Here is a 288,358-nt window from a genome sequence, read left to right as displayed (position 1 = left end):
CTAATGTTCTCAATTTAGATCTCAAATTTGACTTAAGAGTTGTTTATTATTTTTAAAATTCCAAATGGTGAGTTTTTATTTGTTAAAATCACTTAAACTGGCTATTACTCAAATTGGCAAGTATATTATTCCTTTTTGCTGTGCACTTTCAACTATTAACTAATTAATGTCCAACATCTTTGTACATGAATCTCTTGCTTTAATATATGATTTCTCAATGAGAGCAACAATTGTCCCTTGGGGGGGGGGTGAAATAAATCTTAATCTTTTTATGTATAAAACACAGATATAAATGTAGCACATAAATATATAGTGTATCTTTGTTATAAAATTGTAGGAGACAAAAGGAAAAAATTGCTTAAAAAGGCTTTTCAATAAAGGGCCGGTAAGAAAGAGAAAGGGTAAGAAAAACTGCCTGGGAATAGAGACACAGAAATGGAAATAGTAACTCAAAGGGCTTGAATATTTTAAAGGGCTTGATGCATATCCCAGGCTTGCCTTCTACAAAGATTGTACTGATGTATACTATCTTCAGCAATATAATTGTTTTATCCTATCCTACCACTTCACCTGTCTCAGCTTCAAATCCTACCCTGTGATAGAAGAATTTTGTTCCACAGCCAGGGTTCTTGGCTGCAAGTAATGAGAATTTATTCTGACTTATTTAGGTACAAGAAAAGTTTTGTGATGGGATTTGAATAGCTCAAAGAATCACTGAGAAGGGTGGGTCCAACCAGGCTCAGAAAATGTGCTGGAAACAAGGGAGGAGCCACCTGACCTGTTGCCTCTGGCATCCAGATGTTGCTAGAACAAATTCTCCCTGGCTCCTTCTTTCTGCCACTTGTTCCTGATTAAAATCTGATGGCCGGACCGGGTCACATGCCCACTTCCTGGTTGCCAGGTGGAAGGAGAAAGCAAGTGTCTGGCTTTGTGGCCTCTGGTCACGGATGAGAGAAAGGGAGCCTGCAAGCCCATAGAGGGAGAATTTCCCCACACCCAAGAAGGGGGGTCAGACACTGGGCAGCTAATACACAAAGGTCAGAAGTCTCAAGACGTTCTTCACAGCACTTTAGAGGGTCTTTGGGAGGATCAGGTGAGCTGAAGCATGGAAAGTGCTGGTGTTTGGGAAGAGCTCAGTAGCTGTGAGCTGCTTCTCTCGTGGAACTATCTTAAGCCATAATTCTGCTCCCCACCAGAGCTCACTTGTCAGGACACACCCACACGCACGTTGCACACTTCTTTACAGAATAACGCAGCAGGTGAACTTTCCATATAAGATGCTGGAAATGCCACAAAGACCTCATCTCTTTATGTGCCCAGTGCTTGGTACAGCCAGAAACTCAGCGGAGGAAGAGACATGGCTGGTGGGCCCGCCTGGGAAGGCTTTGTGGAGGAGGAGGGAGAAGTGAGTGATGAAATGGGGGCGGTTGCATAATTCGGCCCCTGCCTTGGAGTTGCATATATCACAGTTCTTCAGCAGGCCAAGAGCCCCCGGGGTGACTTTCCATTTGATCTGCAGCCTCCAGAGCTCGGGGGCCACATTGCCTATGTGGTGAACTTACCCCTCAGCTGGCCGTCCAGGGACGTGTGCGTCGGTGGGCCACATGAGGCCTTCTGGAAAGCCCCAAGTGGTTGCCAGATTGTCTGAGAATTCTGACTTGCACTGTAATATTGCGAGTTGATACCTATGACAGTAGCTGTCCATCCCTTTGGATGTTAAATGCATACCAGCCCCTCCCGCGGGTTTCTTCCTGCTCCTTCATGATGCCCGAGGCTGGGGCCCCCACACTTGCCCACACAATGGCAGGACCGCCATTTCCTTGCCCAGATGGTGGGAATCTGCTTCTTTCAGTTTGAGAACAGCAACGAGTTGCTATTTTTAGCTTTGCATGGGAAAGTCTGAGCCGGCAGGGAGAAAATGGAACAGCCAAAAATCTTTTCCAGGGCAGCTGCCTTCTCAGCCAACATGGAGCAAAAGAGGGGAGAAGGGAGGTAGAGATGTCTTAGTCACTCCATTAAACACCACTGACTTCAAGGTCCTCCCTAGAGCGCCCTGGCAATTAGGGACAGTGGAAAACTGAATCATTCTTCTTAGGCAGACATTCTTTGCCGGTGATAGGGACCGGAAAGGAAGAGATGAGAGATTCATTGTCTTCTGAAAACAGCAAATACCATCAGTAAGGCTCTGTGGGAGCTGCCTGTGGGCACTGAGCAGGACAGGAGGTGGCCCAGTGGGCAGATCAAGGGTGACAGGTGATGAGAGAAAGCTCAATAAGACAGAGAATGTGGGGAGAGTAGACTGGCAGATGGTCGAGCAACTGGTCCCCATTAAATAGAACGAGAGGTTCAGTGCAGGGAGGCGGGCAGAGCAGAGGCAGGGCAGGCCCCGGGAGGTATGGGTGGTACGTGGTAGGGGTCAGGGACCACAGTCAGGAACTGGCTCCAGCTGCTCAGATGGAATCGGGGTCAAGACTCTAAGTCTGTGAGGAAAAGGAGGGCACAGAACAGGGCCTGTCTTTGGAGGAAATGAGATGCCAGCAGGTGATTCAGTGATGGAGACGCAACATGACATAATAGAGAGAGGGGGCTTTCAGACTGACCTGGGCTCAAATTCCCGTTACAATGATTAGCTGAGTGAACTTGAGCAAATCAGCCTCTCGACTCTGTGGGCCACCCAGCCATGGGTTACAGTGCAAGGGCAAGTATATTCGATTGTGTTCACCAGAATTACTCCTGAGGAGAGCGTTATGCTTTATAGAAGTGCCATGATGTCCTGTTTGGGGAATGAGACTGATGCCCCAGGACACAGGCTCCAGCTAGGGAGAGCCAGGGGAGGGCGGGAGACTGCTGCACGATGTGCATTGCGCCCCCTCCTCTTCTTGACACTCAAGTCTCCAGCAAAGTTACCAAGCTCACGAATGATTTGGTGTGAAGAGATCTTTTGGGATAACCAGAGGAAGGGCTGACACTTGTGTCGGGGCTGATGTGGAGCAAAGAGGCCGCACTACCCAGGAATGGGAAAAGGTGCTCAGCCGACTTCTCAGTTACAGGCACCAAGGGGTTAATGATACTAGTGTGGGGCACTTGTGCTGAGGAATACCCCACCCGCTGCCTGGCATGAAGCTGGCGCCCAATAAATCACAGAGCTGCCCATTAGCCGGAAGAACTGACTCACGGGGGTTAGACGGGACACCATTGTCTGGGCTTCAGCTTCAAGGAAGGGCTTCGGAGGCTGAAAGGAAGCAGAACCCCAGATACTGACCTGGGCCAGGTGGGTGCTGAGCCTCCCTAACCCCACACCCAGGCTGCTGGATGGCCGAGGGGGGCGCTGGGCGCAGGGCAGGCCTTGGATTTGCCATCCAGAAAGCCTGATGATCTTTTTTTTTTTTTTTTAATTTTTTTAATGTTTATTTATTTTTGAGAGAGACAGAAACAGAGTGTGAGCGGGGGAGGGGCAGAGAGAAAGGGAGACAGAATCCGGACCAGGCTCCAGGGTCTGAGCAAACTGTCAGCACAGAGCCTGATGCGGGGCTCGAACTCACAAACCACGAGATCATGACCTGAGCCGAAGTCAGACACTTAACCAACTAGCCACCCAGGCGCCCCAAGCCTGATGATCTTTAGATGCTGTATCTAATCTTTCTTGAACTTGATTGACACCAGGCTGAGAAAAAAATTACGACTAGTCAAAAATGATTTTAATGTTCACCTGTTGAACCCAAAGCTATGGGTTTAAATAAATACACAGAAATCTCTGTTTCTCATTTAAGGGACAACAATGCAAAAGGTGTTCTTCCTTCTTGTTTATTAAAAATGCTTTTTTTTACTTTTTCATTAACCTGTTCCATTACTTTTCTTTAAAAAAAAAATGTTTTTAGTTTATTTATTTTGAGGGAGGGAGGGGCAAGAGAGAGAGAGAGATTGGGAGAATCCCGAGCAGGCTCTGCACTGTCAGCACACGAACCCACGAACCATGAGATCGCGACCTGAGCCGAAACCAAGAGTCGGACACTTAACCGACTGAGCCACCCAGGCATCCATGTTCTGTTCCATTACTTTTAATGCGGCAGCATCTCGATGTAAAATATTGAAACTTAAAGCTAAGGTAAAGTTCAGGAAGACGAATATGTGAGCAATTTCATGCATTCCCTGCATTATAAGCTTCCAAAAGCTGACCTACAGAGTTTAAGATTTCCCCTCTTCAACTACAAACTTTGAAATTTTTCCCTTTGATAAAAACCTGAGATAGAAAATTAGACTTACTGACCATTTCCAACTTTATAGTTCCTTGAGTATGCATAGACACACCTCGGACACAATTCTCTGTTTCCAGGCAAATTTTGAAAGACTGCCATGTTCTCTGGAGAGTTGGAATGTATCACCCACTATCCCTTCCCTGACACATTCAGTTTGGGTAGGAGGTGATCGTCCCAGGTCAAACGTGAATCCATCAGATGATACCTGACCAAAGCTCGAAAACCTTAGGCTTTGAATTCACAGGATTGGAGGTGGGCTCCGTTTTGGAGGTGAAAAATAAAATATCTCCTTTTCGTTGAAAATACCCCATTCAGGTGAGAGATCGTTCTAAACGTGTGCCCTTGCCTCCAGTGACCACAGTTTTGATGGCAATACTGTGTGTGTGAACAGTAGGGCTAAAGAACACAGGGCATTGCCTCTTCCAGCAGAATGATTGTTTTGGCCTTGAGGTTTGGGACCACTGTTGGTGTGGGCTGGGTTCCCTAGATGGAGCCTGGAGACGAGGACTCTCGTGCAGGTGAGTTTTGAATGAATGCCCCCAGGAAGTCCAGGGGAGTGGCATGGGGTAGCCAAGGGAAGGAGGCTGAGCAAAGAGGGGATATGAAGCCAAGTCCTCCAGTGGGTCTCTGAGGACAGGGCAGGACACACTCCCTGGGTGTGCTGCTCGCGGGGGTCAGAGGATGGAGTGTTTGCTCTCCTACAACTGGCTAAGGGCTGCCCTACAGCGTTCGGAATTCCCAGGCACTCCCTGCACGCAGGTGAGGTGCGCTCCAGCATGTGAGGGCAGCTCCTGACCCAGGTGGCAGTGCCGGCTGTGGGGAGTGAAAGCACCTGGAAGCAGTCATCGAGGGAGATGACTGGTGACATCCGCCCAGTCCCAACCTTGAGACAGCCTTAGCCTCTTTGTTATGCGTGTGTCTCTTCTTGTCTCCAGAAGCTTCTCGTTTATTTCAAATGTGAACGCTCCTCAAGTTATATGCTGGTGAAGGAAGTGCTGAGACAGATAGTAGCCGCCTCCATCAGACTCTGCTGTCTTGTTGTTACAAGAGAATTCAAGATGGCTCTGGCTGCCTAGGGACCTCCCTCTTTTTCTTTGAAGAAATTCATTCAAATTGGGGTGAGCTAACTCTGGCTGTGAGTCCAGTGAGTGGCTTGAGGACATTTATGCTGGCATTCAACGACTCTGCTCCAGGAGGGTTCTCCCTGACATGCTCTCTCCTCACGCGCTGTCTCCCCATCTTACCTCAGTGCTCTCCTCTCTAGGGCAGTGTGTGAGGACCTTTACTGCTTACCTCTTTGCTTTCACTTCATGCCACTATGTCCCCATATCCTCTTTTCCAGCTGTATTTAGTGCACCAGGCAAACCTCTGTAAAGCACCTACTGTGTGCCTTACATCATTTCTGGCCTGGAGAGACAAAGATAAACAGTACAGATGGTATTCCTGCCTCCACAGGGCTTGTGGTCCACGGTGGAGTACAAACAAATAAACAGGTGTCAACAATGCTGTGTGATAAATGTTAGGGATGGGAAGGAGTAAACGGGGTGCCACACGGACTTGGGAGGTCAGGATGCTTCCTGGAGGAAGGGACGTTTAATTGGGGACCCACAGGGTAAGTTGCCAGGATACGAGTAAGCCAACAGAGGGTTGGGGAGGGGAGAAGAATGTTCCCAACAGCGTGAGTAAAGGCTGAAGCAAGCAAGAAAAAAATTCTGTGTGATTGAGAGATAGAAACTGAACCAAAAATGGGAAGAAAGCAAGAAAGAAAGAGGAAGGAAGGAAGGAAGGAAGGAAGGAAGGAAGGAAGGAAGGAAAGAGTTGGAGGGGTGGGCAGAGGCCTGACCACACTGAGATTTGTAAGCCAGCAAAGCAAAGGTAGGGAACAACTAGCAGTTCCTTGAATTGCCATTCACTCGCTCTGCGCCTTCTTACCTGACATCCCATCTGCCTGAAAAGTCTCCTCTCTAGGTAATGTCCTCAACCCAGGGTTAGGCATCCCTCCCGTCCCAGTGCCCTCGTAGTCCAGGGATATATCCGCCGCACTGCTCCAGGACCACTTGTGTTCTAATGAACCTCCCCCACCGGACTGAGGGCGGGTTGAGGGCAGGGACTATCTTTGTGCGCCAGGCGTGAGGCCTGGCGAGAGCAGGTGCTCACCAGCTTCGGGTTGGATGGCGGTCTGGGGCCAGCGGAAGGTGGCTGACCAGAAGGGAAACAGGAAGAGAATGGAGAGGCAGGGAGGGACAGGATATTGAGAGATGGAGAGAAAACAGAAAAGGGGAAAGAAGTGGAAAATTTTACTCAGCTTTTCAAGCTTCTTCGGGAAAGGGAAAAAAAGTGCAGTTCTTACTAAAATGAAAAAGAACCACAGCACTCACCTTCAAAACTAAAGAATACAGGAGAGAAATAGTGTACGAAAGAATAACTGGACGGATCAAGGTAAAGAGGCCCTTTGACAGGGGCTGAGTAATGGCAGGGACTTGGGTCTCTGCCCATCAGTTAAGAGCAGGACTCCTCTGAGTCCTTCAAGCAATCAGAATGGTCAGTACCCACTGCAAAACTGTGGTTTGCTTTTATGGCTTTAATTAAATTGAATTAACTATAATAACCAGGGCTTCTGTCTGCCCCACTCTCTATTTCAAAACACTATTTTAGCTGTTGGGCACAGAGCTTCTGAGCTGAAAATCAGAGTGGTGGTGGTGGTGTGTGTGTGTGTGTGTGTGTTTACATTTTTTCCTTTACTAGAAGGGCAGGCTGATCTTTGAAGAACTGAATTACAGTAATGGGAATGGAAATGAGTTACTTATAGCAGCCCTGAGTCCCTAATGCTGTCACTTCCTTGCATCTCGGAGCCCCTGCGGCTAGGGCCGTCATCCAGGTCAAGTGCAGAGGGAGGAGCTTTAGCACTGGGTTAGGAGACTTGGCTGGACAGCCTGCTGTCTGTCCTTCACCAGCTGCGAGATCTTGGGCTCCCCTTCCAAAATGTTTGCTTATTTCAATTCTAGAGGCATACCTTCGGGAAAGTGAAAGAGTTCAACTTTTACTTTTAATGCTTTAAATAACTTCTAAATATAAGCCTGTTTGGAGAAAAGGCGGGGGTGGGGGTGGGAGCGGGGGGGAACCATGCAAATGTCTGTCTTTGCAAAAGAGCAACAGGAAGCGTCCGTTGGCAATGTTTTTCTGAGCACATTAGAGAGCTGAAGGTCAAGGTGCGGAAGGCATAGTGAGGGACTGAGTGTCCTTGCCGTGTTCTGCCTGCACAGGAAGAGCTGTGCCTCTTCCAGGTCCCCTGGCCAGCCTGGTACCAGGAGCTTCTTTTTGACTCTTGTGGAAGATTCTTTATGGGCCTCCCCTAGTTGCTCTGTGCACTTTCCACATGGGAGCCAGCTCAGGCCCCATAGAAAGTACTGAGGGTGCTCTATTTTTTAATATTCAAGGGGAAAACTCCTTGCAAGTGACAGAAAAAGGTCATCCTTTCTCAATACAGAGAACTTACATTATGATTATTGGAAACCACAACAAAAATCAGAAGAAAAATCAACATCCATTCCATCTTGAAAATTCAAGTACAGAGCAATGATATATGTGCCTTGTGTTTCTGATGGGGCTGACTTTTTATTTTATTATCATTTTTTTATTTTTTAATGTTTATTTATTTTTAAGAGAGAGAAAGAGCATGAGCAGGGGAGGGGCAGAGAGAGAGAGAGAGAGAGAGAGAGAGTCTGAAGCAGGCTCCACGCTGTCAGTACAAAGCCTAACATGGGGCTCAAACTCACCAACCGTGAGACCATGACCTGAGCTGAAGTTGGATGCTCAACTGACTGAACCGCCCTGTCGCCCCTCTCAAGGGGCTGACTCTTAAAAGGTCTGTAGTTCGCAAGGACATTCTGGATGGGGACAGCAGCCATCGGCAGTGGGGATTGGTGTGGCCAGGGCTCTCCCATCACCAGTGGGCAGACAAACGGAGGGATTGTGTGCTGTGGTTGGGCCGTGGGCTGCCACTCAGCCAGCTCGCACTTCAGCCACAGCTTTGCCACTTTGTATTCGTGGGCTCTGGGCAAGGAGTTCATCCATGCTGCCTCAGTTCCTCGGCTGTATATGGGGAGAGTAATGGTATCCATCTCACAGGGTTGCCGAGAGCATTACACGAGCGAAGACAGGCAATACGGCTGATCAGTAAGTGTTATTTACTATTGGTGTGTTCTGATCCTAGTTTTGCAACCAGGGACATTATTAACCCCTCCATATAGCCTTCATTTCCTCCTTGTAAAATGAAGTGAAAATACTCACCTTGGGGCCCCTGTGAAGTTTAAACGGAATGATGTACTCACTGGTGTTTATTAAGTTGGGTTCTACACATGGCAGCTTTCCCAGTGAGGGTTTTTCTGAAGTCTTCTACACTTTCTTAGTTTCTCCATGACCTCTTTTCTGACACGACCCTAGCAACCCTCCCCTGCTCTGTGGACAAGACGAGGTGTGACCCTTGCTCACAATGGCATGGAGCAACAGTGAGTAAGGCAGGCAGCCCTTGCCCGGCGAGGAGACTCAAATAAAACAGTCACAGAAGGAAACGTTTAGAATGCTGCATGCACTGCTGAGAATCATTCTAAACATTCGTTAGCTTGTTTAAATCCCAGAGCACTCTCGCGAGCTAGAACTATTCTCATTCCCCTTTGCAGGTGATGAACTGTGTCCAGAGAAGGTAAGCACAAGTGGGATTCAGACCTGGCTCATTTGGTTCTGGCATCTGGGTCCTGAGCATTGGGTGCTGGCCTTGAGTAAGAGCGTTCTCCGGAGACAGGAGGCTGCTGAGAGCATGTGGGAGGAAGTGAGGGGGGAGGCTGTGCACGTGTTGCGGACTCCAGGCCCACCTTCATTTTAAAACAACTTCAAGGAAACAACCCATTTATTCATTGTCACCAAAGCAGCTGCGGTCGGGTCTCTGGTCTTGCATGTCCTTATAATCCTCCTTCCCCACTTCCTCTTTCCCCTCCCCCTGGCGGCCTCATTGATAGGAACACAGACAGATGAGGCCAGAAAACTCAGTGACCGCACACAGTGTCCTTCTGTGTGGGTCACTCGCTCACAAGGTCAGCACAACAAACTCACCCCACTGCAAAGATTGTAAGACTGTCCCTGGGAAGCAGGGGGTGGGGGACGGTGTTTCGTCTTCCGTTTGCCTCAGTCTCTAGCCCATGGGAGGCCGCGTGGGCGGCAAGGGGGGGGGGAGTGAGGGGGTGGGGGTGGGGTGCTCATTGGAGAGGGAACATTTGGGGGAAGACAGGAGGGAGGTGGGGTGGAGGAAACTTGCTGGAGGGGGTAAAGAATACTTCATTCAGCATTTTGGAAAGTTACTCAGGAGGCTGTTAATTGGAATGAGATTTGCACCTCTAATACTTCATGCACACCAAGCATCTTGTTACCTTGTTTTGGTGACAACTGGAGTTTCAATCAATCACCCTCCTCCTCATTTTTAAAACCTTAAACGTCAGAAATATAATCCTTATTGTTAATGTGACCGTTTGGGAGGAGGTGGGGAAAGATTACCTACCCTGTGAATCACTGTATATAGTACATTCCGTGGTGTAACGAGAAGATCTGTGTTCCTTTTCCCAACCAGAGATAGTCTAAGAATCCTATTGTAATTTATTTGTGTAACACCTAGTTTACAAATTATTTTACATATAGTTTCAGGAGACAAAAAATCCTTTTGTTTCATATGCATAGCCCTCTCAAAATAAAATCTCAGTATCCTTCTTTCTGGGCACAGCTTTCCAAGGCCAGGTTGCCGAACGGGGCTCTCTTTTCTCCCTTTATTTAAAGATGTATATGAATCTCAGGAAAAGAAAGCCACCGATTTTAGGTGGCTAAGAGCAAACATTTAGAAAGAAAAAAAGAAGACTTGTTTGGGAGATCTGCCTAATTTGGGAATAGAAAGAGTTTTATTTCTTTGAGCCTGGAGGATTTATGGATTTATGTTTCCTCCTTAAGACAAATGACCCAAGCACATTTTTTTTTTCAGCACTAACTCCAATCAATTACCTTTGTTACTAAAGAAATAAATAATCTCTGAAGAGTAATAGAGTTAAAATGCACTGGGTTCTAGCGTTTGGGGTTATTTGAGACGTTTTGTTTGTTTGCTTTTGCCTCTCTAGAGCTGAGCTTTCGCTAATTCCTAGTTATGGAGCTTTTTGTTTTTTTTTTTGTTTGTTTGTTTTTTTTTTCCTTTTGCCAGCAGTCCTGATCCACACGAGACAAGTCAGAATGTTAGGGCTGGAAGGGCCCTTGGAAAAGCCCTAGCCGCATGCCCTGGTTTTACAGCGGGGACAGAGGCCCAGAGAACGGGAGCGACTTGTCCAGCAACATCCTGCCGGGGTGGAACGCCGTCCCCCTGGGGCTTGCACACCTCCAGTTCTCTGCTCTGTCCCTCCTCTTTTACAGCTCAACACTTTGAGACAAAACCCTTTTCCTGCACCCCCTCGCCCCCCACCCCTAATCAAACAGGAGGTCCAAGCGTTTGAAAGAGCTCCCCGCCGCCGTAACGGACCGGGCTCCGGTCACCTTGCGGCGCGTGGGCTCCGCGAGCGCGCGCCGCGACGCCGGCCCCGGCGGCCCCGTCTCAGCGCCCGGCTCCGGCGGGGCGGCCCCGGCCGCGCCGCGCCAGGCTCGCGGGGGTCAAGTCCAGGTTGCGGCGCAGGAAGGCGGCGGGGGAGGGGCGGCCCGGCCGCGCCCCCACCTCCTCTCCCCTGCGCGGTGCGCGGAATGTTGGGACCGTTCCATCGGCGTGGTATGTCTGTGTAAACATCGTTAGCCTCGGGAGCCGACGCACTGTGCGTTTTTAATTTCGCCTTGCCAATTGCGGCCTGCCCGCGTTGGAGAAGAGGATGGAGACCTTGCCTCTCCGCCTTTGTGCTGCATTCCCAGGCGCCCTGCTTCCTAGACACGACAGGGGGGAGGCGCGCCGCTTCCTTTTCTGCACCCAAGGGTGATTGATGTCCGTGCTGGGTTCTTAACGCACCTCATTTGTAACATCTTTGACTCAGGAGGAAATCTTCCCTACTCACCTGGAATTGGCAAAACGTGGTTTCGTAAGAATGTTTGATCTCCTTGGCGCGAGAAGAGAGCAGAATCCTCTTGCCACCAAGCCACGGCGGGTGGTGATGGCTGGTCTCCTCTGTAGGCCCGGGGGTCCGCATGCTTCTTACTGCTCTGCGGCCTTACATGTGTCCCTCTCACCTGGGCCCCTGCCACCATGCAGCGCACCCAGCCTCTCCCCACCTCCCTGCCTCATTTCTCGGAGCACTAGCCTCATTCAGAAGCTCCCTTCAAATCCACCAACGTTCAAAAATGTATTTCATCATCCATAAAGACAGCATCTCTGCTTTCTTCGCTTTGATAGGGGGTGGGGATGTCATTCTGAGAACTCACTTGGGATAAGAAAGCTCAAAGCGGAGGAGACACCTTTAAGGGTATGTATTTTGAGGCAGATCAGACAAATGACAAAGATAAAGTCCCTTGGAGCCTACGGCAGTTTTGACTTTAAACATGAGGTGAGTTAACAAGGAAAGAAGCAATAAATTCAGCCCAGGGCATGACCCAGCACTAAATTGTCTCTTACAGTGTCCAGATTTCTGGCCAAGTTGTCAATTTGATGCCCCCTTTCTCCGCCAGCCTCCTCAATTCCCCTTTCAGGTCGTGTTGTTTTTGTTGGTTTGCTTTTGTTTTACTGCCAAGTTATCTCTGCCGTAACTCCCCTCCCCCCCTCCATTTTCTGACTCTGTTTTCCAAGTTCCTTAAGCATGACCAGAAAAACACACCCACAGTTTCTCCTGCTAAATCCCTCAAGTTGCTTCCCTGGTAGAAATTCTGAAACAAGCTCACATCAGAACATTTTGTTCATCCCTCCCCACACACAAGCTGGTGAAAGATGGAAGGCTCTGGTATTTGCTGGAAATGAAAACATGGGGATGCTGCTGGAACAGACATCATGATGTTCTCTTTGTCCTTTGCACAAGGTGATCGTGTATCCTTCACATTCTATGTAAGAACAGCCCATAAAGAACATGTCACCCCAACTGGAGACGAGCAGTACTGGCGAGGGTTAACCAAGAAGCACTTAATGTGCCTGAGTAAATAGTCCGGGAAAGGATTAGACTGGGCTAGACTAACAGGCTGATCATAGTGATAAAGTTATCCCAAAGATTCTTTCCGCTTTATGTTTAACAGTTATTTTTCTTCAAAGGCGGTGGGTAAATGGTGTTGGTTTTATAGCCTGGAACCCTCTATACAGATAGCTACATAACAAGCCAGCATGAAACATTGTATTATCTTTCCCGCTCCATTAGATTTAGAAGGAAACTGTGATATCATTACGTACACATCACACAGTATTTTCCTCTTGATGTTTTACAAAAGGAGGGAGATCAAACACGTTCAGCACACTGAATAAGTGTCTTATGGAATAAGTTGTCCACAGGCAGAGGTTTGGGACATGAAGCAGACAATTTCAACTGCCCACTGGGCAGTGTCAGGGATTGGGCAAGGTAAGAAGTGAAAAGAAAATGGGAGGGGCGCCTGGGGGCTCAGTCAGTTAGGCGTCTGACTTTGGCACAGGTCATGATATCACAGTTTGTGAGTTCAAGCCCTTCATCGGGTTCTCTGAGGTCAGCACAAAGCCCGCTTCAGATCCTCTGTCCCCCTCTCTCTCTGCCCCTCCCCCTCTCACAAACACTCTCTCTCAAAAATAAACTTAAAAAAAAGAAAATGAGGATTTTCCTCAGCATACAGAGGTTGCTCAAAGCACATCTCTGTGTAGTGCTATGAATTGCCCTCTGTTTCTTGCTCAGCCGTAAAAATAATGACCCTGGTAATAATAGTAATGTAACGGCTAACATTTACCGAACACTTACAATGCGCCAAGCCCTGTGCTAAGTGCTTACATACATGATCTCACTTAATCCTCACAAGACCTCAGTGAGCTGGGCCCCTATTTTCCCAATGTCACAGATGAGGAAATGAAGTCAGAAAGAGGTTGTCACTTGCCTAGGGCCACACAGCAAGGAAACAAATGAATTTAGAGCACTGCTTTCAACTCCTACACTCATCTGCCTCCCATGTGCTTTCATACTGAAAAGTCTGTGGCACAGTGAGTAAAGAAATGAAACAAGATCTATTAAATATCTGGTTATGAGAAGTTCTACCATTAAGAGGGGCATTTAGTATGAGCTTGGCACTTAATCCCTACAGCTGCCCTTGAGATAGGTGTGCAGTATCATCCCCAATTTGAGGATGGGACAATAGAGGCTCTCAAAAGCTGAGTAACATTCTCAAGACTGGAGCTGATGTTTCCCAAGTTCCCAGTAAAGGAGGCAAGGATGGTGAGAATAGATCTTTGAGTTCCAGTCACTGTTCTAAGCACTTCATATGCATTTGTTCATTTAATCCTCCATGAAATAACCATGCTTACGATGCTTATTTTACAGATGAGGAAACTGAGTCACAGAATTTAAATAACCTGCTAAAGGTCATTTTGAGAATTAGGGACTGAGCCCTGACTTCAACCCAGAAAGTCTGGCTTCAGTTTCTGTGTTCTCAACCGTTTATTGCACACTGGCTTTTAAAAATAGCTGAACATTGGGGCGCCTGGGTGGCTCAGTCAGTTAAGCGGCCAACTTCGGCTCAGGTCACAATCTCGCAGTCCGTGAGTTCGAGCCCCGCGTTGGGCTCTGTGCTGACAGCTCAGAGCCTGGAGCCTGTTTCAGATTCTGTGTCTCCCTCTCTCTGACCCTCCCCCGTTCATGCTCTGTCTCTCTCTGTGTCTCAAAAATAAATAAACATTAAAAAAAAAAAAGCTGAACATTGGTCCAATTGTGTCCCAGCCACACACAGCCACTTCTTTGATGTGTATAATTGTGACCTTCGATCAAGGACGTCAAGGTCAAGATTTGTAGTCTCAATCAGTCTGACACATGCTGGTTTACATGCTCTCTCTCTGTTGTCTTTCAACTTTCTTAGATTTTTTTTTTTTGGCCGGGTATAGTATACTTTATTGATGGTACATAATAAGGTCAGGCTCCCCAAGCCCCTACCCTTTTCCAGCGGTCTGCAATGGAAACTGTGGAGGTTGAGAGATTCTCCACGTGTTGGGCAATGAGTTACAGCAAGGATCCCCCAGCAGCTGAGGGCCTCTCTCTTCCTCTTGCTCTTGCTGGAAGAGAGAAAAAAGAGAGACCATAAAGTCCACCACCTGGTTGCTGTAGCCAAATTCATTGTGATACCGGGAAATAAGCTTGACAGCGTGGTCACTGAGAGCGATGCCAGCCCCAGCATTGAAGGTGGAAGAGTGGGTGTCACGGTAGAGTCTCAGGAGATAATAACCTGGTCCTCAGTGTAGCCCAGGATGCCCTTGAGGGGACCCTCGGATGCCCTGCTTTACCATCTTGGTGATGTCATCATATCTGGCAGCTTTCTCCAGGCAGCCTTGGAATTTTTAATTCTTCTCACTCTTAATTATATGGAGTAGGACCAAACTTAGGCATCAAACTCTGCCCTTTCAAAATTCCCGGGGAAAGTAGCATGCAGCTCTAGATTATGACAACAATGAAATAATTTCCGTGAAGATAGGCCTGTGTGAGTCCATTTCAAATTCAATGCCTGACCATCCTGTGAGGAACTTCAAGGCACTGAGGAGAACTCTTCCATGCTCGGAGCTTATGTGTCTTCCTGTCTACTTGTCAGAGCCTTGGAGGAACTTGGGGTGAAGAAGTGCTCTGTTCCAGTCTTCAAGTAACAGAGTTCACTGGCCAGCTTCACCCCTTCAAGCTGATCGTGCAGTTGCAGAGAGACCTGACTGGTTCCTTCGAAAATGGAAACAGGAAGCAGCTACACATGAAAATTTCGACTCCTGAATGCAAGTTAATACATCAAGCAGCTGTACCGAATGTGACCATGAACCGGTGTTCCTCTAAATGCACTTAATAGCACAGCCAAATTTGAACTTCCTGTATCCCCCTTCAAGCATCCTTGCAGATCTGGCCTCCCAGTGACGTCGGTGAGCCGAACATTTTTAGGATTGGGGGACGTTGTGTTAAAGTAGATGCGAAGACCGCGGTGAGAAAAATGGCATACAACAGCAACCAGATGATCCAGGGGAAGGGATGTGCCATTCTGATACTGAAAATGTCCTCTGATAAATGTATGAAGTTTCCTGGACATTAAATAAGAACAGGAAATACTTCACAGAAGACTTATTAATATAGTAACTATTGAGTATTCCAGGCCAACGGAGGGGTGGATTAATCAGGATAAGCATAGGAATTTGTACCTGTTTAAAGCAGGGGTCCCGGGTTTACATTTAACCCCTCATCGGGTAAAGAGGTGGACCACAGGCAGGCCCATTTAGGCACAGCAAGAAACCGTTTGAAGGATCTTCAAAGTCCTTGGGATAAAAGTCCATATGAAACAATATTCAGGCAACTTCCTTGATGCTAGGAAGTCAGTTAGTTTTGTATTTCTGCCAGTTCTAGAAATAAATACAATACCTTGCATCTTATTTAAGCCTGTGATCTCACTTCGCCCTTCACAACAGCTCTGTGAGGTAAGTGGCCCACAATCTCCTTGACGTCTGTTTTACAGATGAAAAAACAGAGGGCAATTAGGGGCTCCGTCCAAGCTTCGGGGTTGTTTATGCAGAAGACCCAGGCCTCCTGACGGCCACGCGCACACGTCTCCACCACAGTCCCACAGCACAGGCTGTTCAGATCTCTCATATATTTAATATGAGATGTATCTAAGAACGATGGGGGTTCTGGTAAGGTCTGAATATTGGGGTGAAATACAGATAGTGGGATAGTCTCTTCACACCTGGGAGAGATAGTCCGCCGGTCCCCAGAGCTCTCACAGAGAGGATGAAGGCGAGCCAGGAGAATGTGGGTCTGTGGGAGTTGCCAGCTAGAGGAGAGTTCAGGTTCGTTCACTCCTGTCACATGTTCATTTCGCTTGTCCCCATAGCTGTCTCCGAGTGAGGATAAGAACCGTGATTCATGAGTTGCTAAAGACTGTGGAGGAAACTACTCTTATATAAACACCACTGATGTGGAATAGCTGTAGAAAACCAATTATTCAAAGCTGACTTTTATTGTACTTTCAAACTGAATCTGTTGTCATTCCATATCTCTGTTCTTTTCCTTTATTTGAATTTCTTTTCTTTTCTTTTTTCTTTTCTTCTTCTTTTCTTCTTTTCTTCCCTTCCCTTCCCTTTCCTTTTTTTGTTTTGCCAACACACACATCTCAGTAGCTTAACACCATTAGAACCTAGTGACTTGCTCACATCAAACCTGAAATGAGTTTTTCTGATCAGCAGGCAGCTCTTCTCTAAGCAAGGGTGGTGAGGCAGGCTCTTCCATGCTGGGGCTGCCTCATCATCGATGTGAGGCCTTCTAGGTTATCGGCTCATCTCCATCAAGCATGCAGAAATGAAAGGAGCCCATAGCTTTGCCCGTGGAAGGGCTGTTGGGGACCTCTCTGGAAATGTCACTACTGCTGCTACTTCTGGTGAGAACAGGTTAGTATAGGTTCACCCCAACCCATCCACCGTGCACACTGGGAAGATGTGCAGCCGTGCGCCAGGAGAGAAGCAGGTGGGTTTGAAGAAGGCCAGCGTTCATGCACCATTGATTCGCTCAATGAGTTCTCTTCTTACCAGAGCGGAGCTGGGCCCTGAGTGATGGGAGCCCCATCAGAATGTGCCGAACTGCAACGTGTAAAGATAAACCGCTTACTTTGAATAAATCCCTAAATTGTAGATGCTCTCTACTGCAACAGGCACTTGGCATGGAAAAAAAAAAATTCAAATAATCTCAGGAGAGGAAAATATAGAAAAGATAGGCAAGTAAAAAAAAAAAAAAAAGAAAAAACACACAATATTACCATTTTGATATATTTTCTTGGAGTGAATGGTTTTAAGAAGACTTTTCTACTGAAATAATTTTACTTAAATTTTATTTAAAATATATCCCCAAAGAAACTGTATTTCTATCTATTTATACCTAAATATAGGTTTTACATGGTTGTAATAGTGAAGAGATATGATTTTGAGTTTTTCTTTTTTCATCCTGTAATAATAACATTTTACATTAGTATGGGACATGACAGCATACAGAGGATATTTTTTGCACACATTTGCATGAACTTGTTTATGATTTTCTACACTATTTTTCACTTTTGTATAGTCTTCATATTTACAGTCTTTAATATCACATATATTCTGTTGATTTTCAACTTAACCGTAACAGGCTTAATTATTTTCTTTTTCTTAAACTTGCAGTTCCTTTTCCCTCTCTCTGTAGTGGATGGGGTTGGTGCTCTCTCTAATTCCCTTCAGATTCTTTTTTGCATTTCTGTGTTGACAGAAATGTGAATCATTTAAATTTTTTTGAAAGGCTACCTAGTAGATTCTACTGCAATTTAAAATTCATCCACTCTTTGACCCAGAAGTCACTTGTAGGGATGGGTGTTTTTATTTGTGTGAGATAGATTCCCAGGAATGGGATATCTGGAAAAATATTGAGGGATTATTCATAGTAGCAAAACAGAAAGAAAAACAAAATTGCAGAGCAAAACAACAAAAACCTGGTGACAAAGTGTCCCAGTAATAAAATATTGTGCAGCCATTAGCGAGCATGAAATGGAACTATCCCAGTTGAATTGAAAGGCTTTCCGTGAAGTATTGGTCAGACAAAACGCAAGCAACTGTGTATACTGTCTTTAGTAGGATCTCACTTACGGAAAACAAACAGGACAAAAATAAACAAAAAAGTCTGCATGTGTTATATAGATGAGCCAAATGGAAATATAGATGTATTTATGCCCCATCACAAATTTTATTTTTCAAGTAACTGGAATAGTGATATTCAAATGAAATGTTATCTGTTTCTTTGGAGCAGGAATTACTACCCACCTCCAATACCTGAACAAGAACAAGCATCTTTTTTTTAAACTTATTTTTAATTTTTTAATTTTAATTTTATTTTTTTAAATGTAATTTATTGTCAAGTTGGCTAACATACAGTGTATACAGTGTGCTCTTGGTTTTGGGGGTAGATTCCTGTGATTCATCGCTTACATACAGTACCCCGTGCTCATCCCAACAAGTACCCTCCTCAGTGCCCATCACTCACTTTCCCCTCTGCCCCACCCTCCCGCCATGAACCCTCAGTTTGTTCCCTGTATTTAAGAGTCTCTTATGGTTTGTTTCCCTCCCTCTCCGTAACTATTTTTTCCCCTCCCTTTCCCCCATGGTCTTCTGTTAAGTTCCACATATGAGTGAGAACAAGCATCTTAATATGAGGTCGAAAGACATCTACGTAGAATCTAAGGATTAAAGGAAGTATTTGTTTCAAATGCATAGAACTAACCCTATTATTTTATTTTATTTTTCTATTTTTATTTAAAAATTTTTTTTTTAACATTTATTTATTATTGAGAGACGGAGAGAGACAGAGCAGGGAAGGGGCAGGGAGAGGGAGACACAGAATCCGAAGCAGGCTCCAGGCTCCGAGCTGTCAGCTCAGAGCCTGATGTGGGGCTCGAACTCATGAACTGTGAGATCATGACCTGACCCAAAGTCGGACGCTCAACCGACTGAATCACCCAGGCTCCCCAAATAACCCTATTTTTAATGAGGCTACAGTTTTGCTTTACATTTTCAGTACTGCTTTAAAAATGTGGTACTTGTTCCTGGGGGAAAGTCAGAGTGAGAGTGTTGGTAGGGATGACAATAACTAACTTTTAAAATTCTTGTTATGTTTCAGACATTGGGCTAATTGCTTTAAATATACTATCTTATTTGTTACAATTCTAGAGGTATTATTTCTCCATTTTCCAGAAAAACCTGGAGAGGTTGATATTTATCGTGGGTTATATAGCTTGTGAGCGGTCAAGACAGATTTGAAATTAGAGTGGATAAATCTAAAGCCTGTGTATTTAATCATCTTCCTAAATGACCTGTCTTTTTACTGTCTTTCTGTACCACAAACCTCTTTCCATGCATGGAATTCATGCATTCTTGAAATACATGGGTAGTGTTAGTTTTTTTGGATTGAATCATATTTTATTACTGATTTATAATTTAAAATTAGGGATGTGTCCCTAAGGCCTAAATATTGGTCAAACTACAGCATAAAACTGCATGTATACACACCCATGTATGTGTATGTATGTATAATAGTGCAGTATATTTATGTATACACACCTATATATGAGTATGTATATATAATAATGGAGTGTGTATATATGCATATATATATGTATGTGCATGTATATGTATGTATACGTATGTATGTGTATGTATATATAATAGTGTAGTATATATGTATACACACATGTATATGTATGTATATATAATAGTGTAGTGTGTATATGTGTATATATACACACATATGTATGTGTATGTATATATAATAGTATAGTATATATGTAATACACCTATGTATGTGTATGTATATATAATAGTGTATCTTTATGCATATACACATATATATGTGTGTGTATATATAATACTGTAGTATATTTATGTATACACACATATGTATGTGTGTATATATAATAGTGTAGAGTTATATATATAACATATGTATGTGTATGTATACATAATAGTGCAGTATATTTATGCATACGTACATATGTATGTGTATGTATATATAATAGAATTCACGTGCATCTGTGTTTGCAGAGAGTGGAGTAGTGGGAAAGGTATAGAGCAGCTTTGTATTTCGTTCTGTAGCTAGACAGTAATTTTACCTTTTTCTTGCTTGGGTTCCAGATGGCAAAAAGGAATATGAGTTCTCTGCTACTCACCTTTGGGTTTTTGCACTGCTTTGAGGATTTTGAGATACTGTGATTCAGCTAGAGCCCCAAGAGAGGCTGGAAGTGCTGGGGGGCAGCTAGGAGCCTCTGCTAGTGGCCAGAGGGACCTGAACGATCCACGGGCAAGAGTAGTTTGAGGTAATTAAATGAAAATAATTAAATAATGTTTTTGTCTTGGGTATTAGTTCAACATAATGTTTTACTTCATAAACGACATCTCTGCTTTCAGGAAAACCCATTGTAAGTAGAATTGGAAATATATTAAAACAATAGAATGGGATTATCTGTGTTGCAAAGTGGAATTTCTGTCTCAGATTTACAAGCACCAACAACTTCATAAACAGAGAATTCATGACATAATTGCTACATCTCTCTTTTACTTTGGCTGGTAAAAATATATGAGAATTATTAGGCATATATTAAAATATTGGTGTGTTATGATTTCTTAACCTAATGTTTTTTTCAATATATTAAGGGCCACTTATTCAAAATTAAAAATAATAAAATCCACCAATGACTTCTTATGCTCCAAATGTTTAAAAAATGCTGACTTCTCCCTCGATGAAACATAAATATCGTCCTTCTCCATGCTCCCAAGACAAAGGTAGATTTTCTTTCTCAGAAAGAGAACACTGGAGAAACAGACAGCCTGGTCCACAGAGTATCTGCATATTAGGGCAGGGCATTTCATTTGTTACTGTTATTTTAATCTTCATTTAAAGAGATCTCTGGTATTTAAAATTTTTTTAAAGTTTATTTATTTATTTTGACAGAGAGAGAGAGAACACAAGCAAGCGAGGGACAGAGAGAAGGTGAGACAGAATCCCAAGCAGGCTCCGCACAGCCAGATGCGAGGCTCGAACTCACCATCGGTGAGAGCAAGAATCAGAGGATTAACTGACTGCGCCCCCAAGTGCCTACCCCCTCCCCTGCAAAGACCTCTTTGGTTTTAAGAGATACAGGTAAAGCCTGGGAAGCAGAAATTCTTTCTATGGATCTTTGGAGATATGTTAATGAATCTTTCCTTAATTGCCTGAAGGGTGGGGGGAACAAATTTTTTTTTCTGTAGTACACACAGAGATAGGAAAAAATTTCATTTCCCCTACCAGCTCTAACAAATGGGTGGTTGTTTCCTGGGTTGAGAAGAACTTGGGGTCCAACTTCAGTTTGGAGATTAGTCAAAGTGTTCTGGGACCAGTATTTTGTACTGGACCTCTGAGTTTACCATATTTGGTAGATTGACCCTAGGCAAGCATTTCTCTGATTGCATAAAATGCAATTACATAAAGACGTTAGGTTAAAAAGCGTTCAGAAAATATCTTAAAATATATCATTAAACTGGGAGGAAAGGGAAAGTCTTGGGCTTCAAAAAGGGGACTCGAACCTAAAGGGGAGCAGGGGGACGTGGGCATAGGTCTCAGGAGCTGGGCCCTAGGGGTTTGAATACTTAGATGGTGACAAGATGTGGTCTTTTTTTTTTTTTTTTTTTTTTTTTTTTTTTAGCATTTATTTATTTTTGATAGAGAGGGACAGAGCACAAGTAGGGGAGGGGCAGAGAGAGAAGGAGACACAGAATCTGAAGCAGGCTTCAGGCTCCGAGCTGTCAGCACAGGACCCGACGCAGGGCTCGAACTCACAAACCGCGAGATCATGACCTGAACCGAAGTAGGAAGCTCAACCGACTGAGCCATTCAGGTGCCCCGACGTGGTCTTAAGGGCTGAGGCTGTGGCCCTCAATCTGGGACACTCAAAGGGCCACTGGCCTTTGAAAGAAGGATTGTAAAAGCAGTATTTTGGGGTCAGACTAAAAACTAGGGTTTTATAGAAGCAAAGATTTAATAGTTTCTCCAGAGGGACCTTTGCATAAGGAAGGGTACATGAAGCTCCAACTGAAAAACAGCTTTTGCTGGAGACAAGCTAAAAAAATTACAGACTCCCTAAGGAACAAGGCCACCATGATGTCGAGTCCCAGGTATGACAAATGGGAACACTGGCACCCAAGGATGTGAGAAAGTAGAACAAGCCCAAAGAGACACAAAATAGAAATGTTTTAAAGGAATAGAAATAAATTATGGAAATAGTGAGATAAGAAAATGACCCGGGGCGCCTGGGTGGCTCAGTTGGTTAAGCGTCATGATCTCACGGCTCGTGGGTTCAAGTCCCACGTCGGGCTCCGTGCTGACAGCTCAGAGCCTGGAGTCTGCTTCAGATTCTGTGTCTCCCTCTGTCTCTGCTCCTCCCCCACTCGTGCGCTGTCTCTATCTCTCAAAAATAAATAAACACTTTTAAAAATTCAAGAAAATGACCCTATAAGAAAAGAATAAGCAGATTTGAAAAAGAAAAAAAAGAAATTATAAAAATGAAAAATATTGAAGTTTGGAATTCGGTAGACGGGTCAAAGAAGAAATTCACTGCAGTCGAAAGGAGAATCATTTAACCGGAAGGTAGAAGGAACACCCAGAATATATTAGAGAGAGATAAGGAAATGGAAATTTGAAGAGAGATTCAGTGATATGGATAACAGACTCAAAACACCTATTATAGATTTAATTATAAGTTCTGGAATGAAAGTCAGAAAACCAAAGAGATGTAATATTTGAAGACAGAGAAGCTGATTATTTTCTTGAAATGGAGAAAAATATGAGCACAGAGTCTCCCTTCAGCAATTTCCTCCTCTCTACTACGTTATTACCATCAGCAAGCACACACATTGAAATAACATGTCATAGTAAAGTAAAACAAATTTCCCATGTCCCCCACCCTCCGCCAGATGCAACTCCAGCTCCCTGTTCTTCTCACAACAACACTCATTTGAAGAGTTGCCTGTATTCATCATCTACACCCTCTCTCCTAGTCTTTCTTGGAGCCCCTCTAATCCGGATGTCATCCCCATTCCTCCACAGAGAGGTCACCCCTGATCTCCACGTTGTTAACTCCAATGGTGCATTCTCAGTCCTCATTATGTGCAGTCAGAAGGGTTTGACAGAACTGACTGCTCCCTCACCCTTGAAACGCTCTCTTCGCTTGGCTCCCAGGGCACCACTCTCTCTTGGTTCTCCTCATACTGCTCTGGCTGTTCCTCCCCAGTATCCTCTACGGGCTCCTTTCCATGTCTCGACCTTAAATGACCAAGTCATTGAAGCCTTAAATAGTCTCCTTCTCTATTCTCTGAGGCAAGCTCATCACCATCATGTTGCTCTAAGTAGAAAGTGCTGGCAACTCCCAACTTTACATTTCCAGTTTGTATCTCTTCTCTGAACTTCAGATTTCTATATCCAACTTCCTATACTATATTTCCACTTGGAGGTCTGATAGACGTCTCAAACTTAGTATATACAAAAGGAAACTCCTGATTTCCCCTACCCCTCCCTGCCAACTGCTCCTCTTGAAAATTTCCCATCTTAGAAAGTGACCATTCTGTTCTTTGAATTACTTGGTTCACGAAATTTGGTGTGATCCTTGTATATTTTCTGTATCTCATGCCCCACATCCAATTCAACAAATACCATCTGTTCTACCCTCAAAATATATCCAGAATTCAACCAGTTCTCAACATGTCCACCATTACCGCAGTGGTTCAAATCTCCATCACCTTTCCCGTGCACCACTTCCGTGGTCTGCTAATTGGTCATCTTGCTTCCTTACATAAAAAAAAAAAAATGTCTGTTATAGGGCCACTTGGGTGGCTCCGTTGGTTAAGCGTCCAACTTCGGCACGCGTCGTGATCTCATGGTTCGTGGGTTCAAGCCCCGCGTCGGGTTCTGTGCTGACAGCTCAGAGCCTGGAGCCTGTTTCACATTCTGTGTCTCCTTCCCTCTCTCTGCCCCTCCCCCTCTCGCGCTCTGTCTCTCTCCGTCTCAAAAATAAACGTTAAAAAAAACCTGTTCTTTGCATAGCAGAGTGAGCCTTTTAGATTACATCCCACTCCAATTGTGTAAGACTCTAATGGTTTTCCAGAGTCTTTCCAAAGTCCTTAGAATGGGCTGTAGTGTCCAAATGCATTACCCACTCCTCCACTTGTCTGATCTGATCCACTGCCACATTGGCTTCTGTGCTGTTTTTGGACCACACTAGGCGTGTTCTGACCTCAGGGCTCCTGCATATGCTGGACCCTCCATCATAATGCTCTTTTCCTCAGATATTTACATAATTGGTGTCCTCATTTTTTTCAGTATCTCCTCATATGTCCCCTTATCAAAAAGGACTTCCTGATTACCGTATTTAGTGCTCTCCCAGAACTCACTATCCTTCATACCTTAATTTATTTTTCTCCATAGCACTTATCACTATCATACATAGTTTATTTGTGGGATTATGGTCTAATGCTCATTTCATCCCACCAGAATGTAAGCTGCTTGAACATGGAGACTTTGTCTGATTTGCTCTTTGTTGATCCTTCATGCCTGGATCTGGCATGTAGTAGGTGTCCAGTAAATACATACTGAGTGAATGAATAAATCCTGAGCAGAAAATATAAATACAGATCCACACCAGACACATCATAATGAAAACTGAGGTAACCAACACAGATATTTTAAAAATCCAGAGGACAAAGACAGATTACCTACAAAGGAATGATAATCAGTTGAGAACACAATTCTCAAAAATAATACCAAAAGATGGCAGAATATTGTAAATTATGGAAGACAAAACAGTCACCTTAGAATAAGTACGCAGCTAAGTTATTCAGAAAAAGAGGTAGAATGAAGACATTGCAGATAATAATTTAGAGTCCCTTAAAGAGCTACTTAAAAATATACATGCACTGCCCACTTACTTCCAATGATTCCTTCCTGAAAATCAGACATTCTAAATGAAAATACTATCAAGCCTATCTCTCATTATATCAATGGGAAAATCTAATATTTTATATGCCAACCTGAAACCACCACTTTCCTGAAATAAAACCAAACCACAGGAAAACATTAACATGTAACAGCCATCAAATCCCTAAATAAATAAATGCTTACAGCATTATTTCATGATTAGAAAATAGTGGAGATGGCTATTAACAGTCTTGAGTAACACTGTGACGCTTTTCTTTAGAACCAACAACATATAGGGGACACTTCGTTGATTCTCGGAGGGCTTTTCAGCGTCTTCACATGATTCTAACAATTGTATTTGGAATAATAACACTTTAGACTCTTTTTTAACAGTGCTTTGTTGAAAGTGATGATGAAATTTTGAGATGAACATAAATTTTTTTTCTATAAAAGCCCAAGCCAAAAAAAATATTGTATTCATAAATAAATAAGGCTTATAAATTTGGGAATTAAAAACAGGAAAATGTTCATCTAAAAATCACTTTTCAGAGTATTCCCGTGTTTCAGTAAGAAAGAAATTGAAATCAGTGGAAACAGAGAATTTGGTAAACATATAAGTAAAATTAATAAGCATTGATGTAAAAACAAACAACCCCCCAAAATCAGTAACGATAATACTGACTAATTAGAAAGAGTTAAAATAAAGTGGAATTAAAACCATTGCATCATAATGTGGCTGGCAGGAAGGGTGAGTGTCCCTTGCTTTGTTGGGGACGAGGATAGAGTAGAGCCAATGGTGACTTTTGGCTTTATCATGTGCCCGTGTTAAAAAATTTCCAATGGTAACTTTCCAAAAGAATAGAAATACGATTTATAAATTCAAGTCAGTAGAAGGATACAAAAGAGGATAAAGCAAGTTTGATCCCCTATAAGATATGAATGTGGAGAAACAGATACAAGAAGTATGGTATTAGAACACACAGGAAGAGATGGTAGAAATAAGTCAAAACATCAGTAAACAAATTCTTGAGTTAAAAGACAGAAAATCTCAGATTATTCTGGAGACAACGTCCAACCATATTCAGCTTATAAGAGACATGCCTTCAACGTAATGACACAGAAAGATACAAAAAGATGGGAAGGAATCTTGTAAACTACAAAGTTATTTCTAAATGAGAAAGATTGTTAGTCATTACGGTCACATCAGTCACCAGGTTATTCTGTCATGATCTTTGATATTCTCTCCTACTGGAGTGTGAAGTTTTTGAGGGCAGGGATCAAGTATTTTCAACATCCTGTCCTAGTATCTGACACATAGTAGGCTCTGAATAAATATTTGTTAAATGAACATATGAATAAATGAATGAGTGAATGAATGAATGAATGAATGAACAAAATAATAAGTCACCCTTTGACATTGACTATTTTGCCAGCGGTGGTGGGGTAGGAGGTGTCCTTCTCTTGATGTTGGTAAGGAGTTCCATGGATGTTATTTAGATGTTGTCAATTTTACTTTAGTTTTTCATTGCAGTTATTATGAATATCTTTGTTGTCTTGTAATATATTAGGTCTTTATTTCCCATTTGCTTGTCCTCTTCATTCATTTGGCTCAATGTCACTGATTCTCTTCTTGAAAATGAAATGATGCCAAATACATCAGATTTTGTAAAGCCTGCTTTGTCAGTGTATATCGTATCTTCTTTCAGTTTTTTCTTGTTTGTGTTGCCCAAGGTTGTGGTTATGATTATTTCTGAAAACGAAAATGTCTCAAGGCAGACACACCCTCGTTTGTAAATAATGGTTGTGTCACTTAAAGAGTATGTACAACTTGGTAACCATTGGAATTAAAACAGCTCCTATCAGCGCTCTCTGTAAGGCCGTGTCGGAGCAGGGAGGGGTTTGGCTGAGCTCTGTCACGTCCATGCTTGAGCCCCTGGGAGGCTGCCCTATGCCAGCTTTAGGCAGGCGTGTGTAGAATGTAGTGACACTTCTTGTTCCATCCTCTGGGAAACTAGAGACAGGAAACACTCCAGATATGCTATTAATAAAGGACACAACCACTTGATGGTAATTAATACTATCCTCATGACTAAATAGAGGTGTTAGCCAAGTTGTTTGGGCATGTTTGCTTCTTCTGGAGAAAATGTTATCTAGATTTGGCTTTTATCATTTTGCTATATTAAATCCAGCTTTACATTTTTGTCTGTGAAATGCTCTAAGAACATTGCCTCATACCCTCAGCTTAATTCCAAATGATCAACGTCGAAGTCGAGACTACGGGACACCGAACATCTGGATATTCGCAAACATTGTTTTTTGACTGAAGTTTTCCTCTCTTGGTGTTGACCTGCCAGGCTTCCTTGATGCTCTTGATTAACAACCATCGACAAAAAACTCCCTAAGTAATCCGTATCGGTGTGATTCAAACTCAAGAGTCTCTTTACCAAGAATGAATTATTTGTATAGAAAAAAAGTGACCGAACATGCTCCATTTTCATGTTCTACATTGAAATCCTCATTCTGTTTATTTGTGGACTCTGGGTGTGGATCTGGAGGCACACAGCTGAAATGGGCCCCAGCACCTGGGCTGCAGACCCCTCCCCACACAGGCACCACACCCAGGCTCATGACTGGCTCTGGAAAGGCCTGTGCTGGCAACAGCCAAAGGCTCTCACTGGCAGCATGAACGCAAATGGCGACCCCGAGTTCAGCTGAGTTAGACCCTCATCAACAGAGAAAGGGGAGCTGCTAGATGACCAACGGTCCCAGTGTATCTGGGGCCAGGAGGCTTCTCCAGACGCAGAACTTCCAGTGCTATAACTAGAACCATACTGGGCAGGCTGGTCTGGTTGGTCACCCTAGCGGGCTGGTGGGCTTTTTGGGATAGCAGCAAACACCACATGGAGCCAGTTTGTGGTAACCCAAAGAAAGTGTCTTTCCTGCACCACCTCTCCTGTGCTGGGTTTGTTGAATCCCCTTTATAGAAGATGCATATTACTTCTCTGGTTTTTTAAGTCCTACTGGTTCTTCCAGGTCTGGCTAAAACATCACCTCCTTTGTGAAACCTCCGTCAATTCAATTCTCCAATTCATATAGACTAGTTCTCTACTGCTGGAACAGGCCCATGGTTCCTGCTGTACTTATGAAATCCAAAAAGCTCCGACAATGAAAAGCTCTTATGTAAGTTTCTTGGCTGTAGAATCTTACCTTACTGACCTGGGGTTTTGATAGTCTTTATTTGTCTCACTGATATGAATATTCATACATTTTTGCTGCATAAATATATTAATGTGTTTGATAACAGAGGGACACTCCAGGCTCTGATGTGGGTGTTAATTAATAAATGATACATACAGTACATTATCACTCCAGAATCTGAAAAAATCCTACGTTCAAGTGGTCCCAACGTTTCAGATAAAGGACAGTGGACCTGTACCTTTACAAGGGCACTGTTTCGCTTGGCCTGTTTATAATTAATTATTGCATATCTCTGCGCCTCAACTTCCTCATCTATAAAATGAGACAATAACATCTGTTCTGACATATAAAATGAAAAGTGTTGCAAACAAGTAAAAGGCATTATTACTGTTACTTCTCTCATCACCCTTTTCCTAACGTGCTTTCTATTCTATTTATTTTTGAGTCTTTGCCAAGAACCATCTTTTTCATAGCTGGTGCTCAATAAACATTGTGAGACTTGGGTGTAGACACGTGTGCAAAATGGCAAGTCAGGAGTGATTTTCTCAGTGTCACATCTGGTAAGTCAAATTTCACATCAAACTGATCTACAACTTGGAGCGGGGGTGGGTTGGGAAAAAAATTGATCTATACTGAATTTCCAGAAAGTAGCCAGAATGTAGTCATTAAAATGTTGCCTCTGCCCTGTGGACTACATGCAGAACCTAGGTCATAATATATGGAAGCAGCTTCTCACGGGGGCATCCTTAAACTTGAATAAAGGAGAATTTAATAGCCCCTTTAGAACACAGCACAGTAATGTATAACATATCTGAGGCCAGTGAAAAGATGACACCACAGAAGGTGAGCCTGTTCGGCATTCAGCGTTTAGAAATGAGGTGACTCGTTCGGAGCAAAGCAGCGTTCTGTGTAATTCAAATGCAATCTACTGCGGTCTAAATCATGGGACACTTTCTGACTGGTTCAACACAAACGCCAAGATGAAAGAAACTTGGAACAAAATCTCTGTTTTCCAATATTGAGATACCTGATATCAGGAAGGCATCGTTCTTACTCCTGAGCAATCTAAAAAAATAATTGTCACCCCTTTAAAGCCTGGTTTTTCATATATGATCAGCAAACACCAGTAGTGTCTTTTTTCAACTATAAAGGCGTAGTGTAGTAATTAGAGCTCAAACGGGCCTGGAAGCTCCTAATTCGTGCAGAAATTCCTTCCTTAGGGTCCTTCCCAAAGGGTCAGCCACCTTCTACTTGGCTTTGTTTGGGATGAAGGATCATTGACTCCAGGGGCAATCTTGTTTTCCAGCAATTCTAGTTGTTAGAAAATGAGTTCTGACACTGATCCAAAATCCTCCTTGTAATTCCCACTCTGTAGTTTCAGTTTTGCCTTCTAGAATGTCTGAAGACCAAATGTGTTTTTCCTCTCATAATGACAGGATCAGCTTGGAGTGTTTAGCTACAGTGAACAGAATACCTAACTCCCGTGGTTAAACAAATACAAGCTTGTCTTCCTCACAAAGCAAAATGTCTGGAGATTGACAGTCCAGCTGGTAGAGCTGTTAAGGATACAGGTGCTGTCCATCTTCTTAGCCCTTCGTAGTGCGTTTTCTACTATATCCTCAGGTAGGAAGAAAGAAAGAACTAGGCAGTGACAGGCATGCCGGTTGACTCTTTTCTTCTCAGAAGGTAAGCAGAAACTTTCCTGAAAGCCTGATTCATTGGACTTCTCCTTAGCCAGAATGGGTTCATGGTCACCCCTAGGCTGGCTGTGGCAGATGATATTACCATGGCTGGTTTAGACCCACCGTGCTTCTACTTCCAGGAGCTGGGTGGCGCCTCTTCTCTGTGAGATCAAGACGGTAACCTAAACAGATCTGTTTGGTTAGCGGGGTAGAAGGAGGTAAGGTAGGGAGAATGGATGGTGCAAGGGCCGTGAGAACAGAACCTGCCAGAATCACACTTCAAATATTCAAAGATTGCTTTTACATCTCCCTGTAGTTTTCTCTCTTCGAGGTTAAAACGCATTGGTTTCCCCCGCCTCCCCCCCCCCCCCCCCCAGCAACTCCTCCATTTTCCTACCTATTTTTGTTGGCCTCCCGTGTATGGCGCTAGTGTGGCCTGGAGCTCAGCCCAGTCTTTCTGATGTGCCTGGCACCAGTGCACAGTGCGGTAGGACTATCACTCGTGGTCCGACTCTGCACTTTCCATCCACATTGTTGGCTTTTGTGGCAGTCATTTCGTGGGCTGGCTCTTACAGTTTGCTGTCAATTCTTCAGTTTCATAGGAACTGCCAGCAAGTCAGATCATATCCAGTATCCGTGTAATTGATTAAAAAAAAATACCTAAATGAGGCATACAAAGTGCTGATTTGGGGAACCAATGTATTAAAATACAGCAAGGATTTATTTTGGTTAACCTTAAACAGCTGTTCACTAATAAAATATGTTCAGAAGACTAAGACATGAATTTTATAGAGCTTTTTAAAATTTTCTAAAAAATCCATAGGTAGCATTGATATATTTATTACTGCATATGGATTTAAAAGAAAAGCTGTCACCTCTTTAGGTTTCTTTTTGCTTTTCCGAAAACATTTTCTTCTGGGACATTATTGTGTGCAACGACCAGGCCACACCAAATCAATTTGATTTATGCTGTAACAGACTGGAAAATAGAAAGTAAGGCACAATGACTTTAGTATGTTCAATAATAAGTATGTAATAGAGAACTAATACTTTTGGAAATATTTTATTTCATGAAATTTTAGGAAATATGGAATTCTCATTCTAGGTGCTTTTTGGTCCAAAGCATTTTTATCCAATATAGGATTAGTATGTCTTGAAAAGCAGAAGTGTTAATAGTTATACTGTAACCATCACATTTGGTTTTGTGATACTCAGCATGTATCCAGCCGTCTCTAGGTTTGTCATAAAATAGTGATTATCAATGTCAATGATTTCAATTCACTTTAATTATATATAGATGAATAGATATAGATAAATCTACTAAATAGATGACATGTAGAATTTGTGTGTAGATTGGGGATGTTATGAAAGTCTTTATCCAGAATAGAGTACCAAACATCCAAACCATTATAAATCACAGTTACATACTGTAATGTGGCTTTATAACTATTGCAATTACTCACTACCATAATAAGTGTGGGTCTTAAGGCCTGTCAAGAATCTGTTCTGAACACTAGAATTTCATCACAATCTGTAAGAGATTATTCTTACTGACTCTATAAGAGGCCACAGAGACAGTGACAAGAATATTTATTTTGCAAAGCTTATGCAAGCTTTCTAAGCAACCTGGAAAGAACAAAGTTGGCTTCCAAACCCACATACAAAATTGAAAGAATCATGCGTTTGCAGACTTTTAAAAGTACACTGTTGTTGGAGTAATATGAACATGATGGTATTCTGTGAGTTATGCCAATGTGTTGAAATGAATATATAAAATAACATGCTAAAAAATGCAGAATTCAACACAATGTGTACATACTACTTACAATCGTGTAAAATAGATGTATAACATTAAAAAAGTTAGGGAACATATAGAGATATAATTAACAGCTTAATGTTTAACAGGTTCTTTCTATATTTTTCAAAACTAAGTTACTCGCTCACTCTGGCTATGGCTGAGTGAGGAGAGTGGCAAATTTTGTCCCTGAAAAACAATTATGAACATGGACAAAGTGAGAAAACAAACAAACAAGAACCTATTCAGCACTCTAGAAACCAATTAACGGTTATAATAATCTGAGAAGCATTTATTCTTGAAACATTGCTACACATTGGTTAAGGAATGTGGTGATCTGTGGCTGTCTGGCCTACAGAGGCTCCCGTTTCTCTCTCACTGCAGTACCCACAAATCCAGTCCACACAGGGGTTCTGCCAAGGCCAGGTTTTGCCAGGTGAGTACTGGCAGCTTCCCTACCACAGTCAAAAGGGGCTCACTTGATTTGGTGGTGTTGATCTAGAGATTTGGTGGTGTTAGATCTGAGCTCTAACGACCTCAGAGGCAGGTGAATGATCATGCCAGTGGCTTCAGTCTGAGCTAGCAGTAGTGGCTGGGACAAACATATTCCTGCCCTAGGCTGCCTAAATACGTGGCAAGACAGGAAAGAGCTCAAGTCAGCCAGAGTCCTGACCAACCCTGAGCCAATGCACATACACAGAGGAGACGCAAAAAGGCACAGTGGAAAGGAATAACTGGGAAGACTCAACAATGACTTGATCTTTGAATTTTCTGCTCTACCCACATTCAGATCCATTGATGTAGGACAGAAGGCTTACTGGCTTGAGGTGGTTGAGTATGATCTCTCTCTGGTCATTGGATGACCATTATGCTGTGCAAACATAGGAAGTCAGGCTTAAAAATAATAAAGAAAATCAATGATTTTCTATTTATTTTTGGGACAGAGAGAGAGACAGACAGAGCATGAACGGGGGAGGTGCAGAGAGAGGGAGACACAGAATTGGAAACAGGCTCCAGGCTCCGAGCCATCAGCCCAGAGCCCGACGCGGGGCTCGAACTCACGGACCGCGAGATCGTGACCTGGCTGAAGTCGGACGCTTAACCGACTGCGCCACCCAGGCGCCCCAATCAATGATTTTCTAAGAAAATCTCTTTTCTTTGAAAAGAGAAAAATAAAAAAAGACAAAGACAAACTCTTAGTTAGACTGACCAGAAAAACAGAAAGAAAACACAAATTTCTAAAATCAGGAATGAAAGAGGGGACATCGCTACTAACCCTACAGAAATTTTAAAAATTATAAGAAAATATTATGAACAAGTTTATGGCAACAAATTAAAAATCTTAGATGAGTGAGTTTTGGAAGTTTGTGTCTTTCAAGGAATTGGTTCCCTTAACCAAACATTTAAGGAAGAAACAATACCATTTATATGCACTGTCTTCCAGAAAATACAAGAGAAGGATCATGTTATAAGACCAGCATTACCCTGATATCAAAACTAGACAAAATAAAGAAGCAACTCACACAAAATTTTTGTGTATCTGGTAGGCTCTACTAAAGATTTTTAGCATATGGGGAAGGGGGAAGAGTTTACATTGTAGCAACACAAATAAAACAGAATATTAGATAGTCCTCTAATACACTGGTTCTCAATTAAAAAGTGAATTTTCCCCCTAGGGAATATTTGACAATGAGTAGAGATCTTTTTGGTTGTCACCACATTTTTGGTTGTCACAAGCGCTTTTAACAACTAAGTGAGTAAAGACCAGGGATGTTGATAAACATAATGTTCAGGATGGCCCTCCCCCTCAGAGTGAAATATCCAGCCCCAGATTTCAATAGTGTCTTTGTTGAGAAATACTGCTTTAAGATATCTGAGAGTACTTGGACTATATTCAATGGTGCTTGACAATTTCCTTTGATTCCTTTTTACTGTTCCGTCTTCCTTGTTCTCTACTATCGCAAATTCATATTTATTTCTAATGTATAACCTTTCAGCTATTCCCTTTTTTTTTTTCTCTTCCACAGTGGATTATGTTTTCAGGCTCATACCTCCATCTCAAGAGATTTAATAAGGTATCTTTCCAAGCAAATACAATATATTCTCTTAGAAGAATTTTATTGCCGTTGTTAAGATAACAATCATTTTCAACTTGTTGTACACCCACACCCACAGAGTTTTATACTTGGGGTACTACAGTGGATGTGTTTTTGTCATACACTTTTTCACTTAATAGAGTATCATGAATATTTTCCCATCGCTTACCTAAAGGATGCTGTTTGCCAAATGTTCCTGGTTCTCCCTTCTTTAAGGATATAATAGGATCCCACCTCCTGGCACTTTGCAATGGATGGGGCGATGTGCCTAGCTTTGTTAAATGAGTTGAGAATGGAATTGACACAATTTCCAGGCCAGAGCATTAAATTTGCTTATTTGATAACTTTCAGAGATCTTTATTTCCTTATGGTAAGTTGACTAGCAATGTTTGAGGTCACAGTTTTTCCATCAGCCTGGATATCTGAGGGATGATGATGAAAAGAGTCCTTCACTGATGTGAAGTACATGTGGCATGAGAAAGAAATAGACTTCTGTTATGCAAATTTTTTAATGTTTATTTATTTTTGAGACAGAGAGATAAAGCATGAGTAGGGGAGGGACAGAGAGAGAGGTAACACAGAATCCAAAGCAAGCTCCAGGCTCTGAGCTGTCAGCACGGAACCCAACTCAGGGCTTGAATCCATGGACTGTGAGATCATGACCTGAGCCAAAGTTGGACACTTAACTGACTGAGCCACCCAGGTGCCCGGACTTCTGTTATTTTAAATCATTGGGACTTTTGTGATGTTTATTTCTGTAGTATGACCTAGCCTATCCTGATTGATACATCTGATACCCATTCATCATTCTGGTTAGAGGCTTACTTCTCACCATCAGATCTGTATCCAAGACCAAGAGGGTTCGTCTTCTTTGGTCTACCCAAATAATTGCCATCCTATTCTTCTTTCCAGTGGTTAGTTTAGGGGTAGGCTTATGACTTTCCAGTGGTTAGTTTAGGGGTAGGCATAATGGGAGGTCTGCTGGGGATTCCTAAGAGAAGTTTCCCTGATTCTAGATATGGGACTATGAAGAGATAGTCCTTTGGGTTTCTGAACATTGCTGTATTTGGATGTGGTGTCTGGGACCTTGTAGCCATCTTTAAATAGTGAAGGAGAATCCCCTAAAGCAAATCTGACCCACTAAGGATGGCAGAACAGAGTGATGGAAAGAACGTGGTTCTTGATAACATTATTGAGGTCAGGGATCAACCAACCTGAAACTTGTCCTACCTCTGGGCTTCCTGATAGGTGCTATAATAAAAGTACTTATTTTAAAGTCAGTTTCATCCAGTTTTATGTTACTTGAAGCTGAAAACATCGTAAGTGATATATCATGAAGTTGACTTCTGTAATGTTAATTTAATTGTCTGTAAAGCATGTCTAGACTGTAGTATATTTAATTAACTTCCTGTGACTTAACATTTAGGTAGTTTTATATTTTTAGCCACTATAATAAAAAGAGGGTCCCTTTCTGCAAATAGTGCCAAATAAAAGTTACCAGCATTTTTCTGCTTCCTAGGAGTGGGAGGCTTGCCTCCCTTTGAACCAGACCTTCATTCATTTACTCACTCACTTATATTTGTATTTACATTTACATTTACCACTGCTGGAGTCTTGAGATAGAACAGTAATTTAGAACTAACAAGATCCAGGTCCTCTTTGCAGTTCATAAGAGCTTGTGTTCTTTTGATTCAGTAAAACCAACCAATGGTGCTTTAGTGATGTAAATGTGAAACTAATTCCCACCCTTTGACTCTTGGAGAAAAGATGGCAGCCTAGACTGAGAGATGAAGTATTTTGATTAGAGATATAAAGTAAACATATATTTTAGCGTAAAAAGTTTTGGCTCCAGACCTTGTAACTTCTTAAGGAAATCCACAGTTGCCCATGTAGGAATTTAAATTACTTATTCCTTCAAATTATTCCTTTGTTTTTAAAACCACTTAACTGAAGCACAATTGACTTACAGACACACAACTTGATGTGTTTGGAGATAAGTGTACATCTATGAAACCATCATTACAATCAGTGCCATAAACTAATGCATGACCTCTAAAAGTTTCTTCCCACCCCTAGAAAACAAAACACAATGAATTATCACCATACACCTGTTAGGATGGATTATGCATATATATATGTATATATAAAAGGGTTTCCTCATACACATAACAAGTATTGGCAAGGATATAGAGGAAAGGGAATCCTTTTACCCTGTTGGTGGGAATACAAAAGGGTGCAGCCACTATGGAAAACAATATGGAGGTTCCTCAAAAATTAAAAAAAAAAATTACTATTTGATCAAGCAATACACTTCTGGGTATATTTCCAAAGGAATTGAAATCTGGATCTTGAAGAGATATCTGCACTCTCATGCTCATTGCAACATTATTTGTAATAGCCAAGACATGGAAACAACCTAAATGCCCGTCAACAGATGAATGGATAAAGAAAATGTGAGACCAATATATATAATAGAAAATTATTCGGCCTTGCATAAGAAGGAGATCCTGCCATTTGCAAGACATGGATGGACCTGGAGGACCTTATGTTAAATGAAATATGTCAGAGGGAAAAAAACCAAATATTGTGCACTCTCATTTATCTGTGGAATATAAAATAGTCAAACTTGTGGAAGCAGAAACTAAAATGATGGCAGGGGGAAGGGGAAAACAGGGACATACTGGTCAAAGGGTACAAAGTTTTGGTCATGCAGGATGAATAAGTTCTTTTTTATTTTTATTATTTTATTTTTTTATTCTCACGTCAGACAACATGCAATGTAGTCTTAGAGTAGAATCCAGTGATTCACTTACGTACAATACCCAGTGCTCATCCCAACAACTGCCCTCCTTGATGCCCATCACCCACTTTCCCCACCCCCATCAACCCTCAGTTTGTTCTCTGTATTTAAGAGTCTCTTATGTTTTGCCTCCCTTTCTATTTGTATCTTATTTTTCCTTCCCTTCCCCTGTGATCATCTGTTAAGTTTCTCAAATTCCACATGTGAGTGAAATCATATGATACCTGTCTTTCTCTGACTTATTTCACTTAGCATGATATGCTCCAGTTTCATCCACATTGCTCCAAATGGCAAGATTTCATTCTTTTTTTTTTTTTTTTTTATCACAGAGTAGTATTCCTTGTATATATGGACCACATCTTCTTAATCCATAGGATGAATAAGTTCTGGAGAACTACGACCGTTTGATGTAAGGCCTGTGATTAATAGTGCTGTATTGTACACCTAAAAATTTGATAACGGAGTAGATTTTATGTTAAGTACTCTTGCCACAGAAGGAAAAAAACAAAATAAAGCATAACAAAAAAAAAGATAGGTTGTGATTTTTTTAAAATGTTGTATGTTCTTAATGCATATCATCTAGGAAAAGTTGAGGGCTAGACCAGTAGGCACAGTACATGTGGCCTGAGTATATAGGTATAGAGGGAGAATACTATGAAAATAAGAATTGATTCCTCAAAAGATGGAGATTTAAAAAAAAAAAAAAAAGCTGTCTCCACAAACTTTTCCCCCCTCATTCTATAAAGATTTATCATTTCCAAATACAGTGAAAGGAACTTGAGTAATTTACCCATTTTGTTTTCTATTACGTGCCTTAGAGATGCCTCACTAAAAACTGGGATCTGACACAACGGAATAGCATTCGCAGCACCGAGGTTGATTGTTACAGACATATTAAACTCTTCGAGTATTAAATGGTTACATCCTATTTATTTATCTCATTCGATGTTCTGAGATAAAAGGGTTAACCATTGGGGTGCCCAGGTGGCTCAGTCGGTTAAGTGTCTGAATCCTGATTTTGGCTCAGGTCATGATCTCACCGTTTGTGAGTTGGAGCCCCGCAATGAGCTCTGAGCTGACAGCATGGAGCCTGCTTGGGATTCTCTCTTCCTCTCTCTCTCTCTCTCTGCCCTTCCCCTGCTTGCTCTCTCTCTCTCTCTCTCTCAGTGATAAATAAACTTAAAAAAAAGGGTTAACCATTAATTGCATTATTTTCTGCAGGTAAGTCCTTTTTCTCACACTGAAATCTGGCGGTAATTAAATTCTGATGTTTTTCCAAGCTACTGTGTGAAGAGGAGGCTGAAGGCCAGAACTATATGGCACACTGTGGCATAAGGACTCTGTCTTCCGTTCACCAATTCTGGCACATTTCTCAACGGTACCCAACAATCCAGTTTTATTTCTGTCCAGGGGCCTGGGTGCCAAGGATCAGATATAAGCACAGGTTCATTTAAGTAGCAAGATTACAGTCAACAGACTCTGAACATTGAAAATGGCAGACTAGCGAGGCCAGTGAAGCCCCAGCCTCACCCCTTCTGGGCCCAAGACTGAGGAAGCATCTCCACAAACTTAACGATGGATTAGTCTCAACTGTGAGGTCACAGAAATTACAGAACACGTGGTACCTGGATATCCAGGAATGGTTCACAGTTCTGCTTCCTGCTTGCTGTGCAACGTTGGACAAGACAATATACCACTCTGCATCCCAAGCGTAGAGATAAAAATGAAAGCGTTTACTTCATTGGGTTATTTTGAAACAAACAAACAAACAAACAAACAAAAAACACAAAAACCCATCATAATGTATGTGAAAAAGCATTATTAACTGGCAGGGATACTGCTTTTGTTGTTTGTTTCGGGAGGCCAGTTAAATGAAAAATACTTTGAAGGTTGAATTCCCAGACACTTGCTGCAAAAAATATGTTTCTAATTTTTATTATACAATAATACACAATCATCATTGAAAAATAAAAACGCCAAACATATGCATGCCCTCATCCTTCCAACGTCAGTGTGTCTGTCTGGTGTCTCACTGACACTGTCCTCCCCCCTGGCTTCCAGGCAAAGGAAAGCAGTGACACAGTGACACTGCACATCCCTTCTTGATGTGGAGTATAATCTATCAGCATTGCCCTTCAGCTTTCTTTCCTTGTAATCCTTCTTAGGAAGCCCTTAGCTCAGGTTGTATCTGTATTTTATTCTAGAAGTCTGAGCATTTCTTTTACAAATATTTAAATTATTAGTCCATCTGGAATTAATCTGACATAGGGTGGGAGAGATGTGTCATATTTTTGCAAATGCTAAGCCATTTACAAAATAGATATTTTTGCAAATGGCACTCAACACCATTTATTGAATGACCCAGCCTTTCGTCACTGATAGGAGTTGCAAACTTTTCCATATACTAAGTTACTAAATATATATGAGAAGGTTTCTGGATGAAACATTCCACTGAATTGTTCTTGGCCTTGTCACTACCACATATTTTAATTAACTTTATAGAAGCTTTCCTGTCTAATGAGTGAAGCCTTCGACCTTGCTTTTCCAACATCCATTGGCTTTCCGGCATGCTTATTCTTTCAGAAGGTCTTTAGAATTTTTTTATTTTCACATTCTAGACATCCATGAAAATACAGGAAAATCTCCAAACTCTCAACAATATGATAATTAAGGTGACAGACAATATAATACCAGAAGCAGGATTAAGATTTCTAAATCACAAGGAAGATGGAGCTGTATTTAGAAAACCTCCCAGCCACTTGGAAGATCCCGTAGCTTTGGTGCTCTGAATATGCACACCTCTATTACTGCAGTTAGTTTGCATTTTATTTTTTAAATGTTGGCTTCCCCATCGGAGTCTGAGCTCATTTAGGGCAGGGGCTATGTCTTAAATATCTTTTGTACCATTGCACAGTGATAGGGACATAGTAGATGCTCGAAAAACATTTAGTGAATTAATTCACAGTACACAAAATTTCCACTCGGCAGTTCCACGGCTGTATTTTCCCTCTGTCTTTGCTGGAGTGCAGGGTCCCGGAGTACCTGAGACTCGCCCTGCTCCAAGATGCTTTCCTCCCCAACCTGGCACACAGTAGGTGCTCAGAAAATGTTGCCTTCTTCCATTTCCATGGCCTCTGTTTAGCTCTCCTCTCCCAGGGGCAGGGGAGGAAAAACAAGGCCTCATGTGTAGTCCACTAACATTTTCAAAAGAAAATCCGGATGTCTGCTGGAAGGACATGACAAGTTAAAAGGAAAACATGGCTCCCAACTGCGGCAGCTTCCACGCCCGGGGGGAGACTGACACCCTGAAATGCCCTCCTGGAGGCCAGTGTACCCAGCCTTACTTTTGTTAAAGAGTGAAGAAACGGGACCCTTCGGTTTGACTTTGAAGTTTGAAGTCTCTGGAGGACATGGGGAAGAAGGAGGTACTAGCTGATGCCCATGGGTGAGGACGCCGGGAACAGCACATTATTCTTTTGAAGTCGCTCTCCCTGGGGTTCGCTTTAAAATGTCCCGGGCAGCTTTCCTTTTACAGCTTCTGGGTACCCTGCGTATGTTAAATAAAGAACCAAGGTTTTCTCTTGCACCACAGGATTAACTGGTCACGGACGCCTCTCGGATCGCGGACAGCTGCGGGGATGCACTGGTGGAAAATAACGTACCAGCCCATGTTGATGCCCACTTCCCCTTTGTGGCTGGTTGAAACTTTGGGAATGCCTCATTTAAAGGAGGAAAGAAAACAAAATTGTGTGACTGAGCTCTCTCTTTACTGTCCTTTCTCATGTTTTCATAGCAGTTTTGGGGGGGGCTTAGAGTTGATCTGAAGAGAATTTCCTAAAACCCACCAGAAGTCAACCTGAGGCTGGAGACAGTTTGGGGGGCTTCTCATGCTTCCGCCAAGGATATCTTACTTGGTCTAGAGGCAGCCAAAAGCTCTCCTGGGGATCTCTAGGACAGAACTCACATGTCCTGGGCACGGGAATTCCCACCCTTCCTTCAGGTTTTCCTCCCCAAAGTGCTTCCAAACATTCCCCGTTCCACCTTAGATGAAGAGGCCACACCCAGACCCAATGGGACCGTCACCTGCCCAGAGTGACCAGGAGCCTGGGCCCAGTCCAGCTTCCTGCTTTGCTAGTTTGCCTGATGTTTGCAAAGGAAGCCTTGATTGCTCAGCTTGTGGGAGAGAATATTCTCTCAGGCTCTTCTGGCCTTTTTCTTCTGTTGAACAAGGACAGGCTAGGTACAATGCTTTCTTCTCTAGCATAGAAAGCAAGGCTTGAGGGACTTCTTTTGGATCAGAGGCAGGTACAGAGAGCTCATGGGCCTGGGGGCAGCAAGAGGGGTGACTGTGCTGTCCTCTATTTAGGTGTTGAGCTCGGACCTTGGGTCTTAGGAGGGTGTGCCTTACGGTTTGAAGAAGGGCCCTACCTCAGTGTGGGCAGGTCAGCTTTTTTTTTTTTTTTTTTAATTTAATGTTTATTTATTTATTTAACGTTTATTTATTTTTGAGACAGAGAGAGACACAGCATGAACGGGGGAGGGGCAGAGAGAGGGGGAGACACAGAATCGGAAGCAAGCTCCAGGCTCTGAGCCATCAGCCCAGAGCCCGACGCGGGGATCGAACTCGCGGACCGCGAGATGGTGACCTGAGCTGAAGTCGGACGCTCAACCGACTGAGCCACCCAGGCGCCCCTGTTTATTTATTTTTGAGTGAGAGAGAGAGAGAGAGAGAGAGAGAGAGAGAGACACGGAATCCGGAGCAGGCTCCACGCTCTGAGCTGTCAGCATAGATCCCATCACGAAGCTCAAACCCACGAAGTGTAAGATCATGACCTGAGTTGAAGTCAGATGCTTAAAGTCAGGTGCTCCTAAGGGGCAGGTCAGCTTTGCCTAAACCGGCAGCCTGTGCTGGTTATGCCAAATGAATTCTGACAACCAATGCGGTGATGTGTTGTGGCTATAGGTCTCTCTCTCCCATACAAAAGCAGACAACAGTTGAACATTATATGAACACCTGCGGCTGCCTCTTGTGGCCCTGGAGCTGAGTTGGCAACAAATGTCTGAGAACTTTGCGCGATTCCCTGTTTGGGTCCCACTCTGCTCCCGTTCTCCCCAGTGGAAAATGACGGACACTCACGCAGTGCCCACGTGCTCTTGGTCTCAGATATTACCTTGTTTCAATCTTACAAACCCTGCTGTCTTACAGAACTTACAACATTGTAACCTGGGTAGCACCAGCACTCATTTTCCCTTTCCTTTTTGTTATATTTTCCACTGAAGAAACTGAGGTTCAGAGAGGCCAGTGACTTGTCCCATGGTCACAGAGAACTTGAATCATGTCACAGGCTTAGAAGGAGGTCTGTAAATGCTTGCTGGTGGTGAAATTTAATTTAAAGAAAAGTAAAAGGCAAGTGATTTTGTGGTTTCTTTTCATTCATTATTTATTTGTTACTACCTCTCAGGAGCAAAGCATTAAGTTTTAGCCTCGCGCTAATTCACCATTCCTTGTAAGAGCTGTGTCTGTTTTCGTTTTTGGTTTCTCTCCTTCATCTCCCATCCCCATTTCTTTCTCCCCTAGAGGTACCACACTACTCTGTTTGGTACGTATCCTTGGGTATGTGTCCTTGAAAATATATGTGTAGCATTATTTTATATAGAAATGTGTGCTAGATTGTATATGTGGCATTGCACTCTCTGTTTTATTCTATTTCCTATTTTTTACCTAAAGATTTTGAGTTCTCTATATGTCGCTTTATGTCCATTTAACTCATTGCTTCTGAGTGCTATGTTCTATTCCACAGGATACATCTACATTCCCCCGATGCTGGGTACCTGGACACTTCCACCTCTAGCTCTCTGCTGCACACATATTGGTGTAGAGCGTCCTTGAACGTGTGAGAGCTTCTCGGGGGCAAGTATCAAGTCTCTGTACTTTCTGTAGCGGGTCAAAGCCTGAAAGGAGAGCTGGACAGCTGGAGATGGTGGAATATTTATTTTAAATGCAACCAATAGGAACCAGAGGGCATCCCCCATTAAAGGGACTGCTCTGCTCTACAAAGAGAACCATTAAAATGAATGTAAATCACAGTAGCCTCAGGGACTGTTTAATAACAATCTGACTTTTTATTGGGTGAGCAGGAGATGTGCCAGCTTTCTCCTTACAGAGTCTTCTGGATCTTTTACAGAGAGAGAGAGAGAGAGAGAGATCCTATCTGAACTGCTATGGAGATTATCGAGGGCAGAGGGCTGCTCAGGGAGTAATGGCCATAAATCCAATTAGTAACTCACTTTCTCTTTTGCCACAGGCTCCATTTCCCCCAAATACATGGAAGATAATTCTACACTCTGGAACCGGTCTATCCCGAGGGCTCCACGATACCATGCCACCAAGACACAAAAGTTTCTTGCATAGGAAAAGGACTGGGATGATCCACACTAAACCAGTGACAGCAGAAACCACGATTGTTCTGGAGTGGCGTGGGAGCCTTGCCACACTCATGTATCACTTCCAGCAAAAAACATGTTCCTGTCTCATTTGTGAAATAAGGAAATGGAAGAAAAACTTCAGGGATTTTCTAGAGAAATTTAAGCAAAACTAGAGATCACAGGAACCCCACTTATTTCTGGATGGGGAAACTAAGGCAGCAGGAGCACCAAGACGGTTAAGGGATCCTGCTCCCAATGAGGAGGGCAGACACAGGGGCGGGGGCTTCTATGTCTCCTGACTCTTCCACTCCAGTCCCGGGTCAGCCGGTGAGATCAGTCAGCAGAACCACCAGGGGGGCCAGGAGCCCGAGTGCTGAGCCAAAGAAGGGTCTGGGATCCCAGGCCACTACTTGTTTGAGAACTTGCATACTTAAAAGACCAGATTCTTTAATAACAAATCTTTATGATCCAAAACAAAGAATCGAGATGCCTGGGGTAAAAATAAAATAGGTACCAGCTTAATTTTGTTGTTTAAAAAAAATACTGCATGACTGCTTCACTTTTTCCTCTGAGATTAAAAACAAAACAGAAAAACCAAAGCAACAACAACAAACAACACGTTGAGAACAGCTCATCTAGAGGATGGACACAGTCATACCAGGCTCTTTCTTTCTCTTGTTGCACATACACTTGTTACAAACATGCTTCTTTGGAATTTGTAGTTTTGTCAAAATTATGATTGAAATCAATATATCACGGGCACATTAGCATGAGTTGATAGAAAAAACACAAAGAATTTGAAAAAATTAATTTTTTATTTATTTTTGAGAGAGACAGAGAGAGAGAACACAGTGAGGGAGGGGCAGAGAGAGAGGGAGACATAGAATCTGAAGCAGGATCCAGGCTCCGAGCTGTCAGCACAGAGCCCAACGAGGGGCTCGAACCCACGAACTATGAGATCATGGCCCAAGCTGAAGTCAGATGCTTAAAGAACTGAGCCACCCAGGTGTCCCAACAAAGGATTTGGATTTGAATCCCTGACTTGTCATTTACTAGTAACCTTTAATAAGTGATCTAACCCTCTTAAGCTTTAGTTTATTACCTTAAAAATAATATGAATAGTATGTAATTCATAAGATTCTTGTGAGGATTAAATAAGATACTGTAAGGAGAGCTTTCAGTACAATGGCTGGCACATAGTAAGCTCTCAATAATGATACCTATAGTATTTAACAGGATCATATTTATTACTGTTACTTTCCCTTGTATGATTCCAGGGATCAATGAGGTATTTGTTAGGTAAACTAATATCTTGAATTCTTCAAAAGCAGAGCCTGAGACAATGATTTGTGTGCAGGATGTTTATTCAGAAGGTGATCTCAGAAGTAAAGTGAGTAAGTGAGCCGAGAAAGAGAAGAAAGCCTGTAAACGTACCTCTGTAGGCAACTGGACTCAATTCTCTAGACCTCCTGTGGGACTGTGTGAAATATACTTTAAATAGCATAGGATGGGCACCAATAGTGTCTCCTGCAACTATATAAATTAAGTCTCCAATTAGGTTTTGAGTATGTATCACTTTTGTGTTTATAACTTCTGTTGTTGGGGCACCTGGGTGGCTCTGCTGGTTAAGGGTTCGGCAGCTCAGGTCATGATTTCACGGTCTGTGAGTTCAAGCCCCGCACGGGGCTCTGTTCTAATAGCTCGGAGCCTGGAGCTTGCTTCAGATTGTCTCCCTCTCCCTCTGCCCCTCCCTCGCTCGCACTCTGTCTCTCTCTCTCTAAAGAATAAACATTAAAAATAATTTTAAGGAGCGCCTGGGTGGCTCAGTCAGTTGAGCGTCTGACTTCGGCTCAGGTCATGATCTCACAGTTTGTGAGTTCAAGCCCCGCATCAGGCTCTGTGCTGACCGCTCAGAGCCTGGAGCCTGCTTCAGATTCTGTGTCTCCCTCTCTCTCTGCCCTTCCCCCACTCATGCTCTGTCTCTCTCTGTCTCAGAAATAAAACATTAAAAAAAGTAATAATTTTAAAAAATAAATAATTTTTTTTTTTTTTTTTTGTGGTTGTAAATCAGACAATTGTCTCCATTAGCTGACTTTCTCCTTGTTTGGACGAAGCCGCTCTACTACTGTAATCTGTTTGCTAACTCCTTCTCCACCAGGTGATATAAGGCCTGGTTTATGTTGCAAAATGTTTCAGCGTGGTAAATACATCTGTCACACTAAGCTTAAATTCACATGTTTACCATTCCATTTAAAGTTGAGGTAGCTTATCTCTTAGACCCTAGTTCTCAAAACTTAGGTGAAGGAGGAGCTTCTAGAAATCACGGAGCTCTTTATAGAGAGCACCACACTAATGGCAGAATACCACATAATTCTGATATATTTAATTCCAAAATGTAAGTCGAAAAAAATGATTGCAAGAAATATGTCCATATTACAAAATTTTAACATGGACATGCAGACACACATATTAGTTCAGTGTAAATGGTTCTTTGAGTTTACACTAATATTTGTTTGATAACTAATCATTAACTTGTTATCCTCTGGAATTTGCTAGCAGATAAGCAATAGTAGGCACCGTAGGTATCAGAAAAACATGTAAAGAGAAACATTAAACATGGACAAAATTTTACCCACTTTTTACATTAACCTGAGACAGAATCCGTGACCGTCCAATTTATAAAACACTGGCATTTGAGAACCCACTTAAAAGGCCAATTAAATCATTGAACTGCCAGTTTGGGGCAATGTTCACTAATCAAAATGAGGGAGGTACCATGATTCCAGGCTACTTGGAAGTTTCCAAAGGAGGAAGAGCACATAGAAGCTATGTCATAGCCACTGTGGAAGCAAAAGGTGAACTTCTGACCAATACATAATATGTTGCTCGTTTTAGGCAAGTTTTTTTTTATTTTAATATTTTGCTCTAAATTAAGCAACAGACGACTGAATATAATGGAAATAGCTGCCTCCTTTGCTTACACTATTCCTTACTTCTAGACACCCATTTCCCAAAACTGGAATGCCCTCTACCACCTTTATTTAAGGCTTACCTCAAATCTCTTGTCCTGACAAAACCGAATCTCAGCCACCTGCAATCAGGCCCTCTTTGGAATTCTTATGATAGTTTCTGTACTGCTCACTCCATACTCAGTGCCACCCTATACTGGTGGTGATCTCTCTCTCTCTCTCTCTCTCTCACACACACACACACACACACACATCCCATACACTCCTCCTAGCTTCCCTAACTAGACATAGCTTACATTCTATCACTGTTTGTGCCCAGCAAGTGCCCTGTACACAGTGGGCACATCCCAATATATTAGAATCATACAATCAGGCGTTACCCCAACATTATTTACACTACACTCTAACAAACATCAGTGTTTCTCAGGATCAAATCCCATAGAGATCCCATAAAGAAAAAGAAATTTGCACACCTTTAGTGTTGGCTTAAAACTTTTTTGTTTTTTTTTTTTAATTTTTTTAACGTTTTTATTTATTTTTGAGACAGAGAGAGACAGAGCATGAATGCGGGAGGGGCAGAGAGAGAGGGAGACACAGAATCTGAAACAGGCTCCAGGCTCTGAGCCATCAGCCCAGAGCCCGACGCGGGGCTCGAACTCACGGACCGTGAGATCGTGACCTGAGCTGAAGTCGGACGCTTAACTGACTGAGCCACCCAGGCGCCTCAAAACTTCTAAGTATTAAATGTACTTAAGTATAAAATAAAGTATGAACTCCATGTGCTTTTATCTCTAATACAACCCTGAAACTAAAACAGTTTACAACTAAATGCAAATAAACCCAGTACATTCAAATGAACATTAATACGACAGATGATGCTGTTTAGCTGAAACTAAATTGCTGTTCAGGATGTAAATTCGATGTTGACTGCTGTAACGCAGGCTCTTTACAACTCAGCATGCCTGTTCTGAGGTTTGCTCTGTCACCACTCCATTTTCCCACCCCGAACCACTTTGAAACCACCATTTGTACAATAAAACATCATGTCATTGCACTTTCCTTGGCACGAATGCATCCGTTTTGTATTAATTCCAACCTCTCTTCCTTTCTTATTTACTTGTGACAATGCACGTGCTTCTTGGCATCAACGTGGCCTTAAATGCAGATACTGCAAAATCATGTGATACTTCGTTGTACAGTGATCGTCCAAATGACAATGATGATAATAATATTAATAGCTGATATTTACAGACGACTTACTACGTGTCAAGCACCTTTCTCTATCTAGACTATCCCACTGAATGCCTTTATTTACTGCTTGAGAAAGATGCTGTTGTGATCATGATTTTATAGATGAGCAAACTGGGGCTCAGAGAACTTCAATAGCATTTTCAAATCCATGCCACGTATATAGAATTTAAGCCCATAAAGTCTGACTCCAGATCCTGAACACAATACTTATATTAATTTGTTTCATTTATCATTAAAATGAACACAAAATTAGAACAAATGTTGTACAGAATAACGCACTCCAATGTTCGATATTTCTTTACACTTACAATTCATCATAGGCTCAGTAATCATGCCGGTCAATTTGTTTTGAACCACTAGGTGCATGTGTCCTTGGAGCTGACCAAAACATGAAAGAACTCAGCTTCACGTCCACAATCAATAAAGTGCTTTACTGATAAAAATACATAACTTAATTGTAGTTCTCAATAAATGTAATATATTCAAAAGAGTAGAACAGTATGTGTTTCATGCTCGTGTATTATACTTGTCAGACAATGTCTTCATTCAGAAGTCCATTGATATCCCCAATGATCAGCTTGGTGCGAGCTGTCAAGGAGAGCAGAGAGCAGAAGACCCAAAAGGCAGAAGAATCTATGAATCCATAGTTTAACACGCAGAAGCCAAGTTCTTCTGAAATTGGAGTTTGAACTTTTCTTTCAGCTTATTGATTCAAGCTCTCCAGAAGTCAGTGTGTCCTCACCCAACGTGGGAAATATGCAGACTGCTTTATTCCTTCTAATTGCCAAAATAAACAAAATAAACTCTTAAAATATGACTTATTACCAGAGTCCTTCCTTATTCAATTGACTGGTTCAGTCAGAAAAACATTTGGACAAGCAAAGGATGTACCCTTGGTTGCACTCTCCCCCTAGCCCCACCCCAGATTCAGCAACACAGTACTGTACATGTTTGATCAAATCTCTTGCCATTCTTTAAAAAAAAATAATAAGAGTGTGATTAATTTATTGGCTTTCCAAGTAAATAGGCAACTTAGGAATGAGGAAAGAGCTTGTGCATTTTACACCTGCAAGGAACAATGATCAGTTTCCTCCCAATACTGCAAAAGATGTTGATTTTCCTCTGATTTGTCATCTGTTGCATGCGCAGTACCTTGCACTCACCAAGGGGAGACCCAATGAAGTACAAGCTAAGTTCTCTAAGCTTACGAACATTACCAGCTTATTGTTATATTTGGAGTCATGCACATAGCTACATTCAGAATTGGACTACCATTCCTTCCATCTTAAAAACAACTTGGTTAGGTAAACTTTGAGTTATTGTGCTCACGTAGACAAGGCTATTAGGGCACAAGAGGTAAAATCTAAGGTCATACAACTAACTAATTAGTGACTGAGCCAAATTCCGAAGTTAGGTTTCTTTGCCTTCAGTTTCTCCCACTAGATCAAATCGCTTCTTCAGAGCAATGCAGAAACAGCATTCGAGAAGGCATTTAGATTTATTTCTAAAGTTGATCTGGCTCCATCATGAATATTAAAAAAAAAAAAAAAACCACCTGATTTGTAATTGGAGCCTGGAGAATCACCCATGGCCTGAGTTGATGATTTGGTTACCAGCTGCTGGAACACTTCAATGGGAAGACGTGAAATTCCTGCAGGAAATGACTCCAGGCAGCTCTGAATTAGTAAGGAAATTAAATGACTAACTTCAATATTTCCTGGCTTTTGTCTATCTTAATTAACAATTTATTTTGGTAAAGGAAAAATTGAACAACTTTCTAATAGTCAACACGTAAAACTTAATATTTGTTTATAGTAAAAACACGATTCCCATGTCTGTTTTTATTTAAAGAAAGGAAAAACATTTTTGAACAATTTGCAGTAACCATACTTATTAAATCATTCTTAAAAAAAAAGAATCCAACAATTACAGCATATGTGTGTGGGAAATATCAATTTCCTTTTCATAGTTCCCAAAGGTGCACTTGAGAAAAATGTGTTGATTATTAACAGGGCTAATATTTTTGTGGTAATGTTATTACTGAACATCTACAAAAACTGGAGTTTGGGATTGACAGAGGTATTTTAGCCAGCATTTATTATTGATTTCCATGTCACATTAAATATAGCATGGACCTAGATGTATGTCATTATGACTTTTGATACATATTTTGATATGACTCTTATTTTGCCTTCATTCATGTGCTATGTGCCAGTCATTCTTCTAGGTGCTGAAAATACACGATAAATTAAAGCTCTTGCTCCCATGGACTTCACGTTCTAGTTGAAGGGAGGTGGATGATGCGAAAAGGCAGGGAAATACATCAGGTAAATGGTAATGAGATGAGAATGCGGGGGGGGGTGGTGCTTCCTTAGATGGGGTGGAATCAGGGAAGCAGAAATGTCCTGCGTCAGACTCTTTGAAGAAACTTGATGACGTAATGCTTAATTCATCATGGACAAGTATCATGTCACCTGTCCTGTCCTGGACTCCACAAATGTTTAGGATAAACTTCTGAGTTCAAGGATAATGGAAAGAAATTTCAAGAAAGCTGCTTTTTTTTTTTTTATAACTGTGTGAATTTTCTTTCTTTCTAGCTTTCTTTACTATATAACATCTCTTAGGAATGAGGAGAATGAGGCGAAATTAAGATTGCCATCACAGAGCTAGTCAGCTGTATTGCCAAACAAACTTGTATGTGAACTTCTATTACTAGTTAAATTTGGAGGCGCCAACTTTATTTTCACTAAAATTGAATAAAGGCAAATTCTATTCGATGTCTTCAGCATGCCTATGAACAGCAACAACAGGTGGTACCTTTCGTTGAAAGATATAATATGCCACGTACAGAACTTCTCATACATTTTTTTTCTTATTCTCACAAGAGCTCTGCATATAGTATGATTGTTCCCATCTTATAGGTAAGGAAATTGGGACTCAGGTATGTTACATATGTTTCCGGAGGTTCCAGAACTAATAAGGGCACACATAATTGGAGTGCTATGTCACTTCTGCTGGACCCCACATCGCTGGGAGGAATGAAGGAGGTTGTCGGATTTAACATCATTTTACATACAGGCAAATGGAGACAGCCCTTGTGACCTGCCCAAAGTCACAGAGTCAGTGAGCTGGTGGCAGAGTTGGGACTAGCTCCAGCTGACACAGGCTGCCTCCCCATGAAAGCTGTGAAAGCCAGACCCTGTAATTCACTGCCTTTCCAACAAATGTCCAGGGCAGTGGATACTCATGTGGGACAAGGGTGAATCTTGACCCCTCTCCCATAACATACTTAAAAAAAAATCAATTCCAGGTGGATCAGTGATCTAAACATGAGAGATAAACAACAAAGTTTTTAAAAGAAAAAATAGGGGAATACCTTCATGACCTCAGGGTAGGCAAAGAAGTGCTGACAAACATGATGGTTAAAAATAAGTACATTGAATTACATTAAAATTGAGGATTTCTGTTCATCAAAGGGTACTATTAAAAAATTAAAAATGTGAAAAGGGGGGTGCCTGGGTGTCTCAGTCTGTTAAGTGTCTGACTTTGGCTCAGGTCATGATCTCATGGTTCATGAGTTCTAGCCCCACGTCGGGCTCTGTGCTGACAGTTCAGAGCCTGGAGCCAGCTTTGGATTCTGGGTCTCCCTCTGTCTCTGTCCCTCCCCCGCTCACACTCACTCTCCCTCTGTCTCTCAAAAATAATTAAACATTAAAAAAAACAAAAACAAAAACAAAACTAAAAATGTGAAAGGGAAAATCACAAAATAAGACCAAGATATAGATGGGGCGCTTGCATAGTTCAGTCGGTTAACCATCTGACTCTTGACTTTGGCTCAAGTCATGTTCTCATGGTTATGAGATAGAGCCCTGTGTCAGGCTCTGCTCTGACAGCATGGAGTATGCTTGGGATTCTCTCTCTCCCTCTGCCCCCAACCCCCTCTGGCACACAAGCTCTGTCTCTAAAAATAAATAAATAAACATGAAAAAAAAAAAAGACAAGATATCTGCAATACACATATCTAGCAAAGGGCTCATATCAGTGTGTGCATGTGTGTGCACTCATTTCTACAAATAATGGCAAAAGGTGGTTAATCCAATAGGAAAATGGACAAAAATCTTGAACAGGTATTTCACAAAAGAGGATATACCACCAGCTTGTTAACAGACGAAAGGGTGTTTGATATACTTAGTTATTAGGAAAATTCAAATTCAACCTACGATTTGATACTGTTACACACTCCCAAGAATGATTAAAAAGAAAAAAAAATCAAATATTCAGTTGGACCATATGAAATTGCAATTTTTTGCAGGTCAGAAATAAGCACGTATCAACACTTTCATATAGTTTAATCTATACCAAGTATTGAGGAGGGTGTGGGGACCCCAGAGCTTCAGACACTATTGAAGTGTGAGCTGGCACCATGCTTTGCAAATCATAACTGACAGTATGGCAGTTAGCTATTGCTCTGTAGCCAACTACACTAAAGCTTAGCGACTTAAAAAACAAACAAACAAACATGTATTAATTTACGCAAGTTCTATCAGCCAGGTGGGCAGCTCTGCTGGTCTGGGTTAGGTTAAGTTAATCTCACCTGGGCTTGTGCATGCATCTGTGGTCAGCTGGCAGGATGGCTGGGGGCTGGCTAGTAGGATGGCCTTGTCCAGGATTACTCTGCCCCTCTCCTCATGGCTCCCACATCTTGGACTTGTCATCACAGGGAAGCAAGGAGAGAGCAAAAACACAGAAGTGCTTTTATGAGCTTTACTTATATCAACTTTTCTACTGTCCCATTGGCCAAAACAAGTCACTGACCAAGCTCAGGCTCGGCATGGGAGGGCAATATGGTGGCAGGAATGCAGAGATGCATGAAAAATTGGGCTAGGATTTATTCAAACTGGATAAATATGTGTATACCCTATGACCCAGCAATTTCCCTCGTAAGTATGTACTCAACAGAAAGGACTACATGTGCTCACCAAGAGACATGTACAAGAATATTCACAGAAGCACTATTTATAACAGCTTCAAGCTTAAAACAACTCAAATATCCATCCATGTAGAGTGGATAAGCAAGCATGCTGTGCTATATTCATGCAGTGGAACAGTACACAGCAATGAGAATGAATGGGCTACAATAACATGTAGATAGATACATAAGTAGGTAGGTAGATGATAGATGATATATTTTATATATATATATATATATAAATATATATATATAAAGATATATATATATATGTAATACATATGGATGTATATATACATATATACATCCATATGTCAAATATATATATAATATATATATGTATATATTCCTGGGATTTTAAATATCTTAACTATTTTCTTGTCCACCTGTCCCTTTTGTGATTATTCAGTCACACAAAGCATTCTTAGCAACTCCATCTACCTTTGTTGTTTGTGTTAACTGCTAGTTTCCCTCTAACGTCATCACATCTCTTTTGTTATTAGTTGTCTACATAAAAAATTCAGAGCATACTGGGTAATCTCACAAGACCTATACAATGACTGTCAATTCCCTCTATTTCTATGACATGGAACACCTTCATAAGCATCTTGTTAGAGTTTTGGCGGCTTGCCTTCTCAAGATCTGTTATGGATTCTTACAGTGCACTGTTTGCTGTCACTTCAGGGGTTTGTAGGTGTCCTGAGAGGGTGTTTATCACTCCCTAATGTCAACTCATCTACCAAATATTAGTATTTCAGATAATAGCTGCCATCCTTTTTCTGGCTCGCTCCTTTCATGGACCATACTTCATTTGTCATGTGGATGTTTAGAGGAGGGTTTTGTTGATGTCAGAGAGACCAGTAAGTGAGGTGTCATCTGAAAAAGCCATCAGCTTACAGTGATACCTTCTTCAGACTCATCAGCACAGTTATTTCATTAATAGCAGTAACAAGGCACATGACATTTTTCCAAAGCTTGATGAAAAGGAAAATAATTCTTTACATTTAGTTTTCCACTCAGGTTTCTCTCCATGTGACAAGGATATTTATTTTTCTTTTCTTTTTTCTTTCTTTCTTTCTTTCTTTCTTTCTTTCTTTCTTTCTTTCTTTCTTTCTTTCATTTTATTGTGGGAAGAACACTTACCATGAGGTCTATCCTCTTAGATTTATAAGTGTGGAATACAGTCTTGTTATCTCCAGGCACAATGTTGTACAGCAGATCTCTAGAACTTAGTCATCTTGAATAACTGAGATTTTACAGCCATTGATTAGCAATTACCCATTTCCCTTGTCAGTCACTGGAGACCTATTTCTTTGTTTCTATAAGTTTGGCTATTTTAGGTACCTCATGTAAGTAGACCCATATACTATTTTGTCCTTTTGTGACTTGCTTATTTAGCACAGTGTTCTCAAAGTTCATCCACGTTGTCATACATTATTTTTAAAGGCTAAATAGTATAATACAGATGTATGTATTACTTTTTCTTTATCCATCTGTCAGATATTTCCATTGTTTCCACATCTTGACTACGTGAATAGTGTTGCACTGAATATGGGAGGGCTAATAACTTGTTGATATCTTGATTTTTCAATTCTTTGGATAAATGCTCAGAAGTGGGATTGTTGGATCATATGGTACTTCTATTTTAATTTTTTGAGGACTTCAATATTGGTTTCCATAGCAGGTGCACCATTTTACAATCCCACCAACACTGTTAGTGTGACCACTTACCTGAGCCCTGGACTCCATTTTCCCCAGGTCCTCAAGCATCCCCTCTGTATCTTGCATGTTCGGTCTCCCTTGAGGGCAAAAACCTCTGCTCTGCTCACAAACATGCAACTAAGGGATATTACCGTGGATATAAACCGTGCTATTTTCTTAGGCTCCTTGAAAACATGAGTGTCTTCCTCAGTGATGAGTCCTTCATCATGAAATAACTTCCCATCTGCCTCCTCATTCCCAAATCAGTGTTTGTGCATAAGTACCAAATAAGGGGGGGAGGCCAGAAGCTGCCAGTCTCTCACCTTTTCTTTATCCCTCAGCCCATGGCCCCTGTTTCCCTATCTTTCCTTCTGGCCTCTCCTGAACTCTGGCTCTCAGGTGGGGTTGCTCTCCTTGAGGGTGCCATCCCTACGTGGGCCTCAAAAGGTATCGTGCCCTCTCCAACACCCCAGTCTGGATGAGGTCAGAAAACACCTTTAGTGATTCCCTGAAGAGCAACTAAGACCATCCAGAAACATTTCAACAAGACAGGACTGAAGATTTGGGGTGAATAAGGGAATAACCCGAAGCCAAATTATCTGCCCAGGAAAGTAGGCTAGGCTTCCTCATAGACCTTCAGCCCGAGGATGCCTCCCTGCTAGTTCCCTGTGGCAAGGAGCATCTTTCTTCTATCTAGGAGCTTCTTCAAGTCCTTCTCAAACTCCTCTTGAAGTCCAGACTTAAGAAAGTGAGACCCAGAGATAGCTAACGATCCTCTCTCCTGCTTGCTTTCAAGTTTCATTGTCCTTGCTGAATTACCACCTTTCCTGATGCCCAAATGTCCACCCTGCTCATGGTACGTGGGTCAGGCCTTGGCCCGTGGCCTGAATAGGCCAAGCCCTTCCAGATACAACATAATAAATGAAACCTCTATAGGAGACACAGGCATAGCCAGGCAAGTATAATTTTGTTATAGAATCACCATTTAAGACTATCATTGACTAAATTACTAAATTCACTGGCCTCCTCTTGGTTTTTCTTCTCTTCTCTTCTCTTCTCACTGAGGCACTGGACCCCACTGCTCCCATTTGATACTCTTTCCTGTCTTGGCTTCTGTGACACTCTTTTATTCTGTTTTTTCCCTAAACTCTTTCTCTCTGTTTTCACTGTGTATACTTCCTCCTCTTACACATTGGCATTGCCCAAGATTGGGTTCTTGGCTCTCTTTTCTTTCTCTTTCTCCTTCCAATCACTCAACTGAGTAGGTGTTTGTTCCAGAACACCTAAATGGTGTTGGAACATTGGAATGACTCTTCTCTGTACAGACACAGCTCCTTTCTCCCCAACACATCTTCCTCTTTATCCCTAGGACATCTGAAACACCACCCTGAAAAAAAATTCTATTTTTTCCTTATCCACCTTCCCCTGCTCTAATGTCACTTCTTCCTTTGAATGCATGATGCATTTAAACATTTTATTATGTGAAAAGCACCTTTCCAAGGTGTTACACCCTCACAACACCTATTGACTGGACATTATTATCTCTACTTTTGAATGGAGAACAGGCTTTGCTGAGGCCCTAGTGTCAGCAAACTGCCTAGTGTCACTGCCTAATGTCACATGATTAGTAAGTGGTGGACCTGGGACTCTGAATATAAAATAGCCATACAGCCTTATTTGTGCCCTCTTGGGGCACCTCTCTTACTCTGCCTTCTTTTTTTTTTTTTTCTTCAATGTTTTATTTTTGAGAGAGAGAGGAAGAGATGAGTAGAGGACAGAGAGAGAGGGTACAGAAGGTCCTAAGTGGGCTCTGTGCTGACAGCAGTGAGCCCGATGTGGGGCTCGAACTCACCAACCATGAGATCATGACCTGAGCTGAAGTCAGATGCTCAACAGACTGAGCCACCCAGGCATCCTTCTTACTCTGGCTTCTATACTTATTTTTGTAATTATTTAATTCCTTTGCATGCAAACTCTTCAGGAGTTTCTTATTTTTCTTTTCAGCTCCTGTCATCAAGCTTATAATTTGGAATTTTGGAAGACAGTCTCAATTTCAAATATTTTATCTCACCATACAAATAAGTAGTTTTGACCCAGTTTGGGGCTTGAAACTGTGGACAGTGTATACAAATGCCTGGAGCATTGCAGGAAATCAATAAATATCTATAAAATTGAATTGAATAATTTGGGCAAACAAGATGGGATTATTTCAGATTTGAGTAAAGAGATAAAAAGAGAGAGAGTAAATGATCCCAATCCAAATATAATGCTTTATTAAAACAACAAGCATAAATTTGAAGTGGTCACTGATTACTAGCACCTGTGTATGCTTTGCAAGACTGATGCAATACAGAGTAAGAAAGAACAGCTTTCTGCATCATTTCACTTCCAACATAAGAACAGAAGGTGGGGGAGAAGTCTGACCATGGTCTAATTCCTCCGTGACTGGTCTGCGACTATCTGTTCTAACCATAAAATTCTTGTTCTTGTCCAATTTCTCCTCTGTTTAATTATTCTTTAATTTCAGGGTGATTACATGCACCAATTTGTTTGAAAAAATGCTAGTATTTTCTATGTCAACACTCAAGTATAGTCTTCTCAATCCACTCCTTATGGGAAGTAGGCCTTTTTCTAGACATTTCTAGAAATTTAAAATTAGAGGTATGAACTTATTTCCTCGCTCAATTAGCACCAATTCCCTGAGATTGTACAGAGAGGCCTCCTGTTCTCATCTATACCATTTCCCAAATCAATTTGGATGGCCAAGGGTTAATCTCCTCGGTACAATGTGAATTCTTACTAATTGGAGACAGACCAGGGTGTACTATCTTTATCATGACCTTTTCTCCTAGACCTTGGGCCTATTTCACTTCAGGGTTCAGAGTTCAGCTTCTGCTCTTAAATCTCAACACGGAGTTATTTTCTTCAAACGCCAAACTACAAGTGACTGTTGCCCTGGAAAGATATCTGCCATGTATTTGTAAATAATTGTAGGGTTTTCTTCTTACCCTCTACTCTACCCGCCTCTTACCTTCCTATCATTCTATGTCCCTCCCCCGCCTTTGAAGTAAGATCAGTTTTTGTCTTAATAGATGAACCCGAGAACAGTTCTCAGAAGGTCTGACAACACAGCAATGGATAAAATAAATCGCACTACATGTTGTCATTCAGCAAAGCCGTTTACAGACAGAGCTATTTTGAAGCCATTAAAAAATGCTATTCATCTCGAACTTGCCATCTGCCTTCTGTTTCTGGACTCGTCTATTGCGTTAGCTAAGAGATTAGTCTCAGCGGCCAACTTCCCTCTAGCTCTCCCGTGACACTCGGGGAGACTCTTATGGGAAGAAGGCAATTTATTTTCGCCGAACGACCACATGGCTAACTATACACGGCAATTATACAAAGCAAATGTATCAACTTCTGCCACTGGAGGCAGGGGTTCCCTTTCTGGTCATTAATAATGAATGCTGTTCAGTAAGTAGGGAAACATTTACCAAATAAAATGGCCTGTTATAGATGATCCCCCAGGCAGCTGAGAAACCGCATGGCCATTGAGGAAAGAGGGAAACCGACAAGACTGAGCTGCCTCAGGACCGCGCTTGGTTGTCCTGGAAGCATCTCCAAACCGGCAGAAGATGTGACCCATTGGCTCTTTGTGCAGAAAATGTCTAGTCCGAAAAGAAGTGGCCTGGTCTTTCTATATTGCTATTCCATTGCTTCCTTTCCTGGCAGTTGCGTAATTGGGAATGCCGTGAAATCAAAACGAGGAGCAAGTAAATTAGAGCCGGGAAGTGTCAAGTTGATCTACTGTGGCTTTGTGGGGCAGGAGTGCCTGGCAAATTCAGATTTCTCCCCGAGCCCCCTCTCACCACTTCACCCACCATTTAAAATGCTTATTCCTTGTGGTCCTGGATCTCTCTGGAGCCTCCTGTTTGCTCTAATGCTTAGGCTATGACTTGGTCCACAGTCACTCATTCAGTGTACTCCTTTGCAGGCATTTTAATGAACAAAATCCCTGAAAAGGTGCTGACATTTTAATGCCTCCTACTGATACTTTATATTGAGGCAACAAGCTTTGTACTGCCTCCAAAGCCCTTGCAAATCCAAATGCTCTGGGGTCTTAGCTACCTTGCTCACACAGGGGGTGTAATTAAAAGAGACATGGAACATATGCACTTACACCCTGTTTTCATATTGAAGACAGCTGACCATTGCCTAATTAATTTTCAACACCCTTACGAGGTAGGTGTATATTGCCCTTCCTTTACAGATGGAGGACTTCAGGCAGCGGAATGATAAAATCCAAAGCCTCAGGACAGAAACTGTGCCTTTGATGAATTCTGCAAAGGGCCTAATGGTGATTGGTTAAAAACAACACCAACAACATTAATAATAGTGTGATGAAACCTGTGGCTTCTCAGCTGGCCCAAAATGTGAACTAGCTCTAGTGTTTTTCTAAACTCCATGAAAATTTTGGTCTACTTGATCATAGTTTTGTCAACTGAAGGCATATATGCATCTCTTCTGATAAGCCACAAAGGATGGATGGGATGATGAAAACCAACCTGGCAATTCTACACTGGCCTTGAATTTCAAGGCACTTTAAAAACTTTTGAAATGTTACTAAGTTTTTAAAAAATTAGTCATGAAACACATATTTACAGAGGGGCAATTATGTGCAAAGCACTGAGCGAGGTGTTTAGTGTCTTTCTTATTGGATGTACTGTCCGATGGGAGATAAGACATAGGTGATCGCTCTGCAAAGTAATTGCACATAAGGGCAAACCCAGCCTGTTATGGGAGTGGACTCCTATGAGGAACACCTAATCGAGGCTTGGGGAGTAGGAAAGGTTTCCCAGAGAAAACCATATCAAACCATATCTGATAGCTTACAGACTGGTAGAAGTCAACCAGGGAAAGGAATGGGACTTTGGTAGTGGCATATTGGGCCCGCAGGCAGTCATTTTAAAACTGCAGAGGAGACAATGAAAATGCAACATTAGTAAAGTCTGTTCAGTTGGGTTAGGCCAAGTGTATCCTGTTAAAAAACAACCCTCTTGCCTTTAGAAGTGAGGTCTCCTTCTAAAGGAGATGGTCCAAGCAACTGATTTCAGAAATACAACTGATGAGGGGTGCCTGGGTGACTCAGTCAGTTAAGCATCCAAACTTCAGCTCATGATCTCACAGTTCGTGAGTTTGAGCCCCGTGTCGGGCTCTGTGCTGATAGCTCAGAGCCTGGAGCCTGCTTTTGATTCTGTGTCTCCCTCTCTCTCTGCCCCTCCCCCACTTGCACTCTGTCTCTCTGTCTCTCAAAAATAAATAAAACATTAAAAAAGAAAAAAGAAACACAACTGATGAGAACATGGGGCTTCTCTATATGCTCTCAGGAAAGAAGAAGTATAAAAGGCAATTAGTGTTAAAATTGTGTGAAGAAATAAGTTCATACCTGCAATTTTAAACTTCTAGAAATGTCTGGAAAAAGATATACCTCCCACCGGAAGCAGTTTTAGAGGAACATAACAGAGAGATGCAGATTTCCCTTGGAAGCTAATGGGAAACTTAAGTGATCATAAAGAGAGGAGGGAAAAAGAAAGAAAAGAAGGAAAGAAAATACAGGATTGGCAACCCAGTTCATATGTAATGTGAGTAATCAATGTGGTAAGAGAATTTGAGAAAAACCTTCTGAAAGAAGCAAATAAAAGTTGACCCTTAAAATGGATTTCATACTGGTTCATTATTCATTATTTCAACTATTTTCTCAGCTTATGAGAGCATAATTCATAGAAAAAAAGCTTAGTAGTAGTCATTCAACAGAAGCAAGCATTTCTTTCTCTTTGTTACTGACAAGCAATGTCAGACATAAGGAATTAAAAGGGCATTTTAAATTTCATTCAGGAGACTTCTGGGGAAAGTTGGAAAAATAGATACAAGATTATAATACCTCTCGGAGCGCCTGGGTGGCTCAGTCGTTTGAGCTTCCAACTTCGGGTCAGGTCATGATCTCACGGTCTGTGAGTTCGAGCCCCGCTTTGGGCTCTGTGCTGACAGCTCAGAGCCCAGAGCCTGCTTCAGATTCTGGGTCTCCCTCTCTCTCTGACCCTCCCCCTTTCATGCTCTGTCTCTCTCTGTCTCAAAACTAAATAAACATTGAAAAAAATAATACCTCTCTCATCCCAAACTTAATGAAATGGAATGGACAATAAATAAATAAACCCAATAAATGGTATAGGAGCATTGTTTTAACTTTGGAAAGTGTCTAGAAACAGAAGACTCTGGAAATTGATGCCTACCTCAATATAAAATCCCTCCAGAAAGAATTCTGTGGAGATGATGCACAGACAAAAGTCTCCTTAATTGTGCCCTCTCCCATTCTACTACCATTTTGGAAATGGGATATGCCACCCAGGGGTGAAAATGAATCATGCCTTTCCAGGGAGTTCTTCCTTGGCACCCTAGGTAAATAGTACTCAGGTGTGAAGGAAGAAACCAGTATGGCTCCCCATTTCTTTTTCTCTGACTGGAAGGAAAGCCCCAAGGATGGAATGAAGGTACATCATATCCAAAACCTTTACTTTCGTTATTTCACTCGAACTGGGAGTGAAAAGGCATTCACAGCTGGGGAGAAGCATGTAAATCAGGAGATCTTTTTTTTATGTTTATTTATTTATTTTGAGAGAAAGAGAGAGGCAGAGAGAGAGGGAGAAACAGAATCCCAAGCAGGCTCCCCGCTGTCAGCACAGAGCCTGACGCGGGGCTCAAACTCATGAACCATGAGGTGATGACCTGAGCCGAAATCAAGAGTCAGACGCTTCACCTAATAAAGCACCCAGGTGCCCTGCCAGGGGAATTTTTTAAAACTAGAGCAGATTGTCTCCAACAGAAACAATGATTTGGTGGCTAAGCTTGAATTGGGGTAATACTTCAAAATATGAGGGCATCTCTCAGGAGAACAAGATGCACTAGAACTTTTTTTTTTTTTTTTAATTTTTTTTTCAACATTTTTTATTTATTTTTGGGACAGAGAGAGACAGAGCATGAACGGGGGAGGGGCAGAGAGAGAGGGAGACACAGAATCGGAAACAGGCTCCAGGCTCCGAGCCATCGGCCCAGAGCCTGACGCGGGGCTCGAACTCACGGACCGCGAGATCGTGACCTGGCTGAAGCCGGACGCTTAACCGACTGCGCCACCCAGGCGCCCCGATGCACTAGAACTTTTAACAGAATTCCAGGGAACAGGACTGAACCAGAGATTAAATTCACCAACTGTAATTAAATATAATCCTGGATACAATTCCTCTTGCCCCAGCAAGAGGAAAGAGAAAGTAGAACACAAGCTATTAGAACACAGAGAGGGGCGCCTGGGTGGCTCAGCTGGTTGAGCATCTGACTCTTGATTTCAGCTCGGGTCATGATCCCAGGGTCGTGGGATCGAGCCTTGAGTTGGGCTCTCTCTCATTCCCTCTGTCCCTCTGCCTGTCTCCCCTACTCACACACGCACATGCTCTCTAAAAACAAAACAAAACAAAAGAACACTGACAAAGGTAAGAGATGGAGAAGACGTCAGAGAAAAATATGTAATAATTGGGCAATTAAAATATCTGGATAGAGCTGTCCCCATCAAATAAGAATAAAATAAAAAGAAATGACACTACAATTATGCAGTGATACTCTAGCAAAAAAGGGAAGAAGCTTTGAAAGACATATGAAGAAATCATTCTTCAGGAAGACAACAGAACAGGAATACTTTCTGTTACCAATCCTCTATATCCTCAAAGGACCGAGAAAAAGGAGAGGAAATCTATAAAACAGAAGTTCCAAACTAGATGTGGAAATTTCTTGGTTTAGAGTGAAACAGTTTTTATTTTATTTATTTATTATTTATTTTTTTTGGAGTGAAACAGTTTTTAATAGTTACGTAGTATCCCATCATCCCATTGATACATACTGATATAGTTCCCATATTTTTTGTTATTTAATGACTGCACTAAAATTTAAAGGTCTCTGTATGACAAAAGAGCTAAAAAGATTAAAAAAGTAGAAACTAAAAATAGAATTACCCTACAATCCAGCAGTTGCACTATTTAGAAATTTGCCCAAAGGATACAAACACACAATTTTGAAGGGGGTACATGCAGTCCAATGTTTACAGCAGCATTATCAACAAGAGACAAAGTATGGGGAGAGCTCAAATGTGCACCAACTGATGAATGGATAAAGAAGTTGTAGTTATATGTACAATGGAATATTACTCAGCCATCAAAAAGAATGAAATCTTGCCATTTGCAATGACACAGAGCTAGAATGTATTATGCTAAGTGAAATAAGTCATTCAGAGAAAGACAAATAACATCATTTAGCTCATATGTGGAATTTAAGAAACAAAACACATGAACATAGGGAAAGGGGGGAAGAGAAGAGAGGAAAACAAACAAGAGATTTTTTTTTAAGTTTATTTATTTGTTTTTGAGAGAGAAAGAGCAAGTGAGCACAAGCTGGGAAGAGGCAGAGAGAGAGAGAGGGAGAGAGAGAATCCCAAGCAGGCTCCACACCATCAGCAGCAGAGCCCAATGTGAGGCTCCAGCCCACGAACCACGAGATCATGACCTGAGCCAAAACCAAGTCTGAAGCTCAACCAACTGAGCCACTCAGGTGCCCCAAGAGACTCTTTTTTTTCTTTTTTACTTTTTAAAAAAATGTTTATTTATTTATTTATTTATTTATTTATTTATTTATTTGAGAGAGAGAGCACAGCAGGGGAGGGACAGAGAGAGAGAGAGATAGAGAGAGAGAGAATCTGAAGCTGGCTCCAGGCTCTGAGCTGTCAGCATAGAGCCTGATATGGGGTTTGAATTCATGAACGGTGAGGCCATGACCTGAGCCAAAGTCAGATGCTTAACCAACTGAGCCACACAGGCACCCCTAAGAGACTCTTAGAGATAGAGAACAAACTGGAAAATAGTGTGGCAGTTTCTCAAAAAATTGAAACCTTACCCTATGAGCCATCAATTGCACTCTGCATTTACACCAGAGAAGTGAAAAGTTGTGTCCACACAAAAACCAGTACATGTTTATGGCAGCTTTATTTACAATAGCCCCAAACTGGAAACAACTTAAAGGTCCTATGGCAAATAAATTGAATTTAAAAAAAATTTTTTTTAACATTTTTATTTATTTTTGAGAGACAGAGCAGGAGCGGGGAAGGGGCAGAGACAGAGAGGGAGACTTAGAATCCAAAGCAGCTCTAGGCTCTGAGCTGTCAGCACAGAGCCCCACGTGGGCTCGGACCCACGAACTCTGAGATCATGACCTGAGCCAAAGTCAAACGCTTAACCGACTGAGCCACCTAGGCGCCCCCTTATGGCAAGTAAATTATTAAACACGGTTCAGTAATCTATACTATGGGATACTACACAGCAATAAAAAGGAACAAATGATTGATAAAAGCAACAACTTGGTTGGATCTCAAGGGTATTCTGCTGAGTAAAAAAAGCCCATCTCCAAAGGTCATCTACTGCATGATTATATTTATATAATATTTTCAAAATGACACATAATTATGGAATGGAGAACAGAAGTAGCAGTCAAGGGTTAGGCATGGTAGGGGTGGCAGGTGTGACCGTAAGGGGCCGAGGAGGGAGATCTTTGTGCTGATAGAATAGTTCTGTATCTTGATCGTGGCATGGTGGATGAATCTCTGTGTGCTATAAATGACATGGACTATGCACACTTTATATCAATGTCAATTTCTGATGTTGATATGGTACTCTACTCACGTAAGCTACAACCATTGGGACAAACTGACTGAAAGGTACACAAACCTCTCTGTACTATCTTTGCAACTTGCTGTAAATATGTAATTATTTTGAAATACAAGGAACAAAAACCCCAACAGAGTATGATTTGTTTAACCCATCAGATCGGAAAACACTTTAAAATTTGATAAAGGTAACTGTTGGTGAAGTGCCAGAGAAGAGGTACAGTCATTCCAAAGGGTAGTTGATAGTGTCTATTACAGATAAATATAGGACCCTTCTAGCAGATCTCAGGCGTTTCAAAGAAACACCCATGTACAAAGGAGAGGGACACACCAGGATTCCCCGCAGCTTTGCTTATAAGGGTGAAAAATTAGGACAGCCTAAATGTCCATCAAAATTGGACTATTAAGGGGCGCCTGGGTGGCGCAGTCGGTTAAGCGTCCGACTTCAGCCAGGTCACGATCTCGCGGTCCGTGAGTTCGAGCCCCGCATCAGGCTCTGGGCTGATGGCTCGGAGCCTGGAGCCTGTTTCCGATTCTGTGTCTCCCTCTCTCTCTGCCCCTCCCCCGTTCATGCTCTGTCTCTCTCTGTCCCAAAAATAAATTAAAAACATTAAAAAAAAAAAAATGGACTATTAAGAAAATTATGGCATATTCATATAATTAAACATAGTAGTTCAAAGGAATTAATTGTATTCATATGTAGCAGTATGAGAAGATTTCAAAAATACAATGCTGCTTTAAAAAAGCCAATTACAGAATGGCACATATGGGATAACACCATTTTTAGAGCAAATGTATAAAACGATGCACTACATTTTCTTTAGGTAAATATATATGAATTAAAGATACTAAAGTCAAAGGTATAAAATACCTCACACAAAAATCCTAACTGTGCTCATATTTGTTAAGGAGAAGAGGGGAACATGAGAATATATTCATCAGGCATCACTTGGGTAATTGAAACTAAGATGACTCTAGAGTTATTTTTTATGTTTATTTTAGTTTTGGGTTGTAGAAGCAGTTCACCCCAAAACAGAGACTATTGATATGTTGTGTTTTTCCTTTTGACTGTTTTCCTGTGCATATTTTAACTAGTTTTGAAAGTGTGTGTGTGTGTGTGTGTGTGTGTGGTGTGTATGATTTTGAATGCAGCATTTGTAGAAACTTAACAAAAGCCTTATTCCATGGTATAAATACTGCAAAGAAATTATAACAATACTTATTATTAATTTACAAAGTTACTGTCCTATGTGATGCACACATTATTTCTAAATGTCACCACAATCCTATAAATTGCTATTCTTTTCATTTTCTTGTGGACAAACTGAAGATGATACTGAAGTCAGAAGAGCTTAAGCAATTTGCGCAAGTTTGTAAATTTGGCCAGAGCAAAGAGCCTGGACTTCTCTCCAAATGAGGTGCCTTCAAGCTCATGCTAGGGCTTTAAGTGAGTTTAGCAGTCTTGGTCCCCTGTAGATAGTTTGACAACATTAAAGCTGAAACACTTCCTCAAAGCCAACTGTGCAAATTCCCATGATTCCCTGCCAATTAGATGGACCAAGGAGGGAAACAGACAGATTGCCTCTCCTCAGATGGGAAAAAGGGAATGTCACAACAAGACTGTCCCTTGAGGGGCCAAACCTTGATAAAAATCATTCTTCTTAAGCACCCACTTCACCACCACTTTCCTCAGGAGACAGCTGAAGGAAGTAGTAGGTGCTTCCTGAAAACAGCCAATAAAATATCCAAAAGAGAATACGGAATAGTCTCCATTGACAAACACCCCCAAGAGGGGATGTCTTTTTATTTAAAAAAATTTTTTTTTACATTTATTTATTTTTTGAGGAGGGGGAGGGGCAGAGAGAGGGAGACAGAGGGTCCAAAGTAGGTTTGCGCTGTGAGTGCAGAGCTTGATGTGGGGCTTGAACTCACAAACTGTGAGATCATGACCTGAGCAAAAATCAGGAGTCAGATGCTTAACCAACTGAGCCACCCAGGCGCCCCTTGAGATGTTTGATAACTAATAGGTTTACATCGTCTTCCAGGTCCTTGGCCTAACAAGGACAGCGGCGACAAAAGAAATGACAACAAGAGCTAGTACTTACGTGTGCACACGTGTCAAGCAGTGTTCTAAGCAATATTAATAGGGGCACATGACACAATAGCATCACGCATAGTACAGTACTGTCAGAAGCAAGAACTTGTTATCCATTATTGGCATACTTTTAAAAAATCAGTCAAATTACTACCACATAGGCTCTGCTCAAAATGCCCTACACAGCTGTCAGTCACCCACACACCTATGGGGAGAAATGATGACACTGCGGCTCTGACATGTGACTGCAATGACATGACCCACCTGTGCCGAGAGGGTGCTGTGCAAAGTGTCCATCTGTGCAGGCTCAGGGGCAGCCATGATGTTAGTATCCATTGCCCCATTTAGCATTTGCAGCCTGGATGGCGATTCTGAATGATCTTTCCCTAAGACACAGAAAAAATTGCTGCTTTCCAGGCAGGAGTTAGTCCTGTGGGTGCATGTGAAACGTCCACTACTCAGGGTGGGAAACCAGCCAATCTCACATTGTGCTTATCTATTGTGCTTATGGTCTAATTTCATACAGGTGCTGACTGTTAGCAGTACAATCCTTTCCCCAAAGAAAGAATTATGCAAAAAGCGAGAGAAGGAGCAAGCAAACGTGCTCATTCAGTACCACCTGTCTTCTTGGAGGAAATAGGAATGTATCTTTTCTCCCCTCTTGAGGGGGATCTTCTGAGAAACGAAAACTCTTCTTTTTTTCCAAATAGTAGTTGACCCGTAATTAGCCCCATTTATCCTTTGGAGATGTTAAATATCGTGTTTTCTCCACTTAACAAATGAGAGAATTAGTAGCTTGTCTTTTCTTACACCATCAAAAGTCAGCTCTAGGAAGTCTTTGACCTTGAGACCAAACCATTCAGCTAAAGTGGAAGGTTGAGCAATGATCTAGCTCACTTGAGTAAGTATGTAGACAGTCCGTGTAGGTCACTGGGACCAGAATTCCAACAGGACCAGAATTCCTTCGGAATCTCAATTCATAGATCTCTCTCCAAATGTTCTAGCAGAGTGATTCACACCCCAGAAAAGGATTCCTCCCAGCCCCCAGAAAGCATATCAGAAATTCAGGGAAGGAGGAAAGTTTGAAAATGCAAGTCAATTTCATGTATGAAAAAGGAAAGAAGATGCCTATTGATTTTATACAGGAAGATGAGTAATCAAAATCAGTCTCTTTGAGGATAGCAAGACATTTTGTTTTTTCCAGAAGTGGGCGTTGGCTTAGAAATATTGCTCTAAAGTTTAAACGTTCAAGTCTAGATTGACACTTGATGTGTAGGAAGCTCAGAGATTAGGCATGCAGGCTTTGGAGCCAGACTGTCTGGGTTCAAATCCTGGTTCTACTGTCTGAGATAAGTTGCCTTAAACTTTCAAAACCTCCATTTCCTCACCTGAAAGTGAAGATGTAGTAATAAGGTGTCTTGGGAATTAAATGGTATGATGTATGTTAAGCATATAGAAAAGTGTTGCACAAAAAAAAAAAAAAAAAAAAGAAAAGAAAAGTGTTGCACACATAGGGAATATTCAATGATTATAGCCATTATTACTAAACCATTATTTGATTAATAAAGCATTATTATTAAACCTTGATTATTAAATCATTCTTTGATTTCCTGTTTTGCCCTTGTCCTATTAAGTCTTTCCAGGACCTTCAAGTTCTTGTTGAATGTTCAGGGCTATTCAAAATATATTTTCTTTAGTTCTTTTTAAAAAATTTTTTTTTAATGTTTATTTATTTTTGAGACAGAGAGAGACAGAGCATGAACGGGGGAGGGTCAGAGAGAGGGAGACACAGAATCTGAAACAGGCTCCAGGCTCTGAGCTGTCAGCACAGAGCCCGACATGGGGCTCGAACTCACAGACCGCGAGATCATGACCTGAGCCGAACTCGGCCGCTTAACCGACTGAGCCACCCAGGCGCCCCTATTTTCTCTAGTTCTAAGAAATACATAGGGATAGAGAAGTTCATCAGACATCGTTCTGGTGATACAATAATATACTTTGTGTTCTCTGTACTTCTCCCTATTTGTAATGAATACATTTTTGAACCCCCTAATTTTTCCTTTTACCCACCATGGTTCAGACACTATTATTTGTCTACCCAACATTCACTCTCCAATCCTTACATCCTTGTTAATGGAGCCACTGGGCATCTTCCCACTGCCATTTACCCCAGGGGAAATTGAACCTTATCCCCAGCTATAGAGGATGGATCCTGGGTAGTTAAAGCTAACCATGATAGCTCCATTTCCCATGCTGAATCTCAGATGATGTGAGAGGAAAAACTTGAGTCTCTTCATTAACCATTAGCCCCAGACAACTATTGCTCATGGGAAGATATGTGTGAGCAATACCACAGCAAACACCACACAGATCGAAGCCACTTCTTTTAAATTTCTAATCTTTTTCTTCCTCTACCTCCACCCCCAAATTACTCTCTTTTTTTCTGTAGCTCGTTTCCATTTGGATAAACACATAACTGTTTTCCATGAGGCAAAAATAAAATAAAATTAGAAAGACGTGTAACATGCTAAGAAGTCATTGGGTTTTTCTACGTTCTTTACTTCTAAGAAAAATACACAGAAAGGGATGCCATTTCTTCCCCTTGTCATTGTCTTGCTCTTGCTTGTATGTGACACCTGGAACTACTGTTGCCATCTTAAAACCATGAAGACAGGCCAGGTGAGGGCAAAGTTGACAGCCTGAAGGTGGCATAATGGAAGGATGTTAAGAACCTGGGACCTTGATGACATGCTCAACCACTGAACCAACCAACCAACCAACGTGAAGCCCTTAACTGCCGTTGGTCTTATCCTTAGGTAATGCATTTCCCTGTATTTAACCCAGACTGAGTTAGTGTTTTCTATCATTCGTATGTTAAAGTGTACTAACACATGGCATATGAAATCCACATTAAAATGTCTTAAAATAAACTAGAAGTCAAAAGTGTCTCTCTTAGGGTCTTAACATTGCTCTTGATTTCTTGCAATACCCGCTTCTGTGCACATCAACTGTAATCCTACCAGTAGGGAGCCTCGGTGGCTCAGTCAGTTGAACATCTGGCTCTTGGTTTCAGTTCAGGTCGTAACCCCAGGGTCATGGAATCGAGCTCCACATGGGGCTCCGCACGGAATGTGGAGCCTGCTTGGGATTCTCTCTCTTACTCCCTCTTCCACTCTCCCTCATGCATATGCGTGCTCTCTCTGTCTCTAAAATAAAGAAAAAAATTTTAAGTAATCCTCATGGCAATCTTCCAAAACATGTTAGAATCCAGACACTTCTCCTCAGCTCCACTGCTGTCATTCTAGTCCAGGACACCGTCATCCCTCTCCTGTACTACAGCAATAGCCTCATAGCCAAGCCACCTGCTTCCATGCTTGTCCCCATTCCTATAATCTATTATTTTCAAGATTGAGATAAAATTCCCATAACATAAAACTTACTATTTTAACAATTTTAAGGTATATAATTCAGTGGGTTTTAGTATAGTACCAGTGTAGTGCAACCAATCACAACTATCTAATAGAAGAACATTAATATCACCCCCCCCCCAAAAAAAATCCCATGCCTCATTAACAGTCACTCCCCATTTCCTTCTCTGCCCAGCCCCTGCCTGGCACTAATATGCTCTATTCTTAGCACAGCAGCTGGAGGGATGTTTTTCAAAGATAAATCAGATCATGCCATTTCCCTGCTTAAAACTCTCCCAATAACTCTGAGCAAGTTTCGGATCCTTAGCTTGACCTAGAAGATCATTCATGGTCTGTCTACCTCTCCAATATCATCTTGCTCCATTTGCTTGCTAGGTTCTGGCCATGCAAGCCCTCTATGTGTTTCTTGAACACACCAGCTGATTTCTACTTCAGGGCCTTTTTTTCACTTGCTCCCATTCCTCAGATGAACTTTCCCACTTTGTGGATGGGTGCCTTCTCATTGTTCGGGTCACACTTGGACTGTTCCCTCCTCAGAGAAGCCTCCCTGACCCTACTGCTCTTCGACATTCCTCCTTTTAATTTTCCTCATTTTTTGGTAATATGAAGTCCATAGTTGATATAAATTTCTTTAGTTTTTGGGGTGGCTGGCTGTCTTGGTTGATAGTGCATGTGACTCTTGATCTTGGGGTTATGATTTCGAGCCCAATGTTGGGTGTAGAGATTACTTTAAAAAAAAAAGAGGCAAATCTCCTTAGATTTTGCCTCATGTCCTTTATCTTCTAGGACCCCGTCCAGGATTTCACATTACATTTAGCTATCATGTGTCCTTAGGCTTCTCTTGGCTGTAACAGTTTCTCAGACTCCATTTTTGATGACCTTGACAGTTTTGAGGAGAACTGGTCAAGTATCTGTAGGATGCCCCTCTAGTGGAATTTGTCTGGTGTTTTTCTCATGATTAGACTGGGGCTGTGGGTTTCTGGGAGATATGGCCCAGAGGGAAGGTGGCATTTCATTACATCATGTCAAGGGTTCACATTCATTTTTATTAGCTGTCGCTCCCACTGTTAGAATGTTAAGTTCCACAAAAGTAGAGACTATTTTGTTCATAGTTTTATTCCTAGAACCTTGAATAGCATGTAGTACATAGTAAACCTCTTTAATTATTAGTTGATGGGATTAATGAATAAATTAGAGAAAAATGACCAATATACGGCCTACTGCTTTTGCATGTGAAATGAAATATGGGTCAAGAAGATTCGTTGAGCATAGGTCAAAGGCACTAAAACCCTTTCAAATAATATGGCATATCCGTGAGATAAATTTAAACCTTCATGCGAATAAATAATTAACCCAAGGCCAATAGTACACTCAAAATCATTAATGAATATTGATTTTCCTTCTCTGTAAGGCTGCTTCTCTCTGCTGCACCACGATGCCATTTACAGAGCCAGCCATGATTCATTGTGTTTTATTTCATTTCTACCCAGGGTCGTCTTTTTCTTGAATGATGCTAGCCTCTGTGAATAAAAAAATGTATATCTATTTGGCTGAGTTGGCCTATACATGAGAAGGATGATTTCATGTAGGTGAGTTTTGAGAGGCAGAACAATGAGCTCATGCATGATGGGAAGCTTGGCTTGCCTGGGAGAGAATTCAGGAAGAGGATTACTGAGCCCCTGTAGCTGAATCAAGGGCTCAGCCAACTGACTTCATGGATGTACAGGAGCAGGAGGAGGAGTCTGTTGGCAGCCAGCTAAATGTCTTTCCAGGAACACAGTGGAAACTGATTAAATATATATACCATCATATGAATTGATAGGGGGAACCTGGGGGATGTCTCCGGCCATTAGAACACCAAACACCAATGGGGGCTCCCTGGTGATCATGAAGGAAGTTTGTTTTCTGGCATGAGCTCTCAGAGAATAAAATCCCTGAAAGGAAGAACTATTTGTATTCCATTCAGATTTCATTTAACCTTTTCTTTTGGAAGCCCCAGTAAGAAAGGCACATTTGTCAAGGCTTCAGGATGAATGGGGAAAGCTTTTGTGCATTAAACTTGCAGATATCTAGAAGGACTTACTGGAAAGGCAGCCCTGGGCTGGGAGTAGGAAGGCATCCACTCTAGCTGGCCAGGCAGTGGGGGTTCTCAGCTATTATCACCTCCATTGAGTCAATTTCCTGACCGAGCATAACCCCCCAACCAATTGATTTGAACATGAATTCCCTAGGTAATTAACAGCATTGGGTATGGTTGGTCAGAATATTTGTTTTTCCCAGCATCCCTCAGAGTATGTGACTTAAAGATCAAATACTAGAGAGTTATCGAAGAAGTTTAACACATTTCGCTTAACTCACACTATTATGACATACTTTGTGTTTGCGTGACTCTATGATGCCATTGGTGGTGGCTCTAGGGATTTAATACACAGCCTTTGGGGGAAAACAATCACAACAAGACACATTCCAGTTTCAGAAATGTTAGTATGAGGGAAATCTATGATATAGAGCTGAAATTTGGGACGTCAAACAGCAACAGAGTGCTTGCAGTGCTTCCCGGGACCTCAGTCTGCAGGGCTCATACATCTCACAGGCAACCACAGTGCTTCCTGGGTGCCGACATTAATGCTTACTGTTCCAGGTTTTCCAGGATTCCTCAAATTTAGCTGGTCTTGGAGGCTGCCTGGAAAACCATCTTGGTGCCACCTCCCCTCTGGCTACTCTGCTTGCTCAAGCTGGATAGTAGTGGTGGTCTGCTAGGCCTCTCTGTTCCTAAACCCTTCTCTAGAAGGTACAAGAATTCAATCCTGCTGTCACTGCTGGCCACTTTCTGTTTCCTTGTGTCGACCAACATCAGTCTCTACCTTCAGTGAATTCTCTAAGGTTCCCTCTGTCTATTCAGTCTTCAATCCCCACCATTCTCTATATTGTATCCTTTACTGCATTCCCAATACATTTCCATTTTTACCCAACATAGGCATTCTTTCTCTTCTATTAAAAAAAATAAGAATTCTGGGCTTTTCCATATTTGCTATAACATACTAAAGCTCCACTAACACTACCACACCAACAACTAGCATTTACTGGGCACTTACTGTGTACTAGACACTGCGTTATGTGTGTATGGCCTCATAATTCACTGTAATTCTGAGGCAGATTCTATTATTATCTTCTCTTACACACAAGGAAAATTGAAGCATGGTGTGTAGGTCACTTGCCCACATTGATACAGCTAGAAAAGGAAGGGCCAAGATTCCACCAGGTCTGCCTGGTTGCATGGAACAACCTTATAACCAGCACTCTGCAAGACTTCTCCCTCTGCTAGAGGTCTGCAGCTGTTGTACAAATAGCCTCTGTGAGTGGGCTCCTTGGCTGGATGGAGAGGTGAAGGAGCGAGAGGATTTGAAGATAAAGCCCATGTTCCCAGCTTGAATAACTGAGTAGATAGTGATACCTTTCATCCATGTTACAAATTCAGAAAGAGGTTCGCGAGGACTTTGGCATATACCTTCTCCACTGTGAATCCCATCATCTTCTTGAAGAATTTCAAGTCCAACTCATAGACTGACCTCACACTTCGGCCAATCACATTCTTGACCTCTTTGTCCGGTGACCTTTGGGTGGACTCCATGTCAGCCATGTGCCTTCTTGGCTGTGCTTGTTCCTTGTCTTCCTCAGAACTTTCCACATAAGAAATCTCACGTTTGAACAGGGAATGTACCCCTCCTGTGTCCTGCCAGCACCCTCACTGTAGCTACTCACGCCACACATTCTTCTGCCTCAGTAAGACCACCAGGACTTCAGCCTATCTTTCTTCTCTGCATGTGTAAACTCTGTCCTGTCTTACTCTTTTTCCAAACCAGCCAAACCCCATGGATGGTGATTCCTACTTACTTCTGCAGCCTCTGCTTTTGCCATGGCCTTGTCTCTCTTTGTCTCCTTATTCTGGGTAAAACAAGAAGAAAAACAGAATTGTTTTCTGTTGTAGAGGGATTATGTAGAGGGATTATGACACTTTCAGTTCTAAAGCTTCTCACAGTCTCTTTGGTCCCCATTACTCTTCACATATTGCTCCTTCTGTCTGAAATAGAAACAGAAATAAAAGGGTAAATGATCTAGTCTATCCTTTTAACAACAATATAACACGGATATTATTATCTCCATCTTATATGAGTATGTAACTAAAATAAGTTTTAGAAACTTGAATTTCTTTTCTCTCTTAAGGTTACATAGGTAATAAGGAGAATCAAGTCTCCAACATAGGCTTTCTAACTTCAATTCCTATTTGCCTTTCATTCGGCCTCAACATAGCCGGATTCATTAATCCCTACTGGTCCTTTAAGCCTCCCTTATGGTACCTGACATGAGAAGCCCTTACTGACTGCCTTTTCCAGATACAGGGTTGACTCAGTGCCCTCTTCTGGGCTTCCTTAGCACCTGTGCATTCCTCAGACTTAGCCCTTTCTGCACCCTTTGGAATGACTACATATAGTGGTCAAGATCATATGTATTTGTATCTTTAAGACCATCTTGGGCTTAGTACATGGTAGACATTCAAACACTAACAGTTTCCTTTCCCTAAATCCATGTAAAGGCCCCACTGGGCACTGCAACTCTGTTTCATCTTCTTGGGGCCATCTGAACTGCAAGAACCACACAGATGTTACTGTTCCTTTCAAGACCTTCAAAAGCTCCCAAGCCTATGTTTTCAGGAAGCCTTCACCATTCACCTTAGAAAATTCTAATCAATATTGCAAATTAAATGTATGCTTTTCTGGCCAAGCTACACTGCAAATGGAGGTTTTCACATCACACCTGAAAAACCTGTTAGCTGGGGAGGAAAATGACTGTCTCAGTTGTTCAGTGTTTGGCCCTGGCTTTTTAAAAAGCCCACAAGTGAATTTTACTGGTACGAGCAAAGGCTTGATGATAGCATAGTCTCCGGGGTAGAAGTGGTGATAGGGGCAATGGAGCAAAAGAACTCTTTCCATGTATTGCTTTCTTTAAAAGTACTGGCCTGGCCAAAGCCCTGCTTAGATGACTCATTGATCTCCGCCTTTGGCTCATGCCAGAGCCTCGCCTGCTGGGTTTTCTGAGTTTCTGGTGAAGCCTTCAGTGCGCCATGCAGGAAGTGAGGTCATGATTGTTTTGGCAGTTTGGGTGGCGTTTGTCCCCTGGTAGCAGCTGAAGTTTATCAGTAGGTTTAGCCTTTGCACTTTGAGAAACCAACTATTATCTCACCCACAATTTAGAATAATAAAAAAGTCCACGGCAGCAAAACGTGCAGTAAGTAAAGATAAAGAACAAACGAGGGAGAATCTGGTGTCCCTGTCGACATCAGCCCCCAGAGCACACATCCTATCCATGGTCTGATAGAGTCAGCAAGAAAGCTCCTCCTGCATTCTCTTTCTTTCTGGAATAAGCTTCAGATGAAGAAAATTTTTAGAGGGCAGCTGAGAGCAGAGAAAATGATGTGACAACTTTAGTTAATAATTTAGATGCAGTTGCTTCCTGAAGTGACCTGTCATAGAGACACTAGGTTTAGGGATACTACTATTCTTCATCCTGGAGGCTTGTCTCCTCCCTGGGCATCGTCAGTGGAGCAGTTAAAAGATGGAGTAGGGCCCCTACAGTAGTTGCTAGAACTGGCTGGAAGAACCTGGGGACTGTGGGTCGGGGATCCTGCATGGACTGTTCCTGCACCAGGAGGGACACTAACTGGATTTCCGAGTTGGTTCTAAGAGTGAGATTCTATAAGCCTGTGAGTTATACCAGGATTCTCTTTGTAACATTTTGCCCTATAGGAACCGCCAAGACTACAAAGTAACTAAAAAAATTTATTAACGTCATTTCAAATCTTACTTTAACAATCCAAAGCAATGGAAAAGTAACATTATATTGTCATCGAAATTGTCTAAGATTGGTTAAATAGCTGAGACACTACACTCTTGTTAACTGGAGAACAAACATAGATAAAAGCTGTTGAATAATTTATGATAATTCATGAAGCAAGTGGGGACTCTTTATGCAAATACAGTGATTCTGGCTTGACTTCTTCAAGTGCCTTTGTTTAGTTTTAAAATCTGGAATATATTGTGGGCCTTTGAACATGTGGTTATAAACCCAACACACACACATATATATGGATTTATATTTTGGGGGGGTGTCTAAAAGTTATTGTAGAAATGATTGAAGGTTCATCATGTTGGAAGATAAAAGAGAAGCTTGATACAAAGTGTGGACCTTACAAATCACCCTATGAACTTATTCATTCTGTGAACACGCTCACCTTCAATTCTCTTTTCCTTCTCTTTCTCCATTGTCCTGGCTTGGAAAACCCCCAACCCGAGATGGACCCATCAAGCCACTGTTCAGGGCTTCGCCCTCATTCTCTCACCTAATGGGCTGGAGAAATCACTCACACAACCTTCATGCTTTTCCACCCTCATCCTTTCCAGCTGCCAGCACCGTTGACCCAGTGACTGCTCCCTTCTTCTTGACTTCTTACCACTGTTTAAAAATATACTTTAAAGTTTTTTTGCCTCATTGTTTCAATGAAAACTAAGGCTTTTTTCCCCTTTTCACAGGGCTAAGATAACACTTTTCACAGAAGCAGAACACAGTGATTTTACTGATGAACAAACCACTCAGAGAAAGGATGCTCCTTCAAATTTTGGAGAGAGCCCTTCTGATACTGTCTCAAACAGAAGACCTATATTGCCACTATAAATGCTAGTGTCTTCAAACTGTGGTTCTTGAGTACCTAAAGAAATTCAGGGGGTGAGGTCAGCAGGCCCTGTAACACTCTGGGTCAGCCTCAGCGTTGACTATCAGCTGACTCCTCTTCATCACTCCTCAGAGGTTGAGACTTGAGGAGACAAGTGGGTTCATTTCACCAGTGAATCACAGGGCCTCAGAGAGAGATTTCTAAATACCTGTGTGGTTTCCACTAAGGTCTAAGTAGGTGTGGGTGGGACAGGGGAATGCCCAGTGTCTAGGGTGTCGACTGACAGGGAGCAGACATGATTCATGGGCCTAGTCTCTCTGGGAGGGAAACCCAATAGCTACCACACTTCCACAAATGCTTATCCCATGCACCTTCCGCCTGCAAATGCCTGCATTCATTTGCAGAGTTACTTTTTTACTGTATCTTTTACAGCAATTGTTAACTTCCAGCTCTAGAAAAGAGTATGAGGGAGTTCAAGGCACTGCCAGGACCCCTGCAGGAAAAAAAACCAGCCTTCAAAACTGAGTTACTCACAATGTGAATTCATTGAGTAAATAAAGGCTGAATGATAATGGGAAGAGTTACTCATATACGGTAACAGACACTCACTGCCATCTGGCCTCTTCATACCCACATTGCTCCTTCCTCTAAATGAGGTTAATGGGAATTAATACATATGTATTAGGGAAAGGAAGAGTTCCTTGCGGACGTGAGCTAAATATCAGCACAATGCTCTTCACTAGGTAGACATCAAGGGTGCTTGGGGAAGCACTGAGTCATGGTTGAAAGATAAATTACGTATAGATTAGTCAATATCTTGCCAATTACTCTATTTCTAAATAGGACATTTCTGAGAAAAATCCTGGCATCCAGCAGTTCAAACAGTGGCATTTTGTTATGCTATTTTACAGGGCAATTTCCTTCCATGTGGACTTGCACACAAATAGACAGCAGACACTTTTTTTCACATACAAGTAAAATACTTCAAAATTGTATCTGCAGTAATAGCAGTCATTGAGTAGGGAAATCAGTCATCACACGAGACATTGCTTGGTGAAGAATGTCCCTAAAATGTGTGATATTCTTGGCCAAGTGGTGCATTTCTGTCCTACCCAGTAAGAGCAGAGCATTGGAGCAGATCTTCTTGCATGTAATCTCTCTGATTCATATCAATGCCTTCTCAAGCCCATGCTGTTAATTATTTATACAATGCTCATATTGTGAAATATGTATCATGCATTATGAGCATTGGACAGGGCTTCTCTATGGCTTATATCATAGTGCTCTATCAACCCACTATATAAACAACCTCTCTCAGACATAGTCTTGCATGATTACCCTGATGAATTGATCTTGTTCAGACCCCGTGTACATATTAGAGCAATGTTTTATCAGTATATAGAGATATACACACACTCAATATTCACTGGTGTTAAGATAAATATTGTGACTTTGTGGTGAGGAAGGCCTCATTGCATCAGATGGTCCTTATCAGCCATGCAGATAGGAGTGAGTCAGCTTGTAGCTTGGTTGTCTTATTGTTTGGGGTGCTTCCCTTTCTCATCTAACCCAGAAAAGGGTTCTGTTCTTCATCAGATCAAACTCCTGTGGGATGGTCTAAGCCTGTGTCTACTGGAGAAATCTGAAAGCATTCAATCAGTCTAATTTGACTAGAGTCTCTACTCTGTTGACTTGCATTTATTGACCACTTAGCGGTGTATCTTGAGCACTGTGGGAGATATTAAAGAACAATAATCTTTTAAAGAGTGTAAGCATGAATTGTTCAAGATTGAAATTGTTTTTTAATAGCTTGATTGTGATATAATTCATATATCGTCCAATTTATCCATTTAAAATGTACAATTCAATGGTTTTTTAGTGTACTGAGAGCTTTGTAACCATCACCACAGCCAACTTCAAAATACCTTAGTACCCATAAAGATAGACTGTGTACTGATGAGCAGTCACTCCTCAACCCACTCCTCCCAAATCTCCTAGCCCCAGGCAAAAACGAATCTACTTTCTGACTGTGGTTTATCTGTTCTGGACATTTTCTACAAATAGAATCATACAATATGTGTTCTTTGTGAGCGGCTTTTTTCACTGGGCATAATGTTTGCAAGGTTCATCCATGTTGTAGCATGTATCAGTGCTTCATTCCTTTTCATTTTATTCCTTTTTAAATTTTTTATTCCTTTTTTTACAGTGGAAATAATATTCCATAATGTGGATATACCACCCTCTACTTATCTATTCATAAATCAGTAGATATTTGTATACTTTCCATGTTTTGATGCTATGAACATTTGCATACAAGTTTTTATCCTTACGTACAGTTTCATTTGTCTTGGATATATTGCTAAAAGTAGAATTCCCGGGTCATATGATAATTCTATGTTTACTATTTTGAGGAATTTCCAGAATGCTTTCCAAAGTTACCGCACCATTTTTCATCACCATTTGCAGTACATAAGGGTTTCAATTTCTCTGTCCTTTTCAACACTTGTTATTATCTGTCTTTTTGATTAGAGCCATCCCTATGGGAATGAAGTGTTATCTCATTGTGGTTTTGATTTGTGTCTCCCTAATATCTGCACTATTAATGTTGATCATCTATTCATGTGCTTATTGGTCATTGTATAGCTTCCTTGAAGAAATGTCTATTCATATCCAGTATGCCCATTTAAAAATTGGGTCATTTTTCTTATAATTGAGTTGTAAGGGTCCTTTTTGTATTCTAGATACAAGTCCCTTATCAGACATATGATTTTCAAATACGTTTTCCTGTTTTATGGGTTGTCTTTTCACTTTCTCAATGGATTTCACTGAGGCACAAAATTCTAAATTTTTGTAAAATCGAATTTACCTAGTTTTCCTTTTGTCACTTATGTTTTTGGGGTCATGTATAAGAAAGCTCTACCTAACCTCAGGTCATGAAGGTTTACACCTATGTGAAAGTCCTTGTTGATCTTCTTCCTAGTTGTTCTATCTATTATTGAAAATTAGGTATAGATATCTTCAACTATTACTTTTGAATTGTCTATTTCTCTTTTCAATTCTGTCAGCTTTTGCTTCATGCATTTTGGGGCTCTGTTGTTATGTGCATATATACTTATAGTTGTTATACTTTCCTGATGAATTGACATTTCTGTTATAAAACATCCTTCATCCCTAATAACAATTTTTGTTTTAAAGTCTATTTTGCCTGGTATTAGAATAGTCACTCAAACCTTTCTTATACTTTCTGTTTGCGTGCTATATCTTTTTCATTCTTTTAGTTTGCATTCTGAATATATAAAGAACTCTTACAAAACAATAAGAAAATGGCAAACAACCTACATGATTCCCTATGACACAGCAATTGCTCTCCTAAATATATGCCCAACAGAAATAAGTGCATATATTCAAAAATCAATGAGCCCTAGACTGTTTGCAGAAGCAGTATTTACAAGTTTCAAACTGAAAATAACCCAAATGCCCATCAACAGCAGAATGGATAAGCAAGCTTTGGTATATACATACAATGAAATGCTATATTTCAATGAGAATGAATGGTATATAACCACACACAGTAATATGGCTAGATTGCACAAACATAATAGTGAGTGAAAGAAGACTAATAAAAAAGAGTGCATTTGTATGAATCCATTTAAATAAGGTGTAAACACAAATAAAGTTAGTCTATGCTGTTGAAAGTTAGGATAGTGGTTACCCTGAGACGGAAAGGAGAGTTACTCTCACACTCTAAGGCTAAGGTACTAGAAGGAAAAGTGAGGGGGAGATTTTGGGGTACTTATGTTGGTGTTTCTCAATCTGGGTGCTGGTTACTCAAGTATGGTTACTTTTGAAAATTAATTGATATATGTACTTTTCTATATATATACTTCAATAGCTTTTTTTTTCTAAAAAAGAGGACTATAACTTGAATGAAATATGGAATACTTTGCATTTTCTATTAAAAAAACTAGCATATACTGAAACCTGACAAAGATGGCACAATTTTTTTTTTTTTTACTAAGCTCACTTATGGATAGATACAAAACATTTAATTAAAGTACTGGCAAATCGAATCTAGCATCATATTGAAGGAATAACTCTCTAGGAAACTGAATGATTTCACATTAGGAAATCTAAAAATAGCATTGGTCACAACAATGAAACTTTAAGTTCATCTCGACAAATGTCAAAAGGCATTTAACAATATTCAATATTCATTTGTGGTAAAAAGTTAAATAAATTGCATATAGAATATCCCTCAAGGGTGCCCGGGTGGTTCAGTTGGCTGAAGTTCCAACTCTTGATTTTGGCTCCGGTCATGATCCCAGGATCATGAGATTGAGCCCTGTGTCAGGCTCCACACTGAGCATAGAGCCTTCTTGGGATTCTCCCTCCCTCCCTCTCTCTCTCTTTCTCTGTCTCTGTCTCTACCTCTACCCCTTTCCCCTAACTGAGTGTGTTCTCTCTCTAAAACAAAGCAAAACAAAACAAAACAGAAAAAAAAGAATACTCCCTCAACATGATTAAAAAGTTATCTCAAGCCAAGGAGCTTACATCATACTTAAAAGCAAAACAATGGAGCAGTGCTTTCCAAATTTATTTTGTCAAGGAACATGATTTAAACCATAATATATTGAAGCACTACCAGTAGGAGCCCATGACATATATACAACACTATGTTAAAACGGGACTTTTCCTGTTGACTCAGAGTTTCAGTTGAGGTCTCAAAATTTGAGAACAAATACAATTGTTGTTTAATATCTCCATATCCCGCATCCCTAGGAAGATGCTAGACTGTCTATGCAGGCAAAGGCTAAGAAATTGTGAAATCATCTGCCAGCATTAGCCTGTCATTACCTCTAGGCTATAAAAGAGAAGACAAATGAGTCGTTGTAATTGAAGGTGCCTGTGTTGACTATTTTTTTGGAAGCGTTAGTAGGCCAAGTATTTCTCCTGTGGAGGAGGAGAGGAGGGTCCTCAAGTCAAGAAGAAGGGCTTCAAGAGACCCATTTGAAAACTTTGACATGGGTCCCCTGGCTAGAGAGACTGAAGCTGGTGTCTGATTGATGCCTGAACAGTTTAAAGGGAAGAGGCTGTGACTAGTCAGGAGGCCCAAGATAGTGAAGCCAAGGGAAGCTGTTGTATTGGAAATAGTCTAACTTCCTGAGCTGAGCAAGGCAAAGAATGTGTGAATTCCCATGGGCCAAATGGAATGGAGCTGGATTGTATCATCTTGAAAGGGACTCTGGCCAGTGTGATTCCAAAGGAAATCATCGTACTGGTCATTAGCAGTTGGAGGTAGAGAGCTGTTGATGAGAGATCCTAACAACAGTCATGGTGAGATGCAGAAGAGGGAGCCTGAAGAACTCACAGAAGGACATCAAGAATCAGTGTGTCATCAAAGGAGTCTACCATATGGAGAGGGCCTCTACTCCAGGTTCCAACTGCACCAGCCAAGCAAGACCCTTCTGTCCCTTAGTTGTCCTTCCTTGTTCTATCTTCCTCCAAACTCCCAGCCCATGCCCAACCCGAGAAGCGTTGAAATAGCAGTTTGCAAGTAGATGAGGTGGTAATGCCAGATATGGGAAAAGAAGTCAGCCAAAGCTCCCGCTCCCGCTCCCTGCTCCCACAGCAAGATTCCAAGCTACAGAAAAAGGGGAGACATTTTTCCTCAGATGACAAACTGGAGATAGGCAATTATGATACTGGACTGAACTTTCATTATCTGAAAAAGACCAGATAAGCTATGGACAAGGCTGTGATTTAAGCAAGGAGGGGGAAGAACAATTGAAAGAACAGCTCTGAAAGGCCTGTGGTGAGAAAGAATAAGCTTGCCTTTTCTTAATTCCCTATGTATGCTAGCTCATTTCGAAAATTCAGTACATATACATGCACATATTGGTACATTTACAAATACATATTTTTATAAGAAATTATTAAAAAGTTGACTTATATACATTTTGAAACATTAGAACAGCACCGAACTCAGCAATAAGAGGAAATAATTTTTAGTTGTTAATAAGCACCAAATATATCAAAAATAAAGACATCTTTTATTTTACATTTTGTGCTATCCAATAAGACCCAAGTGATTCAAATAGGAAAACATTGTTTTTGTGTCTGTTCAGCTCACGTCCAATTACTACAAAGACTACTGCTGTGAATTGCATCCTCACATAAAATACCATCTTGCTGAGACACCTGGGTGGCTCAGTTGGTTAAGTGTCCGACTCTTGGTTTCAGCTCAGGTCATGGTCTCACACTTTCATGAGTTCGAGCCTGCTGGGATTCTCTGTCTCCCTCTCCTTCTCTGCCCCTCTCCCACTCACACTGTGTCTGTCTCTCTCAAAATAAATCAATACACTTAAAAAAAATACTGCATTGACTCTACCTCTGTATTTTTTCATTGCAGCATTACACAAAAATCCCATTTTTCACAGGTACCACAAGTAGTACAGAGAAGAAAATCATTAACATCAACATTGTCTTCCAAAGTCTCTGGAGGCTTAGTGGGGTGTAATGGAGAATGTTCTGTCCCACAATATGCACTGAGCATGAAGTACTTCTCTATTTACAGCGGATAGAAATCCTGAGGACAAATAACTTTTATTGTCCCTTACTGCCTGATATTTATTTGTTCACGTTGGGTATTGTTTCTTCTTGGAGAATTTTCATCTGTGTTTCTAGAAACTACAGGATGACATAGATAAGCTTGTCTTTGAAGTATTCTGACTTTGGGCCTGTTCGATTAAGATGGTTTGAAACTCCTAATACTGATTTTCTTTTATATAGCAGGCTTCCTTCTTTGACTTGTGCTGAACTTCATTGTATAAAGAGAGTAATACTTATTCATTGTTAAGTATCAAATACTGGTTAAATCTCTTATAATTAGGATTTAATTGAATGCTTAGACCTATGGTAGACACCATTATTTTCCATGGATGAGGAAGCAGAGGACAGAGAAAGTAATTGTCTAGCCAAACTCCACTACTGCCCTATACGGTCTTCAATAAAAAACCAAAAAAAAAAAAAAAAAAAAAAACCAACAAAAAAAAACCACAAAGGAAAAATTTTAAAAAGTGTATTTAATAAACAATAATATTTAAATAATAAGACACATAAATGTTTATAACATGATCAATCATAATTAGGCAAAAATAGGATAGTAAATGAGGCTTGTATAACAAATATAAAGATTAAAGATCATTCATTTCTTTATTTAGCCATTTGATGCCCTCCCCTGCAACTTTCTAGTGTTCTCAAATATCCACAGAGATTTTTGTACTATAAGTTAATTTATACTTTAATTTAATTTTGGTAGTAACAATTAATGTGGGATTTACACATTTAAAAGGTTTTAAGGTGTATAATACAGTATTATCTATAGGCACAAGGTTGTACAGCAAGTCTCTAGAATTTATTCATTTTGCATAATGGAAACTTTATACCCATTGAACAGCAACTTCTCATTTCCCTCTCCCCTCAGCCTCTGGCAGCGGCTACTCCATTCTTTGCTTCTATGAGTTTGACTACTTGAGACACCTTATATAACACATGGAATCCTGTAGTATTTGTCCTTCTGTGACTGGCTTATTTCCCTTAGCATAATGTCCTCAAAGTTCATTCATGTTGTCACATATTTGTAAGTCTGATAACATTCCAGGGTGTGTATATACCACATTTTAAAAATCCATTCAGGGGCACCTGGGTGGCTCAGTCGGTTGAGCGTCCGACTTCAGCTCAGGTCACGATCTCACGGTCTGTGAGTTGGAGCCCCGCGTCAGGCTCTGGGCTGATGGCTCAGAGCCTGGAGCCTGCTTCCGATTCTGTGTCTCCCCCTCTCTCTGCCCCTCCCCCATTCATGCTCTGTCTCAAAAATAAATAAATGTTAAAAAAATAATAAATAAATAAAAATAAAAATAAAAATAATAAAAATCCATTCATCTCTCCATGGACACTTAGGCTGTTTCTATATCTTGGTTATTGTGAATAGTGCTGCAGTGAATACAGGAGTGCTATTATCTCTTAAAGATCCTGATTTCAATTCTCCTGGATAAATGCCCAGAAGTGAGATTGCTGGAGCATATGATTGTTCTATTTATAATTTTTTGAGAAACCACCACACTATTTTCCATAGCAGCTAGACCATTTTGCATTCCCATCAACAGTGTACGAGGGTTCCAATTTCTCCATATCCCTGCCAACACTTGCTGCATTTTGTTATTTTAATAATAACCATCCTGACAGGTGTGAGGTGATATCTTACTGTGGTTTTGATTTGCATTTTCCTGACAATGAGTGATGTTGGACATCTTTTCATATACCTATTGACCATTTGTGTGTCTTTGGAGAAATGTCTATTCAAGTCCTTAGCTCGTTTTTCAGTTGGGTTAGTTTCTTCACTCTTGAGTTGTAGGAGTTCCTTATTTTGGAAATTAACTCCTTATCAGATGTATGGTTTGAAAATATTTTCTTTCATTCTATAGGTTGCCTTTTTACCCTATTAGTTTTTCCCTTTGTTGTATAGAAACTTTTTTAGTTTGATATAGCCCCATTTGTTTATTTTTGCTTTTGGTGTCATATCCAAGAAGTTTTCAAGATAAATGTTATGAAGATTTTTCTTTTTCCCATGTGTTTTCTTCCAGGACCTTTATAGTTTCAGGTTTTATGTTTAAGTCTTTGGTCCACTCTAAGTTAATTTTTGTTTATAGTGTAAGATAAGTGTCCAACTTCAACTTCATTCTTTGGCCTGTGGGTATCAGTTTTCCTAGCACCATTTGTTGAAGAGACTCCCCTTTCCCCCATTGTGTGTTCTTGGCACTCTTGTGAATGGATTTATGGATTTATTTCTGGGCTTTCTATTCTGTTCCATTGGTCTATATGTCTATCTTTATACCATGCCATACTGTTTTGATTACTGTACCTTTGTAATATACTTTGAAGTCAGGAAGTGTGATGCCTCTAGCCTTGTTCTTCTTTGTCAGAATTGATTTGGCTATTTGCAGTTCCATATGACTTTTTTCCATTCCTGTAAAATTGTCATAGGGATTTTGACAGGGATTGCATTAAGTTTGTAGATTGCTTTAGGTAGAATGGACATTTTAATAATATTAAGTCTTCCAATGCATGAGCATGGGATGTCTTTCCATTTGTTGATGTCTTTAATTTCTTTGAGCGATATTTTGTAGTTTTCAGTGTACAAGACTTTCATTTCCTTAGTTAAGTTTATTCCTAACCATTTTATTCCTTTTGATATTACTTTAAACGGGACTGTTTTCCTAATTCTTTTTCAGAATGTTTGTTATTAGCATATAGAAAAATAACCGATTTTATATTGTTTATATAAAATTGTTTATATTGTTTATATTGTTGATTTATATTGTTTATATTGTTGATTCAGGCAACTTTACTGAATTCATTTTTTTGTCCTAGCTGGCATGTATGTGTGTGTGTGTGTGTGTGTGTGTGTGTGTGCATATGTGTGTATGCGTGTCGTCTTTAGAGCTTTCTATATATGATATCATGTCATCTGTAAACAGGGACAATTTTACTTTCCACAGAGTTTACTGAAGGCAGATCACTGCATAATAAAGTTGGTATCATAAATCACTGAGGAAAGAATAGTTTATTCAATAAATTGTGTTGGGATATTTGGCTATCCATTTGTCAGGAAATGTTCTTCAAACCATACATCAAAATAAGTACCAGATGATTTAGCATTTAACTCAAAATAGTGAGCCATAAAAATTCTAGAAGAAAATATAAATGAATGGAAAGTACACAAAAGGCAGAAGCCACACATTTAAAAAATGACAATATAAAAATTAATGCATTTCAAAACCACTGTAAACCAAAAATGAAAGGTTAACAAAAAAACTCAAGGATAACCATAACTTTCATGGTAGGATAAGATCAGTATCTTTCATAAAAAATAAATTTTATGATTATTACAGTAGACAAGTTTCCAATAGTAAATTGGGCAAAGGACATGAACTCATATCATAGGAGGAAGATTACCAGCGGTGATGAAAATGTTCCATTCTACTAGCAGTTAGAAAAATACAAATAAGAACAACACCAACAGATAGATTCTTCCCAACTGTGAGGACAAGGACATGGAGAAAATGGCAGGTCAGCTGGGACCTGGGAGATTCAAAAGTCAGGAGGTTGGAGATAGAAGTAGGGACTGCCTCCAGGCAGACGTAACTACAGAGCAAAGGCAAATCAAGCCAGGCTCCTCTGGGACTATAGCAAACCTAGATATTTGGGTGGTAGAAGAGACGAGAAAGATACACAGGAAGTTTTCAATGGTGTGTTTTATTATTTTCTTGAAATGACTTACTGATTTTCAGGGGTTGGCCAAAAACAAACAAAAACTAATACATCAGCATATAGTGAAAAATAAAAATAAAAACAAGCCAATCAAAATATGCAGTTTCCAGGGGTTTTGTTTTTCTAAAGATTTTAGCTAAAACATGAAAAATCTCATTCTCTTTAAGAAATAGTTTTGAACCCAAAAGGCAGTGGGTGGACCAGACCAACCCCCAAGTTGTATGGGTTCTGCTCCTGGAGTACCTGGTGCCATGATCCTCAGTCATGGCTCTCCAAGAGCAGGGAATCTTCAGGCCCTTCTATCCAGGGGGTCATTTTCTTTTATAGTAGTGTTTGGGTGCCATAATAGAGCTCAAAAGCACAAATGCCATTCATGAAAGAATGAATGCTCTTCAGAGTTCTTTAAAAGTTCATTTTCAACATATTAGCTTTGTCAAAGGACCATTTTATATTTGCAGTACTCCAAGAAGAAGCCAGCAACTTCTAAAAGTTTTCTGAAGATGAGAAATACGGGGAAGAGAGAGAGATGATGTGAATGAATAAAATAACTAAGAACAACTGCATAAATGTTGGTCCTGGGGAATTTCTCTTCCAGATTGGCATTGCAGGAGTCTGCTACATTTTTCAGACCCCACTGTCTGAGATGCAGTCCATTTTTGAGGCTGATTTCTGTGTGTGGCCACTGACAATCCTGCGTAGCTGTGGCTTAATTGATTTCCTTTCCAGTAATAGATCTTTTCTGCTTTTCCCTATCTTTTCAAGGTGTTTTACAATAACTTAGGTTAATTAATCTTCTAGGTATTCATGTCGCCAAAAGAGGAATCTCATCCAACTCTCCTACAAGGATTCTTTCAAAATTCCTCAAAATTTGGATGTACCTCATTCCTTAACAGCAGTTTTCCATGTTCACAGTTCTGTCTCATCTTGGAAATTAAATTCAGCCTTGCAAAGAGGTATTCTCTCCTTTCAGTAAGGGGCATGTAACATGGGCACCAACCTGTTTATATTGATAGTTCAAACCCAAATTGGCCCCCAAATTTACAAATGATTCTTAGCTCGTAGTTTATTAAGAATGTTTTGGTGAACAATAAGCTACCCACTCTGACCTCTATACCAAAGGTTTATAGAGAAATTTTAACAGGATTCTGTCACTCCAGACCCAGCATGGCCATATTGAATGATGGCTGAAAGACCAATTTTTACTTTTTAATTTCAAAAGCATAGGTTTTTTTAAAAAAAATGTATTTATTTGGGGGGGCACAAGTGGGGAAGGGGCAGAGAGTGAGGAGGACAGAGTATCTGAAGTAGTCTCTGTGCTGACAAGCTGACAGCAGTAAGCTGGATGTGGGGTTCGAACTCACAAACTGCAAGATCATGACCTGAGCTGAAGTCAGATGCTCAACCGACTGAGCCACTCAGGTGCCCCTCAAAAACACAGTTTTGTGGAAGTATTCTCCCTATGTCCATAGACCCCTCATAACTATCTCAAAGATTAGAAATAAATCTTGTTCTCTGTGACTTTTCTGTAGCCAACTGTGACAAAAATATATTAAGCATGCAATAAACATTTGTTATAGATTGAACCTGTGGGAGCAATAATCACTTTTCTTGAGTACCTGTGTATTTCAGGCCAAGTGAAATCCTGGATTTATCCATTCTCTTCCAAAAGAAACAATCATTGTGGTAAGATATTTAGATTAATAACATCATTTCATGTTTTAGTTTGCATAGTACTCTTCCACGCCATCAATGTGCTGTGCAACAAGGCCTCCTTATAATGTTTTCCAGAAGGCCAAACTTTCTCAAACCTGAGGAATTAAAGTCTGGCAGATTGTAAGCTACTCCTCAAAAGTTAGTCAGAACTTTGTGAAATTTCTTTGTTGAATAGCACTGAATTCATTCTCAATCAGCTTGAAAATGCATCACCGCCCTCTGAACAGCCAGTAACAGATCACTCATTAGGTCTGAAATAATCTAATGAGATAGGACATGGAAGGTAAGTATTAAAAAAAAAAAAAGAAAGAAAGAAAAAACCGGCCAACTGAAAAATGCTTATTTTGTGAAATTTTAGGTTTCAGTGACTTAAAATGTTACCTATATACAAAGATTGGCATCTGAAGGTTTTTTTCTCCACTGTAAAAAGCTATGAAGACAGCAAACATACTGTTTTGATCAATAAAGCAACAAGGCTCAGGAAGGCCAGAGGTTTAGGGTGACCAGCTGGGCTGAAGTGTTTTCTGAGAAGCAGAACTTTGGTGCTAAAACTAAAAAGGTCCCTGGAAAACCAGGCCGATTGGTCACCCTAGCATGAGTACTAACTGAGAATCCTTACCCTTAGATTCTAGTCCCAGCCCTACCTGTAGGTTGGCCCTGCCCTGGGCGAGATATGCAATCCTTTTTCCTTACCTATAGAATGAATAATCAAATGGTAACTGATGCTTCTATCAGCTTTGAAATGAATAGTGTTCAATATTCCACGAAATATATATATATATTTGTCTTTAAAATATATATTTGGTCTTTGTCCACATTCCTGGCACAAAGCTCCTAAAACCCTTGGGATTTCCTAAATGAGAAGTGAGAGTCTTTTTTTATGTTAATGAGGTGACTTTTGAAAAGACCCTAGGTAACCTAAGGATGGGGACTGGTTACCAGAAGAACTAACCTTGTAATTAGAGATTGGAACTTTTAGTTCCACCCTCTCTGACTTCTGAGGAGGAAAGTTAGAGAGTGAGTTCAATCACCAATGGCCAATAACAGCTAATCATGCCTATGTAATGAAGCCTCCATAAAAACCAGGAAAAGGACAGGGTTCGGAACGCTTCCGGGTTGATGAATGAGTGCAATGCTCCAAGAGCACGGCAGCCCCAAGCTTTCCCCACACCTGGCCCTGTGCATCTCCTCCATCCGACTGGTCCTCACTTATATTCTTTTATAATAAACTGGTAAACATAAGTAACGTTTCTCTGAGTTCTGTGAGCCGCTCTAGCAAATTAATTGAGCCCCAGGAGGTGGGACCTTCCGATCTCTGGCCCGCGGGTTAGAAGCACAGGTGGGTGAGAATCTGGACTTGGGATTGGCATCTGAAGTAGGAGGGGGGCAGTCTCGTGGGGCTGAACCCTTAACCTGAGGGACCTGACACTACCTCCGGGTAGACAGTGTCAGATTTGAGTTCAATAGCAGGTCACCCGGCTAGTGTTGGAGGATTGCTTGGTGGTGTGAAACACACACACACACACACACACACACACACACACACACATACATTGGACTTGGTGTCAGAATTGGAGTGATATTCTCAGGACTCCCATCTTCTATGAGAATATGAAGGGGAAAAAAAGGTTAAGTAAAGCTTGCTTGCAGGGTGGGGGGTGGTCACTCAATTAGAGCAGTGAGCTGATGGACCATATCTGTCCCACCCTTGGCCGGTCTTTCCTAAGAATCCCGGGGACTCCTTAAGAGAGGGCTGGGAGAGAGCAGAAGCCAAATCGGCTACGGGTCCCCTCGGTATTGACTGACCACACTTGTGTCCTCACAAAGCAGTGAGGAGCTCCTCACTGGGTCTCAAATAAGAAAAGGCCCAGGCCCTGCCTGTTTAAGGGTGTGCATCCCAGTGTGTGCCCTGCAAAAAGTTGAAATGCAAAAGAAAATTTAATGTGATCAGCTTTTTCACACAGATCTTGGACACTTTCAACCCAGACTGTGACTTCACCACAGCCATGGCCCAAAACCTCTCAGAATGAGGAGGGCAGGAGTGATCACAATTTAACAGACTGGGGAGCCAGTGCTCAGAACACCCCCCACCCCCGTGGAGGGGAAGACTACCCCCCAGGAAAATGTAGAGCAGGAGAGGGAAGCCCAAAGGAGGAAAGGAACAAAGGTTGGTTCTGCTGGCAGGGAGAAGATAAAGTTGGGAGTGGAGAAGGAGAAAGGTAGTGTCAGCCAAAGGCAATAAACAGGCCTTCCACAAGTGCCTCAGAGCAGCACTGGGGAGGCGAAGGAAATTAGCCCATTAATAAAGGAGAAGGGAAGGAAATGACTGCTTCAAGAATGTCTGGGGCACTCAACTATTTAAAAATATTTTTAGTAAGAAATCTAAAGAGGCCCTGCATAAAGAGCAGGCGATCAGCGTCAACCTGACAGTCCTAAGAGGTAATAATGCTAAGTGAGGACAGCTGAGAAAGCCAAGTAGCCAGGAGCCTGCTTGTCAGACAGGTGGGGTAAAGAAAGCTGTCATCTTAAGGAAGAAATCCGTCAAGCTGGTTATTTTCTTCTGGGGAGAACATCGTAGTAGCAAGAGGATGGGCCTTCCATGGGCTTAGATACTCCAGGTCTGAATCCTCTCTCTAATTCTGAGACCTCGGGCCATGTTCCTAGACTTTCCACTTCAAAGTTTCCTCATCCGTAACATGGAGCTGTGAACAGTTCCCTCCCATGCAGGTGCATATCGGGATCCCAGGAGACCATGCGAGGGCACCAGAAACAGCAGCTATTTGCCTTAACAAGCCTACAACCTCTTCTTCGTGAAACCCCAAATCCAAAAACTTGAAAACCAAAAGGGTTTTGATAACTCATTTGGCAACAACCTCATCTAGAATTACTTTGACAGTCCAAACTAACCCAAATTGATTATTTATGTTTTCTACTTACATTATTTATTATTTTAATATTTATATCTATATTATTTTAAATATTTATGTTTACATTATTTGTCATATTGTTTATATTGTGATAATATCAGACTATTTATATTTTACATGTATCCCACTTAAAGTGAATATTTATATATTTAGCTACGGAAACATTAATGTGTTTGATTAGGGGGTGCTGCCTCAGACCCCTGTGGGAGATGTTACGTAATGTGCAGCAAATGCACATATCTTCCCTGAAGTCTAAACAATTCTGAGTCACAGGGGTTCAAAGAGTTTTGGAGAAGAGCATATGGACTCACACCTTGGCGAGTCTCGGATCCACCCCCTCATTAAGAATGGCACAGCTCCAGCGTGGAATCCTGACCTTATAGCCCAAGTGGAGGATCAGACCCAGAGTAAGTTCCTCCCAAATTCCGTGAGGACTTGACTCCGCCAGCCCTGCTCAAGAAAATGGCAGGGGGGAGCCTAATTTATTAGCTGTTAATGTTGTTACGCAACAAACTCGATCTCCAAGTTGCAAAAACCCAGTTGGAAGAGGTAAAAATGTAAAGTGATCATAACGACCAGAGTGTTAAGCTCAGAAGATATATGAGTTTCATGGGAAGAAGTTTCCAGAAGTCAGAATGACACTGAAGCTCATGAATTTGTTTTTTTAAAGTACTACTTCTATTCAGCATTAATTTCCTTTTCTGTTGTGGTTTAATTTCAGTCTTAACAAATTCAGCCAGGATTTTGAGCATGAGGATAGGATAAGTAAGCTGAAAATTTGGATATGCAGATAATGGAAAGGAATCTGCTCCAACTGAGCAGTCAGGACTTGGCGGGGCGGGGGGGTGGTGAAGATGGCAAAAGGGAGGTAAGAATGTGTTAAGCAAGGAATCGGGCAAGGTGAAATTGGTGTAGAAAAAAGAGGTGTGTGTGAAGAGAGGCAGAACCACCCCTACCAACTTGCCTGGGGCTTCTTGTGAACTGGTGCGTGGGTGTGTATGGACACGTCTCTGTGCTATGCACACACCTTACTGGTCCACATTCCATCCCTCACCAAGTCTCTCTCCTCTTCCCCACGAACATACTGTAATCTCCACATCTCCACCCACCATGCCTGAGCTGAAAATGCACTTTTGACAGCCCTGTATCTCAGGCCTGGGACGAGGCATGTGTAGCTATCATCCAAGTTCCGTTAGCACCTAACACGGAGCTGCATCCTCTTTCCCAGTTGCTAAGGTCCCCCTGCAGGAGGTGGGATGGCGCAGTGGTTAGGAGTGTGGCCCTATGCTGGAGTGTGAATCCTAACCTTGTATGAGTTTGGTGGTCACTTAATATCCCTGCATTCATTTATCCCTTCTGTAAAATGGGACAACAGCCACAGTGCTTTACTCACGGGGCTTTTTGAGGCTTAAATGAGGCAGTTCTTGTACAGCTGACCACAGGGCCTGGCTCAGCTATTTCTCCATCCAGGGGCTTCGTGCCCTGTGCTTACGGCAGCTCCAGGGCTCCCAACTATGCCAAGTAGCCTATCTTGCAGAGACATCTCCAACCCCTGCTTAGACAATTGAACCTAAAATAAAAACAGTATTTTTTGGTGAGGTCTCTCTGGCTAACAGCTGTTAATTTGGGGGTTCATTATTTTCTTAATCATATTAAGCCCTCAGTCTCCAAATCTCTCAGCTAAACTGCCCCGCCACTTCCTGCTTTCCCACAAGCAAACTTACTCCTGGCTCCTTTGTCTGTTCTTGGCCCTCTTGTCAGTTGTGGTGGTGTGCAGGGTAATCCTAGTTGTGCAGATTTGCTTCCATGGGACAAACAGGGTGGGACCCGGGCCGAACCTACAGGCAACACGGCAGCCTCACGTCTAAGTTGCTTGCCCTGTTGGTGTTGCAAAACTTCCAAGTTTTATTGGCAGAAAGGATTCCAAGAATCTTTTTTCAACTTCAGATAAGAAATTCTGGAAGAGAGACCATTCAAATGATATCCCTTAGAATTTGAAAAATGTTCACTGGCCTGTCTCCTACTATTATTTATGTACTTCTTATTTATGTTGAGAGTTGATCCTTTGATTGTTGGAACGCTGTCCTTTATTTCACGTATCTAGTGCAGTCTTATCGTCAAAAACCAGGAACAGTGGTAATATAAGAGGACTCCGAATACAGCACGGGGCAGGGCTCCTGGACAGCCCGGGTCTCTGCCACTGCCCCCCTCTGAAGCTGGTCAAGATACAACAAAGGCATCACTTAACATGGCCTTTATCCCCTCTGGGGATTGTGAAGCTCTGAATCCTCTGCTGAAAGGAGAACTGAAATTACTTCAGTAAAATGAACATAAAGGATTAAAAAACAATGGGTAAGAAGTAGGAGAGGTGAGAGACCAGATCTGTGGAATACATACTTTAGCCAAAATATGAAATTTCTTCACTTCAACACTTACTAGGATGCCATCCAGAGATAATTACACCATTTATTAAGCACTCCCTGTGATGGGCAGAGCAGCAAGCCCTTGGGACATTAATCTATTGTGAATCCTAAATCCTGCAAGGTGAATGTTATGGCTGTTTGAATGGCTTCATACAGAAGAGAAAACTGAGGCTCAGAGGGATTTAGGAGGCCAGTAGACCATGGAGCCAGGATTCAAGGTAAAGACCGTTCGTCTCCAAAACTGGCAATTTGCCACATGTCATCACACCTTTTTAGGACTGGTTTCAGTCATAATACAACATCAGCAGTGAATGTGGAAATGTGACCAGATTTTCTTCCTTGTTTTTAAATTTTACCATCTCCTATGTCCTGATGATTCCCTTTTGCAATTTCTATTCATTTATTCACTTATGTATTCATTCACTCACTTATTTGACATGTTCTCTCTCTCTCTCTCTCTCTCTCTCTCTCTCTCTCTGTCACACACACACACACACACACACACACACACACACACACAGAGGAATTACTATTATAATCACTGTCCTTGAAGAACTTGCAGTGGAATCAGAGTTTGCTGTAGTGAAATTTGCTACAAAGTATAGATTTATGCATTTTACCAGAAGATAAAGCCAAAAGAAATAGAGGTAGGAAAACAGTTTGCAGACAAAAGTTAAAGAAGACATCTTAGCGGCATACAAGGCGGCTTAAATTAAATGTTATTTATGCTTTATGATTGCTGTTTGACAATCTCCCCATTGTTTATCAGCGGCACTACAAATTACTATGAAGAAAAGCTTCTCTGTGCACGGGGTAAGACAAATTCACTTTCTGTTTCTGTTGACAAGGGAATCAGAATCTGTTTGGTGCCATCTAAGGTCTTCCAAAACAACATGAACACTGTTCGTGTGCATTTTCTGGGAGAAGGCAGAAGGGGTTAGCATGTTTCTGGACTGAGGGCCATGATAACTGTCTACCGATATTTAAAGGGTGTAAATGAAGACCTGATTGCTTTAAGACATGTTGGTACTAACTTAGTTTACTAAAGATGCAGAAGAGCTGGGTGAGGCATGACTGAACTCCAGACCCCCCCAAAACTTTGTACTTGGGGCCTACCAGATATAACCCAGCAGGGAGTGAGCCTTGGGCTCTGAGAGAGCCCTTACAGATTGTATCAGCGAGGAGGTGACAAAGATAACGGTCTATCTGGTGGCCTCCAGAAAGACTTTATGAGGGAAGATGATTGCAATTTAATGGCATTCCAGGAGAGGGAAACTATTCATGGACCCTCCACTGAGGAGAGAAAAAAACAGAAGTACCTCCAGCTTTAAGAAGAGTGTAAAGGGCAGACTCAAGCTCAGGGAAGTGGATGGTTGATTGTACAGTTTGTAATCACCAGCCCTCGCTTCGTTTCGTTCTCCTCTGACTCTCCACCTTTCCTCTGCATCTCTTTGGAACTTTTCATGGAAGCGTGGGATGGGAACAGAGTAAAGGCTCTCAAAGTAGTTAAATTGTATTCTTTTTTGGCAACTCTAGGGAAAGGCTCTTTAGATTAATTTAGAGCTATTAATTATTAAGAAGTTATTAAGGTTAAAGTTTCTTGGAACACTTATGGATATCATTTATCCAGATAACAGGTCCAAGTTTATGTGGGTAATTGGATTTTGGAGCTACATACTCTAATTTGGGGGTGAGAGGAGGGTATTGTTGCACAACAGGATGGAACCATGTAGAAAGAGATCATGTTAAATGTTATCATCCACAATGAAGGCTAACTCTACAGAATTTAGATTTTTTTAATGACCTATAAATGCCTTCAAAAAGACAAAGAATTGATGAAGTCTTTTGATAGGTGTAAGTCACAAAATTAAGAGATTGTTTGTAACAGACGCAACCAACGACAGGGCACTCAGAGCAGACAGAAAAACAAAAACAAAAACAAATAAAACAAAACAAAACAAAAGCAAAAACAAAAACCTTCTCTAGAGCAGAGGGCATGAAGATGAAAAGAACTTCCCTTCTGCCTTATGTAAGAAGTGGCTGATGATTTCTTTACAAATACCGAATAATATAAGTCCTAAATAAGAGGCAAAATGTCTCAGTTCCATCCAAATGCTATAAATGTAGTTAAATGGGAACATACGGTTATTTAACATTTCTATAGGACTGTCTGTTTGCCAAAAGATTTATAATCACTGTTCCTGAATATTCACGACATCTCTCTAAAGCACAATTTCCCATACAGGGACTATGAGGCCGTGGGGATGGTGGAAGAATTCCAAGAGAGTCATGGGGATTGAACTGTAGTATTTCAAACAGCTGTCTGGTGGTGATGCAAAATTGGGGGCTAGAGGAGGGAGGTACAGAGATCCCAGCACCCTGCGTTCCCTGGGCAAGTCTCCCCCTGGACCCCCGGCCCTTTCTCAGGACCAGGCCTGACCCCCTGCAGCATCCTAGGCTCCGCCCACTCTCCTGTCCTCTGGAGCACCAGGGGCACCTGAACCCCTTGGGAGCATAGTATAGAAGGGGCTTTCGGAATCTATTTGAATCCCAGCTTCCGTCCTTGCTTGCTGGATGGCTCTGGCTGGCACATTTCTTACCCATTCTGAGCTTTGAGTACTACATCTGCAAAATGTTAGCTATTCATAATGCTGTGCAGAGTTGTGATAAAGAATGAGTAGGAGGAATCACGCAGGCTTATTTCACTTAGCATAATGCCTTCAAGGTCCCCCATGCTGTTGCACATTGCAGAACTTCCTTCTTTCTTGAAGGTTGTATAGTATTCCACTGTATGTAAACACCACATCTTCTTTATCCATTCATCTGTCGATGGACATGTAGGTTATTTCCATGCCTTGACTCTCGCAGATAGTACTGCAATGAACACAGGAGTGCAAATATCTACTCAAGATCCTGAATTCAATTCTTCTAGAAAAATACCCAGAAGTGGGATTGCTGGGTCATGTGGCAGTTCTATTCTTAATTTTTGGAGGAGCCTCCATACTGTTTTCCATAGTGGATGTACCAGTTTGCATTCCCACCAACAGTGTACAAGGGTTTCCAGTTTCTCCAAACGTGTTGCCTTATGTTTTCTTTGAAAACAGCTATGCTGACAGGTGTGAGGTTATATCACACTGTGGTTTCAATTTACATTTCCCTGGTGATTAGCACTTATAGTTACCAATAATGTGCGGTACACTTAAAAATTTGTTAAGAGGGTAGATTTCATGGTAAGTGTTGTTATAACAATAAAATAAAATTAAAAATAAAGTAAAAAATATTTACACAGATAAAAATAAAATATAAATTAATTTCAATGTATAAACTACCTATAACATACTGAACACATTGTAGGAGCCCAGGGATTAGTAGTAACTCTGTTCCCATAATCTCTCCAGGTGCTTCTTTGATGTTTCAGGGAAGCAAAGACTTTTTCATTTGGAGAGCTGAACTCTGAATATCTCTGACTAAAACAAATAGGAAATGCATACATACATATCTATAAAAATAAATAGATAATATTGCAAATACTTAAATATATAGTATATAGATATAATAAAGCTTGATAAAACTTAAGTGTTCTCCCAGTCATGATCTTTGGTTTATTTCTTCTGACTATCTTGCTGGGATAGTGCACTGGAAATCCCATTTGACCTGTGCCCCTACTTTTATTCACCAAAGCCCCAGCTATAGCAGAGTCTGGTGACTTTATTTTCTAGGATGGGCTATCTTCCTGGAGGATATAACTGAAATATGATGAGACTTTTTTCAAGAACAATAGGTAACTTCTCATCTCAAATAGAAAATTTAATCTTTAGGTATTTGGTGGCCATTCTATCAGGACATTGCCCTTAACAGAAGTTATACTATTCTGGAAATTTCTTCACCTTTGACATGTTCCATGTCCTAGTCTTTTAAGTGGATTGAAGAAGGAGGCTGAAGCTACAAGGACAGTGATGATGAGGGTGGCACCTGAAGATCAAATGTAGTCCTTTTTTTGGAGGATCATTATCCCAAGGGTAAGTGTTATGTGATCACAGTTCCAGAAAACAAAGCAATTTGATGACTCAGATATTCTAATAATGAAAAAGTTCATTATTTAGTCTATTGGCCAGTCAGGGGAAGTAGGGAGATTTCCTCGTGTGCAGCCTGGTGACTGCCAATCACTGCAGGAGGAGAGGCTACAAGTTGACAACGAAAAGTTGTCTCTCACCATCCCAGCCTCATGTTCAAGGTGAATTCCTTTTAGCTGAGAATATGGCCCTGGGCTCTCTCCTCACATACATTTCTTGCAAATAGCTGATTCAGGAAGCCTCACCTCACTTAAAGATGAATAACCAGAAAGGAACCAGCACAGTACCTATACATGAGAAAGGCTGAAACAAGTGAGAAAAACAAATGAAGAAGCCTTGAAAAAGATTCAGTAGAAAAATATTCTCACAAAACAGATGAAATTTGGGACCCAAAAGACTGTCATGAATTTAAAAAGAAAAAAGAAAAAAACCCAACAACTTAGTGAAGCAATCATCTTCAAAAAAACAGGAACTCAAAACAAAACAAAACAAAACAAAAACCCAGAGCCCAGATAGACAATAGTTCAGTAAATATTGAGCAAGAGAAAAGGAGGTGAGACAAGAACTGGCAGAAAAAGGTGACTGAGAAATAAAAACTACAATGGTGGCCACAGAAGGGAGGTAGATTCTGTTGGATGCATGCCAGGTATTCACAGGATGGGAGGGAGGAAAGGAACGAAATGGAAATGAACAAAGGTTTGTTAAGGATTAGCAGGAAAGCAAACAGTAGATAAAATAGACCTGAAAAAGAAAACAGAAAGTGTGCAACAGGAATAATGTTTTAATATATAAAATGTTAACCCTTTCATATATAAAAGACTGGACTATTCAGATTGAAAGGGGTTACTCCATTGCAGGAAAAATTAATGCAAAACCATCAACATCAAGTCAAATCCTAGAAACATTTTTGGACTGTAAGGATACATAGGAATCCTTTGAACTTATTCATTGCAAGACCAAGTCACCTATAAAGAGACTTGAAATAACTCAGGCTGGCCTTAGGTTTCACCATAGCAACACTCAGAAGAGCTAAAAGACATTTAAACAACGTCCACAACATATGACCAAAGAATTCTATACCCAACCAAACCACTTTCAAGACAGAAAGCAGAAGACAAATATTTTGGGTATACAAAACTGATAAAATGTTAAGTTTCATGTAAGAGACTTTAGTTCCCTTTTGTTATGCCTTTTAGTGCAAATCAACAAAAAATGTAATTAATAAAGTAAATTTAGTTGATACACACAGCTTTCTATACTATGAGAATATACTTTTCCAAGTACTCTTGGAATAGTCAAAAAATTGACTGTATAGACAGGGGCACAAAGAAAACTTCAATGAATTACAAAATTTAGAATGAGCATAGAAAAGCTTCTCTGATCACAAAGCAATTAATTTAGAAATTAATAATAAAATTAGGGGATTAAAAAATGCTTCCACTTGGAAATGCTAACATACTCTTTCATGTACAATACTACTATCAGGGATGGGTTTAAATAATGAAATAAAAATAATTAAGTTAGCATATATCAGAACCTATAAAATAGAGCAAAACTCTGAGGAAAATTTCTACATTCAATATTCACATTTATATAAGAGAAAGAAAGCATGTAGTTATAAATTTAAACAAAAACTGAAAATTTAACAAAAACATATAAGCTCTGTAGAAGGTGACATCTTTAAAATGCTGTTAAGAAGCAAAAGACTTGGGGCACCCGGGTGACTCAGTCGTTAAACATCTGACTTTTGATTTTGGCTCAGGTGATGATCTCATGGTTCCTGAGATAAAACCCCATGTCAGGCTCTTTACTGAGTATGGAGCCTGCTTAGGATTCTCTCTCTCTCCTTCTGTCTCTCTCTCCCGTTCCCTGCTCATGCTTGCTCTCTCTCTCTCTCTCTCTGTCTCAAAATAAATAAATAAACATTAAGAAAAAAGAAACAAGATTTGAAGAAATTGAAAGGTATACCATATTCTTAAACAAGAAGACTTTAAGCAAAAGCCTCAACTCTCTAAAAAAATATATATAAATGTGTAGCAAATAAATATATAGGATTTTAAAAACTAGAAAAACTGTTTTTAAAGCTTATAAGAAAAATCAACAGGCATAATTCCATTTCTGGTAATAGTGGGCTCGGTTATTTAGATTAACCCTTCCACTGAAAAAAATGAAAAAATGAATAAAATATTAAATAAAATTGTTCTTAAAAGTATTGAAAAGTTGGGGCACCTAGGTGGCTTAGTTGGTTAAGCATCTGACTCTTGGTTTCAGCTCAGGTCAAGATCTTGAGGTTTGTGAATTAGAGTCTTATGTCAGGCTCTGCACTGACAGTGAGAACCCTGCTTGGGATTCTGTCTCCCTCTCTCTCTGTCCCTCCTGCGCTCTCTCTCTCTCAAAATAAATAAACTTTTTTTAAAAAAAGCGTTGGAAAGATGACAAATAACAAGAACCTACTGAATGATCAGCATCTGACATCAGTGACTTTGTTGATCAGGTTAAATTGAGTTGGCTCTGATTTTTAATGGAGCCTCAGGATGAAAAAGACAGAACTCAAAGGCCAGGATGCACCCAAGGTCAGAGGAAGGGTCTCATAACAGACTCTTGCCCCACATTAGCTGGGACTCCCAAAGGTGAACCAGAGATAAACCTGTTCCCCTTGCCCCTACCTCAGGGACCTTAGGGAGAGTTGCCTGTCCACTAAGCAAAGTAGGGAAAAGAAAACAACCACCACCACAACAAAAAACACATGTCTCTGTTAGATGTCACTATTAAACCACTGGCCAGCATTCGCACTTATTTACCACCCAAAGGCATATCACTGGAGTGGGCCAAGAATCTTCAAGCTATGAATTTGGTTTAAAGTGATACCAAACCATAGTGCTTCCAAGCACAGGGTGGAAGCAAACGCTAATCATCTCTGGGAGCAGATGCTTTCATCCTAGGCCTCGGGGATTTTGTACAAATGATTTTTAATAGGCAGTAAGCATTGCAGTTGAAGACTAGCAAACACACTAGAAAGCAAGGCACCATTAGTTAATGCCAGCACAAATAAAGAGACAGAAGAGGTGATTCACACAACTTTGGCTCTTTAAACACAGAGCATAAACAGCTATGCCAATTTTATTTAAATAAATGGAAGAGAAGCTTTAAATATCTGCAAGGAATAGGAAATAATAAAACGTGACATGGTGGGTTGGAAAACCAAATAGAACTTCTAGAAATGAAAGATAGAGCAACAGAAAAATACAGTAAAAAAAAAAAATCAATGAATGTGTATGGCATTAGATTAGACACAGTAGAAGAATTAGAAAACTGAAGATAGCAAGAATAAACTATTCAGAATTGTAGTGCAAAGAGGCAAAAAAAGAAAATATGAGAGAATAAGAGACACCAAAGATAGAGAAGTCCTCTCTTCTCAAAGAAAGTCTCTCTCAAGAGAGTAAATGGTGTGTCAACTGGAGAGAAGAGAATGGGGTTATGGATTAGTGAAGGAGTAATATTGAATCTTAAATTTGAATGAAAAGAAATTCACATCGGGGGGCCTGGGGGGCTCAGTCGGTTAGGTATCCAACTTCAGCTCAGGTCATGATCTCCCTGTTAGTGGGTTTGAACCCCACATCTGGCTCTGTGCTGACAGTTTGGAGCCTAGAGCCTGCTTCAGATTCTATGTCTTCCTCTCTCTCAGCCTTTCCCCTGCTCACACTCTCTCACTCTCTCTCTCGAAAATAGGTTAACATTGAAAGAAAGAAAGAAAGAAAGAAAGAAAGAAAGAAAGAAAGAAAGAAAGAAAGAAAGGAAGAAATTCATATCAATACACATCACAAAGAAACTATGGAATGTTCTAGACAAAGAGAAGATCTTAAAAGCAGCCAGAGTTGAAGTGGAGTGGGATGTGACAATTATTGAGTAAGACTAGCTCTACCAGATGTCATAGTACATTGTAATGTGCTATCAATGAATACCTCATGGCATTGGTACATGAGCAAATAGATAGATCTATGTAACAATAAAAGACCCAGAAATAAATCTATGATATATGGGGATTCAGTATATGATAAAAGTTAGCAACTCAATAGGGAAAAGATGTCTTATTTAATAACATACTGAGACATATAAGCCTCTGGGAAAAAAAATACATGCTTGGATTCTGACTTCCCACATTATTACAGTTAAATTGTAGATGGATCCAAAATTTAGAAGGGAAAAAAAAAACAAAAAAAGTTACTGGAAGAAAAAATAGAATATACTTAAAAAAAAAACTCTTGAGTAGTAGAAGCTTTCTGTGTATCACAAAAAGAAAACAGAAAATATAATTTTGGTAATTTTGGCAATTTTTATTGTACAACAGTTTTTAGAAGGGTGTCTTGTGTAATAATAATCATAAATGAATAAAAAATAATGAGCTGGTAAACGCATGTGCAGCTCATATCACTGATTAAAGACAGTGTGAATAATTTACACAAATCACTGTACAAATAATAAAATATAAAATGGATGAAAGCTCTAAAATATTTCACCAAAAAACAAACTAAAACTAGCTTCTAATGCTATGAAAAGACCCTCAACTTCATTCATAAACAGAGAAACGCAAATTTAAACTAAAAAGTAATGCAACTCTTGGGGCACCTGGGTGGCTCAGTCGGTTAAGTGCCTGACTCTTGTTTTTGGCTCAGGTCATGCATGATCTCATGGTTTGTGGGATCGACCCCCAAGTTTGCTGTCAGCACAGAACCTGCTTGGGATTCTTTCTCTCCCTCTCTCTCTCTGGCCCTCCCCTACTCCCACATGCATCTCTCTCTCTCCCCCAAAATAAATAAATAAACATTAAAAAAAAAAAGTAACGCTATTCTTCCATTATCAGATTGGCAGAGATGAAAACATTCGGCAGTACGCTGTGTTGGCAAGAATGTATGGAGAGCATTTGGTTCTATGCATCGGGATTTTACTTCATGTGGCCTTTGACCCAGGCCCTTTACCTCTGAGCATTTCTCTTACAGCTATGTTCATAAATATATGAGATGGAGTGTTCAGGAATATTTATTACAACACTGTAAAAAACAAAAGCTTGGTAACAACTTAAATCCTTGTCTTATCTATGGGGAACTTATTAGCCTCCTGCCAGCTGTTTGCTTTTCTGTCTCTCTCCACTTCATGTCCACATTACCTGGTCCACTTATCTATCTCTCAGACCCCATACACATGGGAGACCCTGTGGAGGACTCCTTCTCGTTCAGAAACACAGCTCTTCCTTCCTCCTGTGGGTTGTCTCTCCTGGCACCACCACCCACTTCCAGGGGGTTCGCTTGTCATTTGTAATGCCCTTACATCTTTCCATTCAAGCCAGCCTGTGAATTTTACCTCAATTTAAAAAATGGGTTTTAACATAATGCTCTCCAGGCCCATCCATGTTGTCTCCAGTGGCAGGATTTCCTTCTTTCTCATGGCTGAATAATACTCCATTGTGTGTATATATACCACACCTTCTTTTTTATGCTAAGTGAGATCAAGTCAGACGGAGAAAGACAAAAACAGTAAAACCTTGGTTTGTGAGCATAATTCATTCTGGAAACATGCTTCTGATCCAAAGCACTTGTATATCAAAGCGAATTTCAAGAACCATTGGCTCAGTTGTGATCACGTGACATTCAGCATCAAGTACTACTCCATATTGTAAGACTTTGCTCATTTATCAAGTTAAAATTTATTAGAAATGTTTGCCTGTCTTGAGGAACGCTCGCAGAACAAGTTACTTGCAATCCAAGGTTTTATTGTACTGTATGATCTCACGTATATGTAGAATCTCATGAAAAAGCCCAACTCGTGGAACCAGAGGGTACAGAGGTGGTTGCCAGGGGAAGGAGTGGGGGAAATGGGAGATGTTGGTCAAAGAGTATAAAGTTCCAGTTGTAAGATGAATAAGTTCTGGGGATCTTCTGGTGATTATAGTTAATAATACTGTATTATATATTTAAAAGTTGCTGAGAGAGTGGATCATAAATGTTCTCACCACAAACAAGAAATGAGAATTATGTGAGGTGATGGAAGTGTGAGCTAACACTCTGATGGTAATCATACTACAATACAATGCATTAAATCTGCACATTGTACACTTAAACTTACACAGTGTTATAAGTCAATATATCTCAATAAATACAAAAACTAAAAACCTGGTTTTCATTCAATCCCCAAAGCCCGCTGCAAAGGTCCTCCGCGGGAAACCTTCCTTACTCCCTTCAAGCAGAGTCAGCCCACCTCCCTCCCTCTCCTCCTGTGTATTCTCAAGGGGGCAAAATGCATTGGGGGTAGGCAAAACATCCTACTCTTTTGATGTCCAGAGCATTGATCTATATACAGTATATAAACACATATACAATATAGCTGGGGTATTAAAATTTCATGGGGGCAGGGAGATTAAGAAAAAAATATTTTAAATTTTTTTTTTTTTTCAACGTTTTTTTTATTTTTATTTTTGGGACAGAGAGAGACAGAGCATGAACGGGGGAGGGGCAGAGAGAGAGGGAGACACAGAATCGGAAACAGGCTCCAGGCTCCGAGCCATCAGCCCAGAGCCTGACGCGGGGCTCGAACTCACGGACTGCGAGATCGTGACCTGGCTGAAGTCGGACGCTTAACCGACTGCGCCACCCAGGCGCCCCAAGAAAAAAATATTTTAAAAGGCTGCTTAAGGGGGCACCTAGGTGGCTCAGTCCACTGAGCATCCCACTCTTGATTTCGGCTCAGGTTGTGAGGTCATGTTTTGTGAGATCAGGCCCCGTGTTGGGCTTACACTGACAGCACAGAGCCTGCTTGGGATTCTCTCTCTCTCTCTCTCTCTCTCTTCCCCCCCCCGCCCTTTCCCTGCTCACGTGCACGTGCTCTCTCTCTTTCTCTAAATAAACAAATGAATGAATAAACAAACAAACAAGGCTCCTTAAGGAGCAATAATTTGAAGAAGGTTGAGAAACCCTGCTCTTGATGTTTCCTCCAGGCTGAGAAAGAGACGTGCCAAACCCAACTTGTCCAAAGCCAGATGAGCTCTCCTCCCTCACCTTGCTCCCCAGTCCCTACCCTCCTCCCAGGTTCCTGTCACAGTTACAAGGGGCAAAGTCATTGTCAGTTACCCAACACCCCTGCTGGGATCCTCAGTCACATTTGGTGAACACCTGTCCCTCACCCTCCATATCGAATCACACCGAGCCTGCCTCCTGTACCATCTGTCTGCTCTCACTGTTCCAGCCACCCGGCCTTGTTGTCCCTTGCCTGGACCCTGCAATAGCCCCCTAAATGGTTTTCATCCACTTCCCACTCCAATCTGTCTTCCACTCTGTCACTAAAGAGAATGTTCTAAAGCACAAACTGATTAGGGCCGTCTGGGTGGCTCAGTCAGTGAAGAGTCTGACTTCTGCTCAGGTCATGATCTTGTAGTCTGTGAGTTTGAGTCCTGTGTCAGGCCCCATGCTGACAGCTCAGAGACTGGAGCCTGCTTTGGATTCTGTGTCTCTCTCTCTCTCTGCCCCTCCCCTGCTCACGCTCTGTCTCTGTCTCTCAAAATAATAAACACACGTTAAAAAAATTAAAGCACAAACTGATTAGTTTTCATTTATTCATAGTTATGTTCCTGTTAGCTTAACATATAAGTCCATAGCAGAAAATATAAGATGTCTACCACTTCCCGCATTCCCCTACAGACGTGTTCTGTTCTAGCACATTTGACTGTGTGCTGTCCCCAGAACTCATTCAATATTTTCATGCTTCCCCATCTCTTTTGTACCAAATCCTCTGCTCAGAATTCCTTCTCCTCTCTTTTCACCCTAACTCCTATTCCCACCTCAGGGCTCAGCTCAAATGCTACCGCTTCTGTTGAGTCTCCCCTCAGAAGATTCCAGCAGAATTGTTTGTTGCTTTCTTTGCAAACCTACACCGTGATGTCCATATTCATATAACAATGAATGCACCACATTGGTTTTCAGCTGGCCCCCTTATTACACTGTGGATTTTTGAGAGCAAGGAAACTTACCAAATCAACACATTTATTGAGAAAAATACTCCTATTTGCAAGGCGCTGTGCTGGGTGTCAGAGGCGCAGTCAGTGAATGAATGAGACTTGCCGGCAGGAAAATCTGGTAGGGAGGACAGATACTCAGCAAAGTAATTTAACAAGTAATCATTTAAATATAGTTCCAATAAGTGTGACACCGGAAAAACATGAGGGCAAGGATCCGGGAGATCCACCTGTACCTGAGGAGCCTGAGACAGCTTTAAAGGTGAAAAGACCACTAAACCAAGAAACAAGAGGGCCAGTGAGTGTGGGGGAGGAGAGATGTACAGGCAGAGAGGATATCACAGGAGGATGTCCTGTGCTAAGAAAGCCTGAGATCATGGAAGACTTGAAATAAAACCAACAACCCAGCTTGCAAACACACCAGCCATCTGAGGCATTGTGAGCAAGAGAAGCCGGGTGGGAGGTGACACTGTGAATACCCAACAAGTGACTGTTGGGGGGATTTATGCAGGAAGGAGTTACTCTCAGAACATGAAGGGGGATCTTCACACTGCTCCCTTATGCACTTCTCGGGGCCACAAGAATGGACTGCTGACCTGGATCTGCGCGACAGTGCTTTTGTCCTTGTCATATGGCTGGAAATACAGACCCAGAAGTATTTTTCTCTATGACGCCAAAAAAAAAAAAAAAAAAAAACCCACAAATTCTGATAGATGATTTATATTCAACACCTTCTAGAAATACTCCAATTTCATTATGCATTACTTTGGGAGCTCAGCCTCTTGTACAAATGACTAACAATCTTGCAAAGTGTGATTTTTCAGGACCTGACCTCAATACCTGGTGCTCGGGTGAAATGGCTCTGGGTTGAGGAAGAACATTTCCCTGTGCCTGAGACTCGGGAGTCAAGCATCAGTCACACGAATATGAACATGGAGCAAAGACAGTATGCTCAATTCCATGACTGGGCGACAAGTGGGCAGTTTCATCCTGCGTCTTGTGTGCTGGTAGTTGTCATTTGTCTGGGGCCCTGGAGGTCCCACGTGCTCCCCCCAGCAGTTTAAGGGGTATTGCAGGTACAGATGGGGTTGAATGAATTGCTTTGTTAAAATAAACCAGTCTTGCGGTCAAGGAGTCACGTGGATGTGGGGCCATCGACAGAAATGACTCACCAAGGGAGATATGTAGATGGCTGTGGAAAGAGAGGAGACAACTAAAAATAACAGTTCCTTTGAAGGGTGGAGCTAGGGCCTGGTGTTGTCTCACATTTGCCTGCTGTTTCTGAAAATTCCCCCAGTCAAGTGGAGAATGGAATGGCAACTGCAGATACCTGGCCTTTGCAGAAAGAGACAAGCCTACAGATGGCTCTGGCTAGGTCCAGCCTTCAGGAGAGACGGGGATTTCAGGGTCACAAAGGCCTCCCTGAAGTTGATGCCTGACATTCCATACTAGAACCCCACACCTGCACTGGAGACTTTGGTCCCTGATAAATCAGAAAAGCAACACATAGGCTATTATTAACACTACACTCAAAGGTTGTTGGGGTGACAGGGATGTTCAGACTTGGTTTTCTTTTACTTTCTTTCTTTTCTCTTCCTCCCAATTTTCCATACACTCCGTGGGGACCGAGACCCTGTGTGTCCTGCTTTCAGTTCCATTCTCAGTGTTTAGCACAGAGTAGGAGCTAAATAAATATTTGCTTAAGGAAAAATGGAAGGAATGCATCTAGCTCAGCCCTGTTAGCTTGCAGACAAGGAAACTGGGCAGGGAGCGGAAACTTGCCAGGGTCATGCAACCGGTAGGCAGCAGTGGGAGTGAAGCCAAGTGGCACTCCTCACTCAGTGCATCCCTCACTCCAAGCCATGAAGAGGGCTCAACGTGGCTACACTGGTTGAGGGCAAGGGAGACTTGCCACTTGAGTGGCAAAGTCCACAGACTGAGGAATCCTGTGTAAGAGGGTCCTAAGGGTGCTCAAAGATGGTGTGAACCTATATAGGGAGGTGGTAGCATCGAGGGCTGCCCAGCACAGCCCCAAGACTGCAAAGGTGCACCTTTCTTGGGCATGCTATGTTTGCCTAAATTTGTTTTTAATCAGACCTTGGAGAAAGCAGACGTTCTGGAGTGGCAGAGGCTGGTGGCTTGTTGTTTTCATCAGACCATGAACTTGACTATATGTGGACAGCCCTACAGTTGTTACCACTGATGGCGTGCATGCTTTTATGTATTTTGGGGTTTTTTTCTTTTAATAATCAGACAATAGTTTACATCTGTACGTTGGCAAGGAGCCACAAGGAAGAGCATCCAGACAAAGAGGAGAAAAGCCACACTGGCAAGTGGGGGAGCTAGGAAAGAGAATCCAGATACTTTGCCTTCTGTCCCTGTGCATGGAAGGATTTAAAGTTCACTTCGGGGGAAGGGGAGACAAGGGGAAGAGAGGGCCTTTCAGGAATCACTAGTGGATGCAAAAATGGTTATGTTAAAAGTCCATATGCATTTAGTCCCACATTGTCTTATTGTCTTAAAAACTCTCTAAGGCGAAGGGCTTCTGAGAGGTCAGCAGCAGTTGTAGGAGTGGCAGGGAGAGGCCCGGGGCTCAGGAATTGAGTGGAGGAGATGCAAGAAGGGCAGCCACTTATGGGGGCCTCCGGGCCCCACACCCCCACCTGTGCATATCCCCCTACTCTCCCCATCTGCATCCCCACAGCCTTAGAGGAGGGAGCAGAGCCCTATCTGGCTTGCCATCCAAGTCCCAGAAAAGATGGATTCTATTTCATCCCCAGCCAACGGGGTGGCAGGATTTGGCTTTGAGTCCTGAGAGAATGTGCCAAGCTCCCAAGTCTGGGGCCACTCTGGACTTTGGTGAGGCCAGGTTTGCACATGAGAACAACACCAGATATTCGACTACAGCCTTACGTTGAGTCGATCCACCCAGTCTGTATATTTGGACACAGAATTAACAATTATTTGAAAATATCTGCTTCTTTGGGGTACTTGGGTGAATCAGTCGTTAAGCATGTGACTTTGGCTCAGGTCATGATCTCACGGTTTGTGAGTTCAAGTTCCACATCAGGTGAGCTCGAGCCTTGCTTTGGGTGAGCACCTACCCCACTTCGGCTGAGCCCTGCTTCTCTGTCTCTCTCCCGTCCTCCGCTCCTCTTGGGATTCTCTCTCTCTGCCCCTCGCTCACTTGTGCCCTCTCTCTCTCTCAAAAAAAAAAAAAAAAAGGAAAGAAAATCTCTGCTTCTTTGATCAAGCTATTGAATGGGGAAAACCACAAGGATTGATTTACCTGCAGGTTTACAGCCAAAGCAGATTTTGGAAACGGGTGTTCAAACAGCTTATAGAATTTCAGCTTAGAGGTCCTGAAGCTCCATCAGCTGAAGTCGGCGGAGACTGGTTAAGGATATCCATGAAGCAGAAGTAGTTTAGATTATTATTGGTTTTTAATTTTGATTTTAAACTTAAAAAAATGTTTTTGTTTACTTATTTTGAGAGAGAAAGAGTTTGGGAGGGGCAGAGAGAGAGGGCGAGAGAGAAAGAATCCCAAATAGACTCTGCCCTTGCCAACACAGAGGAGGACTCCATGTTACAAACCATGAGATCATGACCTGAGCCAAAATCAAGAGTCAGACTTAACCCACTGAGCCACCCAGGCGCCCCTGATTTTGATTTAAAAAAATTAACAATCAGGGGCGCCTGGGTGGCTCAGTCAGTTGAGCATCCGACTTCGACTCAGGTCATGATCTGACGGTTCATGAGTTGGAGCCCCGCATCGGGCTCTGTGCTGACAGCTCAAAGCCTGGAGCCTGCTTCGGATTCTGTGTCTCCCTCTCTCTCTGCTCCTCCCCCACTCATGCTCTGTCTCTCTCTCTCAAAAATAAATACCCATTAAAAAAATTTTTTTAATTAACAATCAAAAATAAATTAACTAATTAACAATCTTCTAATCGTTGACAACATTACTTGACGAGTCTGAGATGCATATTTATTTCGAGTCCAAGTTGTAAAGCAGAGACATCCAAGTCAACAGAACTCCCACACAAACTTTAAGGACACAGGATTTTTTTGTCTGTTTTTAAAACATTTTCAGCATAAGAACATATTCTAAACATATAACAAGTAAGGGTGTACTTGTTAGTACCAGTAATGGCGATGACGACATTGAGACAGAATAAAGAAGGAAGGAAGCAGAAAAAAAAATGAAGGCAATACTGACAGCTACTCAGATGGCAACCTACATAAATTAGTCAGTTTCCTTATCAGAGATTTACATGTTAAAACTGCTTGATATAACCCAGCAGGAAATTGAACAAGTGATTCTACGTCCAGACTTGGAAACAAAAATAACCGCTCAGGGCCTACACACATTAGTTTGTTCAAACTTGCGCTGATAAAAGTCTTTTTGGCTGGAGCTGTAGTGTGCAGTTATGAGACTGGAGGGTTTGGTTGGTGGATGATTGACACTAAAACAATTGTAAGTGCTTAATACAGGAAAGCATGTTTCATGGAAGTCTCAGCTGATCCGTGGTAGCCACTGAGATGAGGCAGAATGTAAGATACTGCACGTGATTTAGCATCCTCCCTGGTAAAGAAGAAGGAAAACCTCCTCTGTCAGCGCTGCAAAGCAAGGTTAGCCTATGAATTAGGCTTACAGTCATCTGACGTTCACATATTCTCGTTCATACTCAACACACAGATACTTCGCTTTCTCCTCTTACATTTGTACCCATTCCAACACTTCTTAGTGCTTCCCCAAGAATGAGAACGGTTTTGGAATTTCTGACTTGTAATGTTAGGGACAAGCAGACATCTGCCGGTTGAACCCTTTGGGCCAGGAGCCCCCTGCTCCCCCTGGCAGGCCCTAGACGCTTTTCCAAACAGTCTCTCTCTGCTCTCTGCGAGTTCCCTTGCATACCACATGCATGTTCTATTTATATGTTTCTTTGTCCTGAACAAGATTTGGCCCCATTGTGTGGGAGCAATACCAGCAAAGAAAAACAAAATCCATCCACTGAGAGAAAATGGATATTGTGGGAGCTTGGAGAAATTTACATACTTTGCTCATTCCATTTTCTGGTGATGTCAGAGCCAAAGAATATGCCTTTAAAAAAATCACACACACACACACTCACACACACACACACACACACACACACACACACACATTAAAAAATGCTGGAGCTCACCAGCTCTGTCCATCAAGTGGACTGTCATGAAAAGGAGAAATGTAAATACTCCCTTGCCTGTCTCCCCCTCTTCCATTTCCCTCATCAGCCCCCTAAAGAATCTAACAAATTAGTCCAGACTCCATTTGGATGGAATTAAGGGCCTGTCTGCAAAAGGATGAGGGGTATTAATGGAGATGGGCTGGGGTTGGGAATAGCAGTGGGAGGTGGGAATGCGGTGCCTGAGTCTGGGGTGACCGCTCTGGCGTTTCATGGAGGCAGAGAGAAGGGCCGACTGACACTTTACAGATTGGGTGTAATGTTCAGGGAATTTGGCATTTCTGCCACAGGGCTCTGGCTGCTCTGCTCACCACTTTCTTTCTCCCTGCTGGTAAAAGTGCAGGAGAAAAGGGTTAAATAAATGTTTGTGATATGATAAGGTGCTTGTTTATTCAAGGAATGACAGATTATTGGCTCCAAAGGCAGCCCTGAAAAATAGTACAAAGGAACTGGCTCTCCCCTCTCGGATGATGTGATTTCCTCCTAGATTCTGGTCTTTCCTAGGAACAGTTTGCTTTGGGAATGAAGAAGGATGATTTTCCTGCCGTTGGAGACAGAAGGCTGGAGTCCCGGAAGCTGGCCGGGTACTGGGATGGCTTGTCTTGGGGAGCGCTTGTCTCACCAAGCTTGGCACCAGCATCCCCGGGCCCTGCTCACCATCCCAAGGAGACTGTGCAGCAGGCGGCCTCCCACCATTTCTCAGGCTATGGGAAAAGCATCTGCCAGCTCTGGAGGAAAACTTCTTCCCCAGGAGATCCCGTGTGCAAGGTCTTCCTCCAGACACAGACCGTCACGTCCATCCCAAGACCATCCTGACACTCCATGAGCATACACATGATCAAATGCACATTTGTGTAGTTATATGCAAACACGGGCTAGACCCCAGGAGTTTTCTCTTGTTGGGCTCTGGTGATTTCATAGCTGGTCCTGGAGGAGAATTCAGCTCCAGAGCCCCTAATTTCTGCACACTTATCCTGGGGGAGGAAACACCACTGACTGCCAACCCTGAACGTCACAGAAAGGCCTGGCCTGGGGAACCTGGAGGCAGACACCACCGAGTGTGCTCCAGCGGCCAGGCCCACACTCTACTGAGTTGCTCAGTCCATGTCCTGCTCCCAGATGTCGCTCCAAGCTGGCTCCTGCCTGCAGAGAAAGAGTTCCTAGCTGCTGCCCGTGTTTTCTACGGAACTCTCCCTGCCCGCCACCCCCCCCACCCCCCACCCCCACCTCCCCCTTCCCCCTGGCAGGCTACAGAGAGGTTGTTTGCATATCTGCCGAGTGGAAGGGTTCGAACAAGATGTTTGGCATAGTTCTCATTTGAAAAGAACTCAGTGCCAAAGTCAAACACCAAGGAAAAAAAACGTTGTGATTGAACTGCTGTTTTTCCAGGATCCTGGGAACTACTGTGTGATTTTCACAATAGCCTGCCGCCGTCTTATCAGCCAAGGTGCTTGTCTGAGAAACACGAGGCACCAGCCTAGGGAACCCAGTGCCCTTCAGACATGATGACTAAGGCTGACTGCAGGGACATTATCAAATATCCACGTTTGGGCTATTTTTATGATTGCATTCAGTACTAATGGGGCTTGTTGAGGGTACACAGCCATGTGCTCATTCTTGAACTTATACAAGATAAGATCCCTGTCCCAGGGAGCTTACTGCCTGACTTTTGCAAAAACCAGATGGCAGAAAATGGTTTCCCTCTGCCCATCAGCAATGATTGAAGGAGTGGAGATGAGAAGGGGTACAGTCAATTCATAACTCTCCCAGGGTGGGACCTCTGCTTTGGCATTTATCCCATGTGACATTTTAATTGTGGACTATCTTTTCCTCCATCATCCGCTACTCCATAAACTGCATCTCCTGGGGGCTCTGAGAACTCAAGCTAATTTGAATATCAGCCTAATTAAAGCATTATTAGATACATAAAGATGCCTTCTACCATACACAGACACGTATATTATGCATTGACACGCTCACAATAGATCATGGATTCCCAAACTAGGCATTAATTGGTTTTGGTCTGCCAGTGGGGACAGCAGAATGTGTAGATGTGACCTAATGTTGTTGATCATGTCTGAATTATAGGCTGTGATACTGGAGTAGGAAGGGCCAGCAGGACACCCCATCACATCCCCACACTCCAGGACAGCTTCTGTCCGAGTCTGTCCCCAGCTGTGAAGTCAGCAGAGCAGCAGGAACAGGCCACCTTGACACGCACACCAGCATCATTGTCTCCAGAAGAACCTCCTTGCACGTGAGCAGGTCAGTTGACTTGTGTTTCAGGATAATCCCCTACCTATTAAGGCATTTGCAATCGTGTGGGTTTTCTTGAGGAACAAAAATCTACTTTTTATGTTAATGAGGGAACAATCTTAGCAAGGGAGCACGCCCCAGGTGAATCCCAGGAATGAGGCAAGTGTTTGTTACTCCACACATGCTTATCCTCGGAAGCCAATCCTGACACTGGCATTTGAGTCGAAGGAGTTGATTTGGGAGGTGACCTGGGGGAGAGTCAGCAGAGGAGCAGGGAGGGAAGACCAGACATGGTGTGGGCAGTTACTGCTGTGGGTAGCTGGGGCTCAGCCCCGCTGGGGACATCTGAGGGATGGTATAGGATGCATCCAGAGCTCTAGCTTTCTAGGGGCAAGGCAGCTGGAATATCAGTCCATCAATTCCTCTCCGCCATTGGCTGAGGGTTATTCCAAGGACTTGCAGCTCCCAGGAGCTTCCAGCCTAGCTCTGTGTACACACTCAGCACACTCCTTTAGCCAGAAACGGCTCTCAGGCAGAGTTGCAGTTGCTTGCAGGCTTGCTAGTGTGCAAGAAAATGGTGGGAGCCAAGGACACATAAACAGAGATCAGAGTCTCTCATAGATCCCCTCCCTTGCTCCCTCCTTCCTTCCCTCTCTCCTTCCTTCCTTCCTTCCTTCCTTCCTTCCTTCCTTCCTTCCTTCCTTCCTTCCTTCCTTCCTTCCTTCCTTCTTCCTTCCTTATTTTCTCCTTTATTCCTTCCATTCTTTTTTTTATTTATTTATTTTGAGAGAGAGAGTGAACAAGGGAGGGGCAGAGAGAGGGGGAGAGAGAGAACCCCAAGCAGGCTCCGTGCTATCAGCGCAGAGCCCAATGTGGGAATCAAACTCACAAACTGTGAGATCATGACCTGAACTGAAACCAAGAGTCGGGTGCTTAATGGACTGAGCCACCCAGGAGCTCCCCTTCCATTCTTTTAATCAGGAACTCCTTTGAGGTACATTGTAAGTATGTATAAATTTGCTTGAGGAGGAAATACATATTGAGAAGTCTAAGATAAACAAACAAACAAACAAATAAATAAGAAGAGAGAAGAAAAACAAAGGGTCCAGTTCAGCCTTCATTTCCTCTGGGAAATCCCCAAGCCTCTCCTCCCATGCCCTGTCCCTCAGCCTGAGTTAGGTGCCCATTCTATGGTTCCAGTACCACACTGAGAGCACCCCACCTTCTCCTATTACCCTGACTTGTAATTGTGATTCATTTATGACCCTTCCAAACCAAGGCATTCTTTTGTTTGTTTGTTTGTTTGTTTGACTTTCTGCATTCCCTGTACTAACTTGCTTGGAGATGAATAAAGCCACTCTTATCTCTACCCAAAGTTTTAGAGTTTAGCATTCAAGAAAAGAACTTCCAACCAAGTTACCTTGGAGCTTTTGTGATTGAGTTTGAGAGTGCCTGTCCTGAAAAACAAAAAAAGAACAAAAAAAACCCTAAAAACAATAAAAGGACTCCCCATGGAAGTGAAGTGGAAAGCTCAGGTACTCAGGCTGAAAACTGTTCCTGAAGGTTCGTGTCTAGCAAAAGGTAGTAGCTCATTAAACATTCATGCCCAACCTTGCAAAGAGAAAAGCAGGGGAAGCTTTATCATATATCCTTCTTCAGAGAGGAAGAAAAAGTACATAACAGGGCACAATCCAGTCACCACCTCCAACCAAGGTGGAGAAACCTCTCCCTGTCTCCATGATTTGAGCCAAGAGATGCATTTCTCCAGAAATAGATCTCTTCTCTGTTGCAGATGATTTGAAGACACTGTGGTGACCTTCACCCCTAATTCTCCCCCAGGAGACTCTACCCTGCTGGAACCCAGAGCACATCCCTTCCTCACATGGTGCCCATCTCTGGGTTTCCTGCTGGCTGACCAAAGATCTGAGTCATTCCAGACAGGACTTCCCTGGGCCTGTGTTCTCTGTACTCATCAGATCCCCATTAGAGCTCCTAGAATTGTCCTTGTCATCTACAAAGGAGAGCAGTCATTCTACTCCAAGGATATTCAACATCCACACCATTGACATTTTAGACGAGAACATTTTTGTGGTGGGAGTTGTCCTATGCAATGTAGGAAGTTTAGCAACATCCCTGACCTCTATTCACTAGATGACAGTATCACCCCTTCCAATCACAACAATCGATATTGATATTGCCACATGTCCCATGGGGATAAGATCATCCCTGGTTGAGACCCATTGGTCTAACACAAGCCTGTGAGGAACTGGGAAACCATGACCTCTGGCCTGCAGCCTATTTTTGTAATGTTTATGATTAAAAATGGTTCTGACATTTGTAAAGATTTATTAATAAAGAAAAATAAAACAAAGAAAATAGATGATAGAGAATATGTGTGGCCCTGATATGGCAGAAAATGCACTGGGGTGGAAGGACACAAAAGAAGCCCACCAACTTTGGGCACAGGGTAAAGCAATCCTCTGGACACTAAGTGTCTTCAGTCAAATGAAGGACCTGGACCAGCTTCAGGAGTTTGGGGGTTGACATACAGTATCTAAGGACATGGGAGGACAGCTGTAGGACCAGGAAGAGACACCCTCATATGACCACCACATTCTCATCACAAAAGATTTTGGTCTTTAGTCAGACATTGTCTTTTCACAAGACATGGCACAGGCTGTCTTGGAAAGAACCCGGGGGAATGGTTGATCGTCTCATACCCTCCTGGGTGAGAAAGCTTCTAGAGAACGTCACTGCCATTCTACAATGTTCATGCCAGGATAAGCAGAGATAAGTGACAAATGGTTCACTTGGGGGAAGGTAGACAGGTCAGCAGAATTTAAATTCAAACAACAGGGGTTGCAAACATGTTATGCCTAAAAACCAACCTGAGGGGTCCAAGAAGGCTTTCCAGGGAAGGTGGCGTTGTCTAGGAAGTGGAATCAGGAAGGCATCAGCTAAGTGAGGGGTGCTTTTAGAGGAAAAGGAAGAAAGGCAGGGGATGTTGCTCTTCAAAAAGAGCACAGCAAGAATAAAGGCTTGGAGCCTAAAGAACAAGGTGTATTTGAAGACCTACGGGGAGTCTGGTGTTGCCAAAGGGGAAAGTGAGAAGTGAGGAGCTGGAGAAGTAGACATGGGTCATAAAGGGCCTCATAACACATGCTGAGGAACCTGTCTTTTATTCTGTAGGCAATGGGAGGTCATGGAATGGATTTTTTTTTCCACAAGTAACATGATAAGTTTTGGATAAATCATTCTCCCTCATTATGTTAGAACAGTCCCACAACTGTCTTCTGAGGAAAACTCTTTTCTCACTCTTTTAAATGACAAAGGTAACACATGTGCATTGCAGAAACTCTGGGAAGTACACCAAAGCATAATCAATAATAAAAAAAAAATTACAAATAAACTCCTCATGCAGAGGGAACCATTAAGAACTTTTTGGAACACATTTTTCTAATCTTTTTTCTACTTATATTTTTAAGTAGCTGAGATTATATGTACATGGTACTTTGTTGTCTTTGTTTTTCTATTTGTTTCATATCTATCTCCCAGTCTCTGAAAATGAAGCCAATGAGAGACTTCATGACTGGTCTCCCTCCTTCTACCTTTCTTACCCCACAATCTCCCCCCACCCAGCCCATTCTATTCTCAACACAGAAATCAAAGTACTTCTGTCAAAATGTACAGAAAACTACAAATAACAAGAAGAAAAAAGTTACATATACGTGCACTATCCAGAGTCTCACTGTGCACATATTAATGTATTTTTTCCGTGTCTTTTTTCTGTAAATATTTTTAAACAGCTTACGCCACATGGAGCACAGTAATTGCCTTTCATTTTCTTGTAGCATAAGCCCAACTGTTAATAGGAAGTCAATTATACCAACTAATATTTATTAAGAAAAACATTTGCCATTCATACTGTCCTCCAGCGAATCTAGATCTCCCCTTCTTCCTTCAGCCCCAGATCAAGAGAGGCTACCACAGAGCAGCAACTTGGTTGGATTGCTTAAATCCACTGCAAATTTTTTGTTTTAAATTGTTTTCTGGTGTTATGCCCTCAGCTTATAAAAGAGATAGCATTTTTAATATGAAATTTGCTGTCGTGTTTGCAGTAAGGACATGATTGGGGTCTTGTCCACTATTTCAGGTGATGTCTCCTGTAAGAGGCCTCAAGAGAAACATTCTTTTCATAGCTATTGCTAAAAAATGTTTTGCTCCTCAACAGAGAGCATGAGTTTTAAGAAAACTCATTGACAGTGCAATCCAGGTAACTCAATGTATTCTTTTCTTTTTATTGGCCACTAGAGACTAAAGCTTATGTCTAGTATAATAACTAGTATATATTATATGGTATTCTGTAGGGTATAGACCAATATTGCCTTTTTTTATATATAAAGTCTTTATTACAGGCAATACTCGTCCACACACAACATAGTACCAACAGTATAAGTTTAATCTTTCAAAATCATCAGTTAGACAACAAAAGACCAAAAAATAAAATTTGAGTCAACTGATTATCTTAAAAATGTTCTCAATGCACATTATCCTCAGTTTCCTTATTAATCATAAAACATACAAGTACAGAAAAGTACCTCATTTAACATATATTAGTGCTTCATACCAGCCACCATGTAGAAATTTATAGCATAAATTTGTGTCCTAAACTTTTATCTATCCTTGTCTCATTCTATCCTTATTTCCTCTTTCCCTTGACTCTCTGTATAATTATAATTATGTATAATATTCATGCATTTACAGGCACATATATCCATATAAAATACATATGTATACATATATTTCTACAATGCACTATCTCTTATGGTATAGTAAATTTATAACATTTTTGGAATGAGAAAAGGTCTCAATAAGCAACTGTTGTACAGATAAGTAGGCAGGGCCAGTCTGGAGACAGGGAGACCAGGTAGAGAAGTATGGCAAAGTGACGGGCAATGCCAGTTTGACCTAAGGCCACAAATGTTCAGATGCATGGAAGGAAATAGAATGAGAGATATTTGTAAGGCAGAAACATCTCAACCTGATGACTGGTTAGTTGGGATGGAAGGAGAAGTGATCTTGAGGTTTCTGGCTTAGACTGCAGAGTTACCAGTTGGGGCAGGGAGTGTTCTGTGAGGAAGCGTGAAGCACTCATTGTTGAACACATTGATCTGAAGGAAACTGTCCAGGACAGTTGGATGGAGATGTGAAGCCTTCTTTACCACTCCACAAATTTACGTTGATGTTCATTTGCTCCCACTACTTTTCTCTGCCTGGAAAACAGTCACTTTTGCTTACTACTACTGACCTAATTTGAGCCATCTTTGTGGGTCCAGTTGATATCCTAAACTTCCAGGAAGCATCTTTGTTCACTTCTTTCCTCTGACCTCCAATAGCTCTTATTATTAGGATTCCACTCAGAGCAAAGGTGTGAAGTTGCCCCATGTTGCTCTTGTCCTAGGTCACAGGTGAAAATCACCTACTTATTCATTGAATGAATATTTAGTGGGAACCATCCACACATCCTGGCTAGGTGATGAGCACACAGGTGACTCAAGCATGGGGCATGATCCTGGGTGTCCACTGGAGGAGGAGACAACACACACTATATAAACAAGTCCCTGTATGCCTCCTGAGGGCACACAAGCTCCATTCTCGTTTTTATACTTTCTCATGGTGGCAAGCTTGCTCAGGTTACACACAGAGCCAAGCTTCAACAAATAGCATATCAACTGGTAGATTATTGATTCAAGTTGGCAGAAGAGAAAATCCATAGCAAACCTTGGTGGATCAAATCTGATCTTTTTTGAGCCACCAAGATTCCCTTATGCAATTTGAGTCATGACAGTTAATAATGCAGCCCCCATCCCTAAAGTGTGGCTTTTATCTCCTTGGCCACGTTAGGCCGGCTCCTGTTGCTCAAGCCTGGGAGAGGCAAAATCTCATCTGACACTCTGACGTGGCCAACAGGTTTTTGCTCTTGCAGAGTGGACCTCGTTTTTACTAGTAGCCAACAGGAATTAGAGCCATGGCAGTAAGGACTGTCTCCACTCAGATACATAAAGCAGGTGAGGTGACTTAGTAGCGTTTCACAAGGTACTGAGCTGGGAATTGGGAAGAGTTGTCTTCAGGCACTGAATCTACCCTTAACTAACTGCTTTCACTCGGGCCGGTGGCAACCTGCCCTAATTCATAAAAGAAGGTAGCAGGGAAGGTGATATTTCAGAACGCTTTCAGCTCTTTTTCTTCCGTTTTGTTTTGTGAGATTAAAAGAAAAAAATGTCTGTGGTTAAGAGTTTTCCAGAATGACGGTTACTCAGAGTGAGGTCTCTGAGTGCTCCAAGCACATCAATGGGAAGATCTAGATATAGAAACTACCAGGTTTAGAAGTTAGGCAATATTCGGGTGTTGTCTTGGAGAAACTCTTCCACTGCATGAGAATGATTTATCCAGAAAGGACAATGTGCCTGGGTTGAGGTGGTGTCCTAAAGTCTCAACACCTCCAGCTTATTGCCTGGAGCATGAAGGCGTGGCTGAGAGTCTTCAACAGGGCAAGATGGAGAAAGCTCTAGGCCCGAAATGAAAGACGTCACTCCTGGTCCCACCACTTGCTGCTGATGGAGCTTGGGACAGAGTCTGAGATCTCTTTGACCTCAGTCTCTTTGCTTAAAAAAATAAGGGTTTCTCTTCAATTTCCTGTCTACCTCTAGCATCCTATAACCTCTTGTAAACTGCATGCACGTGTGGGTATGTGTGTGGTTTGCAGCAAATGCTTTGTTTAAAATTGCAAGTTCTTTTAGTGTTCATAATGACAGTGTCTGACGATTTCTAACATTCTGGAAACAAACAGCTTCTTGGCTTTCTTCAGCACACCACAGAGTTGTGACAAGCACGCAGGCTTTGAAGCTGAGAGACCTGGGCTCACAATCCACCACTGCCACCTCTTAACGGTGTGGCTCTGAGCAAGTTACGTTATAATATCGCTGGGGTACACTTTTGCCGTGAGGAGGGCCTGTACAGAGCTCCTGGTACATAGTCCATCTTTACTCACTGGGTAATTCTCCCATTGTAATGTCTGCAGGATTTATAAAAACATTTGAGTCTACTAATCAAATGGCTAATGGATGAACAGTGCTGTCATAGTTTGATGTATTCCACAAGATAATGAGGGAACAGTGTCTTAATGTAGGAGATAAAAACAAATGCACAAACTCGACAGGCTCCGTTTCTTCATTTATGAAATCAGGGGCTGTACCAGATTATTATTAAGACCTCTTTATGAGTTTACAATTTTGGCTTATAAACTGGATCTGGATGTAATTTCAAAGCAATTCAAAGAGATAAGTTTCAAAATGGGGTTTTAAGACTAGCATCATCATTGCAATACATTAAAGTATGACTACTTTAGAGGACAGTGTTCATTTGGATGTGTAATTCGAGTCAGATTATTTTAATACTATTTATTGGATGCTTACTTTGTTACATTCCAGTGGCTTGGTTACTTTTGTAGCCACACCTCAGACATGTGGGAAAAACAGGAAAAGATGGAGGAAGAGATGGAGACAGAATGAGGTAGCAGGTCAGGACAAGAGCAAGGACCAGGCAAGGCTGGTGGTGTTTTCGGGCCGAACAATGCCTCTTGCATACGGTAAGTCGTACTTTATGCCGTTGTTCCTGAAAGTAGCTTAGACGCAGTTGTAACTTGACTCATATTCTATTGAAAACACTTCCATGACAAAACTTGTTGTCAAAAAGATGTTATTCCCTAATTCTAAATCTATATTGGATCTGCTTAAAGGAAAGTTCAATTCTAGTTCTTTTCCTGGAGAGGAAAAGTGATGTCAAGCTACCCTGATGAGAGCCCGGTGTGGGAACAGCTTGTCTGGCCTCCTGGGCTCTCTGGGGGAAAGTAGATGGAGAGGAGGAACAGATACATATTCCAGAACTGGACTTTGAATGGGACTTTGGCCAAACTTGGCCCAATTTCTCAACTGAGAGAAAGCACTGACCAAAGCTGAATGCTGACTCAAAGCCAACTTGCTCCGGACACATTGTCCTCTGCCAGGCAAGCTCAGTGCCCTCTCCCCAAAGCACTTATCCAGCCAGGGGGAGGCAATGCCAGGAGCAGAAGCTCCGCTGTTCCCCCCTTCCTTACTGCCTGGTGCCAGCTTTTGTGCAGCTCTCATGACTAGGGGAGGGGTGGGGGGTGGGGGAGAGCGAAGGAAAAGAAGGGCAAGTGGAGAGAGAGGAGATAAGGCCACCCATGAAGATGCATGGTGAGAGAAAGCCAGGAAAAGCCAGGAGGGAGTCACCGCAGGAAAAGAAAGCAATCTGAACAAACTTGGGGACTAAGGGAAAAGTGAGGAATGGTTTCAGGGAAGCCTCATGAACATGATGGAAAACAAGGAGGAAGGGAAGGGTCCCAGGATGGAAAGAGAGTTGGGAAGAGATAGCAAGGAATTGGATCAAGTCAGAGCTCCTTCAGGTGCTGACCCAAACCTCAAGTTCAAACCTTCTTGATTTAGAAAAATGTCCTGTGATTAACTCTTCAATACGAAGCCCAGTGTGTAGGAATTTCCTTTAACTGTTGCTTCTTTACATACTTCTGGAATGACAACGAATTTAAGCACGATAGCTCATTTTCCAGGAAGATTCATGGCAGGATTTCTAATTCTGCAGAGACTGAATTTGCAGAAGTTGTAACAGGAATGGCATGCTGAAATGTTGGTGGGGGTGGAAGAGGGGGAGGGGTTAATATTCAAAGTGAGGTTGGCATTCATTTTGAAGTCACTGCCTTAGTTTCAATAGAAATATAAGGAATCAAAGAACCACATTACTGGGCGATCAAGGTTCTAATGTCCAACATGCCCTGTCCTGGGGAGAACACAAACACATGGGACTCATGGCTAATTCAAATGTCCACTCAGTACCCCATTTGTCCAAGCAGTTATGTCAGAGAATAAGATTGTACAAAGTGAATCTTAATTCTTTCACAGTAGCTGTCTTCTAGAGGTAGACTCTTCAGGCTGAAGAAACAAAGAGCAGAATCAAATGACTGATGTAACCTACACCTTATGTAAACAACCTCTGGGAGATAAACAAAAGTAAGAGGCGGGGCGCCTGGGTGGCGCAGTCGGTTAAGCGTCCGACTTCAGCCAGGTCACGATCTCGCGCTCCGTGAGTTCGAGCCCCGCGTCAGGCTCTGGGCTGATGGCTCGGAGCCTGGAGCCTGTTTCTGATTCTGTGTCTCCCTCTCTCTCTGCCCCTCCCCCGTTCATGCTCTGTCTCTCTCTGTCCCAAAAATAAATTTAAAAAAACGTTGAAAAAAAAAATTTAAAAAAAAAAAAAAGTAAGAGGCAACACCTGTAATTGCTAAGTCACAGGATCGGCCAATCCAATTCCACCGTGGACATAAACAGCCTCTATCAGCCCTACAGATAACACCCCCAGAGCAGCTGATTCTTCTTCCCAGAGGGGTGTGCACACTTGGACCTATGAACCTAATCATTTAGTAATTATTCATTTAATATCTGTCTTCCTCTCCAGAGTTAAGCCTGTTGAAGGGTTTCACAGCTCAACAAACTGGAGATGCCCAACAAATCTTGGTTATCTGACTACAGATACCACACCAGTGAACCACACAGAAAATGTGTTTCTTACTCTGTTGTGGTTAATTTATTTTTTAAAAAATTTTTAATGTTTATTTTTATTTTAGGAGAGACAGAGCATGAGTTGGGGAGGGGCAGAGAGAGAGAGAGACATACACAGAATCCGAAGCAGGCTCCAGGCTCTGAGCTGTCAGCACAGAGCCTGACATGGGGCTCAAACCCATGAACTGTGAGATCATGGCCTGAGCCAAAGTTGGACACGCAAGCAACTGAGCCACCCAGGTGCCCCTTGGCTAATTTAAAAGAAGTGACATAGAAAGTGGAAAAGCCCTTGATATCAAGGCAGTAGCTCTGCTCGTGCCCCAGCTCTATTATTAACTTGCTATACAGCTTTGGTCAAGTCACTTCCCCATCTTTATCCCTGACTTCTTTGCTGTGAAACATGCCCAGATTAGATTCAATTACCTCTGAGGCAATCCAGCTCTAATAGTCTGTGATTCAGCTTCCCTATAAAGTGGACAGGGGAGGTTTATTTCTGACCACAACAGAACATGAGGAACTCATAAAAATGCCAAACACCACCTAAAGGAAAAGTGGGAACAAGATTTTGTATGAAATATGCTAGGGTTGCATGATGCAAATGTTTCTTTTGTGAGAGAAGGAAGGCCATAGGATATGATTACTTAATCTACCACCAAGCTTCCTGGGCAGCTCTGGCCAAGCTAAAGATACCTATCACTCTTGTTCAAGGTCCATTTCCTACTGAGATGTCACATTGTTGAATTATTGTTGAGTTGAAGTCCAAAAGGGGAAATATTTTGCAATCTAGGGTTGGACCCTGGAGCTATACAATCATGATTACTGATACAGAGTTTCCCAGAAATACTCTGTGCACCAGGGCCACACTGAGGAGCCCTCAGGTTTCAGTGTGCCATTTTGTGAGCTTACTCTGCTAGCGGTGCTGTGTTCCATGAACATTTTCCAAACGAGGTAGTGAAAAGATTTCGTTTTGCCTCTTGTTGGACCATTTCTTTTCTTTAATTATACATGAAATAAAGTTATAAACAAGACTCTTCTTAACAGCTCATTTTAAAAAGCACTTTAGGAATAAGGTCATATTTGTCTTCACATATTTGTCCCCCTGTGATGAGCCAGGGGATAATAAGCCTGGAGCTTCCTGAATCTTAACACAGATGCTGTTTTGATGGTTGTTGACTCTTAAAACTCCCACCACCCCAACAGTGTTCTTCTTTGCAGTGGTGTTGGTACACTTGCAATTATGGACCTAATCATTTATAATAACGGCGATAAAAGGAATTATAACATGATATGTTCAAAGATGCCTGGATAGGCATTCAGAAACCCCACTTTCCCACCAATTAGTGTATGACCCTGAGGAAGTCCCTGTCTCCCTGAGCCTCAGTTTGTTTCCCTGTGAATGATTCAGCCTGGTGCCCAGAAGCTCCAGGTTCTATGGAGAGCCTCTGAAGTTAAGGTGAGAGGCAGGGGAAGAGGAGAAGAACCAAGAAGCATATGGACTCTGGTTTTCTGTAGCAGAAGGTCATTCTTGTCTTTTATGTGTTCAGAGGCTGCAAAAAATTTCACTGAAGAAAGGATTCTGCTGCTTATAAAGAGTTTGAAAAGCACAGGATTTGATGATCTCTAAAAAAATACCTTCTGAGTTCATGTTCACATAAATTTATGAACTCAGGTATATGAACACACACATTTGCACACCCTCTCTCCACAATGCAAAAAACCCAAACTGGTTAATGTCCGATGGATCATGATGAAAAAGAATCCTGGTGTCATTTTTTTTTTTTCATGTTACTGACCCCCAGGCCAACCCCAGGTGGAGCCGGGAATTGGGGAAGCACTGCATTTGACTGAGTCTTCAGTTGAAAACTTAGTTAGAATTAGAACTTTAACTTTTAGAAGGGAAGCTTAGAGCTCATCTGTCTACCCCTTCACTTTGTACAGGAGAAATCCAAGGCCTAAAATGTGAATGACTTGTCCAAGTTCATGTAACCAGGTTGATGGCAAAATCATCATCAGAAGCCAGGTCTCTAAATCCCAGCCCTTGACCCTTCCCAGTGCACTATGCTCTTGGAAAATGAAAGAACCACAAATGGGATGTATAGATATCTTCTGTTGGTGATCCAAAATAAAAATAGTCTTCATTTGCCTCTGTGGTATAGGTTGATCTTTAGATCTATCAAGACCCCCCCCCCAAAAAAAACCCAAAACAACAACAACAAAAAAAAAAAACAGTGCATGCACACACACACACACACACACACACACACACACACAGGCACTTTGCCAAGAGGGATAGGGGTAATGAAAAATCCTTGGCAACTGGATACTTCAAAGCTTCAGAGGGTTTATCTAAAGAAGACTTTGAATAGAGTACAATGTTTTATGGGTTCTCCTAATCCCCAGTAAATGTGCCTTGCTGAATAAGCAGAAACATTTTTAATGACTACTGGGGAGTTATAGACCCAGATCTGTGACTGTGTGTTAGAGCTCTGTTTCCTAGGACCTTTAGTCTCCTACATCACAAACCTAGAACATCCTTTAATCTCATTTTAGCCTCACAGTATCCCTGGGAGGAGTGTCATATGTGAGTCCAGAACCTGTTCTCCAGCTGGGAAGTGAGTGTTGGGTGAGCATCAGAGACAGGCACACTTTGTTGAGTTCAGGCCAGGAGGGGGATCCCACATCCAGGGAAGCTCAGGGGGATCAGGTCATGATGTGGGAGACTAAAAGTGTAGAAGAAACAGAGGCCCAAGGCCCTGTGGTTCAAGATTCTGGGAAGGAGACTAAGGGCAGAGAGAGAGTCCTGGATGCTGAGGGGCTCTGAGGGTGGCAAAGCCAGTAAGCTCTTCCTCTCTTGCTCTGTTGCTATTCCTGCCTGTCCTACTTCTGGGGCCTCAGGCCATTCCATTTGAGGCAGCAACTTCAGTGGGGTTGGAATTATAAGAATTTATCCACTATGTTAGAGCATACACTCTATGGGTGTAATGAGCAAATGGGGGCATTTGCAGGGCAGGTAAGACTTGAGTCTAGGCTACAAAGTCAAGCACTGTGGCTTTCTGAGGTCCCTTTCAAGGCTCACACTGGGTCTTTTAAACTTACTCTCCCTTTTGAAGCAGTTCTACTTTTGAAAAATTCATGTCATGTTCTCAGTTTCATCTCCCTCTTGACAATTAAAACTCCTTTTTAGGAGATGGGGGGTTTAATTGTCACTTGACCACTGTATAGATTGATGTGACACACCAAAGCAAGCCCAGCATGGTTCAACAAAACCTACCAAAGAGCAGAGGATAATAAAAGGTACCAAACACAGAGCGTGAAGTGAAATAAAGCAGAATTGCTGTTGTCTCTACCTTCTGCAGCAAAGGAAACAAAACAGGAATTGAGAAGAGTCAAGGTTAGGATGGGCCTGGCCTCTTCCAAGGCTATATCTGTAAAAAAAATGCTAGATGATGGAGTGAAAATTCAGGAAGAAGATAGACACATTTTAAAAATATATAGTAAGTTCCAAAAATGATTCATGCAGGACATCTGACATTTTTAGTGGAAATTTGAAAGAAAAATCAGAAAAATGACAACATCCTTCTACCTGAAGTGAAAATAACTCATGTACTTTCTTCTGACCTCAGGTCTGGTAAGTCTTTACCTTGCAAAATGGGGTAGAAGAAAAATAGCTGTGAGTCCTATCCCATGCTGAAAGCTGAAAGATTTTCAAGACAAGAGAAGGTTATTGGAAGGCCCATAGCTCAGAAATAAAAGGCAAACAAAAACTTTGGTAGTGAAAAAAGAGGCAGAGACTGCCTGGGGAAAGACAGACAAGAGGGTAGTGAGAGAAAGTGAAGGGGGGTCCACATAGAACACTTTTTATCAGCCAAGGAGCATTCACATGAGGGTACCCATAAAGGCAGTAAGGCTCCACACTTGCATATAAAGCAAGAAGAATGATGAGATATACAGAGCCTGCATCCAGCTTTCCATGCCTCACCATAACCCTCCCCAAAGCCTAACATTGAGAACATCCTCGAAGTTCTGGGTATGTGCAATCTTGGGCCAACCACTCACATTACAATAACTAAGATTTTCAGTGTGGATCTTAGGGAGGCCTAGGGAAGCGTATCTTTTGTTAGGAGAGGAATCCAGAGAGATTTGGCAGATGTGCTATAATAAGGTTCACTCGCTGAGCATATGCTTTAAGGTCACTTACTGTAGAATCATAGGGCTCTGTGGGTTTGGAAGGTGGAAACATTAGGTATCTATTGTTGTATAACAAATTAAAAATTGTGACCCAACTCTATTCTGTCTACAAGCAACTCACTTCAAATATAATGATATAGTCTGGTTGAAAGTAAAGGAATGGAATAAGGTAGGTCATAGAAACACTAACCAAAGAAAAACAGAAGTGGCTATATTATTACTGGATACAGTAGACTTCAGCACAAAGAAAACTACAAGAGATAGAGAGGGGTATTATGTAATGATAAAAGGGTCAATCTACCAAGAAGACATAATAATCCTGAATGTGTATGCACCAAAAAACAGAGCTGCAAAATATGTGAGCAAAAACCAATAAAACAGAAAGGAGAAATAGACAAAGCTACAATGATAGCTGGAGACTTCAACACCTGTTTCTCTCTCAACAACGGAGAGAACAACTAGTCAGAAATTAGCAAAGATATATAAGAACTCAATAAGACATTAACCAACAGGATCTGACTGACATTTATAGAATACCACCCAACAGCAGAATATACTTTTCAAGTCCTTAGGTAATAGATATGTCTTTGACTGTTTTCATAGCACAAGCATATCTCACATACAGTTTATGTATCTTTATGTTTGACATAGGATATATTCTTCTATTTGTATATGAGTGAATAAATAGAGATAGGAAGTTGCATATACATAAATTAATTTATTCAATTTGCATCCTTTCTTGTGTATCAGGGACTGTGTTAGATGCTTGGTTACATGAAGAACTCAGACAATCCCTGACCAGAATTACTTGGGGAGTCAGAGTTCTAGGTGGGATAAAAGTAGAGTGAATATTTGGAGTAATGTAGGGAAACAAAGGGATAGATTCCACCTGGTGTGGGTGCCAGAGAGAATAGAAAAGGCCTCAGGGAGGAAGTTTCACTTGTGTCAATTCTTGAAAGATGATTAAGTGTGATCTAGCAATCCTGAGACAACCAAAGTGATCACACCCCTCACACATACTCTTGTGCATACAGAGGGAGTGTGTGTATATATATATACATATGTATATATATACATATATTTTAATATCCCAAGTAGCCATGCCAGCCTTGTAGCTGGGGAGCCCAAGAAAGAAAATCCACTGCACCTTCAGATCATTCCTATCTATCTCGGGAGGTCTAAGGGAGGTGGGAAGAACCTTCTCCAAGTGCCTTCCTCATATCATTCCTCTGTTCTCTCTTCCAGCTGGTGAGCCCCAACAGCCATGGATCTTCCAAAGCTAGTGAAGCCAGGATAGACTTTCTGATAAACAGACATTTAAGTTCTTTACTAACCTTTTCCTGTAGGTTCTAGCTCTTATCCTCTGACTTGTTCCTCACAAGCTTCTGTTAATCTTATCAGTCAGGTTAGCTGGACACAGTTGTATATCATGTGTCCTTGTTTTGCTTGTAGAAAATAAGAGTCTGTTACATAACTCCTCCATCTTCACAGAAACACAAATGAGCCCCTTTTGTTTTTTGTGATGCTTTCAGAATCTTTGGAAACATATTCCATAAATAAACAGATTCCAGGGCATTGGGGTACTTGATGGGAGGAAATCATCTATACAAAGAGTGAATTTTGTACAAATAGCAACTATGAAGGGGAAGATGATATCCATGAGTATGGATACTCATTCATACTCCCAGCATAATATAGAGATCTGTTTATCCACTGAGTCAAACAAATAAACATACATATATTTCAAGGCTCCTTTTCCCTGCCTGTGGCTGAGGAGGAAGAAGGCTTTCATTTCTACAGACTCCCAGTCACTCCTGAGGAGCACACTCACATCATGTTTACATATCACAGCCTTCCTGCTACTTCACCAAACGCCTCCTAGCCTTTGCTCAGTGAGCCAGCCGGGATCCCAGAAAATCCTTCATTCTTTCCCAACTGCGCCTCCTAGGACAGATGTTCTCTATCAAGAACACCAAGTCCTGTCCTGAGGTCATATCCAGCAAAAACTCATGAGTGGCCCTTGCCTTTGGGAGATGATGTCATGCATTATGGAGATGTGTACTACAGTCTTCCCCCCAAGGCAGAAGATAGCATGGACAGCATGGGGGCTAGGGTGGGGGATTGGGTGAGCCATCCCCCTCTCCTGTGATGTGTGGCTGCAGTGCATAAGCTAGCCTGGGAGAACATCTCTTGTCCCAGTCATCTCCAGGAGAGGATTGTACAGCTCCTTGGACAGTTCCCAACGCCTTCTGCCTGCAATACATTCTTCTTAAGGTAATGCTGCAGCATAAGCAAGTGTTCTCTCCCATACTCGGCAGGCTTTCAGCATGGCCCCACCATCTGTACAGAGAGCAAGGTTTCACATGGCTGTGGCATCCTCCGGTGAGAACCCAGCAGTCTGGGGGAAAGCAGCATGAGCAGCAGATGCCCCAAATCTGAGCACTCTACATGACAGGGCAGGCTTTGAGGGCCTTGCTTACTGTACGTACACTAACACACTTATATGCCCTAACAACACTTTGATGGACGCTAACATGCTCTGATTTCTGAGCCCACAGCCAACAGTAGTCAATCCTCAGGGGATCCTAGAGCCGGCAGGGACAGGCCCAGTGACATTGCCTAGCACACAGAGTGTACTCAATACATATTTGTTGAACAAAAGAATGAGCAAAGACATCAGAAAAGGCCCAGCTAACAGGAAGAGAGGGCTCTCCAAAACCACTGAATCTGCTAAAATTGATGCTCTTGTGCCTGAGGTCTATTAGGAGAAGGAAAAGAACTCCAAATTGCAAACTGCCTGGTTAGTGCTAGAAACTTAATTTATTATCTCAACTACTTACACAGTTATCCTGTGTAGTATAAGAACACATTTTACAGACAAGGACATGGAAGCACGGAGAAGTGGAGTGGTTTGCCCCAGGTCCTTCATTTAGGAAGAAGCAAGGCCTTGGTCCCAGCTCGGATCTGCCTCAAAGGCCTGTGCCCTTGACCATATTTTACTACCTCATTTTAGACATCACTTCAAACCGAGCTCTTCCTCTTCTCCTTCCTGGACCAATTCAACCCTCCACCTATCCCTCTGTGTTGTTTTAACAGATATCCAACTGGTGTCTCTGTTTCCAGTCTCTGCTCACCATCATTCCATGCATCATTTTTCAGGCTGTACCTGAGTAATCTTTATCAAAGCCAATGCAGATCATGTCATTCACTGTTAGAAACCTCAGATACCCCTCGCTGGCCTGGCACCCATGGTCCTTCCTGGCTGGCTCCAGGGTGCCCTTCCAGTGTCACCTCTGCCACTTCCCACGGCACTGCCCATTGCCTGACCATTCTTATGCTTTGTTTATGGGACTTGGGAAGCTTCCCCTTCTTCTCTCAACCCAAAAAACAGCACCCTGTCACCCATCACCACCTGCTACCAACATCACCTTTCTCCCTCTACCATCAAAATCCTCACCTTATCCATGACTCCTTCTTGGACTTGCATGGAACAGCCCCTGCCCTGAATTCCCACAACACAGCATATTTACTGAACATATTAAACTTAGTATTTAAGCATATTTTTTCCTTATAAGCATATATTTTCTATCAGTTAGGTATTTTGCTTGAATAGTCCCAATTCCTGGCATAGAGCCAAATACATAATTAATAATGACCCAACAACAACAAAAAAGAATTAAATTACAATCTGAGAACTTCAAAAAAAATAATAATAACCAACAAATGATAGAAAACAGTCCATACTCATAGCATTGGAGTAATCAGGTTAAATGCTGGTAAATTCATAGGAGTAATCAGGTTAAATGCTGGTAAGAATGCAGAGCATGCAATTTATTTTAGAATGACTTACCATTCACGAACACTTGCATTTGTAAAAAGTGTTGGGCTTAAAAAAGGTAAAGTTCAATTTTATGGAAATATACTTCTATGGCACACCTCATTCCCCCTCAATTCCAGATGAATAAAGTCATTATTTTAAGTAGTAATGTGCACTTTAAATAAACTCCAGGCACTGGTCTATTAGTTCACAGGTGATCTCTAAATGACCAGAAAGATAGAATTTATATATACAAATTCTATAAATTATATACACCATGTACCTTTTTGATGATCATCTCAGCAGGCAATCTGGATTTATTGGGATAGCCCTCCAATGGAGGCAGGCAGGCTAAGGAACATGTGTGATGTGGGCTGAGTGGTTCTTCAATGTATCACCTGCACAGCATGCTTTATGGCTCAGTTTCCTCAGCTATAGAAAGGACACAACATTGCTTCTCAAACAGGATGATTTTAAAGCAACACAATTAAATCCTTTGGATTAGCGTCTCATTAAATTTGAATATGGATGGGATCTAGGGTGAAGTTTACTTTTGTACTATTCATAAAAGAAAAGGTTTAGAAAATCAAGAGCCATATAAACCACACTGCTGGGTGGAGGGATGTGAAAATATCTAAGCAAATAAACTGTCTTTAAGCCACTTCAAACATTCGGAAAGCATTTATTTGCATATAGATGAATGATACGGCTGCCTCTGCCCGGAACCATTTTTCACTTTCCCCTTTTGCCTAACCAACTTTTACTTACCCTTCAAGTCATGCTTTAACTGTCACTCCCCATGGAAGCCTCCACTGACCCCTAGACTAAGTGACTCACTCCTATTATACTCTTAGATTACCCTACGTCCTCCATTATTTTAATTGCTTGTTTATTAACTGTTTTCCAGGCCAGGCAGCCAATTCCACAGGAACAGTAGTGGCAATGTCCTTAGCACTTCACACAATCCCTAGCACACTCCCCAAAAATGAGTCAATGATAGGCTAATTACAAATCAGAGGTTTCACTAAGACACTTAGCTGAAGGAGTCACTAAAACAGTCACACCTTTAACCATCCTCTCTTCCTCTCTTTCTCTTTCATCAACAATTTATCAAATGCCTACCTTGCCTCAGATTCCACGTTAGGTGAGGATGTAGACCCAATTTTCTGTGCAAAGCAACTCACTGCATCCCGTTCGTGTGTATGCAGAAGCCCCATAATGCTTTGCAGCACTTATCAATGGAGGTATTGTTCTCCTCAACTAGGTTGTAAGCTCCTAGAACTCAGAGTTGGGGTCTTATCCATCTTACATCACCAGAGTACAATGAGTGGCTCAGAGTAAGTACTTCATAAGTATATATGGAGTAGTGAGAACATTTTTCATTCCCTCAAAAAGAAACCCATATCATTTGCAGTCATTTCTCACTTCTTACTATCCCTTCCCCTGGAAACTACTAATACACATTACGTCTTTCACATAAATAGAATCACAATGTATTGTCTCTGTCACATGCTTCTTTCACATAATATGATATTTTTAAGCCATGTTATAGCATGCATCAATATTTCATTCCCTGTTATTGCCAAATAATATTCCATTGTATGGATATACTGCATTTTGTTTATCTATTTGTCAATTGATGAACATTTCAGATGTTACAACTTTTTGGCTATTATAATCAATTCTTTCCTGAATATTCATGTGCAAGTTTCTCTGTAAAGATGTTTTTAACTCTCTGGATATATATCTAGGAGTAGAATTGCTGGGTTATATGGTAACTAATATTCTCAAAGTGGCTACACTATTTAATATTGCCACTAGCAAAGACCAAGGGCTCCAATTTTTCCACATCCTCATGAACATTTGTTATCATTTTTGTCATTTATTTTAGGCATCCTAGTGGGTGTGAAGTGGTATCCGATTGCAGTTTGGGCTTGCACTTCCCTAATGCTAATGATGTTGAACATCTTCATGTGCTCATAGCCATTTGTATATATTCTTTGGAGAAACGTCTATTCAAATCCTTTGCCCATCTTTAATTTTTTTTTAATGTTTATTCATTTTGAGAGACAGAGAGACAGAGCATGAGTGGGGGAGGGGCAGAGAGAGAGGGGAACACAGAATCGGAAGCAGGCTCCAGGCTCTGAGCTGTCAGCACAGAGCCTGACGCGGTGCTCGAACTCACAGAATGCAAGATCATGACCTCAGCTAAAGTTGGACACCCAACCGACTGAGCCACCCAGGTGCCCCTCCTTTGCCCATCTTTAAATTTGGGTTGTCTTTCTGGAGGCGTTGTTGCTTATTTCTTCTGGATAAATTTTCTTATCAGACACATGATGTGCAGTATTTCCTCTCAGTCTATGGACAGTTTTTCGCCTTCTTTATGCTGGCGAAAATGTGAAGCACATTTTTTTTTTTTATTTTGATGAAGTCCAATTTATCTGTTTTTTTTTTTTTTCTTTTTTCATGTGTATGTTTGGTATCACAACCCATGGTCATAAAAATTTGCTCCTATGTATTCTTCTAAGAGTTTCACAGTTTCAGCTCCCACATGTAATTATGTTCCATTTTGAATTAATTTTTGTACCTGATGTGAGGCAGAAATTTAACTTCATTCTTTTGCAAGTAGATATCTATTTATTTCAGTACCATTTGTTGAAAAGACTATTCTTTCTCTATGGAATGTTTTTACCATGTTTTTAAGAGAAATTAGAGATTCTTTAATAACACGTAAAAACAGAACCAAGGAAATAAAATTATTTACTACTAATGTAGTGTTGCTATATTTAGAAAATAAAAATTCAGGACATCTAGTTAAATTTGAATTTCAGGTAAATAATGAATAACTTTTTAGTATCAGTATGTCCCAAATATTGCATGGAACACACTTATATTAAAAATTATTTGTTGGGCCACCTGGGTGGCTCAGTCAGTTGAGTGTCAAACTCTTGATTTTGGCTCAGGTTGTTATCCTACAGTCGTGGGATAGAACCCCATATCAGCACAGAGCTTACTGAAGATTGTCTCTCTCTCTCTCTCTCTCCATCTGCCCCTCCCCTGTTCACTCTCTCTTTCCCTCTGTGTGTTTCTAACAAACAACAACAAAATTATTTGTTTTTTATTTTAAATTCAAATTTAATTGGATGTCTTATAGTTTTTCTGCCAACTCTATGTAATGTGTCTCCCTTTTATGAATTAGGCTGCTAAGACCTGAAGGAACCAGTTACACATTGTTCAGAGATTGCTGGAAATGTCACTGTCACTGGAATGTCCTCCCAGCATCATGTCCATATATCCAATACTATGTGACCTTGAATGTGTCTCTCTCAATAACCTAGTTTCTCCTATTGCAAAATTGAATTCTTACTAGAGATAAGAAGAGCCAGTAATTGTATGTAAGGTCTCTTTACACAGCATCATATGCTTGCTAATTTAAAAAAATGAATAATAAAAAAACCCCTATCCTGTGATTTTTGAGGTTTCTTTACACTTCCCTGACAGTTTTAGAGTCAGCCTTCCCCTTTCTTCTCCATTCCATTTGTCTTTTTTTTTTTAAGTTTAATATTTATTTTGAGAGAGAAAGAGAGCATGAGCACATGAGTGTGGGAGGGGCAGAGAGAAAGGGAGAGAGAGAATCCAAAGTAGGCTTCACAATGTCAGTGCAGAGCCTGATATGGGGCTTAATCTCCTCAACCATGAGATCACCATCTGAGCCAAGATCAAGAGTGGAACGCTTAACCGACTGAGTCACCCAGGTGCTCCACCATTTTGTCTTTTTTAAGGATAGGAATTGAAAAGGACTGGAGGACTGAGATGTGTAGTCTTGATACATTCTATAACTAACATATATTCTCTTTAGGAGGAAAATCTCTACTTGACCTTTGAAAGTGGCAAGCAATTTTTAAACAAGTCCAACATTCTCCCTTCTCCCAAGAGAGGACAGAATGTCCATTAGCTTCCAAGTAAACCTGCAGCCATGCCCCTCAGGTTGGGTGTGGCTAGTTATCTAAACAGCCTGTGAACGAGGTAGCAGAGGCCACACTGAAGCAAGCTGTGAGAATGGCTCTTGGTATACCAGATTCTATGTCAGAATTACGCTGCAGACCTTGACCTTCACAGGTTGAAACCAGAAAGCGTCCTCTGCCTACTTTGTAAAATCCATGATTTAATAGATAGTGCCACTGTATATCCATAAATGGTCTACTATTTTCTCCATTAAGCACACATGTTCGAAGATTTATAAATTGCTGCATGACTCTGTAACAGATCTGTTTGATCCTTTTGGAGGACAAAACTTAAGTGCTACAGAAATGAGACATTTATGATTTTCTGATAGCATCTTTAAATAACAACAGATCTAAATATCCTTTTAGTTGTTTTTTTTTTTTTTTTTTTACCATTTCTCAAGATTTCAGAGCAGATCCTTTTATACAGAAAAGATTGGAACATGTATTATCTTTTAGCACTTGCTAAAACGCCCTCTTCACAGCTGTTCCTGCTGGAAAAATTCTAAGAAAAGGTAATGATTCTTTACAGGTTTTTACCTGATCGATTCATGTGGCATCTAAGTATAATTGTGAGATATTTATGGGGTCTCAGTTCCCCTTGGAAAAGTCCTGATAATGATTATAATAAAACCTTAGTAAATTTTAATGAAAGGGGCCACAGAAAAAAATAATCCCAAGAATTTAAAATTCACAAGGTTGGATTGTTGGAAATTTTATACATGGACAGCTATCTAGTTACCTAAAAATAAACATGTTATTTCTTTTGATTATCTCAGAAGTGTTATAAGAATGGTCCTTAAGGGGCACCTGGGTGGCGCAGTCGGTTAAGCGTCCGACTTCAGCCAAGTCACGATCTCGCGGTCCGTGAGTTCGAGCCCCGCGTCAGGCTCTGGGCTGATGGCTCGGAGCCTGGAGCCTGTTTCCGATTCTGTGTCTCCCTCTCTCTCTGCCCCTTCCCCGTTCATGCTCTGTCTCTCTCTGTCCCAAAAAAAATAAATAAAAAACGTTGAAAAAAAAATTAAAAAAAAAAAAAAAAGAATGGTCCTTAAGAGTATGAGATTTTTTCAAAAGAAAAAGTTCTTATTTTCTTCTAATTACAAACTATAATTTAAAATACAAACTATAATTTAAAATAATTTCAATACAGTTGGTATTTCAACCAAGGTATTCTGCTTTAAATACAACCACACACAACATTTAGATGAAACATTATTAGTAACCAATATCGGTTTAATGAGAGTATATGGCTTAAATTAACATTAGCAAGGTTAACAACTTTGGCATTGATGGCTTTGGTGTGGCTGATATTAACGTCAATAATAAATAAAGAGAATGTTGATTTTGAAAGAAGCCTAAGACCTTGGAAAGCAATAAAAACTTCGGCATGCAAGGAGGGCTCCTTTCTGAAGGACACATTTACAAGAGGCATGGCAGTTGGTTGATAATCTGAACCATTGCCAGGACGATCACATACTCAGGGGTGTGTGGGTAAGGATCCATTTCTTCTAGCAGCCAGGGCTCAGACACCCCAGACTGTGGTTATCTCTGTCCTTGATGTTACAGCCTCTGGGGTCAGGAGTCCAGCTTGGAAACAGCTCCTCAATTACCCATTTATAGGATGCTTTCAGTATAGCACCCTTGACATATCCAGATTTCATGTTATCTTCCCTTTGATCTATAACAGTGTTTGAGCTTTGTCAAAACACAGGAGTCAGTGGGGAATCTTTTCAGGTTACCGTAAAAGCCAAGCTAATTAAGTCATTCAACCTTTCATAAAAATCACGCATAATGGTAATTTGGTCTTCATTTAGTTGAATAGAATCAAGAGGAATTCCAGCATAACTAGGAAACTACATCCAACATCTAAGTCAAGTACTTACCATCTCTGTCTCTCTCTTTAGTTCTACTTTTAAAATATGCCTTAGAGGTTGGGAAGCTTTCAGATCAAAGTATACAAAAGGACCATTCAGTATCTCTCACTGTAGATTCTGTTCCACATGAGCTTCAACTTGTACAGGAGAATTCAGTGGAGCAGTGGGCTCCTCTTGCAGACTTTGCCTAGAGAATTCAAATCCATCCTGGTTTTGCCTCATCTCTTAGCCACTCTGGGATCCACTTTCTTTACCTGTAAAATTAAGAAATTAGATGAAATATTAGAACTCTAGATAATTTCCCACCTCCAAATTCTATGATCTCCAAATGATTTTTGGTAAAATCACTTCCCACTTTTACTGAAGCTCTCCTCCTGTCATTTATGGCCAAGCGGAGGATGGATGTGTTTGAATGTTGGAGAGTGGAAGGTGAGGGAGGGGCCAGGAAGGTGAGAAAAAGGCTCAAGGTCAATCAAAGCCTAGGCTGTGGTTTCCTGTCTGTCCTGGAAAAGGGGATTTCCCAAGCTTCAGAGCCAGAGCCTTCCTTATCACTTGTTACTCTATTATGGATAACAATCAGCATAATTAACAATGGGTGTGCACCACACAATCAAAAAGACCCAATGCTATTTGGCAACAAAAAGTCTCATAAAGGAACTGTTGGCTCCCTTTTGTCTGAGCTTAGGTACAGATGAAAAATAGAAAAGTCAATTAAAATTATCCTACAAACTCTCCATTACTTAAAAACAAGCAAAAAAGGGGGTGAAATTGATTCCAGACCATGTAATGCATTTGCAGATATTAACTAACAGTTCTTAGTGTTTGCGGGATGTTTACCGAACTCTGAAATAAACTGGTTGTTTACAGAACTTCCTCATTCCTAAAAGTTCTCTACCTAAGCAATTTGTCCCCTACGTGCAAAGGATGTGTTTTTTGAGCACACAAAAGAAAAGGCCATCCAGTGTCTCCCATGAGTTACTGTGTGGGAGGGAAACTCAGTCTTAGCCAAATCACTGTCCTACAGTGAAGCGCCTTACATGACCTGTGGGAGAATGAGTCAAGAAGCATCAAATCCATGAGAACAGCTTGTATTTATTTATAGCAGAAATCAGAGGATTGAGAACACATGGCTGGATCAGGAGCCAGCGTACCATGTATTAATGCTGAGTGCCTACTAAGTGCCAGGATTACTCTAGGCCTTAGGGACTCAATGAAGAAACAAAACCAACAGGGTCCCAGCCCTTAATGGAGCTTAGAGTTTAGCAAATGGGCAGATGTTAAAGGAATAGAGCCAAGCCGTGATTTCCCATCGGTGCAGATATCAGGATTTCCCAAGCTTCAGAGATAGTTGGTCTTAAACATACAACAAGTGCAGTGAGGGAGAAGTACAAGGTGCAAAAGACAAGTTGGTCAGTTTTTGGTGGCATGAGACCTCACACAACATCCATCCTCAGGACCTCAGAGGGACTCACAGAACCCTCAGGGTTAATGATGGGAATGAATGGTGCCATTTTCTGGGTGTCAGTGTTTACTAGTGACCAGGTACTTCCATACATTATTTCATTTAAAACAGGGGTCAGACACTGGACTCTCTCTCTCTGCTTTTGAAAGGTTGATTATCCAGGGGCGCCTGGGTGGCGCAGTCGGTTAAGCGTCCGACTTCAGCCAGGTCACGATCTCGCGGTCCGTGAGTTCGAGCCCCGCGTCAGGCTCTGGGCTGATGGCTCGGAGCCTGGAGCCTGTTTCCGATTCTGTGTCTCCCTCTCTCTCTGCCCCTTCCCCGTTCATGCTCTGTCTCTCTCTGTCCCAAAAATAAATAAAAAAAATAAATAAATAAAAAAATAAAAAAAAAAAAACGTTGAAAGGTTGATTATCCATAATTAGAGTGTGGGGAGGGGCTTATACTCAGGATTTAGATACAGAACATGCTCTCATTTGCAAGAAAAAAAATGAGATTCAGGATCTCATTTGCTAATGCCTTATTAAATTTTTATAACATGCTATTTTTCACATGCAAAATGTGGTCACTGATGGAGCCATATTACATATACCATATTATATACCGTATAATTGTGGTGTTTCACTAGTAATGAGAATAAGCATGGGTTCTTACAGGGTCTCAGATAGGTAGATGGCTGGAGGCCAAGGGGCAGCATGGTATCATGGAGCACAGAATCATAGCCTGGGTGTCCCAACTCCCCACCCCAGTATCTCTACCTCTAATCAGGGGCCAGAGGCTTTGGGGAGGTGGGGGAAGAATATGCAAATGATGTACCTTAATAACAAGCTCAGGAATGTGGCCTTATTCTCCCTGTCCTTCCCCAATACAGCTTCTTAGATCAGACATCCTATCTTGGAGGCTTGAGTGTGGGGACTGTGTAATTTTACTAATGTCAAGACAGTTTTTTAAGCCACTATGTAAAAAGTTAAATTCATGTATTCAAATCCCCACTACATATGGATTTCCCTGGATAACTAACAAAGCAGTTCAGTACATTAGGAGAAGATTTAGTTTTAGGAGGTCTGAAAATAAAACGTGCCACTAGCGTATTTACCCAGTAACACTAATGACTAATAATAGATTAAAAGGAGAAATTCATTTGTGGGATATTTATTAGTATACATGCAAAGCCATTTGCCAGCTCAATTTCCCCATTTCCCATTTTTCTTCCACAAAATTTAATAACAGGAAAAAATATAAAATTAGATGACTGGGTGTTGTATGGAAAACAATTTGACAATAAATTTCATATTTAAAAAAATAAGAAAAAATATAAAAATATTTCTGGCACAGGGGTGCCTGGGTGGCTCAGTCAGTTAAGCTTCCAACTCTTGACTTTAGCTCAAGTCGTGATCTCACAGTCGTGAGATGGAGACCCACGTCAGGCAGGATTCTCTCTCACCTTCTGCCCCTCCCCTGCTTGCTTCTCTCTCTCTCTCCCCCTCTCCAAAATTTGCTTGGAACAAAAGAGAATTGGGAAACCATGTGAACACTCCAACTGGCTGAATGGACAAGGTAGAAAGTGAGAGGCAGATAGAATATAGGGTAAAAGACAGTGTATGATACATGTCATTGATAAATAGTTGTCCTTTAAACTAAAAATTTTCAATAATGCCTAAAATAAGTCACTGTCCATGAACTTAATATGGTCAAAATATTTTCTGTGTCTCTCAAATTATCAACCAGTATTTTTTACTTCTTTTGAGTAGGTTTTTTTTTTTTAATAGTTTAAGAACTTTCATTGAATCCTCTCCCACATAGCATTTAACTCTTTGACATGTGGTCACTTAAAGGCATTTTGGATTTTACTAAGTATTGGCAGTGCAGCAGTGGGTAGTAGAAAGAATTAAGGTTGGGGAACATTGATCATCTTTGTTCCCTTAACCTATGGGCAGGTCCCATTGAGACCTCCCCCTCTTCTGGAGGAGCCTGATCTGTTACAGTCCCATTCTTCTGCTCATCCAGCCACCCCTTTGGTCATTCAGGTTTCCCTCTCCTTTTTTTTAAGGCAATGAAGGAGAAACACCAATGGTTCATGTGTGCTGAATTAGAGGTAGGGTTTTGATAGAGGTGGGGGGAAAGGGAGTGTGCATTTCATGAAGGAGACAATGTGAACAATTGTGCTCATGGGTCAGGAGGATGGAGCAGCTTACAGTAGTCCAAGTGCAATGACATGAAGAAAAGGAAAGGAAAGTAGGTTAGGGCAAATTGGTGAGATCTCCACCACAATTAAATGATATGGACCTCAGGCATGTCTATAGGCTAATTCATCTGTCAAACTGTAAATGTGGAATCTACTTCATGTTTTTTTCCCAACTCACATTTCCAATGCCACACTACAGACTTGAATATTGACAAGAAGAGGTTTGTGGAGTTTGAGATACAAATTCAAGAGTTATTTACATAGAGGCGACACTTAAAGCAGTGGTTGGTGAACTTACCAAAGGCTAATGTGCAGAGAGAAGACTAGAGGACCAAGAGTAAAATATATTCAGAGGAAAAGAGAAAGAAGTGGATCACTAAGAAGATTAAAGCATTGTATGGACAGGAAGAAGGACAATCAGGATGGGACCCTCCCAACAGGGTCATTACCACGAGAAATTAAGAAAAGATGGAAACTGCACAAGGAAATGGGATTTGACACTTAAGGTCTGATTGCTGATCTTTAAGAGAACACAGTTCTTAATAAGCATGACTAAGAACAAGCAGCCCATAGATCTGGACCACACTGAGAATGACAAGGTAAGATGAACTCTAAAACCCCTGGTTCTTGGATGTAGCATTCCAGGTAACATGCCCGATGTCTTGAAGTAGGTAAGTTTGCCAAGATCAAGAAATCCAGATGAACAGAACTGAATCTCCTCAAGAGGAACTGAACAGCTCGCTCAACATTTGGACTCCCTTCATACCATTAGAGTTAGCTGGACCAAGGCAGGGTGGTGGTTAGGCCCTGCCCATCTCATGATTCATTTCTTGCCTTTAATGGAGAAGAGGGCTTACAGTGGTGATGCCTGATTTAGGAAGAGCCTGAGTGTGTGTTACCTAGTGCTCCCTGGTGCAGCCCTTTCTTCAGAAGCAGGGAAAACAGGAAAATAATTAGGAACAAATTGAGGTGCCAAAGAGGAATAGGAAGAGGAAGATTGGAAGCAGGCTCTTTGCAACGACCCTGAATCCTTGGGTGACCATCTCCCCACAGAGATGAAGTGATGGAGCCATTATGTGGAGCCAGATCCCTGGAAGGGGTGGGTGCTTTCCTCCCCAAGTCATTCATACCCAATAACAAGCACATACCAGATAACACTCACCTTGAAGGCTGTGTGCTGTTGGAAGCAGACACAGTGCGCCTTTGGGAATCCCCTGAACCAAGGCACGAGAAACATTCTTTTCCTTAACACCTGCAACACGCTCCAGGATGACTGTTTCTCTTAAAGCCATAGGCGTCTGTTTTCGCATTTGTTCCTTAGAGACAGAAACAGGATTACGATATATAATGTTTTTTTCTCATTTCCTGCTATGTGCTGTTTTAAGTTTCTGTGACAGCTCTTCTATGCTTTCCTCCAAATTGTGAATCTATGTCTGGTCACCACCCTGCCCCCAGACCCCCACTCCATGTTGATGGCTGGGGCACAGACTTATATAGGAATGTTTAAGACATGGAATGTTCTATAACCAGTGATTTTTCATCTGCTATTTTTGAAAAAAAAAATCTTTATACAGATTTCAAGCCCACTTTGCTTGTGCAATAGAATGATCAAATAGAATCTCTTTGAAGATTTGGAATCACATTCAGTCTCAGAGTCATTTAGATCATCATTTGGGTCATCACTGACCTCAGTGCCATGGGCCATGGGACAAGCACTGAGGATCAGAGCCAGAAGATGTGGGTTTGAGGATCAGCTCTACTTGAGGAGCTGTGAGGTTCAGGGCAAGTTGCTTTAAAAAAAAAAAAAAAGCCAAAAAACAAAACACTAAGCCTCAGTTCTCAGTTTCCTTCTCTGTAAAGTGGGAATAAGAAGCAAATCCACTTACTTCACAGGATTACGTGAAGATTACAAAAATCTTCCATGAAACCATTTTCATTAACTTAAAACCTGAAACTACAAGGATGTTATAATTAGAGATGTAGCTCCAGGAGCATAGGAGTTCAGGCTAAATCTTCACAGGTGAGTTTGAAAAATTGGCTTATAAAAGAAACCCCAAAATTGAATTTGACTTCTTGTTTTTTATTTTTTTTGTCCTACAAATGGGATGCTAGAAAAAAAATAATAAAGTTGGTTTTCAGTTAGCTGCTGGTATCCACATACCACAGATAAGGAAACCAAGATTTAGAAAGGTGTTGTATGTCTGTTTTTAAGTGACTTGTCCCAAATCTCACAGCCAGCAAGTATAAGCCCAAGATTCACACCTGAAATTCAGGCCTGCAGAAATAGGCTGCTTGAGTTCTATTTTCATAATGGCTTAAACTAAAGAACATACTCAGTGAGATAACACAAGGAGCATCTGAGGTAATGCTCAATGGCAGGACCTAGACCCTGAGATTAGGGCCACCCCATGACTCTGGGGTGGAGCCCTCAGGAGAAGAGCTCATTCTGACAGGAGAAACCTTAACTGGGGTGTTGGTAGGAAGGATGCTTGTGGATGCCACACTGGGTGGGCACACACCAGTTGCCTTCTAACTGAACCCCTTTGGCAGCTTGGGCTAACTCCCTGAGCAGAGAAAGATGGCTATAGCTCAATTCATGGGTCAACAAAGTAATAACATGGAGTTCTGTGAAAAATGGACAAGGATAGGGCACCTGGGTTGCTCAGTTGGTTAAGCATCCAACTCTCAATTTCCACTCAGGTCATGATTTTGCAGTTCATGAGTTCGAGCCTTGAGTTGAGCTTTGTGCTGGCAGTGCGGATCCTGCTTGGGATTCTCTCTCTCTGTCCCTCTCTCTCTGCCCCACCCCAGTTTGTGTGCATATGCACACGCTCTCTCTCTCTCTCAAAATAAATAAACGTTTAACAAATGGACAGGGCAAGTCTAAAAAAATTCTATCACTGGTGGGAGATGGGCTCTTCTCCCACTCAATCAGCCCTGTGGCTGACAGAGACAAACCACCAAGGCCATGGCGGTGATAGCTACATGCATGATGTCACACGACATGGCTGGGCCTCCACTGATGACGTGACCCATTACAACTCTGGATGCTCCACACAAATGAGTTACACAGTGTTATTACCACATATGGATTTTCTTCTCTCTTTACCAGATCCCTTTGCTTCCACCAGCGCCTGTGTTCGAGTCAACAGTTTAAAGTCTAAAGTTTGGGTATAAGTTGTTCTCATTATTCAGCCCCTCTAAATGTGACCTCTGTTTTCCTTCTAGCTATGCCTCACCTGCCCTGAGAAGACGAGGAATACATAATGCCGTGGGTATGAACAGAGGCTTTACGAGCAGACAGAAGTGGGCCTGGCCCCTGGCCCTGACTTTTACCACCCCTGAGACTTCAGAAAGTCATTCAACAGCAGGTTCTTGTGTTAGATGAGAATAACAGGAATGCAGATGTCATCCAGTTGTTGGAGGGATTCTGTGCAATCAGCCCGACCACACTTTGTAGGCACCCACTACATGGTAGCTATTGTTATTAATAAACAGTAAGATGTTTCCATTAAAAACAGGACTGAAGAGGACTCTTCAACCAAATCTCAAGGGAGCATAATTTTCTGTATAAATAATAACCTAATTGTGTAAGAATTGTCACACAGAGTCAGTTTCCCATTCTCTCTCTCTCTCTCAACCTCTCTCCCTCCCAAAGCACCCAAGATTTCTTCCTCACTCACCCCACCTTCTAGCTTTCTGTTAGCTCTCCCCAAACTTTTCTTCAAAGTTGAATTTCACATCATTGTTTACTACCTCACCCCCTTCGAACATCTCGCCAGAATCCCTACCTTGGCAGTATAGTTGGTTTTGTTGTTGTTGTTATTTTTGGGGGGAATTTACATTTTCCTGTTAGGAAATCATGAACTTTACTGGCCACATATGAACAAATCAGTTTCCCATTCATGTTCTGCTCTCCTGGGATGTTGGGAGAATTCGTTAGATGAAGCCTGCAAGGCATGGCCTGCTCTTGGAGAAATATGATATATTAATATCACATTTAGCAGAATGTTATTTTCACAAAAGGCAAATTACTGGCCATCCACCTGTTTTAAATCTGCAGAATGCTGCCATAGGAGACAATGCCTGTGAACTCAGTCACCCACAGCAGCTTAACTCTCCTTTAGGCACACACATTTCCACTGAACAGTAGTCATGTTTCTGATAAGAGGTATTTCCAAATTAGTCGGATTCTTTACTCAAATGTGAATCTAACAGGTTGCTAAGAAACCTACTCAAATTTCCCTGCCCAACTATGTTCTTACTCTGCCTGTCTTTTCCCACCATTCTGTGGGAGAATCCCAAATCCATTCCAGAAAAATCGAATTTTGTTGTAATGAGAAACCAGGTCAGTTAGTGTCAGTGGCAACTATTAATATCTATGAAGGCTAAAAAATAAGTTCACTATTTGGTCATAGAATTGGCCACGGTTATTATTATGTAGGATGATGATGATGATGATGATGATGATGATGATGATGATTCGTTTCTTCTTTTTTGTGTGCTATTGTACCTGCAACTCCAGGCCGGGAGGAAATGACTTCTGGAAACTGGCAGTTCTCAAAAAAGAGGAGAGCAGGTTGACACAAGCAGTCAAAAACCATCTTCTTGATAAAATGCTGCCCTTTCCCTCTAAGTAGGAACAACTGCAAAGGCATAATTAGCTTAGTCAAATCTATTGGAAGGAAAGCATCACTTACTCTCAAAAGGCAGATTCTGAGAAGCTGCTGTCAGCCCCAAACTCAGCAGCCTGGAGGTCCCAGATCCCACATGAGGGGCTGGACAAAGTCTTCCTCTCCTGGAAAATGAGTTTCTCTTTAGGCCCCTGGATGTGACCAGTCACTCTCTCTCTTCCTTTTCTCTTGCTCTTTGATTCTCTTTCCTGACGTGGTGAGTGGTACCCATCTCTTTTTGCTTTATGTCAGTTTTGTTCTTCTCATGGAGGAAATGAGAAGGATAGGAGGCAGGCCATGAATGATGTCCTCACTTTGTGCCTTCTCCTAGGTGACAGTTCACACGAGGCCAGGAAGTGGGCCATTCTCAGAATTGTTCCCCAAGAGCTTTGCTTTGTTCTGTTTCCCTTATAAGCCTTCCTGACTTATTTTTGCTGTTGAGAAATTTGAACTCTTCATGGAATGAATATGAGGAAAACATTTTCTGTCTGTTTTCTTTTATTTTGTTTGTTTGTTTTTATTCTGGGCCTGCTATAAAATCTCTCAGAGAATCATTATGTTTTCATAAGGAAATCTCAAGCTTTTGTCTAGTGATCCTTCTCTTTGTTTCTCTACAAGAAGGAGGGGCTGGGAAGGTTTCCTGGTACCATCAGGGGACATCACTGACCTAGCAACAGGTCACTATGGTGAGTGCATGATGACAGCAGAAAGGCTGTGAGTGAAACAGGGATGTCGAGGGTAACTATTCAGGCAAGCTCTCAAGAAAGAATTCCAATGGGACCCTTTATCTCTAAAACAGATTAAGGTGCTGATTTTGCTGACTTCAAAGCATGACAATTCTGGCCAAGCTTTTCTCAATAAAGCCATCAGAGCAGGCAGAAGGAATCCTATTCTCTTGATGCAATTGGAGACATGATTCTCAATACCATGGGGTGGGAGAATATACTTTTTCAAATTACATGTGGCCCTACCCACAGAATCACTGCCCTTGAGGAGAAAATGCTGCTCATTCATGGGGTGAGCTATATGCTTGATGGTGAGGAGGTTAAACAAAACAAAGCAAAACAAAACTGTTGGGAACCATAAGAATCTGCCGTGTGTGTGTGTGTGTGTGTGTGTGTGTGTGTGTGGTGTGTTTGGCCCATGAGAAAAAATTATTCCCAGCTCGCAGACTTTCCTGAAGTATGAACAATGTTAAGATGTCCAACTTTTGATTTGCACTTGAGATTTTAAATTTAATGTGACATATTAATGAAAGCAATGTGTGGTATTTACTCAAATCACAGTTTTCTTCAGGGTAGTGCAAGATTCAGTCATGGATAAATCAGGAGCGTACTCCAGACTCTGAAAGACAATAGACTAGAAATCAAAATGATGGGGGTGGGGGGAGGGGAGAACAGAAAGACACTACTCAAAAAAGAATTATTAAAGTTTGAGAGGCGAGGGGCGCCTGGGTGGCTCAGTCGGTTAAGCGGCCGACTTCGGCTCAGGTCATGATCTCGCGGTCCGTGAGTTCGAGCCCCGCGTCGGGCTCTGTGCTGACCGCTCAGAGCCTGGAGCCTGTTTCGGATTCTGTGTCTCCCTCTCTCTGACCCTCCCCCGTTCATGCTCTGTCTCTCTCTGTCTCAAAAATAAATAAACGTTAAAAAAAAAAAAATTAAAAAAAAAAAAAAGTTTGAGAGGCGAATGATCCTACTTGAGGGAAGTATTAAAAGCCATGCAGGGGCGCCTGGGTGGCGCAGTCGGTTAAGCGTCCGACTTCAGCCAGGTCACGATCTCGCGGTCTGTGAGTTTGAGCCCCGCGTCAGGCTCTAGGCTGATGGCTCGGAGCCTGGAGCCTGTTTCCAATTCTGTGTGTCTCCCTCTCTCTCTGCCCCTTCCCCGTTCATGCTCTGTCTCTCTCTGTCCCAAAAATAAATAAAAAACGTTGAAAAAAAAAAAATTAAAAAAAAAAAAAAAAGCCATGCAAAGTCATAAACTCTATGAAGGCAAACAGTTGCATACACTCTGCTCACCCTCATGGTGTGCAGTATATGTAGCAGCACTGGGGACCCTCATGGAGCTGGGGCCTGTGCTCTTCCTCACTGAGCATGCTTCTTTCCTGAATGTCAAGCCATTTGATGGCTTGACCCTGTAGACACATTTGGATGTAGCTAAGTTGTATGAGTGGTAATTAAAGTGAATTGAGAAACATACAGACTGAGCCTAACTAACATTTTAGTGAGGTTCAATAACACTGGTTTGATTTAAAATTTTTTTAATGTTTGTTTATTTTTGAGAGAGAGAGAGACAGAGAGAGAGAGACAGAGACAGAGACAGAGTGTGAGCAGGGGAGGGGCAGAGAGAGGAGACACAGAATGTGAAGCAGGCTCCAGGCTCTGAGCTGTCATCACAGAGACCAATCTGGGGCTCAAACTTATGAACTGCAAGATCAAGACCTGAGCCGAAGTCTAACGCTCAACTGACTGAGCCACCCAAGTGCCCCAACACTGGTTTGATTTTAGAAGGACACACATTTTTCTATTTAAAAAATTTCTCTGAGGGCTCTAAAGGGTCAAATGCATTTTTTATAAAGGTGAAAATGTATTCCTAAGCAAAATAAAAAAAGTTGGGACACAAATGTGAAATTTTCCTTGAAATCCAGGTACATGGAATTACAAAGATTCCATAGAAACTTTCTGGGAGCTACTATTTACTGAGTGCTCGCTATGTGCCAGACCAACTGAATGAATGAATAAACGAATAAATCAACAGCCCTATAGAATACTTATTAATATTTCCTTTTACCAATGAGGAAACTGAGGCTTGGAAGGCTGTAAGAAGTCACCCCATCTGTTAATATTCGAACAGAATTCAAACCCAAACTTTCTGACTTTATGAAATGTAAGAGAGATTCAAAACAGGGTGCTGGGAACAATCACATATCCTAAAAACCCCTCCAACTTAGGCTGGCTGATGAAGACAGCTTTTATTTTTCTCCTTGAAGTTCCTAACTTCCCCCAGTGAGTGCCAATGTCCTCATTCATTTTCTCACATTACTCATGTCTTTTATCCACAAAATTCTGGTTGAAATTAGTGGAATCTTCATGCTTAAGAGCTTCTAATGACACAAAGAACTGGGAATACTAACCCAATGTTCTGATCTTTTTTAAAAGTCCAGACAGAAAAGAATATTGGCCCCAGCGGTCAAAACCCAGACAACTCCAGTTTTGATGGGACAGCTCCCAAAAAGTTCAGATGCTTCCCTGAACTTATCCAAACCTTGGGCGGTCTCCTGCTTTTCCGGAGGGAACATGCTTGGTGGATGATGCACCAAGTTTGAAACACATGGAGAATGCCCTCCATAGGGACTCTTGGGTCTTATGTGAGGTTAAATCCCAACTGCACATCAGGCTGCCATGGTATTTTTTCCCTGTAGAAATATAAGCAGCTTTGTTGTGTTGCAAATGAAATTTCAACCACACAGCAAGCACTGGAAGTTATATTAGGTGAAGTTATCAAACTTCTGTTTACGGTCTTCATTATTTGGCACCTACCACATGTCAGACACTTTCCCAGATGCTTCACCTATGTTACTTTCTTAATCTTTTCAGCAAACCCGCAACATAGTTGTTATTTCCATTTAACAAATAAGGAAGAAAAAAATGAATAAGGAAACTGAGGTCCAGGTTGATTAAGTAACATTCCCAGAGTCATGTGACTCGTAGGTGGCCGTTGACATTGGAACCAATTCTGCCCATGCCCAAAATTTGTGCACTCAACCACTCCATGATGTCCCCTGATCCACCCAGATCACCTGATACACCCAGAAAGACATGAACGAAGATTACATTGTGGATGGATTGTATTCTAGCTTTATTTCCATTTGACTGCAGCATCGTCTGGTCCATTCCAGAAGCAGAGATGGAAACAGTGGAGCTGGATGGCACCTCTGGTTCTTATATAGCAAACATGGGTAATGTGGCCAGGTTGCTAGGCAGAGGTCACCAGCTTCAGGCTAAGTGACAGGAGTTAATGAGTTCCAAGGCAAAGCAAGCCATGAGGTTTGCAAATCTATGAGGTTCTCAGAGTCTGGAACCTCTGAGAAGCCATCAAAAAATTCTGACCAGACAGACTAAGAAATTCATGGGTTGACTTTAGAAATCAGAAATAAATCAGGAAGAAAAAAACAATCAATGTACAAGCCAATTCCATAAACACTAGAACCTCATAGAATCATTAAAAGTCCCCATAACTTAGGCCTGACTAAAACTGTGGTCCCTTCACTGTAGTAATTTAAATCAACTATTTATTTTGGCTTCTCTGCTCAATGACTTGTTCTAATCGAAATGCTTTGATGAGATGTACAAAAAGAATAAAAATATGATTGAGAAGCCAGAGAGTAATATCTTGGTTTAAAACAATTGTGAACATAAATTTTAATCTTTGGCCATATTATAGGGGCCATTTTGACTGACTAGGGCAAAGACTTCTAAGGTCTTATTTAGAAAAGAATTTTGGGTTTTAGAGTGGGTGTAAATGCATTCTAACACTATCCCTACAGAACATATTTCCACCAAAAAGACCTCTTATTCTGCTTATAAATCAATGTACATTTGATATCTAAAACTATGTATTTTGGAGGCTTCTATAATAACCTATGGCTAAGAAGCTAAGGTCAACTTCATGCTGAGTTTGAGCAATATTTGTGGGACTTGGGTTCCTGCTTTTCCTACAAGAAAACCAGTATATTTCCTTCCTTCTTTACATGAAATACCTCCATTAATCTACATAAAATTCATCTCTTGGTAGTGTGCTTATCTGAATTGGATATTATCTTTCTGAAGCCAATAGCAATAATAAATGACAAGAGTTAATATTTGTTACAATATTACCATATATCAGGTATCCTCCAGCAGAACTAGGTTTGAAGCCTGGCCAAGCTATTTGGCAACCTGGGGGCCATGGACAAGTTACTTATCTCTCAAATCATCAGTTTTCTTACCTACAAATTATGATAATAATACATTGGTTTGAAAAAGACAATTACCGTATGATTTTACTTACATGTGGAATCTAAAAAACAAATGAACAAACAAACAAAAAATCAAAAAGACTTTTAAATACAGAAAGCAAACTTGGTGATTGTCAAAGGGGAGGTGGGTGGGGGATGGAGAAATAGGTGAAGGGGATTAAGAGGTACAAAATTCCAGGAATAAAATAAATAAGTCAAGGAGATGAAAAGTACAGCATAGAGAATATAGTCAATAATACTGTAATAATGTTGTATGGTGGCAGATGGTGACTATGCTTACCATGGTGAGCAGTGAGTAATGTATAGGAGCATCATCACCATGCTGTACACCTGAAACAAATAGAACATTGTATGTTAATTAAACTTCAATTAAAAAAAAGAGAGGGAGATGCAAGTGGAAATTGAAAACTAAAGGAGACTTAAAAGACTAAAAACCAAAAACCCCAATGACCCAACATTTGTTTGTGCAGAAAAGTCAATGGGATAACATATGTTGTATTAATTTGCTAAGGCTGTCCTAATAAATACCACAGAGTTGGTGGTTTAAACAAAGGAAATTATTTTCTCACAATTCTGAAAGTTAGAAGTCATAGATGAAGGAATCAGCAAGGTTGATTTGTTCTGAGGTCTCTCTCCTTAGGTTATAGATGGCTGTCTTCCCTCTGAGTCTTCACATGGTTTTTTCTCTGTGTGTGTCTGTGTCCTAATCTCTTCTTTTACATAAGACCAGTCAGGTTGAACTAGACCTATCCTAATGACCTTGTTGTAACTTAATTATCTTTCTACAGACCCTGTCTCCCAATCCAGTAACATTCTGAGGTACTAGAGGTTACGATTTCAACATATGAATTTTAGGGGGAAAACAATTAATCCTAAAACATAGGTGAAATGCCTAGAACATCACACACTTTCAATAAATGCTGGTTCCCTTCTCTTCCCCACTTCCAAGGTGGGTGTAAAGAAGACACAGAGCATGTAACACATGCTCTTTGAGTGGATTGTTCAGATTCTTTAACAGATACTAAAATAATCCCATTTAAAATGGAATGCTCATTGCTGTTCATTGGAAGGCCTTCAGTTTAAAATCAGAGGCAAACTAGATTTCACTTTGTATCTTAAAAAGTACACATCAAGGTACAAAGACGAGTTTTTACTTCCTGAGTTCTCAGCTCCCATTGATTTAACTTCTAATCAAGGGCAAGGAAAACACTAGAATATGGTGACAACGATGATGATGTGACAGGGTGATAACAGCAACTCACATTTACTGGGGGCCATAACATATGAAGCCTTTTAAATGCATTCTCCCATTTGATCTAGTACAACTTATACAAATGATTAGCTGTGTGTGGTCTTCCAAATAAACTGACGTGTGTGTGTGTGTGTGTGTGTGTGTGTGTGTGTGTGTGTTTAAGGAGAACACATTACAAATTTCTACACTAAGAAAGGGTAAAATCAATGTTGATTTCATGAGAGGACCCACCAACCTAGATGATCATTGCCACTCTAACTGTGGTTTTGCTGATATTTAAGGACACATACATTATGTCTGAATTGACTAGAAAATGCTGACATCCACTTTTGGAACTGGAGCATATTCTGGAGTACAGAGATTCCTTGATAGGTGTTAACTGACCAGGAGAGCTGAAGATAACCAGCGTTCAAGTTCTTCTCTACCTAGCACACTGCTCTGCATGGTATGAAGACAAAAAAATATTTGTGGAATGAAAGACAGACCACCCCACCAGACTTCTGAGTTGCTCTCTCTTTTCAGGATCAGCATGGCTAACAGTTCTGATGGACTCACTGATCAAACAGTTGTCTGTGCCCCTCTTCACTCAAGAGACCCCCAAGAACACACTGCTGCAGAATGAGGGGGGCCAACACTTGGCTCCTTTGTAATTTACTCTCAAGTGCTTTAGGGGTTTTGAGCAAGAGTCTTGGTCATGTGAACATATCTGTAAAACTATTGTTGGGAAAACAGAAAGAACAAATGTTGAAATTCCCAAGTTTTTATTTAGTGGCACTTCTACTTCCACCTCCCAAGAGAAACAGATGTGGCAGCTGTCACTGACAGTGATGGAACCACACATTTGAAAATGTTGTAAATCACAGAAATATAAAGGCCATTGTAATGCCTATCAGATTCTACTTTGCTTCTGTTGGAAGAGGCAGGCTGCCTCTTCCTCGTTTAGAGGAACCAATGCAACTGCCCATTAAAAAGGGTCAAGTAGGCATATTTTTTCGTAACTCTTCCAGACTTGAACGAAGGCATAGAGGAGACAGATGCATGCAGGATGTATTCAGAGAGTTGCTTTCTGTCAGCTCACTCTCTGGACATGATCAGGCCTGCAGGCAGGGTTTTTGAGTTTCTGGCCTGCTGTCAACCCCATTGAGCAGCAGCCTTGGCTGGGTCATACATAACATTTTTTCTGTCTGAAGGATGACCTGGTTAGCAAAGGACAAATAGTAGGGCTCCCAAAAAATAATTAAGCCTTTGGACCCCTTTCTGCAAACACAAATCTGTGTGAGGTTTTCTGGAGAAAATGCTGTAGACTGCATTCCAAAGGCCAAAAGGCAAAACACCACGCTGGTCAGTAACCCATGTTCTCTCCATAAATAGCACCATGCCTTTCTGAAGCAATGAGACAGAATGTTAGACAGCCCTATTTGTGGTACTAGCCGAATGGAAGCTTTAACAACAGACGCGAATATGACCAAGACAATGAAAGGGATGGACAGAAGACAAATTCAGCCAATTCACAGTCTGAACAAGTCACTTAACTTAACTGCTTAACTACTACTTGGGGCCTCAGTCTCCTCAGCTCTAAAGTTAGGCTAATAACTCTGCTCTATAAGGTAATCCATTTAACCAGAACACATTCCCTGAGAACCTACCACATGTGCGGTTAATGGCTGGTGGTGACGATCAAATAAAATGTGAGGACCCAGATGAGCAGCTGCTTCATAAAAGGCTTTCCACAAATGTTTGTTGACTATGGAGAGGGGTTGGAAAAGGAGGAAGCTATGGACTTCCTTTGAAAATGTGGGTATTTATTCAGATTCCTGAATTATTTATTAAAAATATTAAAAATTGCTTTCTTCTATTGGAATAATGATTAAGCACTAGAAACAGACAACAAAGACCCTGGGAACAGAAAATTATGACAGGAAGAATGAGCTCTGTTCCAGCTCAGGGGGACCTTGACTGAGCTTTGACATATATGAATAGACTCCCAGGAGACTCCATGGCTTCAGATCTAGGTCTAAGTAGGTAAAGAGTGGAGGGGAAAGGTGCTGGGGTGGGGGTGGGGGAGTGATGAAAGGGGAAAAGTAATATATTGCAACAAAAAGTATAGGATAATTCCTAGGAACAAACTAACAGACGTGTTTATCCTGTCAGAAGCCTTAGTGATTTCAGTGGTTGGCTGGAGGGAGGGGAAAATTGAGCTAGTGTTAATCACGCTCCCAAGTTCAACTCTAGCTTCTAACAAAATAGGCAATAACTGGTAACACCATTCCTGATCCTCACAACACCCAGGGTCAAGGCCTGGCTGGAATTACCCAACAGGATTTCAGACTAGGCCTGGAAACATGTGCATTTAAGCTTATTCTGTAATGCACACTACATGTAGAAATGGATTTTTCTCAATCTAATTTTAAGAAAATCTGAACTTAGTAAGAGTAACTGGGTGCTTTAGGTAATCCCATACTTTTTTCGTAGGAGAAGTATTTTGTGGCAAAAGCCAGACAATGGCATTAATCACACCTATCTCAGGCCCAAGTTTGGATAGTAGCCTTTTTTTTTTTTTACTTTAATAGAAAAATAGAAATCTTTTTTAACTACCATATACCCTCTAGTTGCCTTTTCCTTGTGTTTTGTGATTTCTTTTGGCATTATTGTGCTCCTCTAAGGGTTAACAGAGGTTAACAAAGATGACCTTGGGGAGCTGGAGGAGTTGGTGCTTCTAAAAATCTCCTGGGTGGGGACTACAGATGGCAGGTCAAAATTGACATCATTCTTCAGCTGCCTGGTATGCACCTTATGAAACCAGGCACACCCATGCTAAAATAACAAATTGGCCCATACTCAGGGAAAATCACAAATGTGTTTCTTCTTCCAATGATATATGTAGTAGAAGCAAAGGGTGGAGGTTGAGTATGGAGAGAGTAGAAGAGGAGGTGAAGGCAAAGCAAAGCATCCAGTGCAACCAATCTGTGATGAGACCCTCCAAATACTGGAATGTCTTCCATGCAAAGATGCTCAGGATGAGTCCAATTTTAGCCCAGGAGAAATGAATCATCTATAGGGCAAAAGGTTTAAAGAGAAAAAAAGTATTATTCCAAGTATGCAGTGTTGTCCGCATCCAAAACTTCTAGGTCAAATACAGTGAAGAACTGATGTGGGAAAAAGAAAGCAGCCTGAGCTCTCTGTGCTCTGGGTTGGCTGGCGGCTGTCCTCGTCCTCACACCACTGATGTCCCGGCCCTGTTGGTGGGCTATGGGAAGAAAGCTCAGGCCTTGTACCTCTTGATGCTTGGGAAATGCAGGCTGGGGAGTTTCTGACTTGTATGCACTTTAATTAAAGGGAATATGACCTCTTCTACAATGGAGATGATGATAATAAAACATCCCCAAAAAGAATGGGGGCATACACAGGCTTATATATTTCCCCAAGCTTTGTGGAAGGCAAGAGGGTTAGAAACAGTAAAATCTTGTTTGCTCTTGCAGCTCTGAGTAACTTAAGGGAGAAAGAGCTCAGAAAATAATTGATTAGATGCCAATTCACATAGCTCACTTAGTCTGCTTTTTATTATCAGTATTTCTTTAAAAGGCTAATAGATCCTGTTCTTGACAAGCATGAAGCCAGAAGGTGGGCTCTTATCCAGTGTTTTCATTTTTCAGCCCTCAAGAGGCAATGATTAGATCTTACTATTGAATGCACAAACCACACTCACTGTGTGAACTCTCTGAGAGCGCTCTCCACCTAGGGATAAAAAAAGTAGAGAAGTTTTATTGGAAGGATTGTAAAAGGAAGAGGGAAGAGCATTCTGGGTCTCTTCGGGCCAAATGATTAGGGATGAGTTGACTTTCTTATGATCACTCTAAATCTACTCTCCCAGGGAGGAGGGAAACCTGAGAAGACTAGACTTCAGTGATTTAATTCCAGGTCTAAGAATAGCCAAACCTGGGTTGGACAGGAGCAAGCAAAAGTCAACCACTGAAAGAGCATTTGCGAAGTAAGCAAAGTCCTATGAATCCTAGGTAATTGCTGTCAGTGGAGTTTCTCTCTTCCACATCTCATAAATTGTAACTGAATTTAGGAGAATATGCCAATCAATGGATGCTCTCCACAGATTACATGATCTAAAACTGAGCTACGATGAGCCAAACACGATTAAAATGTGCTTCCAGTCATAACTTCATGGCAATACTTCTCAGAGGCATTGTCCAGTCCAGTAAGCCCTGGACACATTTTATTCATTACAATACAGTCAATATCAAGTTGCCACACACCGTATCTGTGTCTGTCATGTATATACCCTCAACATATACTAAAAGTGCAGTGCTCTCTCCTTCAGAATGGGGTTGATTAGTGAGTCTCTGGTATGCCCTTGGGGGTTACCTATCCACTTCAATCATAGGTCCAGTGAATGAAAAGAGAAAAGATCTTTTCTCCAAGGAGGAATACATGCCAAGGGAACAGATGGCCTAAAGCCTAACTCCTGGGGTTAGCTCCTAGATAATCCCAGTTCCTTCTGATGGCAGATTCTTCCTGTGAGGTGCTGGAAGGGTGGCTGAGCTGGAGCTCCTTTACAGTATCTGGTTGGTTCAATGAAAATACTTTTCAGTATTTACAGAATAGTATTGAGAACATAGCCTTCAGTAAAACCGATGTGTAGAAATGACAACGTAGATGAGTCCAGATATGAAAAAGGCAACACACAAATCAGTCTTATTATTTTAAGGGCACTTTCCATGTTGCCTATCAGTGCAATTGTGCACTGAGGGCGAGCCCATTTGTGTTCCCTGGAAGCCATGGGAAACAGGTGGGTAACACTCAACCCCAGGGAAGGTGACAGGTGAAGTGATAGAATGCAAACCCATCTTTTCCATTCTGTGAGGGGTAAGATGCCATGAATAGCACTTTCCCCAGAGTATGTCACAATATACTATTTTTTTAAGGGAGGTTAAATCTGTTTGAGCCTTGGAAAATTTGTTACTATAACCATAGCAAAGCTGATGTGAAACCCAAATATCATTGTACTTTATTATTCTGCTTTGTCTACTATGTTTTTCCCATGGATCTTACTACGGAAATGCTTGGCCAGGTTCTCACCCTTTGCCACTCAATGGGATGCATGTATTTGAAGGCTGATAGGCAGTTGGAAAAGGTAGCTGTCACACTTTTATGCAGAGTTTAAATAATTGACGCCACCGTGTCAACTACTAACACTCTGTATTAAAAATGTTTCCAAATATTCTAATTTAAGCCCTTTTATTAGATAGGGTTTGTTCATTGCCTGGGGTCTGTTGTCTTCTCATACTCTTGGCTGACTTACCTTCACCCCCTGGGCACTTGGGAACACACTCCCAGCTGGGTGGAGAGGCCTCTGAGAGCTGCCAGATTTAGAATGAGCATGTCCTCCACAGAAAAGTAATTAAAATGTTCCAGTGTAGTTCCTCTGAGAGAGCTAGAAACTCTCAACTTCTCTCCTGCTAGTTTATCAAAAAACTCCTGGGTAGACATTGAACGCCATTAACAGTGCCAAACATAGAATTTTTTTTTATATAGAAATAATGTATGTATTTATTCTTAAGGCCAAGTGAAAGTCCACTATTCTCTTTTTAGACATTTTTATTTGATGGGGTGTATGCGTGTGTGTGCTTGTGTGTGTGTGTGTATGTGTGCATGCGTGAGAGAGACAGAGACAGAGACAGAGAGCCACCCCATAGGAGAGCCAGATGGTGTCCTGGTCTAACTGAAGTCCATGTTGTATGCTATTTTTCAAAGAGGTGCAGTAAGAATCTTTGAGAATTCACCAGTCTCTTCCAATTTTTATCATTTCACAGTTACTTTCAGAAGTGGCTTACTAAGAGCATCTCATTTAAGCCCAGGAGTAAGTTAATATATCAAGAGAAACATTCAAAACCTTGATGCCTTTTGTTTGTAATTTCCTTGTGTGTTTTATGTCCCCCAGAGCAGATAAACAAGGGATGTTCACTAATTAGAGTCAGAAACCTCTCAGCCCAAAATGTCTGGAAAATCCTATGTTCTGTTAGTTCTAATATACATGCATCAGCCATAAGGGATATCTAATAGTGCAAGACAATAAAATCCCTTCATGTTTTCTGTTTTAGGGAAATCCTGCATGGTTGCATTAGGGTCATAAAAAATTACTAATGTGTTTTCTCATGGCGCTGGGCCATAACATAAGGCCCTGTGCAATGGTATTGTAAGCAGCCTGTAATCACAAACAAATGTATTCCACCAGCAGATGAGATGTTATATGAGAAAGTGTGAGAGGTTAGAGTTTGAGCCTTGGTGTCAGCTATGAAGCAGGTCCCTCCATAGTTGAAGACCCCAGAGGCCATGCAAATGAAAATGACAGTGCCTGGGAGATGGGGGTGGGAAGGGGGATGCCAAGAGAGATGAGGTCATCACAAAGAACATCCAGTTTCCCTCTGAATGGAAAATAAGAAAAGGCTTCAACTCTGGTGCTATCAGGACTGAGAAAGGAGGTGGAGTTGGTGGGCCAGGTTGAGGGAGATTTGGGAATCTCCATGAGGAGGAGACAAGTGACAGGATGGAGGATGGGTCAAACACAGAACAAGAAGTCCTGGAGCCAGCCTTGTATCAGCAAGTGGAATGGGTTGGCTGCTTCTGTCACCACTTATCTGACGTGTGCAATGTCAGCTTAGTGCGTGAGGAGGTAGACTGTTAACATAATGGCAAGGGTTGTCCCCACTACAGGTCTGGTTTGGAAGGACACTCAGGGCTCCTTTCATAGACCAAGCATCATTGGCATCATTCCGTCCAGATGAAAGGAAACTCTCATGAAGAAGTTGATGCATTTTATCTTAGCTTCCAAAAAAGAAGTTTTGAGCTGTGAACAGTGACATTTCTCCAGGTTAGTTTCTGTGACAAGGAGGAATGTTTTCCAGAATTCTCAGATGTAGGAGGAAAAAAGCCATAGGAGCAGTATAATCAGATTACTCAGAAACAGTGCATTTACCCAGAAACAATGGTGTGCAGTGGAAACGTACCAGTTAAAAATCCTGGCTCCACCACTCCCTGACTGATTTTGAGCAAATTATTTATGCTCTCCAAACCTTGCTTCCCTCTTCTGAAAACAGGGAGAGAAATATCTGCCTTAATGATTGTTGTAAAAATAAATCTCCCACTTTAACCACTACTTTTATGCCAGCAACTTTCAAGTCTTTTCCCTCCAGCCCAAATTTCTTTTCCAAGTTTCATGTCCATACACTCTAACCCATGTCCCACAGGCTTTTCAAAACCAAATGTTCCAGACGGAAACCATCATCTTTCCTCTCTCTAACCTCACAGATCTGTTTTCTACTCAGTTAAAGATGCCATCAGGTGTCTCCAGAAAACTTATCTCTCGAATTTCTTTCTCCTTGTCACCACTCTCCAATCAAATAAACTGCCAAGTTTCAGCTCTTGATTCCAGCTCTCTTGAAGCTTAGTAGCTATATCTCCATCTCTAGTTTGGGTGCCTAGATCATTGTAAGAGTCCTCTGTCCCTAAGGTTGGCCCATTCTCCACAATCCATCCAGAGACATCTTTGGGAAGAGCAAGTAATTTTGGTTTACTCCCCTCCTTACACAACATCTCACTGCCCTCAGGATATTTCTCACCCTGGCTGGCAAGATCCAGTCCTTTCTTACCACCCTGGCATCATGTTTGGTTTCCATAGTTCTGGCATTGTAAGTTCTCTCTATCCTGAACACTGCTGACTTTCATTCACCTCTGGCCCTTCACAGAGGTTATTCTCTCTGCCTGGAATCTGCTTCTCTCCCCGTGTCTCCCCTCCCCCTTACCTGACTAATTGCCACTCATCCTCAGGTCAACGTAGATGTCACCTCCCATAAGAGCCTTTCCTGTGCCCTCAAGGCTGGATATGTACTCTATCATGTGCTGCCACCATACCTTATAATCTCCTTATCACAGGCACATAGACCTCACAATACTGGACTACCCTACAATTGCCAGTCTCCTCTACTAGACAGTAAACTCTTTAAGGACCTTGTATCTTCTTTAAAGGAAGGAAGAGAGGAACGGAATAATGTGACATGTTAAGCACCTAACACAGAATCAGTCACATGAGCACCTAGCACAGGATCAGTCATATGCCAACAAATGCTAGTCTCCACTCTATATTGATAAAATACACATCTTTACTTTTCCGAACTGGGGCCCATAATTACGTTTTCACACTGAGCAAAGTGGTGAAGTCTCTTCACATCCAGGAATGCTAAATTTCTATAGTTTGCCAAGTGTGCCCCAAACTCAGCAGGCTGTATCAGTTTCAGAAGCTTCCAGATTGAAGGTTTTGTCTGACAAGGTCTTTATTCTCCTTCACTTTTTTTTTTTAAATTACTAGACTGTATTTTCTAGAGCATTCACTGAGTGAAAAATACAGAATCCTCATATACCTCCTTACTTCTCACCCACACACAGTTTCCCCTATTATTAACATCTTGCATTGGTGTGGTACATTTATTACTATTGATGAACCAGTGTTGATACATTTTTATTAACTAACGCCCGTAGTTTACAATAGGATTCACTCTTTGTATCGTACAAATTTGGGGGTTTTGATGAATGTATGACATGTATCCACCATTATGATATCATACAGAATAGTTTCATCCTAAAAGACTCCAGTGTTACAGTAAGACTCCTTACCCCTTCCCACATTCCCAAACCCCTGGCAACCACTGATATTTTTATTGTCTATAGTTTTGTTTTTTCCAGAATGTCCTACAATTGGAATCATACAATATGTAGGCATTTCAGATTGTCTTCTTTTACTTGATAATTAGCTTTTAAGGTTCCTTCTTGTCGTTTCATGGCTTGATAGATTATTCCTTTTTATCACTGAATAATATTCCATTCTCTGGATGTACTACAATTTGTCCATTCACCTGTTGAAGGACATATTGGATGCTTTTAATTTGGAGCAATTATGAATAAACATTTATGTGAACATTTCTGGGTAGACATGAGTTTTCAGTGTATTTGTGTAAATATCAAGGAGCACAATTGGTGGATCATATGGTAGACTATGTTTGGCTTTGTAAGAAACTGCCAAAATGTCTTCCAACGTGGCTGTGCTATTTTGCATCCCCACCAGCAGTAAGAGCTCCTGCTGCTCCACATCCTTGTCAGTATTTGGTGCTGTCAGTGTTTGGGATTTTTTCCATTTGAACAGGTGTGTAGCAAGATCTCATTGTTGTTTTCATTTGCAATTCTATAAAGATATAATATTGAGCATCTTTTCACGTGCTTATTTTCCATCTGTATATCATCTTTGGTGAGGTATTTGTTCAGGTTTTGGCCTACTTTCTGTTGTTGTTGTTGTTGTCCAAGGTTTATTGAAGATAATACAGCCCAATAGAAAGATTCAAACAGATCCATGTGGTGTTTTGAAATTGATCCAAACTGTAGACTGAGTGTCTACAACCTGTAGATTGGACAGACTGCCAAAGTCCAAGAGTTTCAGCATTTCCTTACTGTCAGAATCTACTTCAATGATCTCCTGATCCAGGGCTGAGACCTCAGAAACATAATTCTTTTTTCTCCTCCTGCAGTGTGGTGAGATTCCTCTCACCAGGCATCTCTGAATCTGCTTCATTAGATGTGTGACATAGCTTGCAATCTTGTTGTGAGCTTCTTGCTGGGAATAATGGTGATCTCCTCACATGTGTGCTCATTGGCGTGGAAGTACTTCCAGGAGTGTGTAGTACTTCTCAGTGATGACTCGGGTGGCCTTCTTCATGGTTTTGGTGTGAATGCAGCCTGTGTTGGTGGAGAGGGTAAAAGAGCAATTTTGGCCTACTTTTTCATTGGGCTTCATTGTTCTCTTATCATTGAGTTTTAAGAGTTCTTTGCATATTTTGGCTACAAGTCTCTTATCAAATGTGTGTTTTACAAATATATTTTTCCAGTCTGTGGCTTGTTTTTCACGCACATAATCTCCTTCGCTTTTTAAAAAAAGTTTATTTATTTATTTTGAGAGAGAGGGAAAGAGAGGGTGAATGGGGGAGGGGCAGAGACAGAGAGGGAGAGAGAATCCCAAGCAGGCTCTGTGCTGTCAGCACAGAGTCTGACGTGGGACTCAATCTCATGAACCATGAGATCATTATCTCAGCCAAAATCAAATTGGACTCTTAACTGATTGAGTCACCCAGGCACCCCATCCTTCATTTTTGAATGACAGTTTTGAGGGATATAGAACTCTGGGTTGGTCGGTTTTTTCTTTCAACATTTTAAATATTTCACTCTTCTCTCTTGTTGCTTGCATGGCTTTTGATGAGATGCCCAATGTAATTCACACCTTTCCTTCCCTATATGTAAGATGTTTTGTTTCTCTAGCTTCTTTAAGGATTTTCTCTTGGTCATTGATTCTCTGAAATTTGAGTATGATATGCCAAGGTATATACCTTTTGATATTAATCCAACCTGGTATTCTCTGAGCTTCCTGAATCTGTAGTTTGGTGTCTGTTCTTGGCCATTATCATTTCAAATATTTTCTCTACTCCATTCTCACTTTCTTCTCCTTGTGATATCCCAACTATACATAAGTTTCATCTTTTGTAATTGTCTCACTGTTCTTGGGTGTTCTGTTTTATTTCATTTCCACTTGTTTTTCCTCTATGCATCTCAGTTTGAAAAGTTTATATTGACGTATCTGAAAGCTCACTGACTCTTTCCCCATTCATATCCAGTCTACTAATGATTCCATTGGAGATATTCTTCACTTCTGTTACAGTATTTTTTATATGTAACCTTTCTTTTTTATTCTTTCTTAAGAGTTTCCATCTTTTTGCTTACATTAACCACTTGTTTTGCATGTTGCCTATTTTCTTCCATTAGAGCCTTTAACATATTCAACATAATGATTTTAAATTCCCTGTCTAATAATTCTAGTAACTGTGTTATATCTATGTATGGCTCTGACACTTGCTCTCTTTCTTCAGGCTGTGTTTTTTTGTTTGTTTGTTTTGCCGTGTAATTTTTTGTTGAAAGCCTCACGTGATGTATCAGGTAATAGGCCATTAGTGTGAGATTTTGTGTTAACCTGGCTAGGAGTTGGGCTGTGTTTAATGTTTGCTGGAGCTGTAGGTGCCAGAAGCTTCAAAGTTCTCTTACATCCTCAATTTTATCTCCCTTGTTAACTTTGGGCTTTCCTAAGTACTTCACCTTAGAGAAAACCTGTCTCTCAGAACTCTTTCAGCTGTAGGCCACTGTTATTATACTGAAGCCCTGTTGGTGGCAGTGGTGGGGGTATATGTGGAGGAGGGGAAGCATTCTATAATCTTATTACTAAGCTCAGTCTCTAAGTGGGCCTGTGTCCCTGGGCAATGCCCTTCACAGCTATCTTAGCTATCTTCCCTTCCTCCTTAGACAGGCTACAGAGGAGTCTGTGAAAATTAAGTGTAGGGCAAAACTGTTTGTTTGGGGCCTTAGTGTACATCCTCTGCTCCTAGAAGCAGTATTGGGATCGTAGGTGTTGAAGAGTGAGAAGGACAAATCTTTCAGGAGACCTAACTCTGAAGAAAGGCTGGAGATTCTAGGATTGACTCAAATAGAATTTGGAGCAAGAGCATGGTGGCTGGGGTGATAATGTGGTGATATTAACTGGCTGATGGTTTCTCTATGGGTTAAAGAATGAACAGGGAAGTTCTGGACTAGAAGACAAAATGCAGGTGAAATTATTAAGGAAGGTTTAGATGATTCAAGGATTGAGAGAATGAATGAGTCGACTAGACAGAAACTGCAGGTTATATAAATCATGGTCAGTGAGCTAAACTACATTAAGGTACTGTGAGTGACCATGTGCATCAACTGTAACAAAAACTGGCATGTGTCTGTGACTAGTAGAAACCAGCCCATTAGAGTGCATTAAGCATAGACATTACAGATCCACCCTGACTGTTTTGCTGACATGCAGGGTGAGAAGGATATAACTGAGAACTTTCCCCAACAATACAGCATACAGATATTTAAATGTTATTTGAAGCATATCATGATCCTAAATTAGCAGCTAATACACCCAGTTGACACATTCAATCCAGCTAGAAGCCCCATTCCATTTCTACCCTAGACTAACCAGCCCAGTTTGCTCAAGGTCAAGAGCAGGAAAAAAAAATTGATTCCTGGTTTTTCAAATAGTTTGTTTTTTTATAATGGAAAATCTCTGCTTCTGTCTCATTGCTTTATACTTATCTCTGACGTACAGGCCAACTCTAAGATTTATTTACATTTTAGTAAGGTAGTTTTCCTCTTTAGAAAGAACAGACTATACTATGGTGGAGAAACCACATGATGGAGGGAGAACAGAGCAGAGTAAATGGGAAGGGACAGCTGTCCTGGGATACAAGGACAGGCTGTATACATTGTCTAAGGACATGCTTATACATTATATAAGAACATGATGTATAAGGGAATCGAAACAAAATAAAGCAAAAACAATACAGCTTCTTGTTCTTTGGGGTAGTGTAAGCAGATAAGTGGTCATGGAAATCATTTCCTCAGAGCCTTGTGTTTGAGCTTTACTTGAGATTTGTTTCATCACATGGCCTTGAAGCAAGACATGACCATTCATTCAAAATACTTATTAATATTTTCTAGCCAACTATATGCCAAACATTATTCTAGGTGCTAGGCATATAGCCATGAATAAAACACACCAAAAATTCCCTGTATACATGGAGACTACATTTTGTGGATGAGAGGGAGAACATCAGTAAATAAGTAAAGTAAATAGTATATCGAATGATGATATGTGCTATGGGAAAAAATTAAACAGGAAAAGGGAAGAGAGTGCTGGGATGAGAGATACGGTTGCAATTGTAAGTTAGCTGGGGAAGCTTTCTAATAAGGTGATACTTGAGCGAAGACCTGAAGGAGGTATGGGAGTGAGCCACATGGCTCCCTGAAGGGAGAACACTGCAAAACAGAGGGAATAGTTAGTATAAAATTCCCAAGTTAGGGGTATTCCTGGAACGGTGGGGAAACAGAAAGCAGGTGTGTGGCTGGAGAGGCATCATAACAGAAAGAATAGAAGATGAAATCAGAAAACTTTTAGGTGCCAGGTCATGGAAGGCCTTGTAAGTCATTGTGAGGACTGTCTTTTACCCTCAGTGAGATGGGGGCTATTGGACAATTTTGAGCAAAATATGTCATTTCAATATGACATGAAATGACATATTTTAAAGACTCACTGTGCTGTGTTATGGGTGCATTTTAGAGGTACAAGGGAAGAAGCAGAGAGAAAGCTACTGGTAGCTTCCAGTAAAGAGACATGGTGACTTGGCCAGGGAAGTAGCGGAGGTGGTGAGAGGGTTCACATTCTGGGTACATTTTAAAGACAGAACTGACAGAACTTTCTAACAGATAGGATGTGGAGTGTGAGAGGAAAGAGGAGTCAACAATGACTCTGAGTTTTTAGCCTGAGCAACTGAACGGAAAGAGTTGCATTTCTGAGGTCGGGAAACAGGATCACAACAGGTATGGAGGAATGGTCGTGAGCTTGGTTTGGCTTCCAAATGTTAGGGTGTTGGGGAGATGAAGAAGAACCAGCAGAGGACAACAGAAAGGAACAGCCAGGGTGGTAGCAAGAAAATGCAGAGAATGTGGTGCCCCAAAAAGATCAAGTAAAGAAAGTGTTTCAAGGAGGAGGGGTTGATAAACTGTGTCAACCATTCAGATAACGCAAGTAAAATGAGGACTGAGAACAGAACTGTGGATTTAGCCATGGATGATATGGGCAACCCTGACAATTGCAGTGCCCATACTTTAAGCAAGAAAAGAAAAATAAGCTGCATATAATTCCAGGTTGAGAAATGAGGAAATGGGGTCATTGTCAAAAGGCTGAAGTCTACTTGGCAAGTTCTCTGAACGGTAAAGGTGTGACTTTGGCCCTATCTCACCTCTATGCCCAATCATTGCTCATTAATTATGGTTCACCTTTGCTGGTGAGTTCAGGGATAGGGTCCATGCCTTCATCATGTAACCTTGAACCATGCCCAAAATTACTTAGATTTTCTCACTGTGAAAACAAATATAATGGTCACCACTAAACTAAAATATCAAAGCCTGGGAATTGTTGGCCTGAGGAAACAATGCTGGCACTGGATTTTCTGAAAAGGAAAGCCACATTCCACGACTACCTTGAAGTCTTTGGAAATGGAACAGTTAAAAAATAGAGAAAAAGAAAACTGCCAATCCAAATGCAAAGGGTGAATTAGATGGCTCCTGCATAACCAGGAACTTTCTGATAAGAATGGACATTCCTCACTAGCATAATCACCTGCTGCCATTTGGAATTCAGGAAATGTTTTATAAGTGAGTGAATAAATGAAATGAATCAATGAATAGGATTCATTAGTTACAGTGCAATGGCTTTCCCTGATTCATCTGACCACATGCTAATCATTATTTCTTGTTTCTTTGGCCCTACCAAACTTGATTCTATATTTCTTGAGGACTATATCAAGACTTTTATTTCTCTCTATTCTTTACCACACTTGGTTTGGTATTAGACCTATTGCTTAATGTATTAGTCAGGACTCTCCAGAAAAACAAAACCAATAGGATATATGTTATAAGAGGAGATTATTATAGGAACTGGTTCACATGATTATGGAGGCTAAGAAGATCCATGATATGCCCTCTACAAGCTGAAGAACCAGAATCTGGTGGTATAATTCAGACTGACTCTGAAGTCCTAAGAATCAGGAGCACCAATGTCTGAGGGAGAAGAAGATGAATGTGTCAGCTCACGCTGAGAGAATTTGCCCTTCCTCTGCCTTTTTGTTCTAGACCCCAGCTGACTGGATGATGCCCACCCTCATTGGTGAAGGCAGTCTTCTTTATGCAGATATGGATTCAAATGCAAATCTCTCTGGACACATCCTTGCAGACACATCCAGAAGTAATGTTCTACCAGCTATCTGGGCTTTCTTCAGTCTGATCGAGGTGAAACATGAAATTAACCATCATAATATATTCTATTTGACAGAGGAAAAAAAAAAAATTTTTTTTAAGAAATTGAACTAACTCAAATCAAGGAAATAAATTTAATTTAGAATGCTCCTGACAAAGAGACAAAAGAAATAATCCAAATAAACCTTACCAAACTCAGGCTATTATGGTTTGTAAGATTTAATAAACTGGAGCCATATTTGTCAGACCTTCCTTATTTGTTTTGGTGTTAAAGGCCCTTATCAGAAGGTTTCTAGCATTAATCACCAACTATTATTTGCTGTTGCCAATCACTGGTAAAGGACTCTACATGGCTACAACTTCATACTTGCAAGACCCCTGCATAACTGGTGTGATGTTTTCTCCCAGAGAAGCTGGCTGTTTTCTTGGTTGCATATACTTTGGGGTATCCCAATGAGATGGTGTGATTTTAACTCCCGCCACACACACACACACACACACACACACACACACACACACACAAACACATACAACATGACTCCTTATGTACCAGAGGGGATCTTAGCTAGCATTCATTCTTGTTTGTTTACCCCAAAATAGGTTTATATCACTGCTTAGGTCAGTAACAGAAAATCGACATAGGTTGACAGGTTTGATGGTGGTCAATCCTAGCCAAAGAATCCTCAGTAATAATTACTTATTCACATTCAAGATATAAGTTATTAGGGGGCGCCTGGGTGGCGCAGTCGGTTAAGCGTCCGACTTCAGCCAGGTCACGATCTCGCGGTCCGTGAGTTCGAGCCCCGCGTCAGGCTCTGGGCTGATGGCTCGGAGCCTGGAGCCTGTTTCCGATTCTGTGTCTCCCTCTCTCTCTGCCCCTCCCCCGTTCATGCTCTGTCTCTCTCTGTCCCAAAAATAAATAAAAAATGTTGAAAAAAAAAAAAAAAAAAGATATAAGTTATTAGAACTGTGATCTTCAGTAATGGCGTTGATAATAGGAAGGTTACTTTGGAAAACAAAACGCTAATCTAAGACTTAATTTGTGATCTTCCTTCCTTGCTGCATTAGTAAAGCAAACATTGTGAGCGTTAAAACAATAGAGATGTGTATTCAGAAATAGAATGTTGCTCTCTGTCTTTACCTCGACTACGCTATTGGTAACATGATACTAGAGGTTGTAGCAGAGCTTCCAAAATAAACTTGATCTTTAGAGTTTTACAATGATAGGTGAACCTCACAAAGTTCAGAGATTCTGTCCAAATGGAGAGTTAATGTTCTTGTGCCAATTTTCTTTACCTCTGAGTTATTGAGCTAAAGTTTCACAACAATGGCAATTTCTTGACTGTTTCACACTGATAGGACATTACACAAAAATAACACATTTTCTCAACAGCCATTCATCCATTCAACAACAGTTCATTGTAGTTCCCAGTGTTTTGCCCGAGCCTAAATTAAAAACACTGAAAATAAAAAATATGGTGCTCAGGTTTGGAAAGTGGGATATGAAAGCCCATTCTTTATAGATTGGTACCTAGACACACCCAGTCCTCTTTTGTTCCTCTGTCTTTGATGGAGGCCATCCTCCAGAAACACTCCTAGGTTGTCAGCTAAGCTCATCAATGACAAAGGCAGATTCTACAGCCAGGGCTTATCAAGAAATAGGGAGGGATTTCCTATTCTTACTCTTTGAGATATATATATATATATATATATATATATATATATATATATATATATATCAATACACACAAAACAAAACAGATGTCACTAAAAGATGTTTTCATAACAATGGAATCAAATCCTAAAATAAAATTCAAAAGGTCAAGCCAGTATTCTTCTAGACATGGGAATACACTATTGGGATCTCAGAGCAATGATAATAATGACTTAAATTGTAGGACAGCTAGTCCTTCCCAATACACTCACATGTTTACTGCTTTCAGAGGTGACGTCTCTGTGAGAAGGATGGAACCAGCATAAATGCCCAGCACAGAGCTCTGAGGTTGAGTCTTTACCACCACACAGACAGCAAACTGCAGAGCTAAGGCTTAAGTCATGATTTCAAGCTTTTTTAAAAAATTTATTTAATTTATTTATTTTGAGAGAGAGAGAGAGAGAGAGAGCAGGGGAGGGGCAGAGAGAGAGAGAGAGAGAGAGAGAGAGAGAGAGAGAGAGAGAGAATCCCAAGCAGGCTTTGCATTATCAGCGCAGAGCCTGATGCAGGGCTCAAACTCAGAAACTGTGAGATGACATGAGCTGAAATCAAGAGTCAGATGCTTAACTGACTGAGCCACCCAGGTGCCCCAATTTTCAGTTTCTAAATCTGTATCATTAGTCTGCTTCTGGGGAGAAATCTTGAGTTATGTCAATAGTTTCTTTTTATTTTACCAAATAGTTTGAAAACTGATTTTGAGTTATAGAGCATAATTTGTGCCTAGGTTAAATCCTGAGATTGTTGCATCAGGAGACACTAATGTAATCTCTTTAAATATTAGTCTCCACGACTATAAAAGGGGATTAATAACACCAACTTCTTAGAGTTGTAAGAATTAAATAAGACAATGAATGAAAAGTATAGAGCCTAATAAGTGCTCAATAAACTATGGCTATAGTTATTGATAATAATAAAAGAATTTGTCCATTGTAGACAATGCATCCAAGTGTAAAGCAGAAAATAACAATTATCTGTAAATCTATTATACCTATATAATCACTGAACCATTATGACATATTTTCTGCTTTGGGGGTGCTTGGGTGGCTGAGTCAGTTAAGCATCTGACTTTGGCTCAGATCACGATTTCACGGTTCATGGGTTCGAGCCCCGTGTTGGGCTCTGTGCTGATAGCTCAGAGCCTGGAGCCTGCTTCAGATTCTATGTCTCCCTCTCTCTCTGCCCCACCCTGCCTCTCTCTTCTCTTTCTCTCTCAAGAATAAACGTTAAAAAAAATCTTTTTTGTAGATAATGCCATATAATACATTTCTTTATTATGAAAATCTTCAAATATATATAAAATGTAAAAGATAAATACAATGAATACCTATATATCTTTGATTTAGAGATAATATTTATAAATACTTTGCCATATTTGCATTAACTATCTAAATATATGTATGTGTATATTTTCATATGTACATATGCATTTTTTGCAGACATGTTTGAAAGTAAATTGCATTCATCATGTCATCTCAACCCTAAATATTTCAATATGAATCTCCTATAAATAAAGACACTCTCACATGTACTCATAATACCATTATCACAATAGAATATTAATGATTATTCCCTAATGACATTTAATATCCAGTTCATAGTCACATTTTCTTAATTGTCTGCAGAATTACTTTTTCCTGTTTTCCCCCCACCCCCATCCCAAACAAACTCATGCATTGTGTTTGGCTATGTCTCTTCTTTTCTAAAACCATTTTCTCACCAATTTTAAATTACTCTAAGCATATTTTAAATTATTCTAGGCATATTTTTAATGATGTGTACCTTCTAATGTAGGCATGGACATAGCCAATTCTTTGGCTTTAGATGTACAAGCGGTTCCCCTTTTGTTCCTATGATAAATCATGCTAACATGAACATTTGGTTCACTAACTTTTTCACCTTTTCTGATTACTTCCAAATATTTATTGTTCCTAAAACATAAAAAATATTTAAGGGGAGCCTGGGTTACTCAGCTGGTTGAGCATCCAACTCTTGATCTCGGCTTAAGTCATGATCTCACTGTTTCTGAGCTCAAGCCTCTGTGTCAGCACAGATCTTGTTTGGGATTCTCTCTCCCTCTCTCTCTACCCCTCCCCTGCCTTCTCTCTTCCTCTTTCTCAAAATAAATAAATAAACATTTAAAAAAGTATTTATGAACCTCCTTATGTATTAACAGATCACTTTCTAGGAAGTTTTATCTACTGCTGTCCCTGAAGTATTTAGTGTGGTAGAAGAGCCAGTGTTCTCAAGCTCTAGGTCCTGATCTGAATGTCGCCCCTCAAGGGGACACTTCATGGCTATATACACTGGGTGAGCTTCTCTGTCTTGTTTCCACAATGCATCCTTCCTGAGATTGCTTCATTATGTGGCTTCTCCCATACAGGAACAAGGAATCTCTACTTGAAAAGGTCATAATTTTTCTCCGAAACTGGAAGCTCAGGGAAACTGATTGATTGCTTTTTATATTGTGCTGATTTTCATGAACTTTTAACATAAAAACTTCTGGCTCTTTAATTTTTGCCAACACGATACACATTAAGATTAAATATTACCATATGTACATTAAATATTGTCAGTACTTTGAAACCAATGAAAATTTATCCATAAGGGAATCCTATAAAAATTCTTATTTTAAAAAAATAACCCAAATAACCAATATTAGGTGAGTGATTAAGTAAGTGTGGCAAATCTATATGATTGCACAGCCTGCAGACATTAAAAACAGTACTCATAAAAAGTTTATAATAACATAGGGGAAATACTTATTAAATGGTGTGGATAAAATAATTGTTAGAAATTCAGAGTAATAAATATAGGACAAAGAGACTAGTAAGATCTAGTTAATGCTGCAACTATAGTTGATCAAAATTACTTTTCTTAAGTGTTTTCTTTCATTCTATCCAAAGCAAAACAATGAAAGAAGGAACTTTGGAAAAATATTATTTAAGCATCCATGGCTCCTGTTTACCAAAGTATAAAATCAGAAAGGAGTTTTCACTCATGGTAATTTCTAAACTTTCAATCTGATTTTTATAGCATGAAATGATAATAGTTCTTCAATATATAGAGAATGTGGCAAAAATAAAACAAACAAGCAACCAATCAACCATCAAATAAATTTTTGTAATTTTCCATTTCCTTCTGAAGACTTTTTAGCCATGTCTTATTACAATGGCATTTATAATTATTCCATTTTTTAATTTATAGGCCCCTTGACAAAACTTATTAATACCTCTGTTTAATCTGATGAAATGCACATCAGTATCCAAATAACATAACAAATGCCAGGTCATTTCACTGTTTTCATCTTGAGCAGTAATTAAAGAGCACTTACTGAGCATTACTTGAACCCAGCATTATATTTGCTGTTCTATAAAGCAGCTTGCACTGTAGACTTGGCTTGAGCTCTAGAACCTTACAGCTAATGACCTGTGATCAACAGACTCATCTTTCGTCGAACCACATGACAAACCTCCTGGACCCAAAGCCAAAGGAATTTACAGCTTTCCAGGGGAACATGATATTTGCTTTGACAGTTTCACATAGCTTTATCCTGAAACCAGACAGAAAGCTAAAGTTTCATCTTCACTCGCCTTTCCTGGGATCAAGCCCTTTGATGGAAGAAGATCATTGGGAATCCATCCCCAGGCCTGGAGGTGTTAGAGGTAGAAACCAGACATACAAATCCTGCTCTCTTTGGGCCTCTGGGAAAATACCTAGCCATCACTGCCCTGATCTACCAGTCTCATGTTGTCTATTCGGCTCCAATGTTAGCACAAGTCCTGACTCCCAATACTGTGTGTGTCTGGGAGGTGAGAGAGTAGAGGGAAGGAAAGGGCAAGAGGTATGGAGAAGAGCCAGCTAGTGATGCCTGCCCAGAGCACTGGCAAACCTCATTAGGCTCTGGGGTAAGTTTGAAATACTCCACCACTGCTCCTCCTGGTGCTCGAACCCCTACCATTTTAAAGCTAACTTTTAACATTCCCATCTTCTCCCCAGTCCTGCAAGGTAGGATCTGTGCTTTTTTCACAGCTCCAACATCAACACTCTCTTTGAGCAAAACTTGCATAAGCAATAGATGTTCCTACTGCCAATGTATCTTAGCCAATTTCTGCAACCAAAGTGAAACAAAGAAAGGAAACTTCATAAAAATCGGTTTTGTGGAATGTAACCAGACACAATAAATAACTGCCTAATAATCTAAAGGCTTAGCATCCCCAGGATTTCTTGAGGTGTCATGAAAAGATTTTTGAGAGGGAGATGGCATTTTCTAATTCGGAGCCTACAGCTGAGTTACTCTCTGAAACACACATAGTCAAATAGAGCATTCAAGTTGCCATACGGCAAAATGTTAAGAAATATCTAATGATGAACCTAAAACACCTTCTCAGAGTGGAGACGTGACTCGTAGGATATAAATGAATATGAAGCGACCAGGCATGGCCAACATGGCTGTATGTTGGAGTTCCTCCATCAGGCAACATGTAGTGTGTCAGAAGAACTGAAGGAGGTTTAGACTGGCTGGAATGTAAGTGGGGGAGATGGTGAAGGTTATTGTGAAAGACAAGAAAAAAGAGGTAAGGCAGACAAGTTCACGAAGGGCCTTACAAGTCATTTTAAAGAGTTGACAAAGTGTTTAAGCAAAGTTGTTGCATGATCAATTCAGGCTTTAGAGAAATTACTCTTGAAGCATGGAGAATGGATTAAAGGCAGGCATAAGTAGAGGCAGGAATACCAGCTGCAATATCCAAGTGAAAAATGACAGTGGCCTAGATTGGGGTAGTGGCCATAGAGGTTGAGAGACTCTGTGGACTGGGGGGGTATTTAGGAGGTAGAAATGATAGATCTTGGTGAATAACTAATAAGTCTGGATGAAGAGAACAGTGAAGAAGAGAGAGGAGACTAGAATGACTGCCAGACAGACTGTGGCTGAGGCACCAGACATGAGCGGATGGTGGCACTGAATCAATGAGGGTGCTCAGGTGAGGCACATTCAGGATGATGATAATCAACTCAGGCTTTGGTGGGTTGAGTTTAAAATATGTTTGGAAAATCTCACAGATAGATCTCAGTGAAGAGCTTTACCACGCAGTTGGAAACATAGATCTAAAGATCTGTGTTCTACTTCTTGTGTTGGGAGTCATCCACATATACATAATGATAGCCAGGCCCTGTGCTAAGACCTTCATATTGCTTTTTTGAATTTCGTGTAGTCATCACAGCAATCCTACGTAAAGTAGGTACTGTTATCTCCATTAATATATATATATATATTATATATATATCTCCATATATATATATATATACACACACACACACACACACACACACACATATATATATATATATTTTCTTTTTTTTTTGAGAGAGAGACAGCATGACGGGGGAGAGGCAGAGAGAGAGGGAGACACAGAATCCGAAGCAGGCTCCAGGCTCCATGACGCAGAGCCCAACGTGGGGCTCCAACTCAGGAACTGCAAGATCATGACTTGAGCTGAAGTCAGACGCTTAACCGACTGAGCCAGGCGCCCCTATTATCCCCATTTTGTAATAGCAAGAGCAAAACTTGGTCACTTTAAGTAACTCTGTGACTGCTGTCTGATATGTTAGCTGCTAGCTACATTGGCTATTAAGGACTTGAAATGTGCTATGGAGGGACTTAGCTTTTAATTTTATTAATTTAAATTCAATTTTATTTAATTTTAATTCAATTTAAAAACCAATACTGGATTCAGTTATTGGAAAATGTTTAAATATGTTTGGAACAACTTGGACATCTGAACCAACTTTTCCAACTCTAAGTTTTATGAAATCCAAATACAGATCAAGTATTTCCAATGGAAAAACTAGTATCTGAATTGAGATGTGCTGTTAGTGTAAAATAAATACTGGATTTCAAAGACTTAGTGTGACTGGAAGAGTATAAAATATCTCATTAATAATTGTTTATATCGATCGTGTGTTGAAATAATATTTTGGATATATCAGGTTAAATAACATTATTAAACTTAATTTCAGTTTTGTTGTTTTACTTTTTCTTACATGGCTATTGGAAAAATCTAAATCCCCTAAGTGGCTGGCGCGGGGTTTCCCCTAAAGGCTGACAGTGGGGGCTTATGCCCGGGAAGCAAGGTCCCAACGACTTCATATTTTAGGGAGCACGCCAGCAAAAGTGCGCGTGCGCACGTGCGCGTCTGTGCTGTCCCGCCGCGGGTGGACCGAATCTCACCCGGTGCCCACGCCACGACTAGCCGGCTTTCCTGTTTGCCTTTTTGAACTCTGTTTTCTCTGAGCTTCGAAGAGCCAGGGGCTGTGATGTCACTGTATAAACAGAGGGAAGGGTGGGGGCGAGAGTTGCGCTGGAAAGGACCGGGCAGAGGAGGCCCGGTGGGAGGATGGGGGTGGGGACGGGAGGTTTTCAAAGGTGGCTTGGTCTGGAGTGCGTGGGAGCAGCGGGAGACTGCAGTGCCGATAAAGAAACATAATGGGACTGCCAGTCACTAAACTGGGGGCGGGGATGGGGACGTGGCTGCAGGAGACAGGGGGTTTGGAAAAATATGGGACGCCTAGAGCTAATTCCCCTGATTAAAAATGCATTAGTTTGGAGGTGTGAGGGACACGCAGCTGTTTTCAAGGAAAGCCTGGCTCCAAGAGGTCCTCCCTGGCCGGGCCGCCTGGCGGCTCCATCTCGGAGTGGATGTCAGCGAGCCCCCGGCCCCGCCGACGCTTGTCCTCTCCCTGACAGGGCCCTGGCCAATGTCCTGCTGCTGAGGGTCGTGGTAATTTACATCCTCTCTGTGTACATTAACTTATCTGCAGCCGCGCTGGCTGCGCTCCTTCAGTCAGCCTGTCTCCTGTGCAGCCTGGGAGACTTCCCCCACCGACGGCCGGCCGGGGGCTGCAGGGGGACTGGGCCGCCAAGTTCCTGCGCCCTGCGAATCACAACAAACGCCTCCCGAGGCGGAGCCCCGCCGCCTGGTCCCGACCCGGGCCGCGGAGCGCCGCGCGGGGGCCCCCGGCGTGGGAGGCTACGTGGGGACAGCCCGGGCAGGGCAGAGGCAGGCGGCCCGTGGCTGCAAGCGAAACACTTAGTGGCTAATTCATGACTCATGACTCATGTGCAGGCTCCTCTTCAGTGACAGCCGGGACAGTTACTGGTTATTTGTAGTCCCCCGGCTTTCATTTCGCTGTAATTAAGCAGTCATTTGAGGGTCATTTCATACCAGTTATAGGTTTCCCTGTTTTAATAATGTTTTAAGTTCCAGGGGGGCAACAGGGAGTGGAAGGGGAGGTTGGGAAGGAGGCGTGCAGGGCAAGAGGGTAATCGTCTCTGAGAACGTGTGCACTTTCCATAACTCTTTCCCTGACAGGCCCCAGAGTGGAGTTTCCTCAGATGCCGACGACGACGACTGGCTCGAACGTTCTGTTTCACAGCGCGCAGGCCAGATCCTCTTCCATGACATGAACGGTCTGCCCCGAGAAGAGGTCTGGCCGCGTTTGAGTCAGATGTTGGATTTTCCTCTTTCCCCTCTGGCACCACACTAATCATTCTCTTTAATCACTGTAGCTTTTTAATGAGGCCAAGTAGGTATTTATGGAGCCGTCTACTCTCTAAAAGCTAATGCTTGATAAGTCATTTATAACTTATCGGTGGGCTTTGCATGGCCAAACCCAGAAGAAAGGAAGTGAGAGTAAAATAGGGTCTGGAGTTTGCTAGGAAAAATGCAGCATATCTTCAGGTCCTAGATGGTACCAAGCCCTTGTGGGAAATGTTCAATCCGTCAGGCGTAAGAGTAAGGAACAACCAGTCTGTCCCAATTTTGTGAAAATTCCAGGGCTGTCATTCTCGCTGTTTTTCATTCCCACCACTTTCTCCTTTGGCTGGTTCATGTATCTTTGGATATCACTGGAAGCTTCCACTCTAAGGCCAATTCTACAAAGTTCTGTAAAGAATGCCGGGGCTATTGCATTTGGAGGGCGCACAGACGCAAAATGAAAGAAAGGACTGGAAAGAAAGAAAGGACAGAAAACAGATTTCCTGCTGTTGCAAAAGTAGGTGCCACATGCTCCAAACTTCAAGAGATGTTAAAACGAAAGTTAAAGCTGGTGTATGTAGTAGTCCCGGGGAGGGAGTGTTGTTGCCTTCATACAAGAAGAAGAGAGAAAACCCTCCCAAGGGAGGGTAGGAGAAGGAGCGGTGAGGAAAAAGCAAGACAGGACCCCACAGACTACAAAACAAAACAAAACAAAAGTCCATAACATATAAGTATTTAATATGTGTTAAGGAGACTTTTAAAAAGATTTCAGCCATAAAAAAGCAATGAAGCGCTGATGTGTGCTAGAACATGAATCTTGAAAACATTATGCGGAGTGCCATTTACAAAAGATCACATATATGATTCCACTTATATAAAATGCTCAGAATAGGAAAATCTTTAGAGACGGGCAGTCAATTAGTGGTAGCCTTGAAAGGGGCAGGGAGTGGAGAGAGGGAGATGTAAATGCCAAAGGGTTTTGCCAACAGGTTTCTCTCTGTGGCACTGAAAATGTTCTAGAATTGATTGTGGTGGTGGCTGTACAACTCTGCATATACTAACAACCATTGAATTATACATGTTAAATGGGTGAATGCTATAGTGTGTGAAATATATCTCAATAAAGTTGTCACCAAAAGTTTTCAAAAAGTTAAAAACAGACCAAAAAAAGTGCTATTAAAAAATTATCTTGGGGCCCCTTGGGTGGCTCAGTCGTTTAAGCATCTGACTTCAGCTCAGATCATGATCTTGCAGTTCGTGAGTTCGAGCCCCACGTCGGGCTCCACGCTGATAGTGCAGAGCCTGCTTGGGATTCTTTCTCTCCTTCTCTCTCTGCCCCTCTCCCACTTGTGCATGCGTTTGCTGTCTCTCTCAAAATAAATAAATAAACTTAAAAAATTATCTTGCTCAGTACACTGCTTCTTTCTCCAAGACAGTGTAGGCAGCAGGTAATGTACATCAGGGCAGGGACTTTGGTTCTCTGTTTAGCCCTTAGTGCCCAAATCAATGCTGCTTACAGAATGTACTCAATAAATATCTGCTGAAACAGAATTTGCAAATAATCCAAACTAGCCTAGCTCAGATGTGTACCACACTCACCCTACCACTTCCTCTCTGCATCATCTAGCTTTCCAACATACCTATTATTACTATCAATACAGCTAGAAACTATAACTAATTAGCAAAATTATTTTTATCTGTTTTCCAGGGACCGTACATATGTTTGTATCTTTGTAAAACCCAGCAATGTAAAACCTCTGAACTCAGGTCTGTCTGGCTTCCAAAGCTTTAGTCTACTATAAACACTGCCTCCTAAAGACGCTAACAACAAAGGCAGGAAGGAGCACTGATGAACATACAGACACCCAACCAACGTCATCTATAAAGCAAATCAAAGTACACAATTTGGTTTTCATGTTTAAACTGAAAAAAGCATGAGCACATCACTCAATGATGGATTTTTCTTATTTAAAATCATTCTAATTTTATAATAACTATGGATTAGATATCCAACAAATGCAGAGTACTTACCACGTCCATAGTCCCTAGTGCAGCACCAGGAAGAGTTACAAAAGCAGTTAACACAGGAGCTTATACTCACATATACTATAAAAGCCATTGTCCCTTTAAAAAAAAAAAAAAAAGTACTATTGAGTCTATTGTTTGCCTAAATAGTACACTAAAGGTTTTAACATACATAATTGGGAAAGTCTTGGTTTCCTGAGACCTCTTCTAAAAATCGAAACATTTTTGTGGAACGTTAAGGACAAGTCCAGAGCTCTGTCAAAAGCTGCTTAAATGACTGCCCTCCACATGTGGCTGTGTTAGAATACAAGTAGGAATACATCCAGACTACATGAAAGCTACTGTGGTTTCTGCGTGGGCTTGGGTCAGCTGTCTAGGTGTCCATTAAGTGGTTAGTTAGTATTTCTCGCATCGGTAATTCCAGATCCACATCACAACTGAGACGGTCTCACCAACTTATCTCATACATTTTAGTTGATATAGTAAGATACCACCTGGAAAGACACAAAACCTTCTAATTAAAGTTTCCACTGTCCCCTATTTTACAATAAAAAAATTGACCTAAGGTTTATAGTAAATGGCCCACGTTTTACAATTGGGAAAATCAAGTAACCTTGGAAACTACTCACTGAAACTATCCCAAAGACCCATAACAGTATCCATAAAAGATCCCAAATAATTGGCAAGTTCTCCTTCCAACTGCTAATACACCTACTCATCTAAACTGATGAGAGGTATTACTTCTACTTAAAATAAAACTATATATACACTATATACACCTTTTTATATACAATATATGTATATACTAGTATATACACATTTTCCTTAGTGAAGTACAAGAAGGAGATACAATCCAGCCCATAAATGTGGGGAAAATTCATAGCTACCCCTCTTTCCTGCATATGGGAGTTTCCAGAAATGGAAGTCCAACCACTTAGGCTGATGAGCTTCAAGAAATGACTCCAGACTTTGGAATGTGCCTAGGTACCACCGTGTCTACAGAAGGACCATCCATCCCCAAGCATATGTGGTTGTCACCCTCTAGTGGATGATCTATGATAATAATTGGCAGTCTCCTGTGGGGGACAAGAGCAAATGTCATCCAAGACTGACTTATCTCAAAGAGGTAGATGACAGATAAGCCAGCGCCAGAGCTCTTAAGTCTTGGACATATATTTCCCAGGAAAATGGGTGTTTGTGGGCTGTTTATTCAGTCTGCAGTTCCCTGCTCCTTTTGAGTCTACAGTGTGTGTTTCCTATTTGTATTGTGGCATTTTCAAGAACAATACGTATTTCCTTAAGGCAGACTTCTCCTACAATTGAGATATAGTTCTAGGCAATTGATTCACAGAAGTTGTGCCCCTCCAGACTGGCCTCGAAAGCTTTCTCTGTCTGTCAGCCTACTGAGTGCATCCGACTACTTAGCTGGCAATATAGAACTTGCCGACTGCACACCAGTCCTGTGTTGAAAGGTTTGATCTGCCTAGGGAAGTTGTAAATAAATAAATACTGCCTTGATATTTACTGTTGTATAAGGAGCCTAAATGTAACTCTCTAAATAATGAAGTCTGGCCTCGGATACATTCATAGCATGAGATTCAAAATATAATAATATGATTTTCCTGTTTCCATTTTATCAGGTAACCGAAGAATTGCATTTCTAAATCTGGATGGGAATTGAATTTCTACATCATAGACAGCTTCCAGGAGGGAAGGATTATGGGTACAGGAAATACTCCACATTCTCAAAAGCCTACATTGTTGGCACTTGCATTTGCTCTGTGAGAACTTACTGAAAGAAACCGTTTCTCTGGAAGACAAGTATAGTTTCCTGAAGATCTGTTTATTCATCAGCAGACATGTTGAATGTTTCAAGTCAAGGATGATCCTGGTTCTAAATCTGCAGCCAAATGGGAATCAGAGCATTGTAGAAATGAAATGCCCCTCCCCTCATCTTACCCATTTGACAGATGAAGAAACTGAGGTTTGCATAGGTTAACAGTGCTAATTACAGAGCTGGTACCCAATGAGAGTTTACTCTACAAACCTTCTTTCCCCCACATCACTGTTGTCTCCCAGGTAGAGCTTTGTTACTGATTATGACTAAATCCATTTCCTAGCTTTGTTTGTAGTATATATTCTGTTTAGTTAGAAAGGTTTTTTCCCCCATGGTGACAAAATATATGTAATATAAAATATACCATTTTAACCATTTTTAAGTGCACGATTGAGTGGCATTAAGTACATTCACGTTGTTGTGCAACCGTCACGACCATCTATCTCCAGAACTTTTTTATCTTCCAAAACAGAAATTCTGCAGCCATTAAACATAAACTCCCATCCCCTCCTCCCCCAGCCCCTGGCAACCACCATTCCATTGTCTATCTCTATGGATTTGAGTAGCTCATAAAAGTGGAATCATATGGCATCTGTCCTTTTATAATTGGCTTATTTCATTTTAGCATAATGTCTTCAAGGTTCACCCATGTTGCTCATATGTCAGGATTTCCTTCTTTTTTAAGACTGAATAATATCCCATTGTAAGTATATATCACATTTTGTTTATCTGTCAACGGACATTTGTCGAAAATAGTTTTCAAGTACACAAGAAAAATAAATAAAAATCTCTTTTAGGAAGTAAAAGCGTGTATGCAAGAGACTTAAAGCTATATTTTTTAAAAGACTACTGGGGATTGGTAGAGTAAAAAAATAGCTTAATCATTTTATGGAGCTTGTTTTCAATTAAAGCTACAGAATTTGGTTTACCTAGCATTATAGTCTCTGCCGCCACCTCCCACCCCATCAGAACGTCAGCATAGGGTCACATGTGATGGGTACACAATAAATGTGTGCTCAGTTTCCAAGTCAGACACAGGGAAAATCAAATGAGGTATATATTACCATGGTTTTTCTTAAGATTTCCATTGACTATACTAAAGAAGAATGCAAAGGTTCTGGCAGAAATCTGGTAGAAAGAACATTCTCCTGGAAGAACAATGTATCTGTTGATTTCTTAATTTCTAGCAACAGAAACAAACCCTAATGGAATGAGCCACAAAGGAGTTTATTAAAAGAATATTGTGTAGCTCATGGAATCACAAGATGGATAGAGGGCCAGGCTTGAGGCTTCCAGAAACAATGCCCCCAAACCATGTCTGAAACTGGCCTGAGGAGGAAAACACCACCAAAGGTTATGCTGACACTGACCAGGGGGTGTCCACCTTGAACTGCCACCAGGACTTCACTGCACCCAGCGACTACCACACATTGCCATTTCTGCTCTGGATACAAATCTCACACTGTCTGCAGCTTCCCAAACCTACAAACCTGGACCTCCATCTCAATAGCAAAATGGATTCCACAGAGGCCCTTGCTCAAATGGTAAGGCGTGTCTCAGGTAAGTACAATGATTGATGGGGCGCCTTTATATACACGCCTCAAAGGTGTCTGGGAAGTAAGTTTTGTTTCTTCTGAGGGAGGTGGGATGCATCAGGATGATGATTCCCCACATGTAGAAAGGGTTCAAAAGGTGTGGGCAGCCTCTACTGAAGGTATGGGGACTAAGATTATAGGGCAGAGGAACAGATAAAACCCATTCCTAATTATTAGAATCAGCAATTATTTTAAAATACCATTAACACCTGATGTGGAGAAAGCAAAATGAATTGACAAGTTTTCAGAGAGTTCATTTCAGCTCCCACTGCCATTATAAACTTATAAAGCATCACTGAGAACTTCTCTCTCTAGAAAGAGTTTTGGCCTTAGGGCGCCTGGGTGGCTCCATCAGTTAAGCATCTCCAACTTTGCTCAGGTCGTGATCTCACAGTTCATAGGTTCAAGCCCCACATCGGGCTCTGCACTGACAGTGTGGAGCCTGCTGCTTGGGATTCTCTCTCTCCCTCTCTCTCAGCCCCTCTCCTGCTCTTGTGTGCACTCTCTCTCAAAATAAATAAATAAACTTAAAAAAAAAATAAAGAAAGAAAGAGCTTCGGCCTTGGTTAGGGAAACCAGAGCTCAAGTGAGCAATAATTCATAGCAGCTATACCGTTTAAGGAAGGAGCCGTACTGTGTACTTAGACATTTGAGTTATTGTTCTTCCATTAATTCCTGTACATTTTCTTCTATATTTTGATTGTGAAAGATAATCTACATTATTATCTTAAATTTACATTCAGGTTGGAAAAGTAGAAAATATTAGATCATATCTTAAAACTTCTTTTTGTATTATCCACATTTTTTTCATTGACCCTTACACCCTCAACCAAATGTCACCAGGCAAAACAGACACGTGCTTGAAAAAAAACTACTGCCAAAGGGCTGGTGTTGGTGGCTCTGACTTATTGGAAATGGCAAACATGCAAGTGGTCACGTGCATCAGCTTGGAGTCAGATGTCAGAGAAAGAACATCATTTCATCTGACAATGGCTTTCTCCCTAAATTACCCCAAATGGGCCAATCCCTAAGCACCACAGTTGTCATGATTTTTTAAAAAAGAAAAGAAAAATAGCTTCCATGAAAACCTATACTTGGGAGTAACTCCATTTCTAATGGTTACAGTCACGCACATCAAGGAAATCTACCTACTGGGAGATATGTTTGTTTACTGGCATTTTCCCCAAAGTATTAGTCCTTGGATTCTTCAACTACATATAGTCTACGTCCATGAAAAAGGATTCATTAAATATATTCAAGTTGACTGAGAAAAAAATTTTAATCTACAGTTGAAACTTCCAAGTATCATGGTGAACTGATTTGGTTCATAAAAGTGCTATTTAGCAGAATTTTTCTTACTTTAAGTTGCTAAGGATACTATAAAAATTGTACCTTCAGGAAGATCTGTGGCAATCTAATGAATGTACTATTAAGAAAGAAAGAAAGAAAGAAAGAAAGAAAGAAAGAAAGAAAGAAAGAAAGAAAGAAAGAAAGAAAAGCATGGAATCCAAAGTAGAAAATGAAAATCATAGGCTAGAAGAATAGTTTTTAGCCTGAAAGAAAGAGTTCAGATCATCTAATCTAGGGTTCACAAATACATGGGGGTAAGGAGAGTTATTTTCTTAGTTTCTGTCCAAGGAAGACACAAGGCAGCAGTTTCCAGCTGAGTCCACACATACATAGTCTCATAATCCTTCTTACAGACCTCTGGTAGCCTCTATCATACACATATGTAAAGAAACTATTTGCAATCCCTGGTATTCTGAGCTCCTCAATTGACATACATGTGAAAGCTGAATAGCGGGTGGTGACTAAAGTCTTGGCCAATGTCATGCACCTAGGAAAGACTCAGCATTATAACCCTGATCATCCGTGCATGACTTAGATTGAATACATAGAGCCATAGAATACACCGCACTCAGCTGATTGCAATCAAGGCTCTGAATTCCCAAGTTTAGTAATCGTAATGCTCCTAAAAGGGCTTATATTATCAATTTTATTATTTCCATTATAAGAGAAGTACAACAGGAAAAAATAACATGGCTTGTGATTGAGTGTATATGAATTCTTTTATTGTTCATAAAAAGGGAATTTTATTCTTTTTACCATGATTCAAAGGAAAATATTAAAGCTTTCCCTGTACATGAAATTATGATTAGATTATGGGTGTGATTTAAATGTAATGCCCTTAAAAACAGGGGATGGGATGTACAGAATTGGGACAGAAGAGCACTTTGGCATGAAATTTTCTTTGTTACAACAATGAAAAATTCAGAATATACCATTAGCACATGCAGTTTGAACAACTATTTACCTCCATATAAAAACAATGATGATCATAAATATCTTTTGGATTTAAGAATGCCTTGCTCATCCACTAACACAGCCTCGTTATCTTGTTTAAGTTTGATGTATTGTATCCATCACTCCATTCAACTCACAAGTGAAAATAAAACCTAGAAATTAGATGCCTAGCAGTAAAAGTGCCCAGAAATAAGAGAAACAAAAGAATCACTCTTGGTTGTAATAATTCACCTAAGATCAGAGAAGTCTTATATAGTGACACATGCTGTTTCTAGACTTTTTTTCTCAAGTGTAATTTTGTTGATTTTCTTTTAAAAAGTTTTTATCAATATAACACACACACACACATACACACACATACGCACGCACACACACGTTACACCCTAAAACCAACTACTTTTCAACTTTTTAAGCTGTTGATTCTAGTATTTATTCCTGTATTTCTAAATAATATGTCTTGATTTATCCATTTAGGGTTTATCCTTTATGGTAGACAAAAATTTTAGCTCCCCTATATATCTTTTTTCTTTCCCTTTGCACTCTCTCATTTTTTTTGTTAGATCCATAATCATTATTATAACTATGGAAATATTGTTACTATATTGCTGGATCATCTAGGAAAGCAGTGTTCTATGATTTCTTTCTTGTAAAACTTTGTATTTTTCTTAAAGTTAATAGTTGCCTCATATACTCATATATTTAGTTTTCTTTGATGGTATGGCCAAATCTTCCAACATTTCTCTACAGCTTTGTAAAATGCCTCTCAATACAATTTTCCACAAAGTCAAACCTAAAAGTTTCTCTGTCAGCTGCATTTTGCTTTTTGTGGAGACATTTTTCCTCCACCTGCTCCAGTTTTCCTGGCTGTTCCCTCGGTCTCTTGCACAATTATTGCACTAGTGCTTTCCTTGGCACATCTGCGACACTGGATACCCCTCTTTCCCAGATTCCATGTCCTCCTCTTTCTTGGAATACAGTAGCCTTCCCTTGTCCATAACTTTGCTTTCCACTTTCAGTTACTTGCAGTCAACTGTGGTCCAGAAGTAGATGATCCTCCTCCTTCTGATGTATTGTTAGAAGGTCAATACTAGCACGACACTAAGTCACAATGCCTATTCATTCATCTCACTCATCTCATATAGGCATTTTATCATCTCACATCCTCACAAGAAGAAGGACGAGTACATATATATATATACATATATATATATGTATATATATATATAACACTTAAGATTCCATCAAAAAACTGCTAGAATTGGTAAATGAATTCAGGAAAGTCGCAGGATACAAATCAATATACACAAATCCATTGCATGTCCGTACTCTAATAATAAAGTAGCAGAAAGAGAAATTAAGAAAACAAAAATAATAAAGTACCCTACATATGCTCCTTTCCAATTGCATGAATGTATCAAAATAAAGGATTTTACTGTCACTTCCAGTTGATTCTGGAAACAAATCTAGAATTAGTATTTTCACGTTTTCCTAATTTTATTTTTTAGAAAAAATATATGTATATAGATGTACATGTATGATTTTTATAAAATCTTATATAAAAATATAAAATTACATATATATAAATATATCTATAACCAACATATATATGGATTTAAAACACACTAAAAGTTTATTATAATAGAGTAGCATGGTGTACAAGCAGAATTTAATCTTTTTTAAAAATAAACATTTCTTTAAAAAAAGAAAAAGAAAACAGAGTTTTATGTTGCTAACAATAAACAAACAAACTTCCAGCAGCTCAAGAAAATTGGAAACTCAGAACTCCCAGGGTTCACAGAGGCTCTGAACTTGGCCAAATCAACTGCTTCGAACCCATTTTTTTTTTTTATGGGATTGGGGACAGCTCAGTTCTTTCCATGGCAACCAACTGTGCTGTCATAAACACTACAGGATGGTCTCTAAATGATCCAGCAGTTGCTGGACTACGAGGGAGATAAGATCTCATTAAAAATACAAAAATTGGAGCTAACATACCAGAATATGGAGATATATTGACAAGGGGATCTACATTATATATACACAGTCCTTTCTCATTTGGCCTCAAGGAAAAAGGCCTTGTTTGGTGAAAACCAATATGGATTAATTTTGGTCTTCCTTAAATAGTTCTTACACAAATTACCTACCAACAGAAAAGGTGGTAAAGAGAGGGAAAAGCCAATACAGACAGTCCCTTTTGAAGTATGATTTTGTCTTTGTCCAAAAATATCACCCCAAACTTAGGGTAATTTTTTGGTTAAGAGCTATTTTTCCTCTTAAAAGGGGCTCCTGGGTGGCTCAGTCGGTTGAGCGTCCGACTTCAGCTCAGGTCATGATCTCACAGCTTGTGAGTTCGAGCCCCACCACGGGCTCTGTGCTGACAGCTCGGAGTCTGGAGTCTGCTTCAGATTCTGTGTCTCCCTGTCTCTCTGCCCCTAACCCACTCTCATTCTGTCTCTGTCTCTTTCAAAAATAAACATTTTTTAAAAAAGGATAAAACTTGCTGTATTCTTTCCTAATTAGAAAAAACAGTCTTATCCATAAAATTTAGAAACACATAAAACATAGAAAATAAAAATCACCTATAATTTCACCACCCTGAAAAAAAATTTTTAAGCAACTAGAATCATGCTGAATGTAGAGTTTTTTAAGTAATTTTTTAATGTTTATTTATTCTTGAGAGAAAGAGAGAGAGAGAAACAGAATATGAGTGGGGGAGGGGAAGAGAGCAAGGGAGACACCGAATTTGAAGCAAGCTCCAGGCAATGAGCTGTCAGCACAGACCCAACGCGGGGCTCGAACTCACAAAGATCATGACCTGAGTCGAAATTGGACGTTTAACCAACCGAGCCACCCAGGTGCCCATGAATGTGGAGTTATATCTTGCTATTCTTCATATAGCATATCATGAGCTTTATTGTATGTCATGAAAAATGCTTCACAAACATGTCATTTAGCTAATGTCTAGTATATGAATGCACCATAGTTTGTATAACATTTTCCTGTTTTAGGGAGATGTTTTAATGAACCAAATTTTTCAGTATCACAAATAATGTAATGGTGAACATCACATAAATAAATCTTTACTCACATTTCCTATTATTTTATTGAAATATATTATTAAATATGAAATTATTAGGAAAAGGGTTATGAACATCTTTAAGGTCTTTTCACTAAGAACCCTTTTCAGAAGTTTTCTCTATTCTTGTTTATATTCCCAGATGCACTTTGTTTAAAATTTTCACATTATAGAAAAAGTTATAGGGATAGCATCAAAACTATAAATTCAAATGGGAAGAACTGACATTTTTATAATTTTCAGAAACTTGTTATGTGTATCCATTTATTGAAATATTTTATATCTCAATAAACTTTTGAAGCTTTTTTCATATTGTTCCCACACATTCTTGTATTTAAATTTTTTTGTTGCTATTATAAATACAATATTCTTGTCATTGTATTGTTTACTACACTTGATCTTAGCCAAAAGGCCGAGAAGCGATTGTCATTGTATTGTTTAATCAGAGATTGGTGGGATAGAAAAAATAGTTACTAATTTTAGAAATATTTATCTTCTAACCAATTTATTTAACTATCTTGTTATTTATAACAAGCTTATAGTTGGTGCATTTGTGTGTGTGTGTGTGTGTGTGTGAGAGAGAGAGAGAGACAGAGAGAGAGAGAGAGAGAGAGAGAGACAGAGAGAGAGAGAGAGAGAGAGAGAGATGTGGCATATAATCATTCTAGCTGAAATCATTACATTTTGGCTTTTTCTTTCCAGTAGCAATGCTCCTTTGTTTTGAGTTCTTGTCTCTTCCATTGGGCACAGCTTTCAGAAAAGTTAATTAGTAAAGGTAATAGATGGCATATTTGATGACAATAACCTTGTACATGTTCCACCGCTAAATATGTTGGTTGTTAAAGTTAATACTGGAGGAAGACACATGTATATCTCTAAAGGAGTTACACAGGTAGCAGGAATACTGGAGCAGACCAGGTGAAAGATTATAGAGCTTGATGGAAACTGTGACAAACCAGAGGGTATTCCTTCCAAAGGGAGCACACAGCAGGTGCCCAGCTGAAACCTATTATATGCTATGAAAATGTGGACTTACTGTTAACAGATCTTTCATTTTTTTCATGTCAGAAAAGTTACCATTAACCTAGTCCTATACAACAGGCATTTAAAAAATGTTTGCTGAAGTGAAACAATTCAGTATATTTAAGAGAAAAAGGCACTGAAAATTAAGGACTTCTATTTCTTACTTAGAGTAGTTTTTTTTTAAGTTTTGTCATAATTCACCATCCTAAAAGACTCAATATAGGAAATTTTGGAAATGCATAAGATAACGACATTTTTAAAGTTAAATATAGCATCACCACCCAGTCAATGGCTAACATTTTGGCATATTTTTATTCTAAACTATTATTGAATACATAACATATAAATATATGTACACATTATTTTTGTTGTATTTTTTAGTCTCTCATGTGTACAATGTATAAAGTAAATAAGTAGAAGTACATTTGTGTTTATAAATAATATTACTATAAAATAAAGGTTATATTTTTTTTAATTTTTTTTTCAACGTTTTTTATTTATTTTTGGGACAGAGAGAGACAGAGCACGAACGGGGGAGGGGCAGGGAGAGAGGGAGACACAGAATCGGAAACAGGCTCCAGGCTCCGAGCCATCAGCCCAGAGCCTGACGCGGGGCTCGAACTCACGGACCGCGAGATCGTGACCTGGCTGAAGTCGGACGCTTAACCGACTGCGCCACCCAGGCGCCCCATAAAGGTTATATTTTATGTAATGTTTCATAATATACTTTTTCCAGGTCACATTATATATTATATGTGAACATTTTCTCATGCCACTAAATGATTTTTAAAATACATTTGGAAAAAATAATTCTGTATAGTATTCTATCATAGTAATGTATCATAAATTATTTAACTAATGTTCTTTTTGGGTTATATAGGTTTATCCAATTTTTTAATGTTATAAATATTGCAACAATAAAAAGTCATGTACATAAATCTTTGTACACGTCTCTGATTAGTTCTTCTAGATAAATTCCTAGACATGAAATGACGAGACCCAAGGGTAGAAAATTTTCAAATTTGGATATACATTGCCAAGTTGCCCTTCAGATGTGGTTGGGTACGTTCCCACCAGCAAACTACAAGATTGTTCATTCTCACCTCCCCAATATTGAGTATTAAATTTTGTCAATTTGGTGGGGGAAATGTTTTAATTTATATTTCTTTGATTACAAGTAAAATTTAAATATGTATTTTAATATATTTATTGGGGTTTTTATATTTCTTCTTTTGTTAATTATTTGCCTATATCCTTTGCCAACTTTTCTATTTGGATGTACATCTTTTTTGAAAATATTTTTCACTTTATATGTCTTAAGGATATAATATGTTAGTCACATATATTTCAAATATTATTTTCAGTTTATTTGTTTTTGTCAGTGTTGATTTATTTAACATAGAAATTACAACTCATGAAATATTTCATTGTTTCAATTTTCATTGTTTGGTTCTTTTTCATTCATGTTTAGGAAAACCTTTTCAACTGTAATATCAAATAAGAAAATCACTAATACATTTTATACTTCTTTCAAGATTTCTTTTTTTTTAAATTTAACATTATAATTTAGATGAATATGTGTGATGGGGTGAAAATAGGGATATATTCTTGTTTTTGTTTTGTTTTTCCCCGACATTTAGTCAGTTGTTGCAGATTGATTTTCACATACTAATGTCACCCTTTGCATGAATTTGGGAAATTTTGTTATTTTTTAAGCAAGTTCTAAGATTTATAAATACTAGGATCTATTTCAGAACTTTCAAGGCTCACCAGTTTTGTCCAGTGTGACACTCTTCAAATTATTATATCTATATAATGGAGTTTATTATGTGGGAGTGTAAATCCTTCCTATTTATTTTTGACAATTTCCTGACCTATCAATAATTTGATAAAGGTATAAATCAACTTGGTTCTCAATGTCTTGTTTTACTCTATTTATAAAATAGTGTGTAAGTGATACAGAGGTTCCTCAAAAAGTTAAAAGTAGAACTACCCTACAACCCAGCAATTGCACTACTAGGTATTTATCCAAAGATACAAAAATACTATTCAAAGGGGCACAGGCACCCCAATGTTCCTAGCAGTGCTATCAATAATGGCCAAATTACAGGAAGAGCCCGTATGTCCATCGACAGATGAATGGATAAAGAAGATGTGATATATATACAATGGAATATTACTCAGCCATCAAAAAGAATAAAATCTTGCCATTTGCAACAACATGGATGGAACTACAGTGTATTATGCTAAGCGAAGTAAGCCAGAGAAAGAAAAATACCATATGATTTCATTCACATGTGGAATTTAAGAAACAAAACAGATGAACATAGAGGAAGGGAAGGAAAAATAAAATAAGATAAAAACAGAGGGAGGCAAACCATAAGAGACTCTGAACTATAGAGAACAAGCTGAGGGTTGCTGGAGGGGAGGTGGGTTGGGGAATGGGCTAAATGGGTGATGGACATTAAAGAGGACACTTGTGATGAGCACTGGGTCTTATACGTAAGTGATGAATTACTAAATTCTATTCTTGAAATAAATACTGCACTATGTGTTAACTAACTTGAATTTAAATAAAAACTTGGGAAGAAAACAAAAATTAAATTAATTTAAAAAATTAAGAACACTTGAGGCTATCAGAAATATTTTAACATTGACTGTATATTTGGTCATATTATGCAATTTTTCTTATTTTGTTCTAGTGGTGGTACTGTGGTTATGTTTTTAAAAATACAGTGCTTGCTTTTTAACAATATATATCAAATAATGAAAAAAAACAATGTGTACGTGATAAATACTTTATTTGGCAACAATATTAATGTCGATTCTTTTGTACCATGAATTTCTTCTTCCTAGACCTAATTAACCATTAGAAAAATTAACCAACTTTGAGTACAGTATTTAACTTCTCGTAGCCTCAATATCTTCATCAGGAAGAAAGGAAAGAGAAGGAAGAAAGAAAGAAAGAAAGAAAGAAAGAAAGAAAGAAAGAAAGAAAGAAAAAAAGAAAGAAAGAAAGAAAGAAAGAAAGAAAGAAAGAAAGAAAGAAAGAAAGAGGAGGGCACCTGTTGGGATGAGCACTGGGTGTTGTATGGAAACCAATTTAACAATAAATTTCATAATAAAAAAAACTAAAAATTAAAAAAATATGAAAGAAAGAAAGAAAGAAAGAAAGAAAGAAAGAAAGAAAGAAAGAAAGAAAGAAAAGAAAGAGGTGGGGAGGGAGGGAGGAAGGAAGGTAGAAAAAAGAAAGGAAGAAAGGAATCTCTTCTGATATCCAGTTTTAAAATACCTGAGTAATGGCTCTTCTCACAAATTATTCAAAACCATCAAAGAATAAAAAACAATTTTAAATTGGATCTCTAACAAAACCAAGAAACATCTGAAATCTGAAATCTGAAACCACAGAACGGAAGGAGGATAATACAAAACAACGAGTATCCAACAGGAATGTGGGAGAATGGAGATAGGATAGAAGTAGCTAAATTTCTTATTTTAAAAAGTTAGCAACCCCTTTTCAAGATAAGAAGTGCACCCTGAGGTGTAAATCACAACATTTTCCCCCATCAATGGGTGTGGTGTGTGCCAACTGGTGAAAGGCCCTTTCCTGGGCCTGGCTTGGATCCCACAAGAAGCAGAAGCAGAGAAGGCAAGATTGAACAAGGAATCACACTGACAAACCATGTTTGCAGGAAGTAGTCTGTCAAAACAGGTAGAAGGAAAGGAACTACTTTTTGAGCTGCTTTGCAATGCCAATTCTGGTTGGTTTGCAAGAAATAAAGGCTGAAAGAACTCTTGAGACACTCTCAGCTATGTGTCATAATAACTGCTGATCTGGAACATGGACCTCTACCTAACCTGTGTGAAGGTCCTACAAATAGTTGGTCTGTGTTCATTATCACATGAGCAACAATCAAAAGGAAAAGGATAAGATTTCATTATTTAAAAACAGGAAAAAAATGACGAGTTGAAGAAATTCACCAGAACACTGAAAAAAGTAGATGAAAATTTTGTGCAAACATTTCATTATGAATTTTAAAAACCTGGTGAGAGGAAAAATGTAAAGCTCTAGCAAACAATATAAGCCCCAAATAAATGAAGGTACACATCATATTCACAAGTGATATAACACAGTAAGATGTCAATAATCTACTAATTGAATACAAACTAAACTTCCACTTGGATATTTTTCAGAACTCAATGGACTTATTCTCAAATGTATGTAGAAGGATAATGTATGTCCAAAAACCCAAATAGCTAAATAAAATGTGGTAAAGAAGAGCAGAGAGTGTAGACTCCTTACCATTTATCAAGATATACTGCAAAGCTTTAGTAAAAAATCCAGTAAGGTTTTGATGCACAGATACATAAATCAATGGAACAAATAGAGAGACACAGAGCTCAAGAATGGATCTATATGTATGTGACAAATTTTAATACTATAAAAAATGAAAGAAATAATGACATTGGAAAAGCTGGATTTTTTTATGGAAAAAAAGAAAGTTGGATCACTACCTGACACCATAAACTGGGGTGGACTTTAGATGACTCAAGACCCACTTGTAAAAAAGAAAGCACTATACGTCAGTAGAAAAAAAGACAAGAGACTGTTTCGGTTAAATAGGAATGAGTAAAATCTTCCTAGACAAGATCTTCCAAAAATAAAAAACCACTTACAATATCAAAATTAAATGTTTTTGTTTAATGCAAGACACCATAAACAAAGAAAAAAGACAGATGACTAACAAGTTCAGACTCGTTAGTAATCAGAGGAAAACAAATGAAAACAACAAAGAGATATCTCTTGACACTTATAAGAATGGGAAAAAGTTGGAAAAGTGGATAATATCAAGAATTGACTAGGACATGGAAAGAATGAAACTTACATTTACTGTTAGTGAATGGGTAAACTGGCATAGACATTCTGAAGTGCAGTCTGGCAGTATTTAGAGAAACAGAGCATGTGTCTATTTTATGACTCAAAAATTCCATATCTGAGGTTACATCCCAAAGAATTCTCAAACTAGTTGGGACTTGAGCAAAAATATAAATTGTGACAGTCTGGGTGGCAAATATGGGAAATTAAAGGCAACCTTAAATGTCATCACATAGAAAAATATATAGGTAAAGTGAGCTGCCAAACGATGGAATAGTACACTGCAGTTAGAATAAATGGATTAGATATCCAGACAGTACAATGAATAGTTATTAGAAGTACAAGATTGAGTAAGTAAATAAAGGGAACAATCCTTATCTTCTCATTTCCTTCATCTTTCTATTTCCTTTCTTACCCGACTTAAATTCTGTGTTCCGTAATTATAACCACTCTTTTACATATGTCTAGACTTTCTTGTCCTTCTTCACTTTGTGGTATTAATCTCACTATTGGAGTCAGAATTTTTAGAAAGGAAGAAAGGAGATAAAGATTTAATATCAACAATAAAATAGAAACCTTGTTGTCCTTACTTTGAACTGGAAGTAGTATAAACTCATGGCAGAAGTAATCTTTGAAACATAGGCATGCACACATTTCCCAGCTCCATCCAGTTAAAAGGCCTAACTACGATAGCCAACACAATAGCAATAAGCACCCCTAATGTCCAAACTTAGTTTCTAAAAATAATTTCCCACTAAAAGTAACTAAGGCTTCTGGGGAAAATGTCCACTTCCAGATCTGGGACAGGAAATGTGCAAAATAAGCCTGGAATATCTTTTTAAACAAGTAGGTAAAGAACTATCAATGACTTTATTTGTGTCTAAAGACCTCAGGACCAATTTCGATAGGTTCCCACTGGCCAAAGACAGAACAATTTGAATATCGATGAGTATAATAAGTTCAATGGACTAAAACATACCAAATATGTTTAAAATCCATGCATTCATAATAATACAAAACAAAACAACTGGTCACCTTTGACAGATATTAAGAATCAACTCTTTATTTTGAAAACTAATAAACTAAGGGAAAGAATCAAGTATTTTTCCTCTCTTTCCTATATGAATGCATCTCCAGTGATTACACTTCAGTGTACTTTGCATACATACAAATAGTTAATGAGGAAAGCATCTCTGTTTAGAAATAGCCCATCTAATAAATGAAGTAAAATGATACAAGTAGAATATCACCATTTCCCAAGCTCTAATAAATCAACAGACCCAGGAAATAATTATCAATGACTTCTAATGCCACAAAAAGAAAAACAACCAGATGTTATTTAGTCTTCCCCTCAAAAAAAATCAAATCTGATTTTGATCACATCTCTACATCTAATTAAATTTATAGGAAATACAAAGGAATAAAGGAATATGATAACCCCATGGGGAGCCAATCAGCAAAATCCAAAATATAAGAACCTCTAAAGGATAAACGATCCAATTTCTTCAACAAAAATGTGCAAGGTAAAAAAAAAAAAAGCTAGAGGGTGAACCTATAGATTAAAAAGAGACTTAAGAGATATAAATAATTGTGATATATGGATTTTATTTAGATCCCAATTTGAACAAGTGAACTACAAGAAAAAAACAATTAAGGGAATATGTTCATTGACTAGATATTTAAGGATATTATGAAACTATTATGAAATATTTTAACATACAAAAAGTTGTGCTTTTTTCAAATTACTATCTTTTAGAGATCTACACTTAAATATTTACAGAGGAAATTATACAAAATCTTGGATTTGCTTTACAACAATCTGAGTGGCGGAGGGAAGAAAGCTGGAGGAAATGAAACTGGCTGTGAGTTGAAAACTGTTGAAGCTGGATGATGAGTATGAGGAGTTTCATCACCCCATTCTTTCTCCTTTTGATGTGTTTGAAATTTTCTATAATAAAATTTCTTAATTAGTTATAATGGGATAAAAAAAATCCTCTTTACCATGGGAACAAAAATGTAAAACACCTAGGAAAATGGGTAATAGGTATAAGAAGATAAAACTTTAGAACATTATTAAAAGGCACAATAGAAGACTTTAACAAATAAAAGTGCACCATTGGGTGGTAAACCCCATCATACAGAGACGATTTTCCTAACCCTAACTCTTCTCCATAATGTAGTCTAAGAATAAAATGCAATCCCAATAAAAATACAAAAGTGTTCTTATATGCCAGTAAGCTGATTCAAATAAAAAAAAAAAAGTAAGTACATATGATAATCCAGAAAATCAGGGATGAGGGATAAGGGGGAAGGGACAAACCCTAATATACATTAAAGTCTTATGAGACTATTGCAAAGAAAAGATCAATGGAGGGGAAAACAAAATTCAGAAATAAATCTAAAAATACAAAGTAACATAGCACAGAATATAGGTGGCATTTTAAATATGTGAAAAAAGATGTATTATTTAATAATGTCATTGAATTAGTGATTAATCATCCAAAAAAATTAAATTTGGACCTATACTACTAGAAATCGACATGTGATATAAAACACAAAAGCCATTAAAAAATATTTGTAAGTCAGCTTATATAAATAGCAAATACTAAGCAAAGCAAAAGCAAAATCTTAAAAAAAAATCCAAAGTCAAAAGACAAATCAGGGGAAAATATTATACCATACATCACAATTTCCGTAATATATAAAGAACTCTTACAATTAAAAAAAAAAAAAGACTAACAATCCAGGAGGGAATCAGAGTATAGGATACAGATACAAATGGTCAGTCTGCCAAAAAGTAAATGCACATGACACTTAAACATGTGAAAAGATGCTTCAACTCACCAGTGCAAGTTCACAGCACACAGCACACTGGGTTTCCACCAGGGTGAGGAAACACTCATACTTTCTTAGTGTAAGTCAGAATCATTTAAGTTGTTTAAAGGGAAATTTGACAATATTTCCAAATTTTAAAAGCACATACACTTTGACCCAGAAGTGTTGGTATAGAATTTATACTGTGGCTATACTCAAAATGTTGAAATGAAGTATGCACAAATTTACTTACTGCAATATTATTTGTCACAGCAAAAGACTGAAGCATCATAAATGTCCATCAGCAGGGACTGCTTAATAAAATATAGTATACCCAGCCAATGGGATACTATACCCCAGTTAAAAAGAATGAGGCAGGCCTTAACATACAACTTGCAAGGATCTTCTAACATATTTAATATACCAAAAATACTATTATATGAAAAAAGTCAAAGTGCAGAATAGTATACATACTATGGAGCCATTTAGTAAAAAGGAGAGTAAAAGAATAAAAGAAACTGGTAGGTGTGGTTGTTTTTTTCAATTTTGTAGCCTGAGTATGTGTTAACTCTTCAAAAATAACTTCCGATGGTTTTATGAAGATTAATTTTGTAAGATAATTTATGTGAAAGTCTTTGTAAACTTTGAAGTTCTGTGCAAATACAACTTAAATAAACAGCTGCTTACTGGGATTAGATCCTCACTTCCTGGGTTCAAGAAATGATTCACTTTCTGTATAGTTACTCAATATCTTGGAGTCTTGATAACTGAGTCTCAATTTCTTTCTCTCTGAACAATAATGCTTCCATCTTCATAGGAATTGCTACGAGGACCACTGAAGACAATTTATCTGAAAGTGCTTTGTAAACGACAAAGTTTTCAAAACTGTAAGCTGTCATATTTATAAAGTTAAAAGTTAAAATGTATGGTGTAAACTCTGAGTGACACAGGATTACAAAGATGGACAAGATCAGATAAATTAGCCCTGTACCATCGAATATGGTGGCCATTCCAATGTTGCTACTAGCACTTGAAATATGGCAAGTTCAAACTGAAATGTGCTGTAAGTGTAAAACAGACATCAGATTTTGAAGACCTAGTAAACAAGAATGTACAATATCTCATTGATGTAAGTTTATATAATATTTTCGAGATACTGAATTAAATTAAAACATCGTTGAAATTAATAATTAATTGCACCTGATTTTTTATTTTTATTTTTTTTAATTTTTTTTAACGTTTATTTATTTTTGAGACAGAGAGAGACAGAGCATGAACGGGGGAGAGTCAGAGAGAGAGGGAGACACAGAATCTGAAACAGGCTCCAGGCTCTGAGCAGTCAGCACAGAGCCCGACGCAGGGCTCGAACTCACTGACCGCGAGATCATGACCTGAGTCGAAGTCGGAGGCTTAACCGACTGAGCCACCCAGGCACCCCAACACCTGATTTTTTAAATATGCCTACTAGAACACTTCAAGTTACATATGCAGCTTACCTTACATTTTGCTGGACAGTCCTGGACAAGACAGTTTAGGAGTGACTTGTTCAAGGCAAGATTTGGATTTGACCTGAAAGGAGGAATAAGGACTTGAAGAAACAGAGAAGTGAAGAATTTCTGGCATTACTGGCAACATATGCCAACATACAGGACAGTCCTGTGCAGGGCTCAAATTCAAGCCTCAGTGAAGATGCTGCCTGAATGGTTGGAAGAAATCCAAATGAGACGAGGCAGAGTTGGATAAGCAGTTTGAGTCTAGATAATGACAAAGTTGGAGGATCAATCTGAAGTTTGCATCTCACTGGGAGTGTTTGTAAAGCAGGCTCGGTAAAGCAAGTTGAGGCAGGGAATAATGCCTGCCAAGCAAGGTTTTACCTACAGTCCACTTGTTATTATCCTGTTGCAGTATATATGTTCACTGTGTTTGCTCTATACCAAGACTATCCGGATTTGGGATGGTTCACTATTAATGGAGAAGAAGGAAATGAGGAAGAGAAAGAGCTAAAAAGGGAGTCCCTATTTTTTGGAACTTAGAGCACTGTGTTAGGCATAGGCATAGTACGTACATATGCTACCCCACTGGTTCTCGTACAATCCTATGGGAATCTGAGCATTGTCTCCATTTTACATAAGGCAAGATCATTCAGATATAAGTTGTCAGAGGTCATTCCAGTTATTCCATACAGGACTAGCACTGAAGGCCAGTTCTGACTGACCAATTCTCATTATACAATGCTGCCTATTAGAAAGAAAAAATAAAAGGTGAATGACAAACCATGCTATTGAACATATTTCTTCACTTCCAAGCCTACATAGTAAAAGTGTGAAAGGAGGAAGGGATGCAGATTTTCAATGAAATCCTGGTGGCTTTGAATAATGAACATTCTACTCCTAGCTCCATGACTATAAATAAATAAGACTTAAATGAATTCATGCATTAATATATCTGGGGTGAAATGGCAAATTTCAAATGATGCTTTTAAGCAGATTGAGGATTTGTTGTTTTTTAAACTGACCACACATTTACTGAGAAATTTAGAGTAGGGTGATATCACTGTGGTTCAGATTTTGAATCTCTGTGGGGGGAAATGGGGGAGAGGGGTGGAAGAACCAGAAAACATGCCATCAAGTGACTGTGGGAGGGGAAGAAGTTGTTTCTCTCATATTCTTCCTAAAGAGGTTACAAGGAAGTGAGCAGTTTAATATCCAAGGAAGAAATAAGGTATAGATGAAAGTTAGAGTCTAAGATAGTAGGGGTGCCATGGGGAGTTATATCTACCTGGTATCTCCTTCCCCTTGGGGGAAGGGTCATGACTTCCATGTTCATGAATTTCTAATCTAGAAGATATCCATGCAAAACAAAGACAATACGCTTATGGATCAACATAGTCTCTGCAAGGAAGGGACGTGTCTGATCAAGCTGTCAGAAACCACCCAAAGTCTCTCAGTGTGTGCCCCTTTGCTGTTCTAGAAGCTGTGTCAGTTCTTTGAACAAACTTTATTTTTTCAGGCAACTCACCAAATGGTGATGTAAACCTTGAAGGCTGACAAGTTGGATCCCAGTTCTAGCTTTTTCTCAGAAAACTTTGCTTTGTCGGTTAGAACAACTTTTAGAGGATGCAGACAAGACTTTTATTAGCTGGGATAATAATTGGCAGCACCGGAAAGTTAGAGCAAACCCAAGTCCTGGAGAGTTAACTAGATGTCAGAAACAAGTCTCTGCTCACAAAGGACATAGAATTTAATAAAATAAATACAATCAAATACTACTACAAGATAGTATAAAATAAAAGCACATGAATAGTATAAACAGAAGCAGATCACCACAGTATTGGAACAAGGAGAATAGAGATAAGAGCCATTATCTGATTCCATGTAAAATTCCATCTTGAACCACTAGAAGCTAAGAAGGGAGCGTTAGTTCTTGCTGCTTCTTCTGATGCCTTTGATGTTGGAATCAAGATAAATTATAGAAAAGAGATTTTTATAGCTCTTTCAGAAAAATTCTCTTAATTTTATGTATTAGATGTGTCCGCATACTATAAACTCAGAGGATAGACTCCTAATTGCGAAAAACAATATTAAAACTAATGTATGAATTAATAGTTGTTTCTTTTTATTGTATTAAATTTGCAAGGAAACAAAAATAAATGAAACAAACAAAAACTCTGAGGATTAAAAACAGAATGACAGCTTGGTTCGCATATCTTATTTCTCTATTCCACATGTATAATAATTCAGATCACAATAAGAATCTTCACTTTGTAGGCTATATAGAATGCAAAGAATACATTCCTGAGTGGTGCAAATGAAGAGGTGGGCAACAAAGTGAAATCTTGTTTGCATTGTCTTGCAAATTTGGCATTCAATTTTCCAACAGGGAAAAAATGTAATTTCAATTCCTTAATGCTGTGAATAAAGTTTGACAGCTGTGAAACTGACTTATATACTGATTTTGCTTACACAGTCACATAATCTATCCCTTATGCTAGGAAATCTAGGTGGTAGAAATGATCAGTATTTCAGATACAATTCAAGAGGAGTGTGTGGTAAGGTAAATGGACAATATAACAAGTTGTTTCCTACAAAGATATTCTGAAGCATTCTTTGAGATAGTACCAGAGGAAAATGTTTTACTTTTTATTTTAAAAAAAATTTTAATGTTTTATTTGTTGAGAGAGAGAGAGAGAGAGAGAGAGAGAGAGAGAGAGAGAGAGAGAGAGAGTATGAGCAGGAGAGGGGCAGAGAGAGAGGGAGACACAGAATCTGAAGGGAGGGGGCTCGAACTCATGAGCTGCAAGATTATGACCTGAGCCGGAGTTGGATGCTTAACTGACTGAGCCACACAGGCACCCCAAAAAATGTTTTAAATTTTGGAGTTAATGCTCTTTTGGCTAGCCATTTTAAAAACAATCTGATGGGAAAATGTTCAATCATATTATTAATAAAATCAGGGCAATTATAAACAAAATATATTTGTTGCCAAACAAATTAGCTAAGATTGTTTTTAATGAGGATACCAATGCTGTGAAAGTATAACGTAGTGGGCATTTTCATACATTGCTGATGTAAGCATTCATTGGAACACTTGTTTTCCAAAGCAATTTAATAACACATATCAAAAGTCTTTAAAGCATTCAAGCCCTTTGATTCACTATTCCTACTTCTGGGAATCCTCTTATAAAAAAAAATAGAAATGTTGTAGAAATTTTAGGAACAAAAATCTCACTAATGGAATAAAAGTCCTTCCCTTCAGTCTGACTGAAACAATTTAGGTCATGTACTCACCACTGGACCACGCACAATGCCCAGAGCATATTCAGACAAGCTAAGACTGAGTTTCTGAGCCAGCCATCAGAAGGAAAAATGGGAAAATCAAGACTGGCCTAGACTAATCACTAATGACCCCCAGAGCTGGAGTCAGTTCCTGGAACTATGTTCCTGTTACACAATGGGAGAGGAGTTGAATGCATGATAGGAGCTGACCTCCTTGGCCACCACATCTGGTCCTCCAATTTTCCCCACTTCAGTGGCCCCTGGATCTGCCAGCTTACTTAAGCTGATAAAATGGAATCATCCCTCATAGTCCCTCATAGTCCCCTTTTCCTTGTCCCCCACATCCAGTGCAACACTAAATCCTATTATTAGGTAGAACTGTGTGAAATTCCCAGTACGTGATATCTTCGACTTACAAAGTTCTACCTGCAAAATATTTCTCAAATCCACTCATTTTTTTCTTCTCCACTGTACCACGCTACTTGAAGCCACCCCATTCTTCACAAAGACAACTGCTATGCCAACCTAACCAATCTTATTTCCGCTCATCTGCATCCCTCCTTTTAAAGCTCATCAATGGGTCCCTATGGCTCATAGAAAACACCGCAAACTTCTTAGCCAGGCTGTGGAAGCCCTGCATCTTCACACTCTTGCCTATAAATCTGGTCTCCTTTGAGGTCACTCTCCCCATCACACTCTGTGCTCCAGATTCACTGATCCCATCTTCCTCTCTCATATCCCTCCTGCCATGCCCTCTGCCTGGAGTGCTTCCCCCTCACTCATCAACTTGCCAGTTCTACACATCCTTCCTATTTCCACCTCAATTTACCCTCTCAAACCAGCCTTTCCTGATTTCCCAACCTAGTTTGTTACCCGCCCCAGCCCCCAGTTATTCTCTCATAATAACCTACTTGTTTCCTTTCTGGAAACAATTTTTAGTTGCCCATTTATTTTGTTGTTGTTATTGTGTACTTGTTTAATACTCTCTTTCTACTACACTGGAAAGTTTTTTGTTTGTTTTTGTCTTTTTTGTTTGTTTTTCATTATTACTGGGGACACAACAAACTTTTTTTTAAATTAAATTTATTTATTTATTTTTGGGAGAAAGAGTGAGAGAGAGTGCAAGCAGGGGAGGGGCAGAGGGAGAAGGAGAGGGAGAGAGAGAATCTCAAGCAGGCTCCATGCCCAGCACAGAGCCTGACGTGGGGCTCAACCTCACAATTATGAGATCATGACCTGAGCCAAAATCAAAAGTCAGACGCTTAACTAACTGAGCCACTCAAGCACCCCCATAGTAAACTTTCAATAAATATTTGTTGAATGAATAATTGTATGATAAACAAATAAATCAATAGGCTAGATTAAAATGTTGATAGGAAAAAATAGGCTATAAAATTGTGTGGACACTATTATTACAACTATTTTGTTGGACCAAGCATTAAAAAAAGAAAGGCTCAGAAAGAAATAAAACAAAATGATAATAGAAGTTGTTTGGATGATGGGATTATGAGTAATTTGAATTCTTATCTCTTTGCTTTTCTGTACTTTCAAATTTTCCTTAAGGAGTATCTAAAACTTGAAAATTACATATTTTACAACTTTGAGAGCAATCTTTACTTCCTCTATAATTCTCCTTACAAACATGAATTTTTGATCTCTCAATATTTATTATAAGTTGTTTCTATACAAATTTTTCCAGCATATATAACCAATTTGCCTCATTATGGCATATAGAATTTGAAGAATATACAGAGAGATTCTAAATGGAATCCTTGCTCTCTGTGGATACATGAGAAGAGAGTCATTAATTCCTTGTTCCATAGTGTAAAGAAAAGTAATTTGATTACATAAAAATCTACATGGCATTGTCTATTATAATAAATAATAGATAAATATGTGTATATGTCATATATGAATAATATAGAATTACCCATTTTCCATATATGTTGGTGTACTCGACATTTCCTAGCAGTTTCATGCACATAGGTCTCTGAAACTCTATCATTGGGACTTTCAGAAATCAGTGTAATCATCAGTAAAGATCACTGTCTATTTCTTGAATAAATTCTCTGTTCATCCCCACCAAATATTCCAGAAACCTTCCCTTCCCTCTGATGTCTCCATTTTTAAAATATCAGATGTGTTCATATAATAAAAGGGGAGTGAAAAATTCTTTCACTTTCCAACATCTTTCAAATCCATACACTTCTTGTCTCATATCTCCATCCCACCTTCACCCCTCTAATCCAGGCCACTGTCATCTCCAACCTGGACACAGCTACAATCCCCTAACTGGTTCCTTCCATCCATTTAAAAACAAACCACCACCACCAACAACAGCAACAACAAACACCTTTATTAGGATACAGTTTATAGAAAACACAGCACACCTATTTGGTCATACATTTCAATGAGTTTTGACAGATCTATACCTCCGTGGACTCACCACCACCACTATAAAGATGTAAAACATTTCCATCACCCCAAATTTTCCCTTATGCCCCATCCTAATAAGTCCATTGTATGGAAATGCCACATTGTTTATTCATTCTTTCTTTATGGACACAAAAGTCATTTCCAGTTTTTTGGCTATTGTGAATACATTTGCTACCAACGTTCATGTATTAGTCTTTGTGTAGACATGTTTTAATTTTCAATGGGTAAATACATAGAACTGCTGAATCATATGCTACATATATTTTTAACTTCATAAGAAACTGCCAACTGTTTTCAAAAGTGGATGTAACATGTTGCATTTGACCAGCAATGTATAAAAATTCCAGTTACCGAGGTGCCTGGGTGGCTCAGTCAGTTAAGCACCTGACTCTTGATTTTGGCTCAGATCATGATCTCACATTTGTGAGATCAAGCCCCAAGTCGGACTCCATGCTGGTCATGGAGGCTGCTTAAGATTCTCTCTCTTCCTGTTCCTCTGCCCCTCCCCTGCTTGCTTGTGCTCTCTCTCTCTCTCTCTCAAAAAAAAAAAAAAATCCAGTTGCCAACATCCTTACCAACATTTGGCATTGTCAATCTTTCCAATTTTAGCTATTCTGAAATGTGTATATTGATACCTTATTGTGGTTTAAATTTACAATTCCCTAATGGCTAAAGATGTTGAGCACCTTTTTATGTGGCTATTAGCTATTTATATATCTTTGTTTGTTAAGTGTTTTTCAAACATATTGCCCATTTTAAAAACTGGGTTATGTGTCTACTTATAATTGAGTTATAAGGTTTTTGTTTGTTTATTTGAGTTATAAGTTTTTAATGTGGTTTAGGTACAATTACTTTGGCAGTTATATGTATTGTAAATATGTTCTCCCAGTCTTTGGTATGAACATTTATATTCGTGAGAATATTTTTCAAAAAGCAGAAGATTTTAGTTTTGATGGAAGTCAGTTTATCAAAATTTTCTTTTATAGTTCATGCTTTTTGTGTCCTAAGAAATCTTTGCCTACCTCAAAGATGTAAAGATTTTCATCTATATTTTTTCCAGGAATTTTATAGGTTTTGCATTCCCATAAAAATTTTAGAATCTGGGGGCACCTGGGTGGCTCAGTCAGTTAAGCATCCAACTCGATTTCTGCCCAGGTCATGATCTCAACAATTTGTAAGTTTGAGCCCTGCATTGGCCTCTGTGCTGACAGTGTGGAGCCTGCTTGGGATTCTCTCTCTCCTTGTCTCTCTGCACCTCCCCTGCTTGTGCTGTCTCTGTCTCTCTCTCAAAATAAATAAAAAAATTTAAAAACATTTTAGAATCTGGTTGGAAACTTTTACCAAAAAAAAAAAATGCTGCTAAAATTTAATTGGCATTGTGTTGAATAGATCACTTTGCAGAGAACAGCTATCTTACAAATATTGAATCTTCCCACCCATGAATCTGGTATCTCTTTTCACTATTAAATCTTTTTTTAATTTCTCTGAGTGATGTTTGACAGTTTTTATTGTAAAGATGCTGTACTTATTTTGTTAAACTTATCCCTATGTATTTCATACTCTTTGACCCCTTGTATTTGGTATTTTTTAATTTCAACTTACAACTGTCCATTGCTAGTATATAAAAGTACAATTGATTTTTTAGACTGGTTTTGTATTCTGCATCCTTGCTAAACTTATTAGTTCTGGTAGCTTTTTGTAGATTTCTTCAGATTTTCTTTGAACATGGGGGCACCTGGGTGGCTCAGTCCGTTAAGTATCTGACTTTTGGTTTTGGCTCAGGTCATGATCTCATGGTTCATGAGTTCGAGCCCTGTGCTGACAGCACGGAGCCTGGTTGGGATTCTCTCTCTCCCTCCCTCTGGGCCCCTCCCTGATTGCTCTCTCTCTCACACACACACACAAAATAAATAAACTTAAATTTTTTTTTCTTTGAATACAATCACATTGTTAGCAGATAGAGAATTCTTTCTTCTTTTACAACGTATGTGTCGTTTATTTGTTTTTCTTGCCTTTTTGCAGTGACTAGAACCTCTAATATTGAACATAAATGGTGAGAGTGGGCATCCTTGCCAAAATTTAGTAAGAAATCATTCAGTTTTCAGAAATAATCATGTTAACTGTTAGGTTTTCAAGAATACTCTATCAGGTTGAAGAAGTTCTCTTCTACTGCTAGTTTGCTGCGAGTTTTTATCCCAAATGGGCATAACATCATTTTGTACATTATTGAATTCTACTTGCTAATATATTGTAAGGGTTTTTGCAGTCATGTCTGTGTGGTATACTGGTGTTTAGTTTCTCTTTTTTTTGTCATTCCTTTATTTAGTTTTGGTAGAGAAGCAAACCTGGTCTCAAAAATTATTTGTAAAGTGGCCCCCTCTTCTCTCTTTCCTGAATGATTTTGTATAGAAATGGTGTTTCTTTCTTAAATTTGAATAGAATACACCATTATAATTATCTGAGTCCAGTGTGTGTGTGTTTGTTTTTGTGTGTTTGAAAGTTTTTAATTACTAACTCAGTTTTAATTACTAACTCAGTTTCCTTAATGCAGATAGGACTCCTCAGATTTTCTATTTCTTGAGTATGTTTTAGTAAACTTTCAAAGAATTTTCCCTTTTCACCTAAGTTTTCTAATTTATTGATATGATTTTCAAAAAATTTCTGTATTCTTTTAAAATCAATAAGATCTGTGGTAATGCCACTTTTTGCCCATCAGTCTACCTCCCATTTTAACAGTTTTATTGATTTTTCAAAATACCGACTTTTGGTTTCATTTTGTTTTCTCTATTTTTTTTTCAATTGTATGGGCTTTCTCTTTCCTTTCTTCTACTTATTTCAGGCTTAATTTGCTTTTTGTCTTTCTAGCTTCTTAAGATAGAAGCACATGATTTGCAATGCTTTTCTTTTTTCCTTATAGTTTCTATTTCCTCATTACATCTTATGTTTTCCTTTATACTCTGGGTCATATTTATAATAATTTACTGTTCTTGTCTGCTAATTCCATTATCTCTCTTATTGCTATGTGTGTTTCTATTTATTTTTCTTGGTTTATGGGTTACAGTTTCCACTTCCTTTGTATGTCTAGTAATAGTTTAATGATTGCTGGACACTTTGAATTGAATGCTGTCCAATGCTAGATTTTGTATTGCTTTTAGGACTGTTGGGCTTTGTTGGTAGACAGTGAAGTTATTTGTAAATTGGCTTAATCTTTTGAGGCTTATTATCATGTTCTTTTAGGGTGGGTATAACATAGCTTTTACTCTGGAGCTGAGTTTATGCTATTTCTAAGGCATCGTTCTTTTGGGGTCCCTGTTAAATACCACAACTATTTAATAAAATCTCTCCTCTTTGGCTGAAGGGAATTAGGACAATTTGCAGCTCTGTTTGAGCTATGGAAATTACTTGTATTACTTGTATTGACAGTGTTTTCTTTGAGATTTATTCTTCCTTGGCTTTACAGGTTTCACTCTATGCATGTGTGTATTGATACTGATACTCAGCCAAAGACTCAAGGGAACTTTTATGCAGATTGCTTCCTGAAACTTTGATCTCTTTCTCAACTCCGAAAAATTGCTGACCTATATTTGAGCTCCTGCTTCCTGCACCTAAGACTGGAAATTACCTCCATGTAGAAAGCTTTAACAATGGTAGGGCTTACATTATTTGTTTCCCTTCTCTCAGGGATTACAATCCTGTGCTGCCTGTTGGATAATATCTGAAAATAGTTGTCTCTTATATTTTGTCCAGTTTTGTCATTGTTTATAGGGGAAGCATAATTTCAGATCCTATTTAATCCTCACGGCTGGAAACATAAATTTGTTCTCTCCACTTCTGACATCTGCCATTCATTCTCCATACTGTAGCCAGAGTGATTCTCTCAACACAAATCTGATCATATCAACCCCAAGCTGCAATGAAGAGGGCCGTACATGGTCTCATCCCTACCTACCCTGTAGCATAATTTGTCTCCATTCCACAATTTCTACTTTATGGTCTAGCATTACTAAATTACTTCCAGTGATATGCTATGCTCTCTCTCACATCCAGACCATTGCAAATATTCTTCTCTTGGTTTAAAATACATACATATCCTGTACCTCACATATACACTATCCCTAATATCTACTTGTCCTTCATAATTAATTTCTGTTTCTTTTTCAGAGAGGTCTCCTACAAAACTTAGAGTTGGTTTTACACCTGCCTAACACTGTAAGAATATCCTGTATTTGCCTTACAATAACCCTCATCATTTCATTATAATTACTTATTTAATATATCTTCTTCATTACACTGTTAAAGCCAAGTGGAAGTTCAACATCTCTTTCACTAAATCTGTTAAATCTCCAGTGTCTAGTATAGCAGCTGGCAGAGTAGATATCAACAAATATTTGATGAATAAATTAAGGAAAACATAAGGTAATTAGCCAAAGAACTGATGAGGAGGGGTGGGATGATGGAGAGATAGAGGAAGGAAACAAACAACAAAATGAATGTTCAAAAAACAGAAGGATCTTAAGGTCAACACTTCCATTTTGTTGATGCCGTGGGTCAAATTTTTCAGATGTCATTTAATTCCTCACTTTGTTTTGCTTGTGTCAACAGAGACACTAAGATGAGAATGGTTCTCTCCCAGAACCAAGAAGACTCAGGGTAAATGTTTTTCCATAATGGAGTTATCAGAAACAATCACGATGAACAAGTTTCACAATAATTGAGGGTAATACCTGATGATTCTATTACTCTGTCTTGGGTAATTCCATGGAAGAGGGAGATCCATTATTCCTTAACCTGTTTTTTTGTCACCACTGTTGTTTTAGTGTCAAGGTAAAAGAATGTCCACAGACCTGATATGATATTCATCATCCTAATGAAGTCATGTGAACAAACAAAATTAGGTTGTGGCAATCAAAGATCCAGGAAAGAATGTTTAGAAGAATTGAGAGATTCCATGTTTCATAGAGAAAAACTATGCAGAGGTTGTAACATTTTAATTCAAAAGTTGTGATCCATTGTCTGAAACGTAGAAGTGACCTGCTCATTTGTCATCATTCAGTCTTTATCATTTATCATTTGCCAAAAAATAAAATTTACTCCCATCTGTAGCCTGGATTCTCACAGCATGCATTTCAGCACACTAGGGCTCCTTATGCTCCTTGACCTACCCTATTTACCACTCCAATGTCCAGCTCTGGCCCAGCCTTGTGTCCTCAAAGTCATATTGGACATTTCTCTGGTAATCATCTCCTCTCCAGCTAACATCTTTAACGCTTTCACTGATTAACAGGAGCAAGTCACCCAACTCTGGGGAGTCAGTGCACTCCAGACCCATCTTATTGACCTCAAAGGGCTTCCCCAGTGCTGCTCAGCGGTTCTTAATTCATTTTGTAATGCTCTGTTGCATTCCACACTCGCAGAATCTTCAAACCATGGGATTTTGTAAATACCTAGAACCTAGAGTCCAGCAAATCCAAATTCTTTATTTTATAAATAAAAAATAGAAGAAAAGCCAAGATAGAAAATCACATAATTAATGATAAAGGTCTGACTATAATCCTGAAAAGGTAAACTCTAACTCCTTATCCCACTCAGTTCACCTGTGCCCTGACACTTCAAAGCCTGGGCTTTCATTTCAACGCCCATTCCACCGACAAAAATAGGTCACATAGCAAAAACTCCCTCAATTTTCCCAATCTCTCTCTACCCCAACATGGTAGGGTGAAGAGAATATTGCCAGAAAGACCAAGATCCAAATCTCAGGTCTGTCATTTACTACCCACATGATCTCAGGGAAGTTACTAAAACCCATTTTGGCGTAAATTTCTTTACTTGTTAAGCAGCAAAAATAGACTGGCAATCTACACTGTAGGGTTTTTGTGAAGGTCTGAGTGAATGAATGTAAAACAAATAAATGGCTGACAGATAGATGGTCAACGATGGCAGCTATTTTTATTTTAGCTCTTTTAGCATACTTTTCTCTCCACCTGCAAACTTGTCCTTATCTACACCCGCACCTTCCTCCTTCCAAACTCCTTCCCTCACAAGTGTGGTTTTCATCTTCCTCCTCTGAGAACCCCTTTCCATCTGGTTTCTCACCTGCTCAGAACTCCCTTGACCTTGACAACACTCTTAGGAGAGAGGTTGCTGCAGAGTGGTTCCAACTGGGGAGCAGGGAAAAAGCAAGTGACAGGTCCTGGACACGGTGGATATTTGACAACACTAAGGGAATTTTGATATGCCTTCTTCCAACCACTTTGGAGAAATTTTGTCTTATTGAATAACAAGTGTCTAGCTCTTTTATTCCATTTACCACCAATTTCGGGGGGGGGAGGGAGGGCAAGGGGGGTAAGTAATAAACCTATATATGCCATTTTATCATTGCTCATTTACTATAATGCCTGGATGACTTGTTAAAACATGGATTTCTAGATCTCAACCCTAAAGTTTTCATTGAGTCTGGATTTGGGCTGAGAATTTTATTTCTAACAAGTTCTCAGGTGCTACTGGAGTCCTTATTCAGGGACACCATGAGAACCACTGCTCCACAGCCTTGTTACTTTAAGTGTGGTCTGTGAACCAGCTCCACCGTCCTCACCTGGGAGTTGTCTCAAATGCAGAATGCAGGACCCGCCCCACTGACCCAGAATCTGCATTTTAGTAAGATGGATGTGATTCATATACACACTAAAGTCTGAGAACACTGCTCCGGACCAATGGTTCTCAATCCTCAATAAATGTTAAAATCACAGGGAAGGTGTTGTTTGTTTGTTTGTTTGTTTGTTTGTTTGTTTTAAATACTGATTCCTGGACCCCAACCCTGAGATTCTGATTTAGTTAGACTGGAATGGGGCCCCAAGCATTAGTATTTGTTAAATTCCTGGGAATTTTGTTAAAGTGCAGATTTGGACTGAGGGGGGCTAAGGTGGGGCTGGGTTCTACATTTCTAAAAAGCTCCCAGATGATGCCACATTTGTGGGCTACATTACACTTTAAGTAGCAATCCATTCTGGAAAGGGCCATCAGCTCTCTCCTACTTCCCAGAGTCAACCACCTTTTTTCAACTCTCATTCATCTTCAGCTCTCTGCAGCTGTTATCCATTCTTCCTGCCTTAAAACACTGTTTCTCACCTTTGACTGCAAATTCCCATCACCTAAAAAGCATTAACAACTACTGATTCCTGGGTTCCACCCCGAGATTCTGATGTAACTGGCATGGGAGGCAACCTGGGAACTGGAATGTCTACTTTCCCCTGATATTCCTGATGGGAGCAGAATTGAAGAAGCACTGGTTTAAAACCATTGCTTGCCATATTCCTGAGATATAGCACTATTCTATATTTTCTCCTACCTCTTGATAACTTCTTAGTATCTGTCATTTTGCTACTTGCTTTTTTTAAGTTAAAATGTTTTTTTAAATGTTTTCTTTTTGAGAGAGAGAGCACAAGCAGGGGAAGAGCAGAGATGGGGGGTGGGCAGAGGATCTGAAGCAGGCTGGGTGCTGATAGCAGAGTAGCCCAATGCAGGGCTTGAACTCATGAATCGTGAGATTATGACCTGAGCCAAAGTCAGACACTTAACCAACTGAGCCACCCAGGAACCGCTGTCACTTGCTACTTTTTTTTATTATTCTGATGGCTTTCATCCATCACTACTCTAGTAACATTATTCTTATATGTTTATGAAAACGTGACTTCTACCAAAGCTCCCCAATTCTGCCTCTCTTGATGTCTACATTTGATTTACAAGTCTATTCATTCTCATAGTCACCCAGACTCAAAACTAGACAGGTGGAAACATCCAGACGGTTAGAGCTTGATTCCTCTTTCTGATGCTTCTGCCCTGCTCAGCTAGGGGCAAGCTGTTTCCTCTCCTCTCCTTGGATGTCTCTCCTGCATGGCTTTTCACTTCCATTTCCACTCATGGCTGCTTCCGGCCTTTATGGTCTTTTGTGGCTACTACCATAGTCTCCAAAATATCTCTCCTTCTCACTTCTCCCCCCTGACTCAGTTTACACATCTTGACCATGGAGCCAATTTGTTATCCCACCTCTGTGGCATCTATGAACATCCCACTGAAGTAGCATTCTCAGGGGATCTCATCATGGGAATGCTACAATTAATTATTTTACAAAATAATGTCTCCCCCCTGACACACATGCCCAGCCTGCCTTATCTGGTGCCTTTCTTTTCTTCATGGCATTTGTCACCTTCTAACTTTATATTATTTGTTTGCTCTGTTTATTATTAAGTATCTGTCTCCTACCATTAGAGTATAAGCTACATAAGGGCAGACAATATTGTCTCTTTTGTTCTTTGACTTGTCTCAAGAACCTAGAAGACCTCTGGCACTCAATTGTTATTTGCTGAATAAATTAATAGGTTTCAACGATAGTCAGCAATGTATCAGTTAAATATTCATAAAATAGCTAAGTCCTGCTACCAGAGTTAGGAGCTCCCTGGCACGACCCCCTAAAGCCCTTGTCCTCCCTGCAGACAACTCTGGGCTTCAGGGGGTGAGAGGGTGAAAAAAGGGTGGGAAGTAGAGGTCAATGGGGAGGGACAGAGGAGAGTGGGGGGAACAGTTCTCAGACAAGCCAGTCAGAAAACTGATTTTTGCAGGCCTTTGTTTGGTTGTTCCCTATCCCAGTCCATCTATAAGATGCGGAAGTCCCTTGCCTGGTCACTATTCAGCCCTGATGCAAACTGCAGAGGGTTGCAAGTACTGGACAAGGGCTAACCTACCAGCTGAGAATCGCTCTACAGGCAAAAGTGACTTCTTCAGGGCCTCCCTGCATCAAGGACGCGGCAAGCAATCTTTCTTCTCCGAGATTAACCTGGCCTAGAGCCACAGTAAACACCCAATCTCCCTTACAGGGAGGAAAGATTAAATATCTGATTAAAATTTTTGGCTGCTAATTTATTGAACTTGGATAGATGGACCGTTTGGAAGTCATGTGACTTTCCCTGTGTGTCTGCCTCTGTTGTTCCATGGAGCGGGGTCATGGGCTCCGTGTGGGCGGGTGGGGACTGGTAGGCCAAGGGCGCTTTCTCGGGCCACCTCTGGACACTCAGGGGCCAGCTCTTTTGGGCCAGTTAGTTCAGGAATGTCCTCATCGACCATGGCAGTGAGAGGTCTCAACCTCTCACTCTGTTCTTGTCGCTTTGTAGATTGGCTCATTTCAGTCCTCCCCCGCCTATTGTTCTGAGCCGCCCAGCAAAATGATGTCATGGGCAGCTTAAAAGTATACAGGAAGTCTTCAAAGCTGAATGACTTCAATATACTTTATTCCGTGGACTCCTGCTGCTGGGTGTCTATAGAAACCCTGACCCCACAGGCCTCAAGGAGGCAGCTGTCCATTGAGAGACCCTCTCCCCCTGCTACAACATTTTCTCCCCCACCTTAGGGCCTCTGTGCCCACTCCTCACCTGCATCCCAGAGCCCTGGACATAGGCCAGCACCAGAAGGAAGAAGGGAGGCTAGGAGGAGAGCCAGAGGGGTAAGGAGGTCAAAGGGAGATTTCTCAGAAAAACAGAGGCCCAGGACTCCTAGGAGAACCAAAGGTCACCTTTACTGGCCTTTGGATAATAGTCAGTCTGGCAGAGTTGCCAGTCATGGCAATGTCCTCACAGAGGGCAAAGTGACAGCAAGCACAAGGGACTTGCCTCTACTTGCGAACAGCAGCAAGGCTGCCTTGAGACTGCTGCCCAGTGATTTTGAGTAAAGTTAAACAGATGGCAGTTTGTAACAGGGTAATAATAACAAATATATGTGCAGGGCTTTAAAGTTTACACAGCAGGCTTTTATGTATCTATTATTGTAAGCAGCCACCACAAAATCCTCATGAGGTATTAGCTCCCTTTTAACAAAGGAGATCAAACACATAAAGCAGAGGGGCACCTGGGTGGCTCAGTCTGTTGTGTGTCCAACTCTTGATTCCAGCTCAGGTCCTGATCCCAGGGTTGTGCGATCGAACCTGTGTCCTGCTGAACATGGAGCCTGCTCTCCCTCTGCCCCTCTCCCCCACTCTCTCTCTCTCCCACACAAATAAAAATAATAATAATAATTTTAAAAAAACATAAAGCAGAGTCTTTTTGTTGTTTTTGTTGTTTCTACTTACACAAGGTCACCCAGATGTCAAAGGTGGAACTGGGACTCAAGTCCAAATCTGACCTACTTCACAGCCCTCCACTTTGTGCTGGAATTGGGGTCCTAGCTTCCTTTCCTTATTCCTACTCTTTATAGAAATTGCCCTAAGGGCTCCTGTGTGGCTCAGTCAGTTGGGCGTCCGACTTCGACTCAGGTCGTGATCTCATAGTTCGTGGGTTCGAGCCCCGCATCAGGCTCTGTGCTGGCAGCTCGGAGCCTGGAGTCTGCTTCAGATTCCTTGTCTCCCTCTCTCTCTGCCCCTCCCCCGCTTGCACTCTGTCTCTCTTTCTCTCTCTCAGAAACAAATAAACATTAACTCTTAAAACAAACTGCCCTCAACGAGCCTTGGAGCGGCTAGCTAGTTGGTAGTGTTGTTCCATCTTATGGAACTACCAGAACTTTCCTTTGCCAGCCCATAAATGACAGTTTGTGCTGGCCCTGGTGCATTTGCCTGTCTCTGCCTGCTCAACCTTCCAAGGCTTTGGAGAGAACTGATTTCACATGTCCATAGACTGGCCCTTGTGGTGAGGCTGGGAATTGTCTTCTCGTTATTACAGACACTGGAGACACTGCAGTTCAGTGATGCTGGCGGTGAGGTAAGTAAATGTACCCAGAACAAGGTGCGTGACTTTCCAAAGGCATTTTCCACTAACTCATAAGGCAGAGGTCTTAATCTGAGGTCTATAGACAGAATTTCAGGGGTCTGTTGAAAAATATGGAAGAAAGTTACATCTTTCTTTTCATTACCCTTAATTAAAATTTAATTTCTCCAATTATGAATACACACTACATTAGTATTACAGCAGTCCATTTTGAAACCACAAGTTTTCAAATCACATTTCAGTTGTAGCAGATATCTCCAAATATCATTTATGCTCATCACTACTTGGAATTATGGCAATAGGCCTGCTGTTAAGTCTTGTTATTTATTACATTATTAAAGGGAAGCATATATTTTATTATCACAAATTTATTGTTTAGACATTTTGATCATGCAGGCTCTTACCTGCATAGAAGGAACCTGACCCGCTTTCAACATCCTTATCTTCACCTGGCCCTAATTATTTCTTGAAGTCCCTATAGATATTTCAGACTATATTTCCACATAATTGGCTTCCTTTGTAATGCTAATGTATTTTATGCATTTAAGAACATTATTCTCTGGGGCACCTGGGTGGCTCAGTGGGTTAAGCCTCTGACTTTGGCTCAGGTAAAGAGCTCAGGTGGTGATCTTACAGTTTGTGAGTTCGAGCCTCACCACGGGCTCTGTGCTGACAGCTTGGAGCCTGGAGCCTGCTTCAGATTCTCTCTCTCTCTCTCTCTCTCTCTCTCTCTCTGCCCCTCTCCTGCTTGCACTCTGTCTCTCTCTCTCTCAAAGATATCTCAACATTTTTCAAAAAATTAAAAAATAAAAGCTTAAAAAAAAAAGAACATTATTCTGATAAAGAGTCCATAGGCTTCCCCAGACTGCCAAAGGAGCCCATGTCCCAATACAAGGTAAAGAGCCCCAGATGTCATTTTGCTGGAGTTGGAAGGTTTAAGGAGTATAAGAGGCTTGGTAACTTGACCTTCCCACCATCTGCTGGGACTTCACTCTGGGAAGATGGAACATGATGGCCAACAAGTCAGGGCCATGTCCAGTGAGGAACTGAGGCCTTGTGGGAGGCTGTGCTCACTGGATATCTTGCCGGGCTGCTGTCCAGGCTGCTTCACACCTTCACATGTACCTCAGGAACTGTATCTTCCATCTGTACCACCACTAGTGCTCCTTCTCATGAAGTCTCACATTAGCACTCTGAAAGTTTCGTTTTGTGGCTACACAGTTACACTAGTCACCTCCACGTCTTTGCCTCTGGCTATCTCGCTAACTTTAGAGGAAGTAGGGTCAGGATGAGCTGTTCTATGTATAGTTATCAAGCCTGATTTCATAGAACATTTAAGTGGCAACTGTGCACCAGACATTATACAACATGGCAGCCAACTTGAGACCTCTCCGTGGCCCTCAATGTGGAGAGTAGTCAAGCCAGGGGTCAGGAGGGAACTGCACTGTTGGAACTAGAGGGTATGCACAGTCATGAGTGATTTTACCCAACCTATCTGGCCTAGGTGGTGTGATCCCACAAGACACTAATACTTACTCACTGTACACCAGCCATGTTATTCTGGATTCTCAATGCTCATGTAACTAGAGCAACTCCAGCCCTTCCCTGTCTATGAAGACATGGCTAACTCTCAAGGGCTTGTGGCCTCAATCAACCTGCATGGAAGGAATCCAACCCCTTTTCAAGATCCTTTTCTCTATCCAGCCCTAATTATTTCCTGAAGTCTCTGGGATGTTTCAAACATTCTTGTGAATCAGTCTAGATTGGATCTTGATTACCACCCCTGTAGCCTGACACAGGAATCCAGGCCTCTCTTTACTGCTGACCTTGCTGCCCCATGCCACTAGGCTATGGCCACCCCATACTCCTGCTGATCTCTGCTTCCCCTGATTGAGGATCAGTTCTTGGCTACCAGTCTCAATCCTCCAGGCATTTGGCTACCAGCAGCTGGCTGCAAAAGGTGAAGAGCTCCCACTGCTGGAGGGTGCTACGGCAGGGCAGCCTGGGCTCAGAGAGCAACACCTTCTCTTACACAGATAGCCCTTCCCACCTCAGGGTGCACAGAGCTCTCCAGAGTATCAGGGTAGGTACAGGTTCAAGAAAAACCAAGCTGGGCATACTTAGAACTGTACTTTCTCTTTAGTGAGTCAGATTCACCATACTTGACACGCCTTTCCTTAGGCTGAATCCTCTCTTAGATTCGAAAGATTCTCTCCTGCAATCTGACCTCTGATGCTTTGCTCTGCCCTCCAGACAAACCTGAATATATCAGGATCACGTTCAAGGACCTGATTTAACTTCTATTATTGCAAGCCTCCCCAGCCCCGAAAAAAATCCAAAACACAATTGTCAAGAGGGTGAAGAGGAAAGGATTATTCTAACACCACACCCCAAACCTGTCTATACTTGGTAGAACTAGTCTCCTTCAGATGCTCTTGAGGAAACCAGGAGTGAGTAAGGCAGTGGGAAGACTCCTGCACTGACTTTCTGGACTTCCGATATAATCTTGGCATTTGGTGAGGTGGAAAGAACTCAGACTTTAGGGTTAGAGTAAGCTCTGCTCCAGTAGCAGCTTTGACACTTAACTGTGAAACTTGAGTAAGATCTCTCTGAGCCTACTTTCTTATATAGAAATGGGAAACAGTCATACTTGCATTTAGGGTTACTTGGAGGATTCATTGGAATACCTAATATACAGTACCTAAGACAATGCATTGCCCATAGGTGGCAATTGATACATCTTAATTCTTATTTTGAATATTACTTTTTTTTTTTTCTACACTTTGGTGTACCAATTGGATGTAAGACGCATTGATGGGAGGTTTCTGGAATTGCATTAGCAAGCTTATTGATTAGATAAATATTTCTTTGCTATTCACTAAGTCCTGAAAAGAGAAACATAAAAAATATGAAACTGTTTATGTTATGAAATAATAGCATATATTTCTGACTAATCTGCAGAGTCAAATAAAAGTTATACTATTTGATATCAATATATAGTAAAAAGAACAAAGAAGCAGAGGAGAGAAGTTATACTATTTATGTACCTATACATGCCAAAAATATGCCAATATTCTTGCTGTATTCTCTAAAGGTCACATTACAGTGAGGATACTGAGATACTCTAGATTCAATCTCTAGAAAATAATGCCATTTTTCTCTTCTTCTTTCACTTTCCTGTGTGTGTCTAAGACTTAGGCTTAATTGTCCACTTCCTACATAAATCCAACTCCAGTTCCAAGACTCATTGGCTTTATTCCAGACATTAAGTACCCTGGCTTAGTTGGAGAGACATATGTAGCCTGTTCTTCTTTGGGTTCACACCTGAGACCAACAACATTCCCAAGCCTGTGCACTAAGAGAGAAGCAGCACTGCTAACACACTGAAAGTATCCAGAGACTTGCTTCATTTGTCACTGATGCTTCCCTCCCAGTAATTTCCAAGGCAGCTTTCACTGTGATATGCTTCACGTGGAAATTCTGAGCAATGCTCTATTTAAATTCAGCAAAAGCCCACTTGTAACAGAACTGGGGAGAAAGGGTGGGCAGCAGGATGACGGAAAGGGGGAATCTCCCTTTTTGGCTCCACACGATTTGATTCTGTGACCTTCAAAGCCTGAAAAGGAAAATTGAGTTGATTCATAAACAACCAGGGACCAAAATACTTCTGGTTTCCTTTTATTGTACTTCTGGGAACCAGCTGATTATGTTCAAAACTCTGGGTGTTTAAAGCTGATTCAGGAACCATAGTGAGTTTTCTAGGCTGTTTATTTTGACATTTTTGTCTCATTTTTGTCACTCAATCATAAAGGAATAGAAAATGTTCATCTTGAAAGAAGGAAGCTGATCAGTGATCAAGACTGCCAGGTTAAACACCAGAAACAAACACGAAGGGCTGAGTTCCCACAGATCCCCACCGGGCCCATTTCCAGAACACAGTCTGAAAGACAGAAGGGAGACTGCTCTGCCTCTGGACTTAGTATTTAATCTCAGGTGGCTGACACATGCCTCGTGCTTCAACTGTAAGGATGGTGATACTGAGACACTAAACAAAACCTGGGTCACCCTTAAATAAATAAAGAAGGGAACCAAGAGTTGGTGTGGCCATAATGCCTTGCACTTCTACAGCGTTCACAGAGTTCGAAGCTGTAAGCATCTTATAAGCACGTTTTGTTTGATTCCTTATCACAACCCAAACAGGATTAGCCCCATTCCTCATAATTTCATGGCTGAAAGCTTCCAGCACTGATGTTCTTTTGAGAAAAAAAAAAAAGTAGGTAGTCTAAAAATAATTAGGAAGAGACTTTGGACCACCCCTCCCACAGAAGAGAAACTTCCCCCCTCTGAGCTACAGGTTCAGAAGAGTGCTGCCTACCACCATCCTTCTAAAACATGCTCATGCAAGTATTGGAGAGCAGCTCTTATCCATCTTTCACTCTGATGCTTTACATAAGTCAAAACCTGAAGGATACTCCACAAAATCTACTTTCTTCTCGTTTTCGTGACCTATTAAACTTGGAAACCAACTTAAGGCTACTATGTAAGATGATGGGAATAACACAGCCACATGCTTATAATTTATCTCATCTTGCAGGAAACTGAAAACTAAACTGGAATAATCAGGGCTTGCCACCTAGATGCTTGCTAGCTATTTCTCTGATTTGGGGCAGGGGGAGTGATTCTGTTTTTAGGTGTTTTATTCTACAGTGTTGCAACATATTTAATTTTTTGGTGTGGTATAAATCTAAGTAAATAATGATAATAGAGGGCAACAAAGGTCTCCAAGAAGCTCTTCCCTGGGAGGCAAAAGAGCAGCAATCTAATCTTTCTGTGCTTGCAACTTTAGGTGATACACTGAACCTCTGGATAGTACTCATCAAATGGGGAATAAAAACATCATCAATTTAAAAACAAGAAATTGGATCAATTTGCTTATAGTGTTTTTGTTTCTTAAGGCTTTCATCAAAGCATTTAACTCTATAACAATCTTGCAGATGAACTCAAACTCAAGCCACAAAAATGTATCTAAAATTGTCTTTAACAGTCAAACATAGGTTTTGCACTGACATTTGGGAGAGAAGTGATGCAAATCAGTGTTTCTGTCTGGCTCTCATAAACTGTTGCTTATCCTGATCAGTAACCCAAGCACCTGCTAAGGGTGCTGAGGCACAAAAGATGAAGGCTTGCTGCTTCCAGACTGATATGAAAAGAGGAATGGTCACTGATATTAGAGAAGTTTCCATTTCTAAGTGTGTTTTTTTAAAACTCCTTTCCTATTATGTTTCCTAGGTTGCCACAAACTGAACTCACATAAACATTTTATTTGTAGCTTCTTCAGGTCTTAGATTGAAATGCTGAGCGATCTTAGATTTCTAAGTAGCCTCTCAGCTCCCTGAGATAAACATCTGCTCCTTCCTCATCCTCAACTCAGTGTCTCATCTGCACCAGGGACCTAAGAAGGGTTGAACTGAATCAACCCGACCTCTTCATTATTCAGCTGACTCTTTAGCTTTTGCTAAATGTTTCTTAGCTCTAGCTGGGAACCAGAACATTAAGGAGATTTTACTAACAACTAAAAATAATACTAAAAATAGGAAGTCCTAGCCCAGAAGAGATTATGTCTACCTCAAATTAAAAACAGCTGAGAAATATTAATATGTCCATTAGAGTACTGTAAAATGCTCCAATTTTACAATGCTTTCTCTGTTTCCCTCATGAGTCAGGGATCCCACTTGGAGTTCATCTGCAACTTCTAATTTGCATAAGAAAGGCTCATTGCAAAGCATCAGAGTCACTTTGCAAATTCAAAATATCCACATAAACTGTTCATTTTTATATGTATTTGTAAATATTTTCCCTAAGTCACTTTTAATAACATAATCTCATTCTTAATACAGTTTGACTTGGGAGTTTTTGATGTCCTTCTGGAGTATAAGGTGTAGGAAAATACAGAAAGGTATAATTATCCCTGAAAGTAAGAGAAGTGATGCACATAGAAGATGTACAGCTTGCTCGTTGTCTCCAGGGTGCCCAGGACTCAGGAAACTTCATAGCGACAGTAGGATTCTAGTAGCTGGTTTTTCATCGAACACTTTTTCAATAAGGGGTGCCTGCCAACCTGCCACAACACCTCCCTAAACTTTGACAGGGTCTCCGTCACCATTTTGATGCTTCGAGGAAAGCTGGCTTGCTTTTTACAGAATCTGTTCTCAGGAAAATGCTGTGAGAAAGCCATAAGCTCTACAAGTAAAACACGAGAGCTCCCTCTACAGCAGGTACCAGCCGGTTGCCCTGTGCTGGGACCCAGATTGAAGGCAAGAAACAAAACAAAACAAAAACAAAACAAAACAAAACAAAACAAAACAAAGCTCTATTGGCTTCTCTTCATGAGTACACAGTAGGGTGGGAATGAGAAGGTAGAATTGCTCAGTTTGCCAAGCAGAGGAGAGAAGCAAGGAAAGAGAAGGTATTGTGTAAGAGAATGGAGTGTATGTAAGCAGGTTATTGCTCTGCATAAAGCTTTCCTGCAATAACAATGAGCAATTTAGTTCCTTTCAAGTTATACAAATTCTTGGTTCTCTCTCTCTCTTTTTAAGGTGGAAAAGGAACAGCAGAAGGGGTGTCATGAGGAGGTGGAGGAGGAGGGAGAAAATTAGAAAACAATACAGCAGCAAGCCAGGCTTCCCAGCACCCCTGCAGAGGCACGTCCCACCACATTCCTCCGGGCGCCATCGACTGACCAGATGAAGAGCTTCAGGGTCATCAAAGGAAGGAGAAATGAGGAGTTGCCTGAATCTGTGTTGATTGGTGCATTGCACAGGATGAAATGTAAAACTCAAAGGGAAAGGGCAAAGCAGATGAGGAATTATATTCCTGAAGAAACCGTGCAGTTTGAGAACTGCGAAATGTCATTGGCAGGTAGCCCATTACTGTTATGAAAATGTGAAGTATGTGCACGGCAGACAAAGGGGACCCACTGTAAACACAGCTCAATAATTCTTTCAAACGAGACACACACACACACACACACACACACACACACACACACACACATACACACACAGACTGTATTTACCTTTCAGAGACACTGGGTCACCCTGTCTTACACAGAAAGAAGGAAATGTCTCTAACACCTTAAAATCTTGAGTGCATACCACATACCACAAAATTTGAATGTGGCTGATAATGGGCACAGCGGTCATTGAAAGGTAACCAACTCAGCAGAAGCATTCATGTGGGCAATATGTTCCAACAATATCTAAAGGTTAATGTATGTCCTTTTCCCAGAAGTCAGTGTATATTCCTTTACTTAAAAGGTAAATATATTAGAAATCACTCTTTTTTTAACCTTCAAATCAAAAATAAAAAGTGGGTGAGAGCTTTCTGCCCACCTCCCACATCTGCTCCCCATCTCTGCAGAGACAACCTGGAGTGCTAAGTGTTTAACAACTTTAATTAGATTTTCCTAGAAAAATAAAATTTGGGCATGGACTAAGACAGGATTCTGGAATACGTTTGAGATGGTGCAATCTTCTTTAGTACTCTTTACTGAGAAAGAAGGAGGACGGGGGAGAAATAAAGTTAACTGAGGATTAAAAAGTTAATGGGTGACTGGTAAATCAGTAAAATCTGGTATATCCATACAATTGAATACAATTCAGCAATCTAGAAAAGAACAAAATACTAATACATTCTATAACATGGATGGACTTCAAAAACACCATGCTGAGTAAGAGCAGCTGACCCCCAAACCCACATATTGTATGACTCCATTTGCATAAAATGTCCTACAAAGGTAAACCTATAGAGACCAAAAGTAAAATAGTGTTCTCCTGGGGCCAAGAATGGGGATTAACTATAAATGGGAGTGAGGGATCTTTTTGTAGTGATAGGGATGTTCTAAAATGGATGATGGTAATGATTGCACAACTGAGTAAGTTTACTAAAAATCACTGAATTGTATACTTTAACTGGGTGAAATTTATGGCATATAAATTATACCTCAATAAAGTTTTTTTAAGTGAATGGATGATTTGATAGAAGCAGCCACCAATTTGATTTAATAAGATTGTAAGGAAAGAAAAATTTTAAAAATGAAAATATGTAACTGCTCCCTTAAACTCCCTTGAGTAGGTTTATACCTAATCCAACTAATTATAACACTTTGTTTCTTTTTTTCAAGTTTATTTATTTTGAGAGAGAGAGAGAGAGAGAAAGAGAAAACCCCAAGCAGGCTCCGCACCTGCAGCATGGAGCCTGACGTGGGGCTTGAACTCAAAAACTACAAGATCATGACATGAACTGAAACCAAGAGCTTAACCGACTGAGCCACCCAGGTTCCCCTAACGCTTTGTTTCTTAACTGGAGTATTTCACATACCCCATATTGGAGTTACCTGTGTGTGTGTATGTGTCTCTCTCCTGGACTGTGAGATTTTAGAAGAGAGGACCCCTTTTGTATTTGTTTCCTACCATCATCAGTGCCATGCACACAGACGCTTTCACAGGGGAGATAAAGAATATTTTCTGATTTAAAAACTCCCCCCAAAATTTTTTTAAATAAAAAAATAATCTTTAGGAAAAGAAAAAGAGTTTATATGGAACAAGAGAAAAGATGAAGCATCCAGAGGAGTTAGATATTATGTAACTATACATATTTTCTCTAGAAAACCAACTTCCAAGTAAAGGCCTATTAAATAGAGAGAGCATTTTTGGAGAGAATCCAAGTCTTCAAAGGAACAAAGAGAAGAAATCTAGGTATAAATACCAGAAACAAAAATGTATCTATTAATATATCACAATATTATCTCTGCAGAAGCCTAGGAGCAGAAAGCAATAGTAAGCACTGAGAAGCACTTCTAAGCTGTGGGGTCTGATACAGGAGGCAGCTGTCAAGTGTGGGGGCTGAAAGTAATGGTCTGACAACAGACTACAGACTGGTGGAGCAGGCAGCTTTGGTAAACCATGAGAACAGGGCATTGTCAGCAGACACCTGAGTGGAGGGACACATCTTCAGCTGATCAATATTTACCAACGGATACAATCCTCACACATGGTATTTTATTGCAAAGACAACTCAGCTGAGACATGACTCTTCTATGGGGTGCCCGGATAGCTCAGTCTGTTATGCATCTGACTCTTGATTTCAGCTCAGGTCATGATCTCACGGTGGTGAGATTGGGCCCCACATTGGGCCTCACGTTGAACATGGAGCCTGCTTAAGAATTTTCTCTCTCTCTCTGCTCCTCCCCCCAAAACAAATAGATAGATACATAGATAGATAGATAAAATATCTTTTAAAAATACCTCTGGAACCAAAGCCACCAGCTAGAATGGTCAACCAAGACCTCCTCTGGCCATATGATTGGTCTGCTGTCTTGGGCAAAGCTTGTTTAAGACCATAAGTTTCAGGAGTTACCCCAGGGAGCAGAGTCCATCATTTATCCGAGTTGGCAGCAGTGCCTAGGACAAAGGCTCAAATATTGAAATAACCAAGTAAACATCTGTTAGACTTAAGTTTGAAAAGAAAAGAAAGAAAGGGAGGGAGGGAGGGAAGAAGAAAGGGAGGATAGACAACAATCCTTAAAAACAGAAAAATAATGATTAAAGGGGTAGAAAAAGAGCATGAATTCAATTTTACAGTTGACTAATTTGTGTGGGTACCTGGAGAAGCTAAGAGATGACAACTATTGTCACTTTTTTAAAAGAACAATTTTGAAGAAATGTTGGACAGTTATTCTAATTCTCTGCGGAGAAACCAAGAAAAGGCACTTAAGTTGCCAAAAGAGGAAACTTCAATTAGCCATAAAGCAATCTTGACAATATGGGTAACTTAGCAGGTTCCTAGGAGAGTCACATACCATTCATCCCTGGAGATGTCTGAGAAGGCAATTCTTATTTTTCTTAGCTGGAGTAAATATAGACCTGTCTGAGGCAAGAAAGAAGCTGAACCAGGAACCACTTCTGCTCCCTTCCTGATCTCCGATTTTACTCAATTTTCTATTGCTTATCTTCCAAATGTGCTTGTAATAACCTGCCCTCTTGCAAGCACCTTCTTGTAAATGAGATGCCTATCTGGGTTCATCCCAGCTAAATAAACTGAATTCAATAAAATCCATCCTGGGTTATGCTCCAGGAGAGTTATTACCCCACGAACATGCTACTGTTGCTACTGTTACCTAATGCTTTAACTTCTCCTTTAGGCTTGAGTTATGCTATGTTGTTGTATATCTAAGATAAGAGGCTGTCTGGAGTCTGTTCAATGTTATCGCATAACACACAGTGACTTTTTTATTGAAGGCACCCTATGAGTACCTCTGCACCGATGCAGGTTTTATTGAAACTAATTCAGAGACTGTGTGTGTGTGTGTGTGTGTGTGTGTGTGTGTATGTACACACATGTGCACATGCATATGTATACACACTCATTCATACATAACTTAAGAATATATGTATTTTTTAATGTTTTATTTATTTTTGAGAGAGCACGAGTGAGGGAGGGGCAGAAAGAGTGGGACAGAAGATTTGAAGTGGGCTCTGCACTGACAGCAGCGAGCCCGATGCAGGGCCTGAATTCACTAACTGTGAGATCGTGACCTGAGCCAAAGTCAGACACTCAACCAACTAAGCCACCCAGGCACCCCAAGAATATATATGTATTTTCAAAAATAAATGCTGAACTGAAAACAAAGTCATGATGTTACTCTCCACAGTTAGCTGATAATCTGTTCTGCATTAATCTGCCAGACTGGGATGCTCTGTGTTGTATTAATCTAGCTTAAAACTTTAAGTGAAGATACCAGTCACTTAAATAAATGCCAGCACAATGGGAGTTTGCTTGTCTCTCCACCTGACTCTGCCCAACTTCTGCTACTTCGGATTCTTGAAGATGCAACAATTTCCAACCATGAGACCCCCAGACTGCTAGGCCTTCAAAAAGTTAAAAATGGAGTATTCTGATAGACTGTCAATGCTTCAAAAAGCCTAATGGAAAATTTACATTTCCTAAAAAAGTTGCAATGGACAAACAGTCTGCCTTGTTGGATTTTCAATTTTATCAATTCCTTGAATCATCCAGATTATCTCATAATTACCAGAAGCTCTAGCTGACATCATACATGATTTTGATAGATCAATTACTGGGAGAAATTCCTTAAACCTGTAGTTTGATGGGAGAAAAATATTTCAAAGCATGAAATTTAAAAAAGAAAAAAAAAACACGTAAAATTCCCTGGTAATAGAAAGGTTTGATACGTCTACCATGAAAACAGCATGAAGGAACAGGAGAGCGTTGACCCAGGAATCACCATTTTATTAAATAAAAGCATACCCAGACATCTCATAAAATAAAGTCCAACTAAAAAAAGAAACACAAATACATGTCATACTTCTACTTCCTGCACCATGATTCAGGACCCAAATTCAACATGAACCTGAAAAACTTGACAACCATTTCCTCCTTACTCCATGGGCCCAGACTTCTGAGGCAGCCCGAAAAATATTCTACATTTCTTTCTCCTGCCCATCTTCTTACGTCTATTCAGAGAACACAACTTCTAGGGAAAAAATTGTGCAATAAGTAGTTGCAAGATTAGTGTTGGCATTTCTGTGCTTCTGACCAGAGGCAAAGAAAGAAAAATTTTCTCTAGCTTTTTGTTATTTGGAATCTATGAATTTTAGAGTACCCCATCAGTTCTGAGTATCAAAGAAACAAATAATGAGTAGGAAAAGATGCCACATCAATAAAGCAACATTGTCATAGAAGAATGTCAGCTGGAAACTTGGAAGTTGGACCATTAGCTCTCTGAAAGTTTGCCCTCTAAGCTGTAGATCAAATAAAGGAATGTGACAATCGCATGATACAAGCAGGTTGAAAACAGGAAAATCCACACATTGTATGTGGTATATCCATGGATTAGAAGATCATTTGGCCATAAAAAGTAATGAAGTACTGACACATGCTACAAAATAGATGAGCATTGGAAACATTTATGTCAAGTGAAAGAAACCAGATGCGAAAATTAAATAGTATATGACTCAATTTGTGTGAAATATTCAAAAAAGGTAAATCTATAGTGACAGAAATTAAGTTATGGCTACTTGGGGCTAGGAATGGATGGGGATAGGAAGGGGTTGCATATTTCTGGGATAGTGCAAACACTCTATCACTGGATACACATTTAAAATGGGTGAATTTTATGGTATATGTTATACCTCAAAAAGGTGTTAAAATATTGTTAAAATTTTTAAATCATAAGACATGTTCACTGTTTGCATGCTCACACTCAGCATAGTTCTGGCCACATGGTAGGTGCTTAGCACATGTTTACTAAATAAGTGGAAGAATAAGTGAATGAAGTAATAATCAAAAAGTTAACACACACACACACAAAAAAACAATTTCGTGACTTACACAAAGACCTGTGCATGCATGTTGAAAAGGCTCATTATATTCCAGGTCAAAAAAATTATGAAGCATAAACCTAGATATTCTGGCTTAAAAAATTATTAAAGAAGAATTTCTACAAGAATTCAGAGAACAGAAAAAGATTTACAGAGGGTAGCCTAGTATTTCTTCTATGCAACAGTAAATATCAGAAGAAAGTGGAGGAACACGCACACAACTTTAAAGAGAAAAGGGACCTCCAAACATTTTCCTTCCCAACTCACTTGCCTTTCATGTGGGAAAAACATTTTCAAATGTGCGAGGCTTTAACAAATATGTATATCAACTATATACCTATCCTCTTATTTAATATTTTATCAGACAGGATAAGATTAGCAAAGCTACAGTTACTAACAAGCCCCAAACCTCAGTGGCTTAAAACAACATAGGCTATTTGATCACACCTAGTTCCTGTGGGGGGGGGGGGGCGGGGGGATGGAGTTGGGATTATTTGCTGATTGCTGTTACTCAGTGATCCAGGCAGAGGGTGAAGTTCCATCTTGAACTTTCCAGAGGGAAGGAGAGCTCTGGCGAGCTCCCATTGGCAAGTCCATTCACAACTCACTGCCTAGAACTAGTCACATGGCCTCACCGAACCAAAAAGGGGCTAGGGAATGCAACTCTACCGCGTGTCTGGAAGGACTCTGGAAGTGTGGGTGGAAAGAGGGACATGGACTGGTTAGGAATATCAGAACTGGAAGAACAACATCAAGGCAAAGTACCTTACAACCAAACCCTGTTCCACCCAACAGATGAAGGAACCCAGGGCCTGCATTTCCTGACTGCCAACCTAACAACAGAAAGCAGACCAAGTAAGCTGATTCCTCCTCCAGATGGAACAGGAGTTCCACAGTAACACTAAGTGAGCCTAACAGCTCAAACAAGTGAATATCAAATGGGAGCCCTGCTAACAATAAGCAGTCAAGTGTCTGGCTCCTTCCACACCATACCTCAGACTCCCTTCTCCTGCAAAGAGGCACTGGGCAGCTGAGCAGCCAGCTAGGACCTCCCACCACAACAAGTGCCCAGCAGGAAGCCTCCTTATCCCATAGACCAGAGATTCCCTTCCCCCACCTTGAGACACCCAGCAACCCAGCCTTTGGAAGCACCCTCTGCCCCTTTAGGCAGTAAGTACTAGCAGGTACCTGTGGGAGCTCTGGAAATTAAATTGTCATTGGAAAATAGTTCACAAAATAGGCCAGGACCTTCATGCTAAACCTAAATAGGGTGGCTGCCCCAAATAAAAAATTTAAATAGGATCCAGAATCTCCTAAGATAATAGCCAAAATGTCCAGGATGAAATAAAATCCTCAGTCACACCAAGAGCCAGGGAAACCACAAACTGAATATAAAAACAACTGATGTTACTTAGGGTTCAGAGATTAGATTGAGGACCTCTTTAGTGGGGGTGGCATTATTTTGCCTGCCATGGTTCTAATTCATGTGTAGGCAAAGAAATGAAATATGAGTTAAAAAAATCACAGAAATATTATAGAAAGTCTAGCAGTAGATTAAAACAGACATCGGGGGGCAAAAAAAAGACATAAAGGATTTTGAACCAGTGGGGAAATGATTACTTATTCAACACTTACTATTATAATCAACTGGACTACAATTGGAAACTAATTAAATTGGATACCAACCTCACATACTACAATAAAATTAATTCCAGATGGATCAAAGATTTAAATGTAAAAAAAAAAAACATAAAAGAGTAATATAAACTATGGAGAAAGTTTTTATATTTCTAAGTGAGGAAACCATAATATGCAACCACATAAAAATTTTAAAATCTGCATAGTAACACCATACCATAAACAAAATCAAAACACAAACCATGAGCTATGTTTTTTTTTAATTGCAACTCATTTCATTGCATAAGGTTAATTTTGTTAACATATAAACAGCACCCAAAAAATCAATTTTAAAAAACTACCCATTCCAAAATTGGCAAAAGTAATATATAGTCCACAGAAAAGAAATTCAATAAAATCTCTCTTAAAAACATAAAAGCAGAAAAAATGAAAACTACCCTAAGATACCATTTTTTACCTAATAGTAATAGTGATAAATCTGATGACACACTTTATTAACCAGGGTATAAGTCCGTAGCACTGGAGTAGATGTTAATTGATAAAACCTACATAGAGAGAAATTTGCAGCATCTGCTAAAACTAAAAATGCACATACATTTTGATAAAACAATTTTGTTTCTACAAATTTTGTTGCAAAATACATATGGGTAAAACAGAATATGTACAGAAATATGCATTCAACATTTTTAGGTATAGCAAAATGTTGGATATAAAATGTTCACTAATAGGTCTCTGGTTAATTATAGTAATTCAAATATTGAGATGTTCTGAAATACTCTTCAGTCATGAAAAAAAAAGAAGTAACTTCTATGTACTGTTTTGGATGAATCAACAGGATAAATTTTAACTTAAAAAATGTTGAACAGCAGGGCACCTGAGTGGCTCAGTTGGTTGAGCATCCGACTTCAGCTCAGGTCATGATCTAGCAGTGCATGAGTTGGAGCCTCCCCCCAAGGTCGGGCTCTGTGCTGACAGCTCAGAGCCTGGAGCCTGCTTCAGATTCTGTGTCTCCCTCTCTCTCTGCCACTCCCCAACTTGTGCTCTGTCTCTCTGTCTCTCTCATCTCTCTCTCTCTCAAAAATAAATAGAAAAAATTTTTTTAAATGTAGAATAGCATATAGGGTCTGCTGATAATTGTGTTAATTAATAGATCAGTTTACAAGGCCAAGTAGGAATAATTTTTAAATTGCATGATTCTCTCTTTTTTCCTTGAATCATCAAAAGTTGATTACAAATATATCTGATACAAAATGTTATTGTTATAAATCATCTTTTAGGCATGATAATAGAATATCAAGTGTAAGCCAGCAGAATTTGTGTGGGTAGCTCGCCCCTTTCTTTCCACCTTTCCCCAGCAAATATTCTGGGAAATTAGGCACTTTCTTTTCCCTGGATTAAGTATGCTTCACTGTGACATCATTCCCTCTTCCTTCACCCAATTATCCCAACTTGACCATAACTCAAACTACATTCTTTTCCCATTGGAATTTAAAGTTTCAAGAAAATGATATTTCAACCACACAAAAAGAGCCTTCAATTTAACGGTTAACTTTTGGGGTGCCTGGGTGGCTCAGTTAGTTAAGCGTCTGACTTAGGCTCAGGTCATGATCTCATGGTTCATGAGTTTGAGCCCCATGTCAGTCTCTGTGCTGACAGCTCAGAGCCAGAGCCTGCTTCAGATTCTGTGTCTCCCTCTCTCTCTGCCCCTCCCCTGCTCATACTCTGTCTCTCTCACACACAAAAATAAATAAAGATTAATGAAAAAAAATTTTAAAGGTTGATTTTCATAAATCTCTGTTACTGCACAAATCACTTGATAATGGTTATATATTGTTATCCTACCTGCCTTAGTTCTCAGAAATGCTATATCATAGGGATACCTGGAAAGAGAGACTTCCTGCAGTTTATGGGCACATTTGTTTTCATAACCTATCTTCCAGAATGACTGTTGACTCCTTGGTATCTATTCTTTTACTTTGCTTATTAAATATCTTGCATTAGAAAGTGCAAAGTAAGGGGCGCCTGGGTGGCGCAGTCGGTTAAGCGTCCGACTTCAGCCAGGTCACGATCTCGCGGTCCGTGAGTTCGAGCCCCGCGTCGGGCTCTGGGCTGATGGCTCGGAGCCTGGAGCCTGTTTCCGATTCTGTGTCTCCCTCTCTCTGCCCCTCCCCCGTTCATGCTCTGTCTGTCTCTCTCTGTCCCAAAAATAAAAAAAAAAAAAAAAAAGAAAGTGCAAAGTAATATAGGTACATTCTGCCTTTCACCCTTGGTCTGGTTCACTCTTTGTCTACCAGGAAATGTGATTGTTAAAATGGAAGTCCTGGAACACAGATAAGGAATGACACTCTTCCTGCAGATGTAAACTTTATATCAGAGCAACCTATACATTTTGTAATTTGGCTTTATTTTCCATAACATTCACAGAGGACACCAGGCTTTGAGACTGTTGAGTAAGTGACCCCTATTATCTATCACTGGGAGTAGAAGTCCAAACACTGCTACACCTTGGTATCAGTGTTGCCAAGGAAAAATCCCATGCAAGCAAGCACTGGATGGAACACAAAGCATAGAGAAGACACAAAGCAAGATCAGCTTCAGTAGTGGGTGTTGGTCCCCTAGGGTAAGACAGTCCCTCCAAGCAGGCAATGCAGGCAATTAACCTGCACACACTCCTCTTGTGCCTCAGAATAAGAGACCCCAGACCCTCCGTGCAGGAGACAGGGATAGTATAGTAGTGGTGCCATTTGACAGACACTTAAACAGAATTAAGGACTATACATTGAGTCTGAAATAAAGAATGATCCCCCAGAAAGCATCAAGCCCAGCACAGGTGTGGTGGTATGAGGCTGCTTTTTCCAAGAGTGACCCTACGCCTGGTGATGGCTTTCTCCTTCTCTGGAAATGGCCTCATACACAAACCATGTCTGTTTATAAGATTCTGCTCTTTTAGCCACAGGTGTGGGCTGATGGCTGACCTAATCTGGACTAATCAGCCCTTACTCCCAAATTTTTGTCCCAGAAGAAAGGGACGTGAGAGGTACTCTCTATCTCTCTGGGGTGGGAAACACAGAATGTGAAACCCAGGAGCTGTTGACTGCCATGGATTCTGCTATGTGGAGAAAACTTATATGCATAGGCAAGAATTAAGGCAACAAGGTAGAGCCAAGCAGAAATGAGACATACAAGAGAGTCCTGGTGGCCTTGAAGTCTTAATTCCATTGGACCTTGGGCTTCACTGCCTCTTTGTCTTCCCCATCATCGTGTGAAGAATTCCAAAAAATTTCCTCTGAACTACAGATTTTGCCTAAGCTAATAGGTGGGGTTGGGTTTCTCTGGTTCCAACCAAATCGGCTCTGACTAATGCACATTGCCTACATGAATATATTCACCTGCCCCAACCTAACTTGAGTTCTGGATATGAATACGTGGCTTTACCACTTACAAGCTGTGTAATCTCGGGTAGTTATTTAACTTCTTTTGAGTCAATTTACTCATATGTGTTATAAAGGTTATAATAGAATCCACCTCAAAGGACTCTTAGAAGTTTCCAGTGAATAAATAAATGAAAATTGCTTATAATCACGCCTGAAACATACTAAGTATTCAAAAATCAACTATTATCATTACCATATATCACTATACTTATATATGTCATATACAAAATATAATATAATCTAGTGATATGCTTAGAACAATAATGAAAACAAACTCTTTTGTCTGTTCATCATATGCCAGACATAGTGCTAATTTAATCATCCCATTTAACACACAAAATCTATGAGATAGGAAGTATTATTCACTCCACATTACTGACAAGAAATTACATAATCTGCCCAAAGTCAGACAGCTAGATATTGGCAAGATTAGTAATTGTGGAGACATGCTTTTTTAGTTCAAAACTTACACTTTTTTTCACTTTTTTTGGAGTATGTATATGAGGATGTATAATACATGTAAAGAAAAATGTACAAAACCTAGATGTTCTGCTAAATGGGTTTTCATAAAGCGCACGTTGTGTGCCACCAGCCAGGCAAAGAAACGGAACATTGTCAGCATGCCAAATGGCCCCATGAAGGCTTCTCTCAAACTCTCTCTTACCCTCTTCTCCAAAGGCAGGCTGTTCTTATAGTGGCTTGTATTGTGTCAAAGTAGGTAAGCTGGAACTATATTTCCCAGAGTTCAAGGTTTGGGTTTGGTCATAAGAGAAATTTGCTGAAGATTTGGAAGATAGGAATAAAGTAGCAGTCATTCCACTCTGAAAGTCACTGGAGAGCACCAGGCACTGTTCAACACTCACACTGATGTGCTCACTCCCCTCATTGGGGAGCAACCAGGCCTATGGGCCCTTCAGGCCCACCAACCTCCCCTTCAGCTTCTCCCAGTGCTAGGCCAAGTGTATGCTTCATGGCTGAGAGAAAAACATAGGTATGTTTGTCCTCATGAGCCCCAGGTTGTCCTTTATGGTTTCAGTGTGTCTATACATAGTCCAGGCTGTCCTTATTCTCATGGGGCTTTCCCTCTCAGCTGCAGCTCCTAGACTCCCAGCCTCCTAGGCCCACCCCCAAAGGCAGGGGAAATATCCTTCCACTGACTCGTCAAATCCCGACAACTGCATAAAATCTGGTCCCTATATTAAATCCCTTAGTCCATAGCACTCTTAGTTTTGGTCCCTGTGGATCCTAACTGGGATAACTCTCCTTATATCTCTAGCACTATAGTTCACTTGGCCTGTTTTGAACTTTATATAAGTGAAATCACACAATATGGATTCTTTTGTATCTGGCTTTTTACATTTTTTTAAAAAGTTTATTTTATTATTGAGAGACAGAGAGAGACAGAGCATGAGCTGGGCAGAGAGAGGAGGAGACAGAGAATCCAAAGGAGGCTCCAGGCTCCCATCTGTCAGCACAGAGCCCGACGCGGGGCTCGAACCCACAAACCACGAGATCATGACCGGAACCCACAAACCACGAGATCATGACCTGAGCTGAAGTCGGACGCCCAAAAGACTGAGCTACCCAGGCGCCCCAGTGTCTGGCTTTTTAAAGTTCAATGGTATGTCTGTGGGATTGAGCCATGTTGTAGCATGTCACTGTAGCGTGTTCCTTTTCAATGCCATTTCATGTGTTGTATGAATGTATCACAGATAATTTATCCATCTTAGTGCTAATTGTTGGTTGGGATGTTTCTACTTTGGGTTTGTTGCAAACAATGCTACTATGGCAAGATTTTCAGTCGAGTCTATATAACTAGAAGTGAAATTACTGGGCCATAGGGTATTCATTTTTTAACTTTAATAGAAAATATTAAACTATTTCCTAAAGTGTTTGCACCAATCTACACTCCTGCCTGAAACCTTTTATTTCTGTTTTAATTTCTCAGTTTGTACAGTTATACATATCCTTGTCTTCCCTTTTGTCATACCCTTCCCCCCACCAGCATTTCCTTTTTTAATGTTCTCTAGTTTTATCCAAGACAAGACTTAGCCTTGGGTACTTCTTGCTGAAGTTTTAATGTCTTTCAATAAAATCAGACATTAAAAAAAAATACATTACCAATACTGTATGCATTGCAAATATCCTACTCAGTGGCTTGCTTTTATACTCTTTCAGTAGAGTCTCAGATGAACAGAACTTCCTCATTTTGAAGTGATTCAATTAATCAATCTTTCCCTCTGGTTAGGACTTTTTAAATTCTATTTAATAAATCTTTCTCTACCCCTGAAAACATTAAGAGATTGTCCTATATTGGCTCCTGGAAGCTTTGTTGTTTTGCCTTTTACATACAGATTTATAAGTTTCAAATCAATTTTCACTTGATTTCATTTCATTTTCATTCTCAGTATGAGACAGGGGTTCAATTTCATTTATTCCAAATGGTTATCAAATTGATCTAGCACCATTCATTGAAGAGAACATCTTTCTCAAAAATAAAGTCATAAATGAGTATCTGTTCCTGGTTCCCTGTTCCATTTATTTATCTCCCTTGGCACCGTTACCACATTGTATATATTATTCTAGCTTTATAGTGTGTCTTGATATCTAGTACAGCAAGTTCTCCTACTTTGTTCATCTTCTTCAAGAGCAACTTGGCTATCCTTGGTCTTTTGTTTTTCCTTCTAAATTTGAAAAACAGTTTATCAATTTTCACTAATAAAAATCTGTAAGGATTTTTGACTGAGATTGAATCTATAGATGAACTAGGGAAAAAAACTTACATCTTTAAAATAGTGAGGCTTTTTATACGTTCTTTAAGCTATCTCAATTATTGTCTATAATTTTCTGTGTGGATCTCTTAGACATCAGTTCACCAGTAGGCAAAAGTCTGAGAATTGGAATATTTTCCTATTCTCAAAGTATCCCTCCCAAGATATTTACCAATTATAAGAGGAAAAACAGGAATTGTATAGTGCAGAAACTTGGCAGACACTCCCATAACCAAGTAATCAAGGTTAACACCAACAGTAATAAAAAATATCAACAGCCTGATATAATGTAGCAAAAAGGACGATATTACATTTGTGATTTTCTTGCCAAAAATGCATAATCTCGGGGCACTAGGGTGGCTCATTCGGTTAAGCGACCAACTTCAGCTCAGGTCATAATCTTGCAGTCCATGAGTTTGAGCCCCGTGTCAGGCTCTGTGCTAAGGGCTTGGAGCCTGGAGCCTGCTTCAGATTCTGTGTCTCCCCCTCCTCCCTCTCTCTCTCAAAAATAAACATTAAAAAAATTTAATGCATAATCTCAATCTAGTCATGAGGAAATATCAGACACACTAAATTAAAAGACATTCTACAAAATAACTGACTACAACTCATCAAAAGTGTCAAGCTCCTAAGGAAAGACTGAAGAACTGCCACAGACTGGATGACACTAAGGAGACACAGCAATTAAATGCAATATGGGATCCTAGGTGATCCTGGAATTGAAAAAGAACATTAGGGGTAAAACTGGTGAAATTTGAATGAGGACTATGGCTTACTTAACAGTATTGTCCAATGTTAATTTACTTGTTTTAATCATTGTACTATGGTTATGCAAGCTTAGGAAAGGATGAATCAAAAGTATATGCGAACTTTCTGTACTATTTTTGTAACTATTATGTAAATCTAAAATCATTTCAAAACTTAAAGAGAAAATAAAGGTATATGATCCATGAAATAAACAGAGTCTTCTTTATTCTTTTTATATTTTCTGAAAAATTTGTGTAAGATTAATATTATTATTTAATATTTGGTAGAATTTTATCAACAAAGCCATCTAGATTAAAGTTTTCTTTGTGGGATAGCTTTAAATTATGAACTGAATTTAATTTATAATCATAGGACAACTAAGATTATCTAATTTCTCTCAGGACTATTTTTAATTTATCTAGGAACTTACCCATTTATCCATTTCACTTAATTTTCAAATTTGTTCACAAAGATTTGTAATATCTTCTTATTTTTTTACTGGCTATAGGATCTGTAATGATGTCATATTTTTCATTTCTGATATTGGCTATTTTTCCTTCTCTCTTCTTCCTTATCATTCATGCCATTGTTTTGTAACTTTATTAGTTTCAAATAGAGAAATTTTAACTTTTTAGGAACTTTTTATTTTACGTTTGTTTTCTCTTTTACTTGTTTTCTTATATTATTTCATTCTTTCTACCTTTTTGATTTTATTCTTTTACTAACTTCTAGAAATAGATGCTTATCCATTGGTTTCAGCCCTTCTTGTTTTCTAATGTATTCATTAAAGGCTATAATTTCACTCTAAGTGAATTCTGCCTGCAATTTTCCATATTTGATGTCATGTTTTCATTACATGTTTTAAAAGTGCTTTACTGCCTCACAAACTTATTGTGTTCACTTGTGTAGCATATTCTTCACCTTTCCCTTTTCTGAAAATATTTTCTTAATTACTGGAATATCTAATGTAAAAGAATTCTACTAGGCATACTAAGGACACAAAAAGACTTCTGCCTTCAAGAATTTCACTGAAGAGGTGAGATGTATAAACATGAACATAAAATCATGAGTACACATAAAGTATGGTAAATGACACATGAATGGTACAGACAATAAAAAGAAAAACTGAATGCAGTGTTTGGAGAGAATTTCATGAGGAATGTGGATTTTAGCTGAATTTGTACTTATGGGAAAGATTTAGGTAGAGGAGAAAGGATATGAGGGACTGAGATAAGCAAAGACTTAGTGGGTAGATAGTTCAAAGGGATAACTGGGAAAACAGTGTAAGCCACTTTGATTTACTGAAGAATTTGTGTGATGAAATAAAAGAATTAAAGACGAAAAAACTTGGTCCATCTTACATATCATTTTGAATATTGGGCTAATGAATTTGATATTATTATCTTATAGAGAATAGAGAACCATCTAAAAATTTTTAGATTGGCATTTGAAGTAAAGAATATTGTGGGAATATATATATCAGTAGCCTTGAGCTGGGTAAATTGAAGGAAAAAGAAACTAAAAACAGGAAACCAGGAATGTGTATGAAAGTCTTTATTGGGGTGATAACAGTGGTAATTAAAAGGTCTATATGAGAACTTATATGTTATTGATATGTTATTGTTATTGGGGATATGTTATTGACTCCCACTGAGACTTTGGCTTTAGTGAATAAGGACAGAAGTATTTATTTCTCTTATCACAAAGAAACTATACATTTTATTTCAGGCTGAGAAGGGAATTAGAAGTAACAATATAGGTAGCCTATAGCGTTGGTTTAAATGTTTTTTCTCATTTTTTCTTTTTTTGAAGAAAGTACTTCCTGGTATTTTGGATGTTATTTCGGCTGTTTCAGCACGTGTGTGAGGAATGGTTACAAATTTCACTTTGTCAATTACATTGGCCAAAAGATAGTGTATTGCATTTCAACCTGATGCCTTCCACATTTGTATAGATCCCAAACCCCATAGTTTAGCAGTGAGGCAAAAATATGCCACATCTGCATGATCCTAAAGGTCATTCCCTTGAAATGTATCATACTAAATGGAATTTTATTTCTTGCCAAAAACTTTGTGGGCGTCTGTCACAACATTTATCTTTCTTCCATCAACAGCAGCAACAGAAGCAGCATCATAATATTTTATGTTCAACCTTGGATGACATCAGAGACTCTCCAGTATGTTTCTATGGGTTTTCACCATATTCCTGGAACTTGAGGCCCACTGTTCCCACATTCCCCATCTCCTCATAATTACAGATCAAGATTTACTTTCTTTTGTAAACTTTGTCCAGTTAACCCTGCCCACTAGCAAAATCACTGACTTATGTTTCTCCACAATAAAAGTTTATATATGCAAATGTCTACTTCCTTGCATTGGTTTTTGTCTTTTCTAATAGGTTATAAACTCTTTATGAGCTGTGAATGTTCAAAAAAATGTCTTGCAACTGACCAACCGCTATTCACTGATGATTTGTTAATTTCATAGGCCTGCATATGAATTTCTGTTATTCTTCATAACTTTATCCTTTCTCCCAGACCCACAGTTTCATAGACTCATGTTATCAGATCACCTCCTGGCATTGTGAAAACACTGGAAAACACTGACAATGCTGAGAAAATGAGAAGACATTTGTCTTCTCCATTGTTATGCTATAGTCCTCAAAGCTGCCTGAAAAAAACCACAATGTTTTTACTGTCAATCATGAAACTGCTGGTGTTTATGCTGAGAGAACTTGTTTTGGGAAGGAACACACCTTCCCCACTCCTGGTTTCTCTGAAGGATTTTTCCTAAGCACTTATAGCTTCCTGGCCCACCCCTTACTTTTCACCATGGAGATAGAGTGAGTTACCTGACTTGATAAGTCTGGGAGAGGAATTGGATGTTTACAACTCAGCATCTTCTTATCATCCTCTTCCTCTTGGGAGCCAGCCAGGCTCCTCCTTGCAAGGAGTTCTACAGGGTAAGACCTGTAGAGGGCAGCCTTCAGAGGAGCAGTGTTGCCTGAGGCTGGTAGGTCTGCCTCTTTCCAGTGTTATTAGTATTAAGCTGTCCATGTCCACTTCTGATACACACTTAAACTTCTAACAGCTGGACTCTTAATTTCCATCTGAATTACTCTTTTTTTTAAAAAATATTTATCTATTTTTGTGAGAGACAGGGACAGAGCATAAGTGGGGGAGGGGCAGAGAAAGAGGGAGACACAGAATCCGAAGCAGGTTCCAGGCTCTGAGCTGTCAGCACAGAGTCCAACGCGGGGCTCCAATTCACAAACCACGAGGTCATGACCTGAGCTGAAGTTGAACACTTAACCAACTGAGCCACCGAGGCACCCCTGACTTACTCTTTGTTTTATGCCATAAAATCAGTCGTGAAAGGAGTGTGTTTATTGGGTCCCCCTCTAACACTAACAGTACTACCAGACATTTGGCTGGCATTGGCAGAAGTTAGTAAAATCCCAAGGCAATAATGACCTCTATGAACGTGAGCATGGCAGACATTCCCTGAAAGCCTGTGTGAGAGTTAGCACTCACAATGGCCATTGTGGTCCCCTACACTTCTGTCTGGGATAAACTACCAAGTTTCTCTCATCCCACTGTCTTGTGACCTAAAGCCACAAACTAATCTCAAGGAACACATGGCATCCTACAGTGATCAACCAATATCCTTTCTTTATCAGGACAGAGCCATTTCCCATCCTGCCTGATTCTATAAGCCATTATTGAATGACAGTTCTGCACATATTGTGATCCTACCATGATTCTTATCTCCTACTTTGCAATACTAAGGATAGTCTAATATATGCCCATTACGTTGAATTTTTTATAGCCTCCTTTTAAGCAGCCCATAGCAAGTGGGATTATTGCAGTGGAGTGGAGTGCTTTTTAAACCTCAAAGGAAAGAAGTCCTCTATTCCAGTCTATAAGTGCATACTTTAGAATTGTTCTAGGTATTGGCAATGTCCTACCAATCTAAAGATCAGGAATCTAAAGATCGTTTTCTAATAAAACAGCTCAATTTCAAATGAGAGTGTGGCCAAAATCAATCTCAGAATTCATCTCTGTAGCTTCAGTGCTCTACCTCTAAATGACACAGAGAGCCTCAAAGACAAGTGGTAAAAATAGACACAAGTGAAACCTCCTTTCACTGGTTCTTTCCTCCTACCTCCCACCCATACTCACCTAGTTTCCAGGCCTTTCTCTCTTCTAAGCTCAGATATGGCTGATGTATATGGAAATAGAATCTCCCAACTTTCCCTCTCTGAGACCAACTGGCCTTATTATACAATCTTAGCTCTTGTTCCAAGAAAACTAAGATCAATCTCAAAAAGCGGTCTTCTGAACTTGGCAGACACTTGTGTGGGAAAGTCTTTAAACAAAAACAAATTTGTTGACGTACTGGGACAAGAAACTCAGAGAACAGATAAAATGTTCCATGAGCCAACTCTGCCCTCAGCTTCAGCATTCACACTTTTCTCAGCCAACAGTCCTTGTTCCACTATAGCTGAAGCCAACTCATCAGCTTGTCATTAGGTCAAATGCCTTTACCAAAGGGCCAAAAGAACACCAATGCATTCATGGAGAGAATCCCTAACTTCAGAAATCTTGGGCTTTGGTGCATGATGAAGAAAACATCTGATCAACAAAAGAAGGGAAGAAAGGTATTAACAGCAATTACATTGAAATGACTTTTATACCTCCAGTCCATGTCAACCAATTAATTTCTTCTTGCTACACCCTTATCTGCTCCAAGGGTACATAGAGAGGGGTCCTTCTGTCTTAGTTACAGTGGGTGACAACATGACAAAACTGACTTCCGCTTCAAAACAGAAATATAAATAAAGATTAGGGTTCCCCAAGGAAGGAAGTTGCTTTTCCTTTCCCAAGCAACAGGCAAAGGAGGCAAGGAGATGAGGGTTCTGGGGAATATCAAAATAGGGGCAGCTCCTTAGACAAGCGAAAACAATATTGTTAAGGGATAGTCTTGAGCCAGGAACAGAGATACTGTTAAGAAAACTGGTCTTTTGAAGGACCAAGACAGCCAGAAAGCAAAGTGAATCCTTTTATATTCAGTGAAAAACACTAGAGGCTCATGCCGACCCAGTGGATTGATATATTATTCAAAAGGTAACCTAGCCATTTAGGATTTGTGCCTGTGCCCAACTTTTTTTTCCTCTGTGGTTCCTCAGAGAACAGGTGCTTAAAACTTGCACATGTGAGCAGAACAAAAGATGCAAGAATGTCAAATAACTCCCAAGCACAGTGTTGCATATTTTTATAGCTGTATGTTTTATTGGTTGTTTTTCTCAAGAGTTAATAAGAGTAGAACTAACAGAACTGCCAGAGATGCTCAGCCTTGCTTGCTTACTACAATACTCTCTGAGCAAGGCAATCCTTGTCTTCCTCAGAAGTCCCAGTCTTTATTGAGAAAAATCAATCATAACAATGAATATCAAGGAGCGCCTGTATGACTCAATTGGTTAAGCATCCAACTCTTGATTTTGGCTCAGGTCATGATCTCATGGTTTGTGAGATCAAGCCCCGTATCAGGATCTGTGCTGACAGCACAGGGCCTCCTTGGGATTCTCTCTCCCTCTCTCTCTGATCATCACTCTCCCCTTCTCTCTTTCTCTCTCTCTCTCTCTCTCTCAGAATAAATAAACTTTAAAAAATTAATATCAAGTCCAGTAACACTGCACTCAAGCAGAGACCTTTATTTCCAGGGGCTCAAAGTGCTTCCCAAACATCAATCCTGTGGTCTACAATTTTGACCAATATGTAGGTAATAGGTTAAATTTATCTTCTAAATACCAACATCTACATTGAAATCAAGAATGGATCCAACCAACACTGACATGGAAGTCAGTGTCCTACCAATGTAACCCAGGGCCATCATATCAGTGCTACTAAAAATGTTATTAACTAATTAGGTGAACACCATTAATGCAAGTTGTGATGTAATGTTATTGATAGTGTTGCTGTCCTATTGATTCATGCCATTACTCTGAGCCTGGACCCAGAGCTATTATCCACTTGTGCCCCCGAGCATAAGCAGGACCCACAAGGCTGATATTATTTTCCCATGTTCTCAGATAATAATAATACTCTTTGTTTTCTGTGAATAAACTAGTCTTTTCAAAGGGAAACTCATATATTATAACTAATTTCCCTGATTTCTTTTCACAAAATACGGAACCAAATGCATTTGGTAGAGCTTGCAGCCTAGAACTCACGTTTTCCTTGCAATGGCATGCTCTAGCTCATTGACCATGATAAATTGTTAATTGTGAAATAATTTCCACAGTATTTTATAGAATTTAAAGAAAACAATTATATTCTTTCAGAAACTTACCACAAATTAAGCAAGGCCAAATTTACCAAAATTCCTCAATTGTAATCTACTCCACAAAATCTCGATGCCGGAAAGAACCTTGAAAGTTCATCAGAAAAGACAAGACCAAAAGAACTGGGGAAAAAAGAAAAAACAGAAAACCCTGGATTACAGTCCTATCTCAGTCACTAATCCATTTGACCTGAAACACATCACATCATCTCTCTCAACTTCAATTTTGTTACACATACGATGATAGCTTTGGACCAGATTATGTGTAAAGTGCTCTCCAAAGTGAACACTGGTGATTCTATGAAATCAGACTACTTTTAAAGTTGACTAGAAAGAAAGAATCTACATCCTGCCTTAGAGATATAAGCCAGAACTTTGTAACTTTCAAACAAGAGGAATACTAATTGTCATATCTGACATCTGGGGAAATTTTAACCTATAAAAAATCCAAGCTTCTACAGAATCATTAAAAAGTGAAAAAACTTTTCCTACTTGAGACAACCTAAGAGAATGACAGAATGAGAAGACAGAAAATGTGTCACTATTTGCTGCTCTTATTGAATGCCATCTGTTACATGACTACAGACCAGGTGAATAGTGTACCTGCCAAGGAAACAGTTCAAATCTCTCTCTTGAGGTTCACTCCCTTTTACATGAGTTTCGTCACAAAATTATATACAATAGAATAAACATTAATTACTCATGTACTAAGTTGAAGTTTTCTGGATCATCACTATAAACTTACCAGAAGAACATGTCTTATAACTTTTCTGCTTCTAGATTTAATACTTTATAATAGAACTAAAATACTCAGAGTCAAAATAAATCTAAAAATGATTATAGGCAATTAAAAATATGTCTAGGGGTGCCTGGGTGGCTCCTTCAGTTGTGTCCAATTCAGTTCAGGCATGATCTCATGGTTCATGGGTTCAAGCCCCACATCAGGTTCGCAGGTGTCACAGTAGAGCCTGCTTTGGATCCTGTCCTTCTCTCTCTCTACCCCTCCCCCACTTGCACTCTCTTTCAAAAATAAACAAACATTTCAAAATACATATATATATTTTTTTATGTTTATTTATTTTTGAGACAGAGAGAGACAGAGCATGAACAGGAGAGGGTCAGAGAGAGAGGGAGACACAGAATCTGAAATGGGCACCAGGCTCTGAGCTGTCAGCACAGAGCCCGACGCGGGGCTCGAACTCACGGACTGCGAGATCATGACCTGGGCTGAAGTCAGACGCTCAACCGACTGAGCCACCCAGGCACCCCAAAATACATATATATTTAAAGGATTTGGTCAGTAAAATAGCATAAGGGGCACCTGGGTGGCTCAGTTGGTTAAGCGTATGACTTGGACTCAGATCAAGATTTCACAGTTTGTGAGTTCAAGCCCCACATGGGGCTCTGTGCTGACAGCTCAGAGCCTAGATCCTGCTTCCTATTCCATCTCTCCCCCTCTCTCTGCCCCTCCCCTGCTTGCAGTCTGCCTCACTTTCTCTCAAAAATAAACATTTTAAAAAAATTTTTTAATAAATAAATAAACAAGTAAAGCAGCATAAAATATAAAAGCAGCAGCTGAACATTAAGTTGAGCAGTTGAACATTAAGTATTTTGGTTTTGGGCTTTAACTATTTGGACAACCAATTTTTGTACTAGATATTTCCAAAATGTAAATCAGTTAGTCAGATAGATAATATATGGTGAATGTACTTACATTCTCTAAGAGTGAAAGTATTCATGGATATGGAAAAATCCCCTCCCTTTCCAAAAGGATAATTTATGTATTTTTTAAATTGAAGATAATGGGTGAAATTTAGGAGTTAAAACATAAATTTGGAAAACTTCTAGTTTAAAATGGTAAATAGCACCTAATTAAACCTCTCCCAGTTTCTCAACTTTGAAGACAAGCCTAGTTGAAGGAAAATATCCTATGGAAGTACACAATCACTCAAAGATAAATATATAAAGCTATTCACTAGAGATTTTTTATTTCAAAATAGTTAGAAATTACCTAAATGTTTACCAAAAAATACCACAAATGTTTAAATAAGTTGTCTAACACCAATGAATGGATTGATTTGTGGCATTTATAAATATTGAAATCTGTATATTTACATGAAAAAAATGTTCACTGTGTAACAAATATGTATTTGCCAAAACATTTATATTGATCATCTTTGGAAGACAAAATAATAGTGTATGTTCCCTGCACTTTTTATTTATTCATTTATTTTTAACAGCTTTATGAGATATAATATCCATACCATAATATCTACCAGTGTGGAGTCCAATGGTGTTCAATATCTTTACAGAGTTAAGCAAACATCACCAGTCTAATTATAGAACATTTTGTCACCTCAAAAAGAAACCCCATACCCAACAGCAGCCATTCCCTATTCCAATCCTCCACCCCCTCAACCACCCCCTCTCCCCCCTGCCTCACCAACTGACCTAGGCAACAAGTATACTTTCTATCTCTGGATTTGTCTATTCTGGGCATGTCATATAAATGGAATCATACAATGTGTGGTTTTTGTGTATCATGCTTTTTTTCACTTAGAACCATTTTTGCAAAGTTTATTCAAATTGCAGTGGGTGTCAGTATGTCATTCCTTTTTATGGCTGAATAATCTATTGTATGACAGATCACATTTTGTTTATCCATTTGTCAATTAATGGATATTGTGTTGTTTCCACTTTTGAGTCATTATGAAAATGCTGTTATGAACATTTGGGTACATTTTTGTATGTATTTCATTTCTCTAGGATATATACTTAGGGGTGGAATTGTTGGATCATAGGTTAACACTGCTTAACATTTTGAGGAACCTTTAAATTGTTTTCCACAGCAGCTATCATGGAAACTTTACATTCCCATTAGCAACGCATAAGGATTCCAATTCCTCTACATTCTTGTCAAAACTTGTTATTGTCTGTCTTTTTATATACAGGTGGGGGGATGGGTGAAATAGGTGAAGGGGATTAAGAGCACATTTATTTGATGAGCACTGAGTAATATGGGGAATTACTGAATCACCATATTGTACACTTGAAAATAATAATATGTATTTTAACTACACTGGAATTAAAATTAAAAAATGTTTAAACATTGTCTGTCTTTTCTATGATATCCATGCAACTGGATATGAATGGTATCTCCTCACAGTTTTATTTCCATTTCTCTGATAACAAATTATGTTGAGCATTTCTTCATGTGTTTATTGGCCATTTGTAGATCTTAGATAAATGTCTTTCCAAATCCTTTGCCCATTTTTTAATTAGTTTGTCTTTTTATTGATAATTTGTAAGAGTTCTTTATATATTCTGGATACAAGTCTCTTATTAGATATACAAGTTGCAGATCTTTTCTCCCATTCAGTGGATTCTTTTCATTTTCTTGATGGTGTTCTCTGCAGCACAAATATTTTTAATTCTAATGAAGTACACCTTAGTTTTCTTATTCTTTTGTCACTTGTGCTTTTGGTGTCATAGCTAAGAAACCATTTGCCTAATTCTAAGGCAGATGACTTACACATATGCTTTCCTCTAAAAGTTTTATACTTTCGGGGCGCCTGGGTGGCTCAGTTGGTTAAGCGGCCAACTTCGGCTCAGGTCATGTTCTCACGGTCCATGAGTTCGAGCCCCGTGTCGGGCTCTGTGCTGACAGCTCAGAGCCTGGAGCCTGTTTCAGATTCTGTGTCTCCCTCTCTCTCTGACCCTCCCCTGTTCATGCTCTGTCTCTCTCTGTCTCAAAAATAAGAATAAAAAAACGTTAAAAAAAGATTATAAAAGTTTTATAATTTCACCTCAGATACTTAGGTATTTAATTCATTTCAACTTAACTGGTATTTTATGATGTAGGGTGAGGAGGTCCAACTTCCTTCTTTCACATATGGATGTCTACTTGTTTAAGTACCATTTGTTGAAAAGACTATTCTTTCCCCATTGAATGGCTTTGCCATCCTTGTTGAAAACCAACTGACTGCAAATTTAAAGCTTTATTTCTAGACTCTCAATTCTAATTCCATTGATCTATCTTTATGCTGGTACTATAGTGGGGCACCTTGGTGTCTCAGTCAGTTAAGCATCCAACTTCAGCTCAGGTCATGATCTCACAGTTCGTGGGTTTGAGCCCCGCATAGGACTCTGTGCTGACAGCTCAGAGCCTGGTGCCTGCTTCGGATTCCCTGTCTCCTTCTCTCTCCGCCCTTCCCCTGCTCACACTCTGTCTGTGTGTGTGTGTCTCTCTCTCTCAAAAATAAATAAGCATTAAAAAAAATTTATGTTTGTACTATATTGTCTTGATTACTTTAGCTTTGTAGTGAGTTTTGAAATTGGAAATAGTGAGTCCTTCTACTTTCTTATTCATTTTCAAGATTGTTTTGTTATTCAAGTTCCCTTGATAACTTAGGATCAGCTTGCCAATTTCTGCACACATACACACACACACAGACACACACACACACACAAAGCACCTCAAGTTTAATAAGAATTGTGTTGAATTTGTAGATAAATTGGTGAGATTTGCCATTTGGGTAATATTAACTCTTCTACTCCGTGAACATGGAATACCTTTCTAATTATTTAGATCTTCCTTAATTCCTTTCAACAACTTCTTGTAGTTTTCACAGTAAAATTTGCACTTCTTAAATTTATTCCTAAATGTTTACTTTTGATACTACTATATACAGAATTATCTTATAATTTCCATTTTGAATTATTCATTGTTAGGACATAGAAATATGTTTTATTTTTGTATATTGATCTTGTATCCTGCTGAACTCCTGTTTTGGATCTAATAGGTTTGGGGGAATTATTCATAATATTTTATATACTAGATTATGTCATCTGAGAGTAGAAATAGTTTTACTTCTTCCTTCCCAATATGGATGACTTTTATTTCTCCTTCTTGCCTGATTGCCCTGGCTAGAACCTCCATTACAATGTTGAATAGAATGGTGAAAGCAGACATTTTTGTCTTGTTCCTGTTGTTAGGGCTCTTGCTTTTTAATCCAACCTGACAATCCCTACCTTCTAATTGAGATGTTTACATTTAATGTGGATTTTATATGGCTAGGTTTAAACATATATTTTTAATATACATAAACATATTTTATAAATGCATATTATATCCATATATAAGCACATATTTTACAAATATGCATTTATATATAAACATATTTTTATATGGTTGGGTATAAACATGGGATAATCATAGGTTGTACTTGCTGTATGCTTTCTTACTTATTTCTTTTTTTGACATACAAAAAGCTGTACACAACTGAGGTGCACCACTGGATGAGTTTGGAGATAAGTATTCACCCATGATTGCTTTGGATAGTATGGATATTTTAACAATTTTAATTTTTCCAACCCATGAACATGAGATGTTTTTCTACTTATTTGTGTCTGCCTTAATTTTTTTCATCAGTGTTTTCTGATTGTTAGTGTACAAGTCTTTCACCTCTTTGGTTAAGTTTATTTCTAAGTATTCTTTTTGATGCTAATATAAATGGAATTTTTTTCTTAATATCCTTTTAGGACAACTTGTCATTAGTGTATGGAAACACAACTGATATTTGTATACTGATTTTGTGTCCTGAAACTTTGCTAAATTCATTTATTAGTTCTAATAGTTTTTTGGTAGAGTCTTCAGGATTTTCTACATATAAGATCATGTCCTTGACAAAAAGATCATTTTACTTCTTCCTTCCTGATTTGGATGCCTATTTAGTTATTTTTCTTTTCTAATCACTCTAGCTAGCATTTCCTGTACTATGCTGAATGTAAGAGGGAGAGTAGGCAACATTGCTTTTTTCTACATCTTGGAGGAAAAGCTTTCAGCTTTTCACCATTGAGTATAGTATTAGCTACCAGCTTTTCATATGTGGACTTTATTGTGTTGAATTAAGTTCCTTTGATATTTAATTTGTTGAGAGGTTTATTTTTTAATCCATAAAAAAGTGTTGAATTTTTTTAAATGCTTTTTCTGCATCTATTGAGATGATCATGATTTTATCTTTCATTCTGTTAATGATGTGGTGTATCACATTGATTGATTTGTGTATGTTCAACCATCCTTGCATCCCTAGGATAAATCCCATTTAGTCACTTTTAATGTGCTGTTAAAGTTGGTTTGCTAACATTTTGTTGAAGGCTGTTGCATCTATGTTCATTAGGGATATTGGCCTGTAATATTCTTTTCTTGTGGTGTTTTTGTCTGTCTTTTATATCAGACTAAGGGTGGCCTTATAAAAATAATTTGGAAGTGTTCCCTCTTTTTCTCTTTTGTAAGAGTTTAAGAAGATTGGTATTAATTTTTCTTTAAATGTTTGGGAAATTCACCTGTGAAACCAACTAGTCCTGGATTTTTCTCCTTTGGAAAAATTTTTTATTACCGATTAAATCTTCTTATTTGTTATTGATCTGTTACATTTTCTATTTCCTCTTAATTCAGTTTTGGTAGGTTGTATGTTTCTAGAAATTTAACTATTTCTTCTAGATTATCCAATTTGTTGGCATATAATTGTTCATAGTAGTCCCTTATATCTTTTTTGTTTCTGTGACATTAGCTATAATGTCTCCTCTTCTATTTCTGATTTTATGTATTTGAGTCTCCTCTCTCTCAGTCCACCTAAGGGTTTGTTGATTTTGTTTATCTTTTGTAAAAATGAACACTTAGTTTCATTGATTTTTTCTATTCTCTATTTTATTTTTCCCATAATCTTTATTATCTCCTTCTTTTTGCTAACTTTTAGCTGCATTCATTCATTTTTTAGTTCCTTAAGGAATAATGTTAGATTGTTCATTTGAGATCTTTCTTCTTTTATAATGTAGGCATTTATCACTATAAACATTCTTATTAGTACTGTATTTACTGCATCCTATAAGCATTTTTACCTTGTGTTTTTGTTTTCATTTGTCTCAAGATATTTTCTAGTTTCTAATTTCCTTTTTGATTTCTTCTTCAGACCAATGGTTGTTCAAGACTGTATGTTTTCTATTTATACCATCTGGTCTTTGTTCCTCTTTTCCTCTTTTTCTGCTTTCCTTTGAATTGAGTATTCTGTTTCCCATTTTACATCCTTTTCACCTAATTAGCCAAATATTAAGCAAATAGTATCGAAATATCTTTGTGATTATTTTAGGGCTTATAAAATACATATTTTAATCATTTCAGTCTGCCTTTAAGTGATATTGAACCACTTTACGTACAGTGCAAAAACTGTATAATCCTCTACTTCCATTACTTCCTTCCCTGTGTTTGTTATTCATTTTAATTCTACATGTTATGATCCCACACTACATTGTTATTATTTTTGCTTTATACAATCACTTATCTTTTCAAAAGGTTTAAATAACAAAAAGCTATTTTTATTTACTTAAATATTTACCATTCCTGGCACTCTTCATTGTTTTGTTTAGATCAGAGTTTCTCCATGTGGTACCATTTTTCTTCTGCCTAAAGGATTTCCCTTAATATTTCCTATTACACAAGCCTGATGATAATGAAGTCTTTCACTTTTATATTATTTTTAAAGATATTTTGAAGAATTGTAAATGGACATTCTCTCAGTTCACTAACGATATTGCTCCATTGTCATCCAGCTTTCATTGTTTAGAATGAGAAATCTGCTCTTACATTTATTTTTCTTCTTCTGTAGACAGTGTATCTTGTTTCTCTAACAACACTTAAGATTTTTTTAAGTCACTGGTTATAAGCAATTTGATTATGATGTGCATTGAAGTAGTTTTCTTCATGTTTTTCTTGCTTATGTTCATTCAGTTTCCTAGTTCTGAGGTTTGTAATTTTCACCAAATTTGAAAACTTTTCAGCAATTATTTTTTCAAATTTTTTTCTACCAACCTCCTTCCCCTTCAGGGACTTCAACTACATATATATCAAGTTGTCCTACTGTTCACTAATGCTTTGCTCATTCTTTTCAGTTTTTTGTCTCTGTGTTTCATTTTGGATAGTTGTTATTGGGATATCTTCAATTTCACTAATATTTTATTCTGTAATTTATAATATGCATTAATCCCATACAGTGTATATTTTATCCTAGATATTGTAATTTTCATATCTACAAGTTCAGTTTTGGTCTTTTTTATGTCTTCCTTGTCTCTACTTAACTTGTTCAATCTTATTGAACACAGAATAAATATAGTTATAATAACTATTTTAATTGTCTTTCTTTATCTTCTAATTTTTTTCCTTTGGGACAGTTTTAATTGATTTTTCTTCTCATTATTATGGATCATATTTTTCCTTTTTTGCATGACTACTTATTTTTATTGACTTCTACACATGATTAATTTTTACCTTGTTGGGTATTGAATACTGTTGTATTTCTATAAACATTATGGGCTTCATTCTGGGATCTAGTTAAGTTACTGGAAATGGATTAATCTTTTTAGACTGTGCTTTTAAGCTTCACTAAATAAGACCAGAGAAGCATTTAATATAGGGCTAATTTTGCACTATAACTAAAGCAAAATCTTCCTTTGTACTCTACCTGATGTCTTATGAATTATGAGATTTTCCACTTTGGGTGGTGGACAATTACTATTCCTATGCCTTTTTTGAGCTCTGAAGATTGTTCACTGTAATCCTTTTGGGTGTAAAACTCTAGTCTTTTTGCTTCCCTCAATAGTCACCTCTTTCTTCTCAACTTAAGGAGACCACTGGGCTCTTGTTGGGTTAGTTCTTCCTAGGAGACAGCCTGAAAATTTTCTCCAAGTAGTAATCTGAGGAAATTGTAGACTTCACCTCACTTGTTTCCCTTTTCTCAGGGATCAATGTCTTTCATTGGCTGATGTTCAATATCCAAGAACCACTGTTTGTCCAGATATTCTGCTGCTTCAGGCAGGACAATGAATCCAATCTCCATTACTTCATCTTGGCCAGAAAGAGTTGATCATAAATTTTGAAAATTTCTCCCTGCAGAGTCTCTGTGTTCAAGTTTTCTATTGTTGTATAATCACTTCAAAAATTATTGAATTATTGTGATAGTAGTATTTATTTTACTCATGAATCTGTAGTTTGGGCATAACTCTATGAGGACAGCTCATCTTTGCTCCACCTGGCATTAGTTGGGGCGTAGAATCATCGGAATCGTCATTCAAATGTCTGGTCACTGAGGCTGGCTATTAGTTAGGATCTCATGTGGAGCTGTTATCAGAACACCTCATGCCATCTTGTCATATGGTGACTTGGCTTCTTTATAGCATTGTGGTTAGGTTCTCAAGGGTAAGTGTTTAGAGACAGAGAAAATCATGTGAGTGCTACATCTTTTTTTTTTTTAACCTTGCCTTAAAAATTACACTTTAATTTCATCACATTCTTTAGAAGCAAGTCACTAAAACCAGGTCATATTCAAGGAGAAAGGAATTAGACTCTACCTTTAGATGTGAGAAATGTCAAAGAAATTGTGGACAGGTTTTTAAAACTCCAAACTTTGAAAAGCCCACAGTAACATCATCCTCAACGGGGAAAAACTGAGAGCTTTTTCCCTAAAATCAGGAACACGACAGGGATGCCCATTCTCACCACTGTTGTTTAACATAGTGCTGGAAGTTCTAGCATCAGCAATCAGACAACAAAAGGAAATCAAAGGCATCCAAATTGGCAAAGATGAAGTCAAGCTTTCGCTTTTTGCAGATGACATGATATTATACATGGAAAATCCGATAGACTCCACCAAAAGTCTGCTAGAACTGATACGTGAATTCAGCAAGGTTGCAGGATACAAAATCAATGTACAGAAATCGGTTGCATTCTTATACACTAACAATGAAGCAACAGAAAGACAAATAAAGAAACTGACCCCATTCACAATCGCACCAAGAAGCATAAAATACCTAGGAATAAATCTAACCAAAGATGTAAAAGATCTGTATGCTGAAAACTATAGAAAGCTTATGCAGGTAATTGAAGAAGATATAAAGAAATGGAAAGACATTCCCTGCTCATGGATTGGAAGAATAAATATTGTCAAAATGTCAATACTACCCAAAGCTATCTACACATTCAATGCAATCCCAATCAAAATTGCACCAGCATTCTTCTCAAAACTAGAACAACAATCCTAAAATTCATATGGAACCACAAAAGGCCCCGAATAGCCAAAGTAATTTTGAAGAAGAAGACCAAAGCAGGAGGCATCAAAATCCCAGACTTTAGCCTCTACTACAAAGCTGTCATCATCAAGACAGCATGGTATTGGCACAAAAACAGACACATAGACCAATGGAATAGAATAGAAACCCCAGAACTAGACCCACAAACGTATGGCCAACTCATCTTTGACAAAGCAGGAAAGAACATCCAATGGAAAAAAGACAGTCTCTTTAACAAATGGTGCTGGGAGAACTGGACAGCAACATGCAGAAGGTTGAAACTAGACCACTTTCTCACACCATTCACAAAAATAAACTCAAAATGGATAAAGGACCTGAATGTGAGACAGGAAACCATCAAAACCTTAGAGGAGAAAGCAGGAAAAGACCTCTCTGACCTCAGCCTTAGCAATCTCTTACTCGACACATCCCCAAAGGCAAGGGAATTAAAAGCAAAAGTGAATTACTGGGACCTTATGAAGATAAAAAGCTTCTGCACAGCAAAGGAAACAACCAACAAAACTAAAAGGCAACCAACGGAATGGGAAAAGATATTTGCAAATGACATATCAGACAAAGGGCTAGTCTCCAAAATCTATAAAGAGCTCACCAAACTCCACACCCGAAAAACAAATAACCCAGTGAAGAAATGGGCAGAGAACATGAATAGACACTTCTCTAAAGAAGACATCCGGATGGCCAACAGGCACATGAAAAGATGTTCAACGTTGCTCCTTATCAGGGAAATACAAATCAAAACCACACTCAGATATCACCTCACGCCAGTCAGAGTGGCCAAAATGAACAAATCAGGAGACTATAGATGCTGGAGAGGATGTGGAGAAACGGGAACCCTCTTGCACTGTTGGTGGGAATGCAAATTGGTGCAGCCGCTCTGGAAAGCAGTGTGGAGGTTCCTCAGAAAATTAAAAATAAACCTACCCTATGACCCAGCAATAGCACTGCTAGGAATTTATCCAAGGGATACAGGAGTACTGATGCATAGGGGTACTTGTACCCCAATGTTTATAGCAGCACTCTCAACAATAGCCAAATTATGGAAAGAACCTAAATGTCCATCAAGTGATGAATGTATAAAGAAATTGTGGTTTATATACACAATGGAATACTACGTGGCAATGAGAAAGAATGAAATATGGCCTTTTGTAGTAACGTGGATGGAACTGGAGAGTGTGATGCTAAGTGAAATAAGCCATACAGAGAAAGACAGATATCATATGGTTTCACTCTTATGTGGATCCTGAGAAACTTAACAGAAACCCATGGGGGAGGGGAAGGAAAAAAAAAAAAGAGGTTAGAGTGGGAGAGAGCCAAAGCATAAGAGACTGTTAAAAACTGAGAACAAACTGAGGGTTGATGGGGGGTGGGAGGGAGGGGAGGGTGGATGATGGGTATTGAGGAGGGCACCTTTTGGGATGAGCACTGGCTGTTGTATGGAAACCAATTTGACAATAAATTTCATATATTAAAAAAAATAAAATAATAAAATAAAACTCCAAACTTTGTTTTCTCTATGCTGCTTTTTTTCTGCTTATTTTGATCTCCATTTTTCATATCAGATATTTTCCTCTGTCATCTGATATTCATTGGTTGGATGTTCATAATCAAGACAGGGGTTCTAAAAACCCCCAAGTGTGTGAAAAAGTTTGTCAATTCTGACCTTTACTTTATTGCGGTCTGTTGGAGAAATTAAAAAATATGTTTAGGTATTTCTTCCTAAGCCAACCAGATTCCCTAGGGGGGGAAATGTACAATCTCTTCTTTGGAGGAGGAAGGTGAATATTCTGGGACATGAACAAAGGAAGAGAGATGTGATGCCTCAGATTCCAGTATGCAAATAATATCTAGATCCCCATTTTCTGTCCAGTACTTCCATTCTCAATTGAACTTGAAGTTCCATCTACTTATCCCCCTCTGGAAAATATAATTTTATTCTATATCTGGGGTGAAAGAAGGGCCATTCATCAGGTGGCTCATCAGAGTGTAGGAGGCAATGTGGGATCTGCATAGTTTTTAAACAGACTTTCAAACAATCCTTCTTATTCAATCACCACTTCTAGAGGAACCTAGCACCAGCAATCTCTGAGTCTTTGGACAATTGCTCCATGTAAATCAGGTGGATTTCTGCTTTCCCCACTGCTGCCGTAGGATTTCTTTTTAGTAGGTTTGCTAAGAATTTGTCACTCATATCCATCAGCTTGTCCACTTCCAAAATTCTGTTTTTGCTGTCTTCTCTTCCACCCTTCCCCTTCTTTAGATTTAGTCTTTTTTTTCTCATTCAACTAATAATATTTATTTTTTATATGAAATTTATTGTCAAATTGGTTTCCATACAACACCCAGTGCTTATCCCACCAGGTGCCCTCCTCAATGCCCATCACCCACTTTCCCCTCCCTCCCGCCCCCCATCAACCCTCAGTTTATTCTCAGGAGCTTTAGTCTTTTAAAAAATTCTTCTGTTGCCATTTGATGGATGAGGGGAGAAGCAAGTGTAAGGATGTGTTTAATCCATTAACTTTTCGCAGAACTCAACCTTATTTTTTAAAGCTTTACCTTCAGGTTACTCAATGCCAAGATTTTCCAGGTTCAACTATGCTCTTTGTAACATCCAATTTTCTGATTAGTCATTCTCTACTCCCTGGGAATCTCTCTAGCACTCACTTAACAAATCTTCTTCCATTTTTTTTTTTTTGCCAGATGTTTGTAGAAATCCTCCTAAGTGGCTGCTAACCATTTTCATGCCTTTTCTGAATGATTTGGTCCAGTTGCTTTAAAAAAAAAAAAAACCCAAACACTTCCAGATTAGATTATCCACATTAAAATCGTAACCTTCAATGTTCTTTCAGTACTTAATACTTTGGGGATTCTCCTCAAAGTTCCACTTTACATTTTTATTCCTATTCCAATCCCTGTCTGGATCACACATATGTATATCATGTTTCTACTTCACTTTTTTCTCAAAAGAAACATTAAATATCTAATACAATGATCACATTTACAAACACATGACATAATTTATTTTGTCTATAGATAAAGCAAAGTAAAATAAAATTCAAATTTTACTCGTGATTAGGATATTTCACTAGAACTCACTTTTTTTCTTTAAATCCTCAGGGCAATCAATTGGAACTAATTACTGTCTACAATGAACACAGAAGCCTGGAATAGTTAAGAGTTTGTCAAATGTTGTGCAGCGAGATCATGGCAGAACTTAGTCCTTTTCAAACTTTCACACTGATTCATATGTGCTTTGAACCTGTTTTTAAAGGAATAAATAAGTGATATTAAACATTCATCTAGCTGAGGTAGATAATAAGCTGAGAACAAAATAATAAATTTTTATCCACCCATCACCCAATTCCAACAATTTTCAATTCATGATCTGTCTCATCTCATTCATACCCCACATATTTCTGTAATTGGATTACTACAAAGCAAATCCCTGAAATCATATCATTTCATAAATGATAAAGCTTTAAGTTGAAAATCAATCAATAGTTTAGATTAACTAGTATCAATTACCTGTAACAGGTTTAAACTATGAATAAAAAGTTCCTAATTAAAAGTGAGCTCTGAACAGGCTGAATTTGGCTTACAGGCCAGAGAATGCAGATCCCTGGCCTCCTGGATCTCTCACTAATTAATGAATGAAATAAAATCTTTGGAGGATCCAAGATGGAGGAACAGCATGGAAGTTTTTTGTGGGTCTCGTGTCCATGAAATACAGCCAGATCAACACTAAACCATCCTACACACCTAGAAAACTGATTGGAGGATTAACACAACAATCTGCATAACCTGAACCACAGAATTCAGCAGGTACGTGGCGCAGAGAGGTGAACTTGGGGAGTGAGAAGGAGCAGGAAGGGAGGTGCTTTTGCGAGCAGAGAGAGGACGGAGACTGGGGGGGGAGGAATACAGGAAAAGCACCCCTCCCCAAAAGCAGCTGGAGAGAAAGTGTAAAATTGGAAACAGCCTCAGGGACTAAACTAAAAAGGGAGAAAGGAGAAAGGAGAGGGTTTAAATTCCATTAAGACTGTAAACAAGGGGAGCGCAAAGTCTGCAAGTCCACAGCTCGATACCTGGCGGTGCTCTGGTAGGAAAGGCAAATCCCCAGGAACAGAGTGGGGTCCGGGAGGTTCTCAGGCCACATGGGGAAAAGCAGTTCCACTGATGGAAGGACATTTGGTAGAGACTGTTGAAGCCACCTGGTCCCAGAAGACCCCAGAAAATGGCTACAATCACTGGTGCTGGAACAAGGTCGTTGAGGGTGAAGCCTGGGGCCAGATGTGTGCATGATTTTCCATAATCCCTGAAAGGCTGCTGCTACACTATCTTGCGAACTTTTTCTGGGGCGGGCTGGCATCTGGCTGCAGTCTTAGGGCACCAGCAGCAGCAGGGTCCAGCAAGTGTTCCTGGGTGCAGCCAGCACCCGGCCATCGCTCGGTGAGACCCTCCTGCAGAGGGGCAGAACGGGTCAAAGCCGCAGTCCTAGTCTGACTTCTAGGGGAAAACGAACAGTCCTACTTCAGTCTGTAAGCAGGTCCATCTATTCAATTTTCTTTCTTTTTTTTCTCTTTTACACTTTTCTTTTTCTTGAATATAGAAAGAGAAAAAATTCATTTTTATTTTCAATTTTCATTAAAAATATTTTTATTTAATTTTTATTACTATATTTTTTACTTTTGTGTACATTTTTTCAAATTCTATTTTACATCCATCATTTTATTTTAGCCTACTTCAGTGTATCCACCTTTTCAAATTTTCAAACGATTTCCTTTTTTTTTCCTTTCTGTTCCTTTTTTCTCCTTTTCATTTCTTTTCTTTTTCTTGAATGCAGAAAGAGGAAAACTTCATTTTTACTTTCAATTTCTATTAAAAATATTTTTCTTTAAATTTTTTTACTATATTTTTTGCTTTTATGTAAATTTGTTCAAATTCTATTTTACTTCCATCATTTTAATTTAGTCTACTACAGTGTATTCACTTTTTCAAATTTAAAACGATTTCTTTTTTCTTCTTTCTCTTTTTCATTTCTTTTCTTTTTCTTGAATACAGAAAGAGAAAAAATTCATTTGTATTTTTAATTTTTATTAAAAATATTTTTAAAACTTTTTTCCACTATACCATTTACTTTTGTGTGTATTTTTTCAAATTCTATTTCACTCCCATCATCTCATTTTAGTCTACTTCAGTGTATTTATTTTTTCAAATTCTCAAACAATTTCCTTTTTTTTCCTCCCCCCCCTTTTATTTTCTCTAATCTGTCAAACCACTTCAACACCCAGACCAAAACACACCTAGGATCTAGCATCATTTATTCGATTTGTGTGTGTGTGTGTGTTTAATTTTTTAATTTTAATATTTTTTTAATTTTAATTTTTTTAATTTTAATTTTTCTACCTCATTAATTCATTTTCTCCCTTCAAAATGACAAAACGAAGGAATTCACCCCAAAAGAAAGAGCATGAAGAAATGACAGCCAGGGATTTAACCAACACAGATACAAGCAAGATGTCTGAGCCAGAATTTAGAATCACGATAATAAGAATACTAGCTGGAGTCGAGAATAGATTAGAATCCCTTTCTGCAGAGATAAAAGCAGTAAAAAATAGCCAGAATGAAATTAAAAATGCTATAACTGAGCTGCAATCACGGATGGATGCCACAGCGGCAAGGATGGATGAGGCAGAACAGAGAATCAGTGATACAGAAGACAAACTCATAGAGAATAATGAAGCATAAAAAAAGCGGGAGATTAAGGCAAAAGAGCACGATTTAAGAATTAGAGAAATCAGTGACTCATTAAAAAGGAACACCATCAGAATCATAGGGGTCCCAGAAGAGGAAGAGAGAGATATAGGGGTAGAAGGGTTATGTGAGCAAATCATAGTGGAAAACTTTTCTAACCTGGGGAAAGACACAGACATCAAAATCCAGGAAGCACAGAGGACCCACATTAGATTCAGCAAAAACCAACCATCAACATCATCGTCAAATTCACAAAATATTCAGGCAAGGAGAGAATCATGAAAGCAGCAAGGGAAAAAAGTCCCCAACCTACAAGGGAAGACAAATCAGGTTTGCAGCAGACCTATTCACAGAAACTTCGCAGGCCAGAAAGGAGTGGCAGGATATATTCAGTGTGCTGAATCAGAAAAATATCCCACCAAGAATTCTTTATCCAGCAAGGCTGTCATTCAAAACAGAAGGAGAGATAAAAAGTTTCCCAGACAAACAAATATTAAAGGAGTTTTTGAACACTAAACCAGCCCTACAAGAAATTTTAAGGGGGACTCTCTGAGGGAGAAAAGATGAAAAAAATATATATATATAATAATATATTATATTATTATACATATAATAAATACCAAAAGCAACAAAGATTAGAAAGGCACAGAGAACAACACCAGAAACTCCAACTCTACAAGCAACATAATGGCAATAAATTCATATCTTTCAGTACTCACTCTAAACATCAATGGACTCAATGCTCCAATCAAAAGACATAGGGTAACAGAATGGATAAGAAAACAAGATCCATCTATATGTTGTTTACAAGAGACCCATTTTAGACCTAAAGACACCTTCAGATTGAAAGTAAGTGGATGGAGAACCATCTATCATCTATCATCTATCAGGTCAACAAAAGAAAGCCAGAGTAGCCATATATCAGACAATCTAGACTTTAAAATAAAGACTTTATCGGGGCGCCTGGGTGGCTCAGTCGGTTGAGCGCCCGACTTCAGCTCAGGTCATGATCTCACAATCCGTGAGTTCAAGCCCCATGTCGGGCTCCATGCTAACAGCTCAGAGACTGGAGCCTGCTTCAGATTCTGTGTTTCCCTCCCTCTGCTCCTTCCCCACTCATGCTCTGTCTCTCTCTGTCTCTCGAAAATGAATAAATGTTAAAAAAAATTTTAAAAAAGACTGTATCAAGAGATGCAGAAGGGAATTATATCATAATCAAGGGGTCTATCCACCAAGAATACCTAACAATTGTAAACATTTATGCACCAAATGTGAAAGCACCCAAATATATAAATCAATCACAAACATAAAGAAACTCATCGATAATAATACCATAATAGTAGGAGACTTCAATACCACACTCACAACAATGGACAGATCATTTAATCAAAAAATCCACAAGGAAACAATGGCTTTGAGTGACACACTGGACCAGAGGGACTTAACACATATATTCAGAACTTTTCATCCTAAAGCAGCAGAATATACATTCTTCTCCAGTGCACATGGAACGTTCTCCAGAATAGACCATATACTGGGACACAAATCAGCCCTAAGTAAGTACAAAATGATCAAAATCATACCATGCATATTTTCAGACCACAAAGCTATGAAACTCGAAATCAACCATAAGAAAAAATTTGGAAAGGTAACAAATACTTGGAGACTGAAGAACATTCTACTAAAGAAGGAATGGGCTAACCAATGGGTTAACCAAGAAGTAAAAGAGGAAATTAAAAAGTATATGGAAGTCAGTGAAAATGATAATACCACAACCCAAAACCTCTGGGACACAGCAAAGGCAGTCATAAAAGGAGAGTATATAGCAATCCACGCCTTCCTAAAGAAGGAAGAAAGATCTCAGATACACACACAACCTAATCTTACGCCTTAAGGAGCTGGAAAAAGAACAGCAAATAAAACCCAAAACCAGCAGAAGGCAGGAAATAATAAAGATTAGAGCAGAAATTAATGCTATCGACACCAAAAATAACCAAAACAAAACAAAACAAAAAAACAGTAGAACAGATCAATGAAACCAGAAGCTGGTTCTTTGAAAGAATTAACAAAATTGATAAACCATTAGCAAGTATGATCAAAAAGAAAAAGGAAAGGACCCAAATAAATAAAATCAAGAATGAAAGAGGAGAGATCACAACCAACACAGCAGAAATAAAAACAATAATAAGAGAATATTATGAGTAATTATATGCCAATAAAATGGTCAATCTGGAAGAAATAGACAAATTCCTAGAAACATATATGCTACCAAACCTGAAATAAGAAGAAATAGAAAATTTGAACAGACCCATAACCAGTAAGGAAATCGAATTAGTAATCATTTTAAATCTGCCAAAAAACAAGAGTCCAGGGCCAGATGGCTTTCCAGGGGAATTCTACCAAACATATAAGGAAGACTTAACACCTATTCTCTTGAAGCTGTTCCAAAAAGTAGAAACAGAAGGAAAACTTCCAAACTCTCTGAAGCAAGCATTACCTTGATTCCAAAACCAGACAGAGACCCCACTAAAAAGGAGAACTATAGACCAATTTCCCTCATGAACATGGATGCAAAAATCCTCAACAAGATATTAGCCAACCAGATCCAACAATACATTAAAAAAATTATTCACCACGACCAAGTGGGATTTATACCTGGGATGCAGGGCTGGTTCAATATCTGCAAAACAATTAACGTGATTCATCACATCAATAAAAGAAAGGACAAGAACCATATGATCCTCTCAATAGATGCAGAGAAAGCATTTGACAAAATACAGCATCCTTTCTTCATAAAAACCCTCAAGAAAGTAGGGATAGAAGGAGCATACCTCAAGATCATAAAAGCCATATATAAAAGACCCAACGTTAATATCATCCTCAATGGGGAAAATCCGAGAGCTTTCTCCCTAAGGTCAGGAACAAGACAGAGATGTCCACTCCTGCCACTGTTGTTCAACATAGTATTGGAAGTCTTAGCCTCTGCAATCAGACACCCCAAAGAAATAAAAGGCATCCAAATCAGCCAGGGGGAGGTCAAACTTTCACTCTTCGCAGATGACATGATACTCTACATGGAAAACTCAAAAGATTTCAACAACAACAAAAAAACTGCTAGAACTGATTCATGAATTCAACAAAGTTTCAGGATATAAAATCAACACACAGAAATCGGATGCATTCCTATACAACAACAATGAAGCAACAGAAAGAGAAATCAAGGAATCGATCCCATTTACAGCTGCACAAAAAAACATAAAATACCTAGGAATAAATCTAACCAAAGAGGTGAAAAATCTATACGCTGAAAACTATAGAAAGCTTGCTTATGAAAGAAATTGAAGAAGACCCAAAAAAATGGAAAAAGATTCCATGCTCCTGGATAGAAGAACAAATATTGTTAAAATGTCGATACTACCCAAAGCAATCTACATATTCAATGCAATCCCTATCAAAATAACACCAGCATTCTTCACAGAGATAGAACAAATAATCCCAAAATTTGTATGGAACCAGAAAAGACCCTGAATAGCCAAAGAGATCTTGAAAAAGAAAACCAAAACAGGAGGCATCACAATCCCAGACTTCAAGCTATACTACAAAGTTGTAATCATCAAGACAGTATGGTACTGGCACAAAAACAGACACTCAAATCAATGGAAGAGAGTAGAGAACCCACAACTGGACCCACAAACATATGGCCAACTAATCTTTGACAAAGTAGGAAAGAATATCCAATGGAATAAAGACAGTCTCTTCAGCAAGTGGTGCTGGGAAAACTGGACAGCGACATGCAGAAAAATGAACCTGGACCACTTTCTTACACCATACACAAAAATAAACTCAAAATGGATGAAAGACCTAAATGTAAGACAGGAAGCCATCAAAATCCTTGAGGAGAAAGCAGGCAAAATCTCTTTGATCTTGGCCACAGTAACTTCTTACTCAACACATCTCCAGAGGCAAGGGAAACAAAAGCAAAAATGAACTACTGGGACCTCACCAAAATAAAAAGCTTCTGCACAGCAAAGAAGGAAACAATCAGCAAAACTAAAAGGCAACTGACAGAATGGGAGAAGCTATTTGCAAATGACATATCAGATAAAGGGTTAGTATCCAAAATCTATAAAGAACTTATCAAACTCAACACCCAAAAAACAAATAATCCAGTGAAGGAATGGGCAAAAGACATGAATAAACACTTCTCTAAAGAAGACATCCAGATGGCCAACCGACACATGAAAAAATGCTCAACATCATCCATCACAAGGGAAATACAAATCAAAACCACAATGAGATACTACCTTACACCTGTCAGAATGGCTAACATTAACAACTCAGGCAACAACAGATGTTGGAGAGGATGTGGAGAAAGAGGATCTCTTTTGCATTGTTGGTGGCAATGCAAGCTGGTGCAGCCACTCTGGAAAACAGTATCAAGGTTCATCAAAAAACTAAAAATAGAACTACCCTACGACCCAGCAATTGCACTACTAGGTATTTATCCAAGGGATACAGGTGTGCTGTTTCAGATGGACACATGCACCCCCATGTTTATAGCAGCACTATCAACAATAGCCAAAGTATGGAAAGAGCCCAAATGTCCATCGATGGATGAATGGATAAAGATATGGTATATATATACAATGGAGTATTACTTGGCAATCAAAAAGAATGAAATCTTGCCATTTGTAACTACGTGGCGGGAACTGGAGGGTATTACACTAAGTGAAATTAGTCAGTCAGAGAAAGACAAAAATCATATGACTTCACTCACATGAGGACTTTAAGAGACAAAACAGATGAACATAAGAGAAGGGAAACAAAAATAATATAAAAACAGGGAGGGGGACAAAACAGAAGAGACTCATAAATATGGACAACAAACTGAGGGTTACTGGAGGGGTTGTGGGGGGGGGGTGGGCTAAATGGGTAAGGGACACTAAGGAATCTACTCCTGAAATCATTGTTGCACTATATGCTAACTAATTTAGATGTAAATTTTTAAAATTAAAAAAATAAAATTAAAAAAATAATAAAGAAAATAAAAGTGAGCTCTATGAAAGTGACCATGTATGGATATTATTTTATATTTCAACAGGAAAATGTATGTACTGATCTAAGCCAAGATAGGCAAACCTCAGAAATCTCAGCTTTGAGCATGACAATTACCCAACCTCTTGACTCTAGGTCTAACTTCTGCCCTTTGTACTTGAACTTCATTTTATTTTATTTATTTTTTTTTTTTTAAGTGAAGGATATTTTTTTTTTATTTTTTAATATATGAAATTTACTGTCAAGTTGGTTTCCATACAACACCCAGTGCTCATCCCAAAAGGTGCCCTCCTCAATACCCATCACCCACCCTGCCCTCCCTCCCACCCCCCATCAACCCTCAGTTTGTTCTCAGTTTTTAACAGTCTCTTATGCTTTGGCTCTCTCCCACTCTAACCTCTTTTTTTTTTTTTTTTTCCCTTCCCCTCCCCCATGGGTTTCTGTTACGTTTCTCAGGATCCACATAAGAGTGAAACCATATGGTATCTGTCTTTCTCTGTATGGCTTATTTCACTTAGCATCACACTCTCCAGTTCCATCCACGTTGCTACAAAAGGCCATATTTCATTCTTTCTCATTGCCACGTAGTATTCCATTGTGTATATAAACCACAATTTCTTTATCCATTCATCAGTTGATGGACATTTAGGCTCTTTCCATAATTTGGCGATTGTTGAGAGTGCTGCTATAAACATTGGGGTACAAGTGCCCCTATGCATCAGTACTCCTGTATCCCTTGGATAAATTCCTAGCAGTGCTATTGCTGGGTCATAGGGTAGGTCTATTTTTAATTTTCTGAGGAACCTCCACACTGCTTTCCAGAGCGGCTGCACCAATTTGCATTCCCACCAACAGTGCAAGAGGGTTCCCGTCTCTCCACATCCTCTCCAGCATCTATAGTCTCCTGATTTCTTCATTTTGGCCACTCTGACTGGCGTGAGGTGGTATCTGAGTGTGGTTTTGATTTGTATTTCCCTGATGAGGAGCGACGTTGAACATCTTTTCATGTGCCTGTTGGCCATCCGGATGTCTTCTTTAGAGAAGTGTCTATTCATGTTTTCTGCCCATTTCTTCACTGGGTTATTTGTTTTTCGGGTGTGGAGTTTGATGAGCTCTTTATAGATTTTGGATACTAGCCCTTTGTCCGATGTGTCATTTGCAAATATCTTTTCCCATTCCGTTGGTTGCCTTTTAGTTTTGTTGGTTGTTTCCTTTGCTGTGCAGAAGCTTTTTATCTTCATAAGGTCCCAGTAATTCACTTTTGCTTTTAATTCCCTTGCCTTTGGCGATGTGCCGAGTAAGAGATTGCTACGGCTGAGGTCAGAGAGGTCTTTTCCTGCTTTCTCCTCTAAGGTTTTGATGGTTTCCTGTCTCACATTCAGGTCCTTTATCCATTTTGAGTTTATTTTTGTGAATGGTGTGACAAAGTGGTCTAGTTTCAACCTTCTGCATGTTGCTGTCCAGTTCTCCCAGCACCATTTGTTAAAGAGGCTGTCTTTTTTCCATTGGATGTTCTTTCCTGCTTTGTCAAAAATGAGTTGGCCATACGTTTGTGGGTCTAGTTCTGGGGTTTCTATTCGATTCCATTGGTCTATGTGTCTGTTTTTATGCCAATACCATGCTGTCTTGATGATGACAGCTTTGTAGTAGAGGCTAAAGTCTGGGATTGTGATGCCTCCTGCTTTGGTCTTCTTCTTCAAAATTACTTTGGCTATTCGGGGCCTTTTGTGGTTCCATATGAATTTTAGGATTGTTGTTCTAGTTTCGAGAAGAATGCTGGTGCAATTTTGATTGGGATTGCATTGAATGTGTAGATAGCTTTGGGTAGTATTGACATTTTGACAATATTTATTCTTCCAATCCATGAGCAGGGAATGTCTTTCCATTTCTTTATATCTTCTTCAATTACCTGCATAAGCTTTCTATAGTTTTCAGCATACAGATCTTTTACATCTTTGGTTAGATTTATTCCTAGGTATTTTATGCTTCTTGGTGCAATTGTGAATGGGATCAGTTTCTTTATTTGTCTTTCTGTTGCTTCATTGTTAGTGTATAAGAATGCAACTGATTTCTGTACATTGATTTTGTATCCGGCAACTTTGCTGAATTCATGTATCAGTTCTAGCAGACTTTTGGTGGAGTCTATCGGATTTTCCATGTATAATATCATGTCATCTGCAAAAAGCGAAAGCTTGACTTCATCTTTGCCAATTTGGATGCCTTTGATTTCCTTTTGTTGTCTGATTGCTGATGCTAGAACTTCCAGCACTATATTAAACAGCAGCGGTGAGAGTGGGCATCCCTGTCGTGTTCCTGATCTCAGGGAAAAAGCTCTCAGTTTTTCCCCATTGAGGATGATGTTAGCTGTGGGCTTTTCATAAATGGCTTTTATGATCTTTAAGTATGTTCCTTCTATCCCGACTTTCTCAAGGGTTTTTATTAAGAAAGGGTGCTGGATTTTGTCAAAGGCCTTTTCTGCATCGATTGACAGGATCATATGGTTCTTCTCTTTTTTTTTGTTAATGTGATGTATCACGTTGATCGATTTGCGAATGTTGAACCAGCCCTGCATCCCAGGAATGAATCCCACTTGATCATGGTGAATAATTCTTTTTATATGCTGTTGAATTCGATTTGCTAGTATCTTATTGAGAATTTTTGCATCCATATTCATCAGGGATATTGGCCTGTAGTTCTCTTTTTTTACTGGGTCTCTGTCTGGTTTAGGAATCAAAGTAATACTGGCTTCATAGAATGAGTCTGGAAGTTTTCCTTCCCTTTCTATTTCTTGGAATAGCTTGAGAAGGATAGGTAATATCTCTGCTTTAAACGTCTGGTAGAACTCCCCTGGGAAGCCATCTGGTCCTGGACTCTTATTTGTTGGGAGATTTTTGATAACCGATTCAATTTCTTCGCTGGTTATGGGTCTGTTCAAGCTTTCTATTTCCTCCTGATTGAGTTTTGGAAGAGTGTGGGTGTTTAGGAATTTGTCCATTTCTTCCAGGTTGTCCAATTTGTTGGCATATAATTTTTCATAGTATTCCCTGATAATTGTTTGTATCTCTGAGGGATTGGTTGTAATAATTCCATTTTCATTCATGATTTTATCTATTTGGGTCATCTCCCTTTTCTTTTTGAGAAGCCTGGCTAGAGGTTTGTCAATTTTGTTTATTTTTTCAAAAAACCAACTCTTGGTTTCGTTGATCTGCTCTACAGTTTTTTTAGATTCTATATTGTTTATTTCTGCTCTGATCTTTATGATTTCTCTTCTTCTGCTGGGTTTAGGCTGCCTTTGCTGTTCTGCTTCTATTTCCTTTAGGTGTGCTGTTAGATTTTGTATTTGGGATTTTTCTTGTTTCTTGAGATAGGCCTGGATTGCAATGTATTTTCCTCTCAGGACTGCCTTCGCTGCGTCCCAAAGCGTTTGGATTGTTGTATTTTCATTTTCGTTTGTTTCCATATATTTTTTAATTTCTTCTCTAATTGCCTGGTTGACCCACTCATTCGTTAGTAGGGTGTTCTTTAACCTCCATGCTTTTGGAGGTTTTCCAGACTTTTTCCTGTGGTTGATTTCAAGCTTCATAGCATTGTGGTCTGAAAGTATGCATGGTATAATTTCAATTCTTGTAAACTTATGAAGGGCTGTTTTGTGACCCAGTATATGATCTATCTTGGAGAATGTTCCATGTGCACTCGAGAAGAAAGTATATTCTGTTGCTTTGGGATGCAGAGTTCTAAATATATCTGTCAAGTCCATCTGATCCAATGTATCATTCAGGGCCCTTGTTTCTTTATTGACTGTGTGTCTAGATGATCTATCCATTTCTGTAAGTGGTGTGTTAAAGTCCCCTGCAATGACCACATTCTTATCAATAAGGTTGCTTATGTTTATGAGTAACTGTTTTATATATCTGGGGGCTCCGGTATTTGGCGCATAGACATTTATAATTGTTAGCTCTTCCTGATGGATAGACCCTGTAATTATTATATAATGCCCTTCTTCATCTCTTGTTACAGCCTTTAATTTAAAGTCTAGTTTGTCTGATATAAGTATGGCTACTCCAGCTTTCTTTTGGCTTCCAGTAGCATGATAAATAGTTCTCCATCCCCTCACTCTCAATCTAAAGGTGTCCTCAGATCTAAAATGAGTCTCTTGTAGACAGCAAATAGATGGGTCTTGTTTTTTTATCCATTCTGATACCCTATGTCTTTTGGTTGGCGCATTTAATCCATTTACATTCAGTGTTATTATAGAAAGATACGGGTTTAGAGTCATTGTGATGTCTGTATGTTTTATGCTTGTAGTGATGTCTCTGGTACTTTGTCTCACAGGATCCCCCTTAGGATCTCTTGTAGGGCTGGTTTCGTGGTGACAAATTCCTTCAGTTTTTGTTTGTTTGGGAAGACCTTTATCTCTCCTTCTATTCTAAATGACAGACTTGCTGGATAAAGGATTCTCGGCTGCATATTTTTTCTGTTTAGCACACTGAAGATATCGTGCCAAGCCTTTCTGGCCTGCCAAGTTTCAAAGGAGAGATCAGTCACGAGTCTTATAGGTCTCCCTTTATATGTGAGGGCACGTTTATCCCTTGCTGCTTTCAGAATTTTCTCTTTATCCTTGTATTTTGCCAGTTTCACTATGCTATGTCGTGCAGAAGATCGATTCAAGTTACGTCTGAAGGGAGTTCTCTGTGCCTCTTGGATTTCAATGCCTTTTTCCTTCCCCAGTTCAGGGAAGTTCTCAGCTATAATTTCTTCAAGTACCCCTTCAGCACCTTTCCCTCTCTCTTCCTCCTCTGGGATACCAATTATGCGTATATTATTTCTTTTTAGTGTATCACTTAGTTCTCTAATTTTCCCCTCATACTCCTGGATTTTTTTATCTCTCTTTCTTTCAGCTTCCTCTTTCTCCATAACTTTATCTTCTAGTTCACCTATTCTCTCCTCTGCCTCTTCAATCCGAGCCGTCGTGGTTTCCATTTTGTTTTGCATTTCGTTTAAAGCGTTTTTCAGCTCCTCGTGACTGTTCCTTAGTCCCTTGATCTCTGTAGCAAGAGATTCTCTGCTGTCCTGTATACTGTTTTCAAGCCCAGCGATTAATTTTATGACTATTATTCTAAATTCACTTTCTGTTATATTATTTAAATCCTTTTTGATCAGTTCATTAGCTGTTGTTATTTCCTGGAGATTCTTCTGAGGGGAATTCTTCCGTTTGGTCATTTTGGACAGTCCCTGGAGTGGTGAGGACCCGCAGGGCACTTCCCCCGTGTTGTGGTGTATAACTGGAGTTGGTGGGCGGGGCCGCAGTCCGACCTGATGTCTGCCCCCAGCCCACCGCTGGGGCCACAGTCAGACTGGTGTGTGCCTTCTCTTCCCCTCTCCTAGGGGCGGGATTCACTGTGGGGTGGTGTGGCCCGTCTGGTCTACTTGCACACTGCCAGGCTTGTGGTGCTGGGGAGCTGGCGTATTAGCTGGGGTGGGTAGGCAAGGTGCACGGGGGCGGGAGGGGCAGGCTTAGCTCGCTTCTCCTTCGGTGATCCACTTCAGGAGGGGCCCTGTGGCAGCGGGAGGGAGTCAGATCCGCTGCCGGAGGTTTGGCTCTGCAGAAGCACAGAGTTGGGTGTTTGCGCGGAGCGAGCAAGTTCCCTGGCAGGAACTGGTTCTCTTTGGGATTTTGGCTGGGGGATGGGCGGGGGAGATGGCGCTGGCGAGCGCCTTTGTTCCCCGCCAAGCTGAGCTCTGCCGTCCGGGGGCTCAGCAGCTCTCCCTCCCTTTGTCCTCCAGCCTTCCCGCTTTCTGAGCAGAGCTGTTAACTTCTGACCTCCCAGACGCTAAGTCGCGCTTGCTGTCGGAACACAGTCCGTCCGGCCCCTCCGCTTTTGCCAGCCCGACTCGGGGGCTCTGCTTGGCCGGCGAGCCGCCCCTCCGCCCCGGCTCCCTCCCGCCAGTCCGTGGAGCGCGCACCGCCTCGCCGCCCTTCCTACCCTCTTCCGTGGGCCTCTCGTCTGCGCTTGGCTCCGGAGACTCCGTTCTGCTAATCCTCTGGCGGTTTTCTGGGTTCTTTAGGCAGGTGTAGGTGGAATCTAAGTGATCAGCAGGACGCGCGGTGAGCCCAGCGTCCTCCTACGCCGCCATCTTCCGGACTCCTTGAACTTCATTTTAGTTTCACTGGTTTGAGCTGCTCTCCACAGATGTGGACTTGCCTCACCTCTCTGGTTCTTCCTATTCTATTTCAAATAGTATTTATCTCTACATTTTGAAGCACAGGTTAATTTCCAAAACAAAATAGAAATTCATCCAATGCTTATTTAAACAGTGAGGAGGATGGCAAAGAAATCTCAGTGAAGGAAGAACTACTGGTCATGGCTCTGGGCTCATCTGATCAAAGTAGCAGTTTTCCTTTCAATTTTTAGTATGTTTTGCTGCTCACAAAAATTTTGACACCCAATTACTTCTCATCTGCAGAATCATTCAAATAACCTTGGGGGTACAAACCAGCCAGGGTGGCCCCTGCATCAGGCACAACCAGGGGACCCCTGTGGGTTGCCCAACCAGGCTTTATTTCTAATAATCCCTTAGCAGCTTAGATCTTAGACAGAAGATGCCTTCTTGGTGCCATTAAGAGCTTTTTAGGAAACAATGTAAGTGTCCATCAATGGATGAATGGATAAAGAAGATGTGGTATGTGTATACAAAAAAGAAGGAAATCCTGTCATTTGTGACAACATGAACGAAACTTGAGGGCATTATGCTAAGTGAAATAAACCAGACCAGAGAAAGACAAATAGTGCATAGTGTCACTTGTACATGGAATTTTAAAATATAAAGTCGAACTTAGAAACAGAGTAGAAATGTAGTTACCAAGGGTGGGGGGAGGTAAGAAATAGGGATAAGAAATAGGGTTGGTTAAAGGGCATAAACTTTCAACTATAAGATGGATAAGGTCTGAGGACCTAATGTAAAATGTGGTTGACTACAGTTGATAACACTGTACTGTATAATTGAAATTTGTTAAGAGAGTACTTCAATGTTTCCCCATATATGTGTGTATGTATGTGTGACATGGTGAATATGCTAATTAACTAGGGAAGAATCCTTTCACAAGGTACACATATATCAAATCATCACAGTACAAGCTTTAAATACCTTACATTTTTGTCAATTACACCTCAACAAAGCTGGGAAAAAAAGAGCTTTCCATTAATGTAGAAGGAGCGAAGGGGGTGAGAGAAGAACACTCTTTTCCTGGAGTGTTTCCTTACAGAGTGCTCACTGCTCCAATAGCAGGAGACACTTTGTGGATATAAGAAACTATTTTTTTAACAGTGCTGTCTTCTAAATGAGAGAAAGTCCAGATGCCAGACAGTGTTCTGCCACCAGAAGGCCTATGTCAGCATCACCATGTGGACTCGTGCAGTAAAGCCCCAGAAGAGAGTTGGGGTCGGTGTCGGGCTCAGCTCAGAAGGAGGAACTTCAGAGTGTGCACTCCCAACTCCAGTGAGGACTTGCCTGTGTGACCTCAGGTCACAGACTTCATCAGGACCCTCATGGGTAAAGCAGAATTCACAACACCAAGCCAACCACACAGGTCATGTGAGTGCAACAGCAGCCCTACTGAGAAGGTGTTAGAGAATAAAACACTTCATTCTTGTAAAAAAAATGAACCTTTCCACTAATCTCTATGCCCCCAAATTGTGACCGCTGGGTCCTTGATTTGTACAAGTAAGAGAGAGAAACGGTTTTGGAGAGCAAACTGTCTTGGCCCTGAGAATAATTTCTTACTTGTGTAGTTGAGGACGGTTTATTATGGGTCTGTTTAGTGTCACAGTCAAGGGAGGGAAGGCATAAAAGGCTGATCCAAGAAGCCATCTTGCTCAGAGGAGTGATGAAGTACATTTTTGTGTGCTGAGGCACTCTTATGGGTTAGATTTCTTTGCAGAATGAGCCTAAGTAGGCAGGTACAAGAATAGAACGGTTCACTGAGAGAAGATTATTAGTGAAACCAGAGGCTTATCTGGCCCTGTGTCTCTGGGGGAGCCGTACAAAGAGGGAGAACTAATCCATTCCAAGAAGAAGAAAGAGATGGTGCCTTATCCCTAATTTGATATATCACTCATATGGTGGGTGGGAAAGTTCTTTCAAGTCCTTTTGGCCTGGGCAGTAAATTATTCTTCAAGTTTCTGTTTTGTAGTGGTCAGTGAGCTGTGAGTCATACAGTGACTCATAGCACCATCATCAATGTATATTTTGGGGTGACACTGGGTTCTTGGGTTCATACTGATAAGGCAAGCTAGCCTTTGTTGTGACTGAGTCTTTTTCCGTGCTACGTGTTTTCTGTGTTTTCTTAGCTGCCACAGTCATCCTGATGGTGTCATACCACTCAGAGTGACAGAAATGCAAAACACTCTTTGAAACTAGGCAGACAAGAACAGTAAGCATTTGGAGAATTTAAAAATGCACACCCACATGTCGGGTCCATTAACTATGTATTTGTAAAATCATTTTAATTTTTATCTTGCTTTAACAAAAGGAAGTACACTGATGTTCTGTTTCGGAAAAATATTCTCATTCTGCTGCTCAATAGCTACGTGACCTAGGGCTCATCTCTTAATTTCTGAGGGCTTCAAGTTTCCTTGTTCACCGTATACAGCACTTATTCTATAGTAACATATTAGGCTTCAAAAAAAAAAAAGCCTAAAAAGTAGCAGAACATATATCTCTCTTTCAAAAGGCCTTCTTGGGCCATGCCTCCCTCAACCCAGGCTATGCCCACTGATGATCTCTCTGTGAGCAGCTGACGGTTTGAGCTTGGTTTACAGGCGGTTCATACAATATGCTGGCACTAGTGAGAAATAAAGGACGGGAAACTTAGAGCCCCATTCAAGTATATTCATCCATTGAACATTTATCCAACATCTACTATGTACCAGGCACCAATCTAGATGCCAAGGATACAGCAATGTCAAAACCGAACAAGTTTTGACTCTCATAGAGCTTACCTTGTAGTGTGGGAAGATGGACAGTAAACATCATAAATAAGTTAATTGTATAGAAGGTGTAAAGACCTATGGAAAATTAGATTAGGCTGTGAGCTAAGGAGTGCTGGTATATTGGCAGGGATTGAAATTTTCAATAGTAGGTTTGAGCTTGGGTTCACTCCAAAGGTGACAATGAGCAAACTTGAATGAGGTGAGAGAGTGAGCCATAAGGATACCTTAAGAAGAGAAAAGAGCCACTGCAGACAGCCAGGGATGGAAACATAGCTGGTATGTCAGAAGGAGGAAGTGCAAAATGGCCAGTGGCTGGAGCAGAGTGAATTCAGTGGAGAGTAAGACATGTGGTTGGAGGTATATAGGAAGCCAAAGCATATAGGACTTTGTAGGGGCTTTGTAAGACTTTTGACTTTTACTTTGAACAAAATGGGAAGCCACTGGAGGATTTTGAGCAGAGGAGTAGCAAGTTCTGTCTTACATTTTATAAAAAAGATCAATCTGTTCAGTGTGTCAAAGAATAAAATGAAGTGAAGTGGTAACTTTGGAGATGCTAAAGCCATTTAGGAGACAAAAAGATCCTATGCTTTATGCCCACTCTCATGGGTCCAACCTACATCTATCTTCTCTCCCTATTTGCCCCTGATTTTCTATGATTCCTTCCAGGCCTCTGACCAATGAGCCAAGCCATTCACCACTGCCCAGGAGCCTTGAATACCTACACTACAGGCCTCTTCTCCCTGTTTGGTTACATTCATGTGAAGTCAGTCTGAGTGGAGTTACAATCATGTGTTACACTCATGTGTAAAGCTGCATAATGGTTAAGGCAAGGAAAATGGCCAAAGACACCCAAGATGGGTTAAATTGAGAGGATATGAAGGGACACAGAAGAAGTGTCTCAGACATAAGGAGTGTAGGTTACAGTTAAATTTATGATATAGCCCTTAAAGCACAATTAAGACAATATTGTGTCAGAACTGGGTGAGGAATAGACATTCACCAAACATCCTGCAAATGTAGATGAATGCCTCGCCTTACTTAAGGAGAGGATACGTAATTTCCTGCTTTTTTGTGAGAGGTGGCTACATTATACTCTGAAGGAACATGTTTTTGAGGAAGAACGCATTTTTTAGCTAGCATGTAAGTGGATGCTAGCAGCCAAAGAGTGGACTATGGTGGTTATTTTCCTTTTTAAAAAATGCTTTGGCTGCCTAGCATCTGATTCCCTTAATAAGTGTGGAGAATTTGCAATTGTGTGATGTTGGTGGGAAGTAGGGCCTTGTCTACTGCAATGGAAACTGAAAGTGCCAGATAATTTTTCACCCTGATCCTTCCAATAAGGGCATGAGCACCTAGCTCAACTAGTCAGATGCTCTTGCCTAGGAATTTCTTTTTTTTTTTTTTTAACGTTTATTTATTTTTGAGACAGAGAGAGACAGAGCATGAATGGGGGAGGGTCAGAGAGAGAAGGAGACACAGAATCTGAACCAGGATCCAGGCACTGAGCTGTCAGCACAGAGCCTGACGCAGGGCTCAAACTCACGGACCGCGAGATCATGCCCTGAGCTGAAGTTGGACGCTTAACCGACTAAGCCACCCAGGCGCCCCGACTTGCCTAGGAATTTCAATCTGAAGAAAGATCTGCGGGGCGCCTGGGTGGCTCAGTTGGTTGAGCGTCTGACTTTGGCTCAGGTCATGATCTCACGGATTGTGAGTTCGAGCCCCATGTCGGGCTTTGTGCTGACAGCTCAGAGCCTGGAGCCTACTTCTGATTCTGTGTCCCTCTCTCACTCTGGCCTTCTCCCACTCATGCTGTCTCTCTGTCTCTCTCTCTAGAATAAATAAAACATTAAAAAAAAAAAAAGAAAGATCTGCACATAAGTAATTAATTCATTCCACTAATAAAGATGGAAGCATCCAGTGTCCAGTGACAGCAATGTGTCCTGTCCAGGATGGCAGCAGCAATACCATAACTGCTATTCCTCAAATGTGGCATGACTTTGAATCTGGTTCTGCCTATCTAGATTTTTATAGCTCCTGCTATTTTCCAAACCTGGTTCTTCAGCCTTCCTATTGAGCCTTCCTGAGAACTACCAATATCCTTTCAACAAATTTCTTTTTTTTCCCCTTAAATTTAGGAAAATTGATTATTATTGTGCATAACAAAAATTCCTGCCTGGTATACCAACCGTTACTTACCCAATATTTTTCTATTCTCCCATCATCCTTGCTATTTGAATCTAGATTTTTAAAAGGTCAGCCATGTAGCTCCAGCCAAGCTGCTTACATTCCCACTTCCCTTTCAGCTAAGTGTGTCCACATGACACAGAAATGGCTAATAAGGTGTAATCAAAATTCTGTTAATATATCATATTAGATACACCTTGTGTGTTACCTCCTATTCTTTCAGTATCAACTTCTCCCAGCCCTTAGCCACTTACCCCATCTCAATTATTGCTGTGGTGACAAACTCCATGCTGTATGAAGTTCTACTGCCTGAATCCAACATCCAGAGTCTCTGGCTCTGCCTCTTCCTATCATTCTCAAACTCAGAGGAAGGACTACATTTCAGGACATGGACATTGGTTCCCCTAGTAGCTGTTCAAAGCCAGGTAACACTACCTAGAAAAGTGAAAACTTAAACCAACAAGAGGCAGGACATGGGAGAAAACCAGATGATAAATACTTTTTTTCACTCCTCCATCTACTAGACTGTTCTAAGCCATGGCTTTTCTACATAGCCTGTATGGTGGCATCTACACAGCCTGTATGGTAGCCTGTATACATGGCCAAAAGAATAGACTTGATCAAACAAAAGCTCTGTCTCTTAGTGCCTTGAGCAGAGAAGCAGTACCTGGCATAGAAGTATATCAAGTTTCACTTACTTGCTTCCTCACTCCTCCTTTATCTCACTCTTGCTACCAGGGGATAGTACCTCCCAATAAGGCATTATCACCTAAACCTTGCCAAGAGCCTTGATTTTTCTAGGGAAACCCTGCCAAAACAATCTCTTTTAAGACCTTTTCTGATAAACAGAGCAGGCTGGCACAGTCCTTTCTCCCTTCTTCCCACCTTAAACATGGACATGATGTCTGAAGACATTTTGTAAACATTTGGGAAAGGCCAAAAGAATCAACAAAGCACTGGTCCTGACAGAGTCAAGTTGCTGAACCATAGTCAACAGTTTAACTACCTGTAAAACTCTTGCACATGAGAAAAACTGATTTCATTTTTTAAACCATTAAAGTAGGGTTTCCTGATACTTGCAGCTGAATAAAATCCTAACAGATATACCTACCCAAGAGCTATATTTCCAATTTCTTAATAGTATGTATTGTCACACAATCAAGGTATTATAAAAGCTAAAACTTTTATGCAGAAATAGTTTTTTTTTATTTTGCTTTGTTTATGTGAAGCATGGCCCTCGATCCAATTTCCAGTAAACATAGTGAATATTTCCACCTCTCTTATCTGGCCCACTCTGCAATTCCATATGCTCCTTACCATCTCTCTGGGAGTTCTTAAGCCTCCTACTTTTGAGTTTCTCTCCAATGTTTATGTTTTTGACTTCTGGGTCCCTTTCACTGAGGCTTCCTTACAAACACATATTACACAGATCTTCTCTGAACACTGTGTGTGTGTGTGTGTGTGTGTGTGTGTGTGTGTGCACGTGCACGTGTGTGCGTGCTGGGTCACTGAGAGATTCATCTGTGTTATGAAAGGGAGAAATGCCAGATTTAAAACAAACAACCAAACAGATGCGTGCATACACACACACACACACACACACACACACACATGCATACAATCTTCTAGAAACTACTAAGAACAGAGTAAAAAGGGGCAAGTAAGGGATTCTGTCCTATCCTCCATTATTTTAGGCCTCCAGCAGAGAAGAGAAATACATATTTTAGTCCTTCAGTGATCTAAGACTTAGAATCACCTTCAGTGATCTAAGACTTAGAATCACTTATAACCAATGATAGCAATGGAGAATCCTTCAATCTGGCAGTGCTGGAATAGATATGTAAAAGAAAGACCCTAGGGGTGACTGGGTGGCTTAGTTAAGTGTCTGACTCTTGATCTCACCTCAGGTCTTTATCTCAGGGTCGTGAGTTCAAGCCCTGCATTGGGTTCCATGCTGAGCATGAAGCCTACTTTAAAAAAAAAAAAAAAGACCCTAAACTTCTTCTAGTTTTTTTAATTTTTTTTAATGTTTATTTATTTTTGAGACAGAGAAAAGAGGCAGAGTGTGAGAACGGGAGGGGCAGAGAGAAAGGGAGACACAGAATTCGAAGCAGGCTCCAGGCTCTAAGCTGTCAGCACAGATCCCGATGCAGGGCTCGAACTCACGAGCAGTGAGATTGTGACCTGAGCCGAAGTCAGACGCTCAACCGACTGAGCCACCCAGGTGCCCCAAAGACCCTAAACTTCTGATTGCTTCATAGATTAGCAGAGTCTATCCTTTGTGAAGGAAAATGGAAGAGATACCAGATTTTTAATAATATATACCAAAAAAACTACACTTTATTCATATAAATTTAATAGGTATAATCTCCTTCGATGTTCAGTATATTTTATTCTTTCTCAAAATTATTTTAGAATTAGCTCAAAGACCCATATAGCAGATTGACAAGAAGTCCAGTATCACATTCTTAGGCCCCTCTTGTCTCTTCTTAACTATCCTAGAACCTTGTACTACAAAGGAGTTCTGCAGAACTTTCCCTCCAAAATAAGACAGAAAGAACCTTGCTGTCTATCTTCCAATGCTGCTACAGAACGTTGGATCTCCTCCTCTGTCATTGTTCATCTTGCCTACAAAAGATTTTCATATGCCCCTACCCTCCAGGTACCCAGAGATCACCAACCTCCTCCAGAAAGAGGCTACTCAAAGGCACTTTCACTATTCTACAACCAGGGTACCCCTTGCCAATTTTCTAGGTTCTCCATTTTCCTACAAAGTCTTAGTGCTCCCAAAGGCACTATGTAGAACTGACTCAGTCCTCTCTACAGTGGAACCCGCAACCACTAGCCCACTGCACAATCTCAAAGAACCAGGCAGGAGTTGGGTCACTTTGCTTTTCAATCTCCCAAACACAAAAGATTCCTTTCCTTTCTCAACAAAGGAAGATGGACCTTCAAATTATGCAGGGCTATCTATAGATGGATGTGTTCAGAATAGACCACAGATGCCTGGAACACCTTTGGTTCCATAATCACAAAGGCTTAACCTCTAAATGGAAAAAATACCTTCTGATCCTCAAAGTATAAATTATTACCCATGACCATCAAGGGAACTTTTAGGCATCCCTCTTCCCAAAAGCTATGAAAATAAAACACAAGTATAGCATTTAGTAGATTCCCTCCTTCACACACAATAACCAGGAAGAAAATTTAATGGAAACACTCTGCTGTATAATGGACCCCCTACTGGTTTGTCTGCACAGACTCTCAAATTCTGAAAAATGGCCTGTACCATCCATATAGTCAAGCAGTAGTCTTCCAATCTTCCTCTCTTTTTTTCTGCCTTTTCTGGTTTAATTTGAACATTTTATATGATTCCGTCTTCTCTCCTCTCTTAGTATAATCAATCATTATTCTTTATTAATTTTTTAATTGTTGTCCTAGAATTTGCAACATACAGTTACAAACTAAATCCACTTTCAAATGACAGAGTATTCCTAATTCCTCTCTCCTCACCTTAGAACATTGCTATCATTCATTTCACTTGTCCATAAGCTATAATCACCAAATACAGAATATTATTTTCAGCAGTTGTCTATTAGATAAATTCAGAATAAAAGATTTTATTTTACCTTCACTTAATCCTTCTCTAACATTCCTCTTTCTTTATGTAAATCCAAGTTTGTGAACTATTTCATTTTCCTACTCTCTGAAGAACTTCTTTTAACATTTCTTGCAAGGCAGGTTTATTGGTGACAAATTCCCTCAATTTTTATTTATCTGAGAAAGCCTTTATTTCTTCTTCACTTTTGAATAATTTCAATGGATACAGAAATGCAGGTTGGTGGCTTCTTTCAAGACCTTAAATATTTTTCTCTATCTTCTTGCTTACCTGGTTTATAAAGAGAAGTTCTCTGTATTCTTATCCTATTCTTCTGTAAGTAAAGTATTTTTTTTCCCTTTCTGGCTTCTTTCAAGATTTTCTCTTTGTCTTAGGTTTTCTGAAGTTTGAATATAATATGACTAGAGGTAAACTTTTTGGTATTTATCTTTCTTGGTGCTCCCTGATTTTGCTGGAACTCTGGTTTGGTGTTTGTCATTAGTTCCAGGAAATAGCCATTATCAATGCAAATATTTCTTCTTCTTTTTTCTCTCTTTCCTCTCCTTTTGATAGTCCCATTACATGTATTACTTTTCATAATTGTTCCATATTTCTTGAATATTTCATAACTTTTTTTTTCATTCTTTTTTCTCTTTTGCCTTTCAGTTCATGAAATTTCTATTGGCATATCTTTAAGCTCCCTGATTCTTTCCTTGGGTATGTGCAGTCTACTGATGAAACCCATCAGAGTCATTCTTTATTTCTACTACAGTGTTTTGTTTTGTTTTTTATTTCTAGCATTTCCTTTTTATTTCTTTCCATCTCTGGGCTTACATTACCCATATGCTCTTGTATATTGCCCACTTTTTCCATCAGAGCCCTCAGCCTATTAATCATAGTTATTTTAAATTCCTTGCCTGATAATTCCAAAATCTCTGCCATATCTGAGTCTGGTTCTATTGCTTGCTTTGTCTCTTCAGATTTTTTGTTGTTGTTGCTTTTTAGCATGTCTTCTAAATTTTGTTGAAAGCCAGATATAATGTATTGGGTAATAGGAACAGAAGTAAGTTGGCCTTTAATATGAAGGTTTTTCTGGCTAGAAGTTACACTGTATCTATCGTTTGCTGTAATTTTAGGTGTCTGAGGCTTCAATCTCCTCTAGGGTCCTTTGTTTGATCTCTTCTGTTGCATTTGGGTTTCCCTATAAACTCTTTCTTAAATAGAGTTTGAGCCTTCCAGTCATTTCAGCTGTAATTCTGTTATTATACAGGAGCCTTGTGATGTTATAAGGGGTGTCATGGAGGCAAGCATTCTGTAATTCTATGATTATGTTTCAATCTTGCAGTGGGCTTGTGCCCCTAGGGTGTGACTTCTAAGCTCTCCCCTCTTCCACACACACATGCTCACACGAAGCACAAAGGTCAGCAAGAGCTGCAGTTAGGTATTTCCTTTCCTACATTTCACTGAGACCCTATAAAATAAATGCCCACACTAAGTTTTTAATTCCAAACCTATTCCACACTCAAGTGTCCAGCAATTCATCAATTACAGTTTAATTTTTCCTAACTGTTTCTGGTTCCAGGGGCTTCTACTCCCAGAAAGCTATGATACTTTATAGCTGCCTGTCTCTCCAGTTTGAGGAGTGTTGGTTTATCCTGTGATCTCAATTCACTGATGGATCTAAAAAGAGTTATTGATTTTAGGTTCGTTCAGCTTTTTTTCTTATTATGACAATGGGAGTGACAATTTCCAAGCTCCCTACATGCTAAAGCAAAAACCAAAAGTTTAAATCTTTTTTTTTTTTTCAACTTACGGGAATAAATGTTTTTTGTTCTTGGGAAGGAATAATATAGCAGATGCCAATTTCCCTTTCTGCAATTTGTACAATAAATTCCATTCAAATTCCCAATCACTTCTTTCTTAGAATTAAAAATATATTTTTTAAATTCATCTAAAAAATTAAAGATGTAACAAATAGCCCATGAAATATTTATTTATTTATTTTTAATGTTTTATTTTATTTTGTGACAGAGAATGAGTGAGGGAGGGGCAGAGAGACAGGGAGACACAGAATCTGAAGCTGTCTCCAGGCTCTGAGCCACAGCAGAGAGTCCAACATGGGGCTCAAATCCAAGGACCCAACATGGGGCTCAAATCAAGATCATGACCTGACCTGAAGTTGGACACTTAACCAACTGAGACACCCAGGCATTCCTAGCCCATAAAATATTTAAAAATTAAGGAAGAAAAAGGGCCTGTTCTACCAGATATCAAAACACATTACAAAGCTATAGTAATTAAAATAGGAACTGTGCCAAAATGTACATCCAGATAAATTAGCACAGGATAAATGATGCAAAAATAGACCAAAGTTCATTTGAGAATCCATTCTGTGACTAAAGTAGAATTTCATGTCAGAGTGAGAAAATAGGGATTATGCAATAAGTGTTATTGAAACAACTGGTTAAACATTTTGGGGGAAAGGGAGAATGAAGTAAGATCTACCTTGATACCTTGAAACAAAATAAATTCCAAACAGTTCAAAGTTTTAAATATTAAAAATTAAACACTAAAAGTGCTAGTAGCAAGGAAGATGGTTGACTTAAATGCATCCTTGCTGCTCTCTCTTCCAAGCTCTAATCCAACTCCCAACAGCCTCCACTGTTTTCAATCTTATTATTTTTTTAATAATTAAGATACTTAATGCAATGAATTTTCACTTGAGTTTAGTTTTATCCATGTAACGTAAGCTCTGGTATGAAGTGTTCTCTTATATATAATGTCTTAATCAATTTGAATTTTCCTTTTTTTAAGTTTTTTAACATTTATTTATTTTTGAGACAGAGAGAGACAGAGTATGAGTGGAAGAGGGGCAGAGAGAGGGAGACACAGAATCAGAAACAGGCTCCAGGCTCAGAGCTGTCAGCACAGAGCCTGACACAGGGCTTGAATTCACAGACTGTGAGATCATGACTTGAGCCAAAGTTGGATGCACCCCTGGATGCACCCAGGCACCCCTGAATTTTCCATTTTGATTACTCCTTTGATCCAAGAGTATCTCTTAAGTTCCAGGTAATTAAGTTTTTTTGTCATCCTTTCATTATTCATTTTTCAGAAGTTTTGAAGGAAATTTGAACCTAAAATCTTTATACCCAGACAAGCTAGCATCAAGGAGAGGAAACAAAATTAAAAATTTGTACACATACAAGTACTCAATAAACTTACCACACACATTCTCTGAAAGAATTAATTACATACTCCATAAAAGTGAAAAACAATTCAGAACAAAGGCAAGATTTGAAATTAAAAAGTGATGAGCAAATGAACCAGTATATTTTACAATAATCAAAATAATTATTAAATAATTATTAGTATACAAAATTGATAGATGAAATAATTATTGGTACAAAAACTTAATAACTAAAAATCCTGGAGAATTTCAACATGCAAGGTAAAGGAAGACTGAAAGAAGAAGGAAAGAACTGAAAACAAATCAAATTTCTTGTCTTGAAGCAGGGAGTGTGGGAGCAAGGGCTGATATAAATACTAATTAATTTGAAATATCCAGATAAACTTAAATATGTACTTTAAAATGTAGGTGAAACCAAAGAATAGGACTAGCATATTCAGCTTCCAAACCACTAGAGGAAAAGAAATACAATTTTAAAAAATATAGTCAATATATCAAAAAGATGAGAAAGGAATCAGAAATAGAAAGGGAAGGAAAGAAGAAAGTGAGAAGAGCATGAGGAAAATTAGAAGGAATGCATGGCAAATGAAACTGTAAAGTAAGATATCAGTATCGTATCCAAAGATGTTATTAATCACAAGAAATGCTGCTGTTTTAAATTTCTCAATCAGACTGTGGGAGAATAAAATCCAGCTATATTTCGTGTAATGTATCATAGATAAAATAATTTTTGAAATATTTTTTAAAATTTGACTTTTAAATTTCAAATTCAAAATCAGAAGTCAATAAGAGAAAAACAAATACCATACAATTTCACTCATACGTGGAATTTAAGAAATAAAACAAATGAATAAAAAAAGAAAAGAGATAAGCAAAAAAAAAAAAAATTCTTAAATACAGAGAACAAACTGGTGGTTGCCAGAGGGGAGATGGGTGGGGGGGAATGGGTGAAATAGATAAAGGGGATTAAGAATACACTTACCTTGATAAGCACTGAGAAATGTATAGAATTATTGTATCATTACATTGTACACCTGAAACTAATATAACACTATGTATTTTTTAACATTTATTTATTTAATTTAAAAAAATTTCTTTAACTTACATCCAAGTTAGTTAGCATAAAGGTCAATAACAATTTCAGGAGTAGAATCCAGTGATTCATCCCCTACATATAACACCTAGTGCTCATCCCAACAAATGTCTTTCCTAATGCCCCTTACTATAAACTGGATTATAGTTCAATTTTTAGAAATTGGAAAACTTGAAATAAAGGTAAAAAGGATATAGCAAGCTAATGTTAACAAAGAGAAAACAGGAATAAAAATACTACTATTATATAACAGGAAATTTAAAGCAAATAGTATTAATGTGAAAAGAGGAATATTTCATATGAATAAAAAGCTTACTCCAATGAAAGTCTGTGAAAGTTTGAATCTTTTAGTATCTGAAAACATCAGATCTCAAGCCTTATCAAGCATAAAAATTTGACGGGAATCTTCTTAAAAATGCTGATTCTCATGGTCTGTCTCCATTTCTACCACCAGTTCAGTGCAACTTATCATTTCTTACCTGATTTACAGCAACATCTTCCTATTAGGTCAAAATTGCAATTAAAATTTAAACCTGAGGAATTAAATGAGATTGAGGGAAGGACTAGTAACTGGTTCAAGGTTACACAGTTAGATAGTGGCTGAGACCATTATCAACAAACACTTAGGAGTTGGGAGAATTGACCAAAAAAAAGCATTGATTCAAATCTATTTCACATCAAAAAAAAAATACACACACACACACACAACACACACACACACACACATATTTCTTTCTTTCACATCAAGACTGTTTTTTCTAGAGCTTACATTTTGCTCACAACATCAGTTTCTGCATAGACGCTCCATGTAGACAAAGCTGAGCAAATGTGGGATAGCCATGAGTCAGAGACCAGACAGACCTATCTGGATGAGTCAGGAAATCATGGAAGGTTACACCATGGCCAAAAAAAAAAAAAAAAAAAGAATGAAGCAGAGGGTAAACATATTGCAGCTGGTAAATAACACAGCCCAGACTCAAATCCATTATACCATCTTGGGGGATCTGAAAGAAGGTTACAGGCAGGGATTCACCAGAAATTTTCATAGTCAGCCAGGTGGTCAAAGACAAGGAAATGCAACCAATAGGGACAGGCAATAAATAACAAGCAAACAAATGGATTATAGATAGGACCAGGTGGAAGGTGGGGAGTACAGTACTGAGGAAAACCATGGAGAGCAAAACTGCACACAATGGAGTAAAAAGTAGAATATAGTGCTAGCAACCTGACAGTACCCAAGTCCTTTAAAAACCAGGATAGCAGACAGGAAACCAACCCAGGAATTCAGGCAGGAAAAGTGAGAACGGAAAACATTTACACTCACACAGCTTACTAATGATGTTAACATAGCCTTATTATCCTACTGTCTCCATCAAAATGACATTACTATTCCAAGAAACTCTTGCCCAGGAAGATAAACATTCAAACAACTATAATATTTAATGAATATCAATTTGTACATCTCTGTAGTAGATAGTAGCAAATGATAATTTACTTCTCAAGATTCTTTGAATCCTCTCACCTCAAACCCTCATCTTTCTAAGTCTAGTCCTAAGCTATTATATCAGGATTCTTATCCAATCCTAATCAAGCCCTCATATTGCAAGACCTGCCTTAAAACCACATTAAGAAAATTCACAAATGTTCAAACTTTACCTTTCCACCTTGAGACACTGCTAAAACTGTTTAAGGTAGTGCTCTCCTTACTGGTTAGAAAAAAACTCAGCTTTATCTTACTTACAAGTTGTCACAGTGAAATTTTCAAGGATCCAGCACTTGACAATATTGGAGGTACAATTTGGAGGTCCAAATCCAACCAAGACCTTCTCATTGCCATGTGGCAAGGTCCAACTTAACCCATTTCTCCCCAGATATGTGTAAAACATTCTTAAATAAGAAGCTAAACAAAGACTAAAACTGACTGTAGAAAGTCTAATAAAGGAAAGACTCATCATACTTTATCCTGGCCCTTGTAACATGCCTGTCCTTCCAGGTAAAAAACCCTAATAGGCCATAGATTCACCAGGTCCTTGGGCCATAAATAAAAGTCATTCAGGGCTTTCCTGTAGTACTAAACACCAATACTCTTTCATGTTAGGTGCTCCCTGAGACTCCATATTACACAGTTGTAGATCTGTGGCTGCTTTCTCTAAGTGTCCTATTAGGTCAAAATCTTTGATACTTGTTTGCATTCTGTAAGGAAAATCAACAATATACCTCAACTGTTATGCCCCAGTGATTTACTAAGGTATCTACTGCTTTTCATAAACCCTCAGTAGGGATCATAGGAATCTTACATTTCCCTGTGATTTTTATTGTTTTGCAATATGTGGATGACCTTTATTGTGTTCTAAAACAAGGTTAAACTCTAAGACTAACTCCATACATCTACTTAATGTTTTAGCTCAGTAAAAGCATATTTCCAAAGAGAAGGCAAATGATTTCAAGTAAATTCATTATATAGGACAGGGATTGACAAACTATAGCCACAAACCAAATCCATCCTACTGCCTACTTTTATAAATAAAATGTTATTGGAACAAAGTCATATCCATTCATTTATATACTGTCTATGGTTACTTTAACATTAGAATAACTCAGCCAAATAGCTGTGACAGAGACTGTATGCTCCACCTTTCAGGGTTCCCATATCCAATTCCAATGGCGGGGGGGGGGGTTGTTCCTTCTCCCCCAAATACCAAGCTGACACTATCTACCCAGAGAGAGCATCTACCCAGGGTTCAGTCCTACAAGACTGCTTCCCACCCCCCACTTTAGATGCCAGTCGCAAGCCCCAGGCTATTACCCGTGCTTCAGACCAACTGGCCATAGATTGGAGGTTCCAACAACTTCCTCCTTAGGTTTGATTAACTTGCTATTGTGGCTCATAGAACTCAAACACATATATGTGCCAGTTTATTAAAGGATATAATAAAAAATACAAATTCACGTCCAGATGAAAAGATACATAGGCAAGGTATGGGGAAAGGCTCACAGTTTCCATGATCTTTGCAGGTATGCCACTTTCCCCACATCTCCACATGTTCACCAACCTGTAAGCTCTCCTTCAGGGCTTTTATGGAGGCATCACTGCATAGTCATGACTGACTAAGTCATTGGCCATTGCTGATTCAACCCTCATTCCTGGAGATCTCCTCAGAGATCAGGGGATAAGGCTGAAAGTTTCAAACCTCTCATCATAGGGTTGGTCCTCCTAGCATCTGGCACCCACCCTTGGGCGGGGTACAAAATTTGTCTTCATTAATATAACAAAAGACACCTTTATTGCCCTTAGTATAGGAAATTCCAAAGATTTAAGGAGCTGTGAGCCAGAAACCATGAAGAAGACCAAATACATATATGAAATACTATTCTTATATATTCTTATAAATATATGTCTGATAATACATTTCTTATAAATCATATTATCACACCCACAAAGATATTTACTATTTGGTCCTTTACAGAAAAAGTAAAAGTCACACCCTGATCTAGGATACAATTTATCCCAAGGAAACGAGTCTCTTACTCTTAACCAACCATAGGCCCTTCAAATTTTTACTAGGCCAGGTACAATTAAGATCAATCTCACTGACCCAAGTACAATGGATTCTCAACTTTTCTAATTGCCACTTCACTATATGACTTAGCCAAGTTTTTAATAACAAAACCTCTTCCTTGGGAATGTAAACATGGACAGGTCTAATTAATATTAGCTCTCCAACAATCTTGCTCTCTGTGCAGACCCTCGACATTTGGACTCAACTCCATGGAAATTATAAGAGACCAATAGCTTACTAACCTCTCCTTCTTAAAACTGTGGCAAAAAGCCTACCCACCTTCTCAATAATTGCAGCATCTAAACCAGTAGAGATATCTACAGACTTGGTTTTATGGTATCCTTTAAATTTGATGGTCCCTCATGCTGTACAGTCTTTGCTGCTCACTGAAAATGCACAACACTTCTTAGCAAGTAGGCTTACCTCATATGAAATCCTATTTTCTCCCTCACATTATTTCCATTCATCATCACAATACTTTAAAATCCTTCTACTTTTCTTCCATTACTTGAAACAAGAAACTCATGACTATGTAACCTCTGTTCACAAATTATTTATGGCCTGAATAGATTTATTAGAAACCCTTTAGAAAATACAGATATATATTGTATTTGTTGATGGGTCATATCTTAAGACTGACATAGCAAAATATTAAGTGAGAATATCACCCTTTACCAGAAGCAAAATCTGTCCAGATGGAAGAACTCACCAAAGTTTGTCAGTTAGATAGAAATAAAAGGAAAATTTCCACTAATACTAGCTGTGCTTTGGGGGGTAGTCCCTAATTTTTGAGTACTTTGTAAATAAGGGTATTTTTTTTTTAATTTAGAGAGACAGAGTGCAATCAGGGAAGAGGGTCAGAGACAGAGAGAGAGAGAGAGAGAGAGAGAGAGAGAGGAGAGAGAGAATCTTAAGTAGGCTCCACACAATGAGAAGCCTGACACAAGGCTCAATCCCAAAACCCTGGGATCACAACCTGAGCTGAAATCAAGAGTTGGATGTTCAACCAACTGAGTCACTTAGGCACCCCTGTAAAAAGGGTTCTCAATTCAATATGGTCAACAAATTAAAGAACTTTTGTGTGTTCTGATGTTTCCTAAGGAGATGACTATTACAAAGGTGAGGCTCATACAAAAGAGATAACACAGAGGCTAAAGTAAATCCCTGCTGATCTTTATGCCAGACAGCAGCACTCCTAAGATCCAAGCCCTAATGACAACCTGAGAGATTAAAATTTGGGGGATATTTTTTTTAAAGGCTTTTATACAATGCCAGTCATTAGATTCAGTCAGGAAAAAGTACTGGGAAAAATCTAGATATAAATTGCACAAGGATATATAACACTGTACGTTAACTATACTGAAATCAAAATTTTAAAAAACTTAAAAATATGTATTTTAATTTAAAAAAATAAATTGCACAAGGGTAATCTCTGGCATTCTAAGAATAGCTTCTTAAAAGTACCATAGAACCTCAAATGAAAACTTGCAAGAACTTTATGTGAGGACACTGCAAGCACAAATTGGTCACTAAACTCAGTGAACATTAATGGGGAAACTTCACTAAAATTTCTGAGGGTGTTCCTAGTACATATCTCATCTGTGGGTAGCATGATCCTGGTAAAACTGTAAAAGTGGTACATGAACAAAGCCCAATCCTCAGAGTCCCTTTCAATACCTCCAAATTAATTTCATATGTCTACTTGCTTGCAGTGGGTTTGGAATGTATCCTATATACTGTTTTCTTCTTGGAATGGACTGAACACTTTCCTTGATGGAAAGCTTACAGCACTAAGAGTAGCAGAGTGTGTGTGTGTGTGTGTGTGTGTGTGTGTGTGTGTGTGTGTGTTGTATTATCAGCCTACAGAATTCCAACCTATTGCTCTAAGGATACCTATTTTACTGGGTGTATTGGGTAGACTCTAAGATGGCCCCCCATGATTCCTATTTTCTGGGGCTCATACCTTTGTGCAATCCCCTCCCTTTGACTGTGGTCAGAACCTGTGATTTGCTTCTAATCAGTACAATATGACAAAGGTGATGAGATACCACTCCTGTGGTTGTTATATAAGATTTGTCTTACCGGCAGACTCACCCTAAAGATCTCCTTACTGACTTCATGAAGCAAGCAGCCATGTTGGGGAAGTCCACATGACCATGGCAAGAAACAACAGGCAATTTCTAGGAGCTGGGAACAGCCTCCAGCCAACACCTAGCAAGAAGCTAGAACTCCCAGGTACAACCACAAGGAAATGGATTCTTCCAATAAATTCAGTGAGGTCAGAAGCAAATTCTCTCCTAGTAGAGCCTTCATATGAGAATACAGCCTACCAACACCTTGACATCAGCCTTGTGAAATCCTAAGCCAAGGACCCTGTCAAGTTGTACCCAGACTTTTGACCCACCAAAAAGATAATAAAAGCACTTTTTTTTAAGTCAGTCGGTCTTGAGTAACTTGTTACACAGCAGTAAAAAACTAATACACTGGGACTGTTACTTAAGAGCTTTGCAAAGTTCTGCCATTTACTCAGAAAGGTTCCTGTCGATATCAGCCCCAATCATCAGGAAAGATGGAAAGAATAAATAGGATTTGTAAGCCTGAAATTAGCAAAATTTTGAAGATTCTTAAACTTTTATGCCTTAAGGTATTACCACTGGTTTTAATGATAATAAAGTTATCAGTTCTCTCTGGGGTTCATCAACTCTCCCCCTATAAATTAGTGACTGGTCAACCCATGCATTAAGAATTATCACCTCTTTGGGGCACCATGCTGGCTCAGTAGGATTATCACCTCTTTTAGACTCCACAATATTGCAAACAGACACAGTCAAATATTACAGGGAACTCATGCAATATACCCAGTATAACATCGATAAGTATCAGCAGCCTTTCTTTCACATCACCCTAAACAACACACATTTATATGACCTGAATCCTGGAACTTCTGTGACTGAACTTTCACAGAAATAGAAATTGAAAGTGAACTAGAGAAAGAGAACTAGGGAAGAGAACTCCGATCTATTTGGAGGCTAAGTCACTTTCACCAATATCACAATAACACACACTACTCCTCTTTTGTTTTAGAGCTACCTGATTTTATTAATATTCCAAATTTTATTGCCTGGCACCAAACCATTCTTGATGGGTAGTGCCAAAATGTTAGAAATCTACCTTCAGCCCTGTTTTGGGCAAAGACATTTCATAGGTGGCTTCCAATGACTGCTATTAAATTTGCTTCATAAAAACCTTCTGGGGGCGCCTGGGTGGCGCAGTCGGTTAAGTGTCCGACTTCAGCCAGGTCACGATCTCGCGGTCCGTGAGTTCGAGCCCCGCGTCAGGCTCTGGGCTGATGGCTCGGAGCCTGGAGCCTGTTTCCGATTCTGTGTCTCCCTCTCTCTCTGCCCCTCCCCCGTTCATGCTCTGTCTCTCTGTCCCAAAAATAAATAAAAAATGTTGAAAAAAATTTAAAAAAAAAAAAAAAAAAAAAAACCTTCTGGTTGCTTTTTATTACCTTGGTAAGCCAATACCTGCCTTCACGATAATCCCTGACATCACTTAGAATCCATTTTTGTATAATACCTTACCCTCTAGGAACTGTTACCTTCTAGGAACTGTTGATAGATCATATATTTTAAAGAGAAAACTGAATCTTAATTTGAGAACCAAAACTCTAACCTTTCTCATATTTCTTTACCTCATACTATACAAGAGATTCCAAAAATAGAGAGAATTTTGCATGCTATGGTTCAGAAAATACAGAAGAGGTAGACAATGCCACTACAGCCATAGAACTCCTTGCCTGGAAGGTCCATGTAATCTGATAGATGGTGGATCAGAACAGAGCCATTTTGGATATAATATTGGCCTCTTGAGGGTAAACCTGTACTATTTTAGGGGAAGAATGTTGCACTTAGATCCCTGCAGGCCTCTCTGGGATCTTTAACATTATTCAAAATAACCATCAAGCAAATACAGAATCATAAATTTAGGTAGTATAGATAATCAGCTGGTTCTGTGGGCTCTTTAGATTGGGGATAGGCTCTAGTCTCTTGGTTTAATTGGGAACCCTTGGTTTCTGGCTAAGAAGTGAACAATGAACTCCAATCATAGTATTGGCCCATATTGCTACAGTGTTTAGAGGTGTGATCTCTAGAGTCTTAAATACTGCTGTATAACTACTGCCAAATGATCCACCCATATGTCTTACTTGTGATGCAAATAACCAAAAAGAACAGAAAAACCTGACACACACCCCCCACCACCACACACACACACTCTGATTGGTCAAATGCCCAAATGTTGATGGTCTAGCTTTTAGCTCAGGCTTAATAATGACCACAAGGTGGGACACTCAGAAGCAAAATCTTCCACAACCACACAGCTTACTATCAACATCAACATGACTATACTATTACCCAATATTCACTAACAGGGCTTTACTATTTCTAGAAATTCTTGCCCAGGAAGATAAAAGTTGCAAATCATCTGTATTATACGTTTTAGAAAATTCCTCCATAAACATTTAAATGAACATCAAATGGTTCAACTCTTCAATAGCATCAAATGAAAGTTTATCTCCAGGATTCTTTGAATGTCCAGCTTCAAAATTCTTGCCTTACTGCCTTTTCCACTTCCACACTATTATATCACGATCCTTGACTGAACTTGATACTGAATATCAAGCCCTGATATTGCAAGACTTGCATTAAACTAGATTCCAAAACCTTATAATAACCACAATTTTTCCCTCTCCATTCTGAGATGCTACTAAGACTCTCTCAAAGTAATGTTCTCCCTTACTACAACAATATTAAGCTCAGCTTTGTTTTGGTGTCATTTTTGAGAGGTCACAGTTTAACAAGGGTCAGTTAGGAGAACTGGGGAACTGAGGAATAGGGGAGGGGCTTAGTTTAGTATTCAGAA

The 288,358-nt window shown here is 40.0% G+C and overlaps 2 long non-coding RNA genes and 2 pseudogenes across 3 annotated transcripts; all 4 read right to left on the bottom strand.

Moving 5' to 3' along the window:
• Positions 1 to 46,575: 46,575 nt before the first annotated feature.
• On the bottom strand, positions 46,576 to 73,192 carry LOC131490288 (uncharacterized). The gene is made up of 6 exons (XR_009251021.1): positions 73,091 to 73,192; positions 72,948 to 72,998; positions 68,646 to 68,831; positions 51,698 to 51,810; positions 48,659 to 48,779; positions 46,576 to 47,880 (listed from the first exon to the last, which is right to left on the bottom strand). It is a non-coding gene; the product is annotated as an uncharacterized LOC131490288 (long non-coding RNA).
• Positions 73,193 to 91,586: 18,394 nt separating this feature from the next.
• On the bottom strand, positions 91,587 to 146,235 carry LOC131490287 (uncharacterized). 2 transcript variants are annotated; one of them, XR_009251019.1, is made up of 6 exons: positions 141,792 to 146,235; positions 141,068 to 141,221; positions 136,271 to 136,515; positions 130,667 to 130,815; positions 92,474 to 96,046; positions 91,587 to 92,319 (listed from the first exon to the last, which is right to left on the bottom strand). It is a non-coding gene; the product is annotated as an uncharacterized LOC131490287 (long non-coding RNA). The 2 variants fall into 2 exon arrangements; XR_009251020.1 differs by having other exon boundaries at positions 92,474 to 92,706.
• A 13,763-nt stretch (positions 146,236 to 159,998) lies between these two features.
• On the bottom strand, positions 159,999 to 160,734 carry LOC131489791 (small ribosomal subunit protein eS17-like; annotated as a pseudogene).
• Positions 160,735 to 186,206: 25,472 nt separating this feature from the next.
• LOC131490688 (U2 spliceosomal RNA) lies at positions 186,207 to 186,294 on the bottom strand (annotated as a pseudogene).
• Positions 186,295 to 288,358: the final 102,064 nt, after the last annotated feature.

Source organism: Neofelis nebulosa, chromosome 11 (assembly GCF_028018385.1).
Source record: "Neofelis nebulosa isolate mNeoNeb1 chromosome 11, mNeoNeb1.pri, whole genome shotgun sequence".
NCBI lineage: Eukaryota > Metazoa > Chordata > Mammalia > Carnivora > Felidae > Neofelis > Neofelis nebulosa.
This window is presented reverse-complemented; position numbering and strand designations above follow the sequence as displayed.